The sequence below is a fragment of the Heterodontus francisci genome, chromosome 11, assembly GCF_036365525.1.
Source record: "Heterodontus francisci isolate sHetFra1 chromosome 11, sHetFra1.hap1, whole genome shotgun sequence".
Taxonomy (NCBI): Eukaryota; Metazoa; Chordata; class Chondrichthyes; order Heterodontiformes; family Heterodontidae; genus Heterodontus; species Heterodontus francisci.
Window position 1 is genome coordinate 101,438,712 of NC_090381.1, and position 225,936 is coordinate 101,664,647.

The 225,936-nt window shown below is 44.6% G+C and overlaps 1 protein-coding gene across 2 annotated transcripts; it reads right to left on the reverse strand.

Annotated features, from left to right (window-relative positions):
• Window positions 1-41,156: 41,156 nt before the first annotated feature.
• Window positions 41,157-205,737, reverse strand: LOC137375422 (WW domain-containing transcription regulator protein 1-like). Of its 2 annotated transcripts, XM_068042618.1 has the most exons (7): window positions 204,698-205,737; window positions 84,793-84,917; window positions 72,109-72,222; window positions 55,312-55,508; window positions 45,794-45,939; window positions 45,513-45,610; window positions 41,157-44,738 (listed from the first exon to the last, which is right to left on the reverse strand). In XM_068042618.1, the coding sequence occupies exons 1-7, from the start codon at window positions 205,105-205,107 to the stop codon at window positions 44,533-44,535; spliced, it is 1,296 nt and encodes a 431-aa protein (XP_067898719.1). In that variant the 5' UTR covers window positions 205,108-205,737; the 3' UTR covers window positions 41,157-44,532. The 2 variants fall into 2 exon arrangements, with proteins under 2 accessions (XP_067898719.1, XP_067898720.1); XM_068042619.1 differs by lacking the exon at window positions 72,109-72,222 and having other exon boundaries at window positions 204,698-205,732.
• Window positions 205,738-225,936: the final 20,199 nt, after the last annotated feature.

Genomic DNA, 225,936 nt, shown 5'->3' on the forward strand with positions numbered 1-225,936 from the left:
GGACTTTAATGGCAGGGTTGGGGCCGACCATGACTCATGTCCCTCCTGCCTTGGATGCTATGGCATTGGAAGGATGAATGAGAATGGACAGAGATTACTTGAGTTGTGTACCTATCATAACCTCTACATCACCAATTCATTCTTTCATACTAAACCCTGTCACCAGGTTTCATGGAGGCACCCAAGATCACATCGTTGGCACCAGCTGGACCTCATCGTCACAAGGCGAGCCTCTTTAAACAGCGTTCAAATCATACACAGCTTCCACAGTGCGGACTGCGACACCAACCACTCCCTGGTGTGCAGCAAGGTTAGACTCAAACCAAAGAAGCTGCATCACTCCAAGCAGAAGGGCCACCCGTGCATCAACACCAGCAGAATTTCTTATCCACAGCTGTTACATAAGTTTCTAAATTCACTTGAAAATGCCCTTCAAAACACTCCTACAGGGGATGCAGAGACCAAGTGGGCCCACATCAGAGATAGAACATAGAACATAGAACAGCACAGTACAGGCCCTTCAGCCCATGATGTTGTGCCGACCCTTTAACCTACTCCAAGATCAAACTACCTACATACCCTTCATTCTACTATCATCCATGTACCTATCCAAGAGTCGCTTAAATGCCCCTAATGTATCTGCTTCTACTACCACCACTGGCAGTGCATTCCACGCACCCACCACTCTCTGTGTAAAGAACCTACCTCTGACATCTCCCCTAAACCTTCCTCCAATCACCTTAAAATTATGCCCCCTGGTGATAGCCCTTTCCGCCCTGGGAAAAAGTCTCTGGCTATCCACTCTATCTATGCCTCTCATCATCTTGTACACCGCTATCAAGTCACCTCTCATCCTTCTTCGCTTCAATGAGAAAAGCCCTAGCTCCCTCAACCTTTCTTCATAAGACATGCCCTCCAGTCCAGGCAGCATCCTCTGCACCCTCTCTAAAGCTTCCACATCCTTCCTATAATGAGGCGACCAGAACTGAACACAATATTCCAAGTGTGGTCTAACCAGGGTTTTATAGAGCTGCAGCATAACCTCGCGGCTCTTAAACTCAATCCCCCTGTTAATGAAAGCCAACACACCATAAGCCTCCTTAACAACCCTATCAACTTGGGTGGCAACTTTGAGGGATCTATAGACGTGGACCACAAGATCCCTCTGTTCCTCCACACTACCAAGAATCCTGTCTTGAAGCCTGTATTCTGCATTCAAATTCGACCTTCCAAAATGAATCACTTCAAACTTTTCCAGTTTGAACTCCATCTATGACTCAGCAATGACTACCTATGGCAAACGTGTGAAGCAGAATGCAGACTGGTTTCAATCTCACTTTGAAGAGCTGGAACCTGTCATAGCCGCTAAGCACATTGCACTGTTGTAGTACAAGAAAGCCCCCAGCGAGTTAACATCCGTAGCACTTAAAGCAGCCAGAAGCGCTGCACAAAGAACAGCCAGACACTGCGCAAATGACTACTGGCAACACCTATGCAGTCATATTCAGCTGGCCTCCGACACCGGAAACATCAGAGGAATGTATGATGGCATTAAGAGAGCTTTTGGGCCAACCATCAGGAAGATTGCCCCCCTCAAATCTAAATCAGGGGACACAATCACTGACCAACGCAAGCAAATGGACCGCTGGATGGAGCACTACCTAGAACTGTACTCCAGGGAAAATGTTGTCACTGAGACCACCCTCAATGCAGCCCAGTCTCTGCCAGTCATGGATGAACTGGAGGTACAGCAAAATCGGAACTCAGTGATGCCATTGATTCTCTAGCCAGCAGAAAAGCCCCTGGGAAGGACGGCATTACCCCTGAAATAATCAAGAGTGCCAAGCCTGCTATACCTTCAGCACTCTACGAACTGCTTTGCCTGTGCTGGGATGAGGGAGCAGTACCACAGGACATACGTGATGCCAATATCATCACCCTCTATAAGAACAAGGGTGACCGCGGTGACTGCAACAACTACCGTGGAATCTCCCTGCTCAGCATAGTGGGGAAAGTCTTCGCTTGAGTCGCATTAAACAGGCTCCAGACGCTGGCTGAGCGTGTCTACCCTGAGGCACAGTGTGGCTTTTGAGCAGAGAGATCCACCATTGACATGCTGTACTCCCTTCGCCAGCTACAGGAGAAATGCCGCGAACAACAGATGTCCCTCTACGTTGCTTTCATTGATCTCACCAAAGCCTTTGACCTCGTCAGCAGACATGGTCTCTTCAGACTGCTGGCAAAGATCGGATGTCAACCAAAGCGACTAAGTATCATCACCTCATTCCATGACAATATGAAAGGCACAATTCAGCATAGCGGTGCCTCATCAGACCCCTTTCATATCCTGAGTGGTGTGAAACAGGGCTGTGTTCTCGCACCTACACTGTTTGGGATCTTCTTCTCCCTGCTGCTCTCACATGCGTTCAAGTCTTCAGAAGAAGGAATTTTCCTCCACGCAAGATCAGGGGGCAGGTTGTTCAACCTTGCCCATCTAAGAGCGAAGACCAAAGTACGGGAAAATCCTCATCAGGGAACTCCTCTTTGTTGACGATGCTGCATTAACATCTCACACTGAAGAGTGTCTGCAGAGACTCATGGACAGTATTGCGGCTGCCTGCATTGAATTTGGCCTAACCATCAGCCTCAAGAAAACGAACATCATGGAACAGGACGTCAGAAATGCTCCATCCATCAATATCGGCGACCACGCTCTGGAAGTGGTTCAGAGTTCACCTACCTTGGCTCAAGTATCACCAGTAACCTGTCCCTCGATGCACAAATCAACAAGCGCATGGGAAAGGCTTCCACTGCTATGTCCAGACTGGCCAAGAGAGTGTGGGAAAATGGCGCACTGACACGGAACACAAAAGTCCGAGTGTTTCAAGTCTGTGTCCTCAGTATCTTTCTCTACGGCAGCGAGGCCTGGACAACGTATGCCAGCCAAGAGAGACGTCTCAACTCATTCCATCTTCGCTGCCTCCAGAGAATCCTTGGCATCAGGTGGCAGGACCGTATCTCCAACACAGAAGTCCTCGAGGCGGCCAACATCCCCAGCATATACACCCTACTGAGTCAGCGGCGCTTGCGATGGCTTGGCCATGTGAGCCACATGGAAGATGGCAGGATCCCCAAGGACACATTGTACAGCGAGCTCATCACTGGTATCAGACCCACCGGCCGTCCATGTCTCCGCTTTAAAGATGTCTGCAAACACGACTTGAAGTCCTGTGACATTGATCACAAGTCGTGGGAGTCAGTTGCCAGTGATCGCCAGAGCTGGCTGGCAGCCATAAAGGCGGGGCTAAAGTGTGGCAAGTCGAAGAGACCTAGCAGTTGGCAGGAAAAAAGACAGAAGCGCAAGGGGAGAGCCAACTGTGTAACAGACCCAACAACCAATTTTATCTGCAGCACCTGTGGAAGAGTCTGTTACTCTAGAATTGGCCTTTATAACCACTCCAGGCGCTGCTTCACAAACCACTGACCACCTCCAGGCGCTTACCGATTGTCTCTCGAGACAAGGTGGCCAAAGAAGAAGAATTTATCAGTGCCACTGTCACCATAAATTTTTACTGAAAAGTCAAAAGAAGATGTCTGCATAGTTGTAGAGACAAAAAGAAAGAAATAACTTGCATTTATATAGCACCAGGTGAGAAAGGGGTCTAGGGCTCCCCTCTCAGCCTTTGCCTGGTTTGGCCGTAACTGGGTTTAATTTTTAAAACACAGTGTTTTTAGCTTCCCCTCAGTGAGTCCTTGCTCACTGCTCTCTAATTGTAATTGCAAAGAAATCAACCAGACAGGTTTTCGCAGATTTAAACAAGAAAAGTGTACGTTTATTAACCTTAAAACTCTAACTCAGTCAAAACTACTAAAAATATGCGATGCGACCATGCTAGCATGTGTACGCGATAAACACACACACAAACAGAGACAGAGAAAGAATTAAGGGGGAAAGGTTTTAAGTAATAGCTGGAATTCAGTTACTGGTTCTGGGTTGAATATAAAGTCTTTGATTGAAGTTAACTCTTGCAGTTCTCGCTGGGGCCCAGTGCACACTTTCAAACTTGTTTCACTGGTCTTCTGTCTTGAGGCTTAAGTTACTTCCATGAGTCCCTGGAGCTTTGCGTGAGAGAGAGAGACAGAGGGAGACCTTCCTCCTTGAAATTCAATTGCGGTCTCTTCCAAAAACTGTTCTGTGAGCACAATTCAATTCACTCCAGGTTGGCCAGCAGGTTAGTCATGTGACTAGCTCCCTGTTTGAAAACAGCCTCTCCTGCGAGGTTTGTGGTGCCTCCAAGTTTACCAGACACTCTCAGTGGCGGGTGGGGGGCAGGGGCGGTGGAATGCTGACTCTTGCATAATCAATGACGCTCAATGTCTTTTGATCATCAACTATTGACAAAACCCATCCAGCTAATTGAATCAGGGAGTACTCCCCTTGACTCTCCATGCAATTGTCTTTTAGAATGCAAATGTGCAGCCATGTTTTCAGCCACTGTTCAGTGGTCTTTTTTTAAAAATTTGTTCAATGTCCAGTAACAGTTCAAAAATAATGTTCCATATGATGAAATTAATATGTTTCATTTTGGCAGGTGAGGTTTACGTAACATAACTTTAATGGCCTCAGGACATTCCAAAGCACTTTGCAGCCAATAACGTACTTTTGAAGTGTAGTCACTGTAGGAATAGGTCGTGCTTAAAAGCCTTTGGAATGCTAAATAATTAGCTGTCAGAAACTATCAAGTGTTTATAGTTCACTTGGCTTTGCAGAAGGCATTTGTTAGGTTCCATATGTGAAACTTTTAAAGAAGATTAAAGTTCCTGAATTTTAACACACTTTCTTCGGAACAGGAAAAACAGGAATTCAATCCTGGAACGAAGACGGGTCACTGACCCGAAACGTTAACTCTGCTTCTCTTTCCACAGATGCTGCCAGACCTGCTGAGTGGTTCCAGCATTTTTGTTTTTATTTCAGATTTCCTTCTCCGAAGAAGGGTCACTGAACTAAAATGTTATCTCTGCTTCTATTTAATTTAGACTCTGATTCCACTCCTGCAGATAATGTATAACAGGTAAGCAAGACTTATAGGAGAATTGAATTAAGTAGCAAGTATGTGGAATACATTGAGGTTAATGCTGTATTAATGAGCTCCTTCAATAAAGGGATGGAAAGTACCTACTGACCAGGCTTCAAAGCTGTTAAAAGATAAGACATTCCTCAGAGTAGTCTATGATTACTGCAACGACAAGCAGTAGGACAATAACATATTCTGGGCGATAATTAAAGTACAGCTCTGCTATCGAGCAAAAACTACAAGAGGCGGTTGATCTGCTGCACCAGTTTATTGCCCAGGAAGTGAAGGCGAACATGATCCGCACTGTGCAGTGTTTCACCCAGCTTGAGAATCATTCCAGTCAACTATGGTTTGCACCCAAGTCATGCCAACAATCCAGCTACCTATTGGTTCTTCACTATTAACCTTGGATGTGAGATAGTGCACAGTTGCTGGACTCTCATTCTGTGCTTTTCAAATTTCCTTAGGAGTTGCACTGCAATGCTGGCAGGAGATTGGCAGGAGACCCAATGAGCCCACAGGAAAACAGCAGGGACGAAATTGCATAGAGTCTCTGCTTTTTATAGGATTTTCTGGCCTGCGTTTTAAGAGAGAGAACTCCTGCCCCCCACCACCACCCGCACCCCCCCCCCCCCCGCCCAACCCCCCATTCCCCAACCACCCATCCCACTCCTGAGAGATTTCGATCTCAGTTTTGAAAGTTCCAGTTGTCTCGCAGCAGTTACAGCTTTTAGGGGGAGAAGGTTACAAATTTCCACTACCCTTTGTGTGAAAAAGTGCTTCCTGATTTCACTCCTGAATGGTCTAGAGCTAATTTTAATATTATGTCCACTCATTCTTGATTGCCCCATCAGAAGTAATAGTTTCTCTGTATCTACCCTATTGAACTACTTTAACATTTTAAACCCCTTGATCGGATTCCTCCTCAATCTTCTACACTCAAGGGAATACAAGTCAAGTTGATGCAACCTGTCCTCATAATGTAACCCTCTAATCCCCAGTAATCAGCTGCCTTGATGTGAATGATTGCTAACGCTCTGAACACAGCCACCAATCTGTACACAGTAAGATCCCACAGGCCAGGTGAATGATCAGCCACTCTGCCTTTAGTGGTGATCTTTGAGGGAGAAACTCGTGGGAGGACGAACCCTTTGCCAGTTAGTCACATGGGATCTTTCACATTCACCTGAATCACAGAAACAGGGAAGTGGGACCTCATCAGCAGGACGTCAAATTGCTTTTGACTGAGTTTTAAGTCAGGGACCTGATGGTGAAGCTTTCCCTGTCCTTAAATCACACAGCTTCTCACTATCCTGTGACTATTTACAAACTTTGTCCATTGGAGGGGCAGGTATTTCTGTCTCAGTTGAAAATGCTGCCATCTGGTGGAACTGAGTAGATTTGCTCAAATTCTTATCCCTCATCCGTTCTCTAACTATTCCCCTGACTTCCAATAACAACACTGCAGGTGCACTGTGTGTTATGCTGATGGGATTCTTTGGGCGGGAGAAGGTGGTCCAGTGGGATGGCAGGGGAAGAACCATGATCAGTGGCCTTTGATCCTGTTCCAGGTAGGTTTTGCGTAAAATGGTTGTAACCAATTTTAGAGCTTCAGGCCAGGGAGTGCGTAACACCGTTCGGGTGGTGGTGAAGGATAATGAAGGAGATGCACTGGTTGACCATACCTTCTTTATTAAGAAAATCCTTATTGATTGCTGTGGATTCCAAGCTGCAGATATCTTCTGCCTGCAGGACTTTCCCAGCAGTGGATATTTCGATGTGACTTTCAAGAACGTGATGGGATGCATCAAGTTCCTGAAAATGTTCAAGAAGAAGGGAAACCAGGCGCCACTGTCAATCCTCACAGTGGAGCCACTCTTCACACTGCCTTAACAACGTGACCGGGTGGTGTCAATTCACCTCTATAAATCCCATGTTCCTGTCGTGGATGTACTCACCTTCCTCACCAGGTACGTCAAGGTGGCCGGCAGCAGCACTGATGTCAAGGACCCATTTGGGATTTGGACCAGCAAGCGGCAGGTCAAGGTGACCTTGAAGGTTGATGCCAACGGAGCCATCATCCATCCTCCCTCCAGCTTCGCTATCGGGGGAAGTCGCGGCTTCATGGTCTATGCGGGGCAGCTCAGAATTTGTCACACCTGTGGCAAATCTGGTCACGTGGCAGCTAACTGCAACACAGTCGTCTGCAAGAACTGCAAGAAGGAAGGCCATCAGACCAAGGACTGTAAACAGAGTAAGTGCTGCAACCTGTGCGGTGAGGCAGGCCACCTCTACAAAACCTGCCCCAAACGCTGCCTCAGTTATGCTCAGGTGGTAAGGCCCAAAGAAAGGCCGGGAGAAGGAACAGCGAATGAGTCTGGTGCTGGGAAGGAGACAAGCAACCCTCTCCGCAGCAAGGAAAGTCTACCTGAGAAAGAGAAGAAAGGGAAGGCAGCTGAAACCAGCGACCCAACACCTACCCCGTGCCCGGAAACCCCTCCTCTACAGACAGAATCAATGGAGGAGGAGGCAGCAGATGGACAAACTGGTCAGTGGCAAGTGATACAAAGGAAAACATCAAAGAAGAAACCTCCAAAAAAGGAATCCACTACGCGAAGTGTTTCAATCTTGGACTACCTCGCCAAGGTCAAAGCTGACCTATTGATTCTGCAGGAGTGTGGAATACCACATCTCAGCACCTACAGGCAATGGTTTCGATGGTGGTCCCACGGTACATCGACCTGGTCAGGGGTAATGATTCCCGTTCCTCCAGCCTGGGTATTCTGCTGCAGGGAGGTAACTTCACCATCTCCAAAGTTAAGGAGGTGGTGGGCAGTCACCCCCTCGTAGCAGATGCAATGTACAACAATGCTCCGCTCTGGTTGATCAACGTTTACGCCCTGGTTCAATGCAGCGAGTGGCTGACCATCTTCTGGCAGCTCCCACTGCTGCTGGAGACGTCCAGGCCGGTCATTCTAGGCGGTGACATCAACTGCATCATCGATGCAGCTGGACGTTCCAGCAGTGACGACAGCAAACTGGACGCTACGTCCAGATTCCTAATGGAAACAGTAAAAGACGCCAAGCTGCACAACATCTTCAGCAAACCTGCAGCATAGATACACCTGGTCAAGATCGGACGGGTCTGTCCATTCCAGGATTGACTTTCTGTTTGTGTCCCGTGCTGTCACGGTCAGATCCACTGACATCAAGCCAGTGTTCTTCTCTGACCACTGCCTCTTACTGGCAGACTGTCACTTACAGGACGACCAGCGGGTTGGCAGGGTGACATGGAAGCTCAATGCTACACTGCTAACCCCAGAGAGTATTGAGGGGGACCCAGGTTCAATTCTGGGTACTGCCTGTGTGGAGTTTGCAAGTTCTCCCTGTGTCTGCGTGGGTTTTCGCCGGGTGCTCCGGTTTCCTCCCACATCCAAAGACTTGCAGGTGATAGGTAAATTGGCTGTTGTAAATTGCCCCTAGTATAGGGAATATGGGATTACTGTTGGGTTAGTATAAATGGGTGGTTGTTGGTCGGCACAGACTCGGTGGGCCGAAGGGCCTGTTTCAGTGCTGTATCTCTAAATAAATAAAAAAAAATAAAAAAATAAATAACTCAAAAGGGATTACAAAGGTTTTGGAGAACCGTGAAACCCCTCTTTGATTCTCCAGTTCACTGGTGGAAAGCGATCAAGGAGAACATCAAGAGGTTCTTTATCTTCAAAGGGGTTCAGAGGGTGAGAGAGAGACAGAGGGAAATGTCCCAACTCCAGAAAAGAATGCAAAATCTGCTCCGGCTGCAGCTGATGGGGGTCGAGGTCAAGGAGGATCTCCAAGAGGTGAAGAGTCAGCAGGCCTCGCTCTTTGCCACGGAGGACTCCAAGATCATCTTCCGGTCCAGAGTCCGCTCCATCGAGCAGGATGAGACGTGCTCACTTTACTTCTTCCAAAAGCTACACACAGAGAGAGCTCTGTGATCAGCAGCCTGAAGGAAGAGGATGGCTCGGTAACATCTTCGCAGTCTGATATACTAAGGATCAGCAAATCCTTTTATGCTGGGCTGTACGACATGAAGCCCACGGACAGCACGGCTTCCCAGTCCTTCCTGTCATCTATCACGGAGCCCTTAGATGACAGCATGAGGGAGAGACTGGACAAACCGCTAACTCTGGATGAGCTGACAAACGCCGTCAGGTCCTTTGAAACAAGTTGAACTCCCGGAAGCGATGGCTTACCGGTTGAGCTGTATTCAGCTCTGTGGGACTGGGTCGGCCCAGACCTGCTGGAAGTATATGAGAGTATGCTTCTGGCCGACAACATGTCAGAATCCATGAGGAAAGGCATCATCACCCTCATCTACAAGCGGAAGGGGGAGAAGGCAGAAATCAGTAATTGGCGGCCCATCTCACTGCTTAATGTTGACTACAAGATTCTATCCAAAGTCATTGCCAGTCAGGTCAAGTCTGCTCTGGAGTTGGTGATTCACCCTCACCGGACCTGCACTGTACCCGGAAGGAAGATCTCTGATAGTCTCACGCTACTCAGGGATACGATCGCCTACGTACGGGACAGGAGGGTGGACACCTGCCTCATCAGCCTGGACCAGGAGAAGGCTTTTGACAGGATATCGCACACCTACATGATGGATATGCTTTCCAAAATGGGGTTTGGGGAGGGAATCTGCAATTGGATCAAACTGCTCTACACAAACATCAGTAACGCAGTCTCAATCAATGGGTGGGAACCAGAAAGTTTCCCGATCCAATCTGGAGTCAGACAGGGCTGTCCTCTCTCCCCTGTCTTGTTTGTTTGCTGTATCGAACCTTTTGCTGAGTCTATTAGGAAGGATGTGGGCATAAGAGGGGTGACAATCCCAGGCAGCGGAGGCACTCAGGTTAAAACCTCCCTGTACATGGACGACGTCACCGTCTTCTGCTCGGATCCGCTGTCTGTGCGCAGACTGATGAGCATCTGCGACCAGTTCGAACTGGCCTCGGGAGCCAAAGTTAACCACGGCAAGAGTGAGGCCATGTTCTTTGGGAACTGAGCCGACCGATCCTTTGGCCCCTTCACCGTCAGGTCAGACTACCTGAAGGTGCTGGGGATATGGTTCGGAAGGGCGGGGTCATGTGCCAAAACCAGGAAGGGGCGAGTAGCCAGGATACACCATAAACTGAGCATGTGGGGGAAGCGATCTCTCTCCATTGTGGGTAAGAACCTGGTCATCAGGTGCGAGACGCTCACGTTGTTGCTGCATGTGGCGCAGGTCTGGCCCATACCCCACTCCTGCACCGTGGCGGTCACCCGAGCCATTTTCCGCTTTATCTGGAGATCTAAAATGGACCGGGTCTGGAGGGACATGATGTTCAAACCGCTGGATAAGGGCAGGAAAAATGTACCCAACATCGCCCTCATCCTGATGACCACTTTCGTGTGCAGCTGCATCAAGCTGTGTGTAGATCCCCAGTACGCAAACACCAAGTGTCACTATGTGCTGAGGTTTTATCTGTCCCCAGTGTTACGAAGGATGGGTCTGGTCACATTGCCGCAGAACGCTCCATCCAGTTGGACCGTGTCGTACCACCTAGCCTTCATGGGAAAGTTTCTGCGGGAAAACACCTTTGACCGCCAATCCATCAGGCAGTGATCTGCACGGAATGTCCTCAAGGCCCTATAGGAAAAGGAATTGGTGGATCCTGTCAGATGATTACCCTAGCAGACCGCCAAAGTCATTTGGCAGAATGCCTCATCACTAAAACTTTCAAACAAGCACCAAGATGTAGCTTGGCTGGTGGTGAGAAGGGCCCTGCCCGTCAGATCCTTCCTGCACACCCGGAGTCTCGCTTCCTCCACACGCTGTCCTCAAGGTGGCTGCGGTGGGGAAGAGACGGTTGCCCACCTCCTTCTGGAATGTGTCTTTGCAAACCAGGTGTGGAAAGAGTTACAGTGGTTTTTGTCGAGGTTCATCCCAAGCAGCTCTGTAACACAGGAGTCTGTGCTCTACGGGCTGTGCCCAGGGACGCACACCGAGATAAACATCAACTGCTGCTGGAGGACTATCAATTCGGTGAACGACGCTCTTTGGTCTGCCCGAAACTTGCTGGTCTTTCAGCGAAAAGAGTTGTCCACGACCGAGTGTAGCAGACTGGTACATTCCAAGCTCCAGGACTACGTGCTGAGGGACGCACTAAAGCTTGGGGCAACCGCAGCAAAGGCTCAATGGGGAAAGACCACTGTGTAAGGTCCTCCCACCAAAGTGAACTGAGGGGCTGGACCCATGGAAAACCCCTCGGGCTGTGTACACCAAATATGGGTTTGCTGTAAAATGTACATGGCATGTAAAATGGAATGGAAGGGGTTGTGAGGCAACTTACTCCTGTATCAAAGAAAACTGATTTGCTTTGCACTTTTTGGAATGTCAACTTGGGGCTGTTTTGAACTGTTTTGTAATGCATATTTTACAGATTTTTATGAATAAAGCATATTTTTTGGGGAAAAAAAGGTCCAGTGGGATGGCTTGTGCTGTAAGGGGCTCCTCCATGGGGCACAGAGTGCCCGATCAAGAGGCCATCCTCCTGAGCCCAACAGTCGGCCACCCAGCAAAGCCAGGCAGCCTCCGCACCTGGCGAAGTGCCTGGCCTCTGGTTTCTTTTTATTCATTCATTCATGGGATGTGGGCGTCGCTGGCCTTGCCAGCACTTTTTGCCCATCCTTAATTGCCCTTGAGAAGGTGGTGGTGAGCTTTTGAACTGCTGCAGTCCACATGGGGTAGGGACATCCACAGTGCTGTTAGGAAGGGAGTTCCAGGATTTTGACCCAGCGACAGTGAAGGAATGGCGATATAGTTCCAAGTCAGGATGGTGTGTGACTTGGACGGGAACTTGCAGATGGTGGTGTTCCTATGCATCTGCTGCCCTTGTCCTTCTAGTTGGTAGAGGTCGCGGGTTTGGAAGGTGCTGTCTAAGGAGCCTTGGTGCATTGCTGCAGTGCATCTTGTAGATGGTACACACTGCTGCCACTGTGCGTCAGTGGTGGAGGGAATGAATGTTTGTAGATGGGGTGCCAATCAAGTGGGCCGCTTTGGCCTGGGTGGTGTCAAGCTTCTTGAGTGTTGTTGGAGCTGCACCCATCCAGGCAAGTGGAGAGTATTCCATCACACTCCTGACCTGTGCCTTGTTGGTGGACAGATTTTGGGGAGTCAGGAGGTGAGTTACTCACCGGAGGATTCCTAGCCTCTGACCTGCTCTTGTAGCTATGGTATTTATATGGCTACTCCAATTCAGTTTCTGGTCAATGGTAACCCCCAGGATGTTGATAGTGGGGGATTTAGCAATGGTAATGCCATTGAATGTCAAGGGGAGATGGTTAGATTCTCTCTTGTTGGAGATGGTCATTACCTGGCACTTGTGTGGCATGAATGTTTCTTGCCACTTATCAGCCCAAGCCTGGATATTGTCCAGGTCTTGCTGCATTTCTACACAGACTGCTTCAGTATCTAAGGAGTCACGAATCGTGCTGAACATTGTGTAATCATCAGCGAACATCCCCACTTCTGACCTTATAATTGAAGGAAGGTCATTTATGAAGCAGCTGAAAATAGTTGGGTCTAGGACACTACCCTGAGGAACTCCTGCAGTGATGTCCTGGAGCTGAGATGATTGACCGCCAACAACCACAGCCATCTTCCCTTGTGCTAGGTATGATTCTAACAAGTGGAGCATTTTCCTCCTGATTCCCATTGACTTCAGTTTTGCTAGGGCTCCTTGTAGCCATACTCAGTCAAATGCTGCCTAGACGTCAAGGGCAGTCACTCTCACCTCACCTCTTGAGTTCAGCTCTTTTATCCATGTCTGAACCAAGGCTGTAATGAGGCCAGAAGTTGAGTGGCCCTGGCGGAACCCAAACTGAGCGTCACTGAGCAGGTTATTGCTAAGTAAGCGCTGCTTGATAGCACTGTCGCCGACACCTTCCATCACTTTACTGATGATTGAGAGTAGACTGATGGGACGGTAATTGGCTGTGTTGGACTTGTCCTGCTTTTTGTGTACATGACATACCTGGGCCATTTTCCACATTGCCCAGTAGATACCGGTGTTGTAGCTATACTGGAACAGCTTGGCTAGGGGCGCAGCAAGTTCTGGAGCACAGGTCTTCAGTACTATTGCTGGAATGTTGTCAGGGCCTATAGCCTTTGCAGTATCCAGTGCCTTCAGTCGTTTCTTGATATCATGCGAAGTGAATCGAATTGGCTGAAGTCTGGCATCTATAATGCTGGGGACTTCAGGAGGAGGCCGAGATGGATCATCAACTCGGCCCTTCTGGCTGAAGATTGTTGCAAATGCTTCAGCCTTATCTTTTTCTCTGATGTGCTGGGCTCCCCCATCATTGAGGATGGGGATATTTGTGGAGCCACCTCCTCCAGTTAGTTGTTTAATTGTCCACCACCATTCACGGCTGGATGTGGCAGGACTGCAGAGCTTAGATCTGATCCGTTGGTTATGGGATTGCTTAGCTCTGTCTATCGCATGCTGCTTACGCAGTTTGGCATGCAAGTAGTCCTGTGTTGTAGCTTCACCAGTTGACACCTCATTTTGAGGTATCCCTGGTGCTGCTCCTGGCATGCCCTCCTGCACTCTTCTTTGAACCAGGGTTGGTCTCCCGGCTTGATGGTAATGGTAGAGTGGGGGATATGCCGGGCCATGAGGTCACAGATTGTGTTTGAGTACAATTCTGCTGCTGCTGATGGCCCACAGCACCTCATGGATGCCCAGTTTTGCATTGCGAGATCTGTTGGAAATCTATCCTATTTAACACATTGATAGTGCCACACAACACGATAGACGGTATCCTCAATGTGAAGGCGGGACTTCGTCTCCACAAGGACTGTGCGGTGGTCACTCCTACCAATACTATCATGGACAGATGCATCTACGACAGGCAGATTGGTGAGGATGAGGTCAGGTATGTTTGCTTCCTGCCACATCCACACGGGTTGCCAACATTGGACTCAGCCCACCCTGGGAGAAATAGATGGAGGTTGGAACGCATTGGCTCGATGTTTTTTCTCTGATTTTTCAGACCCACTCCCCCACCCCCACCATCCACACCCCCAACCCCTGCCTCCCCTCCCCCACACCACCCCCCCCGCCACCCCTCCCCCACCACCACCAGCCCCACCCCACCCCTTGCCCCCCCCACCACCACCACTACCCCCTGCCTCACCCCACCACTTCCTGCCCCTCACCACCACCCCCACCCCCACTCCCTGGCCCCCACACCCACCCCCCCACTCCAAGGGTTTGGTAAAATTCCCTCCTTTGTCTTCTTTCAAACAAAATTGGAATGATTGCTGGACTGACGAGCGGGTGGGAGGAGGCTTCATCCAGACAAGTGAGAGTCAAGAACGAGCAGCTGGTTTGCATTTGACCAGCAGCAGTTAGTTAAAAATAGCAACACGCACATTCCCACACTACAACACTTGCCATCTCACAGAAACCGCATGTGGTAGCTGTTAAAAGCTTTTTTTTTAACTTATTACATTGGTACTAAAAACTTTAAACAACACAGATGACCCCTAGGTGCTGGCTATTGTTAAAAGGGATTCAACTTCAGCTGGCTTCGACTCAAATTATTATTTTAAACAGAATGGCCAGCGCAATTCTTCACAGATGCTGTTAATGCTTAGGGAGCTTTTTTAATTATCTTCATTTTACCAGACCAACAGCAACAATTTGCACCTTTAACATAGTAACAATGTCACAAGGCACTTCACAGGGGTGTAATGAGACAAAGTTTGGCACCAAGAGCTTGGTCAAAGAGGTAGGTTTTGAGGAGAGTGTGTCAACATCAGCAAGGGTTTACCTGGGACGGTGTTCATATTTGCCGAGGGGCCCTGGGAGGGTGTTCATATTTGCAGAGGGTTGCTACTCAAAAATGTTTGAAGATGACTGTATTACAAGTATAATTTTGAGAGATGCATTTATTTAGTGTCAGCTGTGGCTGCACTCTTACCTCTAACACATGCAGTTCTAAGTTCAAATCCCACTCCAGGCCTTGAGCATAAAAATCAAGGCTGATTCTCTTGTCCAGTGTTGATGTCCCAAAGAGCTGAGTGAGTTGGAGGTGTTGTCTTTTGGATGAGACATTAAGCTGAGCTGTCATCTGCCTGCTCGGGTGGATGTAAGTAATCCTATTGTACTATTTCAAAGGAGAGCTGGGGAGATATTCCCGGTGGCCTGACCAATATTTCCCCCTCAATCAACATCACAAAAATAGATTATCCGGTCATTACCACATTGCTGTTTGTGGGAGTTTGCTGTGTGCAAAATTGTCTACAGCGTTTCCGACATTACAACAGTGACTACTCTTCAAAAGTACTTCTTGGCTGTAAAGCACTTTGAGATGTTTGGTGCTCATGAAAGGTGCTATATAAATGCAAGTCTTTCTTTCTTTAAGAGAAATACACAGCTGGCAGACCTAAGTTATACCTCTGTCTCTACATCACTCCCTTATCATGGAAAAGCAGAGTTCAGTAAATGAACAACAGCCAGGTCTCTGCTGATGTTTAATGGTGACAAATAAGGTTGAAAAAATTCCCAAGTTGTTGTGCAGAGTGGGTGAGGCTGAAGATAATGTCAGACTGCGGTCCCACGTTACTTGCTAAAATGTGAAAGGCTGTCACTTCTCTCCTGAGTTATACTGTAACCCTGCACCAATGGAAATATGTAGTACGACTGACCGGTTTGGATAATCACCTTGCTCTCCTCCCAGAGACATACTGTAAATGTAGCTGCATGTTAGGGATAGGTAGAGTATATGCTGTTTCCATCAGGGCGACATCTAGTGTTCAGTTATACAACATGCAGGTACAACGTCTGCCACTTCTCAGGCAGGATATCAGGAGCAGAAAGAAAAAACTAAAGACTTGCATTTATATAACACCTTTCACCACCTCAGGATTCCCCGAAGAGCTTTACAGCCAATGAAGTACATTTTTGAAGTGTAGTCACTGTTGTAACATAGGCAACACAGCAGCCAATTTGCACACAGCAAGGTCCCACAAACAGCAATGTCATAATGACCAGATAATTTATTTTTATATGTTGGTTGAGGGTAGACATTGATCAGGGCACTGGGGAAAACTCCTTTTCTCTTTGTTGAAATAATGCCATGGGATCTTTTGCCTGAGAGGGCAGTCAGGGCCTCGGTTTAATGTCTTATCCAAAAGACAGTGCCTCCAACAGTGCAGCACTCTCTTGATACTGCACTAGAGTGTCAGCCTGCACTTTGTGCTCAAGTCCCTGTTCAGTTGCTTGAACTCACAACCTTCTGACGCAGAGGTACAACTGAGCCACACAGCTGGAACACGAGCTCTGCTTTCTCCATTCTCCATTCCAAAAACATTTTCTGCACCTCTGCAACAGTGCCCACCTCTGTCCCTCCCTCTGCCCCTACTGTTGCCAAAGCCATGCCTTACTCTCCTTGCCGTGAGGCTTGACATTTTTAATGCTTTCCTAGGCCATCTCCCCATGTCCATAATTTAAAGCTTTGTGCAGTCACTCACCCCCGAGAGGTCCCCGTCCTCTCCAAGCTCCTTTGGGTCAAACAAATTCATGTCAAGACTTTCATTCTCGCTTTGACATCCCTCCGTGATTTTGCCCTGCCACACCTGCTTTGCACCCACTATTCTCCTAATCAAGTTGCTCCTTCTTCCCCACTTCCTCCACTCCAACATTGATGGATTTTCCTTCAGCTACAACATTCCCATCCTCTGGAACTCCATTTTCCCAACTCGCTTCTTGTCTTCAAATACTCTTCCGAATCCTTCTCCTTGACTATGATTTCAGTGCCCACCCACCCAACTCCAATTTTCTTCATTTTCTCTCTTGCTCAGCATTCACCATTTCACCTCCTTAATAAGAAATCTTCTTGCACGTAAGAGCCCTAAAGCAGTGTAAGTGATAACTCTGGATGGTTTGCTCGCTCAGGAGTCTGTTCATCCTGTCTTCAATGTCCTCTATGAGGGTTTGGACTTTTGAATGACTGATGCTGTATGTTCTATTTCAAATTTCTCCATGGCCTTGCCCCTCCCTACTTCCTCCAGCCCTATACCCCTCTGAGATCTCATTGCTCTTCCAATTCTGGCCTCTTGTGCACCCCCGAATTTAATCACTGCACCCTTGGCAGTCATGCCTTCAGCTGCCTAGGCCCTAAGCTCTGTAGTTCCCTCCCTAAACCTCTCCACCTCCTGACCTCTCTCCTCCTTTAAGATGCGTTTTAGAACAAAGAACAAAGAACAAAGAACAGTACAGCACAGGAACAGGCCATTCGGCCCTTCAAACCTGCGCCGATCTTGATGCCTGCCTAAACTAAAACCTTCTGCACTTCTGGTGACCGTATCCCTCTATTCCCATCCTATTCATGTATTTGTCAAGATGCCTCTTAAACGTCGCTATCTTACCTGCTTCCACCACCTCCCCCGGCAGCAAGTTCCAGGCACTCATCACCCTCTGTGTAAAGAACTTGCTTCGCACATCCCCTCTAAACTTTGCCCCTCGCACCTTAAACCTATGTCCCCTAGTAACTGACTCTTCCATCCTGGGACAAAGCTTCTGACTATCCACTCTGTCCATGCCACTCATAACTTTGTAAACCTCTATCATGTCGCCCCTCCACCTCCGTCTTTCCAGTGAAAACAATCCGAGTTTATCCAACCTCTCCTCATAGCTAATACCCTCCAGACCAGGCAACATCCTGGTAAACCTCTTCTGTACCCTCTCCAAAGCCTCCACGTCCTTCTGGTAGTGTGGCGACCAGAATTGCACGCAATATTCTAAGTGTGGCCTAACTAAAGTTCTGTACAGCTGCAGCATGACTTGCCAATTTTTTACTCTATGCCCCGACCGATGAAGCATGCCGTATGCCTTCTTGACTACCTTATCCACCTGCATTGCCACTTTCAGTGACCTGTGGACCTGTATGCCCAGATATCTCTGCCTGTCAATACTCCTAAGGGTATTTACTGTATACTTCCCACCTGCATTAGCCTTCCAAAATGCATTACCTCACATTTGTCCGGATTAAACCCCATCTGCCATTTCTCCGCCCAAGTCTCCAACCAATCTATATCCTGCTGTATTCTCTGACAATCCTCATCACCATTCGCAACTCCACCAACCTTTGTGTCGTCCGCAAACTTACTATTCAGACCAGCTACATTTTCCTCCAAATCATTTATATATACTACAAACAGCAAGGGTCCCAGCACTGATCCCTGTGGAACACCACTAGTCACAGCCCTTTGTCACCTGTCCTAATATCTACTTACGCATCAAATTTTGTTTGGTAATGGTCCTGTGAAGTACTTTAGGACATTTTGCTACATTAAAGGTGCTATATAAAGGCAAGTTATTGTTGTTCTTATCCTCTAGCTTGGTGACATGTTCTGCTCGCCCCGGGCACATGCAATGCTTGAGAAGTCAAAATCTGTACAAGTGTAACAAAAAAATTAAGACACACAGTGAAATAATTGGGGAGTAAAGTGCAAGAGCCATGCACTGCACCTTGCTTACCTTTCTTATCCACCAGTCTGACACTGGAGATTTCAACTGAAATCGCTCTATAGTTCACACAGATGTTTACAGGCAGTCTATCTGTTACACTTGTTTCTACACCAATGCTTGTGACCATGATAGTGCAAATGAGCAGTCACAGGAAACTCATGTGTATCTTCTTCTTGAAGCCACTAAGTGCAACAGCGGTGTAACTGATTATGAGGAAATTTTAGGCTCTCAGTGGCATAGTATTGGCAGAGATGATAAGAACTTGGAATCTTTCTCAGTTTGAAATGATACCCTGCATTCCTGCTGCATCTTAACACAGTGAACTAGAATAAGGTTGGACCATTTTGAGATTTTCTGCTTTAACTGAAGTGTGTGTTTTAATAAAAGGTTGCTTTCTCACTGTGATGCTGATGGAGCCTCTATATGTTTAACACTGGCTTCCAAATTAGCTAGTCCAAGGATGCCTGTCACTCAAATCTGCTTACTCAGCTGTGATTTCACTTGGTGGATGTACTTTCCGGTACAGAATAGCATATGGTTGAATACAGCAGCTGGTCCAGGAAGAAAAGAATAAGTGCAAGTCTTTCCTTCTTTAGCACACTGATGTACAAAAAAATCTTTTCTTTTGATTTATTTTTCCACTCTAGTTTCCTCCTCTCCTAAACTGGTTGACTCATGCTGGGGTAACAGCTTAATGGATGCCACCAGGCACTCAGATATCTTGCTTAGTTTGGTCATTATTCTTATGTGAATCCTCACAGTGAGTGTTGAATTACTTGTTCTTTACGGTCAAGCTTGATCCGGCCCTTGTCCAATGTATCAACCTAAATCACACCTCAGCAGCAGTTACTAGCTTGCAATCAGGAGTGGGAACTCTGGATAAACTTTGCTCTCCCTGGTCCAGGGGTGATGATGCCAATTGTAGCCATCTTAATGCAGTCCCACCTGTAATCAGCTGTCCCAGCCCAGTCCAGAGAATCTAACCCCGAACCTCCTCATCTATATGGCTCAGTTCTATGTTTCTTTCTTTCTTCTTTCTTTCTTCAGGTGGCAGGACTATATCTCCAACACAGAAGTTCTATGTTAGAGTCGACTAATAAACTGCTCCATGGGAGAAGTTTCTCTGATATGGTCATTTAATTAAATCGCTTGCGCAATATGGGATGGAGATCTTGCTATGGGTGGACAACATAAGCAACAACATCAAATTGCATTTATATAGCTCCTTTAACATAGTAAAACATCCCAACGTGTCATCAGACAGAAATTGACATGAGCCAACAAAGGAGATATTAAGAAAGGGAGCTTGGTCCAAGAGGTAGGTTTTAAGAAGTGTCTTAAAGGAGGAGAAAGAAAGGTAGAGAAATAGAGAGGTAATGCCAGAGCTTACGGTCCGAGGCAGCTGACAGAGTAGTCACCAATGGCAGGGAGCAGAAAATAATTACCCCCTTTTGCCACTACAGTCACTTTACTTATGCAGTAGGAAGCGTGTTAATTCAGTATTATAAACCTTCCCTGAGCTGTGATCAGCACCAGCTTAAAGAGTGGACAGGCATCAAGGTAAAGTGCGAGGCAGAGGCAAATTCTACAAACTGCAGTGGGAAAACATTCAGGAGCCTGTTCCACTGAGGGTGCAAGTCCGCCAGTGTCCATATTAACAACTTGTTCTTTGCCTAAAAAAACCACTCAAAACACTTTACCTAGGAAATAATGAACCAAGCAGTCATAGGAGAATTAGGAGAGTTGATTGAAAGCAGGAGGAAAAGTGGCAATGCTAAAAGGTTTAGGGTGGGAGTGAGTTGAGAAGACGGCATGGAGTTTATATGAATTAGTTGGAAGTGCAGTGATTGTCGTTACGTAGGCAACCATTTTTCACAAAGCAAGATCCCACAAATAGAAATGGGATGACTGACTGGTTAATATGTTTTCTGGGGGATATTGGTTGAGAGTAGAATGTTGACCATGTAATTGGGAGAATTCCTATAGCAGTATGGGAACTTCAACACCCTGCTGAACAAAGACAGGGCCTCAGTTTAACTCTCGTATGTAGGACAGCACACTAAAAATGCAGCATTCCCTCACTACTGCACTGAAACGTTAGCCTAAATTACATGATTAAACCTAAAATGTTCTAATTCGGAGGTGGGAGCATGCAAGGCTGACAATTAAACAAAAGATTCTTAAAATAAATGCTCCTCCGATGTCCAAAATGCAGGGCCTTGTATAGGAACAAGGAACACAAATCAGGAAGGTCCCAATTTTGATGGATAGCCCTTATTTAGCCAAACTCAGGCAAGGCCATAGTGGTGGGAGTGTTACCATTGGCTCAGTGTCACATGGTCAGGAGAGGGAGAGAGGGTTGCGGGAAAATAGCCATCCAGGCGACCAGCTCCTGATTGCCTTCTGGTGTCCTGCTGGGAAGTGCACCAATATGGACAATGGGAGATTGGCTTCAGCTGTGAGAACCCCACCCCCCCACCGCCTCCCATCGCCCCCTCCCCATGATACAGTAACCTGCTGGTGCTCATTGTCCAGATCAAGTGTGGCAAAGTAACTGAGGACTGGCAGTGCCCATGGAAACCATACCATCACAAGAGCTGCTGCTGTCGGTAGACAAAGGGAGAAAGGAAAGTGAGGGGGAAAGTTACAGCTTGTTTGGGAATTTCTTGAGCTCTTAACAATAACTCCTGCATTGTTTAACCTAAAAGCCAGTCAATGAAAGCGAATAAAAGAGGTCGGCATTAACGATAAATGTCCCCGACTGCCAGTAAGGCAGCCTGAAGTATCTTGGCACCCCATTGCCCCAAAAGATGGAATGCAGCCAAGTATTTTATATGGAGGTGCTTGTTCTGCATTTAAATAAGATTGTGCTCAGATTCTGCACTGGCAGCAAACATAACAAAAGCAATTCCTAACTTCACAATGTTCCTTCCAGTATTTTCTTGGTCCATGGCACTGGGTTAGATTCTCAACTGGGTCACCTTGTAATTAGACTGGCGTTGTAGCCCGTTATAGGAACCATGCGATTATCACATCCGGTGAATTCAGTGGAAACTAAATTGGGTGGTCTATATAACAGACGGCATACTCACAACATTACTTTTAAAAACCTCCATGTCCGAGACTCATATTTAATGTATGCCTAAATACTTAACAAGTTAGTGGGTAAATGTTCCTTTTTATTCACAACTTCCCAGGTCAGTGGCCATTCCTGCTAACCACTGCCACCCTTCCACAGCTTCCCAAGATAATGGCTGCTCCTGCTATCCAGTGCTGTGATTTCACAATCACTCAGGTTAGCACCATCCCTAATAAGCAGCGAGACTCTTGCACAATCATGCTCTAATCTCATTTTACCTCTGAAAGGTGACAAGACTGTCTTATCTGTTCATCTCTTTAAGTGTCATCTATTTTGTGAATGACTGTACGAGGCTGGAAATTAATAATAAAGAAATTATAATAACCAATGAGAGCATTGAATATTTTTTATGGTTATCAGAGTATAACATCAGGAAGTAGCCCAGCCACATTCACTGAAGTGTATCTTGATCTTGGCATCTCCAGTGAACCCTTAATACTTTGAGCAACTGACTGATCACCAGTTTCCCAAAATCACGCAAAAACGAACTAGTTTGCCAGGTGTGTTGTGTCGTTTGCCTGAATATTAACAAGGTGGCAGGCTGCTTTCCTTCCAATCAGCATCGCGTTCACAGAGAATTACCTGAGGGTAAATAAAACATACGTGTCAATATTAACCACACCACCTCCCCCACACCCCACCCCAACCAGCAGGAGAGGGTCATAAGAACATAAGAAATATTAGCAGGAGTAGGCATTCAGCCCCTCAAGCCTGCTCCACCATTCATGGCTGATCTGATTGTGGCCTTAACTCCACTTTTCTTGCCTGCCCCCCATAATCTTTGACTCTCATGGTGCAGAAGGGAGGGCTTCAGATTTCTAGGCATTGGGATCGGTTCTGGGGAAGGTAGGACCTGTACAGGCAGGATGGTCTGCACCTGAACAGGACTGGGACAAATATCCTTACAGGAAGGTTTGCTAGTGCTGTTGGGGATGGTTTAAACTAGCTTGGCAGGGGGATGGGAACCTGAGCGCAGTCTTAGATAGGACAATTTCAGGGCAGGGAACAGGAGGCAGAAAATTAGCAAGTAACTTGCTACTTTGGGGCGGCACAGTGGCGCAGTGGTTAGCACCGCAGCCTCACAGCTCCAGCGACCCGGGTTCAATTCTGGGTACTGCCTGTGTGGAGTTTGCAAGTTCTCCCTGTGTCTGCGTGGGTTTCCTCCGGGTACTCCGGTTTCCTCCCACATGCCAAAGACTTGCAGGTTGGTAGGTAAATTGGCCATTATAAATTGCCCCTAGTATAGGTAGGTGGTAGGGGAATATAGGGACAGGTGGGGATGTGGTAGGAATATGGAATTAGTGTAGGATTAGTATAAATGGGTGGTTGATGGTCGGCACAGACTCGGTGGGCCGAAGGGCCTGTTTCAGTGCTGTATCTCTAAACTAAACTAAACTAAACTAAACTGTTAAAGACAGAAGAAGCAAAGGTCAAAAAGTGGCAGTGTTAAAGGGTATTTATTTAAATGCAAGTATAGCAAATAAAGCAGATGAACTGAGGGCACGGATAGACACATGGCAACACGATATCGTTGCTATAACGGAAACTTTGCTTAAAGAGGGGCAAGAATGGCAACTCAACATCCGTGGAGATTGTGTATTCAGGTGGGATAGAGAGGGAGATAAAAAAAAGGAGGGGGTGTAACATTTTTCGTTAAGGAATCAATAACAGCTTTGAGGAGGGATGATATACTAAATGAATCATCAAATGAGACAATATGGGTGGAGCTCAGAAATAAAAAAGGGACAGCCACACTACTAAGAGTGTACTATAGACCCCCGAATAGTGAGAGGGAGGTAGAAGAACAAATACGTAGGCACATTTCTGAGTGCAAAAACTATAGGGCAATAACAGTTGAGGATTTCAACTCCCCAATATCAACCGGGATACAAACAGTGTGAAGGACACAGAGGGGTCAAAATTCTTCAACTGTGTTCAAGAGAACTTTATTAGCCAGCATTTAACAAGCCCAACGAGAGGGGATACAATTCTAGATTTCGGGCTGAATTTTACGCCGCCCAGCTGGTTGGATGGTGGTGGGGGTGGGTGGGGCGACGTAAAATTGAGCGGGAGGCTCCAGGAGGCATTCCCGTCCAGCTGACGCCTCCCGCCAACTATACGGCGGTCGGGGGTGGGGGGAACGGCCTGCCCACCCGATGCCAATCAAGCCCCGTAAGTGGCAACTTAACGGCCACTTAAGGGCCCTCGTCCGCCTCCATGGGTATTTTACCCATGGCAAGTAGGTGTGCTGGGGACATGAAAGTCGCCCAGCGATAGCTTCTAACCTTTCCGTGCGCCGGGGGGGGTACCACGGCAGTCGGGAACAGGGTGCCCGATTGAGGGCCGCCCCCACCTCCCAACCCATCCCCCCTCCCCCAAAACAACTACCCTTGCCTCGCCGCCACGACCGATCACACCCCCGGCGAGGCAAGCCCAACTTACCTGAAGTCCTGGCTCCATGGCATTGGCTGGGCTGCAGTCCCAGCAGTGCCCACCAACCCCAGTGGCGCTGCTGGGACTAAGAGCTGCTGGCCTTCTGATTGGCTGACAGCTCACTGAGGTGGGACCTCCTCCCTCAAGCAGGTGGAAGTCCTGCCTCAGGACAATTAAAGCCTGGGGACCCATAAAATGCAGTGGGATCCCTGGGCTAGGCGGAAGCGATAGTGCGAGCCAGGGGGCAGCTGGGAAGGTAACTTTCAGTATAAAGTACTTACCTCTTGATTCGGCAGCTTCTTTTTGATCAGCGATAGTGCGAGCCAGGGGGCAGCTGGGAAGGTAAGTTTCAGTATAAAGTACTTACCTCGCGAATCGGTGAAGACGGGGACTGCTGGGTAAGTAAACTTATATATTCGGGCAGTGGCTAAACCCAAAACACCACACGTGTAGTGTCTCCCACCCATCCTCCTCCTCTAACCAAAAAAAAAGGACTCTTGTGTGGAGGGTTTGGTAAGGTAAGGTTTTCCTTTATTTATCTATTTTTTTAAATCTCTGTTGTCAATTTAGAGCAGAGGAGATGGAAGCTAGGGCACTTGCATGCTCCTCTTGCAGGATGTGGGAGGTAAGGGTCACCACTTGTGTCCCTGCTGACTTCACCTGTGAGAAGTGCACCCAACTCCAGCTCCTCACAGACAGCGTTAGGGAGCTGGAGCTGGATGAACTTCGGATCATTCAGGAGACTGAGGGGGTGATAGAGAGCAGTTATAGGGAAGTAGTGACACCTAAGTTACAGGATAAAGGTAGCTGGGTGACCGTCAGGGGAGGGAAAGGGAATAGGCGTACAGTGCAGGGATCCCCTGTGGCCGTTCCCCTCAATAATAAGTATACCGTTTTGGATATGGTTGGGGGGGGACGACCTACCAGGGGAAAGCCACAGCGGCTAGGTCTCTGGCACTGAGCCTGGCTCAGTGGCTCAGAAGGGAAGGGGGGAGAATAGGAGAGCGATAGTGATAGGAGATTCAATGGTTAGAGGAACAGACAGGAGATTCTGTGGTCGCGAACGAGACTCCCGGTTGGTATGTTGCCTCCCGGGTGCCAGGGTCAGGGATGGCTCGGATTGAGTCTACAGGATTCTTAAGGGGGAGGGGGAGCAGCCAGAGGTCGTGGTACACATCGGTACCAATGACAGAGCTAGGAAAAGGGATGAGGACCTGAAAAGCAAATATAGGGAGTTAGGTTGGAAGCTAAAAGGCAGGACGAGCAGAGTAGTAATCTCAGGATTGATACCGGTGCCACGTGCTAGTGAGGCTAGAAACAGGGAGCGAGTGCAGCTGAACACGTGGCTACAGAGCTGGTGTAGGAGGGAGGGCTTCAGATATAGAACATAGAACATAGAACATAGAACATACAGCACAGAACAGGCCCTTCGGCCCACAATGTTGTGCCGATCCTTTGTCCTCTGTCAAGGACAATTTAATCTATACCCCATCATTCTCCTTTATCCATATACCTATCCAAAAGCCTTTTGAAAGTCCCTAAAGTTTCTGACTCAACAACTTCCCCGGGCAAGGCATTCCATGCCTCGACCACTCTCTGGGTAAAGAACCTTCCCCTGACATCCCCCTTATATCTCCCACCCTTCACCTTAAATTTATGACCCCTTGTAACGCTTTGCTCCACCCGGGGAAAAAGTTTCTGACTGTCTACCCTATCTATTCCCCTGATCATCTTATAAACCTCTATCATGTCACCCCTCATCCTTCTCCTTTCTAATGAGAAGAGGCCTAGAATGTTCAGCCTTTCCTCGTAAGACTTATTCTCCATTCCAGGCAACATCCTGGTAAATCTCCTCTGCACCCTCTCCAAGGCTTCCACATCCTTCCTAAAATGAGGCGACCAGAACTGCACACAGTACTCCAAATGAGGCCTTACCAAGGTCCTGTACAGCTGCATCATCACCTCACGGCTCTTAAATTCAATCCCTCTGCTAATGAACGCTAACACCCCATATGCCTTCTTCACAGCCCTATCCACTTGAGTTGCAACTTTCAATGATCTATGCACATAGACCCCAAGGTCTCTCTGCTCCTCCACATGCCCAAGAACCCTACCGTTAACCCAGTATTTTGCATTCATGTTTGTCCTTCCAAAATGGACGACCTCACACTTTTCAGGGTTAAACTCCATCTGCCACTTTTCAGCCCAGCACTGCAACCTATCCAAGTCCCTTTGCAGACGACAATAGCCCTCCTCGGTATCCACAACTCCACCAACCTTTGTATCATCTGCAAATTTACTGACCCACCCTTCGACTTCCTCATCCAAGTCGTTAATAAAAATCACAAACAGGAGAGGACCCAGAACTGATCCCTGCGGCACGCCACTGGTAACTGGGCTCCAGGCTGAGTATTTACCATCTAAGACCACTCTCTGCCTTCTATCAGTTAGCCAATTCTTAATCCAACTGGCCACATTCCCCACTATCCCATGCCTCCTGACTTTCTCCATAAGTCTACCATGGGGGACCTTATCAAATGCCTTACTAAAATCCATGTACACCACATCCACTGGTTTACCCTCATCCACTTGCTTGGTCACCTGCTCAAAGAATTCAATCAGGCTTGTGAGGCAAGACCTACCCCTCACAAAACCGTGCTGACTGTCCCGAATCAAGCAGTGTCTTTCCAGATGCTCAGAAATCCTATCCCTCAGCACCTTTTCCATCAACTTGCCTACCACCGAAGTAAGACTAACTGGCCTGTAATTCCCAGGGTTGTTCCTATTCCCTTTCTTGAACAGGGGCACAACATTTGCCACCCTCCAATCACCTGGTACCACCCCCGTCAGCAGAGAAGATGAAAAGATCATTGCCAGCGGCTCTGCAATTTCATCCCTTGCTTCCCATAACATCCTTGGATATACCCCGTCAGGCCCGGGAGACTTGTCTATCTTCAAGTTATTCAAAAACCCCAACACATCTTCCCTCCTAACGAGCACTTCCTCGAGCTTACCAGTCTGCTTCCCACCGTCCTCTTCAGTAATACACCCCTTCTCATTCGTAAATACCGAAGAGAAGTACTCATTCAAAACCTCACTTATCTCTTCCGGCTCAACACACAGTCTCCCGCTATTGTCCTTGACCGGACCTACGGTCCCCTTAGTCATCCTCATATTTCTGACATACGCGTAAAAGGCCTTGGGGTTTTCTTTTATCCTACCCGCCAAGCATTTTTCATGCCCTCTCTTAGCTCTCCTAATCCCTTTCTTCAGATCCTTCCTGGCCATCTTGTATCCCTCCAGAGCTATGCCTGTGCCCTTTTTCCTCAACTTTATATACGCATCCTTCTTCTTCCTAACAAGACTCTCAACCTCTCTTGTCAACCACGGTTCCCTCACATGACCATCCCTTCCCTGTCTGACAGGGACATGCTTATCAATGGCCCCTACTATCTGCTCCTTGAAAAAGTTCCACATTTCGACCGTGCCCTTCCCTGCCAGCATATGCTCCCAACTTATGCTCCTCAGTTCCTGCCTGACAGCATCATATCTACCCTTCCCCCAATTGTAAACCTTGCCCTGTTGCACATACCTATTCCTCTCCATTACCACAGTGAATGCTACAGAATTGTGATCACTATCTCCAAAGTGCTCGCCCACCAACAGCTCTATCACTTGCCCTGGTTCATTACCTAGTACCAAATCCAATATTGCCTCCCCTCTGGTCGGGCAGTCTACATACTGAGTCAGAAAAGCTTCCTGGACATACTGCACAAACATGTGGATCATTGGGATACCTTCTGGGGAAGGTGGGACCTGTACAAGAAGGACGGGTTGCATCTGAACTGGAGGGGCACCAATATCCTGGGCGGGAGGTTTGCTAGAGCTCTTCGGGAAGGTTTAAACTAGTTTGGCAGGGGGATGGGAACCGCAGCCACGGATCAGTGGATGGGGTAGCTGTTGAACAGGCAGATATCGAGTGCAGAGAGTCTGTGAGGAAGGTTAGACAGTTGACAGGGCAAAGTTGCAGCCAGTATGAGGGGTTGAAGTGTGTCTATTTTAACGCAAGTGTCAGGAATAAGGGTGATGAACTTAGAGCATGGATCAGTACTTGGACCTACGATGTTGTGGCCATTACGGAGACTTGGATATCACAGGGGCAGGAATGGATATTGGATGTTCCGGGGTTTAGATGTTTCAAAAGGAATAGGGAGGGAGGTAAAAGAGGTGGGAAGTGGCATTGTTAATCAGGGATAGTATCACAGCTGCAGAAAGGGAGATCTTCGAGGAGGGTTTGTCTACTGAGTCATTATGGGTGGAAGTCAGAAACAGGAAAGGAGCAGTCACTTTGTTGGGATCTTTCTATAGACCCCCGAATAGCAACAGAGACATGGAGGAACAGATTGGGAGGCAGATTTTGGAAAGGTGCAGAAGTAACAGGGTTGTTGTCATGGGTGACTTCAACTTCCCTAATATTGATTGGAACCTCCTTAGTGCAAATAGTTTGGATGGAGCGGTTTTTGTCAGGTGTGTCCAGGAAGGTTTCCTGACTCAATATGTAGATAGGCCGACTAGAGGGGAGGCTATGTTGGACTTGGTGCTTGGCAACGAACCAGGCCAGGTGGCAGATCTCTCGGTGGGAGAGCATTTCGGTGATAGTGGTCACAACTCCCTGACCTTTACTATAGTCATGGAGAGGGACAGGAACAGACGGGATGGGAAAATATTTAATTGGGGGAGGGGGAATTACAATGCTATTAGGCAGGAAATGGGGAGCATAAATTGGGAACAGATGTTCTCAGGGAAATGCACGACAGAAATGTGGAGGTTGTTTAGGGAGCACTTGCTGCGACTGCTGGATAGGTTTGTCCCGATGAGGCAAGGAAGGGATGGTAGGGTGAAGGAACCTTGGATGACAAGAGATGTGGAACAGCTAGTCAAGAGGAAGAAGGAAGCTTACTTAAGGTTGAGGAAGCAAAGATCAGACAGGGCTCTAGAAGGTTACAAGGTAGCCAGGAAGGAACTGAAGAATGGACTTAGGAGGGCTAGAAGCGGACATGAAAAAGTCTTGGCGGTAGGATTAAGGAAAATCCCAAGGCGTTCTACACTTATGTGAGGAACAAGAGGATGGCCAGAGTGAGGGTAGGGCCGATCAGGGATAGTGGAGGGAACTTGTGCCTGGAGTCGGAGGAGGTAGGGGAGGTCCTAACTGAATACTTTGTTTCAGTATGCACTAGTGAGAGGGACCTGGTCATTTGTGAGGACAGCATGAAACAGGCTAATATGCTCGAACAGGTTGATGTTAAGAGGGAGGATGTGCTGGAAATTTTGAATTATATGAGGTCAGATAAGTCCCCGGGGCCAGACGGGATATACCCAAGGATATTACGGGAAGCGAGGGAAGAGATTGCCGCTCCTTTGGCGATGATCTCTGCGTCCTCACTGTCCACTGCAGTAGTACCAGATGATTGGAGGGTGGCAAATGTTATTCCCTTGTTCAAGAAAGGGAATAGGGATAACCCTGGGAATTATAGACCAGTCAGTCTTACGTCGGTAGTGGGCAAATTATTGGAGAGGATTCTGAGAGACAGGATTTATGATTATTTGGAAAAGCATGGTTTGATTAGAGACAGTCAGCATGGCTTTGTGAGGGGCAGGTCATGCCTCACAAGCCTTATTGAATTCTTTGAAGATGTGACAAAACACATTGATGAAGGAAGAGCAGTGGATATGGTGTATATGGATTTTAGCAAGGCGTTTGATAAGGTTCCCCATGGTAGGCTCATTCAGAAAGTAAGGAGGCATGGGATTCAGGGAAAGTTGGCTGTCTGGATACAAAATTGGCTGGCTCATAGAAGACAGAGGGAGGTAGTAGATGGAAAATATTCAGCCTGGAGCTCGGTGACCAGTGGTGTTCCGCAAGGATCTGTTCTGGGACCTCTGCTCTTTGTGATTTTTATAAATGACTTGGATGAGGAAGTGGAAGGCTGGGTTAGCAAGTTTGCCGATGACACAAAGATTGCTGGAGTTGTGGATAGTGTGGAAGGCTGTTGTAGGTGGCAACGGGACATTGACAGGATGCAGAGCTGGGCTGAGAAGTGGCAGATGGAGTTCAAGCTGGAAAAGTGTAAAGTGATTCATTTTGCAAGGTCGAATTTGAATGCAGAATACAGGCTTAAAGACAGGATTCTTGGTAGTGTGGAGGAACAGAGGGATCTTGGGGTCCATGTCCATAGATCGCTCAAAGTTGCCACCCAGGTTGATAGGGTTGTTAAGAAGGCGTATGGTGTGTTGGCTTTCATTAACAGGGGGATTGAGTTTAAGAGCCGCGAGGTTATGCTGCAGCTCTATAAAGCCCTGGTTAGACCACACTTGGAATATTGTGTTCAGTTCTGGTCGCCTCATTATAGGAAGGATGTGGAAGCTTTAGAGAGGGTGCAGAGGAGATTTACCAGGATGCTACCTGGACTGAAGGGCATGTCTTACGAAGAAAGGTTGAGGGAGCTAGGGCTTTTCTCATTGGAGCGAAGAAGGATGAGAGGTGACTTGAGAGAGGTGTACAAGATGATGAGAGGCATAGATAGAGTGGATAGCCAGAGACTTTTTCCCAGGGCGGAAAGGGCTATCACCAGGGGGCATAATTTTAAGGTGATTGGAGGAAGGTTTCGGGGAGATGTCAGAGGTAGGTTCTTTACACAGAGAGTGGTGGGTGCGTGGAATGCTCTGCCAGCGGTGGTAGTAGAAGCAGATACATTACGGACATTTAAGAGACTCTTGGATAGGTACATGGATGATAGTAGAATGAAGGGTATGTAGGTAGTTTGATCTTAGAGTAGGTTAAAGTTTCGGCACAACATCGTGGGCCGAAGGGCCTGTACTGTGCTGTACTGTTCTATGTTCTATGTTCTACCACCGGCTTTTACATCACTGGTGAAGTCCCGTCTGCCTATGGTAAAATCCAGCCCTTAGCCTCTGGTAATTAAGTTGGGCAAGTGGAGGAAGTAACGGTGGTCTTTTCCTCCATTTTGGAGATAGTGATCATAATACAGTATGTTTTAGCAAAATCGTGGAAAAGGACAAAGATAAAACAAGAGTAAGAGTTCTAAATTGGGGGGAGGCAAATTTTAAGAAACTGAGAAGTGACCTGGCGTAAGTGGACTGGATACAGCTTTTTGAAGGAAAATCAGTGGCAAACCAGTGGGAGGCATTCAAAAGCGAGATACTACAGGCACAGTGTATGCATGTCCCCACTAAGTTAAAGGGTGGTACTGCCAAATCTAGAGCTCCCTGGTTATCTAGAAGCTTACAAGGTAAGTTAAAGCAGAAAAAGAAAGCTAATGACAATCACAAAAGTCTCAATACTTTAGAAACTCTAGAGGAATATAGAAAGTGCAGGGATGAAGTAAAAAAGGAAATTAGAAAAGCAAAGAGAGGACTGGAAAAATTATTGGCAGGAAAAATCAAGGAAAACCTGAAGATGTTTTATCAGTACATTAAGAGCAAGAGGCTAACTAAGGAAAGGGTAGGGCCTATTACAGATGTACAAGGGAACTTATGCGTGGATCCAGAAGATGTGGGCAGGGTTCTGAATGAGTTTTTTTGTCTCTGTCTTCACAAAAGAGAGGGTTGATGCAGACATTGTAGTTAAAGAGGAGGAGTGTGAAATATAAGATATGATAAGCATAATGAGAGAGGAAGTACGAGAGGGTCTGACATCCTTGAAAGTAGATAAATTGCCAGGGCCAGATGGATTGCATCCCAGGTTGTTAAAGGAAGCCAGGGAGGAAATAGCGGATACACTGAGGATCATCTTCAAATTCTCATTGATACAGGCGAGGTACCAGATGATTGGAGGTCTGTTTAAAAAGGGTGCAAGGGATAGGCCAAATAATTATAGGCCAGTCAGTCTGACCTCGGTGGTGGGTAAATTGTTAGAATCTGTTCTGAGGGACAGGATAAACTGCCACTTAGAAAGGCACAGATTAATCAGGGATAGTCAGCATGGATTTGTTAAAGGGAAGGTCATGTCTTACTAACTTGATTGAGTTTTTTGAGGAAGTAACAAGAAGGATTGATGAGGGTAGTGCAGTGGATGTGGTCTACATGGACTTTAGTAAGGCATTTGACAAGATCCCACAGTCTGACTGGCCAGTAAAATGAAAACCCATGGGATACAAGGGAATGTGGTAGGTTGGATCCAGAATTGGCTCAGGGACAGGAAACAAAGGGTAGTAGTCGATGGATAGTTTTGTGAATGGAAAGCTGTTTCCAGTGGTGTTCCACAGGGTTCAGTGTTAGGTCCCTTGCTGTTTGTGGTATATATTAATGATTTGGTCTTAAATGTGAGAGGCATGATTGGGAAATTTGCTGATGATGCAAAAATTGATCGTGAAGAGGATAGCTGTAGACTCCAGAATGATATCAATGGTTTGGTTGAGTGGGCGGAAAAGTGGCAAATAGAATTCAATCCAGATAAGTGTGAGGTAATGCATTTGGGGAGGACAAATGAAGCAAGGGAATACACAATAAACGGGAGGATATTGAGAGGGGTAGAAGAAACATAGAAACATTGAAAATAGGAGCAGGAGTAGGCCATTCGGGCATTCGAGCCTGCTCCGACATTCATTATGATCATGGCTGATCATCCAACTCAGTAACCTGTTCCCGCTTTCTCCCCATATCCTTTGATTCCTTTCGCCCCAAGAGCTACAGCTAACTCCTTCTTGAAAACATACAATGTTTTGGCCTCAACTGCTTTCTGTGGTAGTGAATTCCACAGGCTCACCACTCTCTGGGTGAAGTAATTTCTCCTCATCTCAGTCCTGAAAGGTTTACCCCACATCCTTAGACTATGGCCCCTGGTTCTGGACTCCCCCACCATCGGGAATATCCTTCCTGCATCTACCCTGTCAAGTCCTGTTAGAATTTTATAGGTTTCTATGAGATACCCCCCTCACTCTTCTGAACTCCAACGAATATAATCTTAACTGACTCAATCTCTCCTCGTACATCAGTCCCACCATCCCAGGAATCAGTCTGGTAAACCTTTGCTGCACTCCCTCTATAGCAAGAACATCCTTCCTCAGATAAGGAGACCAGAACTGCACACAATATTCCAGGTGTGGCCTCACCAAGGCTCTGTATAATTGCAGCAAGACATCCTGCTCCTGTACTCGAATCCTCTCGCTATGAAGGCCAACATACCATTTGCCTTTTTTACCGCCTGTTGCACCTGCATGCTTACCTTCAGCGACTGGTGTACGAGAACACACAGGTCTCGTTGCATATTCCCCTCTCAGTTTATAGCCATTCAGATAATAATCTGCCTTCCTGTTTTTGCTACCAAAGTGGATAACCTCACATTTATCTACATTATACTGCATCTGCCATGCATTTGCCCACTCATTTAACTTGTCCAAATCACCCTGAAGCCTCTCTGCATCCTCCTCACAACTCACCCTCCCACCCAGTTTTGTGTCATCTGCAAATTTGGAGATATTACATTTAGTTCCCTCATCTAAATCATTCATATATACTGTGAATAGCTGGGGTCCTAGCACCGATCCCTGCGGTACCCTACTTGTCACTGCCTGCCATTCAGAAAAAGACCCCTTTATTCCTACTCTTTGTTTCCTGTCTGCCAACTAATTTTCGATCCATCGCAATACACTACCCCCAATCCCATGCGCTTTAATTTTACACACTAATCCCTTATGTGGGACTTTGTCGAAAGCCTCCTGAAAGTCCAAATAAACCACATCCACTGGCTCCCCCTCATCAACTCTACTAGTTACATCTTCGAAGAATTCTAGTAGATTTGTCAAGCATGATTTCCCTTTCATAAATCCATGCTGACTCTGTCCGATTCTACCACTGTTCTCTAAATGTTCTGCTATAAAATCTTTGATAATGGACTCTAGAATTTTCCCCACTACCGATGTCGGGCTGACTGGTCTATAATTTCCTGTTTTCTCTCTAATTCCCTTTTTAAATAGTGGGGTTACATTAGCTACCTCCAATCTGTAGGAACTGTTCCAGAGTCTATAGAATCTTGGAAGATGACCACCAATGCATCCACTATTTCTAGGGCCACTTCCTTAAGTACTCTGGGATGTAGATTATCAGGCCCTGGGAATTTATCGACCTTCAATCCCATCAATTTCCCCAACACCATTTCCCTATGAATACTGATTTCCTTCAGTTCCTCCCTCTCACTAAGCCCTGTGTTCCCCAACATTTCTGGTATGATATTTGTGTCCTCCTTTGTAAAGACAGAACCAAAGTATGCATTTAGTTGGAAGAGTGGAGTGGAGGATAAACACAGACACAGTCCGGAGTGTTTGAAAAAAACATCAACAGTGACATCACAGGAAAGCTGCAAGGTGATTGGTGAGTAACTGCTGTTAGGGAATAGCTCTAAATAGCTGGCTTAGTAACTAAGGTAAGAAAGGTCTACAGTTTATTTTCATATATAGTAAGTAGTGTTTTTCAGGGAGTTCTGTACTAATGAGGACTAGGGAAGAAGCGCCCAAGAGTAATTGATATTATTTGATGTTAAGCATTTCCCAAAAGGTTTAATTTAAAGGGTTAAGTCATGGCAGGAGAGCTCAAAGCCATGGTGTGCTCCTCATGCTCTATGTGGGAAGCCGGGAACAATTCCAGCGCCCGGGATCAGCATGTGTGCACGAAGTGTCTCCAGCTGTAGTTCCTGGAAGCCCGGGTTTCGGAGCTGGAACGGTGGCTAGGGACACTGTGGAGCATCCATGAGGCGGAGAGTACTGTGATTAGATTAGATTAGATTAGAGATACAGCACTGAAACAGGCCCTTCGGCCCACCGAGTCTGTGCCGAACATCAACCACCCATTTATACTAATCCTACGCTAATTCTCTACCACCTCTCTATACATGCTATCCACAGGGCGGCACAGTGGCGCAGTGGTTAGCACCGCAGCCTCACAGCTCCAGGGACCCGGGTTCGATTCCGGGTACTGCCTGTGTGGAGTTTGCAAGTTCTCCCTGTGTCTGCGTGGGTTTTCTCCGGGTGCTCCGGTTTCCTCCCACAAGCCAAAAGACTTGCAGGTTGATAGGTAAATTGGCCATTATAAATTGTCACTAGTATAGGTAGGTGGTAGGGAAATACAGGGACAGGTGGGGATATGGTAGGAATATGGGATTAGTGTAGGATTAGGATAAATGGGTGGTTGATGTTCGGCACAGACTCGGTGGGCCGAAGGGCCTGTTTCAGTGCTGTATCTCTAATCTAATCTAATCTAATCTAATCTAAAAGCAGAATATAGGGAGTTAGGAAGTAAGTTGAAAAGTAGGACCTCAAAGGTAGTGATCTCAGGATTACTACCAGTGCCACGTGCTAGTCAGAGTAGAAATAGCAAGATATATCGGATGAATACGTGGCTGAAGAGATGGTGTGAGGGGGAGGGTTTTAGATTCCTGGGACATTGGGACCGGTTCTGGGGGAGGTGGGACCGGTACAAACTGGATGGGTTACACCTGGGCAGGACCAGGACTGATGTCCTAGGGGGAGTATCTGCTAGAGTGGTTGGGGAGGGTTTAAACTAAATTGGCAGGGGGATGGGAACCTTTGCAAGGAGTCAGAGGAGGGGGGATCAAAGACAAGAACAAAAGACAGTAAGGGGAATAAGAAAAGTGATAGGCAGAGAAATCAAGGGCCAGAATCAAACAAGGACAGAGTGAAAAATATTGGGAAGAGGACAAGTAATGTTAAAAAGACAAGCCTTAAGGCTTTGTGCCTTAATGCGTGGAGCATTCGCAATAAAGTGAATGAATTAATCGTGCAAATAGATGTAAATGGGTTTGATATAGTCGGGATTACGGAGACATGGCTGCAAGGTGACCAGGGATGGCAAATGAACATCCAGGGATATTCAGTATTTAGGAAGGACAGACAAAAAGCAAAAGGCGGTGGAATTGCATTGCTGGTTAAAGAGGAAATTAACGCAATAGTGAGGAAGGATATGGAATCTGTATGGGTAGAGCTGAGAAACATTAAGGGGCAAAAAACGTTAGTGGGGGTTGTATATAGATGCCCAAACTGTAGTGGTGATGATGGGAATGGCATTAAACAGGAAATTAGAGACGTATGCGATAAAGGAACATCTGTAATTATGGGTGAATTTAATCTGCATATAGATTGGGCAAATCAAATTAGTCACAATACCGTAGAGGAGGAATTCTTGGAGTGTATACGGGATGGTTTTCTGGACCAATACATTGAGGAACCAACTAGAGAACAGGCCATCCTAGACTGGGTATTGTGTAATGAGAGAGGAATAATTGACAATCTAGTTGTTCAAGACCCCTTGGGGATGAGCGACCATAATATGATAGAGTTCTTCATCAAGATGGAGAGTGACATAGTTGATTCTGAGACTAGGGTCCTGAATCTTAAGAAAGGAAAATACGAAGGTATGAGGCGCAAGTTGGCTATGATGGATTGGGAAACATTACTTAAAGGGATAGGCAATGGCAAACATTCAAAGAGCGCATGGATGAACTGCAACAATTGTTTCTTCTTGTCTGGCGCAAAAGTAAAACGGGAAAGGTAGCCAAACCATGGCTTACAAGGGAAATTAGAGATAGCATTAGATCCAAGGAAGAGGCATACAAATTCACCAGAAAAAAACAACACACCTGAGGATTGGGAGCAGTTTAGAATTCAGCAAAGGAGGACCAAGGGATTGATTAAGAAGGGAAAAATAGAGTACGAGAGTAAGCTTGCAGGGAACATCAAAACTGACTGTAAAGGTTTCTATAGGTATGTGAAGAGAAAATGATTGGTGAAGACAAATGTAGGTCCCTTACAGTCAGAAACAGGGCAATTTATTATGGGGAACGAGGAAATGGCTGACCAACTAAATGCATACTTTGGTAGCGAGAGAAGTGAGAGACCTTGGAGTGTATGTCCACAGGTCCCTGAAGGTGGCAGGACAGGTAGATAGAGTGGTGAAGAAGGCATATGGAATGCTTTCCTTTACTGGCCGAAGTTTAGAATTCCAAAGCAGGGATGTAATGCTGGAACTGTATAAAATGCTGGTTCGGCCACAGTTGGAGTATTGCGTACAGTTCTGGTCACCACATTACAGAAAGGACATAATTGCTCTGGAGAGAGTACAGAGGATATTTACAAGAATGTTGCCAGAGCTGGAAAGTTGCAGCTATGAGGAAAGATTGGATAGGATGGGGTTGTTTTCCTTAGAACAGAGGAGGCTGAGGGGTGTCTTAATTGAGGTATACAAAATTATGAGGGGCCTAGATAGAATTGACAGGAAGGACCAGTTTCCCCTAGTGGAGAAGTCAATTACCAGGGGACGCAGATTTAAGGTGATTGGTAGAAGGATTAGAGGGGACATGAGGAAAATCTTTTTCACCCAGAGGGTGGTGGGTGTCTGAAATTCGCTGCCAGGAATGGTGGTGGAGGCAGAAGCCCTCAATTCTTTTAAAAGGACAAGGACCTGAGGTGCTGTAACCTGCAAGGCTATGGACCAGGTCCTGGAAGGTGGGATTAGATGGAGCGGCTAGTTTCATCAGCCAGCATAGACAGGATGGGCTGAATAGCCTCATTCTGTGCTGTAATTTTTCTACGGTTCTATGGTTCTCTTGTAGATCAAAAATCTGTCTAATTCAGCCTTCATCATATTCAATGACCCAGCCTCCAGTGCTCACTGGGAAAGAGAATTCCAAACACTAACGACCCGGAAGTTTAAAAATTAACAATTAAAAACTACGAAACGCAATCCCATCTTTGCGGTGATGGGATGTGAGGCGTGTCCATTACCAGTCTTGGAGAGGCGTAACAATCTGTCATAATATTCAGATCAGCTTCCCACGGTGCAGTTGCGAGCCTGATTTATATTTAATGGTTGCCAGTGTGGTTTCTCAGACCTCGGGAAACTCAGCAGCTAAACAGAGATGCAGTAGGTAAGTGCTTTTTATTGCACTGTATGTGAGCCAGAAGGAGTGGAAGTGTATCCCCCAACCCCACAGCCCCCTCAAGCAAACCTTTGCCAATTGCAGCCTCTCCTCATAGCTGTGTTTTGCTGACTTACACCCAGCCCCACCCCCCCCCCACCTTTGATCTCCCAACCTCCACAACCTCGGTTCTTTCCCACCCTCGCCCTCCCGATTGCCCAGGTCCGAGACCAACCCCCACATCCATCCCATCCCACCAACATCTGACCTTTCCTGTTTGCCTCTCACCTGGCTGTCTCACCTGGCCCATCAATAACCATGGTGGCTTTGGTCCTTGACTAACCATCCAGACGTTGTGAGTTTGATCATGATAAATCGGGAAGTTGAATTCATTCAAAATCTGGTGGTTTGTGGGCTGGCACCCAAAACAAAAGAGGCCATGAAAGGGCAAAGTTATTGTAAAAACCCCATACTGCTTCCTTAATCAACCAGTCACCTTCTCCATGTGACATCAGCCCCATAATTACATGGTTGACTCTTAGGGAGAAATTCTAACCTCCACGATGAGCATGTGAGGGGGCGAAGTGGGGGGACTGTTATAATTTCAAAAATCTGCAACTCAACCCTAACCCGCCCACTTCCATTTTTTTAACAGGCGGGCCCCGGGATGGGATGATCAACCTGTTCTGGAGAGGCCAATCAGCCATTTAAATATTGTAATGAGGCTGCACACTTCACATCTGAACAGACTTTACGAACATACGAATTAGGAGCAGGAGTAGGCCACTCAGCCCTTCGAGCCTGTTCCGCCATTTAATAAGTTCATGGCTGAACAATTCCCCACCTACCCCCGATAACCTTTCACCCCCTTCCTTATCAAGAATCTATCTACCTCTGCCTTAAAAATATTCAAAGACTCTGATTCCACCACCTTTTGAGGAAGGGAGTTCCAAAGACTCATGACCCTCTGAGAGAAAAAATTTCTCCTCATCTCTGTCTTAAATGGGCAACCCCTTATTTTTAAACAGTAACCCCTAGTTCTAGATTCTCCCACAAGAGGAAACATCCTTTCCACATCCACCCTGTCTAATCTTTCCTCATAAGACAACCCGCCTATTCCAGATATTAATCTAGTAAACCTTCTCTGAACTGCTTCCAACGCATTTACATCCTTCCTTAAATAAGGAGACCAATACTGTACACATTTTGATTTAATCACTGCGGGCGAGTTTCCCAGGGCCCGGGAAACTCGAAAGATGAAGGAAGATGAGAACGTCTGGATCCAGCACTGCTTCTGGGCCAGGAGGAGGAGAGCTCTCCACCGGGACCTTGAGCAAATCTGCTTCCCTCCATGCAATTGGCTTATTGACTGGTGGTCCAAAACCACTCCCCGACCCACAGTCCAAACCCCACTTAACAAGTGATCCTAACCACCTGGATTCCAATATCCTAGTCATTTATATATATATTTCAGAAAAAGCACTGACCTTCCTCCAGTCTGCGAAACAACCATTTACTACAACTCGCTGTTTTCTGTCCTGAAGCCAAGTTTTTATCCAAGCTGAAAATGTCCCTCCTACTCCATTTTGTTAATCAGCCTTTAATGTGGTACTTTATCAAACACTTTCTTAAAATGTGTTGCCTACATCCTAATAACAAATATTTAATAAAAGGCTTGGCCAAAGAGATGGATTTTTTTGGGAAGATGTAGCAAAGGCGAATAGGTTTGAAGAAGAGAATGCAGGGGTAGTGATGTCTAATGTCTCTCTTACTAGAGCTGGACTTGGATCAGTGTGTTCAGAGATGCACAGTAAGCTGGAGTTCAAAGAAAAAGAAATCCTTGCATTTTTATAGTGCCTTTCATGACCTCTAAGTGCTTCACAGCCAAGGGAGCAGTTATGAAATGCAGTGACTGTTGTAATCTAAGAAATGAGGCAGAAAATTTGCACGCAGCAAGCTCCCACAAACAGCAATGAAATAATGACCAGATAACCTGGTTTAGGTGTTGGATGACTTATAAATATTGGCCAGGACTCCCTTGCTTTTCTTAGAAATAGTGCCATGGAATATTTTATATCCACCTGAGAGGGCAGAAGGGGTGTTGGTTTATCATATCATCTGATAGTGCAGCACTCCCTTAGTACTGCACTGGAACGTCAGCCTTGATTTTGCGCTCAGGTCTCTGGAGTTATCACAGAATTGTTACTGTGCAGGAGGAGGCCATTCGGCCCATCGTGTCTGCACCAGCTCTCTGAATGAGCAATTCACCTAGTGCCATTTCCCTGCCTGCTCCCTGTAACCAGTACGTTCTTCCTTTTCAGATAACAGTCTAATTCCCTTTTGAATGCCTTGATTGAACCTGCCTCCAACACACTCTCAGGCAGTGCATTCCAGACCATAACCACTCGCTGCGTGAAAAAGCTTTTCCTCATGGGTGCTTTTGCTTCTCTTACCCATTACTTTAAATCTGTGCCCTCTCGTTCTCGATCCTTTCACAAGTGGGAACAGTTTCTCCCTATCCATTCTGTCCAGACCCCTTCATGGTTCTGAATACCTCCATCAAATCTCCTCTCAACCTTCTCTCCTCCAAAGAAAACAGTCTCAGTTTTCCCGATCTATCCCCGTAACTGAAGTTCCTCATCCCTGGAACCATTCTCATGAACCTTTTCTGCACTCTCTCCAATGCCATCACAACTTTCCTAATGTGAGGTGCCCAGAACTGGACGCAATGCTCCAGTTAAGGCCGAACCAGTGTTCTACACAAGTTTAACATAACTTCCTTGCTTTTGTACGCTATGTCCCTATTAATGAGGCCTAGGATGCTGTATGCTCTATTATGCAGAACATGCTGGCCCAGAGTGCAGGACATGAGCTGGGTACAGAGTTGGATGAGGTGGCAATTAAAGTTAGGGTGGGAAGGCCATGATGCGATTTTATGAAGAAAGATTTTTATCCAGAGCAGAATAGGTGAAAGTTAAAATAAAAACATAACACTCATAAAAGATAAAATCCAATTATATTTATTTTTTTAAAAGCTTGTTGTACAAGACTGCAAGGATTTAAACCAGAACCAAACTGTGTTTACAGATGACCTGTATGCATACCTTGCTATATGCAATGCTCAATACATCTCAGTACAAAATAACCCATGTTCAAAAAATAAGGACACATACATGATACACTTTCACACTGTATGAATAGATTGAGCTATCTATTAAAAGGTTCATACTGAACTAGAAGTAACATATTTTAAAGTAAATCATCCCATTTAATTGAAGAGGTTCTCAGAAGCTCAAACACTTACATGCAAGCAAACCTTGCCTGAGTTGCATTCAAGTTCTGTACTCCATCCGCAGGTTCTCCAATATTATACGTAAAATATAGCTAGTATCCCAACTTTCTTATCTGTTTCCTTTCACATTCCTATTTTCCAAATCCAACCCTCCATGCAGTTTCTCATTACCTATAGCAATGACATAATGACTTTTGTCCATGCATTAACAGCTGTGATGAATATCGCACTCCATTCATTAGACTAATTGTAAGGTCCTGCAAGTGACCTGCAATGGTCACTTTGGATTAATGCCAATTACTTTGGCCAACTACCACCAGAGAGGAGGTCAAACCAAATTTTGAAGGCAAGGGCTATCTCAAGTGACGCCACTCCCTCAGTAGCTCAGATGCTGAATGTTTGATACAAAAATCCTCCTCACCACCCATGTTTTGAGTATACAATGGTATTGCTGTAGCATGAGCAGAGTCTGGTAGAGATGCCAAAAAGTCAGTGGATGTGCAGGAATTCTGGCCACAATAGAAACTGCTCAACTGTTAAGGTCTAAAAGTGCAATTCACTCAACTCACATTAAGATTTCAAGCTTTTAAAAAAAAAAATCAGACACGGTTCCAATTCTACAAGGAAAGGGCCTCCCACTCTGAAGGGAGTTGATAAATTAGGATTATATTAAAGAGATGAGGACAGTTTCCTTATCCAGAATTGTTTCTACATCCTGATTTGTTTCTGGCCACTCACCCCTCCAGGTGGAAGGAAAGGATAGTCCAGACAAAAGGCCTCTCCATTAACATCACTCCTACCAATGACGACCTGCACAGTGAGTTGTTGAGAAGGGCAATGCCCTTTCTCCTTCGTCTGAAATTGCAAATCTTTCCTACCATAGGAAGCTCCATCCAGCTACTCACACCTCTTGCCCTCCCCACAATCCAAAAGACAAACCCTTAGAAACACATGCAACTAAGGCAAGGCACTCTGAGCAATATGCCAAGGTCAAGATGATATGATATGCCAGCAGGAACAATGCACTCAGCTACCTGATCCACCTTCAAACATCAAGATCTATTTAATGCTTAAATCTCCTGTTCATACGCTGAGTGCTGCCTGTTCCTGGGATGTGTCATTTAAAGAAGGACCATTATACAAGCCACAGAGTTAACTGGAACAAAGTATAGTGGCTTGCGAGTTGAACCAAGCTCATTGCTTTTCGTCATCCAATTCGGCACCATTATCTGTTCCACTATTTTCCATTTAGAAACCTTGCTGTAACTGCTCATCAATAAGTTTTCGTTCTAGAAAAGGGGGTGTTAAAATGGTGCCTGTAAATTCCTTGCCCACAGTTCACACTGATTCTGAATTCTGGGCACTCATCTGAATACAGAGGAAGAGCAGCCAACAAAATGGACACTGACTTTTAATACAGTTCGATACGTCAAGCACTGCAACTTGCCACATTTGGTGAGCAATACATGATAGAGACTGCAATATCAGGTCTAAGTTCGCTTTTTGGAATTTAAATGATTGATTAATGTTTGCCAAAAAATTCATTTTCTACAGGTCACCACCCCTCCCCCCACCTCACTCTGTAAATTACAGGTGCATTCTCCCTGTGGGAAGGGAGCCACTTGTTGGTCAAGTGGGATCGGGCAACCCCCTTTACACTGCTTGAAACAGCACATCAATCATTATTTTGTAATGAGGGCATCCTCTTTTGGACATTCAGCGACGATCCATCACATCATTCCTTTCCACTCCCAGCTTGCACAATACATCTCATTCAACCCTAAACGTCTCCCAATCCATTACAGATTTTCCATTTTCATTGCTCCAAATTCGCACTTAAGAACTGACAAAAGAAAAAAGATCCTGTTCCATTTTTAAAAAAGTATAACGATTCGAGTACTCGACATGATAAAAATCCAAAATCCAAGTTTCATTATGATAATAATTAAAAAAAGGTTTTTAAAATAAACTAAGTTTCCACCCGATAAAAATGTGGTTTTTTTTTTTGCAAAGTCTATTTTTACAGCACATAATATTATAACATAACAAACTATTCGGGTATACAATTACATTTAGCTACGTTATAATCTCGAAGCTTTGAAAAGATATGCGCTGAGAAGCTAATGAAGGTGACATTAGGGGACACAGCGTGCTCTGGCCATGTTCCCCTGTCCACTATTTCTACAGAGGCATTAGAAGCTGTTTGCTTCAAATGGTTTAACACCTCCACTCAATTTAGCAGACAAAGGAATGCCGTGTGAATGCGGCAAACCTGTGTCTACTGACGCTGCCAACATTGGCATCTAGGCCATGAGAATTAAGTAATAGTACACTATAGAGTAATACAGAACTGCAGCATGAACCACCAAAGAATACAATGGTGCCCTATGTGCAACTGGCTACTAATCATCATCACGGCGACAAAAACTCAGTCTCCAAATCTGGCCATTCTTTGTACATTTTTTTTGATGTTGAACAATACAAACAATTTTAAAGCTCTGTTTGTGTTAAATAGATGATAAGTGTTTGGTATCACTTCATTCTTCTGATAAAATGTCACCACAACTACTTGCATTAACCACCCCAACCCCCCACCCCATCCCCTTCCCCAATGTGTTTCTTTCAACTTTGAACCAAACAGACTCTAGCCATGCTATTACTCGAAAAAACAAACAGCTCGTCTTTTTGGTTCATTTTCATCTTCCTTTTGGCTGCTAATAATATAATAATATTATAATAATGGAAAAAAAATCATCCAATTTGCCATGCAAAATAGGATAAGCAGTGGAATCTTTGATCTTCTGCTAGAGGTTAATCCCATGAATATGTGGAAGTTCAAAGACATTGAGATAGTTCAAGAATATAGATCATATAAAGTACTGCTAGCTGCCTTTTCTTTACTTAAATGACAAGCATATACCACTTTGGGGTGTAGGAGAGAGCATAAGAGTCATCAGGCAAACAAAAAGCGCTACTTGAGGCACTTTGCCTCTGATCCAAGCAGAAAAGGTAACTCCGTCTCAATTTTTATTTTAGTTTTCTTTCTTTCTTTCCTTCTTTCTTCCTCGTGCTTCCCGAAGTGCTTACAACCAAGTGAGGAAAGTCTCTTTAGGGTTAAGGCTGGACTCCACGTCAGGCAAGATGTCTGATCCGAAGGGCTCCTGCAAACTTGGCATCAGGTCCTCACCTTCCAGGGTTCCGAGATCCACATTGGTTCCAGGCAGGGAGTCCAGGAAATCAGGGAAGCGGCTGGGTTGATTTGTAGTCATAGCGGTTTGCCCCATGTCTCCTGTGGGGAAAGTATTTCAGGCTTACTTGGAGCTCCATAGAAATGTTAGCACATATCCCTCCCTCTTAAAACACTGTCACAACTACAAGAAATCACAGTCTGTCTTAGAAAACATAACACACCTACCAAACATGTTTGTCTATGTAACATTGGTTGTGAGGCATGTTGGTATATCCTGAGGATGTCATAATTTACTTCTTTCAAACCTCAAGTTTTTGCAATGACTCAGTTGGTCAATGGACTGGCCAGTTTGGAACTGAGCTGTATTGAACAGAAAATCTATAAACAGCCAATTAACCAAACTAATCCCCATTCACTTCATTTGTATTGAATGAATATGGGCCAAACTACATACCATTCACTTTCATTGTGTCGAACTCCCATGGGCCAAACCATTTCCCATTCACTCACATTGTATAGAATTTGAACGAGATAAGCCATTCCCCATTTATTTACATTGTACTGAATTCCTGATCCAGGTTTTTGGGATATTAGGTAACTACCACTCCAAATACAGTACATCCAACATATTGACATTCAGCATATGTTAGAAGATTATCCTCCTGGTTCTAAATGCATGTTTTAATTGGTCTGTCTTTTTGTTTAAATCATATTGCTTTGACCAATAGATTCATAAATTGCGTTTTTCTCACTGTGTAGCTTACACCAAAGAATTTCTTAATAAACTAGTTACAGTACTAATCTATCGCACATTCGCAAAGTCCCGTATTATACAGTCAAAAAAGAAAATGAGCCTTGTTGCTCTGAATTCACCTGTATCCATTTCCTCCACGTGACCCAGAAAGTCTTCAGGTGTCCTTCCTAATCCTAAACCACTGTCTGCACTTGCCTGCCGTGAGTGGTACGGTCCACTGTGTATGAAAACCATCAGGGAGTGGTGGTGACAGTAGTGGATAGGGAGGTTGGAGAGGGTAGGTGGAGGAGAAAGGGAAGTCTGTTATTAACATTGTATTAAATCAAAGTCTCTGGTATAAAAAAAGGTCAGTCTCTGCTAATTCTGGTATTCCTATCTTGTGAATTAAAACACAACTTGCCTGCTGAGGAAGGGGTCGGAACCATTGTTTGTGATGGCATGCATCTCCTGTGTCATAGTCGGTGTAGAGACTGCATTCTGGGCTGTGGAGATGTTATCCGATTCAATGGGAATCTGATTGGGAATCTGATTATACAATGCCTTCTCCTGAAAGAAATACAAATGCTGTAACCAAGTGTCAACCATAAAGAAACAAATGCCCTTTTAAGTAGGAACAAGTCATGCACAAACCTTGAGGATCTCTGACTCAGACAGCTTAAGTAATCTGACAGGCTACATACACACACACCTCAGAATGTTACAGTCCAAATCACTTCTCATTGGCAGGATTCTTTGCTGATGCCCCTGACCCCTTCACCAGCTGATGAAATGTGATTGAACAGCACACAGTTCTGGCTGTGGTGGCACTGGGATAGATTTTCAGCTTGCCACCCGATTGTAAAACTAATGTTGGGAATCAGTGAAAGTGAAAATTCAGCCAGATTTCTATTGTCCATTATCTCTGAATATCTATTAGTTGTGGCCAACTTACTTCCTCTTCAACAAGAAACAGAAAATTCTGGAAATGCAAAGCGGGTCGTCAGCTGGAACCACTATAACCCAGCATGTGAAAATACATGTTAATGTTTCAGCTATAGACCTAGGGTTGCCAACCCTGTTTGCCTTATTCTTGGAAGTTAATTCATATGAGCTCCTGCCTCCGACCACCCACGGAAACAGCCTTTTCCCACCTGCCAATCTCCAAAATTTTTATAACTAATGAACAAAAGTGATCAAGGAAAATCAAAAAAGACACAATTTATTTTTAACTCCCCTATGATTTTTCTCCTGGGTCCCTTTAAATCCTGGAGGCTCCAAGGCAATGCTGTAGGGTTGGCAACCCTACATACACCAGGTTATATCTGCAACATTAACCTGTCCTTTGTCTTCACAGAGACACAGGCTGGCCGAGCATTTACATTTTTGTTCCGGATTTCCTGCATTTGCAGTTTCTTTTTTCTCTTTTGATTTGTTGAAATACCTACTGGATTCTCTCTATGTTGGTCACAAAAGTACATGGTGGGGAATCCAAGCTTGCAACGAGAAAGCTATCTTGGTGACATCAGAACATAGCTCATTTGAACAAGAATCTAGGTAGGTGGGGGGTGAACTTTGATGTGGGGTTGGGGGGGGGGTGTGGTGGTGGTGGGTTTCTTCCATTCGTTTACTGTTTTCTGGATCTACAACAGACATTTGGGACAACGCCTAGCCAGAATTAGACATGAAACCAAAATCCTGTCAGCCCTCTGAGATCCCATGGCGCTATTTCAAAGAAGAACTAGGGATCTCTTCCTGGTGCCCTGGTCAACATTTATCACTCAACCACGTCACTAAAAAAGATTATCCGGTCAGTTATTTTATTGCTGTTTGTGGGAGTTTGCTACGTGAAAATTGGCTGCTACGTTTCCTACATTGCAACAGTGACTACACTTCACTACTTTGTCTGTAAAGCACTTTGGGATATGCTGAGGTCATGAAAGGCACTATATAAAGGCAAGTTTGTTCTATTCTATTTTGTCTTTTCTCCTTTACAGATGCTGACTGACCTGCTTTTTATTTCCAGCATTTTCTGTTCTTATTTGTGATTTCCAGCACTGTAAGTTGTTTTTATTGATATAAGATCAGGTATTTTCGATGTAAGGAAAGACCATTTAGCACTGTCTAATTCTGTAGCAATGCTGTGCTGTGCCAATGGGCTGCTTTGTATAATACTGGACATTCAGAAGGTTGAGTTAAAGCAATTTACAGAACCAGGTCATAGTTCACTGTGTGACCTTTAGGAGCAGTCCTGAAGATGACGTTCCCTTCTTTAGCATCTAGAATTGCATGCAGTTTGGAAGATTTGTGGCACTGGAAGATTTTGCTACAGGGCAGTGATTTCAATGTTTGTGCTTTGGGACTTTCGACCATGAGGAGGTGTCTGATGAAAGGGGTCAAGCTGCTATGTGTTTAACCTCTGACCTGACCTCTGGTTTCTGAGGTATTGAACAAACTATGTTTTTAAAAAGAATGAATTATAAATATAACTTTTTAAAAATATGTATTTTCCCCTTTAAACTTTCAACCGTTGGGAAAGTTAACGGCTGATCAAATTTCTCAATTGTTCAGAAAAACACTGGATCACCACTGAGAGATCTCCCGGAATTCTTTTTGTTCTTCCTTTGGGCGTGGCTCTGAGCAGCTGCATCCCACGCAGGAATAAGCAGGGACAGGCCGACTGGGCAGCTGCTGTTTAAGGCCTACTGATACTTCAATGAGAAAAACACAGCCCCCATCACAGTCTTGAGCCTAGGGCTCTGCTTCCCGCTGTCGGCCAAGGGCAGCAAAGAGTGCCTTTAGTCAGCATTTTCTACTGTCAACCTGCATGGAAACAGCAGCAAAGATTTAAGATGGTGCTTTTCTTTCTTTAGTCAGTCACTCCTCTGCTCTCATCCCTCCCCCCACCCCCCTCTCTATCCCCTCCCCCACCTCTGCATAGGGATTGCTATACTGCATCATGCAGACATGTCTAGGCTGGTATTTCGCACTGTGCAGCTTGTAGATTTACCCGAATTAACTAACTGGTCTGTGCTTGTCTGGCTGGCACTTCCCATTAAAACCTAATAAGCTGACCTCACAAAATATTATATTACCACAATTGATTTATTTAGAAAGGAAAATTCTGAGATCTAGGTGTTTTATGATCTCCACTGTGATCATACACTGCGAGTACAGGTACGAAGATCATTAAAGAAAGAAAGACGTGCATTTATATAGCATCTTTCACAACCTCAAGTGGTCCCAACGCACTTTACAGCCACTGAAGTACTTTCAAAATGTAGTCACTGTTGTAATGTAGGGGAATGCAGCAGCAAATTTGCGCAGACCAAGCTCCCAAAAATAGCAATGAGATAAATGATCAGATCGTCAATACAAAATCAAAATACTGTAGATGTTGGAAATCTGGAACAAACACAGATAATGCTGGCAATACTCGGCAGATCTGGCAGCATCTGCGGAGAGAAAAGCAGAGTTAGCAGAACAGTTCTGATGAGGTCACAGACCTGAAACGTTAACTCTGTTTTTCTCTCCACAGATGCTGCCAGACCTACTGAGTATTACCAGAATTTTTTGTTTTTATTATAAATGATCAAATTGTCTGATCTTAGGTGTTGGTTGTGGGCTAGATATTGGCTCAGACACCAAGGAGAACTCCTTGGCTCTTCTTTGAAGTCGTGCTGTGGTATTTTTTATGCCCATCTGAGAGGGCAGATAGGACCCTGGTTTAATGACACATCCAAAAAACGGCACCTTTGACAGCGCAGTGCTCCCTCAGTACTGCACTGGAGTGTCAGCATAGATTTAGTGCTCACGTCTCTGGCGTCAAACTTGAACAACGTTCTGAGCCAAAGGTGATGATGCTACCAGTGAGCAAAGACTGGCAGAAAGAACTTGCAGTTATATAGGACCTTTCACCTCCTCAGGATATCCAAAGTGCTTCACAATCAATGAACCGGAAGTCCAGTCACTTTTGTTATGTAAGCAAATGCAACAGCCAATTTATGCACAGCACAGTCCCACAAACATCAAATGGGATAAGATACCTATTGTGGTGGTGGCAGCTGCAGTGTAAATGTTAATGGGAGCGCAAGACAGGTCTCCGACTGTTTTTTGAATAGTGCCGTGGGATCTTCTACAACCATCTCAACAGGCAGGTAGGTCTTTGGTTTAACATCTCACCCAAAAGACAGTACTTCTGACAGTGCAGCACTCTTTCAGTACTGCACTGAAGTGTCAACCTAATTTATATGCTCAAGTTTCTGTGTTTGCCTTGAATCTATGACCTTCTGACTTAGAGGTAACCACACTACTGAATTCAGCTGAAACCCTTTACGGTGTAATATCTGATTCATGGCTGGCACCATTTTCCTGTGCCCAAATCCCTGATATGTGCTGCCATCAAACGAAGCACTGCACCAGGACTGCTAAATTATAACATTTACCTCATGGTCTTTCCAATAGAATACCATAACTGGAATTAACCCATCTCCATTGGTAGCACTCACGCCTCAGAGTCAGAAGATATTGGGAGGTGTCACCTTTTGTCTTATCTGCTCGAGTGGATGCAAACAATCCCTTGGCGTTATTCAAAAAAGAGCAGGGAGTTCTCTTGATGTCCCGGTCAGCATTCTTCCTTCAATCAACACTGCCTAAAGCAGATTACCTGGTCACTCATTCATTTGCTGTTTGTGTGACGTGGCTGTATGCAAATTGGCTGTCATATTTACCTACATAACAATAGTTACTGCACTTCAATAGTAACACACTGGGCGAGATTTTAACTCATTCAAAACCCACCCAGTTATGCAGAGTTAAAATCAGGACCATTGTTTCTAAAGCACATTGGCATGTTCAGAAGTTGCAGGTTTTTCTTCTTTCTATGGTTGAAGAGACTTAGCAGTTGGCAGGAAAAAAGACAGAAGCGCAAGATGAGAGCCAACTGCGAAACAGCCCTGACAACCAATTTTATCTGCAGCACCTGTGGAAGAGTCTGTCACTCTAGTATTGGCCTTTATAGCCACTCCAGGTTCTGCTCCACAAACCACTGACCACCTCCAGGCACTTACCCATTGTCTCCCGAGACAAGGAGGCCAAAGAGAAGAGAGATGGTAGCACTAGGGAAGAACCTAACCAATGTGCGTTAGAGGTGATCTCTCTCAAAATAGTGCTCTGACATGCAAGATCTCAGGGTAGATACTCCTGGCAGAAGTGAGGAGACAAAAATCATTTTTAAAATTTGCATTTTTGATTTTAAAAACCTCTTGACCCAAAGTCTGACCTCATCCCCAATTCCTCACTTTGGTGACAGTTCTACCCATAAGTTCCACTCTCAGGTGGAGTGTTTGAGTTTGACAGAGTACTTACCATTTCTCTGCTTTTAGCAACTAGAAGGAATGATTAGAGCCTCCCAGCCCATCACTCCCCACTCACTACCAGAAGGAGTAGTTTAGGCAAATTGCATAGATGCATTTAAGGGGAAAACAGATGAGCACTTGAGGGAGACAGGAACAGAAGAACATGCCAATAGGGTCAGATGATGAGGGGTAGGACGAGGCTTGTGTGACGCATGGCCTGTTTCTGTGCCGTAAATTCTAACTAATTCTATCTAACTCCCAGGCAACCTGGTTGAGATTAGCATACAGTCTACTTCTCCATCTGACAAGAAACCCATGTGTGAATCAGCGGCATAAACTTTGGCTAAATTTCAGTACACACAGGATTTGAAGGCACAAGTTGCTGTGATGTGTCCATTATTGCCGCACATAGATCAGTGGTGAGTGCGCATACTTGAGACACACAGCTGGTGTCTCCATTTTCTGATCTGTCACTACACCGCAGCTAACTCCACGCTATACAGTGCCAGCTCTGATAAAGACATTTTTAAAGCATTTATTCCATTCAATTGCCATTGGTGATTCATTGATTTGGGAACTCTCACAGTGTGAGTAATAGCATTGCCACTGGGAGAACAATGGGAAGGAAGGAGGCTGAAGTGTTTGGTCTTTGAGACCAATTGGCACATTTTTCGATTTCTTTTTACCCAATGCTTTTAAGGTCAGATGAATAAAAATTGCATTTCCCACTACTCAACTCCAATAATGTGTCTTAATCTTAGCCCCTGGAGCCCCTTACTACATCAATGATAATCTTTCTGTTTTCCCAAACCAGACATCCTTATGAACTCTATGTGAGAAATGAGCTTTCCAGAAACGGGATTAAGACCATCCAAACTCATTAGAATAGATCTGACTTTGAGCAATAGTGTAAAATGGATAATAGTGAATTGGCAGCCTCTTTTACATCGCTATTGATTTGTATTTCCATTAAAGTCAACGCAAATAAAACTCGAGGAAGATGTAACGTAGACTGCTAATTCAGCATCGCATAAAGTCAAAATCTACCCTGTTTTATTTAGAATACAGACTTCACTGATCTGATTTATGTCAATTTCTCTTTAGCTAAGGTTGTCTGCTGCTGAAATCTTCATCTTTAAATGAAAGCTTGCTCCCTGATTTCTCTCCCTCCCCTTGGAAAAGAGTCTCATCTCCATTCAGAACATTAGAAATAGGAGCAGGAGTAGGCCGTACGGTCCCTCAAGCCTGCTCCACCATTCAATAAGATCTTGGCTGATCTTTGACCTCAACTCCACTTTTCCACCCTATCCCCATATCCCTTGACTCCCTAGGTGTGCGGAAATATACCGATCACAGTCTTGAACATAGTCAACGACTAAGCATTCACAGGTTTCTGGGGAAGAGAATTCCAAAGATTTACAACACTCTGCGTGAAGAAATATCTCCTCATCTCAGATCCTTATCCTGAGAATGATGAGCCCCTAGTTCTAGACTCTCCAGCTAGGGGAATACAGCCTCTCAGCATCTACCCTGCCAAGCCCTCTCAGAATTTTATATCTTTCAATGAGACTACCTCTCATTTTTCTAAACTCTGGAGAATATAGGCACATTCCACTCAATATTCTACATGATCAGTAAGTTCAACCCACACCTCTATTCAGCTCATTTAATTTTAGTAGGGGTTTTTCTTTTGTTAATTTCTGAGTTACTTGACAGAGAAGTCAAATGTCTTTGTCATCAAATAACCATCAGTCACGGTAGGAAAAGAGCTCTCCGATTTAAGATTGATGAACAGTAGCTTTGTTACTCTCCCTCCGAAGAAAACACAGACTCGACTAAATACATGAGCCTGCGAGGCAAAACAAGCACGAGCACAGCCCACATGCCAATGGCTACTGATCTCCCTCATTATCCCCCCACCTGTCCATCAGCAGGTATATGGTTTTCCGTATGCTGGCTTAGATCAGGCATGTTTTATATTGTTTGCATGCTTTCCTTTATCTGGAGACAGTTCTGAATGGAGTCAGATTTCTTTCTTTCTGTTACTTTTTCTCTGATTTAAAATTTGTAGTTATTTTCACAGCTACTCCTCAGGTTCCCCGCCTCCACCAGCTCCAAGTAATGGACTCTCAAACAAGTACTGATCTCTGCTGGTGCCATCTGAGCAAGCTAGTATCGGTTGAGAGCATTTGACTAGATGTATAACCAGTTACTAACTATCTGTTAAAAGGCACTGGGATGCTCCTGACTTGGTAAACGAGAGAGCAAGGCAGACACAAAGAAATGAGAGATTGACAGAGGGAGAAAGAGAGAAACAGAATGTGAGATAGATAGGGAGGGAGAGGTACAGAATGTGAGATCAACAGAGCAAGCGAGAGATTTATACTTTTAATTGATGATGTTAATTTCTGCCCAATAATTTACTGGCTGTCAAATTATCAGAGAATACCACATGGTATTAGACAAATCTGCTGACTGTCCCTTTAAGGCTACAACCCTCTGTTACTTGCTTTCTGTGGAGAGAGCTGAAGTGAAATCCTCCTGGAAAAACAATCATATTCCAAACAGGATTTATTTTGAAGATAATGTGGCAGAGATCGATAACAGGAAGTGTGTGCTGTGTTTACTTAGCGATGGTCTCTGCTGTTCTTCCTCTCTTCCCCGCCAATTCCTGTAGATCACATTTAGGAAGGAATGGGGGAGGGGAGGGGGGGGGGGTGGGTGGCAGGCTGGACAGAGGTCAGCTTAATTAATGTAGAAACCTTGAAATTCTACCTCTCGATCTCTGCTACCAGAAAATCTTCTATACATGAACTACACAGGCAAAATCAACCAGGGTTCCTGCTCCTGATCGCCATCCAGTGACACCTTATGGAAATACAAATATCTTTTTTTATTCATTCTTGGGATATGGGCGAGGAAGGTCAGCGTTAATTGCGCCTCCCTCATGACCCTTGAGAAGATGGTGGAGGGCCTTCTTCTTGAACTGCTGCACTCCATATGGTGAAGGTGCTCCCACAGCACTTTTAGGTAAGGAGTTCCAGGGTTTTGACCCAGTGATGTTGAAGGAACAGCGATAGATGTCCAAGTCTTGGTGACTTGTTGGGGAACTTGGAAGGTTGTAGTGTTCCACGTACCGACTATACTTGTCCTTCTTGATGGTGAATGTTGCAGGTTTGGGAGGTGCTCTTGAAAGGTCAGGTGAGTGGAGTATCAGAGTATGCTGTGATGCCTCCTTCTTCCAACATTTATCATCTAACCCAACACATGTGGAATGCTCTTTGAGACCCCAGAAGATTGCCACACATGTGCATGTTTTATCAGCTGTAACTTAATGCCAATCAGGAGCAGGAATCCTAGTTGATTTCTGTCCCCTTTCCCACCCCGCCAATCCGGTGATGCTGAGATCAATCATGGTCCAACAAAATTTTTCCTTGGCTGGAATTAAATGGCTTGGTGAGGACAGATTATAAAAACTGAGGTCTTTGATGTAGCAGAGTACCATTCTATATGTTGCACGTACCTACCAAATAATTGGGTGAAGCTGGTTTTCATGTCTTTGCAATGACAGACTATGGTTTATTTGCCAAGAAGTTTAAAAAAACAGTCAATAATCCAGATAATCTGATTTCTTCAAAGACGGACAGGTGGCAGATGGAATTTAATACTGACAAGTGTGAGGTGATGCATTTTTGCAGAAGGAATAGGAAGAGGCAATATATACTTATGGCACAGTTCTAACAAGTGTACAGGAATGGGGACCTGGGGGTGCATGTGCATTGATCTCTGAAGTTGGCAGGACATATTGAGAAAGTGGTTAGTAAAGCATATGGAATCTTGAGCTTCATAAATAGAGGCATTGAGTACAAAAGCAGGGAAGTTATACTGAACCTTTATAAAGCTCTGGTTAGGCCCCAACTGGAGAATTGTGTCCCGTTCTGGTCACCACACTTCAGGAAAGACATGAGGGTGCAGAGGAGATTTACCAGAATGGTTCCAGGGATGGGGGATTTCAAGGTTAGGTTGGAAAAGCTGGGTTTGTTCTCCTCAGAACGGTTTCCTCCCACAGCCAAAGACTTGCAGGTTGATAGGTAAATTGGCCATTATAAATTGCCCCTAGTATAGGTAGGTGGTAGGGGAAGATGGGGATGTGGTAGGAATATGGGATTAATGTAGGATTAGTATAAATGGGTGGTTGATGGTCGGCACAGACTCGGTGGGCCGAAGGGCCTGTTTCAGTGCTGTATCTCTAAATAAATAAAAAAAATCCTACCACTTGCTTTTATGGGGCTGCACCAAATTACAGAAGTTAGTCAATTAATGAATCTATGGGTTTAATTTGTTGGTGAATATCCTTGTTAGGTTTCCTTGTTGCAGTTATAACACCATGTTGTTATGGTCTAAAGAATCAGTTATTATATTAGATATCATTTTATAGCTTAAGGAAAGCCCAATCAGTTAAGGCACTGTGTAGCTCAGCAATGCATTTATCAACATAGCCATCATAGTAGATTTTAAACAGGACCAATGTGTAACCTCGGAGAGGAGATATCGTGGGAGTGGGGGGTGGGGTGGAAATAGCTACCTGTCTCATGAGCTCCTGTTGCAGATGCTTAATCCTCTCCTTTTCCATTTGGATCTGCTGGAGCCGCATCTTCTGCTGATGCTTCTGCTGAACCGTTATGGCACTGGATAGGTTCATCATGGCCATCCGGGGATTCTGGGAGGGCAAACCGGGAGGGGGCACAGTGGTGTTTGGCGTCATCTGCTGCTGGTTCATCACTGGGGAGAAAGGAGGAAAACAGTTGACTTTTACAGAGTGTAAAGTGACATTTCCGCTGCAGTGTAATTATTGTCTGTAATCCTGTGCTGTTGGCCTGTCACATGTACGTCTGAACTATATGACGCCCAGCAAATGAGGTCAGAGTGAATACAGTCCCCTCATCCTGCTTTTTGTTTAAAGTGGTGGGCCCCACATCTTTCCACGAGGTGGGTACATCAACCTGAACGTACTGCAGGAGATTTCCTGCTAAAAATAGAATTAGATAGAATGTACAGCACAGAAACTGGCTATTCAACACAACTGGTCTGAGCCAGTGTCTATATTCCACACAAGCGTCCTCCCACCCGTCTTTATCTAACCCCATCAGCATATCCTGCTATTCCTTGCTCCCTCATATGTTTATCTATCTTCTCCTAAATGTATCTATACTATTTGCCTCAACCATGCTAGATGGTAGCCAGTTCCACATCATGACAACTCTGGGGTAAATAAGTTTCTCCTGAATTCTCTATTGGATTATGTGACTATTTTACATTTATGGCTCTTTAGTTTTGGTCTCTCCCAGAAGTGAAAACATCTTCTCAGCATCGACCCTATCAAACACTTTTTTTTAATCGTAAAGACCTCTATTAGTTTACCCCTCATCCATCCTCTTTCTAGAGAAAAGAGCCGCAGCTTCTTCAGTCTTTCCTGACAGGAATAACCTCTCAGTTCTGGTTCCATCCTTGTAAAAGGTCTGGTATTATCCGTGTAAAGTTCTGGTGTCATCCTTGTAAACATACAACAAATTACTTTGAAATCCAGTGAACCCTGTCATGTAAGCAAACAAAGCACCCATGTGGCACAGTAAGGTCACATCAATAGCGATGAAATAAGTGACCAGTTAACCCTTCTTTTTGTCTGTGGGATGTGGGTGTCGCTGGCTAGGCCAGCACTTATTGCCCATCCCAAAATTGCCCTTGAGAAGGTGGTGGTGAGCTGCCCTCTTGAACCACTGCAGTCCATCTGGTGTAGGTACACCCAAAGTGCTGTTAGGAAGGGAGTTGCAGGTTTTGATCCAGTGGCAGTGAAGGAATGGCGATATAGTTCCAAGTCAGGATGGTGTGTGGCTTGCAGGGGAACTTTCAGGTGGTGGTGTTCCCATGCATCTGCTGCCCTTGTCCTTCTAGGTGGTAGAGGTCGCAGATTTGGAAGGTGCTGTCGAAGGAGCCTTGGTGAGTTCCTGGAGTATCTCCTCCTAAAGACAGCACATCTAACAGAGTCAGCGCAGGTTACTCAAAAAGTGGCCCTTCAAACCGCCATTCAGAATTAAGAGTGCTGCCAAATGAGCTGAGCTGACACCTCAGTGTTATTATAATGGCCAAAACATATGACCAAAACAATCTATGACCTTTCCTGTGAGCCTCAAGGTACAAAGACACCAGAGTTATTTGCCCAGAGTCCAATATGAGCTCGTTAAACAAACTGCAAAAGTAAATTACATACAACAGTCTACACTTCCTACCCAACATTGTAGACCTAGGCCAATTAGCAAGTACCTTTGGAACATAGGAATTGCTAGACTTAAAAATGCCAAGGTCCATCCAATTTGCCTTCCACCCTATCACAGACACTCCTACTTGTTCATTTCTCTCATCTTCCATCCCTCCCCCGCATCCCCACACCCCCCAACCCCGCACCCTTCCCTGCCTCTGTACTTGCTTAAAGCCTATTACATTACTAACTTTTTCCAGTTCTGGTGAAAGATCATCGAAACATTAACTATTTCTCTCTCCACAGATGTTACCAGACCTGCTGAGCATTTCCAACATTTTCTGTTTTTATTTCTAATTCTCTGGTTTATTCTGAGAAAATTGTGAATTACTAAAAAAAAAGCTTGAGGCTTTATAAAATTGTGATTTTGTGATATTAAACTTGAAATATCCTCAGACCCCTCCCTTGATAGCATGGCCAAGATCTAAAAGTGGATGTACCTTAGATTGCAAACCTGGACTCATGTCTACCAACAGTGCCATGTGAGTAGGTCAGTCTACCCTGGATATGACAACCTGAACTATTATATCCTACTACGGGTGCTGAACATTATTTTGCATACATATCTTCAGCATATTAATTGGTCTCCACAAGAAAAAAGGACTTAATCCAAGACTGCAGGATACTATCTTCCAACTTGCCAAGGTTTCTTTCAACAACGTAATAGGTCTGGACATACTGAAACTGGTATAGATTATCCATTAACAGCAACAGGAAGCTTAGGGTCACGCATGCAGACTGAGCAGAGGTAATCCACAAAGTGATCATCTAATCTGCATTTGGTCTCCCCAAAGAATTAGAATCTCATTCGGGTTTATGATGACCTTGCTGCACTGAGACTGTCCTGAGAGAGTGAAGCTGGTAAGAGAATCGCAGCAAGTTTGCTGGAGTTGAAATGAGTTCTCTCTGTAAGGTAAACTTGGCTAAAAAATGGACCAGCACAGCACTCCCTCCCCATCACAGCCCCCAGTGTCTTTTATCCTCTTTACGTCAGAGAGCTGTAACCTGAACAGGTGGTGTCTGTTCAGACAACAGGATCCTTTCACAGACATAAGGGAGACAGAGAGGGAGCCAACTCCAATGTTTGACGATCGAGTCTGAGACGTTTATATTTCCCATTTTGCTTCTTGTGTATTTAATGCACATTGCCGCATTCAAATGTTTCATTTCACGCAAATAACTCCCCTGCTCTCCTTTAACAAAGTGCAGTGTGATCTTTTGCATCCTCTTGAGAAAGCAGACAGGGCCTCAGTTTAATGTCTCATCCAAAAGACGACACCTCTACCACACGGAAGATGCCTCTGGAGTAAGGCTTGAATCCACAACCTTCTGACACAGAGGCAACAGTGCACCAACTGACACTGGCAAATAAAAGGTTTGCATTTATATAGCGCCTTTCACAACCACCGGATGTCTCAAAGTGTTTTACGGCCAATGAAGTACATTTTGAAGTGTAGTCACTTGTTGTAATGTAGGAAACACAGCAGCCATTTTGCACACAGCAAACTCCCACAAACAGCAATGTGATAATGACCAGAAAATCTGATTTTTGTGTTGTTGATTGAGGCATAAATATTGGCCAGGACACCAGGGAGACCTCTCCTGCTCCTCTTCAAAATAGTGGCATGGGATCTTTAATTTCCTGAAAGGGTGGATAGGGCCATGGTTTAACATCTCATCCAAAAGACAGTAATTATCTGTATGGAGAGTCGTAAATGTAAATTCTGATACTACCTTCAACATGCAGCCCCATTAAAAGCTGTCTAGACTTTTTTCTAAGAATAGTCCATCACTTTGTCACTTCCTGGATTATTTTCCATTTGGCAAAACAGGTAGGTGAATTGCAGTTTCTTGGATGGGGAGTGGGGGGGTGGGGTAGGGGAGAAACTGCACTGTCAGGTCTCAGTCATGAACATGAGCATGATAATGGAAAATGGAACATGCAGGAGGAAAGGGCTTGAGAAATATATTGGATATAATTTTCCAAGTGCATGCAAGAACACAGTGGCGCAGTGGTTAGCACCGCAGCCTCACAGCTCCAGCGACCCAGGTTCAATTCTGGGTACTGCCTGTGTGGAGTTTGCAAGTTCTCCCTGTGTCTGCGTGGGTTTCCTCCGAGTGCTCCGGTTTCCTCCCACATGCCAAAGACTTGCAGGTTGATAGGTAAATTGGCCATTATAAATTGCCCCTAGTATAGGTAGGTGGTAGGGAAATATAGGGACAGGTGGGGATGTAGTAGGAATATGGAATTAGTGTAGGATTAGTATAAATGGGTGGTTGGTGGTCAGCACAGACTCGGTGGGCCGAAGGGCCTGTTTCAGTGCTGTATCTCTAAATAAGTAAAATAAAAATAAACAACAACAACTTGCACCTTTGACATAGTAAAAGCATCGCAAGGCGTCTCCCAGCAGCGTTATCAGACAAAATTTGACACATAAAAAGGTATTAGCACAGATGACCAAAAACTTGGCCAAAGAGGTAGATTTTAAAGGAGCAACATAAAGGAGGATTAAGAGGCAGGGAGGTTTAGGGAGGAAGTTCCAGAGTTTACAGCTGAAGGCAGGGTCGCCAATGATGGGGGCCAAGGAAAGCGTGCAAGAAGCAGAAACTGGTCCACTGCTGGTGGATATCAGAAACCCATGGGTTGCCCAACCTGGGATTTTTGTAGCGGGGCAAAACCTCCTTCAGCTGGTGTGTAGCCCCCAACATTGCGCCCATTTACTCATAATCCTTTTGAATAAATAAATAGAATATAAAAGAGGACAGCAAAGACCGACCCATTCAAGATTCCAGTCGGGACGTCCAGTCGATTTAATAAACTGGTACTTGTGGAAACTGTGCGCAAGAAGAAACAGAACACTGTGGCTCATTCTCCTGCTTGTGGGGAAGAGGCCCCAGCATCACAGACACTGCAGTTAATAGGGACTTGACTTAATGTATGAATGAACCGAATGTATTCTCTGTGCACGCAGAGAGAGCTTACAGGCAATTGTACAGGTTTTCACCTTGCCTCCACCCTCTCACACCCCGACCTCGTAATTTTGAAATGAAGTCCAGCTGCGCTGCCAAATAAAAACCTCTTTAGTGGAGTACAGAGGTTCTTGTCAAACGAGAAGGTTTCCACTCTGCTCTGAGCACGCTCAGACCCTGCACTTCCCCAGCACAGAATAAACAGGGGAACAGATGGAGGCTTTCACCCCTCCAGAGTCTGTTTCCCCCTCCACCCTGCACCCCCCACCGCATTAATCAGTCTTTGTCCTCCCAGGGTGGGAGGGGGGGAAGGGGGGAGGGGGTGCGAATACACACCTGTCAGCAGTGTTCCAGAATATCAAGAAAAACACTCAATTTAACCTGCAGTCTCGGTGGCCTGCTCCAGGGATCAAAGTTGAGGTGAGAACATATTTTTTTTCCACTTCTTGGAGTTATTTCAAGGAGTGTTTTTGTACCCTCAGGAAATGTTCAGACAGATGTACAGGAATGAACCAAACTATGTTTGTCAGGAATATTCCAATTTGTGACACAACTTGTGGTTAGATTAGATTTTTTTTTAGATTAGATATACAGCACTGAAACAGGCCCTTCGGCCCACCGAGTCTGTGCCGAACATCAACCACCCATTTATACTAATCCTACACTAATCCCATATTCCTACCAAACATCCCCACCTGTCCCTATATTTCCCTACCACCTACCTATACTAGTGACAATTTATAATGGCCAATTTACCTATCAACCTGCAAGTCTTTTGGCTTGTGGGAGGAAACCGGAGCACCCTGGGAAAACCCACGCAGACACAGGGAGAACTTGCAAACTCCACACAGGCAGTACCCGGAATCGAACCCGGGTCCCTGGAGCTGTGAGGCTGCGGTGCTAACCACTGCGCCACTGTGCCGCCCTATTATATTACACCTTTAATGTAGTATGATGATGCTGCTTTAACATCTCACACTGAAGAGTGCCTGCAGAGTCTCATCGACAGGTTTGCGTCTGCCTGCAATGAATTTGGCCTAACCATCAGCCTCAAGAAAACGAACATCATAGGGCAGGACGTCAGAAATGCTCCATCCATCAATATTGGCGACCACGCTCTGGAAGTGGTTCAAGAGTTTACCTACCTAGGCTCAACTATCACCAGTAACCTGTCTCTAGATGCAGAAATCAACAAGCGCATGGGTAAGGCTTCCACTGCTATGTCCAGACTGGCCAAGAGAGTGTGGGAAAATGGCGCACTGACACGGAACACAAAAGTCCGAGTGTATCAGGCCTGTGTCCTCAGTACCTTGCTCTATGGCAGCGAGGCCTGGACAACGTATGCCAGCCAAGAGCAACGTCTCAATTCATTCCATCTTCGCTGCCTCCGGAGAATACTTGGCATCAGGTGGCAGGACCGTATCTCCAACACAGAAGTCCTCGAGACGGCCAACATCCCCAGCTTGTACATACTACTGAGTCAGCGGCGCTTGAGATGGCTTGGCCATGTGAGCCGCATGGAAGATGGCAGGATCCCCAAAGACACATTGTGCAGCGAGCTCGCCACTGGTATCAGACCCATCGGCCGTCCACGTCTCCGCCTTAAAGACGTCTGCAAACGCGACATGAAATCCTGTGACATTGATCACAAGTCGTGGGAGTCAGTTGCCAGCGTTCGCCACAGCTGGCGGGCAGCCATAAAGACAGGGCTAAAATGTGGCGAGTCGAAGAGACTTAGTAGTTGGCAGGAAAAAAGACAGAGGCGCAAGGGGAGAGCCAACTGTGCAACAGCCCCGACAAACAAATTTCTCTGCAGCACCTGTGGAAGAGCCTGTCACTCTAGAATTGGCCTTTATAGCCACTCCAGGCGCTGCTTCACAAACCACTGACCACCTCCAGGCGCGTATCCATTGTCTCTCGAGATAAGGAGGCCCAAAAGAAAGAAAGAAATGTAGTATAACGCCCCAAGGTGCTGCACAGGAGTGTTATCAGACAAATTTGGCACTGAGCCATCTAAGGAGATGTTGAGCAGGTGACCAAAAGCTTGTTTTAAAGTTTCAAGTTTTTGAAAGAGCATCTTAAAGGAGGAAAGAGAGGTGGAGAGGTTTAGGGAGGGAATTCCAGAGCTTAGGACCAAGGCAGCTGAAGGCACGGCCACCATTGGTGGAGAGATGAAAATCGGGGATGTGCAAGAGGCCGGAAATGAAGGAGCACAGACATCTCAGAGGGTTGTAGGGCTGGGGAGCAGATTACAGAAATAGGGAGGGGCGAGCGGCAGACACACAATTGTGGCGAGTTATATTTTCTCACAGATAATGAAGACATTTTTTTAAGTGCTCGGTGGAATGCAGCTTATTTTATTTTAAAGGCACAAACACATTGAGATAAGGGATCTTAGTGCTCAGGAAATCAAACACTTTCCCATGTCAGGCATCAAGCATTTCTGGATGAGGTCTGGAATGCGTCATATGCAAGGTAAAGCTCCCTGAGATCCTTCACTCCAACCCAATGGTAGCTTTATATTGCAAGCTCCTGCCTGTTCTGGAAATCAGGAAGATATTCACCTCACACACCATTCCCACCAATATGTATTGCACTTGTCTATTGCTCATTGAACACTAGTGCCCCCCCAATGGGATCAAGTGTATTGTCACAATTACACCACAGGATCTCCTTTTATACTGAATGTTATATCCAAAAAGAATAGGATTGCCAACGTTCAGGGTTAGTTCTGGAATCTCCAGGAATAAAGATTAATCTCCATGACAGGTCTTTCAAAGAGCAGGCATGGTAATGATGGGCCGAATGGCCTCCTTCTGCGCTGTAACGCTCTATGGGCTGAATTTTGCGCCCATGGCGGGGCTCTTGATGCCGGGCCAAAAAGGTGGGGGGAATCCCGCCTCAACCAGCTGGAGCCCCCCCACCCACCCCACCACCATTCTACGACCAATTAACAGCTTGGTGCCGGGATCCCCGTCCCTTTAAAGATGAGGATCCTGCCTCCAACAGCTGCTGGCCAATCACAGGGTCGGCAGCTCAGCAGTATTGGAAGCACCACCGGGAGCGGTGGCCACTGCTGGTACTACAAGATGCCTTGGACCCAGGCCCAGTGCTGAAGTATGTACATAAGGTCTGTGAGGCAGAGTCATCAGAGCCAGACCAGCAGGCCCCGACAGGGAAAGGGGGGGTGGGGTGGGGTGTGCAGCGTATAGAGCAGGGGTAGGGTGGTTCAGGGAGTTGCAGGTTTTCCTGGTGGGGGCTCTCCGTGGGCCGTAGATTGCCAATAGAGAAAAGCCCCCCCCAAGCCCACAGGATGGTTGCCTCATTTTACTGGGTGACCTCTCCAAGTGGCAGAGGCACCCCCCCCACCCCCCACCCCACTGCTGGTTAAATCCCAGCGGCAGCAGGAAGGGGCCCTTAAATGGCCGTTAATAGGCCACAAAAGGGCCTCAATTGGCCTCTGGACAGGAAGCCCGACCTCGGCCTATCCCACCCCAACAAAATTGCTTTGTGACAGGGAGGCAAGGGGCTCTCCGCCCCCTGACTCCTGTTGCAATTCTATGGGCCCCCACCCCACCCCCCCGCCTCCAAACCTGTCTCGGGGGGGGGCCCATAAAATTCAGCCCTATCATTTTATGATTTTTTTAAAATGCTCTCAATAAGGACCAGCCCAGGCACATAATGATCATTGCATTGACCTTACGGTGGGTGCAGTACCTCCATGTAGAGTTTGTTCTGGGGCCATTTGTCTTATAACAGCTTAGCAACCTCATTTTAAAGTTGATTCTTCCACCACAGAGAGACACAATTTCAGCTCTATGGGGGGATAATCTGGATATTGCAAATGTCAATTACAAGCACACAGAGAGGGTCATTGTGTTACAGAGACCAGCCACACCCATACTGTAACGTGCTCTAACCTTACGCACATGCTTAGGGATTCCACTTTATACAGAGAAAGGATCTGAAATGCACTGACATGAAGAGAGGCAAAGATAAGCAAGAGCAAATGGAAGAATGAACAAGACTGGCAGACCCTGACCTACACTATCTGATTATATCAGCCTCCTCAGGCACTTTACAATATCAAGTCATATCTAAAGACCATCAATACTTGGTACAAACAAATATTTGTGCATCCTTTCCAAAAAAGATGGTTGCGGTTTTATTGCTCCCCTGCTTACCCATAATTTTTTTTAGAAACCACCAGTATTTGTGAGAGCCTCACGCAAAGTCAATGCTGCACAGGTCTAACTGAGGTGTTTAAGTTGATCAAAGGATAGAGAGAAACAATTTCCTCTGGTGGGGAATCTAAACCAAGTGGGCATGGCCTTAAAATTAGAATTAGGCCATTCAGGAGATGACGTCAGAAAACATTGCTTTAACCACAGGATAGTGCAAATCTGGAATTCTCCCTCAAAAAGCTGTTGAAACTGGGGGGGGGGTCAATTGAAAATTTCAAAACTGAAATTGATAGATTTGTGTTAGGCAAGGATATAAAGGGTTCCAGAACCAAGCTGGGTAGATGGAAGTTAAAATATAGGTCAGCCGTGTCGTGTTCCAACTGAATGGTGGAACATGTTCAAGAGCCTGAATGGCCTCCTTCTGTTCCTGTGTTTCACGACAAATGGGAACTGACAGATGTTTCATTCAACGGGTAACTTTTATTATACTCAATTGCCTCAAATATATTCATAAGACCAATCATTTGGGCAAATTATAGCCTTGCTGTTCAATCATCGCAGGGTTTTATGGAGCCACAGTGGAATGAGATATTTAACGTTTAATGCCTCTTTCTTTTTTAAATAGCTGTTACAGTGTGATGATGTGATGGAAGCACTACAGACCTGCAGCATAATACAACAGAGGCTCTCATCGCTGAGTGAGCAATCAATGCAGTGTGGACCTCCCTGACAGTAACTATAAAGTGTCAGCTGTGGTTCATTGGGTAGCACAAACCCCACTCCAGAGACTTCAGCATATAATCTTGGCTGACACTCCCAGTGCAGCACAGAGCGCCACACAATCAGAGGTGCTGTCTTTTGGTTGAGATATTAAACCAAGGCACCGTTTGCCCTCTCAGGTGGACATAAAAGATCCCATGGCACTATTCACAAAAGTGAACTGGAGTTATCCCTGCTGTCTTAGCCAAAATTTATCCCTCAACTAACATCACTAAAACAGATCATTTAGTCATTATCACGTTGCTGTTTGAGGGACTTTGCTAAGCACAAACTGGCTGCTGTATTTCCTGCATTATAACAACGACAACACTTCATCATTGTAAAGTGCAGGAGTCTACAACAAGGAGGCATAACCTCAAAATTAGACCTGGGCCATTCAGGGGTGATGTCTAGAAACACTTCTTCCCACAAGGTTTAGTGGAAATTTGGAACTCACTCCCCAAAAATGCTGTTGAGAGCTGGGAGTCAATCCAAAGATTCAAAACTAAGATTGGTAGATTTTTGATAGGTGAGGGCAGATAGATGAAGTTAAGATACAGATCAACCATGACATAATTGAACAGCGAAACAGATTCAAGGAGCTGAATGACCTACTCCTGTTCCTATCTATATAGGAGATCTAAAATGAAATACGTCGAAAAAAAAGATTTTAGCTCACAATTCATTAGATTTTTTCATCTATGAAACTCTGCACGAAACCTGAAGAAACATTTGGATTTAGCACAGAAGGTAACAAAGTCTTTATATCAAGAACCCCTGATATGGCTGTAATGGGAGAGCAAAAGCAATGAGCAGGCATTGTACAGTAAACTTCACTCCAGTCAAGAGGCCAAGAACTCCACTCTTCCCCCAACAACCCCACGTTATGACTACAGTTGCAAGGGGTGATGTTTCAGTTGCCTCACTCCCATCTGGTAGGATTTTGTTCTGAGCTAACTGCACTGAGGGATTTATGTCTCCAGGGGTGGCCAACATCAGGTGATGTGCGCTAACTGCCTGATCGAAACACATGCTTGTGCCAGTACTTTTCTGATTCAGTCACGACATCCAGGAGTTAGTCTGCTAGCTCTGCCAGCAGTTAACTTCTTGTTTCAGTTAGTAGAGAAGGATTGAAAAAAATGCAGCTCACGAGACGATCAGAGGAATCCTGTATTTAACTATGTGCACCCTTTGTTCTTGTAACCTCTGAAGCGATAGCAAGTACGACACAACTAATGTAAATCGACGCATTTAGTTTGGCTGTGGGGTTGGACAGTAATTGGGCTTACAGCGAATTTTTTGTTTGTCTGATTGTTCTTTTTTTCACCTTATGTAGCTTTCCTTTCAAAAGGAGCTAATTGCTTTTCCCTAGTAAAGATCAGCCTCATATGAAGTCGGCCGCCAGTTGGTGAGGGAGTTCCCATGCCCATTAACCTTGCGAAACCTGCTGCAAATACACAGTTATCCTCACTCATGCCCCGCCCAGATTCAACATCTGAGGAAAAGCTCCTTGGCCGGAAACTAAATATATCCTCAGATTGTAATCAACTTGATTAACCACATCTATCTTTCAGAAATCTTACTTCATAAAAAGAGACCAGTGGGTAACTCAGTTTAAAGAATGCTGCAATACACTGGCATTCACATCCTGAGCTCTTATGTTACCTCACTTTAACCCGGGCTCCAGGTAACCTCACATTGCCCAGTCAACATCCTGACCTGGAAATGGTTTCGGTCGGGAGTGCAAGACAAGGTATCAGCTCTAGCTCAGTTATTAGCACTCTTATCTCCAAGTTAGAAGGTTGTGGGTTTAAATCCCATTCCAGGACTTGAGTACAAAAAGCAAGGCTGATATTCCAGTACAGTTGTGAAGGGAGTGCCACACTGTTGGGAGGTGCTGCCTTTCAGGTGTGATGTTGAATTGAGGCCCTGTTTGCCCTCTCAGGTGAGTATAAAAGATCCCATGGTGCTATTTTGAAGAAAAGCACCCAATATTTATCCCTCAATCAGCATCACAAAATAAACAGATTATTTGATCATTATCACATTGCTGTTTGTGGGTGCTTGCTATGCACATTATGCTTGCTATGCTGGCTGCTTACATTACTACAGTGACTACACATCAGAAATACTTCAATGGCTGTAAAGTGCTTTGGGACACCTGGTGGTTCTGAAAGGTGTTATATAAATGCAAGTCTTTCTCTTCGTGTGTGGGAATCCATAAACCCTTTTCAACAGACTAGAATGAAACAAAGTCAGGCAGGTAGCTTTGATTAATATAACTGGAAAATAGAGCAAGCGATATCTAAAGGAAAACAAAGGCACTTTCCTATCATTCAGCTTGTTTGAAAAAATGTGAGTTTTCACTAGATACCAAGTATATGGAACTATCCCAATATGCTAAATTGGAAATCACTAACAAACACCATGTCTTAGAAAATTCTGGATCAAGCTGCTAAAGGGTTGGAACAATACCAATGGACTAGAGGTCCTGGACCAGACAGTACCAAGTGAATAGAGTTAGAACAATGGGCTAGAAGGATGAGGTCCTGTACAGTTGTACACCAAGTGCACTGAGCTAGGCCAATGAGCTGGAGGATGAAGTCCTAAACTGGAGAGCACCATATACCCATAGCACTGCTAATGGACTATGAAAGAAGCAGTAGAATAGGGGTAATTTTGACTTTGGTGATAGCACAACACGGGTAATATCAATTCAGTCGTCCATTGTATGTCCGTCTCAATTTTCAGTTACCTTGAAGTCAAAATGACCTCCAATGATTATGATACCTGCCCAAAACAGCCTAGCATATTAAGCATTTTCGAAGAGATCTTACCCTTACTGACGGCATGATGCACTTGGGTTGGGTCTTGGTGGTGGTAGGGTGGGGGTGAGGATGCCTTACTGCAATTTCTGAGGTGCAAAACTCTTGGGCTGCTCGCAAAAAAAACAGGAACATCTAAAGGAGAGTTAAACAAGGTCTAGTCACCAGTGGTTGTTCCAAGATTGGTGGAAGGCTGTGCCCAGGCCTTGTCTCTGTCTCTTTAGTCAGAGAGACACAGCCACCAAAAGGTGGCTGAAAGAATTCAATTTTCTTTTTAAAGTGCAAACTGATCATATTTTCAAACGAACATTTATAGAAAAGGTGTAAACAAAAATCTGGGATGTTGAAAATCAGAATAAATCCTCTCTGTGCCAGCTCTTCGCTAAAGCAATCCAAAACTAATCTGAAAACAAATCTCTCTGCCCTGCTGCCGCACTCATCATAGCTGTATGTCTTCTTCTGCTTCAAATATTTATCTGATTTTTCCTTAAAAGTTGCAATGGACTTTGTTTTAACTATTTCCTGTGGCAAAGTGTCCAATGCTCTAACCCTTTGCATACAGGCATTTCCCCTAACCTTGCTTCTCCCTTTTTTAGTAACAATTTCGAATTGATGATCCTTGTCACTGTCTCTCCAACCAGAGAAAATAGTTTTCCCTTATTCACTTTGCCAAGCCCCTTCAAAAAATGTTTTAATACCACTTATGCTGAACCTTTATAAAGCTATGGTTAGGCCACAACTAGAGTATTGCGTCCAGTTCCGGTCACCACACTTTAGGAAGGATGTAAGGGTCCTTGAGAGAGAGCAGAGGAGATTTACCAGAATCGTTCCAGGGATGGGGGATTTTAGTTAAAAGGTTAGGTTGGAAAAGCTGGGACTGTTCTCCCTGCGTTCCCATTAACTGATGGTCCAAGGACTAGGAGACACTGATTGAAGGTTTTGGGCAAGAAATGCAGGGGGGATGTAAGGAAGAACCTCTTTTTACACAGCGAGTGATAATGACCTGGAACTCGCGGCCTACGAGGGTGGTGAAAACAATCAATGATTTCAAAAGGAAATTGGATGGGCACTTGAAGAAAATAAACTTGCAGGGCTATGGGGATCGAGTGGGGGAGTGGGACTGATTGGATTGCTCCATGGAGAGCCAGCAAGGACTTGATGGGCTGAATTACCTCCTTGTATGTTGTAAATGACTTTATATCGACTCCATAACTATTAAATCGCTTCTTTGTCTCTTTGGTGCTAGTAGAAATACTCCCAGTATCTCATCTGCTCATAACTATAAATTCTTATCTTGTGTCAGCTATGGCTGAATGGGTAGTAGGCTCACTTCTGACTCAGAAGGTTGTAGGTTTAAACCCCACCTGAGCACAAAAGTCATGAGTATCATTTTGCTGCAGTGTTGTTGGAGGTGTTGTCTTTGGATAAGAAGTTAAATTGAGGCCTTGTCTACCCTCTCATGTGAATGCAAAAGATCTTGTGGCACTATCTTGAAAAAGAACAGGAGAGTTATCCCTGGCATTCTAACCCATAATTATTCCTCAATCAAAAACAGATTATTTGATGACTATCATATTCCTGTTTGTGAGAGCTTGCTGTGTAAAAATTGATTTCTGTGTTTCTTACATTACAACACTGGCTATGCTTCACAAGTGATTCATTGACTGTAAAGCACATTGGGAAGTCAGGTGTTAAATAAATGCAAGTTTTTTGTGTATCATCCCAGTGAATATTTGCTAATCATGTCCTATAGCTTTAGTGTTCTTTCTATATTGGAGCCCCTAAAAACTCTAGTTTTTACAGTACTCTTTGGTTTAACCAATGCTTAACACAAATTTATCATTACCTTTTTGTACTCTTGCATTCTATGCCCCTACTGGAAAACCAAAAATGCTGTTGTCCTTTTTTTGTGCTTTATCTATCTAAACCGGTACTTTCAGGGAAATTGCTGCAAATACATGGCATGTCACTCAGCACCTAAAGCAAAAATTCGGGTGTAACCCTTCACTTGAGTTCTGGTGAGCAGTCCCATGCCAAACATTACCCTTTCTTTCTCTTTCAGATGCTCATGGGCCCACCTAATCTTTTTCAGTATCTTGTGTTGTTAATGACGGGAAAGTGTAAATTTTCAATTAAGTGCCCATGTGTAAAAACTACCATTGCAGATTGCCCCCCTGTTATAAAAACTGTCTGGTTTTCAGTTCCACTGAGATTAATGGAAAGGAAAATCCAGGGATCCACCAGAACAGTACAAGGGTTAAATTATGCGTGCAGATTGCATGGACTAGGTTTATATTTCCTAGAATATGAAAGATAAAGGGTTGATCTAATTGAGCTGTTCAAGATAATGATTGGATTTGTTGGATAGATAGAGAGGAACTATTTCCTATGATTGGGGAGTCCAGAGCAAGGGGGCCTTAAAATTAGAGCTAGGAGGTTCAGGGCTGACATCAGAAAGCACTCCTTCACACAAAGGGTAGTTGAACTCTGTAACACTCTGCCACAAAAAGCTGTTGAGGCCGAGGGTCAACTGAAAATGTCAAAACTGAGAAGAAATTTTTTGTTGGTCGAGGTTATTAAGGATTACGGAACCAAGGCGAGTAGATGGAGTTAAGATACAGATCAGCCACGATCTAACTGAATGGCAGAACAAGCTCAAGGGGCTGAATGGCCTATTCCTGTTCCGCTGTTCCAATAGTGGGCTGCCGATCCACATCCATAGTTTTACACCCAGGCGGCCGGTTGAAAATCTATCCACATTTGTTTGACTCCCGGTCAGCACTCAAGCTGGATATGGTCAAGCAGGCTCTTTAGTCACACCAGAAAGACTGTGATCCCTGGCCCCCCCTGGCAGCCAGTGGCCATTAATCCAAAGTTTCATATTGCTAAAAGGATGGTGCATTTAAAGAGAGGAAATTGAAAAGAATGAAAGCATCTTTTGTTTGAAACATACTTCTGTGCCCTTCAAGGGGTTAAAAGCTGCAGGCATTAAAATGATTTGTGGCATTAAAGGGAGCTGTTGCTTGCCCTTCCATTACCTAGTTACATCAGGAGGGTGCATGCATTGGACCAAAGCACTGAGAGATGGACAGCTTTAAGGGAGGTATTCCAGAGCTTAGGGTCTTGATGGTCAGTAATGGGGCTAAGTGGCCAAAGTTGGAGGAATGCAGAGTTCTCAAAGCATTGTAGGGTTCGGAGAGGTTACATAGAGATGGAGGGTCAAGGCTAGGGAAGGATATGAAAACGAGGATGAGAATTTTAAAACTTAGGCAATAAAGGGCAGAAGGCTGAGAGCAGCTTTTCTGATTCATGCTGTCTGTGGAGGTTGCTGGTGTTCAGAATATCTGGTCTCTGACCACTGATTTCAAACCACGGGACACAAAGATACGGAAGCAATGAGGAACCCCATTAAGTAGATAAAAGTCTATCATTATAGCATTGAGGATTTGGTGGCCGACCTGCAGGAGATCCTTTCAAGGCTAAAATTGTGTTGGGCAGTCCCAACAATTTTATTGCACCATGAGTCGCATCCTTATGTCTGTACCATCAAATTCTAAATCTGCCAAAGGCACCTGCAAGATGCTTTACCAGATCACAATGGACTTCTAAAATATTCCCTACAGCTTATAAAGGAACTCTTGCTGATTGCAGACTTCTAGGCTTGCGAGTTAGTATGGAGCAATAAATATTTTAATTTTCTAGGTACTATTTTTGCTCAAACCAGGAGGATCTGGTCAAATGTGACATTTAAAATTAAACAACAGAAAGAAGTCAGGAAAATGGAGAAGTATTTACTTAAGGGGACTAAATAGCATGGGGAAACACCAGGGAACTGTCCTTTTACCTTGGAGACTTGGGTTCAGATCCAGGCTGAAGGGGGTCAATGCTCCAAAGAGCCCACAAGTGAAGGGCAATTAGCTATTCTCAATCCAGTTCCCACTGGACACAAGCCCATGCCACACAACTGCCCGGAAATCAGCTCTAATTTGAGCAAAGCCGGCTTTGAGAACCAATGAGTATGGAGTGAAGGGCAAACACTGGTATGGGTGAAAGACGCTGTTCCAAGGCTGAGAGGCATTGTCAGCGGTGCCAATGCAAAGGCAACTCTGCACCACATTTGACCTGTGCCATACCTAACGTTACTGGTTGCAGTGGTTGGCCGTCCAGATAAAGAACAGTTTCATTTTTTTCCCTGACACGGTCAGTCATCTTGCACCTTACCAAGAACGTGAACGGTTCAAGTTCCTAGCAAAGCTGTGGAACACATTATGTGTACGGATGTACAGGAATGTGCAATGGGGTCTGCTAGTAGTTTTATTGATTCTTACTGCTGCGTTGATCCAATCTTGGGTCGAGCCAGGAGGTTGTCTTGGTTTTGTGGTTGGTGAAGTAAATTTCTCCCTCAGGTGTCACTGCTTGTTCCCACCCTTCAGGCATTGGCCCTGTTTAAATGGAAACACCACGAGAATCACCCATGAGACTTCTTCTAGTTTTGAGAAATTTGTGCAAAACAACTACTACTGACAGTGGAAACCTTAACCAGCAATTCTGATCAATATCAAGAATGAAATTTCTCCTTCCCCACCAATGAATAACTGCAGAAAGTACATCTGTAGACTGACTAACTACTGCAAAGTCCGCAATAGCTACATCAACAGGTTAACATTAGCTGCATTTTTTGTTGTTGAAGTGGCCTCTTAAAGGTTGGGACTGAAACTATTGGGGACTGGAAGTTCCTTTAGGCCCATTTTCAAGCTTGAAACGTGTGCCATGCACAGAGTGCATATCCCAAACATTAGGCCCGAGATTGGCCCAAGATTAGGCCTCAGGCCTAATTAATATTATTTGGGAGAGTTGTCCCCTCTGTCGGCGCCGCTGGAAAAGACTGAAAGTCAGACTTCTTGTCATGCCACAGCGGGCTGAAGCTAAGTCCCGGGAGGTGGATTTTAACAAAGGAGTGGGACACACGCAGGAAGGCAGCAGGATCCTGCTTTACATATGCAGGTTGGGAATTTCAGTCAGACACATTCCCTGTTCGGTCAAACCTGCTGGGAGGTGAATTGTGGGCCAGAAAAGGTCCAGCAAAGTAAATTTAAATTTAAATTTAGATTTTCTTATGGGCCAGCAGAAGACTGGCAAGGTAGTCTTGGGCCTCCCTTGTCCCATGCTCGCTGTACAATCTGTCCAATTCTGGTGAATTGCGCATCTCTAATTTTCATCATTCTACCACAGGCGGCTGTAATTTCAGTTGCTCAGGCCCTAAGCTCTGGAATTCCCTGTCTAAACCTCTCCGCCTCTCTACCTCTCTTTCCTTCTTTAAGCCGCTCCTATCTTTTTGAGGAAATCCTGTCCTAACATCTCCTTATGAAGGTCAGCGTCAAATTCTGTCTGATAACACTCCTGTGAAGCTCCTTGGACATTTTACTACATTAAAGTGCTATATAAATGGAGGCTGTAGGTGTGGTAGTTTGGGGAGAGTGTGAAGTAAGATTTTATCTTGACCTTACTCTTCCAGTGTAAGCCATTCTAATTTATTAACGTCCTGGAACAGATACACCTTTAGTAGCTTTTACTGGGACATGAACCTGATCTTACAGTACCTAATTGAGAATCTCGTATTCTAACTTCCAGGCTGTCATTCATTCATGTTGGACTTCTCTCTTCCTTCTGACTGCTATTCTATTTCAGGACTGGTTAAACAAGCCTTTCTACTTCTTCACAGAACTATTGGGAAATTGCACTTCGCAACCCTTTACGTGCCTTTAATCATTCATTATGAGTATAGAATGTTTATCTGGATGCCTTTTCCTATCTATAGAGACAACACATTGGAGCCAAAGGATTTGTATACAACCAATGAGCTCACTAAATGAGGCAAAGATTCATCATTCAGATGTGCGGAGCATCGTAAAAGAAAGGTGGTCTCTTCTCTCACCCCCGAGTGTATTGACAGTTATTTCAGCAGGTCCCATTTTGAATGAAAACAAGTATTGTCTCCTCATCCAAAGGGACATTAATATCTTAAAGCATGTGCTTACAGAGTACACTTTAGGCCTGACTTTAACCTTTCCCACCTGGTGGGAATGGAGTGAATGGCAGGTTAAAAATGGCAGCCAGGTACTTGCCATTGTGTTTGTGCCTGCCGCCATTTTAACCCCTTTATTTATGGACATGGGGAAGGCTGCCCAGTTAAAAGGAGGGCTCCAATGACATCGTTCAGATCTATACATGATTTTAACTATGGGTCGCTTGAGATGTGTGCACTGTTGAACCCGCCAGAGAAGCCTGGAGACAGTATCAGGGTCAGAAGAAGCTGAGGTACACTTACATTTTTTTGACAGTTTCCTTGAGGGCCAAGGGCAGCAGGAGTGCTCATCCTGATCCCAGCAGGGAACCTTGGGACTCCCCTGCTCCAAGGCACCTCCCCTGACCACAATTACCGCAACCCCTGCCGATCTCAACACTTAGCTTATGCCAAGCAACCATTTTCTTGGGGCCCCAATGCCAGCCTCCTGCCACCCACTCCAAGCCCCCCATTAGGCAGCAATTCTAGCTGGGTTTGGTGGGAGTCCAATCTGCGAAATGGTAATGAGGCCCTGGAATCAAAATAGCACAGGCCTCATGCCTGCATTGTCATTGGCACCTCCCAGCTGCCCTGGCTCCCACAGGCCACACTCCTGCCCTAAGTTAATCTTGGGGCTTTTGAGTATCCCTTATCTCAGAATGGCGGAGCAGGCTCGAGGGACCAAATGGCCTAGTCCTGCTCCTATTTCTTATGTTCTTAGGAATATTTACCCAACCAACAATTCTCTCGATTATTCAACCTCCTCCATGACCTTGCTGCTCCCTATCTCTGTAACCTCCTCTATAGCCCCGCAACCCTCCGAGATATTTGTGCTCATCCAGTTCTGGCCTCTTGTGCGTCCTTAATCTTAGCCACTCCAGCATTAGCGGCCGTGCCTTCAGCTGCCAAGGCCCTAAGCTCTGGAATTTCCTCCCTAAACCTCTCTGCCTTTATAGCTTTTTCCATCTTACTTTAAGACACTCCTTAAAACCTCTGTGACCAAGCTTTTGTCCTAATTACTCCATATGTGGCTCGGTGTCAATTTTTGTCTTATTATGCTCTTGTGAAATGCCTTGGGACATCTCACCACGTTGAAGGCACTACACCAACGCCAGTGCTGTTAGCGTGACTCCCGAGCGGGAAATTGGACAAAGGCCCAAATGGAGTCACAGATCAGCCGTGATCTCATTGAATGGCAAAACAGGCTCAAGGGGCTAAATAAGAAGCAATAGGAGCAGGAGATTTGGCCCCTTCAGCCTGCTCTACCCTTTAACATGATCATGGCTTTAACTTCACTGTCTGCTCCTTGAAGGCAACACCACTGTAAGCATTAGCCTAGATTTTATATATAAGTCACTGGAGTAGGACTTGAACCCACAACCTTTTAACACAGAGATAAGAATACTACCAATTGACCCACCTGACTACACCAACAAATGGCCTACTCCTGTTCCTGTGTTGCTCCAGGACGTATCAGGAGCAGAGAAAATAACAAAGTGTTTGTTCCCCTTTTCTTGAACTTCAGCCCTATATCACAACTCCCATGCCATGGTACAGATAGTCCGTTATGTTTTCTTCACATCTCAGCTGCAAGACCACAGTCCTTCTTGTAAATGGCAGGTAGGGCTGCCAACCCTCCAGGATTGTTCTAAAGTCTCCACGAATTGAAGATTAATCTCCTGGACACTGTTCTGAGCAACCCAGGAGAAATATCATAGGGTCAGATAGGGGGATGGTTTCTTCTTTGAATACAAGAACACAAGAAATAGAAGCAGAAGTAGACCATATGACCATCGAGCCTGCTCTGCCATTCAATAGGATCATGGCTGATCTTGGGCTTCAATTCCACTTTCCTGCCTGTTCCCCATATCCCTTGATTAAATGTTTTGTCTATTGGTTATAAAAATATTGGGAGATAGGAAAAAGGCTGTTTGACTGGGCAGGACTGTTGGAAGCAGGAGGTCAGGTGATGAAACCTCAACTACATCCAGCTGGAGATGGTGGCATACTGGTAATATCACTAAACCTAGTAATCTAAAGGTCTGGGCTAATTCCCTAGGGACGCAGGTTCAAATCCCACCAACATCAGCTGGTGGGATTTCAATTTAGTTACTTAATAAAAAGAAATCTGGAACTGAAAGCTAGTTTCAGTAATGGTAACATGAAACTATCATCAATTGTCATAAAAACTCATTTGGTTACTAATGTCCTTTAGGGAATGAAACCTGCTGTCTTTATCTAGTCTGGTCTACATATGACTCCAAACTCTCTGAAATGGCCTACAAGCCACTCAGGTGTCAAGGGCAATTAGGGATGGGCAACAAATGCTGGCAATGCCCACATCCCATGAAAGAATAAAAAAAGTTGACAATTCTAATGGCAGGGCAGTGCCACCAGTCAAGTTATATGAGGATGTCCTTTAATTGCTCACAACATTATCACTACTGCCACTCAAGATATAATTGTATATTGTTGCATACCACAGTATATGTCTCATTCATATGCTTCAAAAGTAGCAATTAAACAAGTTAAAGGTGTGACCTTTTTTTTAATGGCTGTCATTCTGGAAACTAAACGCAACCAGCCCATGTGTTTAATTGGGGCGTTCTTACCAGTCATGACTGCCACTCCTAACATCCAGCTGGTCCTGGTGGCTGTAAATCAAATGTCCAGTTGAGAATCAGTTCCAGATCTGTGTGCTTGAGGTCATTTCAGTAACAAGAATTTTAATTGGAAAATAAATTATGGTTATTTATTGCCTGCCACAAGGGTATCTCCCAAAATTGAAGGTGTAGGCAATCAATCAAGATTTTAGCTCTCGGTGACATTCAAAGCTATATCAATCCAAATGATTTGTTTTAGCAATGCTGGTTGAGGGATAAATATTGGTCAGGATGCCAGGGAGAACTTTGTGCTCTTCTTCAAAGCAGCATCACAGGATTTTTAACATCCACTCTAAGAGTGCAAACAGGGCCTCACATTAACATCACATTTGAAAAGCATTGCAGCACTGAAGCATCAGACTGGATTATGTGCTCAGCTATCTGGAGTGTGACTATGATCCCACAACCTCCTGGCTACAATGAAAACGTACTACCAATGAAGCCACAATTCACCCACAGCCATATCAGCTTTTGGCCATATTAAGACGATGCACAGAGACATGGAACAATTAATGAGGACTGTGGATTTCAGCAGATAAAGACTGCCTGCAAATGGAGTGCAACACGAAACAGATCCTGTTAGCAAGGGACTTTTCAACAGAATTCCCTCTCCTGCTTTGTGAAAGAGCAGAGAAAAGAAACATACAAGAGCAGTTGGTCAATTCCCTTTGGAAAATAATCAGAATTCCTGGCATTTCCAAATGGGGAAAACAAATTCTAAAATAAAACAACCAATAACCTAAAACTGAACTTTGCCCCCGAGTCCAAACCATCTTGACAAGTTTGCTCAGGAAACTTAACCAATCCATAAAAGGCCTTCCATGGTAATCAGTCCCCCCGTACGAACTCCAGGCTCCAGCACCAGCTGCATGTTCTCACTTAATTTCACATACACACAAACAACATACACGTACAAATAAGCAATGTTCATGTGCAGACATGCACACAGAAACAATTCGCACATGTGTGTACACTAAAGCCTGGCTCGGGTATAAAATTAAAACGCAACCTGGGCCAGACCCGACCACAGCCAACCCGAGCTCAAACCAGGCCCAAGCTCTTTAATTTTTTTTCGCACCCGACTCGACCCGAATATTGTTCCTCCGTTCCGGCAGCAGGCTGTTCCTGCAGATGGAGTTGTGGGGAATCATGGGTGAGCCTGATCTCGTGACTTCCCGGAAGTAGCACTGTCCAGCCCAACCCGACCTGAGCCTGAATGCTGGACTCGGAATATAGACCCGACCCGACCTGAACCCGATACATGTAGTCGGGTCTCGCCGGGTTCGGGTCGGGTAGCCAGACTTTAATGTACATAAATCCACACACACATAAACAATGCACACACACACATAATTTCTCAAACCATGTAGCTGGACGAACTGTAAATCCTGTTTCCTCTCCAACCACAAAGTGCTCTAATTCTGGTGAATCTGTGTCTGTTTACCTTGCCCTGCTGTAACAATCTTGTACTGTCACCAGGTCAACTGTAAGAATCAGTGCAGGGTAGCGGAACTTCTCCACATCTGGTGCCAAGTATCCACTTGGGATGTTCCCAGGGCCAGTACAGCACGGGTCGGATGCAGAGTCAAGCTTCTTCTACTCTCCCCAACCTCAGAGGAGTACCCATATTGCACAGATATGGATTTTACGATTGCCATACCAGCCCTTCTGTGGCTTATATTACTGGCACTTGGATTCCAGAAGACTGGTACATGGAGCCAGATCCCCCCCTTGCTTAATCTCCAAAATTTGACCCCTCTTATTCCAGTGGCAGATTCATTTTCCCGTTTTGTTTATGAAGGTACAACTGTTGCTGGGATAACAGTGCTGATTTCAGTGAGGCAGGCTCTCAGAATCCATCCTAAACAAGGGCACTGTAATCATGGCTTCAGATGGCAAATTATTAATCAATTGTGTGCAGGTTCTCTCTGTGCAATCTGACACCAATAAGGAACTGGAACCAGATCAAGACAGCTGAGACCACACTTTGTGAGGTTTATGTTTTCCAGTGAATCATAAAATGATATAGCACAGAAGGATGTCATTTGGCTCATCATGCTTGTGCTGGCTCTTTGGTAGAGCTATCCAATTTGCAACCCCCACCCCTCCCCCAAACCATTCTTTCCCATAACCTTGTAAATTCTTTCCCGTCAAGTATCTTTCCAAGTCTCTTTTGAATGTATTATTGAATCTGCTTCCACCAACCTTTGAGACATTCCAGATCACAACAACTCACTGCGTTAAAAAATAGTTTCCTCATGTCGTCTCTCGTTCTTTTGCCAGTTATCCGTGTCCTCTGGTTACCAACCTTTCTACCACTGGTATGAGCGTTTCCTTATTTACTCTATCAAAACCATTCCTGATCTTGAACACCTCTATTTAATCTCCTCTTAACAACGCCCAGCTTCCCCAGAATCTCCACATCACTGAAGTTGTGGTTGGGTAATTCCACATTGGGCTCCAGATCAGTCCACAGTTGTACTGTAATCTCAATTATAGTGAAAGGGGTTGCTCTGGGATGCTAATGGTCTCACCCTCCATCAGTGATATCACAGCAGCACTCAGGAAGGAATGAAAGCCAAAGAGTAATGAAAACATTTTCAAGAAAAAGCATATTTCCCTCCTTATTTAAAAACTTTCAAAACTGTTTAAAGGTCACATAGCACAAGCACAAAGCCTGCGGCCCTTGTTCCAGAAGCACTCCTGGTTTCAGAGGCCTTAAAGACTAGTGACTTATAACTTATTACATTAGAACAAGGTATCTGTGGGGGAAAAGAATGTACAGTTGAGTTGCTTACCATTTTCCTGGCTTAGTTCAATCTTGCCTTTGAATCAAAAGGATCCCTGCACGATCTAGTACTGAAATACTGAGGGAGTGCAGCTTTGTCAGAGGTAGCCTTCTTTGGATGAGATGTTAAACATGGGCCCTGTCTGTCTACTCCAGGGGTTCAGATGAAACATCAAAGATCTAAAGTTAGTCTTCAAAGAAGAGCAGGGACTTCTCATGGTGCCCTGACCAACATTGTTCCCTCTGCCAATACCACAGATTAAAACAGATTGACCGTCAATTTTTGGGGCTTACGGGATCTTGCTGTGTGAAAAACGGTTTGCTTGCAAACCAACAGTCATGGCATTTCAAATCAATTCATCAATTGGAAACGTTTCTGGGAGACAGGATCAGGTGCTCAATAAACAAAGGCTCTTTTTCCTCTTTGTTTTATGCTGGCTCCTCCTTTGTTTCATCGAATCTTACAGCAGAGAACGAGTCCATTCAGCCCATTCTGCCTGTGCCAACTCTTTGAAAGAGCTATCCAATTAGTCCCATTCCCTTGCCCTTTCCCCATAGGCCTGCAAGTGTTATCTTTTCAAGTATTTATCCAATCTCTGTTTGTAAGTCATTATTAAATCTGCTTCCACCGACCTTTCAGGCAGTGCATTCCCGATCATAAGAACTTGCTGCCTGGGGGAAAAAAAATGCCCCTGATAAGCTTTAGAAAGCCTTCAAAAGCTTCTCCCTGTGTATCTGTGGAGAACCTTCAGCCACTTTGGCACAAAAAAAGTAACGTGTATGAAAAACAAACAAACTAGCTAATACATTTTCCATTTCATCACAGGAGCCCCAGAACTGAACTCACATTTGGAAATAATTTACTACTAGAGGACTTTATGCAACAAATAGCTTTGAGCACTCGTTGCACAGACAGCTGAGTGTTCAGCAATGCAAGGATTTGGACTCAAGGGGAGGGAATAGCTGCTCAAGTTAGAAACCTTTGTTAATATTTAATCTGGTTTCCGCCTCTTTTGGCAGGCAAACACAGTGCTAACATAGCCCTTACTGGAACACATAGCTGACAGGTTGGGCAGACACAATGCATTTGCTTTCAGTCCCATAAAGAAACAACTTGCATTTATATCACACCTTTTATGATCTCAGGACATCCCATAGCATTTTAGAGCCAATGAAGCACTTCTGAAGATTAGTCACTTGTAATGTAGGAAATGCAGCAGCCAATTTGCACACAGCAAGATCCCACAAACAGCAATGTGATCATGAACAGGTCATCAGGTGATGCTGGCTGAGGAATAAATATTGGCCAGAATATCAGGGAGAACTCTACTGCTCTGAAATATTGCCATGGGATCTTTTAACTTCCACCTGAGAGGGCAGACAGGGCCTCAGTTTAACGTCTTATCGGATAGACAGCACCTCCGACAGTGCAGCACTCCCTCAGTGCTCCACTGGAGTCTGGGCCTAGATTATGTGCTGAAGTCTCTGGTGTGGGACTTTAACCTGCAAGCTTCTGCCCCAGAGGTGAAAGTGTTGCCACTGGGCTACTGCTAGTGCAAGTCTTTCATGCCAAGTCCACGCCAACCCCACTGGAGTTGGATCAGGAATAGACATTTCTAGTTGCAAATACATCACAAGATGAATTTTGTGAGGCTCCATCTCCAAGCACAGACTGGACAACGAGCCAGGTGGTCAGCCCACCTCATTTCCAGTGCTCCCATTTTAACTGATTAGTACACTGAAGTTGTACCTAGTTCTACAGTTCTCACCAAGCGAGCCTCCACAACTGGAGCAGATCACTTGCCAAATTTCCTCGTGAGTTACACAAGTACATGACAATGATAAAAGCAAGAACTGTGATGCTTCATGCATTCTAACTCATACAGCATTGTATTTATATTTTTTCCATTCAATCTCAGGATGTGAGAAGTCGCTGGCGAGTCTGACATTTATTGCCCTCGAGAAGTTGGCGTTGACCTTCTTCTTGAACCACTGAATTGATAGCGATTTGATGCAACTGAGAGTCAACTGGGACTGGAGTTACGTATAGGTCAGGCCCAATAAGAGCAACAGGTTTCCTTTCCTAAAGGACATTCGTGAATCAGTCGGGTTTTTACAGCGATCCAACAGCTTCGTGATCACTCTTACGGATACCAGATTTTTATTTCTAGATTTCCTTTTAATCTAAAGCCAAGTTCTTAAACTGTCATGGTGGGATTTGAACTCATGTTCTCTGGATTATTATTCCAGGCCTCTGTGATAACTGATCCAGTAACATAACTACCCCATACAGAAATTTAAAAATTAAGAAATAGATTTTTTTATAATCTACCTGCTCCATTCTCATTGGTTTACATGACATTAGATGGTACACTAACCCCTGTCAATGCTGGTTTATACTAACTGCTAAGATTGCTGCCTGAGTGCTCAGGTCAGACATACTTTCTGTTCTTCTCCAGAACCACAGAAGCTTCAATTACTACTATATTTCTCCTTTCCCCATTCTATTTTTATTTATTTTACTTTTTATTTTGAGATACAGAACTGAAACAGGCCTTTCGGCCCACCGAGTCTGTGCCAACCAACAACCACCCATTTATACTAACCTTACAGTAATCCCATATTCCTTACCACCTACCTACACTAGGGGCAATTTACAATGGCCAATTTACCTATCACCTGCAAGTCTTTGGCTGTGGGAGAAAACCAGAGCACCCGGTGAAAACCCACGTGGACACAGGGAGAATTTGCAAACTCCGCACAGGCAGTACCCAGAATTGAACGCAGGTCCCTGGAGCTGTGAGGCTGTGGTACTAACCACTGCGCCAGTCCTTAGCACAGATTGAGGATTTACAGCTTAAATAAACCATAGGCATCAATCTAGAGTAGATTTTGTGAGTTCATACTGCCAGCAAGAAGCTTCATCCACCAGCTGTGCATCTCAGGAAGTTGCATGTACACTGCCCACCATTTTCTGACAAAGAAACCTAATAGCTACGTGAACTGAGAAAATGTTTTCCACTTCCTAATATCCTATAATGTTATACATCCATTAGTCAAGCAATGAAGTTGATAAAGGTACTGGTGGGCCTCCTTGATGAAATGGCCATTCTTTACATGGGAGCCTGGACTGTGCTTGTCAGCAATTTAGCATGGTGGAGAATCATAACCATACATAGCCACTTACCAGCAAAAGCACCATAATATTCATCAGGCATCCTCTATTCTCAGCCCAGCTGTGATTAACTAACTTTTTTTTTATTCATTCAGGGAATGTTGGCATTGCTGGTTAGACCAGCATTTATTTCCCATCTCTAATTGCCTTTGAGAAGGTGGTGGTGAGCTGCCTTCTTGAACCACTGCAGTCCATGTGGGGTAGGTACACCAACAGTGCAGTTAGGAAGGGAGTTCCAGGATTTTGACCCAGCGACAGTGAAGGAAATTGGTATTGGCCAGAAGGCAACCCTGGGATTGTCTTGGTCGACATGGACCAGACAATGCTTTATTCCACTGAACAATCAGGAATCTTGAAAACAAATACAACAGAGTAACAGTTTTGCTTGTTTGGTTGTTAGGGTAGCCAACTCTTGTATTCCTGGTGAGACCACATCACGAATATTGTGTGCAGTTTTGGTCTCATTGAAGGAAAGATGTAAATGCGTTAGAGGCGGTTCAGAGGAGGTTTACGAGATTGACACCTGGAATGAGCGGGTTGTCTTTTGAGGAAAGGCTGGGCTTGTTTTCACTGGAGTTTAGTAGAGTGAGCGGAGACTTGATTGAAGTATGTAAGATCCTTAACGGTCTTGACAAGGTTGATGTGGAGAGGATGTTTCCTCTCGTCGGTGAGTCCAGAACTAGGGGGCACTACTTTAAAATTAGGAGATGCCCTTTTAGGACAGAGATCAGGAGAAATGGTGTATTTCAGAGTGCTGTGCGTCTTTGGAACTCTCTGCCTCAGAAGGTGGTGGAAGCAGGGTCATTGAATATTTGCAAGGTGGAGGTTGATAGATTCTCATTAGGTTATCGGGGGTAGATAGGCGTGTGGAATTTGAAACACAAATAGATCAGCCGTAATCTTATTGAATGGCGGAGCAGGCTTAAGGGGCCGAATGGCCTACTTCTGCTCCTAATTCGTACGTTCGTATGTTCAGCACATGACCTCCTGCCACACTGTACCCTAGCTCCAGAGATTTGTCCCCCAACATGTCCATCCTTGTGGCACACCACCGTTCCCATTCCAACTGGGAAACTAACAGACTTTTTGTCACCTGATTGGATGATTCTTGGCTCTCATTCATGTAGCACTTTTCTCCATCTCCATTATTTTTATAACTAATAAGCCAAGGAGTTTGAAAAAAAGAAACAGCATTTTTTAATGGTCCTATGATTTTTCTCCTAGGTTGCTCACAGCAGAGTCCAGAAGATTAATCTTCAATTCCTGGAAACTCCAGGTTAATCCTGGAGGGTTGGCAACTGCATATGTTGCCTTATTAATTACAAACCCCAGCAAAGCACCTCTCTATCATTTCAGTGGATTAATGTCTGGAATTCTTAGTGGCACACAGCAGGTTTCTCAAGTTTCACTGCTGGCACAGAAACTCCTTGTTAAATCACAGGTACAAATGAAACACCCATGGCATTGTTATCTGGTAAAGGGTCCAATTGGTAAGCAGAGAAGAGCTCAACGACATGATCATTATCAAGATTGACACCCAATTTTTTTCATTCAGGAAAAAACTAAACATGAAGAAACAAAACTCAAGAGCAAGCATTGCTGAGTTTCAGATGGCCAACACAGTGTCCTTATAAGAGGTCTAGTGAAGGTCCTGCCCAGGTGTGTCAGGGTTTTGGCCCACCCTGGATTCTCCTCAGTGAGGCAACAATAATCCTTGATCCAACACAACTGCAAAACAATCAGCTAAATTAAGTAAGTAGAATTCAAGAGCTTTTGGCAAAAAGGAAGAAAGATTTAAGAGTATAAAACCAACAAAAGGCAACAGTCACAGACAACTGAACCACAACCAGCACGTGGGGTCATTGCACCAGTATCGCTGGATCAAGAAGAAGTGGCTGATGAACAGGTTAAATAGCTAAAACCTACTGACACACTGCTAAGAGTGGTTTAAGTTCCAGAATTAAAGGGATGTGCAGCATATCAAAGCCTTACACACTGATCTGGATGCCCCATCCACCCAAAGACAGGGATCTAGCAGCTGAAACAGTCAAAGTGCATGACAACAGATAACATTATGAGAAAAATGAGCTTACAGACATTTCAACACTGTATTCAACTTGAGAAGCTTGCTGATTTTATATAAAATCAGTAGTTTAATACATTGGAGATATAAGGGAGTTGGAACGTGGCAGCTCAGTCTATAAGATGCTCAGAATGGTCCAATAGTTACACTTTGATTGTTAAAGCTGAATTTGCCTATAACAGCTACGAAACCTAGCTTAGAAAATAACTAGTCATTGCACTCATGCAATGGGAGCTCACCAGGATTTGGGTGAGTCACAGGCATGGGCCTCTGCTGCATCTGGTTTGATGTGCCAGCTGTGTTTAGGTTCATCTGACTCATGGTCTTTCGTGGATCATGCCATGTTGTTATCCTGTCCACATGGCTGTAAAAAAAAGAAAGAAAAGTTATGTTCAACATGGTCTTTTCCTCCCTGCTAACAAATGAATACATGTACGTGCAGTATACCATTAAGACATTTCCCGCGCGATTGTTTCTATCTCACTCTACTGAACTCTCACAGGAATTTTAGTCATTAAACCACATGCTCTTTGACACCATGCTGCAAATCTTTCCTTAATTTTGGGGATGATTTTCTCCCACCTTAATACATTTCCCAGCCACACACCAATCCCCTAATTTAGACAGTAAATAGAAACATCTCTCTTCAGCTGTACATCTGAAAGCATCAAGTTGACCCAACTTCAGATTTTCCCCATTCCCTCCCTCTAGACTTCATTTATTGCCTTCTCAACTAGGTTGTCCAGTTAAGCCTGGCAACTCACAGTAAGGCAAGGGGAGGGAACAGAAAGAAAGGCTTGCATTTATACAGCGCATTTTGTGAACTCAGGACATCCCAAAGCACTTTACTGCCAATGAAATACTTTTGAAACATAGTCACTATTATAATGTAGGAAATATTGGTTGTGGGATAAATATTGGTCAGAACAACTGGGGACAACTCCTCTGCTCTTCTTCAAAGAGCGATGTGGGATCTTTTACATCCACCTGAGAGGGCAGATAGGGCCTCAATTTAACATCTCACCCAAAAGACAGCCCCTCCAACAGTGCTGCACTGGAGAGTCAGGGTGGATTTTGTGCTCAAACTCCAGAGTGAGACTTAACCCTACAACCATCCAATTCAGAGGCAAGAGTGTTACCCACTGAGCCACAGCTGACCTCTGAGAAAGAAGGATGGGAGAACAAATGTAATGCTACCATGATATTGAACTAATCATTAATGCCTGTACAACCTATAGCATTATACAATCTACTAAAGTAGATCTTTCGTTATTGTTTTCTTTCACTTCATGGCACAGTTGAAGTCTTCCTATGCATGGAGTTATGACAAACGAGAAACCACAGCTTTCGGGGCGTTACTTCTGACTCACCCATCCCAAAGCTCTCATTTTGAAAAAAAAAACAATCCATTGTGACTGCATTGATCTTTGTGTCAAACAGTCAAGGCTACACAGCTACCACCCAACAAAAGTATAATGTAGTGTTACAGCCACGTGCTCCATTGTGCAACCAAAAGAACTTGTCTCAACATGCCCACTTGTTCATCTTTGAGATAAATCTGCACACATGCATTAAATAAAAAGAGGCACAAATCTCCCACAGTTACACCCAATTTCCTTATAACCATTCAGCTGAAAATTGCTTAAGGGTTTTTCGAAGTACACTGTCTATTAGAATTTACTATAGCTCATGCAGATGGACGACAATGAAAATATGTTTTACATACAAGTTACCTTATCACTTTAAACACATTTAGACCTGTTAATATGCAATTATATATGTAGAGACTTCCATAGAATCTAAAGCACAGAAACAGGTCATTCTGCCCAATTAGTCTATGTTTATGTTCCACAAGAGCCTCATCCCCTCCCTCTTCATCTAACCCTATCAACATATCCTTCTATTTCTTTCCCCCCTATTATGTTTCTCCAACTTCCCCTTAAAGCATTTATACAATATGCCTTGACTACGTCATGCGGTGGCGAGTTTCACATTCTCACCACTTTCTGAAAAAAGAAATTTCTCCTGAATTCCCTATTGGATTTTTTAGTGACACCTTGTATTTATGATACTTGGATTCTCACACAAGAGGAAACATTTTCTCTACATCTGCCCTATCAAACCCTTTCATAATTTTAAACAGTTCCATCAGCCTCCCCCACACTCCACCACCACCCCCCCAAAACCCCACCAGCCTTTTATTTTCTAGAGAAAAGAGCTCCAGCCTGTTCAGTCTTTCCTGATTAGTATATCCTCTCAGTTCTGATATCGTCCTGTATTGTTTTTATTTAAATTGCATTGCTTTGACCCAACCTCCCAGTATTTCCAAACCTAGGTCTCCCAGTCAAGGATACAAGGTTTCAGTATCACCTGGGCTTCTCATCCCAGGCCCCTGCCAAGGCTTAACTGAAGAGCTGCTCTCCTCACAGATGGGATTTTTCAGCTAAGCTCAACATTGCCATGGACAACCGACTCTGGCAACCAATGAGATCTGTGGGGGTGAGGACCACTGAAACATCCTTTTCCGCTCTAACACTTAAACATAAATGGCAAAACCAGTTGTGATATCTGATGCTGATTCTCAGAATATAAATATGGTAATGAGGTTACTAGACTCGACCTGTAACTCCTTTGGTACTCTTAGCAACGGATCCTTATTCAAAACAAAATGATCTTCCCACACTACAGGAGTTGTTTAGAAAAGTGCAACCCAGGCATGAATTGGGGGCCTGGTGATTACTCAAACCATAATCCCCTATTCTATCAACCACCTCAGGCTCAGGGTATAATAAACAAGATTAAGAGCTTACACGTGTTTTCCATAACTTCATCATAACATTTAAGAACATAATAACATAAGAAATAGGAGCAGGAGTAGGCCAGTCAGCCCTTCGAGCTGCTCCACCATTCAATGAGATCATGGCTGATCTCCTACACATTTAACGTACAAAAGCCACAGTGCTGTCAACTCTGAAGACACAAGCGAACACTTTGCTTTTTGCATTTTTTCCCGGATGGTGTCTGATAACTTCTCCTATTAGCACACCAGCATGTCTTCTCCTGGGTGGAGAGGGTAAGTCATCCATTGCTCCACCGATGCACTGTGAAGAGCCACAGAGCCATGAGAAATAACTAAATTCACCATCAGTAACAAAGAGCTGGGTTTCCCTGGTTATGTAGTTCCAGATCCAAGACAGGATATGGGTCATTTTGATATTGTGCAATAGTAAAAGTAATATTACGGGTAATAACAAGTCGGCCACATTCTCTCCCAATTTCTATTCCCATTGACATGAATGGAACCAAAGTGGGGAGAGATATAAACCAGGCTGCTGATTTGCTATCACTTGTTTCATACTATAGTACAAAGTCAAAATTACAACTGATATGTTTGAAGTTGCCTCTCCCCCTTTACAATGAAAGGTTTGATACCCTTATACAGTAGAATTATGAGGCCTACCATACCCCTGGACACAGGACCCTTCTCTCTACTGGGTGTAAGGAGGGGGCACATTTCGTCAATTTTCACAATTTGGCTCCTGAACTAGTGGACCCATTGCCCAATTGCTATTAAGCCATAAGAGATCCATTTTCAAGTACAAATTGACAGTGGAAAACCTTGCTCACCCCATCTTCGCATACTGTAAAATCACATTGCCCACAATATGCCAATGGGGGCCGGCAGCTGGCAAGGGTCTTTGCCACTGGAGCACACGCAGAAGTTTATCCCTACACGGATGGGGGGGCAGGGGTTCCCACCTTGGTCACTGCCCTTCGCTGAGTTAATTGATCTTAGCTAGGTTGGCAGTAGGGGCACATAAACGGACTTCAGGACTCCTTGATGAGGGAAAGAAAAAAGTTGGCCCAGGTTTCCCGCTCCTAGTCACTCTGACTGATGACAGGAATCAACTGGACTATACTATCCACCACGATTGAATCGCCTTCCAATACGAAGGGAGTGCTGCACTATTGGAGGTGAATTGAGATGAGATATTAAACCGAGGTTTTGTCTGCCCTCTCAGCTGAACAAAAAAGACCCATGGCATGAATTCAAAGAAGAGCAGGGGAGTTTTCCCTGGTGCCCTGGCCAATGTTTATTCCTCAACCAACATCACTAAAACAGATTATCTGGTCATTATCTCCTTTCTGTTTATGGGAGCTTGCTGTGTTTTCTACTTTACGAATAGTGACTACACTTCAAAAGAAAGCAATCCATTGCCTGTAAAGCACTTTGGGACATCCTGGGGTTATGAAGGGTGCTATATAAATGCAGGTCTTTCTTACTTTCTTCTATTACTTGCTACCCAGGTTCACATAGGAGTTAACGAGCAATGGCAACATACTGGAACATAACTAGTGCCCACAAGACTGTGCCCCAACAGGAGTCACTGCCTTCAGGATGGAAGCAAAGAACATTGGAGTGAGTAAAGAAGGGAACAGTGGTTCTGCTGCAAACAACTAACGCTTTCTAGAGAAAAGCATAAAGATTGGAATGTAAAGCCCTGCTCAATCCAGCGTTGCATGCGTTGTGTTCACACGAAACCAAAGAAAAAACACTGCATAGTTAAAGAATGGAAGTTGAAAGATTTTTTAAAAATCCCTGCACAGTAACTTTCTCATTGGAAAACTTTCTGATAAGCCACAAATGAAAAGGAGCTCGTAACACTTGACCGCAATTTTCAGAAGTTCCACAAACATTTCTGATCAGCCTGCAGTGTTGAAAGACGGGGCACAGATTTTCCATAAGTCATTTTCTGCTGTTTTTCATTAAAGTGGTCCATTTTGGAGGGTGTGAAGAGGAGAATATATTGACCATGTCCAGTCCTACTGGAAGAAACGCACGAGACACCACGCCCAGTATGTGGCCTGACCTCTTGGTTGGAAGGTGCACAGATGGGTAGGGAAACAATTCAAGAAATACAGGGAGGAATAAAATAGAGGCATGCATAACTGTCCATTCATCCTCCTTCCTCCCTCCTCACGCCATACAATGTGCAGATTGTACTTAAAGAATTCTACCTGAAAAGAAAACAATGCTTAGTCTTCCTGCACTGTCCATTGTCCATTTTCCTGACAGGGGTCATTTTCAGGAAGATGTATTTTGTGTGTTCTATTCCCTTCATTTTATTGGATGAGATGTTAAACCAAGCTCCTGTCTGCTCTCCTGGCTGGATGTAAAAGATCCCATGGCACTAGTTTGAAGATGAACAGAGAAGTTCTCTTGTTGCCCTACCCGATATTTATCCGTCACTAAAAGCGATTGTACGGTTATTTATCTCATTTCCGTTTGTGGGGGATTGCGTTGAACAATTTGGCTGCTGCCTTTCTTTCTCTCTCTTTTTCTTTCTTTCTTTCTCAAAGCTAGAAGCCAGAGGCAAATTTTGACCAGTGACAGCATTTTGAAGCTACTCTGGTGGAGGCAGAGCAGGCAGGCAGTGAGCAACTTGTATTGTGCAATTATATCTATTACTTCAAAATGAACACAATTAGACCCAGGTAAAGCAGGTGTCAGGTAGGCTAAATGACAGGCGGCAGTCATGTTGCATCAGTAATTTATTATTTTACAGGGCTAACCAAAGAGTTATTGTGTAGATAACAAATGAAGCATTTTCAGCCTAGCCAGTGCAACTGGTCTGTGATGTATGCGTGTGTTTTGTATTTGCAGAGTGCGTAAGATAATTGCTCACCATGTTTGGCAATTTGAGGTGTGGATACTCTGCACATTCTAAAAATAAAATTCAGATTAACCAAGGCTTGGCATGCTGGTTGATAAAGTTCAGGGATGCTGCGTCAGTTTCAAGCAGGCTTATCTTGATGAAAAATGGGAAAAATTACAAAACTTAGGATGCACGGCCACAGAGCCAACTCTGGAGAAATTGTTGCTATGGGTTGCAGGCCATGTAACCATGGTTACACAGTTGTCCTCAATGAAAAATCTTGGCATGGGGCAACATATTCTGTCTGAACACTGCCCTTTTGCCCTGGAACAGGAGACTGAAGCCAGCCTGGGGACCAGTGAGGGTGAAAGCGCTTTGCGCTACGATGGCAGCCTCACTACCGCTGTGACACACTGAGTGATGCCCCTTGAAACTCAGCAACTTGCCATAGCAACTGCACGGCCCTGGACTGCATTTCCCAGACTGTGTCCAGCATCGCTCCACTTCCAAGGAAAGAAGCAATAAACATTAATTTCCAATGGGACCAGGCCAGTCCTAACTGAACTACCCACTCTCAATATTAAGGAAAGATAGAAAGACATCCATTTCTACAAGGCCTCTCTAAACCTCATGGCATGCCAATGCGTTTTGAAGTATGCCACTGGTCTAATTGATTTGCCAATTTGCAAACTGTAAGGTCCCACAAGGAGCAATCTGATCATGATTAGAACAATTATTTAGTTGAGGAATAAATGTTGGCCAGACAACAGGGATAACTGGTACCCGCATGGGTCCTAGTTATGCCTGTCTTTTTGTGGGATATGTCGAGCATTCTTTGTTCCAGTCCTACTCAGGCCCCCTCCCCCAACTCTTTTTCCGGTACATTGATGACTGTATCGGTGCCGTTTCCTGCTCCCGCCCCGAACTAGAAAACTTTATCAACTTTGCTTCTAATTTCCACCCTTCTCTCAACTTTACATGGTCCATCTCTGACACTTCCCTTCCCTTCCTCGACTTCTCTGTCTCCATCTCTGGGGATAGGTTGTCTAAAGAGCAGTTCCGAAGAAGGGTCACTGACCCGAAACGTTAACTCTGCTTCTCTTTCCACAGATGCTGCCAGACCTGCTGAGTGAATCCAGCATTTCTTGTTTTTGTTTCAGATTTCCAGCATCCGCAGTATTTTGCTTTTATAACAGGGATAACTCCCCTGCTTTTCTTATTATTGTGCCGTGGGATCTTTTACACCACCTGAGAAGGCTGACATGACCTCGGTTTCACATCTCAACTGAAACTCGGCACCTCCCACAGTGCAGCACTCCCTCTGCGGTGCACTGGGAGTGCCAGCCTAGATTATGTGCTCAAATCTCTGGAGTGGGTCGTGAACCCACGACATTCTGTCTTAAGAGGTGAGGGTGCTGTATGTTCTACATTATTCTAAACCAAGACTGACACAATACTCAATTTTCGAGCCACCATATTGTCTGCCAAGAACATTTACCCTGCAGTAGTTGCAACAGCAACTCAAGTATGGCCATTCACTGTGAAGGTTTTACAGGAGATGAAAAATTTTGGTTGCTATATTTATGGACTAATCTCACATTAGGGTCCAATTCATTAATTCCCTTGTATATAGAAGATTGAGGGGTGATCTGATTTGGTACTTTTAAAACGTTCAATGGTTCTAACGGGCAGATACAGAGAAACTATTTCCTCTGATGATGGAATCAAGAAGAAGGGAACATAATCTTAAAATTAGAGCTGGGCCATTTAGAAGGGAATTTAGGAAGCACTTTTTCATACAATCAGTGGTAGAAACCTGGATTTATCTCCTCCAAAAAGCTGTAGATGCTGGAGGTCAGTTGGAGCTTCCAAGACGAGATCGATTAGACTTTTGTTAGTTAAGGGTCTCAAGGGCTGTGGAACTATGGAGTTGAGGTACTGATTAGCCATGAGCTAGCTGAATGGCAGAGCAAGCGCAACGGGCTGAATGGCCTACTCCTTTTCCTATGTTACTATAAATCGGTTTCTTGTGAAGCACGTATAGATGAAGGATAGTTTTTGTCTAATTCCTCAGAAAATAATGAGCCATGGCTTGAGACATACAGGTGCCCAAATAGGCCAATTCTGGTTTTGGGGACTAAGGGTTTGTTTATTTTCTTAAAAATAGCAAAGAATAATATAGAGCATACAGAAACAGACTGTTCAGCCCAACTGGTGTGTGCCAGTTATGCTCCATAAGCACCTCCTCCAACATCTCATTTATCAGCAAATCCTTCTATTCCTTTCTCCTTCATGTTTATCGAGCTTGCCCTTAAATACATCTATGCTATTCGCCTCAAGTACTTCATCTGGTAGCGAGTACCACATTCTATATACTCTCAGGGTAAAGAAAGTTTCTCCTGAATTCCCTACTGGATTTATTAGGAACCATCTTATTTTTATGGCCCCTAGTTTTGGATTCCTCCAGAATTGGAGGAGACCAAATGATTATCCCACCAATTTGTTTATGAAAAGCTCTGCACGGTACATCGAAGCAACATTTCCAAATCAGATCAGGTTCCACCCCGACCTTGCCCACCAACGAGAAAAGTATCAGCCTTACCCCAGGGGACGTTAAAGCTACAAAGCATGTCCTATATTATAGGGTATCCTTCATGCTGCACCAACTGGGCTAAAGGTTAAGTTAACAGCAAAAAACAAAAATATCTCAAAAGGCTGCATATAATAATAATGTTCAATTACCTAAACACAAAAATCTGCCCCCTACCATCGCACTGGCTTGAGTGTTTTATTTCCAACCAGCCTGCATTGCCTAACTTCATGAAAATAAACAAATGGGCCATTTAATGTCAACAAGAACTTAGTCATAGAGTCATAGAGTTATACAGCACAGAAACAGGTTCTTCGGCCCATCATGTCTGTGCCGGCCATCAAGCACCTAACTATTCTAATCCCATTTTCCAGCACTTGGCCTGTAGCCTTGTATGCTATGGCGTTTCAAGTGCTCATCTAAATACTTCTTAAATGTTGTGAGGGTTCCTGCCTCTACCACCTCTTCAGGCAGTGCGTTCCAGATTACAACCACCCTCTGGGGTGAAAACATTTTTCCTCAAATCCCCTCTAAACCTCTTGCCCCTACCGTAAATCTATGCCCCCTGGTTATTGACCCCTCCGCTAAGGGAAAAAGTTTCTTCCTATCTAACCTATTAATGCCCCTCATAATTTTGTATACCTCAATCATATCTCCCCTCAGCCTTCTCTGCTCTAACGAAAACAACCCCAGTCTTTTCAGTCTCTCTCCATAGCTGAAATGCTCCAGCCCAGGCAACATCCTGGTGAATCTCCTCTGCACCCTCTCCAGTGCAATCACATCCTTCCTATAGTGTGGTGCCCAGAACTGTACACAGTACTCCAGCTGTGGCCTAACCAGCGTTTTCTACAGCTTGCATTTATATAGCAACTTAAATATAGTAAAACATCCCAAGACACTTCACAGGAGTGTTATCGAACACAATTTGGCACTAAGCCACATAAGGAGATATTAGGGCATGTGAACAAAAATTGATCAAAGTTATAGATTTTAAGAAGTGGCGTAAAGGAAGAGAGAGATAGGTAGAGAGGGAATTCCAGAATTTAAAGCCTAGGCAACTGAAGGTGGAGTGATGAAAATCAGGGATGCACAAGAGGCCTCTCTCTCCTCCTTTACGACACTTCTTAAAACCTATAACTTTGATCAATTTTTTGTTCACATGCCCTAATATCTCCTTATGTGGCTTAGTGCCAAATTGTGTTCGATAACACTCCTGTGAAGTGTCTTGGGACGTTTTACTAATCTCAAGGGGATTGTGTTAATTACATAGTAATTGAGTATTTAATTGTATTCAGGTGGTGGGCATTAACTGGAGATAAACTTTGCTCCTATTTAAAGCAAACTGAAACTGTGGTTGTTGATTTTGGAGGTGCCTGTTTGTAATGTGTATTTCTATAAGTAAAAGCCTTTTAAGTGTGTAAACATTAGGTGCAGTTCTATCCTTCACAACATGGCTTCTGGAATAGAACAGGTTGTACGGCTAGTGGATGTTACAGAGATAGGGAGGGGTGAGGGCATGGAGTGATTTGAACACAAGGATGAGAATCTTGAAGTCGAGGTGCTGGTGAACTGGGAAGCAGGTCAGTGAGCATGGGATGATGGGTGAACATCATTTCTTATAGTTTAACAACTTTTTTTATAAAATTTAAATGAAAAATTCTAAAGGTGGCATATATTTTATGGAAATGTCTGATATTTTCTTAAGATGCATGTAAATGCCTTGCAGCTATGAGTTTATTTTAAACCAAAGCGAGTAATTTGTGTGCAGTTTAGTTATCTGGGTTTCCAACAGGCAAGCTATGTCACGCAGTTGAAGATATGGTTCCCTGCAAAAAAAGACTTGGGTCTGAAATGCTTGTTGTCACGAGAAATGATATGAAAAATGTGCAGGAAAAGGCTTCAAGTCCCACATTGCAAAAAGCAAGAAGACAAAACACTGCTTATGTAGGAAATCTGAACAAAATCAAAAAATAAGTTCCGACTCAGGATCTACACCTGAAATGTTAACTCATCTGTTTTCTCCCCAGATGTTGAACAACAGTTTCTAATAATTGCCGTTTGTTTCTTTGTTACCGAGCAGGATTTCTCTCACTTGCCTTCCTCAAGGGATCCATGTTTTAGAAGCCGCCCAGGTGAAGGGTGCCCATGCCCAGGTGAAAGAGCAGCATTACCAGCTGTAGGGAGGAGGAAAGACAATTTTGGGACAGGTAGCTACAAGAGGCTCTAAGCCGAACAATTTTTAAAAAACAAAGGAAAGGGGAAGGTAACAGCTCACTTTTGCTACAAAGAACTGTTGAAATCCAGCACTTAAACAGTTAACACAGCTCCGGCCAGACTTTGTCCCATTACTTCAGTTTCTGTTGGGCCACACTTTGTACGGGCAGAATGAAGAAACATTTAAAAATCTGCCAAACGAATCAGCTTGTGATGCATTAAATGTCAAGCTGGAGAAATCTGTTCAACCTCACACCCCATCAAAAGCAACGCTGAAGCCCGAGCACACGAGACCTGCCCTGCGATTTGTCTAACCCCAGTATCATCCTCCGCAATTTGATCCTTCATAGTCATCAATCCCATTCCTGACTCCACCACCTGTGCAGCATTATGCAGTCCAAGGAAAAAAATTGTTTCTTGTGCGTGCATACACAGGCCATCTATTGCCTTTTGTCATGGAGCTAGCTGTAGAAGAAAGGTTTGTGATGTATTCCTGAACTTTTTCTGACATTCTCTTTCTGCCCCTCCCGCCACCAACCCCCGCCCCCCACATACTAACATCGTCAGTACACACACAAACCACAACTCCCATACACATACATCAAAGTGTCCCAGTGATAGAGCGAGCGGGAAGCAGTGAGTCACTGGGCATCAACTGCTGCCCACACTGACTGACTCATAACACTGTAAATCGTACAGGCATTGACCCAGAAACAAAACAGCTCTAACTCCACAGCACAGCACAATGTCAAACTTTGGACAAAGTGTCTCAACTTCCAAAGAGCAAAGGAAGTCAGTTATTCAATCATGCAGTTCCCAAATTTGCAAAGAGCAAATTGCACATGTTCCCTGTTAACTGTTTTAACATTTACAGCCTCACTGGTGCTTCCAATTCTTCCGCTTTGCTCCAAAATGGTAAGGTGGTCCAAGGATGAGCAGCAGGAAGCTTATCATTTCTCTGTGCTAGTAAGCTGCATGGTTTTAGCCAGTTAAACTCCAACAGTACCCCTGCACACACGTGGTGGCCCATGACTTTCAAACTGTGCATGAATCTCAGGACTTGGACAAGTGGGGCATGCCTCAAAGGGAAATTTGTGGAGTCTGATGTGAATTTCTTGATAGTTTAGACACTCTGTGGTGATGGGCGCCTCCACAATACTGTCCATCACTGCGCTACTTCAGCCCCTCTGCCGCAGAAACCCATAGCCATGCTTTTGTCATTTCCAAGCTCAAATTTTCCAATGTCCTCTTTGCAGCCTACCATTCTTCATCCTCAATAAACTCTAATTGATTCAAAATTCAACTGCCGACAGCCAGCCTGGCGCTGAGCCCTGCTTATCCATCTCGCCTAGCCACACTTTACCTAAGAACATGAAGGAGAAAGGAATAGAAGGACATGTTGATAGGGTGAGATGAAGTAGGGTGGGAGGAAGCTCTTGTGGAGCATAAACACCGGTACAGATCAGTTGGATCAAATGGCCTTTTTCTCTGCTGTACAATTCTATGTAATTCACTCCAATGCTGGTGCCAGATCCTGCAGCTACTTCAGTTTTACTGAAGCATTCTTTCCAAAGTCTCTCCACCTTTAAAACTCTTTCTAAAACGCGCCTCTTTGAACAAGCTATTGGTTGCCCTGCCTAATCTCCCTTTCCATGACTCGCTGCCCACTCCCTCACCCTCTGTGAAGCAGCTTGGAATGTTTTACTACGTTAAAGGCGCTATATGAATGCAACTGGTTATTACAATAGTTCCAGTAAAAGCAGAATGGATTGACACAAGTCCCATTGTGGTGAGCTGCTGACCTCAGCCGTGTCGTTATGGGAGGATAACAAGTGAAACTGGTCGGAGAAATTGGGAGCTAGGAGCTAGAATCAAGAGAGACAGTCTCTGAGACACACTCATGCATGCCCAATGTGACCAAAGTACCATAAATCAGAAGACCTGTCAGCCTATCACGCCTGTAATGTTTATTTGAAAGAGCTATCCATCAATTCCATTTCCCTGCTCATTCCCCATATCCCTTCAAATTTTTTCCTTTTCAAGTATTCATTCAATTCCCTTTTTGAAAATTACTATTGAATATGCTTCCAACATTCGGACAGTGCATTCCAGATCGTAACAACTCACTGCATAAAACAAAGGTTCTCCTCATCTCCCCTCGGTTCTTAAATCCGTGTTCTCTGGTTACCAACCTTTCTGCCAGTGGAAACAATTTCTCCTTATCTGCTTATTAAAACCCTTCATATTGATGAGCAGAGGATTGGGGCACTGAGTAATATTCAAATATAATATTTTAATACCATTGTAATGTGACATCTGGTCGTACTGACCCAGAGCACAGACAAAGAATTGAAGCCACTGGCATTGAAGTATAAAAGTATCAGGTTCCACAAAGTATATGGGTCAAGTTAAAGGGATATTTTAACAGGACTGCTTGTGAATAAAAGCAAAGAGCTGGCACCTGTTGTGGCAACAAAACAGCCCCTATTTTAACAATGTGACTCAAATGGTCAAAAAGAATTTTCTAGAAGCCTACCCAATGGAAAAGCCATTGATATTTGTTTGCAGTGTTTCACTATCAATACTTCAAACTTTATCCCACAACATGTCAAAGAAGATGTTTAGTTTCATCTTATTTCAAACCATCCAACCTGCCACCACAAGCCTGTCGCCCACCCCCTCCCCCCCCCCCCCACCCCCCCACCCCCAACTCCAGCATCAGCAGGCCTAGACATGTTCCCTCAACAGGTGTTCCGCAGCTGCCAAATTGCAACTCTGAACTTGGCAAGAATGTGTAAGGAGGAGAGTCAGCAACCTATCCCCTCAGGGAAGGCCAGTTCAGCATACGGGCCCCCATCTTACTGGAGCCCTATATTTGTGCAGAGCGGCAGGAACAAGCCAAGGCCCAGAGGTAGTTTGTGGCTTTGGGTTTGACTGGATTTCAAACCTAGGTTTGCACTAACTAAAAGGACGGATAAACGTAAGTTATGTGATACCTGGAAGGGTGTTTCAAGGCTCTAGTAGAAGCAAAGATTTTAATATGAATGAAGTGTGGTATACAACAAACACTCGAGTCTGATACTAAAGTACAGCTAGCAATTTACTCACTGCTCAATAATTTTTAAGTATATAGCTTGTGGAGATTGATGGGAGAGGGGTGTTCTTTCTTTACCGCAGCTGCTTGTCCGTTGAACTGTGCGATGATGTTCACAAAAGAGTATTCAAGAGCTCTACTGCACATAACATGCACCTGGATCTTGAGCAGACCAGGTAACCAAGGTACAGTAACGGCCTCTTTCGCTTGGACTGTTTGACCTGGGAGTGTGGAGGGAGATGCCAGTAACAGCAGTGCCGTTACAGTCAATTAATCTTTGTTTCTCCACTGATCTCTGCAACCATCACCAGAATACTGCCAGACCCATAGCGTAAAATCACAGCATACGTGATAATAGGAACAGGTGCAGGCTACTCGGCCCCTCAAGTCTGCTCCGCCTTCAATTAGATCATGGCTGATGTGTACCTCCTTCTGCAATCACCCGACTTAGTTCCATATCCCTTGATATGGACCTTTACCTAATAAAAAAAACTATTGATTTCAGTTGGAAAACTTTAATTGTCTTAGCATTGCTAGCCTCTTGGGTGAGAGAATTCCAGATTTCCACGACCATTTGTGTGAAATAATGCTTCCTGACTTTTCTCCTGAACAGCCTAGCTCCAATTTTAACGTAGCATTATGAAGGTGCTACGGTGCGAACTGCAAGATTGGCTGGTGAACCAGGCCAGGAGGCAATTAAGGATCATTCATGCTGATTTATCATAAAGAAAAATAGAGCTGAACTCCAGAGGTGAGGTGTGAGTGACGGCCCTTGACATCAAGGCAGCATTTGACTGAGTATGGCATCAAGGAGCCCGAGCAAAACTAGATTCAATGGGAATCCAGGGTAAAACGCTTCGCTGGTTGGAGTCATTCCTAGCACAAAGGAAGATGGTTGTGGTTGTTGGAGGTGAATTATCTCAATCCTGGAACATCATGCAGGAGTTCCTCAGGATAGTGTCCTAGGCCAAACCATCTACAGATACTTCATTAATGGCCTTCCCTCCATCATAAGGTCAGAAGTGGAGATGCTTGCTGATGATTTCACAATGTTCAGCAGCATTCACGATTCCTCAGATACTGAAGCAGCCCATGTCCAGATGCAGCAAGACCTGGTCAACATCCAGGCTTGGGCTGATAAGTGGCAAGTAACATTTACACCACACAAGTGCCAGGCAATGACCATCTCCAACAAGAGAGAATCTAACCATCTCCCCATGATGTTCAATGGTATTACCATCGCTGAATCCCCCACTATCAGCATCCTGGGGGTTTATCATTGACCAGAAACTCAGCTGGACCAGCCAAATAAATGCTGTGGCTACAAGAGCAGGTCAGATGTTGGGAATTCTGTGGCAAGTAACTCACCTCCTGTCTCTCCAATACCTTTCCACCATCTACAAGGCACAAGTCAGGAGTGTGATGGAATACCCTCTACTTGTCTGGATTGGTGCAGCTCCAACAACACAAGAAACTCAACACCATCCAGAACAAAGCGGCCCGCTTGATTGGCACCCCATCTACTACCTTCAACATTCACTCCCTCCCCTTTTGATGCACAGTGGCAGCAGTGTGTACCATCTACAAGATGCACTGCAGCAACTCACCAAGGCTCCTTTGACAGCTCCTTCCAAACCCGCGACCTCTACCACCTAGAAGGACAAGAGCAGCAGATGCATGGGAACACCACCACCTGCAGGTTCTCTCCAGATCACACCATCCTGACTTTGAACTACATTGTCATTCCTTCACAGTTGCTGGGTCAAAATCCTCGAACTCCCTTCCTAACAGCATTGTTGGTGTACCTACATCCCAAGGACTGCAGCGGTTCACAAAGGAGGCTCACCATCACCTTCTCAAGGGCAATTAGGCAATAAATGCTAGCCTAGACAGTGACGCCCACATCCCACAAACAAAAAAAAAGTGGCAGAACTGAAGGTGTTGGGAAGGAGATAGGATCAGAGTTTATTGTGGTCTCTATTATGTCAAAAGTTCTAATGCTGGTGTCTGAGTTACTGCATTAATATCACGGTGTTCCCTCTGGCACAATGCTAACAGGAGAGGACCACTCTATATAATGATTGGAGCAAGCAACATAGCCCTATTGAGCCTGTAGAATAATAGCAACTAGCCTGTAGCATTTGTGGAAATGTGAGTCAAAAAGGTTCTTTGAATTATTCCCCCATATACCATCAGTCCCAGTGTCTGAGTAAGGATTATTTAGCATTACTTGATCCTTCTTTCTCTCAACTTCCAGTCAATGGGAGGTTCTTTCCATCAACTAGCACCTTCAAGAAACTGTAAGCCACACTGGGTGAGCAACAAGGCTCTGTAAAGTTAATGGCCAATTGTACACATTGGCACAGTGAATACATGATAATATACAGAAATTCCGCGATGGTGGGCTTTTGCACCCCATGCTTGTAGGTCCAGGCAACACCAACCTATTGCAAACACCTCCACAACACTGTTCCTGATGAAGGTTGATTAGGGACAATTGACATTGGGAACAAAGGTTTTGCAGCCTATCTGGAACATTAGGTGGTTTAAGAACAAGGAAAGTGAATAAGCCCCTCCTTGATCTTTTTTAGATCAATCACCTTTATCTATTTACTTTCTCACCATAATCCACAGTCCCTTCTCTCACCATGGCTCAGTAGATAGTGCTTTTGGCTGTGTCAAAACAGTTGTGGGTTCCAAGTTCCATTCCAGGTAACTAATATCCTGTCTGCTGTCTTCAGGTCGATGTAAAAGGTATCATTTCAAAGAGCATGAGAACTGTCACGAGTGTCCTGGCCAATAGTTATCCCTTAACCAACATCAATAAAGCAGAATTTCTGGTCAGTATCATGTTTGTGGGAGCTTGCTGTGTACAATTTGGCTGCCGTGTTTCCTGTACTGCGACAGTAACTACACTTCAAAAAGTAATTAATTGGCTGTAAAGACCTTTGGAATGACCTGAGGTTGTGAAAGGCAGTATTCTTTTCCTCCAGAAACACATCTAGTTGTTCTCAAACTCATTTTACTAGTTACTTCAAAAGCCTTTCCTGGTAACATATTCCATCCTTTGAATGAAAATGCCACCTGACTTATTATTTTTCTTCCTATCATTCTTACCTTTAGTTCCCTATCTCCTTGGCATGGGGCCAACTTTGAATAATTATCATGACCAAGACTACTGGGCGGCACAGTGGCGCAGTGGTTAGCACCGCAGCCTCACAACTCCAGCGACCCGGGTTCAATTCTGGGTCCTGCCTGTGTGGAGTTTGCAAGTTCTCCCTGTGTCTGCGTGGGTTTCCTCCGGGTGCTCCGGTTTCCTCCCACATGCCAAAGACTTGCAGGTTGATAGGTAAATTGGCCATTATAAATTGCCCCTAGTATAGGTAGGTGGTAGAGAAATATAGGGACAAGTGAGGATGTGGTAGGGAATATGGAATTAGTGTAGGGTTGGTATAAATGGGTGGTTGATGGTCGGCACAGACTCGGTGGGCCGAAGGGCCTGTTTCAGTGCTGTATCTCTAATTAAAATAAAATACTGTATTTTTGTTATCAAAGGAGATGGAGCAAAGGCCGGTAAATGGAGTTGAGGTACAGATCGGCAGTGATCTAATTGAACGGCAGAACCGGCTCGAGCGGCTGAATGGCCTATTCTTATCCCTATGTAACTTGATAGGCAATGGGTGTACATCACTGACTCCAAACACCCACTGCAGCTGACTGAATTGGTGGCAAGATGAAGCAGGACCGCGTAAACAGCTGTTTCATGTGGTAAAGACGCATGGGTTTCAATTTGGAATGGATGTGTTCTGTGCTCGGAAGCATGGTAATAGATTTCAAAGGAAGTCTATAAAAAGCCCAGGAAAAGGGATACCACAGTCATGGAAAGAAATGGAGCTGAGCGTTTACAGCAAGTTGCCTGCAGCTGTCAGGGGCGGGAGGGACAACTATTTTTCCCTTCTGTTTTCACTGTCCCTCTGCGCGCTATGGAGCTGGATTGTGGGGGGACGTGGGATATCAAGCAGGCGGCCAATTCCCATCACTGTCAATGCCTCTACAGCTGAAGATGGGTCACCCTACACTGAACACCTGTCAGTGTACTGGGAGCTCAGTGTCTCCATCACTGCTGACCAGAGGACTCTTTTCACTAAACCGCAACAGGAATCCATTGGTTAGCCTCATCTTCCTCCGGTATTTCTAATACGTTTGTAAAGAGCAGTTTGGTTTTTATTTAATGTTTATCTTCCAAATATTTATGCTGAGAAACTTGGACAGGACAAGAGCTCGAAATTACTTATTATAAATTGCGTTACATCATCTTTCTCTTTCTCCTAACAGTATTATTAGTTTCTAATTCTGGAATTCGAGAAAGAGACACACAGGGAGAGCTTCATTATTTTCCCTAGACTTGAATTACAACCAGAGAGAAGTGTATTTATTAATCTAAAGGTATAACAAACCTTTGGAGCAGAGAAAGTCAGCCCCAGCCCTTTGTGAACTTTTGTTCCGTAAATTCCAGTCTGAATTATTTTGTTTTTTTTAAATGTTAGTAAATCTTTGAAAACAACTATATATTTGGTTCAGATGAAGTGTGCCTCAGTAACACGTTTTCTACAGGAAGCAATAATACATTGTACACGTTGGTACATCGTACAAATTGGCACATTGCATTGTGGCGAACAAAGAACAAAGTACAGCACAGGAACAGGCCATTTGGCCCTCCAAGCCTGCGCCGATCTTGATGCCTGCCTAAACTAAAACCTTCTGCACTTCCGGGGTCCGTATCCCTCTATTCCCATCCTATTCATGTATTTGTCAAGATGCCTCTTAAACGTCTCTATGGTACCTGCTTCCACCACCTCCCCTGGCAACAAGTTCCAGGCATTCACCACCCTCTGTGTAAAGAACTTGCCTCGCACATCCCCTCTAAACTTTGCCCCTCGCACCTTAAACCTATGTCCCCTAATAACTGACTCTTCCACCCTGGGACAAAGCTTCTGACTATCCACTCTGTCCATGCCGCTCATAACTTTGTAAGTCTCTATCATGTCACCCCTCCACCTCCGTCGTTCCAGTGAAAACAATCCGAGTTTATCCAACCTCTCCTCATAGTTGTGCACTTGGTGCAAATCGCCACATTGTGCACCGTGGTACGTTATTGATATGGTGGTAGATACTGTTACGATCGAGGTGGGAGGAGTGCACTGTCTTTTCTAGTTCCACTTCTCCACAGGTCACAACATATATTTAAATGTTTACCCAGTTACTGATGCAGTCAATCATACACTCTATTTTTAACCCAGAATAAAATACGCCAACCTGGTTTTATTTAACAAACAACAAAATTATCAGTTTATTATAAAACAATACTTAACCAGTAATGAAGAAAAGCATTAACACACCTATTAAAATATGAAAATTCCCTTTTTTAAAAATTCCCCAATTACACACACACTGGAAAAAAAATACAGAAATTCACTCTGCAGAGGTCTGTTACAAAAAAACTACTTTGGCCAAATATTTGCTAATTCTTGACGACAAAAAAAGAAAGGATATGGAAGGAAGTCGGTTGTCCCTTTTTGGGTCTGGCATCTGGGTACACGGAGATAGATTTGTTTCAGAAGTAGTCCATTCTGGAGATGTCGAATTATTCTAGTAGGCTTTCTAGGAGAAATGTGGCATCATGGTTTTTCTGCCAGGATTGCAGGATTTTTTTTTCAGCTCCTCAGGAGCTGTAGGGATTCTTTTTGCTCTTCCACACTGAATCTTGGCAGGATTTCTTCAAAAAGGTAGAGAAGTTGGTGAGCTGGGTGATTTCTTTTTCCTTGGCAGAAAAACACCAACTGTCTTCAAACAGTTCACACAACAACAAACTGAAAACAATCCAAACCCCAAACAGAGTCAACCTCCTGACCTCCATAAACCTTGACATGTGGCTTCTCTATAACCATTTTTTGCCCAAGTCACCAATCACCAAGGGTTCTGATGTTACTGAACCCAAATCACAGGTGGCCTCCAGCACAGGTGGCTTTCAAACAACATCTTGTCCTGTCGGTGAACTTAGGGTAAAAAAAAAACACATCCATGGAATCGTTTCAGTTTTAACACAAATTCTCAAAAAATAAAAATATTCAAAATAATGGAAGCACTTTCGTAATAATAGTTTGGAGGCATTGGGCATTTAAGGTATCAGAACATTTTACTTGACTGCAAAAAACAACAACTTGCATTTATATAACTTGCACATTTATAGCACCTGTAACATAGTACAACATCCCAAGGTGCATCATAAGCACGCAATCAGACCAAACTTAACACCGTGACAAAGAAGGAGATATTAGGAGGGTTACTAAATGTCCAGTTAGAGGTAGGTTTTAAGGAGAGTCTTAAAAGGGATCAGAGATGTGAAGAGGCAGTGACGTTTAGTAAGGAAATCCCCGAGTTTAGGGCCCAGATGATTGCAGGTAATGCTATCAACAGTGAAGTGAAGGCAAGGGGTCAGAGGTGAAGTAACGCAGAGCTCTCGGAGGGTTGTAGAACTGGAGGAAGTTATGGACATGAGGAGGGAGAAGGCCATGGATGAATTTGAACGTGAGGATAATAACTTTAAACTTTGAGGCTTTGGTGGACTGCAGCAAATGCAGGCCAGCAAGCACAGGGGTGATGGGTGAGTGGGACTTGGCATAGGTTAGGCTATGAGCTGAAGTTTACAGAGCGCAGAAGGTGTCAGGCTGGCTAGGAGAGCACTGGAATAGTCAAGTCTCAGACAGAAGCTGGACCATTGTAGGGAGCAGCTTAAATATAAGGTATGATATATTGTTGGGAGCATGTCAGGAATGTTTAGTGTCCTTTACTGAGCTTTAAGCATAATATTACTATTTACTTGACTCTCTTGTACTGGCCCGCTCTTCCCTGCTGCAGCACATCTGTTCACGGGAAGAGTCATGCTGTTCAAGCCTCCAAGAAGTAACTTGAGATTTCCTGCTAATTTTCCTGCTCTAGGCAGGCTGAATAACCAGCCCCCCGATTTTCATCCCCACCCTGCCAACTACCTGAACCGCCTGAGAGTTGCCAACCCTCCAGGATTGTCCTGGAGTTTCTTAGCAACTGAAGATTAATCCCCCAGATTCTACTGTAAGCAATCCAGTAGAAAATCCATAGGGGCATTGAACCAAAATGCCTTTTATTTTTCATTTGCTTTCAACACTTCATCAATTATAAAAACATCGGAGATGGGGAGAAAGACTGCTTGACCAACATCAAGATTAAACCAATCGGGTAACAGAGATTCTCATTGCCTGGACGAATGGCAGGAGTGCGGAGGTGGGGCGGTTTGAGGTGAGAGGTCATGTGACGAAACCTCTGGGGATATACCCAACCAGAGTTGGGAACTCTCCCCCAAATTCAATTTAGATGTGTCCCACAAGCATCTCACTCACATTTTTATGATGAGGAGCATGACAATATGTCACGTCATGTCACAGGGATGCACCTAGTCTGTTATTTACTGTGGCAGGCACACTGAACACATTTGAAGGCAGCTTGACATATAGAAAGAATAAAGCATCATCCAGACAGTACTGGCAGTGCTTTCTACCACTGTAACAAGAGGAAACACAATGTACTGTACCCAACAGAACAAGCTGTCATGTAAGCAATGGGATATACTGTGTGATCTGTGCATTCAGACCTGGATCTAGCTCAGTAAAACAGACCCATCTTTCATTATCCATTTCACCTCTCTTTCTCCCATTATTTTGCAATACTCCTTCTATCCAGATGCCTCACTCGCAGTTAGTTTCACTTTGAGTTGTACTGCACACCAAGTACACAGTCAGTATGAGAAGGTGCACTGTTGCAGCTTCCAATGCGGGTTTGTAGTTGCCTCAGTCTGTGCCAACTCGATGAAATCAAATGGCGCCATTTCCCACAGTGGATTTGAGTTTATGGGCATTTTATCTATTGTAATTGGCCCACCTGGTTTTAGTTTTCTGGAACCTACTTTACTTAACAACTTCCTTCTGTCACTATTCTGCAGCAAGGGCTGCAGTTCACCACCAACCTTCACTTCCTGGTCCATCTCCTGACCTCTCCCTCGGCTCATTTGATTTTTCAAAGATAGTACAAAATGGGTGATATCTGATTGCCTGTTATTCACCCCATCGTGACTTCAATGGAAAGGGAAACTGGAAGAGTGCGGGGGCGGTGGAAAAACATAACAAGTGGCCAGTCCAATATTGCCCGTTTTACACCATTACCAGAAGATAACTGTGACAGAGTCCTGTGGTATCGGGCTAGGCCCTTTGCTTAGCTTTCTCAACAAAAGGAAATGTGATAGCATGAACCATAGAACCACAGAAACATTACGGCACAGAATGAGGCCATTCAGCCCATTGTGTCCATGCCAGCTGATAAAACTAGCCACCCAATCTAATCCCACCTTCCAGCACCCTTGTCCGTAGCCTTGCCGTTTACAGCACTTCAGGTGCATGTCCAGGTACCTTTTAAAAGAATTGAGGGTTTCTACCTCCACCACCATTCCTGGCAATGAATTCCAGACACCCACCACCCTCTGGGGGAAAAGGATTTTCCTCATTTCCCCTTAATCCTTCTACCAATCACCTTAAATCTGCGTCCCCTGGTAATTGACCTCCCCGCTAGGGGAAACAGGTCCTTCCTGTCTACTCTATCTAGGCCCCTCATAATTTTGTACACTTCTATTAAGTCACTCCTCAGCCTCCTCTGTTCTAAGGAAAACAACCCCAGCCCATCCAATCTTTCCTCACAGCTGCAACTTTCGAGCCCGGGCAATATTCTTGTAAATCTTCTCTGTACTCTCTCCAGAGCAATTATGTCCTTTCTGTAATGTGGTGACCAGAACTGTACGCAATACTCCAACTGTGGCCTAACCAGCGTTTTATACAGTTCCAGCATTACATCCCTGCTTTTGAATTCTAAACTTCGGCCAATAAAGGAAAGCATTCCATATGCCTTCTTCACCACTCTAACTACCTGTCCTGCCACCTTCGGGAACCTGTGGACATGCACTCCAAGGTCTCTCACTTCCTTAACCCCTCTCAATATCTTCCCATTTATTGTGTATACCCTCACTTTATTTGCCCTCCCCAAATGCATTACCTCACATTTATTTGGATTGAATTCTATTTGCCACTTTTCGGCCCACTCAACCAAACCATTGATATCGTTCTGCAGTCTACAGCTATCCTCTTCACTATTAACTACACGGTCAATTTTTGTGTCATCAGCAAATTCCCAATCATACCTCCCATAATTAAGTCCAAATCATTAATATATAGCATAAACAGCAAGGGACCTAATACTGAGCCCTGTGGAACGCCACTGGAAACAGTTTTCCATTCACAAAAACATCTGTCGACTACTACCCTTTGTTTCCTGTCCCTAAGCCAATTCTGGATCCAACCTGCCACATTCCCCTGTATCCCATGGACTTTCATTTTACTGACCAGTCTGCCATGCAGGACCTTGTCAAATGCCTTACTAAAATCCATGTAGACCACATCCACTGCACTACCCTCATCAATCTTCCCTGTTACTTCCTCAAAAAACTCAATTAAGTTAGTAAGACATGACCTTCCCTTAACAAATCCATGCTGACTATCACTGATTAATTCATGCCTTTCTAAGTGGCAGTTTATCCTGCCCTTCAGAATAGATTCTAACAATTTACCCACCACTGAGGTCAGACTGACCGGCCTATAATTATTTGGCCTATCCCTTGCACCCTTTTTAAACAACGGGACAACATTCGCAGACCTCCAATCATCTGGTACTTCTCCTGTATCTAGTGAGGATTTGAAGATGATCCTAAGCACATCCGTTATTTCCTCCCTGGCTTCCTTTAACAACCTGGGATGCAATCCATCTGGCCCTGGCAATTTATCCACTTTCAAGGATGTCAGACCCTCTAGTACTTCCTCTCTCATTATGCTTATCGTATCTAATATTACACACACCTCTTTAACTACAATGTCTGCATCAACCCACTCCTTTGTGAAGACGGAAACAAAAAACTCATCAAGAACCCTGCCGACATCTTCTGCATCCACGCATTGGAAGTGGCCCTAGAAATAGTAGATGCATTGCTGGTCATTTTTCAAAATTCTAGAGACTCTGGAACAGTTCCAACTGATTGGAGGGTAGCTAATGTAACCCCACTATTTAAAAAAGGAGGTAGAGAGAAAACAGGGAATTATAGACCGGTTAGCCTGACATCAGTAGTGGGCAAAATGCTGTAATAGCAGAGCACTTGGAAAACAATGACAGGATTGGACAAAGTCAACATGGATTTACGAAAGGGAAATCATGCTTGACAAATCTACTGGATTTTTTTGAGGATGTAACTAATAGAATAGATAAGGGAGAACCAATGGATGTGGTATATTTGGTCTTTCAGAAGGCTTTCGATAAGGTCCCACATAAGAGATTAGTGTGCAAACTTAAAGCACATGGGATTGGGGGTAAGGTACTGACATGGATAGAGAACTGGTTGGCAGACAGGAACAAAGAGTAAGAATAAACTAGTCTTTTTCCGAGTGCGGTACCGCAGGGATCAGTGCTAGGACCCCAGCTAATAACAATATATATTAATGATATAGATGAGGGAATTAAATGTAATATATCCAAGTTTGCAGATGACACAAAGCTGGGTGGGAGTGTGAGCTGTGAGGAGGATGCAGAGAAGCTCCAGTGTGATTTGGACAGTGTGATTTGAGCGAGTGGGCAAATACATGGCAGATGCAGTATAATGTGGATAAATGTGAAGTTATCCATTTTGGTGGCAAAAACAGGAAGGCAGATTATTATCTGAATGGCGATAGATTGGGAAAGGGGGAGGTGCAGCGTGACCTGGGTGTCCTTGTGCACCAGTCGCTAAAAGTAAGCATGCAGGTGCTGCAGGCAGGTAAGAAGGCAAATGGTATGTTGGCCTTCATAGCTAGAGGATTCGAGTACAAGAGCAAGGATGTCTTGCCGCAAATATACAAGGCCTTGGTGAGACCACATCTGGAGTATTGTGTGCTGTTTTGGTTTCCTTATCTGAGGAAGGATGTTCTTGCCATGGAAAGCAGTTGAGGCCAAATCATTAAGTATATTCCAGAAAGAGTTAGATATAGTTCTTAGGGCTAATGGGATCAAGGGATATGGGGAGAAAGCGGGAACAGGTTACTGAGTTTGGATGATCGGCCATGATTGTATTGAAAAGCGGAGCAGGCTCGAAGGGCCGAATGGCCTACTCCAGGTTCTATTTTTCTATGTTTCTATTTCTATAAGTTCTCTTGTACATCTCTGATAGGAACTACCCTTTCCTTAGTTATCCTCTTGCTCTGAATGTACTGATATAACATCTTGGGGTTTTCCTTGATTTTACCTGCCAATAAGTTTTCCTGTCCTCTCTTTGCTTTTCTAATTTCCTTTTTTACTTCACCCCTGCACTTTCTATACTCCTCTAGGCTTTCTAAAGTATTAAGATTTTTGTGATCTAATTTTGTGAAAAGCTTTCTTTTTCTGCTTTAACTTATCCTGTAAGCTTCTAGATAACTAGCGGGCTCTAGAATTGGCAGTATCACCATTTATCTTTATGGGGACATGCCTACACTGTGCCTGTGGTATCTCGCTTTTGAATGCCTCCTACTAGTTTGCCACTGATTTTCCTTCAAGTAGCTGTATCCAGTCCACTTTCACCAGGTCACCTCTCAGTTTCTTAAAATTTGCCTTCCCCCAGTTGAGAACTTTTACTCCTGTTTTATCTTTGTCCTCAGTGATGCCATTGATTCTCTAGCCAGCGGAAAAGCCCCTGGGAAGGACGGCATTACCCCTGAAATAATCAAGAGTGCCAAGCCTGCTATACTTTCAGCACTGTACAAACTGCTTTGCCTGTGCTGGGACGAGGGAGCAGTACCTCAGGATATGCACGATGCCAATGTCATCACCCTCTATAAGAACAAGGGTGACCGCGGTGACTGCAACAACTACCGTGATATCTCCCTGCTCAGCATAGTGGGGAAAGTCTTCGCTCGAGTCGCTTTAAACAGGCTCCAAAAGCTGGCTGAGCGTGTCTACCCTGAGGCACAGTGTGGCTTTCGAGCAGAGAGATCCACCATTGACCTGCTGTTCTCCCTTCGCCAGCTACAGGAGAAATGTCGTGAACAACAGATGCCCCTCTATGTTGCTTTCATTGATCTCACCAAAGCCTTTGACCTCATCAGACGTGGTCTCTTCAGACTGCTAGAAAAGATCGGATGTCCACCAAAGCTACTAAGTATCATCACCTCATTCCACGACAATATGAAAGGCACAATTCAGCATAGCAGCGCCTCATCAGACCCCTTTCCTATCCTGAGTGGCGTGAAACAGGGCTGTGTTCTTGCACCTACACTGTTTGGGATCTTCTTCTCCCTGCAGCTCTCACATGCATTCAAGTCTTCAGAAGAAGGAATTTTCCTCCACACAAGATCAGGTTGTTCAACCTTGCCCGTCTAAGAGCAAAGACCAAAGTACGGAAAGTCCTCATCAGGGAACTCCACTTTGCTGACGATGCTGCATTAACATCTCACACTGAAGAGTGTCTGCAGAGACTCGTCAACAGGATTGCGGCTGCCTGCAATGAATTTGGCCTAACCGTCAGCCTCAAGAAAACGGACATCATGGGACAGGATGTCAGAAATGCTCCATCCATCAATATCGGTGACCACGCTCTGGAAGTGGTTCAACAGTTCACCTACCTAGGTTCAACTATCACCAGTAACCTGTCTCTCGATACAGAAATCAACAAGCGCATGGGAAAGGCTTCCACTGCTATGTCCAGACTGGCCAAGAGAGTGTGGGTAAATGGCACACTGACATGGAACACAAAAGTCCGAGTGTATCAAGCCTGTGTCCTCAGTACCTTGGTCTATGGCAGCGAGGCCTGGACAACGTATGTCAGCCAAGAGCGACATCTCAATTCATTCCATCTTCGCTGCCTCCGAGAATCCTTGGCATCAGGTGGCAGGACCGTATCTCCAACACGGAAGTCCTCGAGGCAGCCAACATCCCCAGCATATACACCCTACTGAGCCAGCGGCGCTTGAGATGGCTTGGCCATGTGAGCCGCATGGAAGATGGCAGGATCCCCAAGTTCACATTGTACAGCGAGCTCGTCACTGGTATCAGACCCACCAGCCGTCCATGTCTCCGCTTTAAAGACGTCTGCAAACGCAACATGAAATCCTGTGACATTGATCACAAGTCGTGGGAGTCAGTTGCCAGCGAACGCCAGAGCTGGCGGGCAGCCATAAAAGCGGGGCTAAAGTGTGGCGAGTCGAAGAGACTTAGCAGTTGGCAGGAAAAAAGACAGAAACACAAGGGGAGAGCCAACTGTGTAACAGCCCCGGCAACCAATTTTATCTGCAGCACCTGTGGAAGAGTCTGTCACTCTAGAATTGGCCTTTATAGCCACGCCAGGTGCTGCTTCACAAACCACTGACCACCTCCAGGCACTTACCCATTGTCTCCCGAGACAAGGAGGCCAAAGAAGAAGAAGAGATTTCCATGATAATGCTAAAACTTATTGTATTATGGTCACTATCTCCAAAATGGTCACCCACTGTTATTTCCTCCACTTGCCCAGCTTCATTACCCAAGACTAAACCTTGAATTGCACCCCCTCTTGTTGGACTTGTTATGTGCTGGCTAAAAAAGTTCTCGAACGCAGTTCAAGAATTATGTCCCCTCTGTGCCCTTCACACTGTTCGTATCCCAGTTGATATTGGAGTAGTTGAAATCCCCAACTATTATTGCCCTATAGTTTTTGCACTCAGAAATTTGCCTACATATTTGTTCTTCTACCTCCCTCTCACTATTTGGGGGTCTATAGTACACTCCTAGTAGTGTGGCTGCCCCTTTTTTATTTCTGAGCTCCACCCATATGGCTTCATTTGATGATTCATTTAGATATCATCCCTCCTCAAAGTTGTTATTGATTCCTTAATTAATAATGCTACACCCCCTCCTTTTTTATCTCCCTCTCTATCCCGCCTGAAAACTCGATATCCAGGGATGTTGAGTTGCCATTCTTGCCCCTCTTTCAGCCAAGTTTCCGATATAGCAACGATATTGCGTTGCCATATGTCTATCTGTGCCCTCAGCTCATCGGCTTTATTTACTACAGTCCTTGCACTTAAATAAATACCCTTTAACACTGCCAAATTCCTGTGCTGCACACTTTTTAACCTTTGCTTCATCTGTCTTTCAGTCACTCGCTAATTTTCTGCCTCCTGTTCCCTGCCCTGAAATTGTCCTATCTAAGACTGTGCTCAGGTTCCCATCCCCCTGCCAAGCTAGTTTAAACCATCCCCAACAGCACTAGCAAACCTTCCTGCAAGGATATTTGCCCGGTCCTGTTCAGGTGCAGACCATCCTGCTTGTACATGTCCCACCTTCCCCAGAATCAGTCCCAATGGCCAGAAATCTGAAGCCCTCCCTCCTGCACCATCTCTCCAGCCATGCATTCATGGTGTGTTTTCCTATTTCCTACTCACTAGCACGTGGCCTTGGGAGTAATCCGGAGATTACTACCTTTGAGATCCTGCTTGCTAATCTCGTTCCTAACTCCCTAAACTCAGCCTGCAGGACCTCATCCCTCTTTCTTCCTATATTGTTGGTATCAATGTGGACCACAACTTCTAGCTGTGCACTCTCACCCTCCAGAATGCCCTATAGCCGCTCAGTAATATCTATGACCCTTGCACCAGGGAGGCAACATACCATCCTGGAATCCCGTCTGCGACAACAGAAACACCTATCTATTCCCCTAATTATAGAATGGCCTATCACTATTGCTCTCTTGTCCTTTGTCCTCCCTCCCTGCACAGCTGAGCCATCCATGGTGTTCTGGTCATGACTCTCATAGAACATAGAACATAGAACATAGAACATACAGCACAGAACAGGCCCTTCGGCCCACAATGTTGTGCCGATCCTTTGTCCTCTGTCAAGGACAATTTAATCTATACCCCATCATTCTCCTTTATCCATATACCTATCCAAAAGCCTTTTGAAAGTCCCTAAAGTTTCTGACTCAACAACTTCCCCGGGCAAGGCATTCCATGCCTCGACCACTCTCTGGGTAAAGAACCTTCCCCTGACATCCCCCTTATATCTCCCACCCTTCACCTTAAATTTATGACCCCTTGTAACGCTTTGCTCCACCCGGGGAAAAAGTTTCTGACTGTCTACCCTATCTATTCCCCTGATCATCTTATAAACCTCTATCATGTCACCCCTCATCCTTCTCCTTTCTAATGAGAAGAGGCCTAGAATGTTCAGCCTTTCCTCGTAAGACTTATTCTCCATTCCAGGCAACATCCTGGTAAATCTCCTCTGCACCCTCTCCAAGGCTTCCACATCCTTCCTAAAATGAGGCGACCAGAACTGCACACAGTACTCCAAATGAGGCCTTACCAAGGTCCTGTACAGCTGCATCATCACCTCACGGCTCTTAAATTCAATCCCTCTGCTAATGAACGCTAACACCCCATATGCCTTCTTCACAGCCCTATCCACTTGAGTTGCAACTTTCAATGATCTATGCACATAGACCCCAAGGTCTCTCTGCTCCTCCACATGCCCAAGAACCCTACCGTTAACCCAGTATTTTGCATTCATGTTTGTCCTTCCAAAATGGACGACCTCACACTTTTCAGGGTTAAACTCCATCTGCCACTTTTCAGCCCAGCACTGCAACCTATCCAAGTCCCTTTGCAGACGACAATAGCCCTCCTCGGTATCCACAACTCCACCAACCTTTGTATCATCTGCAAATTTACTGACCCACCCTTCGACTTCCTCATCCAAGTCGTTAATAAAAATCACAAACAGGAGAGGACCCAGAACTGATCCCTGCGGCACGCCACTGGTAACTGGGCTCCAGGCTGAGTATTTACCATCTAAGACCACTCTCTGCCTTCTATCAGTTAGCCAATTCTTAATCCAACTGGCCACATTCCCCACTATCCCATGCCTCCTGACTTTCTCCATAAGTCTACCATGGGGGACCTTATCAAATGCCTTACTAAAATCCATGTACACCACATCCACTGGTTTACCCTCATCCACTTGCTTGGTCACCTGCTCAAAGAATTCAATCAGGCTTGTGAGGCAAGACCTACCCCTCACAAAACCGTGCTGACTGTCCCGAATCAAGCAGTGTCTTTCCAGATGCTCAGAAATCCTATCCCTCAGCACCTTTTCCATCAACTTGCCTACCACCGAAGTAAGACTAACTGGCCTGTAATTCCCAGGGTTGTTCCTATTCCCTTTCTTGAACAGGGGCACAACATTTGCCACCCTCCAATCACCTGGTACCACCCCCGTCAGCAGAGAAGATGAAAAGATCATTGCCAGCGGCTCTGCAATTTCATCCCTTGCTTCCCATAACATCCTTGGATATACCCCGTCAGGCCCGGGAGACTTGTCTATCTTCAAGTTATTCAAAAACCCCAACACATCTTCCCTCCTAACGAGCACTTCCTCGAGCTTACCAGTCTGTTTCACACCGTCCTCTTCAGTAATACACCCCTTCTCATTCGTAAATACCGAAGAGAAGTACTCATTCAACTCTCGCTGCACTCTCCTAAGGAACCCTCTCTCCCATCGGTACTCAGAACTGAATACCGGTTAGAAAGTGGGATGCTCTCCAGAGACGCCTGTACTACCTGCCCTGACCTTCTTGTCTGTCTGGCAGCCACCCGGTCCTTCTCTGTCTGTGCTCTGTGCTCTGATTAAGCATAATTAGCATAAAATGTTTTTTTTCTAAATTTGTTCATAAAATGTGGACATCGCTGGCGAGGGCAGCATTTATTCCCATCCCTAATTATCTTTGAGAAGGCGGTGGTAAGCTGCCTTCTTGAACCACTGCAATCTTTGTGGATAAGAGTTTCTTGTAGCAGTTTTGATACAATCAAGGGGTCTGGTAGGCAATAAGGCATTTAGAATCAACCACATTGGTGTGGGCCTGGAGTCACATAAAGGCCAGACCACGTTAAGGACAGCAGATGTCCTTGCCTGAAGATCCGATAGTTTCATGGTCGCCATTACTGGCTCTAGCTTTTTAATTCCAGATTGATTTAATTAACCGAATTTAAATTCCCCAGCCACTGTGGTGAGATTTGAACTCATATCAATAAATTTTTAGTCTTGGCTTCTGGATGACTAGATCCAGTAACATAGTCACTGTACTTTAAAAGGTAACTTCTTCAATGTGAAGCACTTTGGGATATGCCGAGTGATGTACGACAAAACTGTAAAGGTTGAAAGATTCTTTAATAACCACATAGGACATAGAGGGCCAAAACTGTGCAATACCAAAATGCTACTACATCTCAATTATCCATTACCTCATCTTTAACAGTAAGAGTAGACGAATTACTTATAAGTGCAACCCAACAATGATATCTTTTTGATATTCAAACCTCTATGGCTGAGTTCAAAAAGAGAGAACTTGCTTTTATACAGCACCTTTCCTGACCTCAGGTTGTGTCCCATAGTATACTTTGAAGCTGTTGTAATGTAAGAAACACAGTAGCCAATTTATGCACAGCAAGATCCCACAAATAGCAATGTCATTATGGCCAGATAATGTTTTTAGAGGTATTGATGTAAGAATAAATATTGGCCAGGAAACCAGGGAGAACGCTCCTGATCTTCCTTAAAATAGTGCCATGGGATCTTTTCCATCCACCTGAGAGGGCAGAAGGGGCCTTGGTTTAACGTCTCATCCAAAAGACGGCAGTGCAATGCTCCCTCAGTACTACACTGGAGTGTCAGCCAAAACCTTATGCTCAATGGATAGGTTGGAGAAGCTGGGGTTGTTCTCCTTGCAAAAGAGGTTAAGAGGAGACATCATAGAGGTGTTCAAAATCATGAAAGGTCTGGACAGAGTTAGATAAGGAAAAACTGTTCCCATTGGCAGAAGGATCCAGAATCAGAGGACACCAAGTTGGCAAAAGAAGCAACAGCAACATGAGGAAAAACATTTTTTTACGCAGCAGGTGGCTAGGATCTGGAAAGTACTGCCCGAGAGTGTGGTGGAGGCAGATTCAATCGAGGCCTTCAAAACAGAATTGGATAATTATCTGAAGAGAAAGATTTGCAGGGCTATGATGAAAAGGCAGGGCAATGGAACTAGGTGAGTCGTTCTTACAGAACCGGCACAGACACGGAGGCCGGGATTTTGTGAGGCCCCGAGGCGGGGGTCACGGAGTATCATGGCGGGTGACGGGGGTCAGCGGGGTGGAGGGCCCATTGTCTAGCCGTCACCCACCGGTCTTCCCGGGGGCAGGAACGGCCAATGCTGACCTTCCCACCCAGAGGCCAATTGACGTCCTTAAGTGGCCTATTAATGGCCAATTATGGGCTTCTTCCTGCCGCCACTGGGATCATACCAGTAGCGGTATGGGGAGGGGGGGGATACGTCTGCCGTGCGGGGCGAATGCCTTACAAAACGAGGCACCTTCCCTGCGGGCTTGGGGGACCCTCCTTCATGGGCAATTTATAGCCCACGGAAGACCCCCATTGGGAATAACATTACCCCCCCCCCCCCCAAGGAACCCTCTCCCCCTAGACTGCATGACCACCCACCTATCCCCCCCGGGGCCTTCCAGACTGGCACAGGCGACCCTGTCTCACCTACCTCTGGTCCGGGGTTCCAGCGCTGGGCCTGGGTCTGAGTGCCGCCATTCCAGGGGGGCATGAAAAGGCAGAGGCAGGATTCCTCCTATCTTTTCAGCCTGGCGGCAGGAGCCTTGCCTCCAGCATAAATTCCAGCCCAGTGGGCCAAACGGCCTCCTTCTGCCCCTTCTGTGCTGTTACCATTCTGTGATTCTAAGTCACTGGAGCGGGGCCTGAACCCACCACCAGTGACCCAGAGATAGAAGTGCTATCTATTGAGCCATGGCTGATAGGCTCAGCAAATGAAACTGAAGCATTGTTTTTAGTACAGCTGCATTTTCCCACGCCCACATTTATTATTGGGGCGCCACAGTTCATGCATTGGGACTGATTGCTGAAGTCTCAAATGGTGGAAATGTGAATGAACTTACTCTTTATATACTGATAAATGGTCATCGACCTGAAACGTTAACTCTGTTTTCCTCTCCACAGATGTTGCTTGACCTGCTGGGTATTTCCAGCATTCTCTTTTTAGCTAATTTTAGGGTTTTTATATTTCTTGCATTGTTTTAATTTCTGACAAGGGCATTGGAAGTCAAATGGTCATGACAGTGGAGTGTCAGCCAAAATCAAGCATTGACGTTCTTGGAGTGGGATTTGAATCCACGACCAACTAACTCAGAGATGAGAGGCTTTCCCGCTGAGCCATGGCTCACAGGCACAGCAAGTGAAAACAGATGATCTGGCCATTATGACATTGCTGTTTTGTGGGATCCTGTATACCATGTTCCACTGACTTATGCTCCGGTCCTATTCCAGGCCAACTCCTCAATGCTGGTGAGGAGTGGCTTTGTGACTGTCACTTCCTATGATGCACTCCCTGTGTCATTTCCCCCAATGGGAAGCTGCGTTCAGTCTAGCACTGAGAGCAGGCAGAGTGAAGTTTCTCTATTGACTCATCACTCTCTAGTGTTGCGGCCACTTTAAAGCAGGAACGTTGGGTATATACATCAATAAAATCAGGATGGAGTTGCGTGCTTGCATACACAGTTCTCATAGAGTCCCCAGGTGTAAATTCCATGCATGCCTGTATGGACAATTAGTCGCAGATTTAAAAAAAAGAAAGGTGGCGGATGCCAGGTGCAACAATTTCATTCACAGTCAGATTGATGACCTGAATCAGCAGTTATACTGGGCTTTGTGCCGTGAAGAACACATTGCATCTCAATGCAGAATTTGATGTACAGCTAACTGATAGGAGCCTTCAATTAGCACAGAATTGGCCTCAGTGCCCCTGGGCTTAGAAAAGGTGGCGTGGTGGGGGAGGCAATCAGCCAAGATTCCCCCGACTGATCGTTATCAAGTGATCCACTCCTGGAAAGTCTACATTTGTAGATGCCAGGCAAAGAGTACCACAGTTGAATAGCTTGCCAACAGTCGCACAAAAAGAATGGCTACTTGGCTGAGGTAGCAGAGGACTGGCGGTTGCCATGACGCCAAACCTCAGCAAGCACTTCAGGAGAGAAGTAGAAAGGGATAAATGCATTTCTATAACACGTTTCGCAATCTCGGGCCATCCAAAGCACTTTGCAGCTAATGAAGTACTTTTGAAGCGTAGTCGCTGTTGTAATGTAGGAACTGCGGCAGCCAATTCGTGCACAGCAAGCTCCCACAAACAGCAATTAGATAATGACCAGATAATCTGTTTTTCTAAGTGACGTTGATTGAGGGATTGACTAAGACACTGGAAAGAGCTCCCCTGCAAAATAGTGCCATAGAATCTTTTATATCCACCTGAGAGATCAGACGGTGCCTCATTCAAAAGACAGCATGTCCAACAGTGCAGCACTCCCTCATTACTACACCGGAATGTCAGCCTAGATTTTTTGCAAGCAATCGCTAGAACAGAACTCAAACCCACAACCTTCTGATGGAGAGCAAGAGTGCTGGCAGTAAACCATGGCAGACCTTATCACAAAGCGTAGAAAATTTGAGCAAAAACAGCAGCTTGCATTTACATTGCATCTTTAATGTAGAATAACAAGGTTCACAGAGCGGTCAAGGGAAAAATGGATATGAGGAGCTGGGGGCCAAAGAGGAATATTTTAACAAGACTCTTAAAAGAGGAGAGGAAGGTGGAGAGGCAGAATGAGTTAGAAAGGAATTCCAAAGCTTAAGGCTTAGGAGGCTAAAGGCACAGCCGGCAATGGTTGGGGTGAAGGAGCGGGATGCACAAGAGGCCAGGGTCAGAGAAAGGGAGAGAGTTTGAGATGGAGTGTGGGAGTGTTTTAGGCTTGGAGGACATTACAGAGATTGGGAAGGTTGAGGCCATGGAGGGAATTAAACAAGGAGGAGAAATTTAAATGAAGGGACTGGAACCAAGCCCAGTGAAGACAGGAGTGATGGGAAAGAAGGACGTGGCATGGAATAGGACATGAACAGCAGGGTTTTGGATGAGCCAAAGGATACAGTGGGTGAAGGATGGGAGACCAGCCAGAGAAGCATTGAAATGGTGGAGTCTAGGGATGAAAAAGACATGGATGAGGGTTTCAGCAACAGGTGAGCTGAGGTAGTGGGTGGAGGAGGACAAGGTTCCAGACAATGGAAATTGAACATAAGAACATAAGAAATAGGAGCAGGAGTAGACCCACCATCCACTACAATCATGGTTCATCTTCTGCCTCAACTCCACATACCTGCCTGCTCCCCATAACCCATGATTCCCTGAGACTAAAAATCTGTCTATCTCAATCTTAGATATATTCTACGATGGAGCATCCACAACCCTCTGGGGTAGAGAATTCCAAAGATTCACCAGGTGAAGAATACTGACATCAAAAGGGTAATTTTCTGGTTTTGCCCTTATGTTGGGTGGAGGGATCGAGAGAACAGTACAGCAAATTTGGGCATGATCTTTTTAAATAGTCACAAAACCATGGACAACATGTGCTTGTGGAGGCCTCCTGTTGGGAAGGAACTGGGAAAATGACTCCTCTGTTCTTTTAATAGATCTCTCTTTGAATAAAGTTCTTTTTGTTTAAAAAAAAAAGCAGTGTAACTAAATTTACTCTTTGGGGAGTTAATTGAGTTGACGAGTTATCAGTGGCTTCAGTCAAAACAGTTGAGCATGGGCTTCAGAAGCAAGAAATTTGATATGAGTTATATCACCCTTACTCAATAGGGCCGTCTCATGGCATGGCACCAGCCCACCCGCCACTTTTAAGGCTCTGCAAATGATCGTTCTTAAGCACGCAAAGCAATTAACATCTGCCCACTCGGTATTCAGCTTAGCTTGAGAACAAGTCCATAAAGAATGAAAAGATAATGAGAAGGGTTGATTACTGCTGGTGCCTCTTCAGGGGTGGGAGCCTGGATCTGGTGGGTTTTAACCAGCTAATAACAGGACAATGTGTGGCAGACATTGTTTAATCAGACTGGATTTCAAGGTTTGTTATTAAGCCTCATTTCCCACAAACCACGCACCCCCCCACCCCCCCATCCCCGCACCCCCCCCCCCCCCCCCACCCCCAATCCTCCTTTAATTTGGCAGCCATTAGAAAGATCAAAACTGCACAACATTCCCTTTAACATTTCTTGGCTGTGTCTCAAAGATAAACACAGACACTACCCTATTTTCAAAGCAGCGACTCAAACTGATGAGCCCTTCTTATTTCCAAAACAACCTTTCGTTATTTTTTTGAAGGCAGATGTCTGCACAGATGTGATACAGTGGAGGGTTGCTGTCTCAAAATGGCATCCTACTTGAAGATCTGAAAATACACACTTTGTGCAATGCTGAACACTGCTTTGCATGAGTTGAGATGTCACTTTAACTTTTTATCTTGGAATCATAAAGCGCAGAAATAAAGATATCAAGAAACGACTGAAGGCATTGGATACAACAAAGACTATGGGTCCTGACAACATCCTGTGGATGTGGTAGGAATATGGGATTAGTGTAGGATTAGTATAAATGGGTGGTCAATGGTCGGCACAGACTCGGTGGGCCGAAGGGCCTGTTTCAGTGCTGTATCTCTAAGTCTAAATCTAAACATCCGACTATAGTACTGAAGACTTGTGCTGCAGAACTAGCTGTGCTCCTAACCAAGCTGTTCCAGTGCAGCTACAACACTGGCATCTACCCGACTGTGTGGAAAATTACCCAGGTATGTCCTGTACACAAAAAGCAAGACAAATTCAATCTGGCCAATTACTGCCCTATCAGTCTACTCTCAATCATCAGCAAAGTAATAGAAGGTGCTGTCAGCAGTGCTATCAAGTAGCACTTACTCAGCAATAACCTGCTCAACAATACTCAGTTTGGGTTCTGCCAGGAGCACTTGGCTCCAGACCTCATTACAGCCTTGGTTCAAACATGGCCAAAAGAGCTGAACTCGAGAGGTGAGGTGAGAGAGACTTGACATCATTCTCTTGACATCAAGGCAGCATTTGACAGAGTATGGCATCAAAGAGCCCTAGTAAAAGCGGCGTCAATGAGAATCGGGGCAAAATGCTCCGCTGGTTGGAGTCATATTAGCACAAAGGAAGATGGTTGTGATTGTTGGAGGCCAATCAACTCAGCCCCAGGACATCGCTGCAGGAGTTCGTCAGGGTAGCATACTGACCCAACCATTTTCAGCATGCTTCATCAATGACCTTCCCTCCAACATAGGTCAGAAGTGGGGATGATTGCACACTGTTCAGTACCATTCGCAACTCCGCAGATAATGAGCCAGTCCATGCCTGCGTGGAGCAAGAGCTGGACAATATTCAAGCTTGGGCTGATAAGTGGCAAGTTACATTTGTGGCGCATAAGCACCAAGCAATGACCACCTTCTCAAGGGCAATTAGGGATGAGCAATTAGGGATGCTCACATCCCACGAATGAATGAAAAATAGAAACAAAATGGGGGCAGGTATTAGCCTGATTTTGTTTACTTTGCTTTCAGGTAGCAGCTATTCGGGATCCTGCCATTCACGCTGCTTCTAGCCACCTCCTCTTTTGTCCCATTACCACTCCCTTTGGCTTTGTACCATGAAACCTTTAGTCATTTAATCTCTTCTGTCCTCCACCCTATCAGCGACCTTTCCTTTTGTCTTTCTTCCCACCCTCCCCCCTTTCACTTGTTCAAAACCTGTTAAATTTCTAACTTTTTCCCATTCTGATGAAAGGTTATTGATCAGATACTACCTGACCTGCTGATTATTTCCAGCACTTTCTGTTTTTAATTCAGGTTTCCAGCATCTGCAGTATTTGTGTCAGAATAGCTGATGTTTGGCCCCTAGCTGGAACTGGGAAAAAAGCGGACAGTCTCTGTGGCTCAATTTTGGAGACCCACTCAAAAACAAACGGCCTCCTCAGCACAGCAATATATTCATGAGCGGCACCAACCCCCAAAATGGCAGCGGTATACAGAAACCCTCCCCACCATTGCCAAACTTAACTAAACTCCTAAACTCAAGGGCAAACATACTGCCCAGTATCTCCATCTACCGCCCTTCCACCCCAATCCTGTCTAGCCTGTAAGCAGCCTGATGTGGAGATGTAAAGCTTCCGCAGGTAATATGCAGTCAGGATGTGCACCGACCTCATAAAGGATGTATGGGTCTGTCCACCCATGCGGGTTATCAACTCTCCAGGATTGTCATGGAATCTTTAATCTCCAGGACACTGCTGTGAGCAAAACGTGAGAGAAAAGTCATCGGGCATTAAAAAAAAGTGTGTTGTTTCAATTTTCTTTCAAGGCTTTTGTGATTAGTTATGAAAAATATTGGAGATTGGGGGGAAAAGGGGCTGTTTTTCTGACAGCTAATCTGCTTTCCAATTGGCAGTGCGCCACAAGCATGGGCATGTAGGGCGACCAATGGTGGGAGGGGAAAGAAGAAGGTCATGTGATCAAACATACGGACTCAGCGACCCTTCCACTCATACAACGTGTGTGGCTGGACACCTATGTAAACAATGACACAAAATGCTAGTCTACCCTTAATCATGCAACACTTTCATAAAACATACACCTCAATGTACACATGTGTAACAATAGTTTCATAAAATGTGAATGTATTTTGTTGAGAAGCCACTAAATTTGATTTCAACATAAGACCAAAATCAGTCCGAAGTAGTTTAGTGCTGGGTACGAGCTGCAAGTGCAATCTCCTACCTTATTAGCAAATGTGAAAGGTTTGCCACATTCATGGCAGTTTTACAAGTCTATTATTAGCACGCTCCTGAAATACTTATTGGCATCAATAATACGGAGCCAGCCCTCCTCAGCATTGACAGCTGTTGCAAAGCACGATGGGTGGCTCCTTTTTCCCATCCTTGAAACAGCCAATGGGAGGCCTTGCACTAGCCATTGGACACAGCTGCTGTATGTTAGACGCTAACTATAGCCAGTCATTTATCTCTCAGTATAAATCATGAACTGATTTAGAATCAAAGAAACACAGAACCACACAGTACAGAATAGAGTCCTTCATCCCATAGTACCTCTTTGAAAATTAGTCCCAAATCATAACAACTCATTGGTTCAACCTCAAAACAAGGAATATAAGACACTATGTAGTATAGAGAAGATATATCTATAAGTAGTATTCCAGATTTATCATGAAATTAGGGCAATAGGTACAGGTTCAAACTGCTAAGAGGTAAATTTAGGACCAGGGTGAGGAAGCTCTTCATCACCAAATGACTGAGCAACATTTCCAGGTAGGGTAAAAGAGGAAAAATCCTTGGAAGTCATTTCAGAGTCAGTGGAATGCTGTAAGTGGGGACAGTTGGCATTGATTTTTAGATAGGTAAGCTGAGATGCTTAAAATGGCTTCCTTTACCTTGAGATCTTGTGACTAGTGAAGATGCTGACACTCCTAATGCAGTACGGAGGGAGTGCTGCACTGTCAGAGGTGTCATCTCTTAGATGAGACATTACACCGAGGCCCTGTCTGCACTCCCAGGTGGATGTAAAAGATTCCATTGCACTATTTTAAAGAAATGCAAGGGAGTTCCCCCCAGTGTACTGGCCAATATTTATTCCTCAATCAGCATCACAAAAACAGACCAGGGGGCATAGATTTAAGGTAAGGGCCAGGAGGTTTAGAGGGGAGTTGAAGAAACATTTTTTCACCCATAGGGTGGTTGGAATCTGGAACACACTGCCTGAAGAGGTGGTAGGGGCAGGAGCACTCACGACATTTAAGAAGTATTTAGATGAGCACTTAAAACACCATAGCATACAAGGTTACGGGCCAAGTGCAGGGAAATGGGATTAGGTTGGATGGGTGCTTGATGGTTGGCACAGGCACGTTGGGCTGAAGGACCTGTTTCTGTGCTGTAAAACTCTATGGCTCTATTATCTGGCCACTATCACATTGCTTTTTATTGGAGCTTGCTGTGTGCAAATTGGCTGCTACATTTCTTACATTACAACAGTGACTACACTTCAAAAGCACTTCATTGGCTGTAAAGCACTTTGGAAAGTCCTGAGATTGTCAAAGACACTCCAGAAATGCAAGTCTTTCTTTCTTAAGGCACCTCTGACTGCTCTCATGTGGAGGGTAAACGACCTCTGACTGACTACCACTGACAGAAATTTAGGACCAATTTACCCACCCACTCTTTCAACTGGTCCAGGACTGATAAGGGACTCGTAGAGAAAATTTATAAAAACACATATTTACAAAATTTGTTCTGCATACACAGTGCTTTGCAACAGAATCATATTGTGGAATATAAGAATGTAAGTATGCAGACAATACAATACAGCCATTCATATAACGGTGCCTTCACATAACTATTCCTGCATATAATTTTCTCAAATAATGAACACGGATTGAACGACTGCAGTGCACGTACATTCCATGTAAAGAGAGACAGATCTCCTTTGTTGGTTTACAATGACTAAGGCCAAAATTCATCCAATTCTAGATCTATAATTTTTAAAATGAAATGAAAAGCCTGTTGGGCAGAAAAATGGAGTGTAAGTTACTTGTTTAAAAGAGCAATTGTTTCCTAAATTATAACAGTGACTACACTTTACAATGCACTTCACTGGCTGTAAAGTACTAGGGGACATACTGAGGTCGTGAAAGGTGCTATATAAATGCAAGATCTTTCTTTCCTGCAAAGATATCGAGTGGCCAGGATTATGGGTCAACATCAGGAACGGAGGTGGAAGAGGTCCGAAAATAACAAGGCCTGCTGGCGTGCTGGTTTCCTGACTCCATTCCATTTTGGCCGACATGGGTTCGGGCCCCTTCTGAAGGCCTCCTGCCCCCACGACGTGGGCAGGCAATTAGGCGCATTAACAACAAAGAACAAAGAACAGTACAGCACAGGAACAGGCCATTCGGCCCTCCAAGCCTGCGCCGATCTTGATGCCTGTCTAAACTAAAACCTTCTGCACTTCCGGGGATCATATCCCTCTATTCCCATCCTATTCATGTATTTGTCAAGATGCCTCTTAAATGTCGCTATCGTATCTGCTTCCACCACCTCCCCCGGCAGCAAGTTCCAGGCACTCACCACCCTCTGTGTAAAAAAACTTGCCTCGCACATCCCCTCTAAACTTTGCCCCTTGCACCTTAAACCTATGTTCCCTAGTAACTGACTCTTCCACCCTGGGAAAAAGCTTCTGACTATCCACTCTGTCCATGCCACTCATAACTTTGTAAACCTCTATCATGTCGCCCCTCCACCTCCGTCATTCCAGTGAAAACAGTCCGAGTTTATCCAACCTCTCCTCATAGCTAATGCCCTCCAGACTAGGCAACTTTGTTAAAGGTGCCATCACTCCAAGCAGGCCTACAGGCCCTCCCTTCCTGCCTGGGTGGGGTACAGCCAAAGGGCACTCTGTAGAGGGGCTCCCCAGCCACAGTGGTGGCCTGACTGCTTTGTGTTTTATTTATAGTTTTTAAAAGGTGGCTGAAGGGTGGGGGTGGGGGGGTGCCTCTATGTTGAAGTGCCCTCTCAGTTACTTACCTTGCACTGCAGCTGGGCGCTCCTCTGAAGATGGAAGGCTTCGAGAGCCTGCCCAGTGCCCTTAATTGAACAGAGAACCTGTCTCCATGCCATGTAAGGACTCACCCATGTGAAAATTTTAATTTTAGTTTCCCACCAGAGGCAGGTACAGGACCTGAAAACAGTCCGACTCCTGCTTCCCACCTCCGCAGTGAAAATTCAGCCCTATGAGTCACGCCTACTACCCATTACAGATGGAAGCGCAGGTGAGGCTAAGGGGGTGTGGAGACAAGAAAAGGGTTTGGGATTTGACCCTGAATTTGCTGCAGTGTATCCTTTATGTAAATCAGAGAGAAACTGCTGACGAGGAAACCTGAAGCCGGTAGTGCAGTGACTCAGAATTGGAAGACCACTAGAGATTTCAGGGAGTTGTAAGGATGGAAGAGGTTACACAGATAGGCAAGATTTAAAAACAAGAAGCAGAGGGGAGATGAGGACAACATTTTTTACACTGAGAATTGTTATGATTTGGATTGCACTGCCTGAAAAAGTGGTAGAAGCAGATTCAATGGTGACTTCCAAAAGGAAACTGGTTGTATACTTGCAAGGGCAATGAGGAAAGGGCAGGTGAACAGGGGTGGCACAGTGGTTAGCACTGCAGCCTCACAGCTCGAGCAACCCGGGTTTGGTTCTGGGTACTGCCTGTGTGGAGTTTGCAAGTTCCCCCTGTGACCACATGGGTTTCTGCTGGGTGCTCTGGTTTCCTCCCACAGGCAAAGACTTGCAGGTTGATAGGTAAATTGCCCATTGTAAATTGCCCCTAGTGCAGATAAGGTGGTAGGAGAATTGAGGGAAGGTGGGGATGTGGCAGGGAATATGCACTAATTGGATAGGCTTTTTAAAAGAGCCAACACAGGCATAATGGGCTGAATGGCCTCCTTCTGTGCTTTATGATACTATCATTCACAGACTCAGGAGGAAAGTCCGCCACTGTTTTATAATGGTAGGACACAACACGCCGGGAAAGTATACACGGGAGATTTTGAACTAGCCGCCCAGGCATAAAACTAATGATGCAGATTGGCCGCCTATTATAGAAAATGCCCAGTTTCTATTTCCATATTTTTATTTTGAATTCAGCAGACAGGAAAATAGGGTGGTCTCTATAGTGGGCTGTCAATCAGCATCTTTAGCTTCATGCCCAGGCGGCAGCTGCAAATCTACAGAAGAGTTTTTAAACTTTTTACCAACGTCTGCATCCTCCCCGACTCCTCTTAGAGGGTTTTCCTAATTCCACACCCCTCTGATCATTCTCCCTTGGCTGCAATGTTTCCCGAGCTGAATAACACAACACTGCTGTGCAATCCATTATCATCAGTACGGTTTCATCTTTGACAGGACCATGTTAAATTCATTTCTCAAAAAAGGTTTCCCAAGCTTACGGAATGGGTTAGCAGCAAGCAATTATTTGCTGTCTCGAAATTTCTTTCCGGGGTTAGCAATTCCCTGCTCCCTGTTATAGTTTCCAGCTGATAACAGAAGGTCCCGTAGAGGTCACTTCTTCAAAATGCTCCAGGCGCTGAGTGAGGAGGGCGGAGAGGTGGGGGAGAGAAAGAAAGAGAACAAGAAAACAGAAACTGACTACCAGCCTGGAGTACTGCCCACTCGTACCATGCAGGGCCTGGGACAGCAACAACCCCTGGAGCAGGCTGTCAGCTAAAGTCTTCTGACAGCAATGTAAATGGATCTGAGCACAATAAACTTAACAAGGCACATCAACTGGCAAAGCAGCCTTCAGTTCTGCAGACCCACAATCTTGCCTAGCAACACTGTTAAAGCAGACAGCAGGACCATCAAGTGGAGAGATTTAAGGGGGTCATTTTAACCTAACTTGCTGGGCGGGAGACCCAGGGGATTGGATTTTATGCCCTGCCGAATATTACCCACCGTTGACCCTCAATGGGAAGTAAAATCAGGTGGGGCTGTGAAACTAACATTTCACCCGATCTCATCAGTTTGACAACAGGGGGATTAGGTTAAAATTACCCCCAACTTTAAGGACCATCTTCAAAATTCTCCTTCACTCTGTTGCCAATGTGGAGATTTGGTCTCTTTTCTACATGTCTTCCAGCTAAGTCTCTTTTAAAAATCTGGATTTGTCCACCTACATTAGCGCAGATTGGGCAATAGCGAATCAGCAGCCAGTTTCTCGACTCCCTGTCTGACTTTTCTGTCCAATGAGGTCCTCGGACAGGAAGATGGGGCAGGGTGTGAAACGGGCTGTCAATTCTCTATTGCGCTTTCGCCCAATGCCAATTTCACCACCTGCCCCGCCCTGCCCCACCAGACAGTTTGGGCAGCATCCAGCTAAATGGAGGTTACTGAGAGACTGGGGGGGTTGTTGACAATTACATGTCTCACTTTCCTTGTTAAATCATTTCAGACACTGGCAGGTCAGCCAGCGAACCAGACAACTGGTCGAGGGAGATTAAAACAATCTATATATATACTAAGCGTTCGCCAGAGCTGGCGGGCAGTCATAAAGGCGGGGCTAATGTGTGGCGAGTCGAAGAGACTTAGCAGTTGGCAGGAAAAAAGACAAAAGCGCAAGGGGAGAGCCAACTGTGTAACAGCCCCGACAAACAAATTTTTCTGCAGCACCTGTGGAAGAGTCTGTCACTCTAGAATTGGCCTTTATAGCCACTCCAGGCACTGCTCCACAAACCACTGACCACCTCCAGGCGCTTACCCATTGTCTCTCGAGATAAGGAGACCAAAGAAGAAGAATATATATACTAGGGGAAGAATCAAGCCAAGCCCCTCCAGAACAGTACAAAGATCTGAGAGCATGAAGGAAGGGGGAGAATAAACAGAGAGGCTTTGGGATACTGTCATCCAAACACCAGACACATCCCTCTGAAATTCCACTCTCCGTTATTTCAGTGAAGGTGCTAACAGATTTTAAAAATAAATAGCCGAGCTACTCAGTTACAATTAGTGCAGAGGAATTTAAGACAAACCTGTTAAAAGTTCATAAGACAGAATGTGAATTCAGTGCCTGAGTGTTTGCAAATTAATCACATGGGTCACTTACAAAGGTACTTTTTAATAAAAGGTGTATGAGGTTTTGAAATTGCCCGGTTACGTGAGATCATCGAGAGACATATATCCCAAGGGTTTTGGTTCATAAATTAAAAGGAACTATATTCTTTCCACTCCCTTCCCTTACCTACATTGTAGTTCAAAGCAGTTTTTTTTTTCCTTTCATATTCATCTTTAATGTTTCCATCAATTAAACATAGCCTCCAGCTTCCAGAACATTACACAGCTGACAATTATCAGTTTCAAAGCTTCATTAATGAAACAGAGACCTTATAAAGGAATGTTGTTCTACAACCACAGCATTACAATCATCAAAGCAGCCTCCTCAATTTGTTGATTATTCAGAACAGAAAGGAAAAGGTTAATCCCGAACACAGATTTAAAGTAATCCTTGATGGTAGGTAACTGGTAAAAGGCAAGTTTAGGACTGAAAGAAGAAATTAAGTTGCATTTAGATAGCACCTTTCACAACCTCAGGACATTCCAAAGCAGTTAACAGGCAATGAAGGACCTTGTGAAGTGCTGTAATGTAGGGAAATGTGGCAGCCAATTTGTGCACCACATGATCCCACAAACAGCAATGCAATTAATGACCAGATCATTGGTTTTTAGTGATGTTGGTTGAGGGATAGATATTGGACCGGACACTGGGGAGAACTCCCTGCTTTTCTTTAAAATTGTGCCATGGGATTGTTTGCATCCACCCAAGAGGGCAGATGAGGGATCAGATTAACATCTCATCTGAAGGACAGCACCTCTGACAGTGCAACACTCCCTCAGGACTGCACAGTGAGTGTCAGCATAGATTGCTGCGCTCAGATCTCTGGGGTGGGACTGAAACCCATAACCTTCTGACTCAGAGGCAAGAGAAAGAAAAGCTTGTGCTCCTTTGTGATGATCTATAGAATCAAATCTTAGATTTATGAAAATTAGTGAACTTTTGAACACTCATTAAAGGGTCACTTTCTTTCGCAGCAGAGCAAGGTACCCTAGATTTGTAAGGGAGAAAAACAAAAGTCTGAAAACACTGCTGGCTTTGTTACCAAACTTGTTATGTTCTGTCCGCACAAAAGAACTACCACAATGGTGTGGTGAGGGAAGAGAGGGAGAAAAATATAATTACAGAGAGACACACACACAATTGCATTTGCGTGTGTGGGTAGAGACTGAGCTCCTTCCAAATGAAGGTGGCATTGTTCATTGGATTTGTGCAGTGGCATTGGGCACAGGTTAAAGAGGAATCACAACAACACATTATGTTTCTCTGAGTCTGCCTAGCTCTGACTGTAAGCAGGGTTTGCTTTTGAAGGTCAGAGGACATCATGTACAACAGCAGGGACAACAGTCAATCTTCATAGCAAGGGGGCAAGAGAAACTGGCAATGGAACTGAAAAGGATTTGTGTCTGCTGTCAGCAGATTAATACCCCACTTAAGAAGCCCATGAAGTAAGTCACCACGGTGCAAAAAATTATTTTATTCATAATTTAACACACTGGCCTCAACTTTGAGGAGTCAACGTTACAGAACAGGAGAGGGGAGGTCATTCTCTGTTTTCATTCCTGTCAACTAAATATTTTCTCTTTACATTCTTTCAAATGAGTTATTTTCGCCAGGATTACACACTGTATTGGGTATTTTGGCCCAAACTGTACACATTCACATTCTATATCACGTCTTGCATGGTCCCTATGATAAATACTTTATGGCTAGCGACCAAAATTAATCACAACAGTTTTAAAGCTGAACTGCCAGTACAGTCATAATATAATCCATGCAACCATCAAATATATAAGGAGTGAGAGCACTTGGTCTGGCAACGTCTCCATTTTAAAATTCTCATATATGTGTTCAAATCCTTCCATGCCCTCGCCCCTCCCTATCTCTGTAACCACCTCCAGCCCAACAATGCTCCAAGATCTCTGCACTCCTCCAATTCTGGCCTCTTGCCACATCCCTGACTTTAATTGCTCCTACATTGGCAGCCAAGCCTTCAGCTGCCTGGGCCCTAAACTCTGGCTTACTTCCCTAAATCTCTCAGCCTCCCAAGCCCTCTTTCCTCCATTAAGATGCTTCTTAAAACCTGCCTCTTTGACCAAGCTTTTGGTCACCTGTCCCAATATCTCCTGAGGTGGCTTGGCTTTAAATTTTGTCTGATAAACGCTCCTGGGAAATGTCTTGGGATAGTTTACTGTGTCAAGGGTGCTATATAAATGCAAGTTGTTGTTGTTGTTATAGACCCATCCCAATTTTCTGTCGCTATTTCCATTGGCTTGGCGTTAGTCGTTTCCCACGGTCAGCTGATCTACGTACATTGCTGCACTCCACTCTTTGGCAAGCGTGTTTCTGTCAGTTGCAGAGCCACAACTCAGCAGGTGAAGAGTGTGGCTCGGTGGCCTGAGTGTATTCGCAATATGGACTATCTGAAGCAGGTTAGATTCATAAGGTCCTACCAAACATGGTGGTGGGATTGTGGGGGTGGGGGCGTGAAGGGGGGAATTAGAGGCAAGGGCAGAGGAGACAGCATGTAACATCTACAGGGTATTAAGGTACAGGGACATCCCAGCATGGGTGAGAAATAAAGGCTTTGGGGAATTTGGGCCTACTCATTTTGGAAAGAAGGTTAGCACTTATTGATTTTATTTCTCCCCACTCCTAAGGAATTACGTCCCCTGCAATGTCATATAGCCAATTGAACTTGCAGCCTTCACCTTGTAGAAGAGATATTGTATGTTAAGGGTGGTCAAGCCAATAAAGACAGAACACTGGCATATCTTCTAGGAGAAATAATGGCCAATGGCCTTGATAAAATGGAACACCAGCTCGCCACCATCTAACATCGACTGGGCTCATTGACTGATGACTTTCAGGAATCAGGAATGTTGGGTGTCGACAGAGTTGAATGGTGCACTCATTTACACAAGACTTGACAAATGTTCAATCAACCTTTCAAAAAAGTTAAAAAATTTGAGACCTCCTCAATGATAAAAGCAAAAATGAATAATTGACAACAAGATGTTCAAAGCTGACAATGATTTGCAGAAGGATTATGAATAGGGAGAGTTCACAATGAAATGGAACATATCCATGGCTGAAAGATTCGTAAAGGACAGAGCTACAAATTGCGTCTGAAAATGCTTAGAATACATGCGAGACATGTCCTGTAGCAGGAAAACAACGCAACTAAATTGCAAGCACTTCACTAAAAGAATCCTTTCAAAGCCACCAGCTTCCTCAGTGACAGCTGTGGCTCAGTGGTTATCACTCTCACCTCTGAGCCAGAAATGGCACAGCTTCGAGCCCCACACTACGGACTGCAGCATAAGATCGACGCTGACATGTCAGTGCAGGACTGAGGGAGTACTGCGCTGTCAGAGGTGCTTCAGACGAGACATTAAACGGGAGCTCTATCTGCTCGCTCAGGTGGATGTAAAAGATCCTGGAATGGGCTGGGAGGCAGGCGGGCTGGAAAAATGGCATGGGAGGGGAGCCCGACATCTTCCCGCTTCTTGCCAGCAAGTGGGGGGGGGGGGAGTTCGCAGCTCAACATTCTCCTGGACGGCCAATTGAGTCACTTAAGTGGCCAATTAAAGGCCACGCTGCCTCGGCGGGCAATTTGACCCCATTGGGAGGGCCCACCACCGCGTGGGGAAACCACTTGGTAAAACCTGGTGACCTCCCTGCAAGCACCATGGTTGGGGGAATGGGGAGGCTCTCCTTTATGGGCACTCCTTCACCATCAGCCATAAAATTCAGCCCCCATGTTACTAGAAGAGAACAGGAGCTCCTCTTGGTGTCCTGGCCAATATTTATTCCTCAATCAGCGTTCACTAAAAAAATACATGATATCTGGCCATTTATCTCAGTGCTTTGCCCAGATTGGCTGCCATGCTTCCTATGTTACAACAGTTGCAACACTTCAGAAAGTGCTTCATTGGCTGTAAAGTGCTTTTGGAGGTCCTGAGGTCATGAAAGGCGCTGTCCATTTGAAACTTGTTCGTTAAAGCTTCTTGATGTGTGAACTGTGGGAAAGTTATGAACGCATAATTCCAGCAGCAGCAACATCAGAAATCAGTGAAAGCAGAGAGTGAAGATCTCTCCGTGTCTCCATTGTTTGGGAAACCCCAAACTGAACGAAAGAATGTGGGCGAGAAGCACTAGCATTTATATAGCACCTTGTCTGCTCACACTGAAATCAAAGGAGGACTTCATCTGGATGAATGGGATCTAACTGAGTTATATGTGAAAAATAAGACTGCAAGCTCCAGGGCCCCACTGTGGTCACTGCGTGACCTCCCGACAGACTTGGAGGGTTTTGAGGAAGCAAGCTTTTTGCAGCCCAGTTCCATCCATCATAGTGATATTCCAATCTGTTGAATCAGTGGTCAAATTCAGCAATATGTGGTTCACGTGCTCACTCCGCTGGCCTCTGTTCTCACCATTTGGAATGTGGCCCCTAAGCTGACCTCTATTACAAAAACTGGAATATCCACACAACAGAAAATGATAGAAAGAATATTTTTTCTTGCAATAAAACGGGCAGGTATCCTCAGCATCTGGATTTTACGTCTGGGAACATATGATCTTGTGACAGCCAGGTTTTTGAAGGTGGGGGGGTGTGAGGAGGCGGGTGTTTGGGGGGATCTTACTGGCTTGAAATGGTTGTCTGCAGTGAAGCAAGATTATTCAGGCAGATCTGCAAAAATATCCACAGCTTGCTTTTACAGTCCAGAATGTAGGAATATTCAGGAAATCCTGTCAGACACTCGCTGTTTGCGTATGGCTGGAATAAAATGGTCCTCTGCCATGAATAACAGACCACGGCGAGCCTCCTGGCCAAAGTCTCCACTCACTTTAACTCTTTCACAAAGGAGGAGTCTGTTGTGTGTCTCTCCCCGTAGCTCAGTGATTTTTTTATTAAAATAAGAAGGCTAAACACAAGAAACGTTTTCAAAGCAGACACCAAACGGTCTACGGCCAATCCAAACAGTGGCTGCCTCCTGAACAAACTGGTTGCACAAAAGCTTCAATATCACTTTTGATTTGTTTGTGTGTTTGGTTTGGCCAGCACGGCCAAATGTTGTTGGTTGAGCAAAAAAAAAAGCCTTAAAAAAGAACAGATTGATGTCTGGCTTTATTCAATATTATTCTTGATCTGTTAGCCAAGTTGGATAAGGATTTTGTGGTGCAAGGTTATGTGTTTTGACTTATTTTTGAAACTTGTTATTGGTTGATTGGAAAAGAGTGTATTTTCTTTCCCAAATCAATCAGTTCCCTGATCAAGAAAACTAGCTATGGCTTCTGTTTTCAAGACAATTAACTGTCGCGGCCAAATCAACCAGCAAACAATAACATCTGTCCTGCAACCTGAAATGTCTCCGGTGCTGTGGGTAGATTCCAGGCTCTGAGTCCTGAATATATATAGTGCAGTTATTTACCAAAGGCCAGGAGGGTTAAACAGCAACAGCACAGTAAGGTTTGACTCTTAAGAAACAGTGGGGAGACATTAGGCTGTGTTTTTGTTCCCTGGTCCCTATTCCACTGTCGGGCACAATTCCAGGTTGGGAACCCGGAATTTCCGGTAGCGGAACCCCGGGGGAGATTTTGGAGGAGGCGCCCAATTAAGACGCCCCTTCCAAGCGCGCTGTCCAATTATGGACGGTGGGGGGGGGGGGGGGGGGTCTCCATGGCGGGGAGCACCCGAGGCTCTGGGTGGCCGGTAGCCCCACCGGGAGAGGTTGGCACTTCCGATGCAGATGGGAGAACGAGGGGGCACCTCAAGATGGAGGTGCCCTCGGAAAACTTTAGAATGTTTAAAAATAAAATGTGGCCACAGCTGATAGGTGATCATAGCCCTGGTTGTAGGGGGAGGGGGTGGTGGTGGGATTAAATGAGATATTACTGATTCCCAGCCTACCGCATCTATCTGTTGGGTTTCAGCCTCAGCAGGGGGCCTGTCTGCCATGCGGAAGAGTGCATTAGGCACTTTAATTGTACTTAACGCCTAGCCACTGACAGGCGGGTATCTGTCACCCCCCAGAAGCAGCCTCACTGAAAATAGGCCAGAGCTGGGAACATGCCGGCAGACTGGCAGCCCAGCCGGTAGCGCAAAGTTGCCAGCACGCCAGCCTTCGAACCTGCCGTCTTTGTGAATGAAAACCCAGCCCATTGTCTGCATTTTAAAGTGGCCTGAAAGAAATTCAGAAGACGTCTGCACTACACCGGGTTAGTCTCTAAAATTACTGGAGACCAGACGTTAAATACGACCCAGAAAAATCTCCCTGTGGTTCGGGCCCAAACCCTTTTTTTTTAAAAGGGGCAGCTGGGTCCAATTTACCAGCGGGACATTTGACATTCACGAGGATGGCCTGAACTCTGTAAACTTTTTATCATCATCCTTTATTAAAATGGTCCCAGTATCGTTCAATACTATTTGATCAGAACACAAAATGGTGTACATGCAATCACCTAAGTGCCAAGACCAGAGTTGAGGTTAGCAATTCCTGTATCCTCAGTCGTTGGTGGGGCAGCAGCAGAAGCTCGGTGCCCCTGAAAGGAAAAAGTGAAAATAAATGGGAAAAAAAACATCTTCATGAAATTGTTTCTGGGAGCTGTGGAGTTGCCAACTCCAGTTGGAATATTGGGCTGGATTTTGTTCTCCCCCCGGCGTTGGGTTCTGTAATGGCTGTGGAGGGGGGGCGGGGGGTGGGGGCAGGCCTGAAGATGACTACAGATGAGGCCCACCACAGACCTTGACACTGGGAGGGCCCGGCCCAATCCTCCCAACGGCGTGAGGCTCCGTGGCGGCAATGGGACTACAAGTTAAATATTCAAATGAATAAAATTAATAAATTTACATAGACTTACCTGCAATCAGCCGGCACTCCCGCGCCTTCGGATCCCCGTCTGGGAAAACGCGGCACCGCACTGGTGGGGAGGGGGCAGGAGATAAGTTTGTCAGTGCGGGGGGGGGGGGGGTGTGGGGTGGGGGGACGCGCAAGGGGTCAAATAAACATAATGAGTGTTGGGATGGTAGGAAGGGTTGAACCTTAAACTTTGTGCAGTTTGGCGGGGGGGGAAGGTCAGATGTAAAAGGTAAGTGTTTTGTTGAGAGGGGGGGAAGGCAAATAGTTATTGTAATTGTTATGGGGGGGGTGGGAAAGGGGCATTAGAAATTTATTTATTTAATTTTGGGGGGGTAGGGCTTTAAAAATTTAAATTGGGCGGCAGGGCTGGTTGACCTGTAAAAATGGCGGCAGCGTCATTGCTGGGGACAGACAGCCTGCCCCCTCCATGTGATTGTGGGGGGCGGGGAGCGGGCCACTCCGGCGATTTAAATGAGCTGCCACACTTGAGACTGCGGCCGCTCTTTGGTTTGCGGCCCGAGTGGGTAGGCCACCATTTGTTGAGCTCGCCGCCAAGATCGGCAGCAGGCGTTAAAATCCAGACCGTTCTTGAATATCCAGCACATGACTTCCTGGCTCCAACTGCTCCATCCCCATGCTCTCACCATTGGCCACACAACAGCACTGTCTGCATGACTATTGATTACCCGATTGGAAGATGCTTGGCTGTCAGTCAAGCAGCCTTTATTACTAATAAATGACAAATAAATATGAATAAATTACTAATATTACTAATAATTAATTACTAAATGAACGAATTACTAAAAACTATTCAAAGAAAATGAAAAGAAAAAATTTAATGTGCCTTGGATTTTTCACCTGGGCTTTATTCACAGGACAATCCTGAAGAGTAGGGGACTATGGGGATGGCATGCGAAGTTGTCCTCCTGCTTTGTTTGTCACATTGGAGCTTTGTTTAGTTTAGTTTAGAGATACAGCACTGAAACAGGCCCTTCGGCCCACCGAGTCTGTGCCGACCATCAAACATCTATTTATACTAATCCTACACTAATTCCATATTCCTACCACATCCCCACCTGTCCCTATATATTTCCCTACCACCTACCTATACTAGGGGCAATTTATAATGGCCAATTTACCCATCAACCTGCAAGTCTTTGGCATGTGGGAGGAAACCGGAGCACCCGGAGGAAACCCGCGCAGACACAGGGAGAACTTGCAAACTCCACACAGGCAGTACCCAGAATTGAACCTGGGTCGCTGGAGCTATGAGGCTGCGGTGCTAACCACTGCGCCACTGTGCCACCTTTGCCTTGGGGTATGAGCAAGAAAATAATTTATAAGGAGCGAGATGCCCACAGGTCCCCCAGTGGCCTGGAGGATACAAGCACCACTTGGCGTTTTACTAAGCCTCATGGACCAGCAGGTCTCGGGTTCCATTTCCAGTTTGTGCTCGGGTTGACTTCAGGAGCCCTCTGCTAGGAAGGACGGGGACGGGAGGGAGGGGTAAATCAGCTTCAGTTCCTGTTTCTGATCACCATCCAGTGATTCCCGCTAACATGTCCAGGCGTGAATGTTGGTTGAAGGCCAAGATCGGGCTCTGCTATAATGCCCTCTGAGTCAAGTGGACAATAGCTTCTGCTTGCACAAGAAGAATGGCGACTGGGGTAAGGTTGAGGAGAGCCGCTGGCAGCTAACTTAATAAGAGTCGGTGCCTTCAGAAAGGGAGGGAAGAAGATTAGCACAAAAAATAAGGTTAGACACACATTAAAACAAAGAATACCTGCAATGCACCTTGCCACCTCAATATTTTAAGATTTATCGCTGACCAAATAATTCAAACATTTACCCTCCAATTGGCCTCAGGATGCACCTAAGAACCAGTAGCTTCGATGGCCTCAGGGGTGAGTCTATTTACAACAATTAGACTGGGCCTGTTGTAAAGGGACAGGTTGGTAACTCCTTGAAAGCAGAATAACATATTATGGGGTTGATTTTTAACTTGTTGCCTGGGAGGCAACACTGAAAACCTACCCTCCTTGCGCCCCACCCCCACTATCACATATTGTATGACACAAATGTTCCTGCCCTCCAACTTAACGTGGGTAATGTTGTGACTGATCCGATTATGTATGAACAATAGAGGTGCCGAGAGTGGCAACTGGGAAGTCTGCCATCTTCAAGCTGGCAGTCTCCACAAACTATATTAACCAGTCTGCTTTCCCTGTTCACAAAACCATTTCAGCTGAACAGTGGAATGCACTTTTTTTGTATGGGGGCAGAGAAGTTCCCCGCCCCGCCTTTGTATTTGGCCCCTTTCAGTTCTGCCTATAGGTCATGCTGGGTTGCCCAGCTAGGGTGGGAGAGAGAACAATCCTCCTAAATCAGTGCTATGGCCTTTCATCAGTAGCATGTTAGAAAACTCTCAAAAGTAGCCTGTGTAGTTATTATTTTCTCCCTTCCCCTTAGACAGAGGCTTCGCACGCCCACCAGAGCAGTGTGAGCGAGGTCCCAAACTGAGTAGAGCAAGCAAAATCATAGAATCATGCAATGGTTACAGCACAGAAGGAGGCCATTCAGCGCATCTTGCCCATGCTGGCTCTGCAAGAGCAACTCAGCTAGTCTCAGTCCCATACCCTTTCCCTGTAGCCTTGCACTTTTTTCTATTCAATTATCTAATTCCCTTTTGAAAGCCACAATTGAACCTGCCTCCATCACACTCTCAGACAGTGCATTCCAGATCCTAACCACTCACTGTGCAAAGAAGTTTTTCCTCATTTTGCCTTTGGTTCTTTTGCCATTCACCCTAAATCAGTGTCCTCTGATTCTCAACCCTTCTGCCAATGAGAACAGTTTCTCCCTATCTACTCTGTCCAGATCCCTCATGATTTTGAACTCTATCAAATCAACCTCTCAGCCTTCCCTTCTCTAAGCAGAACAGCCCCAGCTTCTCCAATCTATCCACATAACTGAAGTCCCTCCTCCCTGGAACCATTCTCGTGAATCTTTTCTGCACTCTCTCTAATGTCCTCACGTCCTCGCTAAAATGTGGGGCCCAGAATTGGACACAAATACTGCAGTTGAGGCCGAACCAGTGCTTTTCAAAGATTCTTCATAACGTTGTTGCTTTTGTACTCTCTGCCGCTATTTATAAAGCCCAGAATCTCGTATGCCTTATCAACCACTTCCTCTCCCTGTTCTGCTACCTTCAATGATTTATGCACATATGCCCTCAGGTCCCTCTGCTCTTGCACCCCCGTTAGAATTGTACTTTTTATATTAGCACTCCTCATTCTTTCTACCAAAACTGATCACCTGGGGAACGTGCTTCACAACATCCTGCATTAGCATTTCCATGCATTGAAGCAGCATATCATGTAATTTGACCAGTAAGGATGTAATCATAGAATTTGACTTTGCAGAAGGCCATTCATTCCATCGTGCCTATACTGGTTCTTTGAAAGAGCTGTCCAATTACTCCCACCTCCCTGTTCTTTCCCCATAATGCTGCAAATTTTTCCTTCTCAAATATTTTCAAGTATATATCGAACTCATTTTGAAAGTTACTATTGAATCTGCTTCCATCACCCTTTTGGGCAATGCATTCCAAATGCTGAGTGAAAAAATATTCTCCTCACCTTCCTCACTGGTTCTTGTGGCAATTATCATAATTTTGGTAACCAACCCTCTCACCATTGGAAACAGTTTCTCTCTATCTACCGTATCAAAGCCCCTGAGCGAACAGGCTTTGCCACCATTTTGGCCAACGATGTCCTTGACTTGTTCGCTTGAAACAGTTCAATTCTTATTCAAATTGCTATTTGTTCCCCTTGGCTTACTGCACCTCACAACAATTCTAATCAGCTCCGAATTGGAATTTTTTTTTGGCACCTAGTGATTTTATTGTTGAGATCCAGATGCTTGCAAGCAAAATTATTAACTTTGAGGCCTGCTAATCAAATTTTTGTGGTTTAGCAATGATCACAGCACACAGAGCTGGCCTACTTCCACCACTTGGGGTTTATTACCAGGATCATGCTGTTCTATACTGGTTAACTAATACCCCTCCTGAATAAATCCAAGGATAAGATTACACCTTTCTGTAAAAAGGGGAGACGGAAGGATTGCATTTTGCCACGAAACGGCCAGTATTGAAATAGTCCACTGCATACAATCCAAAAGTGCTGATGTTTAACGTTGCTTAAAAAAAGCACTTTAAAATAAAACAACTATTACCATTCTCGGAAAAACCCAGTCATTTTCTCTGCCTAAAGGCACTCCTCCAAACAGTTTAAGGAGGTACAATGGAGAAGGCCATAAATGGTTGTCCGGAGCAATGGCACTAACTGATCTGATGGGGAGAGGTCAGTAAATTGTCTCACAATTGCTTATGGTATCAATACTTTAGGAGGGATTTAAAAATTATGAGCTCTACAGATACAAAATCTTCGAGGCATTGAATGGAATGATGTAGCAGCCTTTATTAAGCAATCCCTGAGGGTGTCATACTTTAGTATTCTCCTGACCTCTTGAATGTATTGTAGCTCCAATGGAAGACCCAGTTCCAACACAGGTGATATGGGCCAAATGGCCTTCTCTTATGCAGTAATTTTTTAAAAATTCTTTCTGGGAGTATGGGCATATATTGCCCATCACTAATTCTCCTTGAGAAGGTGGTGGTGAGCCTTCTCCTTTGCAGTCCATGTGGCGAAGATACTCCCACAATGATGTTAGGTAAGATGCTCCAGGATGTTGACCCAAAGAGAATGAAGGAATGACAATATATGCCCAAGTTGGGATAGTGTGTGACTTGAAGGGGAACTTGGAGATGGTGGTGTTCCATGGTCCTGTTGCCGTTGTCCCTCTAGGCGGTGGAGGTCGCGGATTTGGAAGATGCTGCCAAAGAAGCCTTGGCAAGTTGCTGCACTGCATCCTTTTGACAGTGCGCCAGTGATAGAGGGAGTGGATGTTTAAAGTGGTAGAATGGGTTCTCGGGTTCTGCAATTCTAATGCAGTTCACTTTGCATATGGTTTATCAGGCGTGTTTTGTATGACACTTATAGGTAGAGTTTACTCACCAGGATCCCTTTTAATTATCAAACAGTTACAAAGAAAATTACAGCATTTCTTTTCTTGCATCTATTCTATTGCTTTTTTGCAAATATATCCATTTAAAATTCTGGCTGGGAATGATACTGAGTATGAAAATGGACACTCAAAATCGCCCGATACTGTCCCCTCAACACGGGAAGAGTGGCTTCTTAGTTTTTCTTCATGTTTCTTAGACTACGCAAAGCTGCTCTAGAAATAATGAAAAGAGCTAAATCTTGCTGCTTGTGTGTAAAACAAGCGTTGCAGATCAGCCGTCCTTTACAGAAACCGCCCAATTTTAATTTCTACTGAAAATCAACCCAGTGGCTTTCATACAGTATTACATGTATTAAATAAGACCCAAAGAGTCAGCTCTGCGGGAGGTCTCAGAACAGATTTTTGGAGATTGGATAGTGGTTTTAGAGCCAATGTGAGCTACAGGCCATCCAATGAGACAAATCCCAGGGTTGCAGTTGAAAAATAATTAGATAGATAGGAACATGAATTTAAAGCAGATAGAACATCGTCACCAACAACAGAATGGATTTGTGGAATGAGTTACAAAGGCCATTGACGCAGACCAGTGGGTTCAAGAGGCAATTAAATGCGGTTCTAGAAAGAAAAGGGACTGAGGGGTATGGTGAGGGAAGAAGGGTAGACAAGGTTCATTTATCAAAAGAGGGACATGCTTGTTGGGGCCAAAACCTCTTATAATGGGAATGGTTCAGGAGGGGAGTGGGGTGGGAGGACGAGGTGCTGAAGATGCAGCAATTGATGCAAATGAGCTTCGTTTGCCAGAGAGTGGTTAGAATGGGCAACTTGCTACCACAAGGAACAGTTGAAACATGTCGTATAGATTCACTTGCAAGCTAGATAAACACATGAAAGAGAAAGTAATAGAAGTTTATGTTGATAGGGTGAGATGAAGATGGCTGGGAGGAAATTTGTGTGGAGCAGAAATACCAGCATAGACCAGCATGGCCTCTTTCTGTGCTGTACATTCCATGTAATTCTATGCAATTTCAACACTGTACTTTGTGAAGACAGTTGAAAGCATTTATTATTTAATGTGTTTTTTTACTCCTTCCACAAATGTGCCACTGATTGAACCACCAGTTTTTAACTGCAAACATCTCTTCTTGCTTTGGATCTGAAAAAGCTCATTAGTTGCTTGCAGCAGATTTCAGCCCATTGCATGACTCAAATTCTGGACAAAATATGTCTCAAAATCAGAAGACCCACTTATCCATCAGGTTATGTAATGCCCACTACAGCCACACATCAGGGCAGTAGACACAAAGCATGCTATGGGGCGAATCCCTTAGAATGGAAGGGTTTTCAGAGCCGTCTGGCAGCTCAGTGTCAGTTGTTTGTGCTGGCCAGAGTCTGTGCTGCCAATATGTATATTGTGTGCATTTATCAATAAAGCTTCCTTGGAATCAATCACGCTGCAGCATTGACAGTTAAGATAGACACATCTGCAACACTAAACAGTCATGTCTTGCCAGTTCATTTTTTTAAATTTCCAAAATATACTTTATTCATAAAAATCTGTAAAAATTACATTCCCAAACAGTTTAAAAGAGCATCAAGTCAAAAAATACAAACAGTGCAAAGGTGATCAGTTTCCTTCTATACAATTATGAGTTGCCTCACAACCCTTCCATTTCACATTTGTCCTGCCAGATACATTTTTACATTATACAGGAGGCAGAAATTTTCCCGATACAGTTCGAGGGGTTTCCCATTGATCCAGCCCCTCTGTTCAGCTTGGTGGGGGGACCTTACACTGTGGTCTTTCCCCATTGAGCCTTTGCTGCGGCTGCCCCAAGCTTTAGTGCGTCCCTCAGCACGTAGTCCTGGACCTTGGAATGTGCCAGTCTGCAACATTCGGTGGTGGACAACTCTTTGCGCTGGATGACCAGCAAGTTTCGGGCAGACCAAAGGGCGTCTTTCACCGAATTGATAGTCCTCCAGCAGCAGTTGATGTTTGTCTCGGTGTGCGTCCCTGGGAACAGCCCGTAGAGCACAGACTCCTGTGTTACAGAGCTGCTTGGGATGAACCTCAACAAAATCCACTGCATCTCTTTCCACACCTGCTTTGCAAAGACACATTCCAGGAGGAGGTGGGCAACCGTCTCTTCCCCACCACAGCCACGGGTTTCACGGTCCTCCAACCTTTGTAATCCCTTTTGAGTTCCTCAACGTTCTCTGGGGTCAGCAATGTAGCATTGAGCTTCCACATCCCTCTGCCAACCCGCTGGTCATCCTGTAAGTGACAGTCGGCCAGTAAGAGGCAGTGGTCGGAGAAGAACACCGGCTTGACGTCGGTGGATCCGACCGTGACGGGATGGGACACAAATAGGAAGTCAATCCTGGAACGGGCAGACCCGTCCGATCTTGACCATGTCTTGCCAGTTCATGTGTTGCCCAACAACCTACAGTGGAAAACGGGATCAACTCTGACACCATATCCTAACCTGCACCAACTTCTGTTCACCCATCACTGTTGTGCTTGCCAACCTGAATTGGCTCCAGGTCCATCAAGCCTCCATCTTAAAATTCTCATCCTTGTGTTCAAATCTCTCCATGGTCTCATCCCTCCCTCACTCTGTAACCTCCTCCAGCCACACAACCCTCCGAGATCTCTGCATTCCTCCAACTCTGACCTCTTATGCATCTCCCATTCCCTTTGCCCCACCATTGGGAAGCTAAGCTCTGGAATTCCCTCCCTAAACCTCTCCAATTTTCTCTCTCTTCCTTCACGACAATTCTGAAAATCTACCTCTTTGACCAAGCTTTTAGTCACCTGTTCTAATATCTCCTAATGTGGATCAGTGTCAGTTTCTGACTGATAATGCTCCTGTGAAGAGCCGATGGGACATTTTACTGCATTAAAGGTGCTATATAAATCCAAGTTGATGGACAACCATGTCATTTTTATTGTTCCTCTTTCCCCAGGTTTCTACAGCTGGAGAAAAGGTCACAAACTCTTCCCAGACTTTTCGCCTCCTCAACACAACTAAGTTCATAAGGCAGTGCTTGCTGAGAAGTGGTGATTTGGGCCTGGTTTATTTTGCTCCCGATGCGCAATCTCATTCTGATTTTGCCATCAGAAATTTACTTGAAGTGTCATTGTCTCATAATTACCAATCATTTCAAAAGGATCTTGTCAGCTACATAAGAACACAAGAACATACGAGGAGTAGACCATACAGCCTCTCGAGCCTGCACTGCCATTCAATAAGATCATGACTACCTCAACTCCACTTTCCTGCCCCATCCCCATATCCTTGATTCCCTTATTGTCCAGAAATCTATCAATCTCTGTCTTGAAGATACTCAACAACCAAGCATCTGGGGTAGAGAATTCCAAAGACTCACAACCCTCTGAGTGAAGAAATTTCTAATTTCCTGCATTATAACTGTGACTACACCTCAAAAAGTACTTCATTGGCTGTAAAGCGCTTTGAGACATCCGGTGGTTGTGAAAGGTGCTATATAAATGCAAGTCTTTTTTTTTCATTTATCTCAGTTCTAAGTGACTGACTCCTTATCTTGGGACTGTGACCCCTAGTTCTAACTGTATTTCATTAAATTGACATGCCTATTTCTTATTTGAATGTGTATGTTTTGATTAATCAGCTATTGCACAATGTAACAACACTCTCACAGGTTGACCGAATGTTTAGGGCCAAAGTTCCAGCAGCGAATTTATCCCAAAATGGGGAAATGTGGCAGCAAATCAATTTTGAGCCTCTTCAAACAACATCAAATCGCCTAGAAACAGAATTTTCGGAGGTCCAATTCTCTTTGCTAACTGAACACCTGATTTACTTTGCTGCTGTCTTCTAGTTCCATTTACTGAATAATCAAACCTGTGCCAACACATTGGTGGAATTTTAAATTTGAGACCAAGATTTGAAACAAAAAAAACAAGTTTTTTTTTGGCGGAATTTTTCTTAAAATAAACAATCTTAGTTCTGCCAGTCTAAGAGTGAATCTGTGCCTAATAGCACGCAACGCTTGCAAATACACCGGCCACTATTTTAACTGGTGAATGTGCATGCCACTGCTACAGGGAAGGAAAACAAATCTCAGGTTCAGCTACTTCTCCAGTAGAACAACACGCCCACACGGCCCTGAGAGACATTCCTACATGTTGATCACAATGCAGTATAGCAAGTGCTCCCAGCCACATACAAACATGCTCCACACGCCATTTGTGCTGACAGCAGTGGTCACCTGACTGACCGGTCAGGGCCTCCGTGCAGTTCCATAGCCCATGGCAACGAACACATTTTTTTATTGCAATAGTCAGGGCCTCGCAGCCTTTTCCTGTTCTGAAATTGAAATTCTCTTGCGTATTCCACCCCCGCCCACTCCACTTCCTGCACCCCACCATTGATGGCCATGCCTTCAGCTGTCGGGACCCTAAGCTCTGGAATTCCCTCTTCACCTCTCTCTCCTCCTTTAAGATGTTCCTTAAAATCTACCACCTAGACAAAGCTTTTGGCCACATATCCAAATATCTCCTTATGTGGCGCAGTGTCACAATTCTGTTGATTATGCTTGTCTGGAACACCTTGGGATGTTTTACTCCGTTAAAGGCACTATATATGTGCAAGTTGTTATTGTTAATTAAGTTAAGAATGGGAGTTCTTTTGCAACACAAAGTGTGGTTTTCCAATGGGTTAGCAGAGGTTCTTGTTTCTACACTAATGCATGTGGTTGATCGTACAATATAAAAGTGGGAGATTTAAGGAATAATACTTAGATTCAGGAGCAGTTTGCATAAATGAGTTTTTTTTATTGGAATTCGGTTAAGTGTGAACTGGAGAGGCCTATGTATCTGTACAAAGACATCAGTCACGTCTTTGTTCCCTGGCAGCAGTTGCCCTGGACAAGATAGAATGTTGGCTCCAGAGGCAATTGAAAATAAAAGAAGTTCACACTGTAAACACGTCAGGCAGGAATTCAATGTAATTGATGTTTTGGTAGTGTAGACTGAGCCTGTCGCATTCTGCTTTTCCCACAACACTGCAAAGTAAGTAACGTATGGTAATCGCAGAAAACAATGTCCACAGCCCTGCTTGAAACCATTCATTGACACTAATCTGGAGTGTGCGTGTGCAAACCAGAGAAAAAATTTTTTTTCTCATTCTTTAATTGGACATGGAACTCTAAGCTACCCAATCAATTAGGGCGGCACAGTGGCGCAGTGGTTAGCACTGCAGCCTCACAGCTCCAGGGACCCGGGTTCGATTCCGGGTACTGCCTGTGTGGAGTTTGCAAGTTCTCCCTGTGTCTGCGTGGGTTTTCTCCGGGTGCTCCGGTTTCCTCCCACAAGCCAAAAAGACTTGCTGGTTGATAGGTAAATTGGCCATTATAAATTGTCACTAGTATAGGTAGGTAGTAGGGAAATATAGGGACAGGTGGGGATGTGGTAGGAATATGGGATTAGTGTAGGATTAGTATAAATGGGTGGTTGATGGTCGGCACAGACTCGGTGGGCCGAAGGGCCTGTTTCAGTGCTGTATCTCTAATCTAATCTAATCTAAAGTTGTTGATGTAGTGTAAGACATCAATTGAATCTGAGGGTTAAATCCGGAGCTTCTTTCACCACTAACATGGTGTGAATTCAAATTGCAGCCAAACCCATAAATTGGTTAGTGACTGGCATCGTTCCAATGTACGCACATTGGATTTATTGTTATTATTTCCCCTCTTTTAGTATTTGTCTTTGCAAAAACATAAACAATCCCTGGTCAATAGGACCAAAGGGATCAGCATTCAAGCTTCTATTCTATGACTGTACACCAGGAAGCGCACAAGAGCTGCCTGAGGTTTCTCTCCCCGATTTTCTTCGGTCTTTGGTGTCAGCCATGGCTCAGTGGTAGTACTCCCACCTACAGGCCTCAGTTTAACATCTCATTTGAAAGATGGCACAACTCCGACTATGCGAGAGTGTCACCACTGAGCCACTGTCGACACGAAAGGACAAGGTTTGTTGGTTGTGTGGTGAAATGATCACTTTCAATGGAGAAACCCAAGTGCAGAAATATCAAAACCCAAGAAGGCACCTGATTGAAATGATCTATACCAAATGTGTTAATGGAAACTGAGTTACACTGGTCAGATTCTCATCCGAATTTCATTGGCGAGCTGCCCATGCGATTTGAGTGGCTAGCTGGGTATGCATCAAGCATGGGTGCAGCCGCATCTTAAAGGGAATCTATGACCTATTAGGGTGACAAAGAAGGATTTATTTAAATGGAAGCATGAAGTCCAAGTTGGGAAAGCGTTGAGACTCAAACCTCCCAATAACAATGCCTGTCCTGCTTCCAATGTTCCCTCACAAGTCTCTTCAGCTTACACTTAGCCTGGTCGTTTCCTGCCTTTGCCCTGCTCATGACTAACGGGCGGGTTTAACACTTAGCGACTGCCTAACTTGACGAACCAATGGATTGGGATCTTGGAGCCATGGTAGGATCCTGATTTAAATATATTCACAAAGCTCCTGCCCTGTTTCCCACACGCTTAAATCAACGTCCTCTCAGAAATCATATCGGGCGTACCTCATGCTGGAAATGCCGGCGAGTTTATTTTGTCCGCTTTTTCTGGCGGCCAATCCGTTGCCACCCGTTTTGCACGCCTGCCAAAGTTAGCTTCAGCCCCGCGAAGGGTGTGTAAAAGAGAGTGAACTTATAAAACAAATGGGAGAGCAGAAATGCTTTCGGACATAGTAAGTAGCATAATGTTACACAAATTAATTTGTTATTAGCCCAAGCAAACTCACCTGGTCCAGAGTCCATTGATATTAATAACCAGCTGTAGATACTAAGGAAGTTATTATCTCCCTTAATAAGCTACAGATAAATGGAGATTTGGCTAGGTGTGTGACTTGCCAGTCACGGTGCGGTTGTCTAGTTCTAAGAATGTACTGTATCTGCTCAGAAATCCAACATATTGGAATGTCTGCTCGTACCATCTGTGCTGCTGCAATGCCAAATTAGACCTGCCTCATTCCTCAATGAAACTGAATAGCCGTCTTCCACATCCAAAACAGCTGGCAACATTTCACCTCTGGCAAGGCCACATCAGCAACACTGACTACCCTCTCCTCCACCCCCCACCACCCTCCCCGAGTTCTCTGAAAGGGCTATAGTGCATGTTTGTGTGAACTCTGCGTACATCAAGTTCCCCTTCCAGCTGTGCAAATACAGACAACAAACATTGAACAGAATGGTACTGTACTTCACTGTCTTCCCTTTCATTTAAAAAAAATCAGTATTAGATTTAAATCAGATGCTCATAAAAGGGCAGTTTCAAATTGCGCTGTCAAAAAGATCTCGTTTGCTCAACTTTTAGTTTTAAACCGATTTCTGTAAATTGCCTGGAACCGGATCCAAGCAGTAATACTCTGTCCCACGTTTGTTCCTTGTATCAGACTTGACAAAGTAACAATATGGTGGGGCAGGACTAAAAGAATAGTCAATTTTTTAAAAACTGGAATAAACAATACAGAAAGCTAAGGCACTGGGTTAGAATACTTTCCTTTCACCTCTGTGAGCTAGATTCAGGTTCTGCTCATGCAGAAGGATCCCAGTGAAATATGTTTGGATTGCTTGAATTGACTCTGCAATGTGTTAAGAAGCCCATAATACAAAACCACCTAGAATCAGATATTGGGATTAAAGCACATTATCAGCAGAGGTCAGAGGATGTTTTAAAAGAAAAACTTGTATGTATATTGCACTGTATCACATCTTTAATCACTTCGTATGCAGTCAATTTCTTTCAAGTGCAGTGACTGATGTCACATGGGCAAACATAATCCCCACCCTACACACTAGATAAACAAGAGCACCCTGAATACCCGACCTCCAATTAACATCAGAAAGGACAACACTTCCACTAATTCAGCACTGCAAGGAATGTTAGCCTAGGCTATGTGCTCAAATCCTGGAGTGGAGTTTAAACCCACAACCCTCTACTCAGAGGTGAGAGTGTGTCAACTTTATTCTGGATCTAACCCATATGACACCTGACTTGAGACCGTCAGTGCTGGCACTGGATGAAAAAATACCCATTTCCTCAGCATTAGGATTCCTTACATTAACTGGAATTTAAAAAACAATATATTCAAAAAGGGGTAAATTTTCATCGTTGAAATCAGTGGAATGATAATCAGGCAGGTTTTTAATATTCATTCTCAGGTGGTAGGTGCCACTGGCACACCAGCATTGACTGCACCTCCCTAGGTGCCCTTGTGAAGTTGGTGACGGGCTTTCTTTTGCAGTCATCCCTATAACAGGTGAGTGACCTACTACGCCGGATGAAGGTGACAGTTTACCCATTTTATTTTAAACGGATAAAATATTCCCTCCCCCATTTTATTATAATTTTCCCACCTTCAGCTTCCTCATAAAGAAACTCACAGCTGCAAAAAAATATAAAGCAACAGTGTGTGTTAAATTGTGGTGAAGGTAGCTTGTGTGCAGTGTCACCATGAAAGGTACATCCACATCATAAAAGCAAGATTAGTACTTGTTTTTTTTTTAAAGTGGTTAGGTTGAGATTCAGAAAAGGAAAACAAAATGAAAATTTATTTTTCAAATCCTTGGCAAACAGGACAGCACAAAGTTAAATGCACTTCCAACTCACATTACACAACCAGACAGCCTAAACAGGAAGTGAAGTGATTCAACTGTAGCCAGTACTTAATACCATTGTATAAAGTGCAGATTGTGTTGTGAAGACCAGATGTTACAGTGGCAGCATTTAAAGGGACGCAGTCTGCACTTTTGCCAGGCTCAGAGGGAAAAAACTAAGCTGAACCAGAAAAACAATTAAACGCGTTGCTAAACCTAGAAATTACAGTTGCCGTTTATTTGTAAACAAACATTTAATGCATTCAAGACAGCTTGTCTGTCATCCAAATTTTGATGCTGACATTTACTTTGAATGGGTTAACACCACTGGTAAAATAGCAGACAAAGGAATAACACATGAAAGTGTTTTGTTCTCTAAAATCGCCAACAGTAATTTCTAAGTAAAAGCAAAATACTGTGGATGCTGGAAATCAGAACAAAAAAAAGAGTGCTGGAAACACAGGAGGTCTGGCAGCATCTGTGGAGAGAGAAACAGAGTTAACGTTTCAGGTCAATGACCTTCCATCAGAACTGGCAAAGGTTAGAAATGTAATAGGTTTTGAGCAAATGAAACGGAGGAGCGGGGAAGAAAAACAAAAGGGAAGGTCTGTGATAGGACGGAGGGTGGGAGTGATTAAATGACAAAGATGTCATGGAATGAAAGGCAAAGGGAGTGCTAATATTCGTAGTAAAAAACAAAGCATTAATCCAGATAGAGTTTAATGGCAGAATAATGAATAGCTCTGTCCAAAAGCAAAAACATGAAAAACAAGTTTAAGAACAGCAAATGGTAAAAAAAAAGCAATCAAAATAGGGTTGATAGTCTGAAATAGTTAAACTCAATGTTGAGTCCAGAAGGCTGCAAAGTACCTATTTGGAAGATGAGGTGTTGTTCCTCGAGCTTGCGTTGAGCTTCACTGGAACACTGCAGCAGACCGAAGACAGATGTGGGTGTGAGAGCAAGGTCGTGTATTAAAATGGCAAGCAACCGCAAGCTCGGGGTCATGCTTGCGGACTGAGCGGAGGTGGTCCACAAGATGGTCAGCCAATCTCTAGAATTAAAATTTGTGTCAACTGAATTTATAAAGTAAGAAAATGTATTAACCGAAAATGAAATGGCTGCTCTGAAAATCTCTCCTGAACCAACCAAGATGGCAAAACTTTCTTGGTGTCAGCCCTTCTGTAAAGGGAGCTCTTGACAGAAACTGAGATCGACCCGAATTCAAATTAAAACATGTCTGTACTGTAACTGCCCTGTCTGAATTTGTAGCAAAGTCCAGGCACAGGGATTTAAGGAGGGATCTACTCTATCTGGGATTTCCTTGTCTGTTGGCCAGTGGATGGAGTGAATATATAATACTATTTAAGGAGCAGAGGGAGCTAATTCCAGTTTCCAAAGCCATTAGATGTGATCTCATGCAATAAGAAAACAACAATAGGTTTTGTTTCAGGTCAGAACTAGCAAACAACTCAGGGTGAACAGAGGTGCTTCACTCTTCCCATTTACCCAGAAAGAAATAATTAATATTAATCTCCAGTTTGTTGAGTATAAATTGGGTTTTCTTCCGAGCCACTCCCCGATTGTGAAAGGTCTCCTTTGATCTGAGGTGTGATAAGCTGGCTGGAGAGATATATTTACTGTCATCTATCTCTGTTCCTTAGTTTGCTTGTTCCAACTATTAAACTCCATATCACAACGGTGAGCCAGTGTGCCATGCAGATGGATTCGAGTTTACTGATCCCACAATTCCAGAAGAGGGGGAGGGGCCTGTACTCAAAGTGAGCACCAATCAGAAAATTGCCACTGTAATACAGTTTTAACTCAGATCTACCCTCCTTTCAAGCATGGGACCTATAAATGTATCCACATAAGAATTCAGAAATCTTTGGTATTTCAATTTCAGAAAATAGTTTAAAGTGTTGGTATAAATTAAATAGTCTTTGCTGTTATCTGCTAATTTGTTTTGCATCGGAATGCAAGTTCTTTCTTTTTCTTTTCTTTCTATTAATACATGTTTCAGAATAAACTTAACTGGTAATTTTGGCCTGAATTATGTAATCTATCAGTGTGCTATATTTCTATTGTTCAAAAGCAGCTAGGAGCATAGGGTAGGCATCTGCAGTTCTACCAGTGCAAAATAATTTGATAAAAATCTCATCACTAATTATGTGGCATGGTTGACTGGAAGCAAGAGGTTTTGATTCATAGGAGGTGATCACCTGCCGATGGAAAATGCCCCATTGGATGAATAATTTTGGGAGAAAGCTAACCAAAAAACTCCTTACCTCAGTGATAGCAACTGTCAAAACAATACTGATCAGCCATGGTCTCATTGAATGACAGAACAAGCTCGAGGGGCTGAATGGCCTACTCCAGTTCCTACGGTCATATAATTAGGCAACCAATGTGGGGAGGGTAACTGAAGCACTAATGCAATTCAATCTGTAGTACTAATCCACCTTTAATTAAACTGCCATTTAATTGCTATTCATTCAAGCAGCAAACAGAAAAGGTCTGCAGACTGTGTATAGAAGCACATGCAGGAGCCAAAGCATCTGTGACAGAAGTGTTGTAAGTCCTAGTGATCACAGCCAACTCATCCAATATACTGGTCAATAGCAATATCAAATGAATTAAGCAAAGCCTGAGATCTGAGACTCCAAGGGCAGGATTTTCCTGCGGGCTTCGGGACCCTGACATCAGGACCAAATGGGAGACCCGAGCCCGTGCATGCCGTCAGCAAGACAGGCTCTGCAATCTTCAAGGGAGCCCACTGTCCTATTAAGGAAGGTGGGCAGGATTTAGATGCTGCTCACAGGGTCAGCAGCTCTGCAGCATCAGCAGCCCCACCAGGAGAGGTGGGCACTACTGAGGCAGATAGGAGACGTCTGAGGGCACCTCCTTATCTGAGGAAGGATGTTCTTGCCATGGAGGAAGTACAAAGAAGATTTACTAGGCTGATTCCTGGGATGGCAGGATTGACGTATGAGGAGAGATTGGGTCGACTAGGCCTATATTAACTAGAGTTTAGAAGGATGAGAGGGGATCTCATAGAAACCTATAAAATTCTAACAGGACTAGACAGGCTAGATGCAGGTAGGATGTTGCCAATGGCTGGGGAGTCCAGAACAAGGGGTCACAGTCTCAGGATACGGGGTATGCCAATTAGAACCGAGATGGGGAGAAATTTCTTCACTCAGAGAGTGGTGAACCTGTGGAATTCTCTGCCGCAGAAGGCAGTGGAGGCCAAGTCATTGAATATATTCAAGAAGGAGATAGATATATTTCTTAATGCCAAAGGGATCAAGGGATATGGGGAGAAAGCAGGAACAGTGGTGAACCTGTGGAATTCTCTGCCGCAGAAGGCAGTGGAGGCCAAGTCATTGAATATATTCAAGAAGGAGATAGATATATTTCTTAATGCCAAAGGGATCAAGGGATATGGGGAGAAAGCAGGAACAGGGTATTGAATTAGACGAATCAGCCATGATCTTTTTTGAATGGCGGAGCAGGCCCAAAGGGCTGAATAGCCTACTCCTGCTCCTATTTTCTATGTTTCTATACCTCAAAATGGAGACACCCTCAGAAGAGTAAAATTAAATATAATAATCAAAGGGGCCAGACAGGCAGGCCCCTCGAATCAGAGAGGAAACCCATCCAAATGGCTAGTTGGGGTTGCAGGGGCGGTCTATCCTGGCTTTGGCCCCCTCTTTAGGTAAGGGAGCCTCTGGCTCCGATGGCCCCCTAGACTACCACAGGATGGCCATCTCTACTAAGCTGGCGGCCTCCACACGCAGCAGGGAGTCACTCTGCCACCAGCAAAATGCCAGCGAGCTGGTAAAATCGACCCTAACTGGGGCCTTAAATGATCTCAATTTGCCGCCTGCCTCTGCGGTGCGAGCGGCCAAACCGTTTCACCGGGAAACTTCCCCGTCGGCGGGACTGCGTTGGGACGCCGTCCTGATGCGGCCTTCACTCCTGTCACCACAAGGCCGGGAAACCTCTGCCCCAAGGTTCAGTTGAATGAAGAGTGAAGAGACCCCCTGCTTAGCCTTCCACAGAGTTCAAATTTACTAAAAATGGATCATAGACAAAAAAAACTTCCTGCCCTAAAACGATTTGTAGACCTCTGTCCACAGCCATGTTAGATGACTGCTGAGAAGGTGCATGGGACAACAACAAAAATAAATCCTCTGACAGATTATAGGTTTAAAGGTCTTCATTACAGAACAGTCACTGGTCATCTCAGATGTACAATGGGTGTAGATCTACCACTGGGTAATGTTTTGCTATTCGCTCTGTAGCTCTTGGCTCCAAGTTTCGTGTGGCCTTTCTGTTTTTATTCTTAGGCAAACAAAAACTTTGTGGGGGTGGGTGCAGTGGTGAAACATTTTTTTAGAGTAAGCTGCATTTTTCTATGGGCAGGTTTTGGCCACACAAAGATTGCTCTTCTCCAACACACAAAGACTGCTCCCTTATGAGAGCCTTGCTCGGTTAGTGGACTTGCCTTGAGAGGTTAAAGTGGATCCTAAATCAGCTGCCGCTGCTCAGGCAGGCTCCGAGTTGACTGAGTATTGCAGGCAAAGTGCAGCATGGTTTTCCTTTCTCAGGCAGGGGCTCCTTAGCAACCCATTCGGCCTAGCTACTCTGGTTAAAGAGACCTCTGCAACACCAAAATCAACCTTAGACACTCTGGTGCATTTCCTAGTGGCTGGAGCAACTAGTCAAGGTCACAGGGTGGAGATAAAGTGAAAATATATATACAAACAGGGGCTGTTTTTATTAATGTATGCAACTCGCAGTTCCAGTTATCAGAGAATCACTGGCCTTGATTTTTTAATTCAATAGCTTGAAAGAAAAGAAAATCATGGATAGCGAGTCCTTTAGTTTCTGATATGGATGGTTGGTGATGACTCTCCCCAGCTCACATCTATAAAATCAGTTACATGTGATATATGTGACACATGCACAATGTGCGCACACAACACAGCACATACACGCAACACGTACATGCACAACACAATAGGCGCGCGCAACACACACGTGCATAACGTGCACACATAACACAGCACGTACACATAACATGTACACACACAACACATATACATGCACACACAACACCCACATACGCAAATGACGAAAGAGAAATACGATTATATATGAATTTGGAAGGCAAACATTTCACTCACCCATCAACATCTAGTTGATTAATGGAGGGGAAAAGGAAAGGAAACCTATAAAATTTGAACTCGAAGAACTTAATTTACTAATGGCCCAAAAGACAAAAATTCACTTAATAAGATCTTAAAAGGGCTATTTAAACAATGCCGGTGAATACACACTCAGAATGAATAGGTTATGTTGGGCAAATTAAGATAATTTAAATCATCTGTATAGACATCTGATTGCAGATGGTGCTCAGGGTGACACCCCTGCTCAGGTCCATTTTGGCAATGGTAGAGGCGCCAGTATGAAACAGCAGTAAATAATATCCCCATCCTAGTGTTAACCACCAATCATCCAGGGAAATCCCAACATCAACCTGGAAGCATCTACAGGTCGTTTATTTTTAAATGGTTCTTGTCTCAGGAGCCTGACCTCTGCATCATGCTACCCCTTTCAACATTTCCATCGGGTGCCAGCCAGTCTCTTTCATGTAACTGAGCTCCACTGCAGATCGCCACAGAGCAATGACTTTCAAACGTTTCTGTATAGGATGATCACTTGCAGGTGTAATCTTCTACATTAATGTGAATACCCTATCCTAACTGCTAAAGATGGGTGCTAGATCCCAAAGCAAAGCATTTCCCTTGAGTATAGGAGATTGAGGCGTGATCTGATCAAAATGTTTAAAATGTTAAAAGGATTCAACTGGGTCGATACGGAGAAACTAACTCCTCCGGTGGCAAATGAAGAACAAGGGAGATAATCTTAAAATTAGAGCTGGGCCGTTTAGGAGGGAAATCAAGAAGCACTTTTTCCACACAAAGAGTAATAGAAATCTGGAATTCACTGACGAAAAGTCTACGGATGCTGGGGGTACAAGTGGAGCTTTCAAGACTGAGATCACTCAATTTTTGTTAGGTATGGATATCAAGGGATATGGAGCTAACGGGGTAAATGGAATTGAGGTACAGATCAGCCATGACCCTAACTGAATGGCGGAGCCAGCTCAAGTGGCTGAATGGCCAATTCCTGCTCCTATGAGAATACAGCAACAGAAATAACCCACCGGTAAGTCAATAATAAATACAGAAAGTCCTTGGCAGGACCCCTTCAGTTTGCTTGAAATCCTACACTATGGTCAGAACTGGTTCCCTGCATTTCTACGATGCCACCCATTCCTTATGGGCCAATCTGCAGGGCACAACTGATGGGCCCAAGAATTGCTGAATGCTTCTGCTGCTCAGATCAAATCACCTTAGGAAATGCACAAGGATCCAATGGGAGTTTCTGCCATAGACTGGTGCTGGTGAGCTGGGAGAGTGGCTTCTTGTAGATTGCTGCCTTATTCATCCCTCCAATTACCATGAATTAGTGACTGATTTCTAAACAATGGAATATGAGTCATTAGCCCAGGCCATTTCATTCCTTGGGCAATACAAGTGCGCAACCTCCTTAAAAATATAGAACTATAGTTTATTTACAAATTTTAAATTAAGATGTAGACCCAAGTTATAAAAAAAGTGCAATATTAATAGAAAAGCTGATGAACTACTCATCTCTGTATTGATCCCTCCGAAAATGGACGAGCGGCAATTAGCGAAAGGCGAGGGAAAAGACCAATTGCTATTTCTCAAGAACTTGTTAAACTAGTGAAGGAGTCAGTCTCCCCAAACCTTGCACACTCCAGTCAGATTAACAAGCATGTGACAGAAAGGAAGGAATAACTGAAGGAAGGAAAATAGGGAGAGAGAGAAGGAAGGGAGGAAAGAATGGAAAAAAGGAAAGATTAAAAGTGTTTGTGTTTTTGTTAAAAATATTTTTGGAAGAATTGATAGTCAAACTGAAGAAATGTTGGACCAGTTTTGTTTCAAAAGGGTCATCAAGAGGAGACTGAAAGAACTAGCTTGGCAACAATGTTTACTGGTTGTCACATGACTCGAGTTAAAAATAGAACAGAAACCCTGGTAACTGAGGAAGATGTGTGCAGAGAAGTGTCAGTCATGTGCCCTTTGCTAGGTCAGAACCCCAGCTCAGTCCATCCTGTTCCATCTCTTTAAAAAGCCTGCAGAAGGAGCAGAGAATGCCCAAGGAAAGAGAGAAGACCACAACCAGGCTCAGCTCTCCAGCACCTCTCTAAAGACTCTGAGAAGTCCACTGTGTCAATTCATCTCATCTCCTGTCTTTGAAGAAAAGCCTGCTCAATTAATTCTTAACGGCATCAGAAAAGAATTGTTCTAAAAGATCCCAGTGACCCTTCTACATGTACTCAGAGGCTAGACTGTATGCCAGTTTGGGAACACAACATATCTCATCTGTGTTTTCTTCAAGAATGGGAAGTATAACGAATATACGAATTAGGAGAAGGAGTAGGCCACTCGACCCTGCCCCATCATTCAATAAGTTCATGGTTGAACTGATTACTCCACATTACCACCTATCCCCGATAACCTTTCACCCCCTTCCTTATCAAGAATCTATCTACTTCTGCCTTAAACATATACAAAGACTCTGCTTCCACCGTCTTTTGAGGACGAGAGTTCCAGAGACTCACGACCCTCTGAGAGAAAGAATTTCTCCTCATCTCTGTCTTAAATAGGCGACCCCTTATTTTTAAAAGGTTCTCGATTCTCAAGACCCCTCAGGATCTTAAATGTTTCAATCAAGTCACCTCTTATTCTTCGAAATTCCAGTGGATACAAGCCTAGCCTGTCCAATCATTCCTCGTAAGATAGCCCGTCTATTCTAGGTTTCAGTCTAGTAAACTTCTCTAAACTGCTTCCAATGCATTTACATCCTTCTTTAAATAAGGAGACCAATACTGTACACAGTACTCCAGATGTGGTCTCACCAATGCCCAGTACAGCTGAAGCATAACCTCCCTACTTTTGTATTCAATTCCCCTCACGATAACCGATAACATTCTATTAGCTTTCCTAATTACGTGCTGTACCTGCATACTAACCTTTTGCGATTCATGCACTAGGACACCCAGATCTCTCTGCATCTCAGAGCTCTGCAATCTCTCACTATTTAGATAATATGCTTCTTTATTATTCTTCCTGCCAAAATGGACAACTTCACATTTTCCCACATTATACTCCAACTGCCAGATTTTTGCCCGTTCACTTAACCTATCTATACCCCTTTGTAGCCTCCTTATGCCCTTTTCACAACCTATTTTCCTACCTATCTTTGTGTCATCAGCAAATTTAGCAACCATACCTTCAGTCCCTTCATCAAAGTCATTTATATAAATTGTAAAAAGTTGAGGCCCCAGCACAGATCCCTGTGGCACACCACTCATTACATCTTGCCAACCAGAAAATGATCAACTTATGCTTACTCTTTGTTTCCTGTTAGCTAGCCAATCTTCTATCCATGCCAATATGTTACCCCCTACACCATGTGCTTTTATTTTTTGGAATAACCTTTGATGTAGCACCTCATCAGCCCAAGTGTTTCTTTTGCCTGTAACAGAGCTCTGAATAAAAATCCCTTTTATTTTTCCAGTTAATCGGTGTATGTGTGTGTGAGTGTGAGGGGCTAAGGTAAAAAGGGAACTTTTAAAATTTCAATCTATGTGTTTATGCTTTACATCTTTACTGGTTAACGCTTGTTTTATAATAAACTGATCATTTTGTTGTTCATTTAAGAAACCTGGTTAGTGTGTTTTATATGATTGACCGTATTGGTAAATGGAAAAATTTAAATATATGGAGCTGAATATTATTGGTGCACCACACATCACAGCGGCGCACTTTGAAGTCAGTGGTCCGTCCGCGGGCAGCAGCCACCGCTGAGCCCCCGCTATATTTCGCATGGGGGCTCATTTAAATGGAGGGGGCAGAGCGGCCGCCCCAAATGACATAGAGGGGGCGGCTGCTCTGTCCCAGGCTGTGGAGGCTAGCACCGCTGCGCAAGTGCCAGAGCCATTTTTAAAGGGCTTCAGGCCCTTCACTTTCATTTGTATCTTTAAAGGTGCTGCTTCAGTAGAAAGTGCAGAAAATTGTAAATTATCTTTGATTACCCTCTTCACCGCTCCCCCCCACTGAGTTCTCATTTCATAAATTTACATTTCCCCTCTAAAAACCACTTCGGAAAATGCCAAACCTTAATGCCCGCCCCCCTTCAGAACATTTGACCCTCAACCCCTTCCCACCATCCCCACAACCAATTGGAGCGATTTTACCCACTCACACATCCTTCCCAAGCTGAACATTGAACTCCTCCCCCCCTCCCCACCAGTGTCTCATCTTGAATCCCCAAACAGGGATCGGAAGGTGCAGAACTTCCAGCCACCGGCTGGAATATCGGCGTGGGAAGGCCGTCGGGTCCAGGGAAGGTAATTAACATTCATTTTCATGAGCTTTAATGGGCAAGTGAAAGCATGGGGGCGGGGGGGTGGTCTGCACCGAACCTCACCGCCACTGGTAAAACACGGCGGGGCCTTCTCAGCGTCGGAGGTCATGGCGGGCCTCTCCCGGAAGAATTTTCCGGGCCCCCCCCACCACAACCCCCAACGCCGGAGGGCTTATAAAATTCAGCCCATGTTGTGACCTGTGGAGAAGTGGAACTAGAATAAACAGTGCACTCCTCCCACCTCAGTCGTAACAAAAGAAAGAAAAGAAAAGGAAGAAAGAAAGGAAAAGAAAGAAGGACAGAAGAAAAGATGGAAAGAAAAGAAATAGATTTATATATTGCCTTTCAGGTCCATAGGACGTCCCAAAGCACTTTACACCCAATGCAGTAATTTTGAAGCACAGTCACTGTTGTAATGTAGGAAATGCAGCAGCCAATTTGTGCACAGCAAGATCCCACAACAGCATTGAGATAAAGTCCAGTCAATCTGTTTCTAGGTGTTGGTAAAGTGATATTGGTCAGGAAAACTGCCCTGCTCTTCTTTGACATTGTGCCAATGGCTCTTTCACATCCACCTGATATCTATACCGGGAAACCAGCTCTGTAGTTGTGTGAGACATCATTATTATTACAGCTGTGTCGTGATTAGCTGTTATTCCACACCCCCCACCCCAACCACCCCCCCCCCCCCCAAGTTTCTCCTAACAGAGTCACACTCCCAGGAACTGCTCATTTCAAAAATCAGATGGTCCTGCAATTTAGTTGTAAATCACAAAGAGAGAAAATCGCATTTACTCTTGTCCTTTTTAAAAGAACAGAGGAAGGTATGGCCTCATAGCCGTCAAACAACAGCATCATCTACACAACAAAAGCAGCTCGTCGAGCCAGCCTGGCACCCGCTGTTTACACTGTCAACAGAAACAGCTCTCCTCCTTTGGCACGCACCCCAACTCTTCGGAGGCAGACTGAACTGGAGAGCATCTTGTAAACAAGACCGCTTCTTTATCTCTCCAAACCAGAGCTGCGACGCAGTTCAAACCCACCAGGTCAAACTGTTACTATTCAAATGAAAGTGCATAAATAATCCTGCCCTGGTGGGATGCTGACAGTAGGGGAGAGGGGCATGCAGCTCATGGGCCAGAATGGACAGCACGTCTAGTCAAACAGACTACGTGTAAGCATGGGACTGCTGTTAAAATCTGACCGCTTTAAATCAGCCTTTCAGTGCAAGAGAAAAAAAAGTCAGTAGGTTTAAATGCAACCCACATGACATTTCCTTCAGCTTTAATTGCTTCCATACAATTTATATGTACAAGTCACGCCAGCTTTCTGAATACAGAACGTGCCCTGCTACAAAGAATCTGTTGTCCGATAATAACCCCATGTATGGATATATTAAAACAAAAGCACTGCGGCTAAGAGCCTGAGCAAGATGAGTGAAACAAACAGGTTTTCAGTCCTTTCCAAGTCACACTGGAAGCAGGAAATGAGTCAGGTCTCGTCACAGGCTCTTCCAGAAGGAAAAGGATTTGAGGGAAAAGGAGGAGTGGGGGGGGGGGTGGGTAGTGAAATGTACAAAATAAAGGATGCATCAGTCTGAGCTCTAGTCTGGCAGGCCTCACCAGGGACACATTCATCACTGCCGTTCAACAGATGGCCCTGTGATCCTCTCCTCATGAGCCCAAACCTTCTTACTGCTGTCCCTGTATCGCAACGTCTAAACACGATAAGGACTTTCTACTTAGAAAGAACCAATGTGCTGGAGGAATTTGTGCGAATAAAGACCTTAATGGGGATATTTATGTCTTTGCGCAGGCCTGTTATATAAGACATTAAAACTACATTGAAAAAAACATAGAATACGCCCCCACCACCTCCTTCTCCTCACTCCCCCACCCACACCCACACCCACACACACACACACACACACACACTCTCTTACAAAAAATTATAACTAGGTAACAATCAAGATGAACATAAAGTTAGTGCTTTTATACTATCAAGTCATGTATACTGATATTTTCCTGTGAAGTCATGATACCAAATCAATTGTACAAAACATATCCTCCTGCTGACAAGCATGACCTATAGCCTAAAAACCTGGAACTCATAGAGTTTGAGTGTTATCACCAGGCTTATTCAGCAGATTGGTACTGTTACGCTGAAGAAAATTTGTTTTTTAAATGTTCCCACTGTTGCCAATAGCAGTGGCACCAACAATCCCTCACTGCAGTGTTACTGAGCTCTCTACGAGCATCGCCAGTCCCTCACTGCAGTGTTACCGAGCTCTCTATGAGCATCGCCAGTCCCTCACTGCAGTGTTACCGAGCTCTCTACAAGCATCGCCAGTCCCTCACTGCAGTGTTACTGAGCTCTCTACGAGCATCGCCAGTCCCTCACTGCAGTGTTACCGAGCTCTCTACAAGCATCGCCAGTCCCTCACTGCAGTGTTACTGAGCTCTCTACGAGCATCGCCAGTCCCTCACTGCAGTGTTACCGAGCTCTCTACGAGCATCGCCAGTCCCTCACTGCAGTGTTACCGAGCTCTCTACAAGCATTGCCAGTCCCTCACTGCAGTGTTACCGAGCTCTCTACGAGCATTGCCAGTCCCTCACTGCAGTGTTACTGAGCTCTCTACAAGCATCGCCAGTCCCTCACTGCAGTGTTACCGAGCTCTCTACAAGCATCGCCAGTCCCTCACTGCAGTGTTACCGAGCTCTCTATGAGCATCGCCAGTCCCTCACTGCAGTGTTACCGAGCTCTCTACAAGCATCGCCAGTCCCTCACTGCAGTGTTACCGAGCTCTCTACAAGCATCGCCAGTCCCTCACTGCAGTGTTACTGAGCTCTCTACAAGCATCGCCAGTCCCTCACTGCAGTGTTACCGAGCTCTCTACGAGCATCGCCAGTCCCTCACTGCAGTGTTACCGAGCTCTCTACAAGCATCGCCAGTCCCTCACTGCAGTGTTACTGAGCTCTCTACAAGCATCGCCAGTCCCTCACTGCAGCGTTACCGAGCTCTCTACAAGCATCGCCAGTCCCTCACTGCAGTGTTACGTAGCTCTCTACGAGCATTGCCAGTCCCTCATCGCAGTGTTACCGAGCTCTCTACGAGCATTGCCAGTCCCTCATCGCAGTGTTACCGAGCTCTCTATGAGCATCGCCAGTCCCTCACTGCAGTGTTACCGAGCTCTCTATGAGCATCGCCAGTCCCTCATCGCAGTGTTACCGAGCTCTCTACGAGCATCGCCAGTCCCTCACTGCAGTGGTACCGAGCTCTCTACAAGCATCGCCAGTCCCTCACTGCAGTGGTACCGAGCTCTCTATGAGCATCGCCAGTCCCTCACTGCAGTGTTACCGAGCTCTCTATGAGCATCGCCAGTCCCTCACTGCAGTGTTACTGAGCTCTCTATGAGCATCGCCAGTCCCTCACTGCAGTGTTACTGAGCTCTCTACGAGCATTGCCAGTCCCTCACTGCAGTGTTACCGAGCTCTCTATGAGCATCGCCAGTCCCTCACTGCAGTGTTACCAAGCTCTCTATGAGCATCGCCAGTCCCTCACTGCAGTGTTACGTAGCTCTCTACGAGCATTGCCAGTCCCTCATCGCAGTGTTACGTAGCTCTCTACGAGCATTGCCAGTCCCTCATCGCAGTGTTACGTAGCTCTCTACGAGCATTGCCAGTCCCTCATCGCAGTGTTACGTAGCTCTCTACGAGCATTGCCAGTCCCTCATCGCAGTGTTACTGAGCTCTCTATGAGCATCGCCAGTCCCTCACTGCAGTGTTACGTAGCTCTCTACGAGCATTGCCAGTCCCTCATCGCAGTGTTACGTAGCTCTCTACGAGCATTGCCAGTCCCTCATCGCAGTGTTACCGAGCTCTCTACGAGCATTGCCAGTCCCTCATCGCAGTGTTACCGAGCTCTCTACGAGCAGCGCCAGTCCCTCACCGCAGCGTTACCGAGCTCTCTACAATTATCACCAGTCCCTCATCGCAGTGTTACCGAGCTCTCTACGAGCATTGCCAGTCCCTCATCGCAGTGTTACCGAGCTCTCTACGAGCAGCGCCAGTCCCTCACCGCAGCGTTACCGAGCTCTCTACAATTATCACCAGTCCCTCACCGCAGTGTTACCAAGCTCTCTACGAGTATTGCCAGTCCCTCACCGCAGTGTTACCGAGCTCTCCACGAGTATCGACAGTACCTTACCGCAGTGTTGCTGAGCTCTCAACGAGCAACGCCAGTCCCTCACCACAGTGTTGCTGAGCCCTCCACGGATACCACTAGCCCTTCTAGTCAGTGTTATCGAGCTCTCCACGGGAAACATTGGCGCTTTTCAAAAGATACTTTATATGCACGAGGAATTTCCTGGATAGGACCTTCCGACGGACGGCCATGATTCCAGCGTGGACCCTATTCACGCAGTACATCCAAAACTGGCTGCCGAACATACGGCAGCCAATCAGGAGAGTCCCTGAGAAAATTCCCGGTGATAACTATACTGCCGGGTGTTTTTCCCCAGTCATAGGTGGGGTGGAGTGAAATCCTAGTAGCAGTACTGGATTGTTCAGCTTTCACCGGTGGGTCAGGGTGTTAGTTGCAGGCACAATTTTCACAGCGATTCTGTAATTCACCTCGGTTTCATGTGTTCAGGTCAGGGTTCAAAAAAATACTTGCATTTACATAGCATCTTTCATGACCACAGGACATCCCAAAGCACTTTATAGCCAAAGAAATACTTTCAAAGTGTAGTCACTGTTGTAATGTCGGAAATGTGGCAGCCAATTTGCACACAGCAAACAGCAATGTGATAATGACCAGATAATCTATTTTTGTGAGGTTGATTGAGCGATAAATATTAGCCAGGACACCAGGGTGAACTCCCCTACTCTTCTTCAAAACAGTGCCATGACAGCTTTCACATCCACTTGAAAGAGCAAGTAGTGTCTTGGTCTGACATCTCAGCTGAAAGATGGCACCTCCAACAGTGCAGCACTCTCTCAGTATTACACTGGAGTGTTACTTTGAGTTTTGTGCTCAAGTCCTGGAGTGGAACTTGAATCTACAACCTCCTGGCCTCATAGATGAGAGTGTTACTAACTTAGCCATGGCTGATATGGTTAAGAATTGGTGAAAAGGATCAGTATGGCTGATTCCAAATAGGTGCGATGTCACCCAGTGGTAAGTATTTCCTAGTGCCTCAAGGTTGATTGGGTTGTGAGGCATAAACCATTCACTGTAGTAGGCAATTGCCTCAGCTGATGTGGTACAAACAGACCAGGAGGAGGCTAGGTTCAATTGCCAGTCTGTGTCAATTTAGTTGATCTCATCCATGGAAATGGTTAGAGCTACAACAACTGAGCATTGTGGCCCTAGTATAAGAGGAATAATAAAGATCAGCTTGGATTCCTGCTCCTGACCATTTTGTTTTCAATATGTTCATGGGATGTGAGTGTCCCTGGCAAAGACAGCATTTTTTCCCCATCCTTTGAACCTTCTTAAACCACTGCAGTCCATGTGGTGTAGGTACACCCCCAGTGCTGTTGGAAGGGAGTTCCAGGATTTTGACCCAGTGATAGTGAAGGAACGGCAATATAGTTCCAAGTCAGGATGGTGTCTGACCTAGAGGAGAACTTGCAGGTGGTGGTGTTCCCATGTGCCTGCTGCCCTTGTCTTTTTAGACATTCAACATAGTCCTTTCAACATTCACTACCTTCACCACTGGTGTACAGTGGCAGCAGTGTGTACTATATATATACTATATATATATACAGCAACTACCAAGGCTCCTTCAAAAGCACATTCCAAACCTCCCTCTGTTTGGGCTTTAAACTAACAGAGGGGGGAGGGGAGGGTTTGGGTAAAGGGAAATTTAGAAATCCAAAGAGAAAGGATAACATAAGGACATTAATAAGAAGGTATCTGGCCTCAGAAGATCATGAAGTAGAATCAATAAAAATATGGCACCTTCCCCTGCAATCGCAGGAGGTGTAATACCTGCCCATTTACCTCCTCTCTCCTCACTATCCCAGGCCCCAAACACTCCTTTCAGGTGAAGCAGCGATTTACTTGTACTTCTTTCAATGTAGTATACTGTATTCGCTGCTCACAATGTGGTCTCCTCTACACTGCGGAGACCAAGCGCAGACTGGGTGACCGCTTTGCGGAACATCTCCGCTCAGTCCGCAAGCAGGACCCTGAGCTTCCGGTTGCTTGCCATTTCAACACTCCCCCCTGCTCTCATGCTCACATCTCTGTCCTGGGATTGCTGCAGTGTTCCAGTGAACATCAACGCAAGCTCGAGGAACAGCATCTCATCTACCGATTAGGCACATTACAGCCTGCCGGACTGAACATTAAGTTCAATAATTTCAGAGCATGACAGCCCCCCATTTTACTTTCATTTTTAGTTGTTTTTTCTTTTTTTCTTTTTTCTTTTTTACATTTTTTACAACCTTTTTTTTGCATTTATTTCATTTCATCTTAGTTTGTTCAGTTTGCTTACCCACTGTTTTTTTTCAGGTTTGCACTTGCTGCTGTTCAATATTCAGTTCGTTTACACCTTTTCTGTACTAATGCTTTGTCTTTCAACACACCATTAACATATTGTTTGCCTTTGCTCCATGACCTTTTGGTCAGCTATGTGGCCTTGTCCAATCTACACCTTCTCCTTTATTATCTCTTGCCCCACCCCCACCTCACTTGCTTATAACCTGTGACATTTTTAATATTTGTCAGTTCCGAAGAAGGGTCACTGACCCGAAACGTTAACTCTGCTTCTCTTTCCACAGATGCTGCCAGACCTGCTGAGTGGTTCCAGCATTTCTTGTTTTTATTTCAGATTTCCAGCATCCGCAGTATTTTGCTTTTACTGAAGTAGAATCAGTTTGGGTGGAAATTAGGAATAGCAGGAATGAGAAAACACTGGTGGGAGTATTTTACAGGCCCCCTAACAGTAGTTATATTATTGGACATAACATTAAACAGGAAATTATTGGAGCTTGTAACAAAGGTAATGTATTAATTGTGGGGGATTTTAATCTGCATATAGACTGGGACAATCAAATTGGAAAGAGTGGTCTAGAAGATGAATTTGTAGAATGTTTTTGTGGCAGTTTCTTGGAGCAATACTTTCTACAGCCGACTAGGGACAAAGCTATCTTAGATCTTGTACTGTGTATTGAAACAGGGTTAATTAGCAATTTGTAGTAAAAGATCCACTGGGAAATAGTGATCATAATACCATTGAATTTCATGTTAAGTTTGAATGTGATACATTTCAATCACAAACAAGAATCTTAAACTTAAACAAAGCCAATTACAAAGGTATGAGGGGAGAACTGGTTAAGGTTAATTGGGTAAATAGACTGGAAGGTATGTCAGTAAATGAACAGTGGTAAATAGACTGGAAGGTATGGCAGTAAATGAACAGTGGGAAATATTTAAAGAAACAATTCAAAAGGTTCAACAAAAGTACATTCTGTTCAAAAACAAAAACACGTCAAGAAAGACCCATCCGTGGCTCACTCAGGAAGTTAAGGAGAGTATTAAACTAAAAGAAAAGGCTTACAATGTTGCAAAAAATAGTAGCAAGTCTGAGGATTGGGAGTGTTTTAGAAACCATCAAAGGACCACCACAAAGTTGATAAAAAGGGAAAAATAGAATGAGAGTAAACTCGCCAGCAATAATAAAAACAGATTGTAAGAGCTTTTATAAGTACATAAAAAGGAAGAAAGTAGCTGAAGTAGAAGTTGGTCCCTTAGAGGCAGATACACGAGAAATCATCATGGGGAATGAGGAAATGGCAGAGGCATTGAACAAATATTTTGTGTCTGTCTTCACAGTAGAAGACACAAGTTCCATACTGGAAATAGGCAGTAACCTCGGGGCTAAAAAGAGTGTGAGGAAATTAAGGATATTGATATCAGCCAAGAAAAAGTACTGGAGAAACTTGAGGGACTAAAATGTGACAAGTTCCCAGGACCAGATGGCCCAGGGTTCTAAAAGAGATATCTGCAGAGATAGTGGATGCGCTGGCTATGATTTTCTAGAATTCCTTAGATTCAGGAATGGTCCCATCAGATTGGAAGTTTGCAAATGTTACACCACTTTTCAAGAAAGGAGGTAGAGAGAAAACAGGGAACTACAGGCCAGTTAGCCTAACATCAGTCATTAGGAAGATGCTGGAAACTGTTATAAAAGAAGTCTTAGCAATGCACTTGGAAAAAGATAGTATGATTAGAACAAGTCAACATGGTTTTACTAAAGGGAAATCCTATTTGACAAATTTATTAGAATTTGTTGAGGATGTAATGTGTAGGATAGATAAAGGGGAACCAGTAGATGTAGTATACCTGGATTTCCAAAAGGCATTCGATAAGGTGCCACATAATAGATTAATAGGCAAGATAAGGGCTCATGGTGTTGGGGGTCATATATTAACATGGATAGAGGATTGGTTAACAGACAGGAAACACAGAGAGGGCATAAATGGGGCATTTTCAAGTTGGCAGGCAGTAAATAGTGGGGTGCCACAAGGATCAGTGCTTGGGCCTCAGCTATTTACACTCTATATTAATGACTTAGATGAAGAGACAGAGAGTATTGTATCTAAGTTTGCTGATGATACAAAGCTCGGTGGGAAGGTAAGCTGTGGAGAGGACATAGAGAGGGTGCAAAGATATATAGACAGGTTAAGTGAATGGGCAACAAGATAGCAAATGGGGTGGCACAGTGGCGCAGTGGTTAGCACCACAGTCTCACAGCTCCAGGGACCCGGGTTCAATTCTGGATACTGTTTGTGTGGAGTTTGCAAGTTGTCCCTGTGTCTGCGTGGGTTTCCTCCAGGTGCTCCGGTTTCCTCCCACGCCAAAGACTTGCAGGTGATAGGTAAATTGGCTGTTATAAATTGCCCCTAGTGTAGGTAGGTGGTAGGGCATATGGGATTACTGTAGGGTTAGTATGGATGGGTGGTTGTTGGTCGGCACAGACTCGGTGGGCCGAAGGGCCTGTTTCAGTGCTGTATCTCTAAATAAAAAATAAAAAAATAGCAAATGGAGCATAATGTAGGGAAGTGTGACGTTCACTTTGGTCATAAAAATAGAAAACCAAAATTTTTTAAAAAGGTGTTCAGAGAGACTTGGGGGTACTCATACAAGGAACGCACAAAGTTAACATGCAGGTGCAGCAGGCTATTAGGAAGGCAAATGGCATGTTGGCCTTTATTGCAAGGGGATTGGATTCAGGAATAAAGAAGTCTTACTAAAATTGTACTGGGCTTTGGTGAGACCGCACTTGAAATACTGTGTGCAGTTTTGGTCTCCACATTTAAGAAAGGATATATTTGCACTGGAGGTGGTGCAGCGAAGATTTACTAAATTGGTCCCCAGGATGAGGGGGTTGTCCTATGTTGAGAGGCTGAGTAAATTGGGAGTTTAGAAGAATGAGAGGCAATCTAATTGAGACATACAAAATTCTGAAGGGGCTTGATAAGTTAAAAGCTGAGAAATTGTTTCCGCTGGTTGGGGAATGTAGAACTTGGGAGTACAGTCTCAGGATAAGGAGCCGTTCATTCAGGACTTAGATGAGGAGAAATTACTACATTCAAAGGGTTGTGAATCTTTGGAATTCTCTACCCCAGAGGGTTGTGGATGCTCCCTTGTTGAATACATTTAAGGCTGGGATAGATAAATTTTTGGTTTCGCAGCGCATCAAGGGATATGGGGAGTGGGCAGGAAAGTGGAATTGAAGCCCAAAGTCAGCCATGATCGTATTGAATGGCGGAGCAGGCTCGATGGACCATATGGTCTACGTCTGCTCCTATTTCTTGTGTTCTTGTAATCGCCACAGAATTCCCAGCCTCTGACCTGCTCTTGTCGCCACAGTTATTTATGTGGCTGGTCCATTTCAGTTTCTGGTCAATGGTAACCCCCAGGATGTTAATGGTGCGGGATTCAGCAATGGTAATATCATTGAATGTCAAGGGGAGGTGGTTAGATTCTCTCACGTTGAAGATGGTCATTGCCTGGCACTTGTGTGGCGTGAATATTATTTTTCCCTTTAAGTGGCCCAAGCTGAAATACATGTTGATATAGGGTGAGGAAAAGATCAGGTTTAACTGTGACGCCTCACTGCCCCCCACCCCCCATGATCGGATAGAATGCCAACAATCACAACAAGAACAACAATTTGCATTTATATAAACACTTTTAACATAGTAAAATGTCCCAAGAGGCTTAACAGAAACATAATCTTTCAGAAATTGATACCAAGCCAAAGAAGTAGACATTGCAACAGGGTTTGATCACGAGGTAGGTTTTAAGGAGTCTTGAGGTAGGAAAGCGAGGCAGAGACATTTAAGCAGTGAATTAGGACCGAGGCAGATGAAGGCACAACTCCCACTGGTGGAGTGAAAGAAGGGCTGGCAAGACTCATCCATTATGAATGACCACGCGGGTGAGGGACTGGAGATAACTATTAAATGTTAGAGAAGAAAACAGAAAGTTTCAGTAAGGCATTTCCAAAACTCTCAGTCCTAAACATGGGCATTGTTAAACAGACTGTGGTAGCTCCAGCCAGTAAACTTGATCCCCAACCAAGGCTGCAGTAGTCCCATGGATTCGGGTTACAAAGAGCTTAGCCGGCAATGATGGGAAGGCAGAAAAAAATAAGCTCCGCTCCCTTCTCCAAGTCTCTCAGCCAGTCCAAAAATAGCTCTGCAGCCCTGTCAGGAAATTGCAAGCAGGATCACTATAGTGGGGGGTGGGGTAGGGCGGGAGACTGACTGTCTTTATCTGCACAGAGGGTAGGGTAGGGCACAGCAAATCTCCCAGCACATCTTACACAAAAATAATGGATTTGACAACTTGTCGTCGTGATTACCGCAACAATGACACCTCAGCGTGTTGTTACAACAGCTAACCACACCCTGGCAAATTCTGGCTGATGATGCTTGAATTAATCAACAAATCCTTCCTTCTGATGGATGGATTCTTCCTTTTTTCAAATCCCTTTTTTCTTCCTTGATTTCGGCCTAGGTAGCAAATTTGTTTTGCTTTGCTTTTCCATCCTTCGTGTGCAGATTCAAACCTTCACAACACTGCAAACAACCACCCTTAGTTACTATAGAAACAAATTTCTGCCTCTTTTATATTAACTGCGATTGACAAGTGTTATTGACAATTCATAAGTTAGTGAGTGCCCCCTTCTTAAAGGGGCACAATCAATAAACTGTAAATTAAACAAATCTTTCAAGGAAATTTAGATTAAAATTTGATCCCAGCTGTTGAAGCACTCAGCAACTACAACTTACATTTATATAGCACCTTTAAAGTAATAAAATGTCTCAAGGTGCTTCACAGGTGTTGTGGAAGGCCTCAGGTATACTGGCAAACACCACATGCTCCTTCTCCAGGGATACCTGGGTGTGGATATAGCTGCAGAAGAGAGGCAGGCAGGCCTGACCGCCCTCTCGACCATGTTCTGCCCAAGAAGCAAATTTTCTAAAGCTTCTAAAAGTATACTGTGAAGATGTAACTCAATGAGGTGCTGGAATCATCTTTAAACATCTTACAGCCATGCAATTGCCTCCCAAAAACGTGATTTACTGCTAGGGGCGGAGATATTGAACCCTGGCGTTGTATAGTAGCAAAACTATATGACCCAGGAAGCCTTAGCCACTGTGACATGTTTGCTGTGTATGTTCATTCAGCTTCTCTGCAGTGTTGGGGCTCAGTGGGTCCTAAAAAGGTAGTTTCTATGCACTCACCGTTAATTTTTTAAGGATATGAAAAATGCGGCCCAAGACACAATGAGAGAGTTTATACATTATAACATACTGTGCAGTTAAAGGGCCACTGGACAAAGAAATGGCATTTGACAAACAATTTCATTTGTTTACAAACATGATTTCGCAACATCAAATGTGCTAAAGTCCATCATCATTGTTACTTGTGAATGATTCGGTGATGCTCTTCATGTGTGTCAGCCACGTCTCAGTGGGTAGCACTCTCACACCTGAGTCAGAAGATTGTGCACGTCCCTCTCCAGAGACTTGGGCACATCATCTAGGCTGACAGTATTGAAAGAGTACTGCATTGTCAGAGGCGCTGTCTTTCTCTGATGTTAAACTGAGGCCCTGTCATCCTTCTGATGTGGGCATAAAAGATTCCATGTCACCATTTTGAAGCAGAGTAGGACAGTTCACCCCTGTGTCCTGGACAATATTTATTTCTCAACCAACATCACTAAAACAGAATATTTGGTCATTGTCACATTGCTGTTTAAGGGATGTTGCTGTGTGCAAATTGGCTGCTGCATTTCCTACTTTGTACTTTATTGGCTGTAAAGTACTTTGGGTCATGAAAGGCACCAGATAAATACAAGTCTTTCTTCCTTTCAACACAGTTACAGTTAATTTCTGTGCTTGTAACTAAATGAAAATGTTTGTCAAATGCATTTTAATGAAGCTAGCATCCCTTTAATGGCCCATATGAAAATTAAATCTTACTGTTCCAATCTTCCTAAACAATGGTATGTCATACACTTTCTCCTGAAGGAAATGCCTCTCACATATATACTTAATTTGCCTCCACAACAAAACTGAACGCAAACCGCACAGGAAGGTGGAAAATGTGATTCTTTTAATTGCAGCATGGACCCACTGCCCTTCCTCACTCCATCTGCTCCATCACAGGTAGCTACTCTTACAGTCACTACTTCTGCACCCTCAGAACTCCTTTCCATCTAACTTGCCATCTGTTATACAGATTTACCCTTCCATCAGAAGCCTCCCAAAACCCACCTTTCAACTGTGTTTTTTCCTTTCCTATCTCCCTCCTCCCCATCATATTCAAATTGCTTATTAGATTAGATTAGAGATACAGCACTGAAACAGGCCCTTCGGCCCACCGAGTCTGTGCCGAACATCAACCACCCATTTATACTAATCCTACACTAATCCCATATTCCTACCAAACATCCCCACCTGTCCCTATATTTCCCTACCACCTACCTATGCTCGTGACAATTTATAATGGCCAATTTACCTATCAACCTGCAAGTCTTTTGGCTTGTGGGAGGAAACCGGAGCACCCGGAGAAAACCCACGCAGACACAGGGAGAACTTGCAAACTCCACACAGGCAGTACCCGGAATCGAACCCGGGTCCCTGGAGCTATGAGGCTGCGGTGCTAACCACTGCGCCACTGTGCCGCTTTCCACCCTCTCAGGTAGATGTAAAAGATCCCACGATATTATTTTGAAGACCACCGGGGGTGTTATCCCCAGTCTCCTCGACAATATTTACCCCCTCAAGCAACTTCACTAAAACAGACGATCTGATCATTATCACATTGCTGTTTGTGGGACCTTGCTGTGTGCAAATTGGCTGCCACATTTCTGGCATTCTAACAGTGACTACACTTCAAAACTACAATATTGGCTGTAAACCACTTTGGCATGTCTTCAAGCAGTGAATGGTGCGATAAAAATACAAATCTTTCTTTTCTCTCTAAAGGACTGCCAAACTACAATTCTGCATTTTATGCACTGCCAATTCAAAATACTCTAAAATGAGTCGGTGTTCAAAGTACGCTGTATTCCTGTGCGGGATATTTAAATTTTGGGTCAGGCTAAATTATGAAATTTTTCCCACATTCAATTTAGGCAGCAGACTTAACTTGGGACAAATATAGGCTAGTCAAGGTCAGAGGGCAGTTGGGTGATCAGGGTGATCTCAAAAGCTGGGCACTTTTGTCCAAAATGATTACCAAATAATTTTTTTGCATAACAGAATAATGGCTATCACACATTTACAGGTAGATATCAAAAAGGTTAAATAAATGGCCAGAATATTTCAAAAGGGACTCCATGATGACTTTATGCCTAAGTACCCTTCCCACTGTGATACTGAACCATACAAACCGGGAGGGTCCCAGTTCTATGCTGCGATAATTCACCTCAGCAAGTGGGGCAGAGTGCCTCAACCCTAGGGTTTGCCAGACCCGATCGCAATCCTGCAACCCACCACAATCACCACCAGCTGGACATATGGTGTGGGGAATATCAGGCCATTCCCATGGTCAGTGGCCTGTGGACACACTGACTAACAAAATGAAGATTGGTCGGTTGGGTGAGGTATCCAGAGGAGCAGTGTCCATGTTACTAAACCCTCGCAAAAGTTAGCACTTTCATGAAAACTGTTGGAGAGGGGGATGGGAGAAAGCAATAAAAGCTTAAAATAAAGATAATCTGTGGAATCTTTCAAGCCAGAAGTTCATAGGGCCATCTTGCTCTCAATAAATACTAGGAGGAAATTACTCCAGGAGAAAAAGAGATGATTAATTCTCCTCAGAGCCAGTATTCTGACAGCCAGCATATTGGAACGCAGGCTATATCGGAAGTCAACAAGCTAATCAAGGAAGTTGTTAGAAGTCAAGAATAGAAGGCTGGTCCTTGAATTTGCTACAAAAGGCTAAGAGGGGAGCAACCACACATGCAAGGTTACTGAACCAGAACTGATTGGCGTGCTTAGAAAAAGTATCTGCTGCACAGTCCTTTGGGTGAGGTGCTGCAGCTCAGACTAATAACTGAAACCAAGTTAAAGGTATTTAATCATAGTTTATTCAGACAGTTCTAGGAGTTTGGGGATTTATTTCATTAGTATAAGAGATTATATATTAACATAAATTCCAGTTGGAAACAGTTTACATAAAAGAAAAATGATGGATATCTTAAGTTGGGATTCTGGTATCTAATAGCCTATTAGTCAATGCAGAGCTACTTATAATTCAAGCAGTTCTGTATTATACAAGAACAACTTGCATTTATATAGCACCTTTAACCTAAGAAAACAACTCAAGGCGCTTCACAGGAGTGTAATTGGACAAAAACTGACACCGAATCAATAAAGGAGATTTAAGGATGGGTGACGAAAAGCCTGGGCAAAGAGGAAGATTTAAAGGACGGTCATAAAGCAGGAGAGAGGATGGAAAGACAAAGGGTTAGGGAGGGAATTTCAGAGATTAGGGATTAGGTGCCAGAAGGCACGGCCTCCAATAGTGAGCTGAAGGGAGTGGTGGGGATACAAGAAACCAGAGTTGAAGAACACAGAGTTTTTGGTGTGTTGTAGCAGGTTAAGAACCTATTAAGGAGGGAGTTTATGTACGCTTTTGGACTGATGGAGGCCTTTTCAACCTCAGGCCTCTTCAGGCTCACACAAAGGCACAAGAAAAACTCATCCGTGAATTTCTTTTCACCGATGACTGTGCTCTCCTGGCCCACAGTCAGTCAGACCTGCAACGTATAACAACATATTTTTCTGAGGCGGCACAACTCTTCAGACTAAAAATCAGTTTAAGGAAAACTGAAGTCCTGCATCAGCCTGCACCCCAAGAAGAATATAGACCACCAAGCATTGTCATCGAGAGAACTGAACTGAATGCCGTCAAGCAATTTGCTTATTTGGGGAGAATCATCTCGTTTAATACCACCATAGATAAGGAAGTGGACAATAGGCTTTCAAAAGCAAACAGAACATTTGGCAGAGTCTACAAACGAGTGTGGAGCAACCACAGCCTCAGAGCACAGACCAAACTCAAACGTGTTCAAAGCCCTAGTCCTCACCACCCTTCTGTATGGCGCTAAGTCATGGGTCCTATACTGCCGTCATATACGCCTTCTAGAGCTCTTCCATCAGCGCTGCCTCTGCAGAGTCCTCAAGATCCGCTGGCAGGACCGCATCACAAACATTGAAATCCTGGAAACATTGAAGTCCAGCATCGAGGTCATCCTCCTGCAAAGCCAATTGTGTTGGGCGGGTCACGTTGCTTGGATGGACGACAGTCGCCAGCCCAAGATCGTGTTCTATGGAGAGCTGACCATGGGTAAAAGGAACAGATGGGCCCCATGCAGACGTTTCAAGGACTCCCTGAAGAAGTCCCTCTCTGTGTGCCACATCGACCATCGCCAGTGGGAAGCACAGGCCATAGATCATGATGCCTGGAGATGCTACATAAGGAGGGCTACAGACACCTTTGAGCCTGAGCGAAGAACCAGCATGAAAGAGAAAAGGAGGAAAAGGATAGATCCAATTGCCCCCAGCAGTGACTACACCTTGACTTGTACCCGCTGTGGGAGAATCTGCCAATCACGGATAGGCTTGACTAGCCACCAGCGTGCCTGCAACTGATGACTGCAACCTTCCCAAAATCTTTGTCCACAAAGAAATGCCGAAAGCGGAGGAGGTTAAGAGATAGGGAGGGACAAGGCCCTGGAGGGATTTGAACACACAGATAAGAAGTTTATCGTCAAGGAGTCTGGTGGACCGGGAGCCAATGTCGATCTGCGATGGTACCTGAGGAACAAGTATGGATTCACAAAGCTACACTAGCATAGTTGCTTCCAATCACAAAGGTGACTTTCATTTTCTTTGCAAGGGCCTTCTCTAATTTCAGAGGAGGGTCCACAAATTGCCAATGATGTGAAAACCCCCAGAAGGACCAAGAGCAGAGGCATCGGAGTAACCTTTGAAAACTGCTTCCTAAAATGCTCTCTGGCTCTTACAAGAATGGGATGGCCACATCAGTTATTCTGCACTATCCTTGTTGATGCTGGGAACGTAGTTGTGGCAGAGGTGTACTACAAGTAGGGTATTACAAGGTTTGAGAGATAGAACACTGAGGTAGGACTGAACTTGTGAAATAAATGAACACTCAGTTTGCTGCAATGTCCCATTTGACAGAGAGGGCATCTATGGTGAAGAGTCAATCCCTCAGAAGGAAGGGAAGAACTAATGCATGTCAGTGCATAGCTCAGTGAGCAGCACGCTCATCCCTGCGACAGGAGGTTGTGGGTCCCAGTTCCATTCCAGTGACCCTGAACACAAAAATCCAGGCTGATGATCCAGTGCAGTGCTGACAGATCATCATGCTCCTGGTATGTGCTGTCTTTCAGATGAGACCTTAAACCAGTGTTGTGTCTTGCCTTCCCTCTCAGGTGGATGCTAAAAATGGTGCTATTTTGAATAAGAGGAGGGGCGTTCTCCCCATGTCCTGACCAATATTTATTTGAAAAAGACAGATTATCTGGTCATTACCACATTGCTGTTTGTGGGAGCTTGCTGTGTGCAAACTGACTGCCACGTTTCCGACATTACAACAATGACCACACTTCAATAGTTGTAAAGCGCTTTGGGATATCCTGAGGTTGTGAATGACACTACACAAATGGACGTTTTTGTCTTTCTTATCAGTAAATAATACAATATGTGAAAAGTCAACATCTTACCCATCAATAGCTAGCTTCACTATATCCTTGGCCAACATGTGAACTCGGAAGCCTCTGGGTGAGGTCTGGGTGTGTGGGTGTGAAGGTGGTGAAACAAATAAATAAATACATGCGGAGAGAAGCCAAAAGGGAAGAAGATTACAGCCTATGATGTTCCTAAAGCAGTCTACGGATAAACTCTTTCCAAAAATGAAATAAAAACACTTCTTTGGAAGGCTTCCTACAACCCAAGGGCTCGGCTAACGGATACAGGATGGAGAATCTTTCACCAACTTGTCCACAAAGCAAAAATGAAAATCATAGGTTATGGAGAAGCAAATCTGCAATTTGATGGTGAGTCTAAGAGGCTTGTTTACTGCACAGTAAGTACTTTAGCAGCCGAACAAAAAGAATTTTCAGAAACAGCTGGTGAGTAAAACAAATCAAAAGATCTTAAAAACACATCTTTAAAAAATAACTTCTTTTTGGTCACAGCCCATCTAGTTCAAACTTCTAGGTCATCAAGCACATAAGCCAAACATTACATCAATGATCTTCCAAAAAAAATTCAATGGATTCCAGATGTGACTTTGAATGGCGTTCTCTACAAGAGAAACATACCACTCGAGTGTTGCACAGGACTCCCATTTCTTAAGGAGCATGGCGACAGACAAGATATTAAAAAAAAAATCAAGATTAAAGCTAACAGGAGCCCAAGAGCCTTCTGTCTCCAAATGTAGACACACTTCTCTCATGTCTCTGCCATAGAAAGATCTCAAGTGGCTGCTATTTTTATAATTGTGTCCTTCCTGCCGACTCCAAAACACGACAGATCTGTCTCCCCCACTACCCACACCCCCTCCCCCAAAACTCCCTCCCTAGATCTCAATAGCCAGCTCAGCTACACACATGGATTTAAACTAAGAGCAGAGAAGGAAATAGAAACAAAAGAAAAGATTTCCTGCCAGTAAGCAGATAGATGGACCTCTATTAGACTAAGAGCTAAAGGACACAGATTGGAGAGCATTTCCTAATATGACAGGGAAATGAAGCTTGTACATTTAGAGTTGGGGAGTGGGGAGGAAGGGGAAGAACAAATAGTGTATGTATTAGATACGCCAGTAGCCTTCCTCAGTGTTCCATCCTTCCTTCCATCTTCAAATCACAAACTCAGCATCAGAGAACCATATTTATTGATTTACTTCATCCTTTTGACCTCGCTGCTGTCTGACTCAGGGATGGGTGGGGGGGGGGGGGAATATAGGCCCTTCAGCTGCATTTCTCAATTTTAAATAGCTCTGGTCACAAAACTCTGATAATGTTCTTGCAATTTTGAATCATATAATCCAACAGATTAAAGTATAAATGTTTTGAACAAAGACTGTCACACTTGGCAAGCTCGCTGTGATAAAGGCATCAATGTCACTGTCATAGACCCAACACAAACAAATACCAAACTTTAAAAGAAAGACTTGTATCTATATAGCACCCTTCCCAACCACAGGACATCCCAAAGCACTTTACAACCAAAGAAGTACTTTTGACTGTTGTAATGCAGGAAACGGGACAGCCGATTTGCACACAGCAAACTCCCACCAACAACAATGCGATAATGACTAGATAATCAGTTTTAGTGATGTTGATTGAGGGATAAATATTGTCCAGAACACCGGGGAGAACTCCCCTTCTTCAAAATATTGCTTTGGGATCTTTCATGTCCACCTTAGAGGACAGAAGGGGCCTCGGTTTAACATTTCATCTAAAAGATGGTGTCTCCAACAATGCAGCACTCCCTCAGTACTGCAGCATCAACCTAGATTTTTACATTCAAGTCCCTGGAGTGGGATATAAATCCACAATTGTCTGACTCAGGAGTAAGAGTGCTACCAACAGAGCCATGGCTGATTACTTTAACCTTTTAGGGCAGATTCCCCTGCCTGTCCTCCCTTTTCCAACATTGAATCAGAGCTGTGTACCCAAAGCACACTGCTGGTGTACAGGCCCAGGAGTATTAGGATTTCCTGCCCTGCCCATTTATATCACCCAAGGGCACCCCTGGTGCAGGACCCACCCCAGGCCTGCTGCTGGAGGGAGCCGTATGTTGTGCCACAGAAACTGGGACCTTTGAGTAGCTGATGAAGATCAGCAACCAGAAAGTTCCAATTCGATTGGGCATTTTGTGGCAGGGGTGAGGGGTGGGGGAGGGGGAGATGCGGGGGTGGGGTGCGGGGTGGGGGGGGTGAGGTGGTCACGGGCAGTAGAACTAACAGCCTACCTTAAAGTCTTCAGCCTGCTTCGGATCCCCCCCAGGCCCTTAGTTGGCAGTGGCTCAGGACTAGGGCACAGCACAGTCCTTCCAGAAAATGGAGCAGGTGGTTGAGAATGCCTCACAGACCTCATTTGAATGGCTAGATGGGCATGCTCCCACTGCAAGCACAGGGCCAGCTCCAGGTTCCTCCAAGGAAGGCCTGGAAAATCTCGGGCCAGGTAAAAGGGAGGAGACCCAGCAAACTGGGCCACTGCGCAAACTGGGCCACTGCTCTTTACCGTGACCTCTTTACCCATGGTTTAGGATTAGGAAAATCAGTACTTAAAAACTAGAACAATCTGGAATCAGAGTCACTACTTGGGACCCCTCAAGCAATAGAGTATAGTTGCTTTCAGGAACAAATGGATTGTAAGGTCCATAAACCCGTGCATATTTGCTGCTACATTAGGTCTTGAATATGCCATCATGCACAGCCAATAAGCAAAGGATATGTGCAGTCTAATCATTCAACTCTCTCTGGAGTCGGCCTGGGTTGCTCTAAACACATGTTTTGGCTGTCATTTATTATGGGGCAATGGCAAAGCCCTGGGCATACATTACCGACTGACAATGGCTTTGTTCACCTCATTAAATCTTCTCATATTACCTATTTGTTTCCTCCTCAACACCACCACACCCCCCCCACCCCACCCCCCACCCCGCACTCCTTTTAGGGGGGGAATGTCTTGGGACAATTTGCTATGTTAAAGGCACTATATAAATCCAAAGTGTTGTGACTGATTGAAGTACAAGATTTACAGAGGTAATGAAAAGATGTCATAAGATAATGGGAAAATGAAAGTGAAACATATTCTCTCAATTTTCATCAACTGTGGCTCAGTTGGTATCACTCTTGTCTCTAAATCCAGAGCGTTGTGGGTTCAAATTTCTACTCCAGCCCAAAAATGAATGCTGGTCTTCCAGTGCTGCGCTGTTAAAGGTGTCATGTTTGAGATAAGACATTAAACTGAGGCCCTGTCTGCTCATTCAGGGTGATACAAAATATCCCTTGGCAGTATTTTGAACGAGGACAGGAGAGGTGTCCTGGCCAATATTTATCCCTTAATCAACATTACAAAAACAGATTATTGGGCCATTATCACGTTCCTGTCTGTGGGAGCTTGCTGTGTGCAAATTGGCTGCTGTGTTTCCTACATTACAACAGTAACTACACTTCAAAAGCACTTAATTGGCTGTAAAGCACTTTGGGAAGTCCTGAGGTCATGAAAGGCACTATATCAATGCAAGTCTTTCTTTTCCACACACCTCGTCATGTTAAGTCAATGACCTTGCCACAAATCTTGCTGCACAACATCAACTGCCCTTTTCATTGTGTAACAGCTGTCACATTGTGTTTTCCAGTCTATCCCATGCATTCTCATCTATTTTGATAGAGTGTAAGACTCGATTACTCACTAGTGCAATTATAATGCAGAATTCTCTTCCCTTTCTCCCCTCCACTCCCAATTAAGTACAATTGAATATAATTAAGGTAGCTGTTCTCCGAAATTAGTTGAGGCAACACCTAGAAAAGAATTGTTTGTGCAGTTGATGGATGACTTCTTGCATAAAAAGGGAGGCTGCAATAAGTTGACAGAAGCTGAAATCCAGGTGCATGTACTTGGATGGCAGAAATCGCCTTAGGCTGGGGGAGATTTGCCCAGACCCTAAGGTGGAGTACTCTGCTATGACAAGATGCTCTAACTATCGAGGCGTCATAGAAAAAAAAATGTTGAGGGCAAATCGAGTGTGAATGTCAATGTGGATTGAAATCTTTAAGTAAGGGCCCCTAGATGGGATTTCAATGTTTTTGCATGACAGCCTCTGTTGAAAGCACCCTGTGGGGATCCCTGGCCTCCAGACTGCATTGAGGAGAAATGAGCTGGAACATTTGAGATAAACAATTGTCATGCTAGGCCCCCACCTGCCAAGAATGAGGCACATTAATTTTGTCATGAACATTGATTTTTAATCTGTTACTGGAGTGAAGAAGACTTGTTAAACAGATCAGCTGTGGCTGGAATAGACATTTGCATATTAACAGACAGTGTTTGGAAGGACAAAGCAGCCATTCCCTGACACATTCAACCCACAATGGACTTTTGATCACCAGACGCTGAATGTGGGGGAGCTCGCATTCCAGGTTGACTGCTAAGATAGCCAAATACACAAACGGACATGGTCAAACCAGCTAGTCACATGACTGAACTGCTGGGCAACTTGAGTTTTTAAAATTTGTACAAACATTTTGGGCAGAAAGCAAAATGCTCCTGGACTGAGAAGATCTCTCCTGTCTGCTCCCATCTCTTTCTCACAAGCCTCTGAATCCACTGAGGACACATGAACTCCAAGAAAGAAAAGTCCCCTACAGCGAACAAGGTTTAAGAAGAATACTGGGCCCCAACAAAAAGCAAGATCTAGCTACAATCAAGGACTCTACAGTGAGCTCGAAGAACCGTAACACAACTCTTCATATAATGCCTCAAACTTTTCCACTTCATTTCTTCTGCTCTGTTCTGTCTCTATCTGCATGTGTGTATCGCATATGCATACTAGTGTGCACACATCGTGTATCCGTAGCCATCAACCGAATTAGAGTTTAAATTCAACTTTAATAACTTTCCACTTTTCTTCTTTAAACCTAAGAAAGCCTGTTTGTGCTGGTTTCTTGGCCTTATAATTGGAAAGCGGTGAACAAGGATTCATCAAGGGGGAGCTAAAAACACAGTGTGTTTAAAATTAAGACCTGTTACAATAAGACCAGGTGAAGGCTGAAAGGGAAGCCTAGACATTTTTCTCACCCGGCCATAACACAATGTATGTATTGTTTTATAAAGTTATCTAAAAGGAGAATGCCTTTCAGTTCTTTACTGAAGCTCCTAAGTCAAGGATATTTTAAATTATAAGACAGCAGCCCATGCAGGCTGCATTTCTCCTGCACTTGTAAATACCAACAACCCGATTAGCATTTGTTGATTGCTTGACTATGCACAACCTCAGTGTCCTGTTCAACTCTGAGCTGAGCTACAAATCCCACAGCCAAATCTAACGCCAAGACTACCAACATCCAACTTCATAGCGTCATCTACCTTTATTCCTAACACACAGTGGCGCAGTGGTTAGCACCGCAGCCTCACAGCTCCAGCGACCCGGGTTCAATTCTGGGTACTGCATATGTGGAGTTTGCAAGTTCTCCCTGTATCTGCGTGGGTTTTCTCCAGGTGCTCCGGTTTCCTCCCACAAGCCAAAAGACTTGCAGGTTGGTAGGTAAATTAGCCATTATAAATTGCCCCTAGTATAGGTAGGTGGTAGGGAAATATAGGGACAGGTGGGGATGTGGTAGGAATATGGGGATTAGTGTAAAATGGGTGGTTGATGGTCGGCACAGACTCGGTGGGCCGAAGGGCCTGTTTCAGTGCTGTATCTCTAAACTAAACTAAACACCTGCTGAAATACTACACCTGTCACCTCTGGGCTTGATTCCCCTAGTGATTTACTCAGCACACTCTCCAACTCTATCTTAGATAAAAATCCAATTGATCCAGGACTCTACCACTCATGTCCTAATCCATACTAGGCCCCATGTTCTAATCAATCTTGTCCTCATCAACCTGCATTGCCCCTCCCCACACTCTTCTCAGCACATCAACTTTTATATCCCCATCTTCAATTTCAAGTTCATCTGGGGCCTCACTACTCCCTACCTCTCCAGTCTTCTTCACCCTCCAAGTCCTAGCACATACTGTCCTGACTATGCATCCCACAACCCTTTCCCCACTCCACTACTGGCAGCAAAGCCTAGAGCCACCACGAACTTGCATTTTAGAATTCTCTTGCTAAACCCCTCTGCCTTGCAACTTCTCTTCCCACCTTCAAAATCCTTCTCAAAACCTGACTCTTTAACTCTGCCATCAGTGACCTCCTGGATGTCCAGATTTTCTTGGTCCTCTAAGTTGCTGTTGAGTCTCCATTTATAAATGCAGTGTTGTTGACCTTACCTTCAGCTAAGAAAACCTCAGGTCCCCATCTACTTTTTTAAAATTTGTTTGTGGGATGTGGGCATCACTGGCTAGGCTAGCATTTACTTCCCATCCCTAATTACCATTGAACTGAGTGGCTTGCTAGGCCGTTTTAAGAGTCAACCACATTGCTGTGGGTCTGTAGTCACATGTAGGCCCGACCAGACAAGAACAGCAGATTTCCTTCCTTAAAGGACATTAGTGAACCCCCAGATGGGTTTTTACAACAATGGTTTTATGATCATCATTATACTAGCTTTTTTTAAATTCCGGATTTATTAATTGAATTCAAATCTCACCATCTGCCATGGTGGGATTTGAACCCATGCCCCCACAGTTTTAGCCTAGGCTGTAGATTACCAGTCTAGTGACATTACCACTATTCTACCGCCTCCCCCTAGTCTACTAATAGGTCTTCATTACGAACAGCAATGCCAGGTAAGATAAACAAGGGAAAGCAGTTTCCAAAAGCCATAAGTCTCCATTTGGGCCTTGCTCCCCCAAGATTTCTTAGCACGTACAAAAGCTGCTGTCTGCACTTGCCAAACAACCTCCCAAGGCACTGGTTAATAATAACTCTATACTAAAGTTCTCTAGATTGACAAAAAAATAGTTACAGATCACCAGATTTGAATGGACTACATTCTTGTTCCTAAACTGGCATTAGTGCTGGCAACATTTAGATGAACCAGGTACTTGATTCATCCAGACATGTCCAGAAATTGATATAAAGGTGAAGAAAAGATCCCAGCAGTGTGTTTGTGTAGGTGTAGGTTTTTATTTTTGCAGACTTGTATCAGTTCTCAGGTTGTCCAAAGTCATGACCTTTTTTTATTAGTGGGGTAACCTTGGAATTCACTGACCTCCTCCTTGTTAGTACCTGAAAGTAAAGGGAGTGAAATGGACTTTTTGAGTCAAAAAAGGAATATTTTAATGGATATGCACTAGTGGATTTCCCTGTGATGTTGCCCATGGTAAGGTGGATAATATATAGTTCTATGAGGGAAGGACTGTAATATAGTGTAGTACACTATGCATTATTACACTGCTAAAATACAGCTGCATCCCTTAAAGTCCAGAAAGTCTAATTATTGTTAAGTAAACACAGCCTCACATCAGAACTGAACTGTGGTTTGATGAGGGAACTTTGCAGATTGGAAAGTGTTTGTAAAATTCAAGCTTTAGATCAGATGAACACTGGAAGAAGTAGCTGGCTTTCTCTGTCTTTCTTTTTTAAGACTGTTTTGCCTCGGTAGCAAAGTGCAACATCTACAGAGTGACAGTGAAGTGCTAGGCTTAAACCTTCACATGTATACACTAGCCGTGCTCTTACGGTGCTGCTCACAGTCTGCAATATTGAGCTGCAAGGTCATAGAAAGGATAAATACTTGAAGGGAAAAGATTTATAGGGCTATGGGCAAAGAGCAGGGGAGTGGGACTAATTAGATAGTTCTACCAAAGAGTTGGAACTGGCACGATGGGCCCAATGGCCTCCTTCTATGCCATATCATTCCATGCTTTCATAAGTTTAACCTGTCCATTTTGAGGAAAATGATGGGGTTAATAGTCTAAATACGCACATTTTGAGGTCAATGAGCTGGCTACCTGCTGAAGGAAGTAATCTAGATTGAAAGCTGATTGTAAATGGGCAAGACTCGGATTATCAAGGGTGAGGAAAGCCAGCAGGAAAATGGCTTCCTCTCCCTCTCTTTTGTCCCCAACTTTGACTTTTGAAGTGTGATGGGCTTACATGAGACTCAAGACACACATATCTCCAATGCTCACAATGAGTTGGAAAATATGGTCACTCTTACAGCCGGCTCTCATCTTCAGGGTGGTCTTTGTCTCTTCTTTTTCCGAGTCTCTCTTTTTATATTTTTACATTCTTTTAGATCAGAGGTGCTGAGTGATGGGGAAGGGAGGTGCCGAGGCATTCAAATTTGAATGAGATAAAGAGTCTTTTGCATTATTGGTGCCAGAGATTGTGAGATTTAAGATCAGAAGGGGGTATTAAAATTGGTTGGCAGATAGAAGGAGGGATTGAAATTGGAGACCAGAATGGGAGGTATTAAAATTGAAGAGAAGCTTTTGCAGAATTGGGCCAGAGGGAGTCACAACCAGTTCATGGGGCAGGAACAGGATGGGGGACAATGGAACCTCATGAGGTAGGAATATGCAGAAAAAAGGCACAAAAGAGCTGGGGGGTTGTGGGGGGAGGGGGGGGGGTGGCAGGCAGATAGAGGCAATCAGACTCAAGGCCAAAAAAAAGGACGTGTGAGAAAAGGAGACCCCAGACAGGGACATAGTCAAGGCTGCAGGGAAGCTAACATTGGTAACCAATCAGAATGAAGGATTAAAATTTAAAGAGGCAGCATTTTGCAGGCAGGAATTTTGAAAGACAGAAATTTGTAAGCAGCAGCTAAAAATGGTTAGGCAGTGATGTTATGAGGGTCAGAGGTGTGACCAGCAGTAGCCTAGGAATGGGAGGGAAAGGATCTCCAGTGACTTCTAGTGGCAAAATGCCTGTTTAAATTGTGACACACTAGCAGCTGTTGTTACTGAAAAATTATGGTCCAGGAAGAAAGAAAAATCATGTAGGAACTGTACATTTTAGTAAGATATTGATAAAGACATAGATTAATAGATTATATTGGTATAGCAATAATTTATTAAATGTATGTCTGCAGGCACTTTTCATTCTAAACTTTTATGTTTACATTTATATTGGAACTGCTTATGTAAACTTGTCACACTGTAATTACATCATCCCACCAGTGATGGTGCTGTAGCACCTCAAGATTTCCATCTCCCAACTACTTCACAGTACGGCACAGAAATTCCAACAAATTCTATTTCCCTGTTTCCCAAATTGGTAACTATAAATCAATCATATAAAGTCAAAGCATTTTTTGAAAATAAAGAAAGAGCTTATGATTTTAAAATGGGTGTTGATTTATGTCTGCAAGCACTGGTCACATTATACCGACCCTCTAACCTTTACTTCTCCTGAAAACTAAAGTTTTTATTTGATTTTATTTTTCATCCTCAGTGTGCAATGTCATGGTAGGTCAAGTAATATTTTCTAAAGACACTAGGTTGAACTTTGGACAAACTGTACTCACTGTAGACTTTCCTACTGGTTGATGTGAACTTAAAGCACTGGGCATGATAAACTCCAATTGCGTCATTAGGTTACATCAGTTCAGCTGGTGCCATATATCCTTGGAGCAGAGTTTCTAGCATACACAAACATATGAAACTGACAGCAGGAAATGACCAGTTGTCTATCAAGCCTGTCCCATGCCAAGATAGCTGGAACATGATGGCTAAACACTTCTTACACCAGCTCCCCACCCACTGCAGTCACCTATGTCATTTCCTGGGAGAGGTGAAAAAAAGGACCAGTGAGGGAAAAATAACTCCAAAAAAATTCCTCTCTGACACCCTCAGGCAATTGAAACCAATTCAGGAGATCACATGGCCCAAGTGCTTTCTATATTGAGGATTATACACCGTTTCCGGCTCATTTCTGTCTGCAATACGGTGTGGAAACTCCCAACAAACGAACACAGAGTCACTGCTGTATAGCCAAGTGTGCCATGTAATTGTACTCATTCTAGAGCTACAGAATTATAGGCAGATATGTACAGTTAAAAAAATTCAGGAAAAAAAGCAGGAGAATTAAATGGGAGTCACTGAGTGTGGAGACAGAAACCGCTGGGATTGTGAAACAGTGGATATATGGGGCTCTGACAAAAGAGATTTAAGTTATTACTGTCTGCGAAATATTTAAAAATGAACTGGACTAGTGCCAGTTTGTACCGAGGCCTGTCTCTGCAGGTCCCATTTGCACTGTCTCTGTCTCTCTCTCTCTGTCAAACACACACACTCTTTGTGTTTCTCATTCTCTAAAATTCCACATTACTGCAATGCTGTAATCTCATTTCCTCAACTACTTGGTATCAATTGTGCCTCTAGTGTTGCCAACCATCCAGGATTGTGCTGGAGACTTCAGGAATTAAAGAATAATCTTCTGGGGCATTAAAATCATAGGGGACGTTAGAAAATGAAGTTGTGTATTTTATTGCTTTTCTTTGCAGACTTTTGTTTATTGGTTATTAAAAGATTGAGAGCTGGGAAGCAAGGCTGTTTGACCGGGCGGGGTGGTTGGAGTCGAGAGGCCATGACATGAAACCTCCAGGAATATTTCCAGCCCAAGTTGGCAACCCGACCTGTGATTGTCACCCTCTTGTCTGCTGGAATGAACAGTCAGTCAATTAAATTAACCATATTTTGCAACATATTAAAAATTGCTGCTGTATAATATTTGCAAAAGTGTATCCCAAGTGTTTAATCCACCGTTGTATATTTTCTTTACCTGCCGCTCCACTTTCCCTTCACCCCTCCCCCCACCCACCAAACATCTCCAGATAACAGCACCATCTGGGACTTGGGTCAGGTGCCACATGTCAGGAAACTGATATGATTGGGTGCGACGCTGGTTCTATATCCCACCTGATTTTATTCTCCATCGAAGTCAACGGACAGTAATATCAGGGTGGGATGTAAAACCAGCGTTGCATCGGATCCCATGGGTTTCCCACCCAGTAGACAGGTTAAAATGATCTCCCACCATCATTCTATAGGTAGGTGTGAGACAGCAGCCAAGGCCATGAGAACATTTGCTCCCCTTCCTTCTCTGTTGAGGAAGACGGAAGCACCTTCCTAGAGTTAACTGGTTGAGATCATGACCTCACCTTTTGAGGAATACTAAACTGTATATCAGCACATATATTCCCCAACAACCGTAACTCCTTATATTAACTGCAGTAGAGAATGGCAGAGAAACCTCACATAAAGACCAGATCATTATTTTTCTATTACCCACACACGTGGAGGTTTTCTATTCGATCGTAAAGGTATCCCACAGCTAGGTAGTCTAAAGCTCCTTCAGGCCACAGTACATCAAAAATCCCGGACAGTCTAGACATTTGTACAAAGCCTAAAGCTCCAGCTCTGTATTTGGAAATTTTTCCAAAAGCCTATGTATTACCTCCTAGTGTGAGTCAGAGCAGAACTCTGCTCTGGGCCCTATATAACACTGGATTGTGATAGTTTGCACTATAATACAAAGTGACTCAAGCTGTTCTCATATCATAGCTTTCCATTCCAATCCGAGGTTTAGGAATTACGTAACATACATTTGGACGAGGGGGAAGAAGACTCCATGATATTGCACCAGAAGTACGTCTCTTCTAAAGTGAAACTAAGCCCTTATTCAGTCTGGTGTAGTGGACGAATCAGAGGCTATAGTCATGAGTCATATGGATGTACATAAACCCTACCCAATCCCCACTCTGACCCCTCATCATCAGCACCACACAGCACAAGTAACACTTACAGATTTCTGTATTATTATTACATATTAACACATATTACTAACAGGATATACACGAATGATACCAAAACTGAGAGGTTATAACTATTAGAAAAGTTTGAACAGACTCAGCTCTTTTGTCTAGAAAGGAGAAGGTTGAAGGGTGTCAATAATACAGGTCTTTAATATTAAGAAAGCAGTTTATTGGGTAGAAGCAGAGAAAATGTTTCCCTTTGTGTGGGAGACCAAGAATAGGGACCATAATTATTAATCACGAATAAATCCAACATAGAACTCAGGAGAAACTTCTTTACCCAGAGAGTGGTTAGAATGAGGAGTTTGCTACCACATGGCGTAGTTGAGGCAAATAATATAGATATATTTGAGGGAAGCTAGATAAACACATGAGAGAGAAAGAGTAGAAGGTTATGCTGATAGGGTTAGATGAAGTAGGGTGGGAGGAGCCTTGTCTGCAGCTTAAAACCAGCCTGGACCAGTTGAAGCAATTGACCTGTTTCTGTGCTCTACATTCTATGTAAATGACTGCCTGCCTTTGGTACTCTGCAGTTGGCCCCCATTTGACATTTCACCACAAGCCCCCCCAACCCCGCAACTGTGCAGCTGAGATCACACGCTCACCATATGTGGCACAAACCCACAAGCTACCAGTCAATGATGCAGTAAACAACAGGCGAAAACACTGCAGCACCACACTGTCTGGGTGACAAGTCACGCATAAGTCTGACGCATGTTAAATCAGAAATTGGTTGCATATGATCTAAACCAAAATAGCTGTGACCTTTCTGTACTGTTACAATCAAAGAACTTGACAAGACTATAATGATTTGGAAAGCATGATGAATGACCGTACTAACAATTCTGCAAAGTAGTAGGTATGATTTTGTCCCTACAATTTTCCTCGTTGAAGTTTGTTTTTAAAGGAATTCACTTTCATAGAATTACAAAACACATACACCATAGAAACTGGCTGAACTAGCCTATGCCAGTGTTTATGCTCCACACAACCCTGCTCCCAGCATAGCTGGATGTCAATCCCATTCACTCACTCTGCGAGGGCCAGTCACTCTTACAACTCTAATACAATTCTCCAATATTAGCAGCAGCAAATAAACTAGAAGACAGAAACAGGAAGGTTATTGAACGTGAATCATAATTCTTTGAGATTGACTTTTCTAAAAGAAAGAAGCTGCATTTGTATAGCACCTTTCACAAGCATGAGGACATCCCAAAGTGCTTTATGGTCAATTAAGTACTTTTTGAGGTATTGCAATGTGCGAAGCACAGCAGTCAAGTTTCAGCCAGCAAGATGCCACAAACAGCAATGTTATAATGACGATAATCTGTTTTTATTTTAGTGATGCTGGTTGAGAGATATCCAGGATATCAGGCAAGACTCCTCTTCTCTTCTTCAAAATGGAATATTTTACATCCACCTGAGAAGGCAGACAGGATTTAACATCTCCTCCAAAAGACAGCACCTCTGACAGTGAAGCACTCTCTCAATACTGCACTAGGAATGTCAGCCCAGATTTGTAGAGTCAAGTGTTTAGAGTGGGACTTGAGCCCATAACCATCTAACTCAGAGGTGAAAGTGTCCACCACTGAGCCACAGCTGACACCTTCATGCCTCAGTGGAAAGGAATTGCAGGATGCACCAAGAATATCTAGAGTCACTTGTAAAGTGGCGCTATCTTGGCTCAGATTCTAATGATTACACCACTAGCTGTGATCCCTTATTCTAGTGATGCAATTGTATACCCAGGAAAAATGACTCATGAACAATGGGAAGACATGGAACAGGGACAACTAGAGATGGCCAGCACTGCCAGTGACACCCACACCCCGAGAATGAAAAAAAAAATGACAGAAAGATAGGTAAGGGGTGGGTCAGCCTGGTATTAATCAAATCTAGCAGACAAAATAATCAGAGCTGTGCTTCATGCAAAAGCTGAAGTGGTGTACTGTACAGACCGGATAAGCTTCAGCGAGATGATGGGTTTCACCCACAACTCCTGCCGCTGAATCCTTTCCATCTCTTCCATGTAGCTAATTGTCAGCAGCAATAATTGTTCCTTTTTAGTGCCTGGGATGAACCGCCGTCAGCAGAATGATTCCATGTCATTTGTAAACACTGTGTGTGGGAGAGTTGGCTTTCGTGCAGAAAATTTTAAAAACAGATTGTGTTACAAATGCAATTTTTGGCAAGCAAAATGCTGTAGTCCTTGGCTTTGAAAGTTCGATGGGTTTGTTAAAGGACTGTATGTTCAGCTCTCCCTCTGTTCCACCATCTGTGGCAGAGCCATCAGCCAGCTTGCTCCAACATTCTGGAGCACCACCCCAAAAAATGTCTTGCCCCCACATTCTGAACCTCCACCCCCACCTCTCCACCCCCAAAATTCCTTTCCCCACATTCTTGAACTTCCCAAAACACCTTTCCCTTATTCAGGAACTCCCCTTTTTTTTTATTCTTTCATGGGATGTGGGTGTCGCAGGCCAGGCCAGCATTTATTGCCCATCCCTAATTGCCCTTGAACTGAGTGGCTTGCTAGGCCATTTCGAGGGCATGTAAGAGTCAACCACATTGCTGTGGATCTGGAGTCACATGTAGGCCAGACCAGGTAAGGACAGCAGATTTCCTTCCCTACAGGACATTAGCAAACCAGATGGGTTTTTACAACAATCGACAATGGTTTCATGGCCATCATTAGACTAGCTTTAAATTCCAGATTTTTATTAATTGAATACAAATTCCACCTTCTGCTGTGGTGGGATTCGGAGCATAGAGTATAAAAATTGGCAAGTCATGTTGCAGCTGTACAGAACTTTAGTTAGGCCACACTTAGAATATTGCGTGCAATTCTGGTCGCCACACTACCAGAAGGATGTGGAGGCTTTGGAGAAGGTACAGAGGAGGTTTACCAGGATGTTGCCTGGTCTGGAGGGCATTAGCTATGAGGAGAGGTTGGAAAAACTCGGATTGTTTTCACTGGAACGACGGAGGTGGAGGGGCGACATGATAGAGGTTTACAGAGTTATGAGTGGCATGGACAGAGTGGATAGTCAGAAGCTTTTTCCCAGGGTGGAAGAGTCAGTTACTAGGGGACATAGGTTTAAGGTGCGAGGGGCAAAGTTTAGAGGGGATGTGCGAGGCAAGTTTTTTTACAGAGGGTGGTGAGTGCCTGGAACTTGCTGCCAGGGGAGGTGGTGGAAGCAGATACGATAGCGACGTTTAAGAGACATCTTGACAAATACATGAATAGGAAGGGAATAGAGGGATATGGGCCCCAGAAGTGCAGAAGGTGTTAGTTTAGGCAGGCATCAAGAATGGCGCAGGCTTGGAGGGCCGAATGGCCTGTTCCTGTGCTGTACTGTTCTTTGTTCTTTGTTCTTTGGGATTCGAACCCATGGCCCCAGAGCAATACCTGGGTCTCTGGGTTACTAGTCCAGTCACAATACCAGTACGCCACTGCCTCTCCTTAAACTCCTTTCACACATTCTGGAACTCCTGCTGAATCCCTTTCCCCTAAATTCTGAAACTCCTAATAAAAACTTTCTCCCACATTCTGGAACTTCCCCCAAATCCCTTTCACACATATTCAGGAACCCCTGAGCTCATTTCCCCCATATTCTAAAACTCCCCAAAACCCCTTCCTCCACATTCTGGAACTCCCTAAATCCCACCCCCCACATTCTGGAATGCCCCCTAAACCCCTTCCCCCACATTCTGGAACTCCCCCTAAACCCCCCCCCCGCCACATTCTGGACCCCCCCCCCCCCCATAAAACCCTTCCCCGACATTCTGGAACTCCCCCTAAACCTCCTTCCCCCACATTCTGGAACTCCCCCTAAACCCCTTCCCCCACATTCTGGAACTCCCCCTAAACCCCACCCCCCACATTCTGGAAACCCCCCCCCCCCTATAAATCCCTTCCCCCACATTCTGGAACATCCCCTAAACCCCTTCCCCCACATTCTGGAACTCCCCCTAAACCTATTTCCCCATATTCTGGAACCCCCCTCCCCTCCCCCTTAGACCCCTTCCCCAACATTCTGGAACACCCCCCCAAATCCCTTTCCCCCACATTCTGGAACTCCCACCAAACGCCATCCCCCACATTCTGGAACTCCCACCAAGCCCCTTCCCCCACCTTTTGGAATTTCCCCTAAACCTCTTTGCCCACACATACAGGAACCTCCTGAATCTGTTTCCCTCGCATTCTAAAACTTCCCAAACTCCTTTGCCCACATTCTGGAATGCCCTCTTTTTGCTCCACCTTTCCTCACTTGTAGAAGCCTCCTTAAAACCAACATCACACTCAATCACTGACCCCAATCCCTCCTGGTGAACCTGCAAGTCTCTTTGGGACACTTTGCCACATCAAATGCGCTACATAAATCTTATCGACTGGTGTCGTCATTGCAAAATATGTGTAACGGTCAGTAGTGAGTTGGCGTACAGAGGAATACTCCATGACCAGTCTGGTGATGTTGTCACGTCACCACTGGCTTCTGGCTGTTCAAGTGATTTTTCTCTTGAAAGGAGGCATTGAACAAAACGTAAGGTCAGGCAAATCTCTGTGTCGGCCGTTGCATTACCAGAGCTTTACAAGCCAGTCAGCGTAACGCAACTGAGAACGCAGTTGTCAAAGCAGGGCGTTACTAGAACAGATCCTGACCAGAAAAACCACCAGTGCAATGCCAACACCTCTCTTGACGGGTGCTGCAACCACAGAGCTAATTCGAAAGGGCGTCCTAGTTGAGTGTTGAGGGTTGCACGTTTACAGGCTAAGAACAAATTTTAACGGCTAGGAAAACACAAAACCTGTTTCTTAACAACCTGATCAGACTGGTCTGGGTGTGTTGGATGTGAGGTGATAGGGGTTTCTGTAAAGACACCCTCCAAAAAGTAAACCAGCATCAGCCTGTTCCACCTCTTCTGTGACTTACCAATGCTTATCTCAGTTCTAAATTGTAAGGACAGACCGGATGGGAGAGTTATTAGAAGTGCAGAGCTTTTTACTACCAGCACAGTCACAGCATTCATTGCAAAACAGCTATTGTTGTCGCTAGACTCACATTTATTTTTAACTCTCATTCGTGCTGGCATTACCCATTGACAGCAAACAGGGGAGAAGGCGCTGCACAAATCAGCGTCAGCGTATCAGCTAACCTTTTCAAACAGCTGGTCCCACAATGTTTATTTTCAAACTGGCTTTTTTTTTTAAGATGTATGTTTGGGCTCATCAACATTAAGACTTGCCAATGCTAAAGTTTGAAATATTCTCCAAATCTCTTCAGCCAGTGTCAGTATCAAATGCTGCCAAGGGTCACCAATTGGTTGGACGTATTCCTGGAGGTGGCATCACATGACCTCCTGTCTCCAACCATCCCCCACCATTGGTCGCCCAAAATGTCTGGGCGCCCCACCTTCCCGCACCAATTGGAAAACGAATAGACTTTTAATTACCCAATTGGATGATAGTTGACCATCTGTCAAACAATCCTTTTTTCCTGATTTCTCCCCTCCCCCCAATATATTTATAACTAATAAACAAAGGTGTTCAAACAAAAATGAAAAAAACAGAGATTTGCTTTAATGTCCCTAGGAATTTTTTTCCAGGTCTGCTTGCAGCAGTGTTCTGGAGATAAATCTTTAATTCCTGGAGATTCCAGAGCAATCCTGAAGAGTTGGCAACTTTAGCGTTCCCAGATCAGGCACAGCTCAAGACAGATACATCTTACTTTCCTCTATCTTAGTAATCAAACTTCATTCCACCCTCAGAAAGGCCCCCTTGGCTGCACCCAGCCACCATGGAGCTTCCTTGATTGGCAATTTACCACCAACTCATTGAAAGATATGCTTTATGGATCTGCAAACACCAGAAGCTGGATTGAAAAGAATTGAAGTCATTTTCACAACAGACCCTTAAGGCCAGAAAAGGAGAGAAGATTTTCAAAGAATGCATTGAAACCCAGTAATGAAAGAACAGAGTGCTAACTCTATAGCTTAACCCTAGCCCATACTCCTTCTCTCTTGCTGGTGCATGTTTACAAAGCACTGGCAGCTTTCTGGTCATAGAGAGATACAGCACCAAAACAGGCCCTTCGGCCCACCAAGTCCACACTGACCATCAACCTCCCATTTATACTAATCCTGCATTAATCCCATTTTCCCTCTTACATCCCCACCTTCTCTCAATTCTTCTACCTACACTAGGGGCAATTTTTTTACAATGGCCAATTTACCTATCAACCCATAAGTCTTTGGCATGTGGGAAGAAACCAGAGCACCTGGAGGAAACCCACAGTCACAGGGAGAACTTGCAAACTCCACACAGGTAGTACCTAGAACCGAACCCGGGTTGCTGGAGCTGTGAGGCTGCAGTGCTAACCACTGCACTGCCCACTCCTGTCAGTCAGGTGCGATTTCTTCACATGTGACCCTCAGAGCTAAATGTTGGCAGGTTATTGTACCATTAGGGCCATCATAGTTAGTCCAATTCCATCCACTCACACTCCTAATAATGGTCACCCGACAGTAATCAGCAGCAGGATTTGTCATTGATTTTTCTCCCCACCCACTGGCCTTGAAGACATCAAAGCCAAATTAACGCAGCCAATATCTGACTGAGATCAGCTAGCCCAACACAGTTAGGGGTCAAAAGCTTGGGACTTTCCTGGTCTGTGTGGCTAGGTACCATATCAGGCAGCACACTTCCTGAATATTGGTTTAAAACATGACTTTCAAACTGAGCCTGTTGGATGCAAGAAGTGAAAGCCCTCAAACAGATTCAATATCGCCTTAATAATTGTGTAATGAGGAAAGGATGGGGGTGTAAGTAGGAGTCATGGAAATTGAATTACCTAATCATGAAAATGTGATATTTTACAAACACAGGGTAATCTGTCAGGAGTTACAATTCAGCTGCATCTTCAGATCCTATAAAAGCAACCAAGTGCAGCAAGAATGGGGTTTCAGGAGAGTCCAAGTGGTAACACAGGACTGTGCGTAAAATTCTACAACTTTAGGAGCCAGTTCTAGGCAGCTGGCTTCTCTGGAGTTACATCACCTTTGCTCACTTTCACCAGTGACAGCTTGCCTTTTGGTACATTTCCTCTTTACCAGCAAGGCTTAGCCATCATGGGGAAGAACTACTTTGGTTAGCAAAACCACAAATACATCATTAATACCTTTATATTGTCGAAATGAGAGGAACTGAAAATAAAAGTAAGGATGTTATGCTTCAGTTATACAGGGCATTGGTGAGACCACATCTCGAATACTGTGCACAGGTTTGGTCTCCTTATTTAAGGAAGGATGTAAAAACGTTGGAGGCGGTTCAGACGAGGTTTACTAGACTGATACCTGGAATGATCCAGTTGTCTTATGCGGAAAGATTGGACAGATTGGGCTTGTTTTCACTGGAGTTTAGAAGAGACTTGATTGAAGTTTTTAAGATCCTGAACGGTCTTGACAAGGTGGATGTGGAAAGGATGTTTCCTCTTGTGAGTGAGTCCAGAACTAGGGGGCACTGTTTTAAAATTAGGGGTCTCCCTTTTAGAACAGAGATGAGGAGAATTTTTTTTCTCTCAGTGGGTTGTGCGGCTTTGGAACTCTCTGCCTCAGAAGGTGGTGGAGGCAGGGTCATTGAACATTTATAGGGCGGAGGTAGAAAGGGAATCAAATGTTATCGGGGGTAGATGGGCGCGTGGAATTCGAGACACAAACAAATCAGCCATGATCTTACTGAATGGCGGAGCAGACTAGAGGGGCCGAATGGTCTACTTCTGCTCCTAATTCGTATGTTCATATGAAACACACAACGGCTAGAGAAATTCATCTGCCTCATATAAGTGAGGTGAACTTGGGTCATTAGTAGCTGTTACATGACATTTTAAAGAGAATGCAATAATGATAGTGGCTTATCAATATTTCCTTACAAAATCAGTTGTTTTCCTTGTTCTCTTTTAAATGACAGCAAATTGTGCCCCATTCCTCCAAAAGGGACCAATCAATCAATTTAAGAAATATATAAAATATATAGACATTGCTAGCATAATGCTAACCCAACTGTCCCCAGATATGCTAATCCTTGCATCTCCATTCTCCCCCACCTCACCCTGTACTATGACAACCTTTGGAAAATGGCAAGAAATCCTTTCAGCCCAATGACATGCAGCTTTGGCAAGATTCTGCCTAAGATTAGTGTTTGAAGAATCTGAACACTTTTTTAAAAGTAGAAATTGGTGGTTGAATCACAATATTCACAATTCTATTAAGTACAAATGCTATTAAAGCTTTTGGATACGGATTTGGGAACAGAAAACCAATTTGAACGGCCACTTCTTCTACCTTATGTTGTCTGATCTTTCTTCATGGACATGTTCTAACAAAATCATGTGTACAGGGTCACACCTGATTGACAAGCAGAATGAAAGCCTTTCTATAAATATAAATTTATTTATAATGCAGAGCCACAAGATAACAATAGCCCTGATAATTTTGGACTAAACTTCACAATTCCTTTTTAAACCAACCAGATGAGACAAATACTGACAGATTAACCAGTGACAGACAGGCCATTGATGCATGCCTGCGATGGGCAGGGGTCAGTATGAACATTAAAAGTCAACAGATGACCCTCATGTCTGTCAATGACACAACAGAGAACCCACATTGCATGTCTGTAATCCATCTACTGACTATCCCTTATTTTGGCTCACTCAATATAAACAATATTCTTGTAAAATAAGTGTCCAACATCGCAGAGACAGGCAATGTTATGCAGGTAGAAGTAGGCAGTCTCAGTCTTTTTGATGGAGAGGATATGGGGTCAGAAGCTCTGCTGGGGGTCAAAGTAAGGCACTGAAAATGCAAACAGTTTAGTTCAGCCTGAGAAAATGGTCAGGGAGGTGTGACAGGTATGTTGTTTATGGCAGAGGCCAAAGACAATGACTACGGTCTTCTCAATGTTAAAGTGGAGGAAATTATAGCTGATCCAAATTCAGATCTGCAGTTGATAGATTTTTGTTTGGCAAGGGTATTGAGGCATATGGAACCAAGGCAGATAAATGGAGTTAAAATGCAGATCAGCCATGATCTAATTGAATGGAGCAGGCTCAAGGAGCTGAATAGCATACTCCGGTTCCTATGTCCCTATCCAAGACTGATTGTCAGACAGTCTGACAGCACAGAGGCAGTGGAGGGGTCCAAATGAGATGTTGGAGAGGCAGAACTGGGTGTCATTAGGGTACATGTGGAAGTTGGCCCTATGTCTTAGGATAATGTTGCTAAGGGGCAGCATATGGATGAGGAAGAGGAGGTGGCTATGGTTAGATCCGTGTAGGAAACTCCAAAGGTAATGGTATAGGAAGGGAAGCCGTTACTAGATCTCTCTGGCTACGATTCAGTAGGTAAAAGTTGAGCTAAGCAAGGGTAGCTGGACAACAGAGCAGATGTTGGAAAAGGATGATATAACCAACCATATCAAAGGCTGCAAAGAGGTCAAAGAAGACAAAGAGAAAATGCACCATTGTCATAGTCACAGAGGATATTATTTGTGACTTTGATTAGAGCCCTTCCAGTGCTCTGGCAAGCGTCAGAAACCTAAAAGGAGAGATTCAAGTGTGGAGTTGCAGGAAAGTTGGCAAGGTTTCAGATGCAACAAGACGTTCAAGAGCATTGGAACGTGAGGTTGGAGATGGGGCAGCTGTTTGCAAGAACACAGAAGCCAAGGGTAGATTTTTTGAGGCGAGGGAGGTGATGATGGTGGTTTTGAAGGAGAGGGGGACAGTATGTGAGGAGAGAAAACAATTCACAATGACAGCTGGCACATAGACCAGGGAGGAAAGTTGGAAGGTCAGCAGTTTAGTGGCAACGGGGGCTTGGGAGTAGGAGGTAGATCCCATGGACAAGAAGAGCTTGGAAAGAAACCATAGAAAGATGAAATATCAGGTTTGGGGCAGATGGGGAGCATTATGGGATATGTGGCTTGGTGAGGAAGGTGGAAGACCAGCAGAGGCAGCTGAATAAGTAGTCTAAATCTTGGTGGCAAAGTAGTCCATGAGCTCCTCGCACTTGTTGTTGGAGGTGAAGGTAGAGGGAGCAGGTGAGAGGGGCTTAAGGGTCCCATGTTAAATAAAATTGTCCTTAATAGAATAAAATATGCTAGTTTTATACACAGAAAACAAATGCTAGGCACGGATTTCTTTCACAAGTGTGCAAGAATAAAGTCTGTGTAAAATCATGTGGGTGATTACAGTATCACATTTATTGGCTCAGGCTGTTAGGAGTTTTAAATCTATGCTGAATCACCCTGTGATTGTAGCGTGGGTGCCAAATATTCGTGTCTCACTGTAACAAGTCAGCATATCAAAAGTAATCAAAGTATCAACAATTCTCGGTGAGAAACAACATCTTATGGGACCCAGCTTTTCTGACTCAGTCAAGTTTCTTCAGGACATGGGCAGTGGGTTGAAAGAGCATTGGGTTCCAGATCCTGATTTGTTCACATACTGAGCACACATTAGGGGGGGAATTTTATGCTCTCCTCCGCAGCGAATTTGGTGGCGGCAAGAGCATTTAATCGGGTGGGATAGTGGCAGGCGGGACCCCGCCACCTTCCCACTTCCACACCAATTAGATCCATAGCGGGAAGACCCATGGACGGCCCTCCTGCCCCCACTGCCAATTGAGTCCCTTAAGTGGGTAATGAATGTCTAATCAAGGGCCTCATCCCGCCACCACCAGTATTAGCCAGGCAGCAGTTGGGCCTGTCACCACACGAGGAGCACACCAGGCAAACCTGTGCAGGTTGCTTGCCGACTCCGGGGGGGGGTACGCGGTGGGGTGGGGGGGGTCCCTCATTCAAAGGCACTTTGTGCCTGATTGACGGACCTGGCACTGGGAAGATCCTCCTTCATCCCTTGCCCTGCAACCCCCACCCCGCGAAACTCCTCCTGCCCTGACTCACCTGTGGTCTGGATCCAGTGCTTCTGGGTGGGTGGTCTACCAGTAGCAACCACCAACTCCGCAGTGGCACTACTCAGTAAAAGGGCTGCCAGCCTCTGATTGGCCAGCAGCTCACAGCGGGCGGGACTTCCGTCACTGGAGTCCTTAATCCCGGGGAAGGCCCGATGCTGTCCACTTAAGTGCCTAATTGGCAAGTAATGCGGTGGGCCTTCTCCAGAGGAGATGATACAGGGCTCCTGCTAGCCCTTCAGCGAGTGGGCAAGACCCCCATCGCACACATAAAATCCCCCCAATGATTCAGATGAGAATAAGCTGTCATGCTCTTTTCTCATTATTGTCTTTGTTTACCCTTCTGTCTCTTCCGCAATAAAATAAAGTAATTTTTTTGAATAGACCATGAACTATATATTGCAAAAGAAAAACAGATATCTGGCTGAGCGTTTCAGGCAGTAATTCAATCTGAGGATTCTGCTTGCATTCAGGATCTGCTCTCACGGTTTAGGATATCACGAGGATTGCGTTGCTGAATTACAACTTTGTAGCTCACCAGCAACCAACTAGTGTCCGATATAAATGCATTCAAAAATAATTAAGATTGTCTTGAAAATATAGGAGCATCCTAGCTTCCCTAATTTCTGGTGGACTGGGGTGCAAGAATCTTTGCAAGAACATAAGGACCACTTGATTGTATCCCTCAATTTGATGTCACCAACTAGTAGAAACTGCTACCATTCTGAACTTTCAACAATTAATTCCAATAGCCTGATTGGTGCAGGCAGGAAAGCCCAAGACAGAAACATATCTCTTGTGCATGCAGTGATCTATTTTGTCATGAGTACTGTCATATAATGAAGGGGAGAGGAACTGCTCCTGGGCATAAAGTTATTAGGAGCCAAAAGAAGAGAGCAGTCATCACGAAGAGAGAAAATAAAAGTACCATCTGACATACTGGGCTGAAATTTATACTCCTGCGCAGCGATTTGGCGGCCGCCCGTGCGGGCTGTACGTCGCTAAGCCACCGTGATATTAAGCGCAGTGGCTCATGTAAATAGCCGGTGCAGACCGCGCCCCCCCCTGCAGATGACGTGGAGGGGGCGGGCTGTCCGTCCCCGACAATGGCATCAGCTGCCTGTGCGGAGGCTCCGACGCATTCTTAAAGGGCTTCGAGCCCTGCCATTCAATTTAAATGTTTAAAGATACATTGCTTTTAAAAAATTAAATAAATTTATTTGCCCCTCTCCCACCCCCCAATAACCATAGAATTAATTACTTTCCCTCTCCCCCACTTCCAAAACACTTACTTTGTCCACCTGACCTTCCCCCACCAGAGTTCATAAACTTTACACTACAATCAATCCCACCATCCCCTACACTAATGATATGACTTTGACCCCGCTCCCCACCCCCCGCACTGAGAAACTTAGCTCCTCCCCTCTCCCCACCAACGTTCCGTCTCGTTTCCCCAGACGGGGATCCGAAGGCACGTGAGTGCCAGCCAGCGGAAACAAGATCGCACCCCCGGGACAGATGGTGGGAGCGTACAGGTAATTAATTTGTTAATTTAAATTTAATTAAATATGTTAATGGCAGTCCCGTCGCCAAGCGGTGAGGTCACAACGAGGCCTCGCCACCGCCGGCAATGCAAGGCCGGGCCCTTCCGGCATCAGGGTGCGTGGCGGCCCTCTCCCGGAGGCATTTTCCGGGCCCCCCCCCGCCATGACCCTGACCCCGACTCCGACGTCAGGGGGTCTGTAAAATTCAGCCCTTTATAATCCTTTATGAGCCTTTATAATCCTTTAAAATCCTTAGAACCCTTCATAACAGATATAAACTGATAAACTTACCTCCCACCCTCCTCACAAGTGTTCTGCCTCGTTTCCCCGGACGGAGATCCGAAAGCGCAGTTGTGCCGGCCGCTGGGGTGAAGATTGTTGCGGGCCGTCAGGAGGTGACATGAGAATAATTAATTCACTTATTTTAATTTATTTAATTATTTAAATTGCGATCCCATCGCCGAATGGCTGGAGGGCCGCCACGAGGCCTCGTCGCCACCGGCAATATGGGGCTAGCCCCTGCTGGCGTCGAGGTCCCTGGCGGGCCTCATCCGGGGCCATCTTCATGCCCCCCCGCCACAATCCCAATGTCGAGGCCTCTATAAAATCCAGCCCACTGCGTTTGCACCTATCTCACCTTGGAACAGGCTCGAGGGGCTAAATGGCCTACTCCTGTTCCTATGTTCACCTCACTAATATAATGAGGCAAGCTGCTTTGCATGTGATAAAAATGTGAGTTGTTATTATTTTGGGGAGTTACAAAGTCTATTCCTATTTGCAGTCAACAAAGCAAATTTCTGCTTTCACCCTCTTAGGTCTGTGGAATCAATTGAAAACAAGAAAACTGCAAGACTTACAAGTGCCAAAACTATCAATGGGCACACTGTATTTTTACAATGGTACTTTATGACAACTATCAATGCAACGTTACATAAAACTTTTTGCATCTGTTACGTGGAGGAAAAGAACTTAGTTTGAGCGCTGAATGAGTGGTGAAATAGTCACAGAGGCAACTGACAAACCTCACATTTGTTTCTAAACTTTAAGCGTTGTTATAAAGGCCCTTCACTTCTCTACTGCAATGTTACTTGGGCAATGGAAACAAAAGTTACAAATGGTCTACATTCCGGATTATACAGCCACTCTTAACTGTATTTTCTTATTTACTTCCTAGCACTTGAGGTTTTGACCATGAGCAAACTAACTTACTGTAGTAATTACACTTCTGACAATGCAAAAACAACTGTTTGCTTGTTTTCCCATCTTTAGTTATATAGCATATGTGCATAGCTTTGAAGAGACTGCCATGCCTTAACTTGGTAGTTTTGTGCTTGAATACCGAATGTTGTGATTCAAATGCAAACAAACAAAACAAAAATGCACAAAATCTGCCAAGAAATTAACCCCGTTGGTTTTAAAAGTCTGAAGTTATGTAGTTCTCTGACTACCCTGGAAGCGCTGTCATTTTCCAAACTTGTGGCTGCATCCTTCCTCCTCCACTCTCAGCCTAAGCTTAGTTTCCCAGGCAGCACATTGTACAATAAAGGTCCAGAATTTGCTGGCAAATTAACTGCGTGTCCATAGCACAGGCCATTATTAGTGCATAAAACCCTCAGCAATCTGTAACTGCAAAGTGTCAGTAAGTTCTTTGACCATCAAGGACACTAAAGCCAACTTTGATCCTGTTCCGTCTGACTCTCACATTAAGCATTTCTCTACAGGATGACTGGATATCAATCAGTAGCTGCTATTTGCCTGTCCCATCAACCCCTGCCCCACCACCCCCCCCCCCCCCCCCACCTTTCACCCTGTTCCCCTGTAGCCCAACGACATTGAGGCTTGCTGTAGCATCCCTACTATCATTCCATGCACAAATCTCAGGCCACTCTATCGCTCAGTACCACACCAAGTAGTGCATTTATCCACTAAGATATCAAGTCAAGGTTTTTTTTAAGTTCACCTACGTACCACAGATAGATAATCTATTAATGCTTCAAAACATTGTGGGGCCACATGACACAGATTTGCATCTAAATTATTGTCAACTGTGGCTCAGTGAGTAGCACTCTTGCCTCTGAAGTAGAAGGTTGTGGCTTCAAGCCCCACTCTAAAGACATGAACCCAAAAATGTAGACTGATGTTCCAGTGCAGTACTGAGGGAGTGTTATGCTGTCAGAAGTGCCATTGTATGGAAGAGATGTTATCCTGAAAGATATTATTTTGAAGAAGAACAGGGGAGTCTCCCTGTTGTCATGACCAATATGTATCCCTCGACCAACAGCTAAAGACGGAGAATCTGGTCATTATCACATTGCTATTCATACGACCTTGTTCTGTGCAAATTGCCGTGTTTCCTATATTACAACAGTGACTAGACTTCAAAAGTAATTCATTGACTGTAAAGCACTTTGAGGTCAGTAAAGGTGCTAGTGAAAATTATTTTCCTTCTGGCAAAGGGACTGGAAAGCTAGTTGTCAAAGAACTGGAAACATTTTTGTGACTGTCTATGCTGTGCAGCAAAGACTTCAGAATATTGACTATCAAATCAAATGGCAAATACTGTACTAATGCCAAAGGAACTACAGTGCACCAATATCAACACTGAGTGGGAGGCTGTAAATTTTAACCTTGACAGAAATATTATGTAACTCTTGTCGTGTTATGGTATAAAAGATAAATAGTGTTACAGATACTGGACATAAGTTAACCCCTGGTAAAAGATCTAAGGCGTTGTGAGGGGGGAGGGGGGGGGGTAAGAGGGAAGGCTTGCTTGCCTAGAAAATGTTTCCAAATCAATTTTGCAAAAAAAATATTAATTTTCTTGTATTTCCGATGGATAACTGCAAAGAGAACAAAAAAAATCTTAGTGCTCATTCCACCCAACAGAAGACTGTCAACAATTTGCAAGAAGGAGGGGGACAGTCCAGGGCATAAGCAAGGTCAAACACAAGGCTCAAAAATACCCTGCTCCCAAATGTACAGCAAGAAAATTGGGACTGAAACTACACAAGCATCCTAAAAAGGAATGGGGTGTGGGTGGTGTGATGTGTGTTTAGGGATATTAGAACATTAATCCATTTTCCTTTGGGACATGGAGTTAAATTTAGCACAACCCAACTGGATGAAAATCTCCCTGACAGCTGTAAGGAACTCATAAAAATGAGTTGAACCAGGTTCCCAGTGGGTTGTTATTGAGTCGAGAGAGCAAAATTTACCCTACTTTCATGCCAATTGGCAGAAAGTTCAGAATCCCACTCAGAGAGGTAAAGTTGGTGTAGGATTTGGTGCAGAGGGAGTTGGTGTTGTTCTGAGATTGGAGTTTGGACACATTGTCAGGTGCAGTGTACATAAAGCAGACTCTGTCCCTGTTTTAGAACCATACTTAACTAAAGGAGACCTAATCAGAGCATGCCACTGGCTGCTCAAAATGTCATATTTCCAAGTACTAACATTCCTCACCTTGACAAACCCAAAATGTCATTCAAATGCTCTTAAACAAATTGGGCATCCGGACAACAGCAATCTGTACAAGAGTTCTCTGTCAATCATAATCACCACGCCCCTTCCCTTTACGCTACCAATCTTGATCATTGCCCTCAGTGCTCCATGATCTGCCCGTGCCTGCTACACTTACCCTTACCCTGCCTGCTAGTAAACTAAAGACTTTGCAGAAACAATCTTCACGTGGTTAACTCTTGCCAAAGATGCAGTTTTCTGCAGATCGACAAAACTATTAATAATATTAACAAAGTCGTTTTTATTTTTAAAAAAAGGTTACCTTGCCATCATTGGCCAAACAAACAAAAAATGTCACAAACTTTGACCCTCTTATAAAACTGTCAAAATGCAGTTGATGTTGCTCAGATTGAGTCAATGTCCCTACATATAAAAGATTTAAACTGGGACTGGGGCGGGGAGGAAATCAAAAGTGTCAGGTAGAATTTTTCACTTATAGAAACAAATTAATTACAACTATGAAAGATTTACGGCACATAGGGAGGCCATTCGGCCCATCGTGTCCGTGCCAGCCGGAAAAAAGCTATCCAGTTTAATCCCACCTTCTAGCTCCTGGTCCGTAGCCCTGTAGGCACCTCAACGCATATAGCACAGGGTCACCGAGAGTTTGCTGCTGTTTTAATAAAAGCAGACAGGTTCAGGACAGTGCAGGTTGAAATCAATGCACAAAGTTCGGTACTCACTTTAAGAAGTATCTCTGGCCTGATGGAGTCTTGGCCATCTCCCAGCCGGGTGGCAATGGGACATCGTCTATGTTATCGAAGGACTGCTGCCGGAGATGCCCATACTGCTGTGGGTTAGGGTTGGCACTGACGGGCAGCGAGGCAGGGGACGAGTGCGATCGGATGTGCTGCACCTGGAACTGGGGCAAGTCTCTGCTGGAGTCCGTGCTCGACTGACGCGAGTGAGATCCCGAATCGGGCTGTTTGAAGAAAGATTCGGGCAGTTTCCTCATCCTCATGGGCACCTGGTGCGGGACGGTACCGGGCTTGGGGTTCATCACGGCATTGAATAAAGCCTCCAGATCAGTCTCCGAGTCCCCCAAGACGCGAACGATGGTCTGTCCCGGTGGTGGTATAGGATTTGGATCCATTGCAGACAGATGTGTGTTTTTTAAAAAAAATAAATAAAAAGTTTTGAAAACTTTTTTTAATAGATAAAACTTTTTTCAACCCCCCCCTCCCCCCGAACGAGTCCAGTTCTTCAAAAGTGCGGATGTAAAATAATCAGGACTTTCATGATCGCCCGTCTCCAAACTCCAGGCAAATAAAAAAAAAGTTGGGAAACTCAAGTTTCCAAGGAGTGTTCAATCAGCGTCGGTTCTGCTGGCAGGACTCCCTCTCTTTAATTATTCATGAGCTACCAGTCTGGGTTATTCGACCTGAGCAAATCAGAACGGTGAAACTTCCTCTGGAAAACAAGCCTTTGTCAATTTCCTCTCACACACACACACACACACTAATGTGTGTAAACAAAACTTCCGCAAAAGCAACTTTTCAATAACTTTTTTCTCTCTTGAAAACTTTTTTTTACTGGGGGGGATGGGAAGCTTTTACTTTTAGGGAGAGGGAAAAAGAAGTTTTTCATGTGGCTACTGTTTTGGCGACGCGAGGAATGAGTTTGCGAAACTGTAATTAAAAAAAAATATATAGGCAAAGGGACAGGGAGAGACTTTCTCCCGGATCGGCTCGGCTCCCGAGCACACTGAAGGAATGCGGGGGTTCAGGATCCCAGCCGCACATTCCAAGGAGACTGAGATTCCCCCTCACACACTCTGAGGGGTCTGTGTTTTTTTTTGTTTTTTGAGTTGTGTGACCTTAAGAACAGCGAGCGAACACGAAATCACTTTGCCTTTCTGTTATTACCATATATGGAATCAGAGGAATTTTAATCCCCGCCTCCCTCCCCCACTCTATTTTCTTCTGTCACTCTATCTGTCTTGGTTTTCATTCTCCCTCATTGACTCGCCTCCCGTTTAATTTTCTTCTCCCTTTTCTCCCTACTTTCCTCTGTTCATATTTGTCTCCTTTTTTCTTTCTCTGCTTCCTGCCTTCCCTTTCTTTCTTTATCCGGCTTTTTGTTTCTACCTTTTAAGAGTGCAGTTATACTGCCACTTTCGTATGCCAAGTGCTGTTGGGTGGCATCACAAAATAGTTCGAAAGTGGCAGTATAATTCAGGAGACTATTGAGAACACTCCAGCCCCGGGGTCACCCTCCCCCGCCCCCGCCCCCACACCAGTTTGTACCTAGTATTAACTGCAACTCTCTTCAGACCAGATGTTGATTCAGATCTAAGGCTCTTTACCATCTGATTTTGTACCTGACAGTCTGGTTTTTTTTAGTAAGAAATTTATGAAATCTAAACCAAACAGTAAAAGTGTGTTTCTTTTTGGAAGAAGAAATTTTATTTTTCTATCCTGTCACTTATATAATAGAGATTTCCAATTTAACTTAGCTCAGAAGCAAAAACTTCAGAACTGAAGCCACGATCTTTGCCCCTCCCTCACCCCTGCATGCTCCTTGTTAGGTTTCAGGCTTGGCAAAAGGTGGCATTCCTATTCTGAGCCCCCAGGCGAATATAACACAGGCAGAGATAATCTGAATTAAGAGGCCATTTTCGCAGTGGGTGTACAGTGTCTGGAACAGTCTGTGCTGTTACAGTTTTAATGCCATTGATGTGGAATCACGAATGCTGAAGGACATGTACAGAAATGCACGAAATGATGAAACTGGGGAGTGACACCATTACACCTAATTATTTTGTTACTGTACTTTCCAGCCAAGCAAAATAAAAATTCCTTGTGAAACAAACACTGGAATTTGGGACAACTTGGAAAGGAAGAACTTGCATTTATATAGTGCCTTTCACAACCTCAGGACATCCCAAAATGCTTAACAGCCAATGAAGTACTTTTGAAGTGTAGTCAACGTTGTAAGGTAGAAAATGTGCAGCCAATTTGTGCACACCAAGGTCCCACTAAAAGCAAGTTTTAGTGATGTTGGTTGAGGGATATTCGCTAGTCACTGGGGATAACTCTCCTGTTCTGCTTCAAAATATCCTTTACATCCACCTGAGAGCAGTTGGGGCCTTGGTTTAATGAATCATCTAAATGACAAGAAGTCTGACAGCACTCCCTCAGTGCTGTGCTGGAGCATCATCTTAGATTTTGCCATCAAATCTTTGGATTGTAACTTGCACAGCCAACTTTCTGAGTCAGAGTTGAGAGTGTTATCACTGCACCAAGACATACCTAAGACTGATAGGTAAAACAGATTAAAGAAAAAATATAATGTTGGCGTTGTACTCTACTAATCATCTGGGTAAAAAAGGTTAGAGGAGACAGAGGTTCAAGCGAGTAATAGGTAAATTTATAACTGAGTCCAAGATGTTTTGATTCACACAAAAACTGATGAACATATTGAATGGATTTATAGGTAGAGTTGTGGAGGCAAAAGCCCTGCGATGGTTCAAATGTCATAGAGAGATACAGCACCAAAACAGGCCCTTCAGCCCACGCCGACCATCAACCACCCATTTATACTAATCCTACATTAATTCCATTTTCCCTCTCACATCCCCACAATTCTCCTACCACCTACCTACACTAGGGGCAATTTTTTTTTTACAATGGCCAATTTACCTATCAACCTGCAAGTCTTTGGCATGTGGGAGGAAACTGGAGCATCCGGAAGAAACCCACGCAGTCACAGGGAGAACTTGCAAACTCTGCACAGGCAGTACCCAGCACTGAACCTGGGTCGCTGGAGCTGTGAGGCTGCGGTGCTAACTACTGCGCCGTGATTGTAAGGTTTTCTACAGCTAAGATAACTCAAATGAATTTCTTTATTTTTTATCAAGCTTGTGTGTGAAAATAATTACATTGCCTTAACGAACACAAAAATTCATATGAACATAAGAAATTGGATCACATTCGAACATACGAATTAGGAGCAGGAGCAGGCCACTCAGCCCTTCGAGCCTGCTCCGCCATTCAATGTTCATGGCTGAATTGATTACTCCACATTTCCACCTACCCCCGATAACCTTCCACCTCCTTGCTTATCAAGAATCTATCTACCTCTGCCTTAAAAATATTCAAAGGCTCTGCTTCCACTGCCTTTTGATGGAGAGAATTTCAAAGACTCACGACCCTCTGAGAGAAAAAATTTCTCCTCATCTCTGTCTTTAATGGGCGATCCCTTATTTTTAAACAGTGACCCCTAGTTCGAGATTCTCCCACAAGAGGAAACATCCTTTCTACATCTACCCTGTCAAAAGCCCTCAGGATCTTATATGTTTCAATCAAGTCGCCTCTTACTCTTCTAAATTCCAGCAGATACAAGCCTAGCCTGTCCAATCTTTCCTCGGAGAACAGCCCACCCATTCCAGGTTTTAGTCCAGTAAACCTTCTCTGTACTGCCTCCAATGCATTCACATCCTTCCTTAAATAAGGAGACAAGTACTGTACACAGTACTCAAGATGTGGTCTCAACAATTCTCTGTATAGCTGAAGCATAACCTCCCTACTTTTGTATTCAATTCCCCTCACAATAAACAATTACATTCTATTAGCTTTCCTAATTATGTGCTGTACCTGCATACTAACCTTTTGTGATTCATGCCATGACGACCCCTCAAACCTGCTCCGCCAGTCATGGCTAATCTTCTACCTCAATTCCACTTTCCTGCCCTACTCCCACATCCCTTGATTCCCTTAGTGCCCAAAAATCTATCGATCTCATTCTTGAATATAGTCAATGACTGAGCATCCACATCCCTCTGGGGTAGAGAATTCAAAAGATTCACAACCCTCTGACTGAAGAAAATTCTCCTCATCTCAGTTCGAAATGGCCAATCCCTTTTCCTGAGACTATTCCCCAGTTCCAGACTCTCCAGCCGGGGGAAACAGCCTCTCAGCGTCGAAAAACAAAACTCTTTCCAAGCATAACAAGTTCCTTGGTGATATTGGGTGTAATTATCAGCACATTATACACTGTACCTACAAACACACAGCTGCACTATCACATTTCAGCCAGAGAAAGCTATATATTTGCAGCCAACACAAGTTTTATTCAATATTGTCTCTGAAATGACAAAAAAATAGAAAAGCTTGCATTTATATCACACCTTTCAGGAACTTACAATGTCCCAAAGTACTTTTTGAAGTTGCTGTTGAAATGTGGGTAACATTGGCTTTGTTTAGATTTTATTATTAAATGGAAAATTAATGGAATGCGGTACAAAGAATGACTTTTTCAAGTTTTGTACAAAGACCAATAGGCTGGAAAATTTTATCTCCAGGTATCTTGTTACAAGTTGAACCTTTTTTGACAAACCAGCCTACAACAACTTGCGATGCTCTAGCACATCCTATGTATCAAACCATTCCAAGGAACTTCGCAAGTGGGAGTCAGGTCCATGCAAGAGTAAGGAAGGAGTTAGGGGAGGTTAAGGGTGTAGGTTTTAAGAGGTCTTTTGAAACTGCAGAGAGATGTAGGGAGTTTAGGGAGTAAATTCTAGAGTGTAGGAGCAAAGTGATTGAAGGCTCCACCAAAGATATGAGAGTGCAGGAATGAACAGACTAAAATCAGGGGAACATCAGTGTGAGCATGGACTTAGGTACAGTGAGGCCATGGATAAAGAGTGACAGGTGATAAAGACGTAATGCAGATAGGATGTGAGCAGCAGAGTTCTGGATAATTTGGAGTTTACTTATGGTTGAGCTCGGCAAAGGAAGTTGAGTTTGAATGTGATGTGTAGATGAGGGTTCAGTGGCGGTGAGAATTAAGTAAAAATTGAGATGAGTAATATTTCAAGGCTGGAAATGGTAGCCTTAGTGACAGACTGAAAATGGCTTTGATGCTCATGTCAGGTGCAAAAAACAAAATATAGGAATAGCACTGTTAGGCTAAGGATGAACAAGATACCAGGAAGGGTCAGTGACGAATCTCTAGAATTTGTGGCAGACGTTGAACAGAATGACTTTGATGGTGCCAATGTTGATACTTCAGAAAGATCTAGCTAGCCCAAAACTCGCTGTGTTTAATAGGAGGCAAATGTGCTGACAGAGAAGGAACATAATGGCCATATGTCAAATCCGGTTGAATTCAATTTCCCACATGAAAACCGATTTTTACCTTTTTTTCTCCTTTCTTACTTCATGAGTTGAAATCAATACTTTCTGCACTGTCCCGTTCTTATTTCCCAAGGACTTCAAAACTGTAGAACTCCATACCTTCCTCAGTATTCTCTTCCTCCTATAATCTTCAGTTCTTTATAACTTAAATTTAGCATTGCCTAACCACTACTTCCTGATTTATCATCTCTTTTCTCCTGCTCTTTTCAATCTCAATGGCATCTGCACTATGGGCTTCAATCCTTCCCCCAGGTTTCTCAATTTTAAAAAAATCCTTCCTTCTTTGTTGCCAACTAGTCCAACAGCAACTTCTTCCTCATCTACACATCCAAGCATATCCTATGTATCAAACCATTCCAAGGAACTTCGCAAGTGGGAGTCAGGTCCATGCAAGAGTAAGGAAGGAGTTAGGAGAGGTTAAGGGTGTAGGTTTTAAGGGGTCTTTTGAAACTGCTGAGAGATGTAGGGAGTTTAGGGCGTAAATTCTAGAACATAGGAGCAAGGTGATTGAAGGCTCCACCAAAGATATGAGAGTGGAGGAATATTAGACCACTTGACTGGGCAGCAGGCAATGAGTGGACACCAAGCAAAAGAGAAAGGGAAGAGTGAGATTAATAGAAAGGGCAAAGCAGAGTAGAAGGAGGCTTTTCAAAACAGGAATAGAGCTGAAGGCGCTGTTGGAGGAAGGACCAGATCAGGCAGACAGAGTGGCTGAAAGAGCAGCCACCAATTTTAGATTGGAGGGAGCCAAAGATGAAAATTAGGTCAATACCAGAGGGCAGATGGCTCCCAATAGGACAGCTGGCCAGCAAAGATTGCTAAAGTAAAAAGAAAAACTTGCTGTTTTATTGCACCTTTCACAACCTCAGGACACCCTCAAGTGTTTTATAGCCAACGAAATACTTTTGAAGTGCAGTCACTGTTGTCATGTAGGAAACACAGCAGCCAATTTCCACATAGCAAAATCCACAAGTAGTAATGTGATGATGAGCAGATATGTTTTATGATGGTTGAGGGATAAATATTGGTCAATCACCTATTCTTATAGTGTCATGGGATCTTTTGTATCCTCCGAAGAGGACAGATGGGGGCCTTGGTTTAATGTGTCATCTGAAAAACTCCACTTTCAACAATACAGCACTCCCTCGGTACTGCAATGGGAGCATCAGTCTGGATTATGTGCTTAAATCTCTGAAGGAGGACCTGAATCCATAACCTTCTCACTCAAAGGCAAGACTGTTACCAACTGAGATACAGGTGACATCTATGGGGGTGGGAAAGACAACAGAGAGTTTATCTTTCTTTTTTTTCAATACATTGATCAATTGTACTACTGAATTAGAGCTTCGTATATGGAAGTCACATGGATTGATTCTGTGAAGGCATAATTTTTCTTTCATCCTTTTGTCATCATTCTCTTTTTTTCTCTACATAGTTTTCAGAAACTTTTTGTATGCTGTAGTTTATTGAGGAATGGTTTCAATTATTTGAAGGCTTCTGTTTGAAGTAACAGCCTAGATTACATGCATAGGTCCTGTAGTGGCGCTTAAACCTACAACCTTCTGCTATAGAGGTAAGTGTACGGCAAACTGTGACAAGCAGGTACAGATCACTCAGTACTAAGATTTGGAGACTTTTATCTGCAGTGATAATATCCATGCAAGTAATTCACCTGGCTGACCAGCGGAACAATAAACTGGTATTTAATATCCTGGAGGTACAGTACTTAATCATATGAGAATAGAACTTACAGTCTTTCTGGGAGAAAGTTAGCTATACAGGAGGTAGTGCAACTAGAAATTGAGGTGGAACCCAGTGACCCCCGCCCCCTCTCCCCTCAGCCCCATTTCAGAGCTGGCATGTCACATTCTGCTCACCCGTTTACATTCCAGCTTCAGTCTAGGGTCATTTCAGAGGGCATTCCCAGACTCCTCTACAAAATACTTTCTTCAAGGACCAGGGTAGAGATGCCAGCAGAAAGCAGATGTAGGTGACATGTTGTTCCCTGGCAAGCAGTAATCTGGGCTTGCCAGCATGGCAGCAAAAGTACAAAAGTGTCACTGTGCACTTTGAGGTTCCATATCCTCTGCTGAGTGGGCACCTCTGTTGCATTGCTACTGGTGCAGGTGGTTATTATTGGATACACTAGTGTTGTGGTTATTTGGCTGGATTAGTAACCCAAAAGCGTAGACTCACAATAGTCGTTTAGTAGTACAGAACTTGAGTATTGCTGAATATAGAGACATGCTGTTGAAGCTTTTCGTCTTGCACTCATCAGGACAATCCGCAAGAATATCAGTGTAAGGGAAAGCAACAACTTTATACAGTATGAGAAGAGAGTGCTGATTGGTTGGCAAGTGAACTCTGATTGGTAGAGGTGTTGCCATGGAGAATGTACCCAACTGGTGCTAGGGTCAAGGATGTCACGGAGCGGTGGCAGGACATTCTGAAGGGGGAGGGTGAACAGTCAGAGGTTATGGGACACATTAGTAACAACGACCTAGGTAGAAAGAGGGATGACGTCCTGCAACAAGAATTTAGGGAGCTAGGTAGCAGATTAAAAAGCAGGACTTTAACGCAATTTCTAGTTGCACTACCTCCTGTATAGCTAACTTTCTCCCAGAAAGACTGTAAGTTCTATTCTCATATGATTAAGTACTGTACCTCCAGGATATTATTTTAACGCAAGGAGTCTTACTAGTAAGACAGGTGAATTGAGGGCATTGATTAACACATGGGAATATGATATTATTGCTATCACAGAGACATGGTTGAGGGAAGGGCAGGACTGGCAGCTCAATATTCCGGGGTATAGAATCTTCAGGCGAGAGTATAAAAGAGGAGGTGGCATTGCACTGTTGATCAAGGAGTCAATTACTGCAGTAAGGAGTGATGATATCTTAGAAGGTTCCTCAAATGAGGCCATATGGGTAGAACTTAAAAACAAAAAGGGGGCAATCACTTGGCTGGGAGTGTAAGACAGGCCTCCAAACAATCAGGGAGAGATAGAGGAGCAGATATGTAGGCAAATCTCAGAGAGGTGTAAAAATAATGGAGTAATAATAGTAGGGGATTTCAACTTCCCCAATATCAACTGGGATAGTCAGTGCAAAAGGCTTAAAGGGGTCGGAATTCTTAAAAGTGCATACAGGAGAACTTTTTGAGCTAGCACGTAGAAAGCCCTACAAGAGAAGGGGCGGTACTGGACCTAATCCTAGGGATTGAAGCTGGCCTAATGGTAGAAGTGTCAGTGGAGGAGCATTTCGGGGATAGTGACCATAACTCTGTAAGACTTAAGGTAGTTATGGAAAAGGACAAAGTGGGACCGGAAATAAAAGTACTGAATTGGGGGAAAGCCGATTTCAATATGATAAAACAGGATCTGGCCAAAATGGACTGGGAGCAGCTACTTGTAGGAAAGCCTACATCAGACCAGTGGGAGTCATTCAAAAAGGAAATAGTGAGAGTTCAGGGCCAACATGTTCCCGTAAAGGTCAAGGGTAGGACCAACAAGTCCAGGGAACCCTGGATGTCAAGGAATATAGAGGATTGGATAAGGAAAAAAAAGGCTTATGGCAGATTCAAAGCGCTGAAAACAGCGGAGGCCCTAGAAGAGTATAGAAAGTGTAGGGGGATTCTTAAAAAAGTAATTAGGAGAGCGAAGAGGGCACATGAAAAAACATTGGCGGGCAAAATAAAGGGAAATCCCAAGGCGTTTTATAAATATATTAAGGGAAAGAGGATAACCACAGAAAGAGTAGGGTGCATTAGGGACCAATGTGTGTGTGGAGCCGAGGACATAGGTGAGATTTTAAATGATTACTCTCTATCTGTGTTCACTATGGAGGACGATGTAGGTGTAGAGATCAGAGAGGGAGATTTTGATATACTTGAACAAATTAGCATTGAAAGGGAGGAAGTATTAGCTGTTTAGGCGAGCTTAAAAGTGGATAAATCCCCAGGCCCAGATGTGATGTATCCCAGGCTGTTATGCAAGGGAGGAGATAGCAGGGGATCCGACACAAATTTTCAAATCCTCTCTGGTCACAGGAAAGGTACCAGAGGACTGGAGGACAGCGAATGCGGTACCATTATTCAACAAGGGTAGCAGGGATAAACCAGGTAATTACAGGCCAGTGAGTCGAACATAAGTGGTAGGGAAACTATTGGAAAAAATTCTGAGGGACAGGATTAATCTCCACTTGGAGAGGCAGGGATTAATCAGGGATAGTCAGCATGGCTTTGTCAAGGGGACATCATGTCTAACAAACTTGATATTTTTCGAGGAGGTGACTATACGTAGATGAGGGTAAGGCGGTTGATGTGGTCAACATGGACTTCAGTAAGGCTTTTGATAAGGTCTCGCAAGGGAGATTGGTTAAGAAGGTAAGAGCATATGGGATCCAGAGCAATTTGGCAAATTGGATCAAAATTGGCTTAGGGGCAGGAGGCAGAGGGTGATGGTCGAGGGTTGTTTTTGCGAGTGGAAGCCTGTGACCAGTGGTGTACCGCAAGGATCGGTGCTGGGACCCTTGCTGTTTGTAGTGTACATTAATAATTTAGACGTGAATATAGGAGGTATGATCAGTAAGTTTGCAGATGACATGAAAATTGGTGATGTCGGAAATAGTGAGGAGGAAAGCCTTAGATTACAGGATGATATAGATGGGCTGGTAAGATGGACGGAGCAGTGGCAAATGGAATTTAATCCTGAGAAGTGTGAGGTGATGCATTTTGGGAGGACTAACAAGGCAAGGGAATATACAATGGATGGTAGGACCCTAGGAAGTACAGAGGGTCAGAGGGACCTTGGTGTACTTGTCCATAGATCACCGAAGGCAGCAGCACAGGTAGATAAGGTGGTTAGGAAGGCATATGGGATACTTGCCTTTATTAGCCGAGGCATAGAACATACAAGCAGGGAGGTTATGATGGAGCAGTATAAAACACTAGTTAGGCCACAGCTGGAGTACTGTGTAAGTTCTGGTCACCGCACTATAGGAAGGATGTGATGCACTGGAGGGGGTGCAGAGGAGATTCCTGGTGTTTCCTGGGCTGGAGCATTTCAGCTATGAAGAGAGACTGGATAGGCTAGGGTTGTTTTCCTTAGAGCAAAGAAGGCTGAGGGGGGACCTGATTGAGGTATACAAAATTATGAAGGGCATTGATAGGACAGATAGGAAGAAACTTTTTCCCTTAGTGGAGTGATCAATAACCAGGGGTCATAGATTTAAGGTAAAGGGCAGGAGGTTTAGCGGGGATTTGAGGAAAAACTTTTTCACCCAGAGGGTGGTTGGAATCTGGAGCACACTACCTGAAGGGGTGGTAGAGGCAAGAACCCTCACAACATTTTAGAAGTATTTAGATGAGCACTTGAAATGCCATTGCATACAAGGCTACAGGCCAAGTGCTGGAAAATGGGATTAGGATAGGTGCTTGATGGCTGGCACAGACATGACATTTCTGTGTTGTATAACTCTATGACTCTATGACTGTATACAGTTGTTGCTTTCCCTTACATTGGTATTGTTGTGGATTGTCCCGATGAGTGCAAGACTAAAAGCTTTGACAACATGTATCTTTTTGCAGCAAGACTAATAATAGTACAAAAGTGAGTTCAAAACCCACTGTGGTAGTTTGAGCATTTGAATTCAGCATTAAAAAGCTGGTATAATTGAAAGTGATCACAAAACTGCTAGACAGTTATAAACACCCAAATAGTTCACTAATGTCCTTTCGGGAAAGAAATCTACCATCCTTACCTGATCTAGCCTATTTGTAACTCTAGTCCTACACCAACATGTTTGGTCATTTAAGAGTCAACCATATTCCTTCCCTAAAGGACATTAGTGAACCAAATGGGTTTTTACGACAATTGACAATGGTTTCATGGTCACCATTTTTAATTCCTGTTTTATTAATTGAATTCAAATTTCACCATCTGTCATGAGGTATATGTAATATGACAGGACATTTCTGAACCTGTAGCATTGTTTGAACTCATGTAAAAAAATTTAATGACATTCGTTTTATGTATTAAATCAAGTTTAAAAGACGAACAATATCTGAATCATCCAAAGATATTCAGGGGTAGATTTACATATTTAAAAAAAAAATCTTTGGAATTCAGTTTGTCTAAAGTACAACACTAAATACAGATAAAACAAAATTCCAGAATACTGAGTAATGTCGTACAGTCGATGTAAATAATTGTCTCAAATTAAAAATATTCTGTTTATTCAAACCAATATCCCCAGAGCATTAACCTGGGCTCTAGAATACGAGGCCAGTGACATTACCACTGCACCACCACCTCCCCATACTAATTGAACATACCCAGCACCCATGAAGATTCAGCACCTTCAGGGGAGGCGGAATGTTGGGAAAAAGTTTGTATTTAATGCATCAATACAAGAGTTAAAAAAGTATGCACTACATTGTTTATTATATACAAGAGTATCTTATATCTGTAATTCTGCACATTATCATTTGATCCCATCTCTCTGGTACAAATGTATTGTTTTAAACCACGCACAGCCAAGAACACCACTTGATAAAATAATCAATGTTTGGGAGGGTGTTCAAGGTTCTTCTTAGGTTTTGACTAACTAAGTAATCCATTTGAGCTTTGCTTGTGTGGTTTTTATCATATGACCCCGATTGAGCGTGTGACAGTTTTGTAAGACAACTCCAGCAGTGATTAATTCTCCATATAAATGTCTGATTGGCAACTCCCCTTAGCAGATTTAAAGATGCGCACATTTGCTAATAATGTGTGACATTTATTAAAATTTTGATAATAAAAAAAAACAAATTCGCATGAGGTAAATGTAATATAACAGGAAATTTCTGAACCTGTGGCATTGTTTGAACTCATTTAAAAAAATTAAACTCCATTTCTGTTATGTATTAAATCAAGTTTAAAACAGGAACAATACCTGAATCATCCAAAGATATTCAGGGGTAGATTTACATATTTAAAAATAAAATCTTTGGAATTCAGTTTTGTCTAAAGTACAACACTAAATACAGATAAAACAAAATTACAGAATACTGAGTAATGTCATACAGTCGATGTAAATAATTGTTTCAAATTAAAAATATTCTGTTCATTCAACCAATAATGTACGTTTATTTTCATGAACTCATGGTCTTGAACTAATTTTTAGGAAATGCTTATTAATAAGTTATTAAGTAACAGGTAGTGAAGAAGTGTAAAGATAAGTGCAAAAATTTCCAGACAGCAATATTGTAAAAATCAGACATTAGGTACATATGCAGTAGCTGTTGGACCTCATTTTTTATAAGTTCTGCCAGCAGCACATGAAAATCACTGAATTAAAAATAACAGTCTGCTTCCAAGTGAATTAAACGAGGCTCGGGGGGCATCTGTGAGCTTAGCACATGTTGTATATAATGTTTTCTACACCTGGATACACAAATCCCTCTTTACCTCATTTCTCTAAAATCATTCTATATTAATCCAGTACTCTTAATGATTCTTCTATGAAACCAATTACTTTGAATGTTTTTCATTTACATTTTTCTTTTGCTTTTTGTACCAATCAAGATGAGGGCTGTCAGTTCTGGGAAATGGCGGAATTTTACAATTTATCATCTTTTTAATGCCTTGCATGTAGCAACCAAAAGGTCCTATATCAAGCATAGTTCTGAGTTAAACAGAGTAAAACTCTTCCTATGTTGCAAAAAACAATGTACCTTAATTGTGCTATGCCGATAGGGTATGCAGATAGGATTACATGAAGAAAGGTGGGAGGAGGTTCGTGTGAAGCATAAACACAAGCATAGGCCAGTTGGTCCGAATGGCCTGTTTCTGTGCTGTAGATTCTATGGGCGGAATTTTTATTTGATTGAGAAGGCAGGATCAGGGGGTGGACAGTTGCTTAAATCCGCCCCTTGGGTCAGTGTGCTGGTTTCCTGATGCAAAACCAACATGCTCCAGTTTAAAAGACTGCAATGGGAGCTGGAAGAGACAACCTGCCCGAACTGATTAAATGGCCAGTTAAGCCTCTTAATGAGTGCGTCAGCTCAATAAGAACAAGTTTTGAATTTTCTTTTTAAGGTGTGGGATTCATGCAGGGTTGCAACCATGACAGGGAGGAGGAGGCAGTGACACAGCGAGGAGCGAGCTGGAATGGCGAGACAGCAACAAAAGGCACTATTGAAGAGGGAAGGCTCAGAGAAGGCCTTCATTCACAGGCAACCAGTTATGCTCAGTGAGAAGAATTATCTTTCATATCTCTTGACAAGGGCATTTTGGGGGGCAGGTTTTGGGGAAGGGTGGGGAATGCAGACAGGTCCTTCTGCTTACAGGTCTCGGGTTCTTGACAGAGTATTCAGGAAGACTTCACATTCCAATGGAAAGGAAGGACGCAAGAGGAAATGGGATCAAGCTACTCCAAGCTTGGTCCAACTCGCAATGAGCAGCAGCATCTGCAGGAGCAGGGGCAGACCCCTGGACAACAGGGGCAAAAGCTGAGGAATATATATTCGTATGGTTGGGGAAGTAGTTATAGTTAGATGTCGAATGGTCCATTCAACAGCTTCAGCTGATGCAGTGTGAGTGATTGTGATGCCACCAGGAATGGATCTCTCAGGGCAAGAGTTCAATATGTGGGTGATGGTTTGACTTGGGATGGCCACAGTCACAGTTTGAGCTGGTCCTCATGTTCCACTTGTGGAACAAGTGGCCACATCGTCCCTGGTCCATCCTCAAATGATTGAGGGTTGTCCACATTTTCCGTGAGAGGTTGAAAACTGGGACAGGAAGGCAACAGAGGTGACACACTTAGCATTGGGTCCACTGCCAAAGGAGAAGCTGCTAAGATGGCATGGCAGAGCCTCAGTGCCACAGAATGCTGTGCCTGTCCAGGCAGTGGGTTGCTTCCAGGAAGCTGCCGTTATGTTTTTTTTTAAATTTATCCATTCCTGGGATGTGGGCGTCGCTGGCTAGGCCAGCATTTATTGCCCATCCCTAACTGCCCTTGAGAAGGTGGCGGTGAGCTGCCTTCTTGAACTGCTGCAGTCCATGTGAGGTAGGTACACCCCAATGCTGTTAGGAAGGGAGTTCCAGGATTTTGACCCAGCGACAGTGAAGGAACGGCGATAAAGTTCCAAGTCCGGATGGTGTGTGACTTGGAGGGGAATGTGCAGGTGGTGGCGTTCCCATGCATTTGCTGCCTTTGTCCTTCTAGGTGGTAGAGGTCACAGGTTTGGAAGGTGCTGTCTAAGGAGCCTTGGTGCATTGCTGCAGTGCCTCTTCTAGATGTCTTTATCCTCCGGCACCTGCAAGTGCTGCAGCTCTTCATGAAGCCATCAGAAATCTGTGGATGGCTGTTAGCGAATAACGCTTACCTCTTGTAGAGATGACTCATAACTCTGGCCTCACCCTGTCATAGAGGCTGAGCGACACTGGAACCAATGTCACCTGAGCACAAGGGTTAAAATTGAGCAGCCATCCTGATGATGAGGCTCAGGTATCTTGACCGGTTGGGCAGCACCCTCCAGTACACGCTCTCAAGGGTCTTGTGCATTGTGGTGGTCTGCTGAGCCCTCCTTTACATGGCCATCCACAGAGGTGTGGACCTTACAGAGGGATAAGTGTTGGAACAGCACTACTCCTTGGAGGAGGAAAAGGAGGAGAAAGACGAGAACTAGGAGGAGGCAGAAGGAGAACTGGAGAGCAGTCCCCATGCTGTGCAGGGATACGGCCATGGCAGGCTCAGGAGGTGGAGCGCTCATCAGGATGGCAGGGATGCTAGGACCACTGTGATGCAGAAACATTGGACTTGCCCGAGACTCAATCTGCAGGACATGTGGAGAGGAGAGGCTCCTTCATCTGAGTGAGAGCAACCATCAGCTCTTCACAAAAGGTATCAACTTTCCAGTGGCATAAACACTCCAAAAGGCTCCAGAATCTCCACCTAACACACTCTTCCAAGCACACTCCATTGCTTTGGCAACCCTTACTTCCCATTCTCCTGAATCTTGCTTAACATTTCGCTATTATTTACACCAGAAACACCCAAGTGACCCACAAAATGACACTACCGACCAGGTGGCCATCGCTGACAATCACTCCTATGAGTGTCTCCCCGTATGGAAGAGGATGTGGACGAGTCGGGCTGCTCACTAGTGCCTATCTGGGATTGAGATGGCCATGCCAGTTGGCCTCGGTGTGGAGCGACCGGGAGACTGGGTACCTCCACAGGCTGTTGCACCGGCATCAATGCAGGGGCAGCCTCTGTCACAGGGCGTGACTCTACAGATGCTTCATCTGTCGGATTATGATAATGGAGCTCCATGAGAGGTAAACCCCTTATCACCATCTGTTTCCTCCTCAGCCCTCTCATGGCACTTTGATCACTGGAGGGGCCCAACCGCTGGGTTGCAGCTGGCATCCACTCCATGCTTAATTGCACCATTTGCGCCACTGGTTGGTCAATGCTGCTAACTGCGGCATGCATCCTGTGCATGTCAGTATGCTGTTCTGCATCCACTCTGAGTGATGCCACTTGTGGCTCTCCATGAGGTTGGCCACTCTCTCAATGGAGGAGCTCATTTTTAAAAATTCATTCCTGGGATGTGGACATTGCTGACTAGGCCAGCATTTATTGCCCATCCCTAATTGCCCTTGAGAAGGTGGTGGTGAGCTGCCATCTTGAACTGCTGCAGTCCATGTGAGGTAGGTACACCAACAGTGCTGTTAGGAAGGGAGTTCCAGGATTTTGACCCAGCGACAGTGAAGGAACGGCTATAAAGTTCCAAGTCAGGAAGGTGTGTGATTTGGAGGGGAATTTGCAGGTGGTAGTATTACCATGCATCTGCTGCCCTAGTCCTTCTAGGTGGTAGAGGTCGCCGGTTTGGAAGCTGTTGTCTACGGCGCTTTGGTGCACTGCTACAGTGCATCCTGTAGATGGTGCCACTGTGCGTCAGTGGTGGAGGGAATGAATATTTGTAGATGGGGTACCAATCAGGTGGGCTGCTTTGTCTTGGATGGTGTCAAGCTTCTTGAGTGTTGTTGGAGCTGCACCTGTCCAGGCAAGTGGAGAGTATTCCATCACACTCCTAACTTGTGCCTTGTAGATGGTGGACAGGCTTTGGTGAGCCAGGAGATGAGCTACTCGCTGCAGGATTCCCAGCCTCTGACCTGCTCTTGTAGCCTCAATATTTATATGGCTACTCCAGTTCAATTTCTGGCCAATGATAACCCCAGGATGTTGATAAGGGGGAATTCAGTGATGGTAATGCCATTGAATATCAAGGGGAGATGGTTAGATTCTCTCTTGTTGGAGATGGTCATTGCCTGGCACTTGTTCCTTTCATTGTCGCTGGGTCAAAATCCTGGAACTCCCTTCCTAACAGCACTGTTGGTGTACCTACCTCACATGGACTGCAGCAGTGTGGCACAAATGTTACTTGCCACTTATCAGCCCAAGCCTGGATATTGTTCAGGTGTTGCTGCATTTTTACACAGACTGCTTCAAAGCACTGAGAAATTGTGGAGCACATGAGATGAATTGACTCCTCCATTCACATCTTATGACTCCGCTGTGCCTCAGGTAACTCCGACATGTGGGCACACATCTTACACTGATTCTCCAGGTAGAGCTGCCTGTTTCGTGACTCCCAAGGCATGGCATCTCCACCCTGCTAAGCAGGGCTGTGCCTGCCCTCCATCCTCTGCCCACAGCTGACTCTGCCTCCTCCGAATCCTGCAGCTCTGATGTCATGTGCTCTTCACCTTGTGCCATCGTTTCTAAAACCACCCGTGGAACCACCGAGTGTCTGCGCTGATGGAGCGTGTACTAGAAAGATGTGATATTGCAGGCTCCAAGGTGTCTGCTTCCTCTGACTCCTTGGGAACTTGTTGTAGTGTTGACTCCTGCCCCTCTGCAGCTGGCCCTAAGAAGATAGAGAAGAGAGATCGGGACAGTCAACAGATGCCTGTGCTGCTTAGAATAATGAGATGACCCATTATGCTTTGACAGCTCGTGCACAAGGAGCATTGCCATGTATCCTCTGAACTTGGAGATATTGAGGTTTTTAAAAATTTATTCTTTCATGGGATGTGGGCATCACTGGCAAGGCCAACATCTGTTGCCCATCTCTAGTTGTCGTTGACAACCGAGTGACTTGCTGGGCCATTTCAGTGGGCAGTTAAGAGTCAACCACATTGCCATAGGTCTGGAGTCACAGACAGGCCAGACCAGGTAAGGATGGCAGATTTCCTTCCATTAGTGAACTAGATGAGTTTTTATGACAATTGATGATAATTTCATAGCACCATTACTGAGACTAGCTTTCAATTCCAGATTTTAATTAATTAATTGTATTTATTAATTAATTGAACTTAAATTCCACCAGCTACCACAGTGGGATTGGAACCCAGGACATTAGCCCAGGCCACTGCCTTTATAGTCCTGTGACATTTCCACTGCACCACCATCTCCCCTAAGATAGTTTCACCCTGTTTACAGCAGACTCTCGTTTCTCAGTCCACAGTGTCCCTGTGACCTGACACTCTGGCCACATTAAGGATCAGCTCCTCAAAGTTCAAAGACATAAGCTGGGGCACCCCACCATCCAGTTGTGCCCTCTCAATTTCTTGGCATTCAACTCCAGTTTGGCCTGCAAAGTGAAGAAAAATGCAGTAAGGGCAATGCCTCTCTCCCTCACCACTCGCAGCTTTTCATTTGCATATGCCACTGCAGTTTGCTCTCCAACGGCACTAGAGTTCTGACCTATACTTATAGGTCAGCAGTGCTGCTGTGCACACATCTTTCCCATGGTCAGGAGAACTCTATGTGCCCTCAGGAGGCCCCTCTCTTTTGCACATTGGCGACTGCTGACCAGAAGGCATGCCATCTGCGTCTCTGTTTGGACTTACCTTACCAGACCAGAGAAGGTCATTGAACGTTACCTGCACTGCACCCAGTACCTTTGCGCCACTCCTCTACTGCTGATCTCATTAGCCACCTCCAACCAGGCCTTCTTGGTGAGCCTTGTAGGCTTTCTGTTGCCACTGACAGGAACTGGGTGTTTCTGCGCTCAGTCACCACCTACAGCAGCACCTACGGTGAAGCGTCTGGTATGGGGGCCCTCCCAGTCCCACTGCCCTCTGCTCCTCCTTTCATCCTTTGGATGAACAGCAATCGCAGCAATGGCTACCACCCACCCTTTAAATTGGGCCCACTGCTGCCTGTGTCCCACTTCCTTCCCAGGTCCACCGCATCTAATTGACGACGAGCACAACTCTAGGCCAATTAACTTTTCCATATTAAAATTGCAACGCGTTCATGTTGCTGCCGGAAGTGACCACAACGTTGGAAATCCCACCCATAGTAGCTCAACAATGTAACCACAATCCCAAAAAGGAAATCACTATTACGCAGGTGTGATATTTCCATTCGTCACGCTAAGGCACTGTTGTGGCCAGTCAAAGTGAGATTGGTAATTTAGGTATCAAATCGTGGGAGCTTTATATTTCTACATTTGATGGCTTGGCAGCTGCTGGCAACTGTAATGAGGGCCAAGGTTTCACGAATTTGATCTCCTAGTTGTTAGCAACAGAGGAGGACTTGGGAGGGTGTTGGTGAGCAGAAGGTAGACAGATACAATTATTGGAAGGAAAGATTGATGGAAAATGTAGGGCAGGGAAGCAGAGAAGAAAATGGATGACGGATATAATGGACTGGATGCAGTTGACCTATGCAGAATGTGAAAGGACAGAGATGGAGATCCATGACAGTCAACCTTCTGGGAAGAAGATGATACCAGGCATCCCAAAGTGCTTTACAGCCAATGAAGTGTTGGAACTGTTGCAATGTACAAAGAACAGTACAGCACAGGAACAGGCCATTCGGCCCTCCATGCCTGCCTAAACTAAAGCCTTCTGCACCTCTGGGGTCCGTATCCCTCTATTCCCATCCTATTCATGTATTTGTCAAGATGCCTCTTAAACGTCATTATCGTACCTGCTTCCACCATCTCCCCCGGCAGCAAGTTCCAGGCACTCACCACCCTCTGTGTAAAGAACTTGCCTCGCACATCCCCTCTAAACTTTGTCCCTCTCACCTTAAACCTACGTCCCCTAGTAACTGACTCTTCCACCCTGGGAAAAAGCTTCTGACTATCCACTCTGTCCATGCCGCTCATAATTTTGTAAACCTCTATCATGTCGCCCCTCCACCTCCGTCGTTCCAGTGAAAACAATCCGAGTTTATCCAACCTCTCCTCATAGCTAATGCCCTCCAGACCAGGCAACATCCTGGTCAACCTCTTCTGTACCCTCTCCAAAGCCTCCACGTCCTTCTGGTAGTGTGGCGACCAGAACTGCACGCAATATTCTAGAAAATGTAATGTTATAAAGTAGCAACACAAATTATTAAGACCATAATAAGGAAAGCAATTTCTCGCGGGATAGAACTGGAAAGCAGAGAAGTTATGTTAAACTTGTATTGAACATTGGTTAGACCATGCTTGGAATATGGCGCAGTTCTGGTCTCCATATTATAAAAAAGATATGAAGGCATGGGGAATGTGCAAAAAAAGATTCTTCAGAATAAGACCAGGATGTAGGGAATATAATCATCAGTAAAGTCTGAACAGACTGGGACATATTTCTCTAGAAAAAAGAAGGCTTAGGGGTGACCTGATTACAAAAGGGTTTGGTAGGACCAGCATAGAAAAAATGGTTCCATTTGTGGAGGAGTCCAAAACTAGAGGTCATAAATATAAGACAGTCAGGAATAAATTCATTAGGGAATTCAGGAGAAAATTCTTTACCCAAAAATTGTTTAGAATGTGGAACTCATAATCCACAAGGAGTAGTTGAGGTGACAAGCACAGATGCATTTAAGGAGAAAAGCATAGAAAAATATATTGATAGGGTGAGAAGAAGAGGGGTAGGAGGAAGCTCCTGTGGAGTGTAAATGCCAGCATGGATCAGTTCAGCTAAATGACCTGTTTCTGTGCTGTAGACTTGATAGGTTGAAAATTCGATGAGGTCCAATAACAGATGTGGGAATTGCGATGTGTGATTAACCCACGCCTGTTGAAGGTAATGCAGACAGCATGCAAACTTCATGATGTTCTGGTGCATCTTCCCATTGAAATGCAGGGCCTGCAAGGCCACGTGTGTGCAGCTGATGGCTCCCTGCACCATTGCGAAGCCCACTACCGTGGCAATGCCACGTGCCCACTCCATCTGCTTCTCTCTGCTTAGAGAGAAGACAATAAATTCCCTGTTCTGATGTATATGACCTCTGTGACATCTTGGATGCAGCGATGTATGATGACCTGTGATATGTTGGCGTTGTTACCTGCTCCAGCCTGGAAGAATCCACTGGTGTAGAAATTGAGGGCCACGGTTGCCTTGTTACCACTGGCAATGCCATCCATGCTCTGCTCTGAGGCTGCAGGTCCAATTCGAGGCGGTGGCACAGTTCACTGGCCACCTCCTTGATTAAGTGCAGACATGAACACACGGCTCCTGGTTTAGTTGAAGGTAGGAGAAGGGTTCTCAACTAGCCTAGGTGGGCAAGGCCTCCTGCAACACCCTCTGTCTCCTCTGCTGAGTCTGCTCCATCTCCCTCTGATGCTGCAGCCCAAGGGAAACTTGCCCCTATGACTGGGAACAAGTAGTGTACTCAGGTGCCTTTCAAAACTCGTTCCCGAGGCCTAGCATGACTCCCTTCTGACTGAAAGAACATCTGTCAACCTTCTTCAACAACACAGTACGCTCACTAACTCTGCAAAAGCAA

Bases quoted from the DNA above. Each gene is read 5' to 3' on its own strand.
- LOC137375422 (XM_068042618.1), bottom strand. From the start codon at position 205,107: ATGGATCCAAATCCTATACCACCACCGGGACAGACCATCGTTCGCGTC. The intron at 72,223-84,792 runs GTGAGCTCCCAT...CCATTTAAACAG, and splicing joins TGTGACTCACCCAAATCCTG to GGCCAATGCCTGAAGGGTGG. The intron at 45,611-45,793 runs GCAAGTTGTGTT...TTTCATACACAG, and splicing joins TCCGACCCCTTCCTCAGCAG to TGGACCGTACCACTCACGGC.